The sequence below is a fragment of the Aulonocara stuartgranti genome (assembly GCF_965226115.1).
Source record: "Aulonocara stuartgranti genome assembly, chromosome: 18".
Taxonomy (NCBI): Eukaryota; Metazoa; Chordata; class Actinopteri; order Cichliformes; family Cichlidae; genus Aulonocara; species Aulonocara stuartgranti.
This window is the reverse complement of record NC_138954.1, coordinates 4,381,337-4,665,776: the sequence shown is the minus strand read 5'-3', so window position 1 is coordinate 4,665,776 and position 284,440 is coordinate 4,381,337. Positions and strand designations below refer to the sequence as shown.

Sequence of the window (284,440 nt, the reverse complement as noted above, 5' to 3'; positions counted from 1 at the left end):
GAGCATCCATGTTCAATAAATATTTGTGTCACCTTTAAAGACCAATAAAAAAAAATATCAAGCTTAGAGAAACATAAAGTCAGGGCTGGAACAAACAACATAGAGTGCCCTTCACTGCTGTGGACAGGAAATGTACCGTGACTTGGAGCATGAGGTCATTTTCTACCTCGGGTGCTGCAGTGATTTGGTTTGTCACTCAGGTGGATCCTTAGATGAAAATTCAGTCCTGATTTCCAACTGAATCTTTCCCCACAGGAGCTACAAATATATGGTTTCTCACCTGTGTGGATCCTTCTGTGACTTTTCATAGTCGACAAGTCTCTAAACTCTTTCCTACAGACGTTGCAAGAATACGCTTTCTCACCGGTGTGGATTCTCAAATGAGTTTCTAGTCCTGATTTCTTACCAAATCTTTTCCCACATGTGCTACAGAAATACGGCTTCTCGCCTGTGTGGATTCTCACGTGACTTTCAAATCCGGATTTCTTATTAAATCTTTTCCCACAGGTGATGCAAAAATATGGCTTCTCGCCTGTGTGGATCCTTACGCGAGTTTCCAATCCTGATTTCCAAATGAATCTTTTCCCACAGGTGCTACAAGAATGTGGCTTCTCACTTGTGTGAACTCTCATGTGTCTCGTCAGGTTGGATTTACACTGAAAAGTTTTTCCACAAGTGTCACAGCTTACAGATTTTTTACTTGTATCAGTTTCACTCCGAGACTTATCTGTTCGGTTTTTGTGACGTCTCCTTTTCTTCAGCTCCGCATTTCTAGTTGATCCCGAGTCCACATGCTGGTTTTCTTCCTGTTCCTCAAGCTCTGGTTCAGGAAAGTTAAGAGCAAGGAGCTGGTCATCGTTTGGTTCTGATTCACTGAGGTCACTTTCCTCAAAACTAGAAGTCACCATAAAACTATTGATCTCCTGCTTCAGTACAATCTCCTCCAGCTCCTGACTGGTGCAGAGTTCCTCCTGTTCCTCTTTAATCTGTGGAGGATCTGGGTCCTCCTGGTCCAGACTTGAGTTCCTCTCCTGCTGATTGGCGACAAACTCCTCCTCCTTACAGGCAGTTTGCTGGTGGAGGTCTAAACGAACAATAAAAAAAATGTAATTATAGAAAAACACTTCTGAGAAGATAAAGTTTTAGTTAAAGTCTGTAATGAGGGCATGTTGCTCACATTTGCAGGTGAAATTAAAAGTGTGTAAAAATGAAGTTATTTGTGCACTCTGATGCAAATGAGAACTTGAGTTCTGACATTTTTCAGCAACATTAAGAGTAAAAAAAACCTTTCAAACAAAAAAGAACTCACTTATTACTGACTGACTGATGATCTATTTTGGAGTTGATCTCGAAACTGATCTACATCTTGATATTTTTCAAAATAATCTTCACTATTGGGGGTGGCTGTAGCTCAGGCGGTAGAGCAGATCATCTACTGATCGGTTCGATTCCCGGCTTCACCTAGTCTGCATTTCAAATATCCTTGGGCAAGATACTAACTCCAAGTTGCCTCAAGTTGCTCTTTGATCTGTGGAATGTGTGTCTGAATGTTGGTAGAAAGCACTAAGAAAAATGTGCTTGTGCGAATGGGAGTGAGTGGGTGAATGCACAAGTTTTGTAAAGCGCTTTGAGTGCTCAAGATTGAGTAGAAAAGCGCTATATAAGAACCAGTCCATTTAAAACTCCCTGTCATGTTTTCACGAATACACATTAAATAGATCTGACTGATACAAACTGTAGGTTTAATATTAATGTTAACACTTCAGAAAAGCGATTACAGTTTTACCGCTGGTCTGTAAATCTTTCTCAGGTTTCCAGATGTTACGCAGCTGTCTGAGCCGCTCTTCCCCGCTCCAGACGACGATGCCTTCATCCTCGTGTTTCACTACAAGCTGTTCTCCCTCTTGACTGATGCAGAGTTCCTCCTGTTCCTCTTTGATCTGTGGGGGATCTGTGTCCTCCTGGTCCAGATTGAAGTTCCTCTCCTGCTTCCAGACCTGCTGGCCAGCCAGATCTTCCTCCTCCTTACACTTCATGTTGATGTGGGACTTGAGGAACAAAGTAAAAAGAAAAAGATTAGACAGGTAAAGGTGCAGCCTCAGTCAGCAGGGCTGTACACTGTGAGCATGTTGCTCACATATGTGAGAGAGGTTTGTACAAATGTTTCAGAAGCACCATGTGACTCCCTCTCTTTGTTGGAAAGTCTTATTAATTCACTTTATAACTATTACTTTGAAGATAAATTTCTACCATCACAAAAATATTATGACCTCTTTAAAAACAAACAACGGCAACTACATGACTTAAATTCCATGTTTAGATGAAGGTAATGGTCAATGCCTTTTGACAGGGGAAAAACCTCCACACAGAAGAATCTTACTTGGCTGAATCATAAATTATTCACCATGATTAAAACTGCAGATGAGCAATAATCTGCATTTTATTTTAGCCAAAGAGGAATGTTTCTGTTTGTCTGTGATCTGACTTTTTCTGCTGGCTCCAAATTTCATTTTATCCTGTGTAAGTTTGTTTCTCTTCCTGTTAACTAGCAAAGTCAAAATCACCTTGATTCATTTAACTTTAATTCAATTATAAATGTAATCATTTTATTGAACAATTAATTTCATTTCAATGAAAAACAATTACTTAAAAGAAAGAGATTAAGTTGGAGAGAGACATGTGGCCATCTTTTAGTGAGTTAGACCCTGATTAAGGGGTATTTTTAAAAGTAAAGCCCATCTCTCAAAGTCCCTGCCGGCCTGCCTCCACCTCGGGAAGTCTGTGGGTGCAGACGGAGGTGAGGAGCACCACAGGCGGCAGAGAACTGTCTGTAGCCCCGGAGTGAGGCGTCGTGAACCGAAGCAGACAGCGAACTGTGGCACAGTGCAGAAAACCGAAGCTTTCCCTCCCTGTTTGGTTTTGATGTGTCTCATGAAAGTCTATTGTTAAAAGTTTACCTTTAAAAAAAACGGACGCACTTGTTTGATTAGCTGCTCTCTGATTTTAGCCTGTTAGCTTACAGACTGAGCTCAGATCGTTCCTGTGTTAGTTCATTGAGAACATCACAGTTTTACATACCTGCTGCGTGACTTCATCTCGGGTCTCCGGCTGATATACAGCAGTCTGAGCCAGTGGCGGATCTCATCATCCTGGACGACTGTTTTTAATGTTTTTAACCACGGAGATTTCTTCTGCATCATCAGTCTCTCATTGTTAAACTCTCCCAGAAACTGAAGACAGTTGTGCCATTTCCGCGCTTCTTCTTCTTCTATTGAGTAGACGGCAGACTACACATGTCCAAGGGTAATACTGTCCTCCTCAGGCCATTGGCATCAAGTCAAAGCCTTAAAGTCTGGTACTTTGCGCATGGTCATTTTTTACGAACAGCAGAATCACAAGACAAAGCGTGCCAATGTTTATACTTTTCACTGTGACTGCCAAATAGATGAAAAAGTAGATGTTAAAAAACAACTTATAGTTTTGTCATTGGGCTGGTAGAAAGCTATGAGTTTCTGTCCCTTTGTCTGACCTTAGAGACTTATTTTAAAAGGAAACATTACAATCCTTTAAAGCAAGTATTTTCACCTCTGTTCCCCCCTCTGTACTTAGCTTTTTTGTTGTCATGTCAGTAATTGTCCAGTTGATGGCTCCCTTGGATCACAAGCCTGTCTCATGAGTCCAAGTGAATATATTCTTAATAAACAGCTTTGAAGAATTTGTGACCAACTTTGTTTAATTCGGAACATCATCATCATGAGTCAAACTCACTCTTGGATCTACAAAATATTTAACAAAAACAAACATCACTGAATCATAAGGTATTTGCTCCAACTCTTAGTCCAGAAACACATGAGTGAACTAGATCAGCTGCTCCTCCAGTTCAGCTGTGGATTTATATCATTATTTATATTTGTAAAGTGGATATGCAGTTTTTCAGTACTAATATAAGCATTTTATATCATTGCTTTATTGACAGATGTTTGGTGTTCAAGGTCAGGCATCAGTTTGAAAAAAACAAACAAACACACTGAGTTGAACTTGAACTTCCTACTGACAAAAACTAAAATTGGTGCAAAAATAACCAGAAACATATAAGAAGCATCCTGGAGGTGCTGCAGACAAGATAGGACCAATAACATGTCAACAGGAAATCCTTTTTACTAATTTGTTTATTTCTTTTTAGATTTTTACTCTCCATTTTAAGCCATGATGTTTGCTGATACTGTGTTCCTACTGTTTGTTCTCATTAATAGTTCTGTTTTTAACATTCTGTGCTGAAGCTGGAGGAAATGTTTCTACAGTGTCAGATGATACAGCTCCAAACTAAATAAGTGACTAACTAACGATGCTTTAATACACTTTACTATAAATTATGATATAGTGCACTTTCTTAAAATTTCTTATTGCTCTGTAATTAATTGTTTTCTTTATAAATGTACAAATGAGAATAAAATCTGTGTGATAAAGGAAGGTCTGTAGACTTCTCTGTTAAGATCAGTGAAGAGAAACAACAACATACAAATACCTAAGAAAAATATTCAGTAAACATTTAGAAGATAGAGAAGTTTATGTTGTCATGTGGAGAAATTTTTCAAATAAAAATATCCATAAGCATTGATAGTCTCCATGGCTGAACAGACACAGGAAAGAGCTCCACCTATAAAACGTAAAAACATCAAGACAACATGTTGAAGATGTCGAGGTACTGCCCATAATGTTTGACTGACATCTGATTTATGTGCAGCACATAAATACCACAATAATGATGGAGAGAAACTAAAAGGGAACTAAAATACAGATTTAAACTTACAACAATATGAAAGACTTCAGTCTATTTCACTTTAATCAACTCAGCAGTGGCTCCATAATCATCGTAAACCAACAGTCCAGCATAGAGCGGCTGAGTGAATGTGGTCTGGACTCTGTGGAGGAGAGTCATGGTTTCAGAGACGCTGTAGAAGGACAAAATACCTGCTCTGTGATCCAGGTACACTCCTACTCTGGAGGAACGAGGACCTGAGACACGAGTTTGGATGTTGTTGTACCGAAATATAAAACTGTTGTTGATACAATCTAATGCCCAAGATTTGTCATTATATCCAAAAACACATTCATATCCTTTTCTGCTGATATTCTTGTATGCGACTGCTACAAAAACTCCCCCTCTCCACTCCACCTCCCAGTAACAACGTCCAGTCAGACTCTCTCTACTCAGGACCTGAGACCTGTTAGTGAATCTGTCTGGATGATCAGAATAAGACTGTTGTTGATTCATAAATGTTGCTTTTCTGTTCCCCTCTGATAATAACAGCCATGTGTTTGCTGTGTTTGGATCCAGTGTGATTTCACATGAATATTAAGAATCCAGCTCTGGTCTTTGGCTCTGGTTGTGACAGTAAAACATCCACTTCAGTGACTGTCAGTGAGATGTTTGTCCAGTCCTCTCTCAGAATGTCCTGTAGTTTATCTCTGACCTCTGACACAGCTGCTGTCACATCCTCAAAGTAGCTCAGAGGACGGATATTGATGCTGGATGAGTCTGTAGACTCACTGAGTGCTGACAGTGAGGGGTAGTTGTGTAGAAACTGGATGTGATCCTCTGTGTGTGAGAGCTGCTTCAGCTCAGCATCTTTCCTCTTCAGCTCAGTGATCTCCTGCTCCAGCTTCTCCTGAAGCTCTTTGACTCGACTCACTTCAGTTTCCTGCTGGGATCTGATCTGCTGCTTCACATCAGAGCTTCTTTTCTGGATGAGATGGATCAGCTCAGTGAAGATCTTCTCACTGTGCTCCACTGTTTGATCAGCAGACTGATTGATGGCCTCCACCTCCTGTTGAAGCAGCTTCACATCTTTCTCTCTGTCCTGGATTCTCTGCTGGATGTTTTGTCGACTCACCTCCAGCTCTCTCTGCCTCTCAGTCCTTTCTGCTGCAGCTGAGACTGTGTCGTGGCCTTTATGTTCATCCACAGGGCAGAGATAACAGATACTCTGCTGATCAGTACGGCAGAACATCTTCATCACCTCATCATGACGAGAGCAGATGTTCTCCTGGAGCTTCTTGGAGGGCTCCACCAGCTTGTGTTTCTTTAACTGAGCTGCTACATAATGAGTCTGAAGGTGTTTCTCACAGTAAGAGACCAAACACACAAAACAGGACTTGAAGGCTTTCATTTTTCTCCCAGTGCAGACATCACAGGCCACATCTTCAGGTCCAGCATAGCAGTGATCAGCAGGCGCAGCTTGGAGTCCAGTCTTCTTCAGCTGCTCCACTAAAACTGCTAACATGGTGTTTTTCTCCAGGACAGGCCTCGCTGTGAAAGTCCTCCGGCACTGAGGGCAGCTGTAGATTTTCTTCTTTTCCTCTTCATCCCAGAAGCTTTTAATACAGTTCATGCAGTAGCTGTGTCCACAGGGAAGAGTCACCGGATCCTTCAGTAGATCCAAACAGATCGAACAAGAGAAGGTTTCTCGGTCCAGCTGAACTCCTTTCTGCGCCATTTCTCCTCTCAGTGTCAGTGACTGTGTAAGTTTCACTTCCTTAATATAGAAACTGGTCTGATCTGAACAACAAGTGTTGCTGCTGTGAATGGGGCCTGCCAGCTCTAACACACGTTGGTTACACCCATCTTCATAATGTAGATCTAAAGGGGAGGGAACACAGAACGATATGGACAGACAGGAGGTGCTGAGCTAGAGAGCAGGAAGAAGAGGAAGGGTTTTCATGCTGTGATTCATTCCAGAAAGCAGGAAGAGGCTCTGTGTTTAATTGTTTTTTGTTCAAACCTTTAACTAAATAATATAAATGTCAATAACTGGATGCCTCTCTATTCTTTTTGTTAATCTGCTAAATGAATAGTTTGTTTCTTTTAACAATTCAAATAGCAGAAATGAACAGCTGACAGCTTGTCAGACTCAGACTGTAAACCATAGAGACAGTTTATATATACATTTAGTCAGGGCAGTGCAGAGATGTTTAAAGGGGCGGGTGCTCACAGTTAAAAAGGGCACATAGAAGCAGGCTGAAGAACAACAACCCACATTCATCAAGAATCTAATATGGAATCACATCACACTACATCACTGTCATCAGGTGGGCACAATGCAAAGCAAACGTAGCCCATTTTTTACCTGATGGGTACAATGTTGCTGTTTGGGGGGTTGCTTCTGCTCTTGCTGCTGATAATGCTGGAGGGCAGGGCTGTGTTGATCTGAGACTGTAGAGATTAAACAGTCCACAGGAGAGAGGGTAGCTGATTAAACAAGTGTTATGAGATAATAATAAAACGCAAAGATTGGTCACGGCGCTTGGAACCATAAGGCAACAAAACTGGGAAATAAACTAAGCTCTGCCTGTGAATCACTCTTTGCCTCTCTTCTTCCTTCCATCTCCTCATCTCATCTATCACATTCCACTTGCTGTCCATCTGAGAACGAGGCACAGTTTGCTATTGAATCCATCTATTATTTAATTATACATTTTAACAACTCTTGCACCTAATCCATAATAAAGCAATGATAGAAAAATGTTATAGAACAAAAACTTTGTGTTTATTATGTCTGTGAAGGTTCTCAGTCATCCAGGTCATCGTAGTCAAATCAGCTTGCAAAGAAAAGCGTCTGGACTTGTTTAAGTTGCTTGAAGACTGTTGAAATCTCCCAATTCTTTGAATCTTTGGGCTGAAGGAAGGACAATACTCGGTGTATAAATGCTCAATCAACAATCATTTATTTCCATACAATTCAACAGTCAGAGCATTACAACGTCCGGACGGGAGAGATGCCTGCAGAGGTTCGACAGCATGTCTCAAAATGGTAGCAACTTTCACAGACTTTTATAGCTAGTCACAGCCCCCCTCTTTGTCATAAAAGCTGCATCTTCACATGTTTTTCTAATTCTTAGCGAGCCTGGCTCCTGACCTTGCCTCCCTGTCTTTCTGTGTGAAGCAGGAAGGGGGGTAAGGAATGTGGTTTTATCTCTTCTGCCCAGGCACCTAGTTGGTCTGTGCACAGATTTTTGCCAATTTGTTTTTAAGATTTTGGTTCATTCTTTCCACTTTTCCCTGAGATTGTGGATGGTAAACTGTACCATATCTATGTTGCAACCCCAACATACATTCCACCTCAGCGAGATCTCGATTTTTAAAGTGAGTGCCATTATCTGATCTTACCTTCTCTGGGAATCCATGCCAGGGGACATAATAATTCACCAGACATTTGATCACTGTTTTACTATCCTCTCTGCGCGTTGGCCACGCCTCTGGCCAGCCAGTCAGACCATCCACACACACCAACAGATATCTAAACCCTCGAACAGTGGTTATCATGTCAGTGTAATCAATCACAATTTCCTGGTCTGGTCTTTCTGGCAAAGGAAACTTACCCATTTCTGGTTTCACGGTGGGCTTTGGATTGTATTGTCCACAAATCAGGCAGGTTCTCACATGTTCCCTTACCAGGTTTTTCATGTAGGGATGCCACCAATGACACAAATCCCTTTCCATCTGGGCCACTCCCACATGACCTAGCCCATGAGCTTCTTTGATTTTCTCCTGGGCCACTTCTGCTGCGAGCACTGGCCGCCCATCGGGCCCTCTCCACAATCCTTCTGATTGTACGGCCCCTCTTTCCTGCCACACCGCCTTTTCCTCGGGTGAGGCTCCTCCTTGCGCCTTTTCGATGTCCTCTCGCTGTTGGGCTGGCAGGTCTCCCCATTCCATACCCATACTTACCATTTGTTTTCCTTCCTTATAGCCTGCCGCCCGTTTTGCTTCCTCGTCGGCTGCTCTGTTTCCTTTCGCCACCCAAGTGTCAGACTCGTCATGCCCTTTACACTTTATGATAGCGACCTCCAGAGGTTCTTTCAGAGCGTCCTCCAGCTGTCTCATTTCCTCCTCATGTTTGATCGGTTTATTTGTGGCTGTTCTGAATCTAGCCCTCCTCCATTGCCCCAGCTCCACATGTGCTGCTCCAAAAACATATGCTGAGTCAGTATAAATGTTAACTCTTTTTCCTTTCCCTAATCTCAGAGCTTCTATCACTGCAATAAGCTCTGCTCTCTGTGCTGACTGAGGCCCTTCTAATGTTCCTGATTTCTCCACCAGCAGCTGGTCTCCAACTCCTTTCACCACTGCATAGCCTGTTTTCAATCCTTCACTCGGATCTCTAAAACAACATCCATCTGTAAAATAATCATCTGCCTCACTCACCGGTTCTGCTCTCAAATCAGACCTTACTTTCTCTTCAACCTCTACTATTTGTGTACAGTCATGAGGTGTTCCCCCCCCCCCATTTGATCTGCCATGTTAATCCCTTCATGTGTGAAGGTCAAGTTTGGAGACTCCAGAATCTTAGTCAGTCTCTGTTGTCTCAGTGGGGTCATTGTAAATACCTGTGAGTTCACATAGGCCACCACACTGTGTGTTGTGAGCACTTTCAGTGGGTGCCCTCTCACAATGTGAGCCACTTTCTGAATTATTTTTGCTACCCCTGCTGCATGTTGTGTGCACATGGGGTGTCTTTTTTCTGTGTTATCCAGGCCAATGCTGATATACATCAGCACTTGTCTCTTTCCCCCTTTTTTCTGAAACAACACACCATTTACTACTCCATTTGTTTCAGAAACATCAACTGAGAAATCAGAGTTATAATCGGGGATTGCCAAATCTGCTGCACGAGACAGGGCCTGCTTTAATTCAATGAACCGCATTTCAGCTTCAGTGGTCCAGTTGAGATTAGCTGTGAGATCTCTCATGCCGTGTTCTTTCACCAAATCCCTCAAAGGTTTGGTTTTGCCCACATAGTCAGGAATGTAGTGTCTACTGTAACCTGTGAGCCCAAGAAATGACAACATTTCTTTAACTGTACGTGGCTGGGGGTGTGACATAATTGTTTCCCTCTGGGACGCCAACATGCCCGCCGTCTGCATCGCCACCACACGACCTAGAAATGTAACTTCAGTTCTGACAAGTTGGAGTTTTTCTCTACTTACTTTAAAGCCTGTTTTAGCCAGCTGACGAAGCACAGTCATTGTCGCTTGAAAACAAGCATCAGCTGTTTTAGCGGCAATCAGCAAATCGTCCACATATTGGATCAGTGTGCATCCTTCAGGTAATACACATGGAGAAAGAGCATTTTTAAGTACCTGATTGAAAATGCCAGGTGAAAGGGCAAAACCCTGTGGCAGCCGTGTGTAACGCAGCTGCTGGCCCCTGTAAGTAAATGAAAAAATATCTCTTAAGGATGGATGCAGAGGGAGACAAAAGAAAGCATTTGCCAAATCTATGCATGTGAACCACCGCTGATCTGGAGATAAATTAGTCAGAGCTGTGTACGGGTTTGGTACAGGTACTGTTTGTGTCTTAAGGACAGCGTTTATTGCCCTAAGGTCATGTGCCATGCGATACTTGCCCGTGCCTGACTTTTCAACTGGGAGGATCGGAGTATTCCATGCAGAGGAAGACGACTCCAGCACACCCACCTGCAGGAGCCCTGAAATAGTTTCTGCAATCCCATTATCTGCCTCTGGGCTGTGTCTGTATTGTGAACGCCAAATAGGGGTGTCATCCTTTAACTCAAATGTGACGGGTGAACAAAATGTTAAACCCACATCAGTTGGACCTTTAGACCACAGAGTGTCTGGGAGTTCTGTTAAGCCTTTAACAGCTTCCTCGTGATCAGATTTCTCCCTGCCATGTGTTCGCTTTAAAAGTTTGTGTTCTAACACACTCTGATCAGTAGCAGTCACAGAAATTCGATATGTTTTACAACTGGGTGAGTATGAGACATCAGTGAGTTGTGTTTGTTGCCAATCTGTGGCCCTTGTGGCTGTTCTCACCATGGGGCCTAAATCTTTTGCTTGATGACCCTCGTGCACTGCCAAAGACACATGGGGAACCGCTTCATCCCCCATTCTATACCAACTCATTTTATCTTCAGGGAGTGGAACAAACGCTGCCACTCCAGCTGTACCAACATAAATGTCCTGAGAGTTAAGCTCCCAAGTTGTCTCATCTAAACACTCATTAAACAATTCCTCAAACCACTCAGTGCGCTCGCGATCATAAAACAAGGTCACGTGGTAGGGGTCACGCAAGGGTGAGTAAGCCGACATGGACATTATCCAGGGACGCCAGAGTTGGTACTGTGCCAGAATTCCATCTGATGTGGTCAGTCGCGCCCAGTAAATCTGCGCTGTGCGTTCACAATCCTCAGATAACAGCCACTGTCCTCTCATTCCTGATTGCAAACAGGACAGCTGTGTGCCATCTTTCAAAGTCACTGTTAATCCATCAGCTCCACACATGATAGTAGCTCCAAGCTTAATGAGCAGGTCCCTGCCCAACAGATTAACTGGAACTTGTGATGAAATCATGTATGAATGTGTTAAGGACTGGCGTCCTAACTCCGTCTTTAGAGGGACGGTCACTGGCAAGGTCATAGGTACCCCAGAGAAGCCGATAACACTGATTTTTGTGTCTGTGAGTGGGATGTCGTCAGGAGCCGTACGAATGGTGGAATACGTCGCTCCTGTGTCCACTAAAAAGGGCAGGTTACGTCCTTGAACCCTCAGTGGCACCAGGGGGTCTGCCCCTCCCCCTATGCCCAGGCCTCTCTGTGGGGTGTGTCAGTATTGTCCCTGCTGCCAGTATTCCACTGAATACTGGCCTGGAGGAGCCATCTGTGAGTTGGGGGCCGACCATTGTCCACGCCCCCTTCTGGCCGAACGTGGCATGTTGGTATTGAACTGCTGAGGTGGTTCTGGGCACTCTCGAACCCAATGTCCAGTCTGACCACAGTTGAAACACACAGTACCTGGCACGTACGGACCTCTAAGCGCACCCCTTTGTCTACCCATGCCGCCGCCTCCTCCCCGTTGACCACCACGTGAACCCCAATTTCCTCTACCGACCCCACGGCCACCCCAATTTGTGCCTCGCGCGGGTCCCGGTGTGTCTACTGGCAATGCATTAGGATCAACATCAGTCCCCATTTGCTGGAAACCTTGAGCTACCATTACTTTTGCTATTTTTTCATCCTTTTTCTTGTCATTTGCCTTTCCCCTCATTTCACCCAGCTGTAATTTCAACAATTGCTCTTTCATGTTATCTGTCTCCTCAGTTTTAGCCATAACCTCATCATGAGCTGTCTGCAGGCGATGCACCAGATGTTTCTCCCACACGTGAGACTCCGCCCCCTCCATGTCGGGATTATCAGTCATGGCCACTCTGACCCTTTCGGGCACACCTTTTAACACAGCGTCTCTAAACCACAATTGTTGCATCCCCTCTCTACCAGGATGCTGGCCAGTGTTAAGGGCCCATGTGGCTTTAGCCTGTTCTATGTACTTCCTTGGAGTTTGATCAGGCTTCCACAACAACTTCAAAATCTTAGCAGCATTTGGAGTGGGATATTTTTCACGTAATGCATGAGATATTTCATTCACAACACGGCAGAACGGGGTGCTATCAACCATCAATGCTGTACCTGCTATTTTTTCTATGTCATCCAGTGCTGTGCCTTTGACACATCTGGCCACCACAGCTCTGAAATCACCTAGGGCCAGTTGAACACCTGTTGTTGCTCTGTCAAACTCTCTCAACCACCCCGCACCCCCGTCCGTAATAGGAGGTAATAACTCAGTCAATGCAGTTACATCTCCCACCCCGTATGGTTTGTATTTCATGTGACCCCCAGCGGTCACCACCAGGGGGAATGTCCCCGGCAGAGACAAAGTGTCCCTATCTTCCTGGCTCCGACGCGTCATGGGGTGTGGTTTGTTTGCAGGTTTGGGCTTGACTACTCTGCCTCTTCCTGATTTTTCTCTAGCTCCGGCCCTGCATCTAATTTCTGCTTTTCCCAGACACTTACTGGCGTATTATCATCCAGTGTGCCGGATAACCAGCCCTCGTATGCGTCCCCATCGGGCCCGCACACCTCACCTTTCTCAACCTGTGGTGCAACAACTACTCCACTACCTGCCTCATCATCATCAGAAATTTGATGACGCTGCTCTAGAGTTATTATAGCTGTTTCAAGCAGCCGCACAGCCCGCTCTTCTTCAGTCTCTACCTGCTGGGGAGACTGTTTCATGGGCGGTGACTGCACTCCGCCACAAGCTCCCTCCTCATTAACAAAAGTGGAGCTTTGCTTTATTCTTTCACTCTTCGGGGCTGGAGTAGGTCGTTTGGGCTCTTTAGATATATCACAATCCACATAACCTCCTGTCACTTCTAAAACTTGGCCATTCTCACCAGAGAGACAGCCCTGCTCCACCCTCAGCACAGGGTAAAGGAGGGCGGGGGCCTGATAGGGAGGGGGAAAACCAGTGAGCGATGACTTCACCGGAGAAGCCGGCAGCATCAGCTTCTCAGGCTCCTCCCTTCTCTCCCTCATCCAGTGCTCCACCCCCTGGCATGTCACAGCCCACCTCGTTACACGGGCTTTCTCCTCCTGAATTTCCTGCAACTTTTTCCCGAGTTTCCGCCTGCTCCAGAAAGAGGCCTCCTCTAACTGTGTACTAATCTCCTGCTCTTCTTCCTGGAGCTTCTGTGCTATTCCCAGAAGCAATTTTGCCAACGAACCTCTTGTTTCTCCTCTCACTCCTTCCTTATCACACAACTTTTTAACTTTCGCTGCCACAGCTGCAGCCTTTGATTTTTTTCTCACCCACGCTGCCAGGTCGCATGACCCTCAGCGCCCGCAACAACTCCTTCACCTGCTCATCAACAGTTTTCCACTCACCCTGCATCACTCCTTTTTCTATGTCAGATTTAAGACCCGACATATTCACACCACCACACACTTCTCACCCTCTCTCTCCTTTTTTTTTTATAATACTTTTTAAATGTTTACACCACAGAGTAATACACCCAATTATGCCCGTCTATCTCTATGTGGCTCCAAATTCCCTCTTTATTCTAATTTCACACTCGTCAGGGGACAGGCACACAACAATTTCAACCACTGAAACGAGGAATTTTAACCTTTTTATTTCTTAACTAATCTAGACTCAACCTTTGTTCGCAAAATGTGTCTTTGCTCTAATGTCCTCCTAATCAAACACATCAACCGTCACTGTCACTGTGTTCACGCTTCACACAAAAAACACACTCAGAGCGCGCCTCACTCACACTCAAAACAACACCTAGAGCGCGCTTTACACACAAGACAGCACCCAGAGCGCGCGTCGCAGCTTCGCACACACTCTCACTCAGAGCGCGCCTTCACACACACACACACAACACTTTTCCTCAGCGGGAATTTTACACAGAAACCTCTGAGCTCAACTATTAAATCTTCTTAAAGCACACTGCACCATAGACCAAAATACCCCTTTCTCTGCGCTTATGACCGCCACAACGGGGCAAAGTCGCATCATAAAAGTGATGCTTGCATCCCCGAAGTTATACCTGACATCATAAACCAGGTTTTGCTCTATGTACTTAAAATTTTACTTTGTATTATGACCGCAGCCCTTAAAACTCGACTGACGCCACAAACCACCGTCAAACCTCTATCCAATGTACTAAAACTAGCACCAACCACTACTGCACTTCACGGCCGCACCACCGGAACACGCCGTATCATAAACCAAACCTACGGACGTGTTTCGCTCTCGCGTTGCCAGCGTTCAACTGCACCGTGAAGCCAGCATCTGCTTTTCCTTAAATCAACTTCTATTTCATAGCCGGCAAAAGCCAGGACGTCACTGACACCATAAACAAAATAAACAAACCTCGACTTCAATGTACTGGACTAATGGCCGCGTCTTCAGAAGAAATTCTAACGTATTATTGCTACAGAAGCCAGTATTAGACAAAATTAAATGTGGAAGGTAAAGTGGCTGCAACTAGCTCAACGTAGTGTCTTATTAGTTTCTCGGTAGAAGCAGTTTACTGCAACTAGCTCAACGTAGTATGTTATTAGTTTCTCGGTAGAAGCAGTTTATTTAACACACTGGAATTCAGCCTCAACTTATGTTGTTAGTATCTTGCGCCAAAAACCAGACACCGACAAATTTACTGTGAAAATACATGTGACTCAGCGAACAGATTAATTTGGAAAGCCCAATATGCACATTTGGTATAATACAACAGGCTGTGCTTACCTTTTTGTTGTTAGACCGGTCTTCCGTTCGCCTCGCCCCACTTCCTCAGCACACCAAAGATCCGGGTCACACGGCACCAAGTTGTTGAAATCTCCCAATTCTTTGAATCTTTGGGCTGAAGGAAGGACAATACTCGGTGTATAAATGCTCAATCAACAATCATTTATTTCCATACAATTCAACAGTCAGAGCATTACAACGTCCGGACGGGAGAGATGCCTGCAGAGGTTCGACAGCATGTCTCAAAATGGTAGCAACTTTCACAGACTTTTATAGCTAGTCACAGCCCCCCTCTTTGTCATAAAAGCTGCATCTTCACATGTTTTTCTAATTCTTAGCGAGCCTGGCTCCTGACCTTGCCTCCCTGTCTTTCTGTGTGAAGCAGGAAGGGGGGTAAGGAATGTGGTTTTATCTCTTCTGCCCAGACACCTAGTCTCCCTCTTACAGCCTTCTTCACATGATTCAGCAATAAAACATCTCAAGAAAACAGTGTCAGACATTCACAGCTGATCAAGGATACAGAGTAATGCACACTTTGTCTAATGAACTACAAATGATTATGTTTCTTTTATTCAAGAGTATAATAGAGACTAAACTACATACATAGCACACCATTAGAACTAAAGGATAATATATGGCCTACAGCTGTTAAGCTAATTTACTACATTGACTACTGGTCATAAAATGGCATATGTTTAACTACTAGTCTCAACAAGACTTTTCACCTCTCATCACCTCTCATCCGAGAAGCTTCTTCAGTTCTAAGATCAAATGGTGGGGAGTCCCAGATTTAAAACTAGTGGGAGTATCCCCCCACAGAGGGACAAAAGGACCCCCTGATGATCCTCTAATCGCCTGAGCCAAGGTATGAAAGCCAAGGTGGCTTGCCTGTTCCATTTGCCCATTAGTTTGAGATGGAAACCGGATGGTAAGCTGACTTGAGCCCCTAGTTCCTTGCAAAACTCTCTCCAAACCCAGAACGTGAACACATGCTGTGTAAGAATCTGGCTGGTGTTCAGAGCTGATGGGAGCTTAGGCAGAGCAATGAAATGCACAGCTTTGGAGAACCGATCGATGATGGTCAGAATAACTGTTACCTGAGGATGGTGGGAGACCAGTGATGAAGTCCAGTGCGATATGAGACCAGGGGCATCTAGGAACGGGCGAAGGAGGCCAGCAGGAGGTGAAACCTAAACTGGAAAAAACTAACACAACACAGAACTGAAACCTAAAATGGAGATGCAGGGAGACGACACAGAATGATGCAGGAAAAAACACAGATGAACCGGCGAGGAGCACACGAGGACACATAGTATAAATACACACAGGGGGAGACATGGAATGGCAAAGACACAGCTGATCCTAATTGACTACACGAGACAGGGGGAAATGTGAACAGAACACACTAACACAAGACATGGACCTTCACAATAAAACAGGAAATGCACAGAGACACGGTACAGACACTAAATAGAGGGGAACACAGAAACCAAACTCTAAGAACTAACTAAGGCTACGTTCACACTGCAGGCGAAAGCGCATTAAATCCGATTTTTTTGACCCTATGCGACCCTATATCCGATCATGCTATGACAGTGTGAACGGCACAAATCCAATATTTTCAAATCTGATCTGGGTCACTTTCACATGTGGTACTGAATACTGAATCTGAATATGCAAATTATGGGAAATTTACATCAAATTAAATGAGTAATGGCTGATTTGATGACCAAAATCAATGATGGTACTTAGAAACACATGACATTACACATTACATTTTCATGCAGTTAGAAGTTTGAACCTGCAGCTTTATTAAATGAACACCTGGTATCCAACAAGAGTTTAGTTTAAACTTTAGGAACAAAAAAGTAAGAATCAACAGAATTAAACAAAGAACCAACAGCACAGGAAAGTTTAATCTTCATGAAAAACACATGCAGTGACTTCAACGTCCACAATAACACAATGTGTTTGGGCTTATGTGTGTCAGTTTCCAGCTTTAATCTTATGTAACAAGACCTCTTTATAGGTCAATAGAGGAATGAAGTCATTGTTGAACTACAGCTTGTGTGTGTGTCACCTCCACAACCTACAACAATAAAATATGATCTTTGAGTAGTGATATGGGAGTAAAATATACCATACTGATGTGAATAGGAGGTCATCTTTTCCCTCGGCTGTTAGGGTACCTGGGTCGTTGACCCAGTGTTTTGTGTTTGTGGTTTTTTGAGTCTTGTTTAATCATTATTCTGTTCTCTGTGTATCTTATGTTTCCTAGTTATCAGAATCAGAATACTTTATTAATCCTTCAGGATTAATAAAGTATTCTGATTTACTTTATTAAATCAGAATTCAAGGGCTTACGCTCTTGAATTTATTCAGTATTTGTTGTTTAGGTTGTCTTGGTTAGTATTTGGTCCCGTTCATGTCTTTGTCTCGTGTCTTCTCTCGTCCCTTGCTCTCTGTCCTTTTTGCTCTGCTGCAAACAGAAGCAGAGAAAACTGGAGCTTCTGGTCTTGGCCAGATCTCTTTTGAAAAAGACATTTTAAAGTCAATGAGACTTTTTACCAGATAAATAAATAAAGAACATTGTAGCGACTTCCACAGTCGCTACAGGCCGGGGATGGAGCCTGCCTATTTGCCTGATGCGCTGTCAAAGTTACGCAATAATGCGAGAGATGGAATTGTTTGCTCGTTTAATTAAAGTGCTTTGAGAGTTTACAGAGTAGTATCATCGGCTCCTGATTCAAACTCTTACAACATCACAGGCTCTAATATAACGAAGCGAAACATGTAGTGCAGCGGTCAACAAAAACTACGGCTACCCAGCCCTCCTCTCTGTCAAAATCAAAACCCGTGAATGACAGAGTGACAACGCCCATTTATGTCACCGCTAGCACCCACGTGACTCCCATAACAACCAAACAAATAAAAACCCAGTGATCATCAAAATTCAATACATTCAATTATGGCTCCTACACACCAGCCCCTAATTATTAGTATCCCTTCTAATAATTACCCATAATTAACCAAGTAGGAGACATAAAACATGCAGAGAAAAGTCAAGCATTTACTGTATTTCAATATTACCCGCAGGAATCCTATAGGTAATCTTAAAGTCTATCTTTAAAGAAAAATGAGAGACTGTGTATCTTATGTTTCCTAGTTATCAGAATCAGAATACTTTATTAATCCTTCAGGATTAATAAAGTATTCTGATTTACTTTATTAAATCAGAATTCAAGGGCTTACGCTCTTGAATTTATTCAGTATTTGTTGTTTAGGTTGTCTTGGTTAGTATTTGGTCCCGTTCATGTCTTTGTCTCATGTCTTCTCTCGTCCCTTGCTCTCTGTCCTTTTTGCTCTGCTGCAAACAGAAAAAACTGGAGCTTCTGGTCTTGGCCAGATCATTTCAAAGTCAATGAGACTTTTTACCAGATAAATAAATAAAAAATATAAAAGTCCTACTTTATGATGGAAATGTTCTTTCTGGCTCAAAATGACATCATTTATCTGAATCTGTAGAAGAAGAAACAATCTCGGAAAGTCACTTTACTCTGTGTCTCACTGGATGTTCAAAGTTTTTAACAAAAGAGAAAAAGAGAAGCATTCTTTGATTTTAGTCTGTTAGCCCACAAGCTGAGTTTTTATCAGAGTCCTGCATGAGTCAGTGTTATTTCACTGACACCATCACAGTTTTACACACCTGTTCTGTGTGACTTTGTCTCAGGTTTGCGGTGATATCCAGCACTCTGAGCTGATGGCAGATCTGGTCAGTCCACAGTAGCTTCAACCACTAAATTATCTCTAACACATCACCAAACCAAAGTCTTCCTGCTAAGAGTACATCAAAGGTGAAAAGCGAGCCTAGAATGTCATCATTTCTGCTCTCCTCTTTCTTCTTCTTCTTCTTCTGGACCGCACACATCTGTCGCTGCCCTACTCAGGTCGATCTAATGAAAATCAGCCAGAAATAATAATCAGAAATCCAAATGTAGAATTTGTAGAACAAATGACTGACCAGTGATTAGTGTTTTACAGTGATTACGACAGACAGCCTGTTTCTGCCACTGCTGCCAAGCATTTGCTCTTTTCAGCTTGTTCAATTGTGGAGGTTTTTACATTCTTTACCTTACAATATAAAGCACCTTGAGGCAACTGTTGTTTTTTTGGCACTATATATAAATATAAATGAATTGAACTGGTAGCAACTTTATGAATGAGAAAATGAAAACAAGTGTCAGTCAGCTGGTTCATGTCCAGCAGGTGGGGAGGAATCAGTGAGTCTGTTACTCCAGTTACTTACTCAGAGGTAAAGTTAAAGAAAACGAGTTTCCTTCATCTCACTAAACCTGCCCACTAAACATGACCCTGAATGAACCCATATGTAAAGGACTGTAGGTTTTAAGCAGGATCACGTAATGGCAACACAATAGATGAGGAAAGTGGGGGAACTCTGACGACATCTAGTGGACATCTTGAAGATGACGGGTCTGAACAGAGAGCAATGCAGGTCTGTGGAGAAGATTGCAGCACACTGTGAAATATGAACTATGAATAATATCTACATCTGTAATGATGTAATCAAAATAGGCTCCATGTAGTTTAAGTTCTGTTACTGTACTTATGAAGCAAACTGCACACACAGAGTTGGCAAACATTGAGTTTACTTGCATTTAGGCAAAATGATATAAACACTTATCATGAGCCAATATAGCACATTTAACTGCTTTTATTTAGCAGGGATTACACAATACACAAAATTAGTCACAAACATTTTTAATCAAATCTTGCAACATGTTGCTAAGAAGAACCAGGACAACCAGGTCAAAGCCATACTGAAGTATAACCTTCATTAACATAAATCACAAAGAAAACATATTTAAATAAAAATTGTATACTTGTCTTGAACTTTTTTAAATCTTTAGTCCTGTGTATCAAAACTTATTTATTGGCTGATAAAAAGGAATCACATCATGGTTGTTACAAGGAACAAGTGATGAAAAACTCATTTTCATGTTTGTTTTCTTCTATACTGAAGAAGAAATACAAGTTTCTGTGGTAAATATTAAAAGAGCATCCATGTTCAATAAATATTTGTGTCACCTTTAAAGACCAATAAAAAAAATATCAAACTTAGAGAAACATAAAGTCAGGGCTGGAACAAACAACATAGAGTGCCCTTCACTGCTGTGGACAGGAAATGTACCGTGACTTGGAGCATGAGGTCATTTTCTACCTCGGGTGCTGCAGTGATTTGGTTTGTCACTCAGGTGGATCCTTAGATGAAAATTCAGTCCTGATTTCCAACTGAATCTTTCCCCACAGGAGCTACAAATATATGGTTTCTCACCTGTGTGGATCCTTCTGTGACTTTTCATAGTCGACAAGTCTCTAAACTCTTTCCTACAGACGTTGCAAGAATACGCTTTCTCACCGGTGTGGATTCTCAAATGAGTTTCTAGTCCTGATTTCTTACCAAATCTTTTCCCACATGTGCTACAGAAATACGGCTTCTCGCCTGTGTGGATTCTCACGTGACTTTCAAATCCGGATTTCTTATTAAATCTTTTCCCACAGGTGATGCAAAAATATGGCTTCTCGCCTGTGTGGATCCTTACGTGAGTTTCCAATCCTGATTTCCAAATGAATCTTTTCCCACAGGTGCTACAAGAATGTGGCTTCTCACTTGTGTGAACTCTCATGTGTCTCGTCAGGTTGGATTTACACTGAAAAGTTTTTCCACAAGTGTCACAGCTTACAGATTTTTTACTTGTATCAGTTTCACTCCGAGACTTATCTGTTCGGTTTTTGTGACGTCTCCTTTTCTTCAGCTCCGCATTTCTAGTTGATCCCGAGTCCACATGCTGGTTTTCTTCCTGTTCCTCAAGCTCTGGTTCAGGAAAGTTAAGAGCAAGGAGCTGGTCATCGTTTGGTTCTGATTCACTGAGGTCACTTTCCTCAAAACTAGAAGTCACCATAAAACTATTGATCTCCTGCTTCAGTACAATCTCCTCCAGCTCCTGACTGGTGCAGAGTTCCTCCTGTTCCTCTTTAATCTGTGGAGGATCTGGGTCCTCCTGGTCCAGACTTGAGTTCCTCTCCTGCTGATTGGCGACAAACTCCTCCTCCTTACAGGCAGTTTGCTGGTGGAGGTCTAAACGAACAATAAAAAAAATGTAATTATAGAAAAACACTTCTGAGAAGATAAAGTTTTAGTTAAAGTCTGTAATGAGGGCATGTTGCTCACATTTGCAGGTGAAATTAAAAGTGTGTAAAAATGAAGTTATTTGTGCACTCTGATGCAAATGAGAACTTGAGTTCTGACATTTTTCAGCAACATTAAGAGTAAAAAAAAGCTTTCAAACAAAAAAGAACTCACTTATTACTGACTGACTGATGATCTATTTTGGAGTTGATCTCGAAACTGATCTACATCTTGATATTTTTCAAAATAATCTTCACTATTGGGGGTGGCTGTAGCTCAGGCGGTAGAGCAGATCATCTACTGATCGGTTCGATTCCCGGCTTCACCTAGTCTGCATTTCAAATATCCTTGGGCAAGATACTAACTCCAAGTTGCCTCAAGTTGCTCTTTGATCTGTGGAATGTGTGTCTGAATGTTGGTAGAAAGCACTAAGAAAAATGTGCTTGTGCGAATGGGAGTGAGTGGGTGAATGAATGCACAAGTTTTGTAAAGCGCTTTGAGTGCTCAAGATTGAGTAGAAAAGCGCTATATAAGAACCAGTCCATTTAAAACTCCCTGTCATGTTTTCACGAATACACATTAAATAGATCTGACTGATACAAACTGTAGGTTTAATATTAATGTTAACACTTCAGAAAAGCGATTACAGTTTTACCGCTGGTCTGTAAATCTTTCTCAGGTTTCCAGATGTTACGCAGCTGTCTGAGCCGCTCTTCCCCGCTCCAGACGACGATGCCTTCATCCTCGTGTTTCACTACAAGCTGTTCTCCCTCTTGACTGATGCAGAGTTCCTCCTGTTCCTCTTTGATCTGTGGGGGATCTGTGTCCTCCTGGTCCAGATTGAAGTTCCTCTCCTGCTTCCAGACCTGCTGGCCAGCCAGATCTTCCTCCTCCTTACACTTCATGTTGATGTGGGACTTGAGGAACAAAGTAAAAAGAAAAAGATTAGACAGGTAAAGGTGCAGCCTCAGTCAGCAGGGCTGTACACTGTGAGCATGTTGCTCACATATGTGAGAGAGGTTTGTACAAATGTTTCAGAAGCACCATGTGACTCCCTCTCTTTGTTGGAAAGTCTTATTAATTCACTTTATAACTATTACTTTGAAGATAAATTTCTACCATCACAAAAATATTATGACCTCTTTAAAAACAAACAACGGCAACTACATGACTTAAATTCCATGTTTAGATGAAGGTAATGGTCAATGCCTTTTGACAGGGGAAAAACCTCCACACAGAAGAATCTTACTTGGCTGAATCATAAATTATTCACCATGATTAAAACTGCAGATGAGCAATAATCTGCATTTTATTTTAGCCAAAGAGGAATGTTTCTGTTTGTCTGTGATCTGACTTTTTCTGCTGGCTCCAAATTTCATTTGATCCTGTGTAAGTTTGTTTCTCTTCCTGTTAACTAGCAAAGTCAAAATCACCTTGATTCATTTAACTTTAATTCAATTATAAATGTAATCATTTTATTGAACAATTAATTTCATTTCAATGAAAAACAATTACTTAAAAGAAAGAGATTAAGTTGGAGAGAGACATGTGGCCATCTTTTAGTGAGTTAGACCCTGATTAAGGGGTATTTTTAAAAGTAAAGCCCATCTCTCAAAGTCCCTGCCGGCCTGCCTCCACCTCGGGAAGTCTGTGGGTGCAGACGGAGGTGAGGAGCACCACAGGCGGCAGAGAACTGTCTGTAGCCCCGGAGTGAGGCGTCGTGAACCGAAGCAGACAGCGAACTGTGGCACAGTGCAGAAAACCGAAGCTTTCCCTCCCTGTTTGGTTTTGATGTGTCTCATGAAAGTCTATTGTTAAAAGTTGACCTTTAAAAAAAACGGACGCACTTGTTTGATTAGCTGCTCTCTGATTTTAGCCTGTTAGCTTACAGACTGAGCTCAGATCGTTCCTGTGTTAGTTCATTGAGAACATCACAGTTTTACATACCTGCTGCGTGACTTCATCTCGGGTCTCCGGCTGATATACAGCAGTCTGAGCCAGTGGCGGATCTCATCATCCTGGACGACTGTTTTTAATGTTTTTAACCACGGAGATTTCTTCTGCATCATCAGTCTCTCATTGTTAAACTCTCCCAGAAACTGAAGACAGTTGTGCCATTTCCGCGCTTCTTCTTCTTCTATTGAGTAGACGGCAGACTACACATGTCCAAGGGTAATACTGTCCTCCTCAGGCCATTGGCATCAAGTCAAAGCCTTAAAGTCTGGTACTTTGCGCATGGTCATTTTTTACGAACAGCAGAATCACAAGACAAAGCGTGCCAATGTTTATACTTTTCACTGTGACTGCCAAATAGATGAAAAAGTAGATGTTAAAAAACAACTTATAGTTTTGTCATTGGGCTGGTAGAAAGCTATGAGTTTCTGTCCCTTTGTCTGACCTTAGAGACTTATTTTAAAAGGAAACATTACAATCCTTTAAAGCAAGTATTTTCACCTCTGTTCCCCCCTCTGTACTTAGCTTTTTTGTTGTCATGTCAGTAATTGTCCAGTTGATGGCTCCCTTGGATCACAAGCCTGTCTCATGAGTCCAAGTGAATATATTCTTAATAAACAGCTTTGAAGAATTTGTGACCAACTTTGTTTAATTCGGAACATCATCATCATGAGTCAAACTCACTCTTGGATCTACAAAATATTGAACAAAAACAAACATCACTGAATCATAAGGTATTTGCTCCAACTCTTAGTCCAGAAACACATGAGTGAACTAGATCAGCTGCTCCTCCAGTTCAGCTGTGGATTTATATCATTATTTATATTTGTAAAGTGGATATGCAGTTTTTCAGTACTAATATAAGCATTTTATATCATTGCTTTATTGACAGATGTTTGGTGTTCAAGGTCAGGCATCAGTTTGAAAAAAACAAACAAACACACTGAGTTGAACTTGAACTTCCTACTGACAAAAACTAAAATTGGTGCAAAAATAACCAGAAACATATAAGAAGCATCCTGGAGGTGCTGCAGACAAGATAGGACCAATAACATGTCAACAGGAAATCCTTTTTACTAATTTGTTTATTTCTTTTTAGATTTTTACTCTCCATTTTAAGCCATGATGTTTGCTGATACTGTGTTCCTACTGTTTGTTCTCATTAATAGTTCTGTTTTTAACATTCTGTGCTGAAGCTGGAGGAAATGTTTCTACAGTGTCAGATGATACAGCTCCAAACTAAATAAGTGACTAACTAACGATGCTTTAATACACTTTACTATAAATTATGATATAGTGCACTTTCTTAAAATTTCTTATTGCTCTGTAATTAATTGTTTTCTTTATAAATGTACAAATGAGAATAAAATCTGTGTGATAAAGGAAGGTCTGTAGACTTCTCTGTTAAGATCAGTGAAGAGAAACAACAACATACAAATACCTAAGAAAAATATTCAGTAAACATTTAGAAGATAGAGAAGTTTATGTTGTCATGTGGAGAAATTTTTCAAATAAAAATATCCATAAGCATTGATAGTCTCCATGGCTGAACAGACACAGGAAAGAGCTCCACCTATAAAACGTAAAAACATCAAGACAACATGTTGAAGATGTCGAGGTACTGCCCATAATGTTTGACTGACATCTGATTTATGTGCAGCACATAAATACCACAATAATGATGGAGAGAAACTAAAAGGGAACTAAAATACAGATTTAAACTTACAACAATATGAAAGACTTCAGTCTATTTCACTTTAATCAACTCAGCAGTGGCTCCATTTTGCCAAACCAACAGTCCAGCATAGAGCGGCTGAGTGAATGTGGTCTGGACTCTGTGGAGGAGAGTCATGGTTTCAGAGACGCTGTAGAAGGACAAAATACCTGCTCTGTGATCCAGGTACACTCCTACTCTGGAGGAACGAGGACCTGAGACACGAGTTTGGATGTTGTTGTACCAAAATGTAAAACTGTTGTTGTTACAATTTAATGACCAAGATTTGTCATTACGTCCAAATTCAGATTCATCTCCTTTTCTGCTGATATTCTTGTATGCGACTGCTACAATAACTCCTCCCCCTCTCCACTCCACCTCCCAGTAACAACGTCCAGTCAGACTCTCTCTACTCAGGACCTGAGACCATCCAGCGAATCTGTCTGGATGATCAGAATAAGACTGTTGTTGTTTCACTTTTACTTTTCTGTTCCCCTCTGATAATAACAGCCATGTGTTTGCTGTGTTTGGATCCAGTGTGATTTCACATGAATATTTTAAGAATCCAGCTCTGGTCTTTGGCTCTGGTGGATCTGACAGTAAAACATCCACTTCAGTGACTGTCAGTGAGATGTTTGTCCATTCCTCTCTCAGAATGTCCTGTAGTTTATCTCTGACCTCTGACACAGCTGCTGTCACATCCTCAAAGTAGCTCAGAGGACGGATATTGATGCTGGATGAGTCTGTAGACTCACTGAGTGCTGACAGTGAGGGGTAGTTGTGTAGAAACTGGATGTGATCCTCTGTGTGTGAGAGCTGCTTCAGCTCAGCATCTTTCCTCTTCAGCTCAGTGATCTCCTGCTCCAGCTTCTCCTGAAGCTCTTTGACTCGACTCACTTCAGTTTCCTGCTGGGATCTGATCTGCTGCTTCACATCAGAGCTTCTTTTCTGGATGAGATGGATCAGCTCAGTGAAGATCTTCTCACTGTGCTCCACTGTTTGATCAGCAGACTGATTGATGGCCTCCACCTCCTGTTGAAGCAGCTTCACATCTTTCTCTCTGTCCTGGATTCTCTGCTGGATGTTTTGTCGACTCACCTCCAGCTCTCTCTGCCTCTCAGTCCTTTCTGCTGCAGCTGAGACTGTGTCGTGGCCTTTATGTTCATCCACAGAGCAGAGATAACAGATACTCTGCTGATCAGTACGGCAGAACATCTTCATCACCTCATCATGACGAGAGCAGATGTTCTCCCGGAGCTTCTTGGAGGGCTCCACCAGCTTGTGTTTGTCAAATGCAGGACATTCATAATGAAGCTTAACATGTTTCTCACAGTAAGAGACCAAACACACCAGACAGGACTTCATTGCTTTGATTTTTCTTCCAGTGCAGACATCACAGGCCACATCTTCAGGTCCAGCATAGCAGTGATCAGCAGGAGCAGCTTGGAGTCCAGTCTTCTTCAGCTCCTCCACTAAAACTGCTAACATGGTGTTTTTCACCAGGACAGGCCTCGCTGTGAAAGTCTGTCTGCACTGAGGGCAGCTGTAGATTTTCTTATTTTCTTCTTCATCCCAGAAGCTTTCAATACACTTCATGCAGTAGCTGTGTCCACAGGGAAGAGTCACCGGATTCTTCAGTAGATCCAAACAGATCGAACAAGAGAAGGTTTCTCGATCTAGCTGAACTCCTTTCTGCGCCATTTCTCCTCTCAGTGTCAGTGACTGTGTAAGTTTCACTTCCTTATTATAGAAACTGGTCTGATCTGAACAACATGTGTTGCTGCTGTGAATGGGGCCTGCCAGCTCTAACACACGTTGGTTACACCCATCTTCATAATGTAGATCTAAAGGGGAGGGAACACAGAACGATATGGACAGACAGGAGGTGCTGAGCTAGAGAGCAGGAAGAAGAGGAAGGGTTTTCATGCTGCGATTCATTCCAGAAAGCAGGAAGAGGCTCTGTGTTTAATTGTTTTCTGTTCAAACCTTTAACTAAATAATATAAATGTCAATAACTGGATGCCTCTCTATTCTTTTTGTTAATCTGCTAAATGAATAGTTTGTTTCTTTTAACAATTCAAATAGCAGAAATGAACAGCTGACAGCTTGTCAGACTCAGACTGTAAACCATAGAGACAGTTTATATATACATTTAGTCAGGGCAGTGCAGAGATGTTTAAAGGGGCGGGTGCTCACAGTTAAAAAGGGCACATAGAAGCAGGCTGAAGAACAACAACCCACATTCATCAAGAATCTAATATGGAATCACATCACACTACATCACTGTCATCAGGTGGGCACAATGCAAAGCAAACGTAGCCCATTTTTTACCTGATGGGGTACAATGTTGCTGTTTGGGGGGTTGCTTCTGCTCTTGCTGCTGATAGTGCTGGAGGGCAGGGCTGTGTTGATCTGAGACTGTAGAGATTAAACAGTCCACAGGAGAGAGGGTAGCTGATTAAACAAGTGTTATGAGATAATAATAAAACGCAAAGATTGGTCACGGCGCTTGGAACCATAAGGCAACAAAACTGGGAAATAAACTAAGCTCTGCCTGTGAATCACTCTTTGCCTCTCTTCTTCCTTCCATCTCCTCATCTCATCTATCACATTCCACTTGCTGTCCATCTGAGAACGAGGCACAGTTTGCTATTGAATTCATCTATTATTTAATTATACATTTTAACAACTCTTGCACCTAATCCCCTTAGGCAGAGCAATGAAATGCACAGCTTTGGAGAACCGATCGATGATGGTCAGAATAACTGTTACCTGAGGATGGTGGGAGACCAGTGATGAAGTCCAGTGCGATATGAGACCAGGGGCATCTAGGAACGGGCGAAGGAGGCCAGCAGGAGGTGAAACCTAAACTGGAAAAAACTAACACAACACAGAACTGAAACCTAAAATGGAGATGCAGGGAGACGACACAGAATGATGCAGGAAAAAACACAGATGAACCGGCGAGGAGCACACGAGGACACATAGTATAAATACACACAGGGGGAGACATGGAATGGCAAAGACACAGCTGATCCTAATTGACTACACGAGACAGGGGGAAATGTGAACAGAACACACTAACACAAGACATGGACCTTCACAATAAAACAGGAAATGCACAGAGACACGGTACAGACACTAAATAGAGGGGAACACAGAAACCAAACTCTAAGAACTAACTAAGGCTACGTTCACACTGCAGGCGAAAGCGCATTAAATCCGATTTTTTTGACCCTATGCGACCCTATATCCGATCATGCTATGACAGTGTGAACGGCACAAATCCAATATTTTCAAATCTGATCTGGGTCACTTTCACATGTGGTACTGAATACTGAATCTGAATATGCAAATTATGGGAAATTTACATCAAATTAAATGAGTAATGGCTGATTTGATGACCAAAATCAATGATGGTACTTAGAAACACATGACATTACACATTACATTTTCATGCAGTTAGAAGTTTGAACCTGCAGCTTTATTAAATGAACACCTGGTATCCAACAAGAGTTTAGTTTAAACTTTAGGAACAAAAAAGTAAGAATCAACAGAATTAAACAAAGAACCAACAGCACAGGAAAGTTTAATCTTCATGAAAAACACATGCAGTGACTTCAACGTCCACAATAACACAATGTGTTTGGGCTTATGTGTGTCAGTTTCCAGCTTTAATCTTATGTAACAAGACCTCTTTATAGGTCAATAGAGGAATGAAGTCATTGTTGAACTACAGCTTGTGTGTGTGTCACCTCCACAACCTACAACAATAAAATATGATCTTTGAGTAGTGATATGGGAGTAAAATATACCATACTGATGTGAATAGGAGGTCATCTTTTCCCTCGGCTGTTAGGGTACCTGGGTCGTTGACCCAGTGTTTTGTGTTTGGTTTTTTGAGTCTTGTTTAATCATTATTCTGTTCTCTGTGTATCTTATGTTTCCTAGTTATCAGAATCAGAATACTTTATTAATCCTTCAGGATTAATAAAGTATTCTGATTTACTTTATTAAATCAGAATTCAAGGGCTTACGCTCTTGAATTTATTCAGTATTTGTTGTTTAGGTTGTCTTGGTTAGTATTTGGTCCCGTTCATGTCTTTGTCTCGTGTCTTCTCTCGTCCCTTGCTCTCTGTCCTTTTTGCTCTGCTGCAAACAGAAGCAGAGAAAACTGGAGCTTCTGGTCTTGGCCAGATCTCTTTTGAAAAAGACATTTTAAAGTCAATGAGACTTTTTACCAGATAAATAAATAAAGAATATAAAAGTCTTCTACTTTATGATGGAAATGTTCTTTCTGGCTCAAAATGACATCATTTATCTGAATCTGTAGAAGAAGAAACAATCTCGGAAAGTCACTTTACTCTGTGTCTCACTGGATGTTCAAAGTTTTTAACAAAAGAGAAAAAGAGAAGCATTCTTTGATTTTAGTCTGTTAGCCCACAAGCTGAGTTTTTATCAGAGTCCTGCATGAGTCAGTGTTATTTCACTGACACCATCACAGTTTTACACACCTGTTCTGTATGACTTTGTCTCAGGTTTGCGGTGATATCCAGCACTCTGAGCTGATGGCAGATCTGGTCAGTCCACAGTAGCTTCAACCACTAAATTATCTCTAACACATCACCAAACCAAAGTCTTCCTGCTAAGAGTACATCAAAGGTGAAAAGCGAGCCTAGAATGTCATCATTTCTGCTCTCCTCTTTCTTCTTCTTCTACTTCTGGACCGCACACATCATTTTTTTTTTTTTTTTGGCCTGTCCCATTTGGCTCCTTTGCCATCAGAATTGTTGTCTAAAGGCAAAGAAAGATGCCCAATGGATTTACTTTACCAAATTGACCATCCCAGCCTTGCCGTAATGGTCCATTTGATTCACCTTTTATTGTTTATTTTATTTTCACTTGCTGAATACGGGACAGACTTGACTGGGGGAAAGAAGGGGAGAAAGAAAGAGGGAAAGAGAAACAGCTGAGAAGGGGACGGGGGAGAAGGGCAAAAACCAAAAACCAACAGAATGGGCAGAGAAAAAAAATGCATATATCAATCACCTGGATCACCTGTTGAGAAAGAAAAAAGAGAACAAGCAGAAGAAAACAAGAGTAATAGAATAAACAACATCACAATGATTATGGGAATATGACAGTAAATACTAAATATTAAACATTATTGTGCAGCACATAAGATCAACAGAACACAGTGTGCTTTGAGGTAGGAGCCAAAAAGGGTGTAGTTTGTGGGTGTGATCACCCGTGTGTACACCTGTGAGCATGGACGCGCTTGTTTTTAAAAGGTTCCTTCATGTAATGATCTGCTAGAGGGTGTGGGGGGGCCACAGCCCCGTCCTCCAGGGCATGAAGCAGGTATGGAGGAGATCAAAACTCCAGACATCCAGAGGCCCCCAGAACACAAGAGACCAAGGAAGACCAACAGAGGGGCAGCCGCGCCACTGTCCCAGTAAGAGCTGAGGAGAGTCCCAGATGAGGGTTCACTCAGCAGCCGCGGAGCAGGGGGAGTTGCAGTGACGCGCCCGTGAGCTCCGCCGGCAGCCAGCTGTGCCTGAGTGACCGAGCCCCAGGCCGAGAGGTCGGGGGCACCCCACCTCCGAAGTGGCCCGAGCGAGCCCCAGGCTCCAGGTCCCGATAAGCGGCCGCCAAGGAGTGAGCCGGCGTGTACCTGGACGCCCATCCCCGGACACAAAGAACCACCAACGCACCGATGTCTGAGGGAGTCCGCCACTGGCAAGGGAAGTGGTGGTGGTGGTGATAAAAAATAGACAGCTCTGTCTCTCTTTATTCTGACATTTAACTAATTCAAAAGATATTTCAATATTTATCTAAAACAAAAGTTTACTCTAAATTGATGTTGTACAGTAAAAATGTTTTATGTTTTCTCCCTAAAGTGTATGTAAATATCTGGTTACAAATGTGAATATCCTGCTGTGTACTCAAATCCCTCTTGTTTTGCATAGAAATATACTGAACAACATACAAAGCATAATATATAAAATAACATTTACCTGAGTTTTTTCTTTGAAAGAAGCCTCTAATGTCCATTCTTATATTTCAGTACATAACTGAAACCGATTTAGTCGGGGAGGGTAAGAACTGAAAATATGAAATAAACACACGTAAGCTAAGATTCTCTAAAAAATAGCATTTGTTCGGCTTTTCATTTCGCCATTTGTTGATTCACTTGAAGAGCAAGTAACGTAATATTGGTCAAGTGATCAGTTTGATATCAATCTTTCGTGATGCACCGTCATATTTACATTATTTGTACGGTACGAATGATTTGCTTTGGTACCTGCTCAAACTTAAGCTCTCCTTAGTATGGCTGGCTCCGTTTCTCCAACAGTGCACTCACAGGCAGCAGCTGCCCCGCCCCCTCGCTCAGTCGCTTAGTGCCTGAGCTCGGATCATACCAATATCAGGGGGGATTCACGCACAGTCGTAAATTCCCACAGTGTGCACTATGTGCTTCGAATATTGTGTGTACTTTTTGTTTTATACAGTTGTCAGCCAGGCATCTAACTATGAAAAAATTACACTCCAAAAGACCCCGGGCTTCTGACAAAACAACCCGGGCTTAAGCCCAGTAAGCCTCCCCCACGCTCCGCCCCTGCTTGAACATCCGATGACCTGTATAGTGCACTCTATGTAATATTTTGTATTGAATTAATTGAAGACTGGGATTTCTGATTAGATGAAAGGTTTGTAAGCAAGTCTGAGACCAGAAGTTTTGGTCTAAGTTAGCTGATAAATCCGCTTCCCATTTTGCAATAGGAAGTGATACTGATTCATCTGTTTTAGAAAGCATTCTGTATATTTTGGAAAGTAATTTGGGGGTTTTAAGAGTAAGAAATTGAACCACACTTGGTGGTGTTTGTAGTTCAACTTGACCCGGTTTAAATTTCTTTTTTACTATGGATTTAATTTGTTGATATTCTAAAAATCTTTTCTTGTTGATCCCATATTGTGTAACTAGTCCGTCAAATGAAATAAATTCTGTTCCTTCTAGTATATGTTCTAAATATTTGATTCCTTTACCACTCCAATCTGAAAAGTTTATCATATTATTGTTTTGTAATATGTCAGGGTTGTTCCAGATAGGTGTACGTTTGCATGGGATTAATGAAGACTCCGTGAATTTTAGAAACTCCCACCATGCTGTCAGAGAAGAGCTGATGTTGACGCTTTTAAAGCATTCATGTCGTTGGATGTTTGAGCTGATAAATGGTAGATCTGAAATCTCTAGATTATTGCAAAGTGCTTGTTCTACATCTAGCCAAGGTTCATCTAAGACGGTATGTTTTAGCCATCCTGAGATAAACTGAAGCCTGTTGGCTAAGAAGTAGTGCTGAAAGTTAGGTAGTTCTAATCCTCCTTTATCCTTGGTCTTTTGTAGTGTTTTTAAGCTTATACGTGGGGGTTTATTTTTCCAAAGCAATTTGGACATACATGAATCTAGAGATCTGAACCAATCTTGTGGCGGTTTAGTTGGGATCATTGAGAATAAATCATTTATTTTTGGTAAGACCATCATTTTTATAGCGGCAACCCTTCCCATGAGTGATATGGGTAGACATTTCCACCTAGCCAGATCACCTTCTACCTTCTTTAAAAGTGGGATGTGGTTTAATTTAGTTAGATCTGCAAGCTTGGGAGAAACATTAATACCTAAATATTTTATATTTCCCGATTGCAGTGGTGTTGAAGAGGAATTATGGAGGGAGCAATTAATCGGTAGGACTGTAGATTTTGACCAGTTAATTGAGTAATCTGATATTCTTGCAAAAGAGTTTATCAATTCAATCACCACAGAGATATTGGTTTGTGAATTTTGGAGAAAGAGTAACACATCATCCGCATAAAGGCTGATTTTATGTTCCACGTTCTTGCATTTTATGCCCTTAATTACTGAATTCTGTCTAATTGCTGCTGCTAGTGGTTCAATAAAAATTGCAAACAGTGAAGGGGAGAGTGGGCATCCCTGCCTGGTGCCCCTCAAGAGACAGAAGCTGGAGGATGTCTGGTCATTTGTTCTGACACAAGCTGTTGGGGAATTATATAATATTTTTAACCAGTTTATGAAAGAGGATCCAAAACCAAATTTGTGTAAAGTTGCAAATAGAAATTTCCAGTTAACTCTGTCAAATGCTTTTTCTGCGTCTAAAGAGAATATTGTAGTTTCTAGGTTTTTACTGTATGAGTAGTCCATCAAATTAAGTAATCTACGTGTATTTGTTGATGAGTGCCTACCTTTTATGAAACCAGTTTGGTCAGGATGAATTAAGAGGGGGGTTATTTTCTCCAGTCTTTTTGAGAGAGCTTTGCAGATTATTTTAAGGTCTACATTTATAAGGGATATTGGACGATAGCTTGAGGGATATACAGGGTCTTTGCCTGGTTTTAGCAGGAGATTAATGTTTGCAGAATTCATATTTGATGGAAGTCTGCCCTTTTCTTTAATTTCCAACAACGTTCTGTAGAAAACTGGTGCTAGAATCGACCAGAATTCTTTGTAGAATTCTGCAGGAAAGCCGTCTGGACCTGGAGCCTTATTATTGGGCATACTTATCAGGGCTTCCTGGAGTTCACCTGGTGTCAGTGGTGAATCCAGTGCCATTGCTTGAGTGTCTAATAATTTTGGAAGAGTTATGTTGTCCAAAAACTGATCAATTTCTTTTTTAGATGGGTTTATTTGTGGTGAATACAACGTGTTATAGAAATCCCTGAAAATGTTGTTTATTTGTATCGGTTCATATATTGTGTTCCCAGATGAATCTTGAACAGCACATATAGTTGTTTTTTCTTTATTTATTTTTAGCTGGTTTGCTAGAAATTGACCGGATTTATTACCATGTTCATAATTTTGTAAGCGTAGTCTTTGTATAAGGAATTGTGTTTTTTTATTAATAATTTCATTTAATTCTAGTTTTGTTTTGCGTATTTTGTTCAATGTTTCCTGATCTTGGTGGGACGTGTAGGCTTCTTCTAGTGATTTGATGTTTTTTTCTAATTCCTGAATATTTTTGTTTTCTTTTTTCTTTTTATGTGATGAGAAAGAAATTATTTTACCTCTCATCATAGCTTTCCCTGCTTCCCATAGAACAGAAGCTGATGTTTCGGGAGTGTCATTATAGTCTAAATATGAAGTCCACTCTTTTTTAAAATATTTAATAAAGTCTTCATCTTTAAGTAGTGATATATTAAATCTCCAGTTTTTTCTTGGCGTAGTATTATTCTTGTGCATTAGTGTTAAAGATACAGGAGCATGATCGCTGACAGCTATAGGGTGAATCTCAGTGTCTGAAATGTCACTCAGCAGTGAGCTGCTGACCAAAAAATAATCCAGACGAGAGTAGGAGTGATGGACATGTGAGAAAAAAGTATATTCCTTACTGGTGGGGTGAAGGGAGCGCCATGCATCGCAAAGACCAAAGTCGCTCATATACTGTTTGATTATATTTGTGGACTGCCAATTACGCTGAGTTCCCGCTGTATTGAGCCTATCCATGTCTTCATTTAGTCCAAGGTTGAGGTCGCCTCCAAGAACAAGTGTGCCATCTAAGTGTTCAGAGAGTGCACTGAAAAAACCGTGAAAGAATGAGGGATCATCAACATTTGGACCATATACACTTGCAATACATAGCTTTTTATCAAGTATAGATAGTTTAATGATTAAGAATCTGCCCTCTGGATCTATAACTGTATCGAGTACTGTGAAATTAATATTTTTATGTATTAAAATTGCTGCTCCCCTTTGTCTAGAATTATAACAAGCTGAGAACATATTAGGAAACTCAGGTGTTTTAAGTTCGTTCGAACCTCTAAGAGGTCTGTGGATCTCTTGTAAAAGGACAACATCTGCCTGTAGTTTTTTGAGTTGGTTAAATATTTTTAACCTCTTTTCTCTGGAGCCAGCTCCATTTATATTCCATGTAATGAACCTCAGTGTACCCATAGATGTTTGTGTATAGGGATGTATGCTGTGTGCCTCGCTTAGACAGGTGGAGAGAATACGTCACTTGTTCATAAATAAAAAGAAGGAGAGAGAGAAAAAATGTGTGGCGAGATGCTCCCTGAGTCTGACTATGTGTTTGCATAGTTACTAATATGAGTAGGCTTGGCTTAAGTGTGTGTATCCTAAACGACTGTGTGCGCTGTCTGACTGAAGTAAATGTGCTGCCCTTGAGCGCATGGTGTGTATGTGTCGAAATAAAGGGTGTTGTTTGTGGATGAGTGTCGAAGCAGGTGATCGAGGCAGTGAAAGGAATAAAGAAAGAAACCAAGGACAGGGGTGAGCAGCATAAAAGCAAGAGGGGGAAAAGAGAGAGAGAAAAAAAACGAGAAGAAAAAAAAAACAAACAAAACGTAAACATTCCAATTAAATCACTGACGGAGAGTGACGGTGTTAATTCTGCTATGAAAGCACACTTTAAGATGCGATTTGATACTAGTAAGTTAAACAGATGTTAATGCAAGTTAGTGTGAGTGGATAGGGAAATGGTGTAGCTGATTCTTATCTGGTGTGAGGTTAATACAGCCACGGTGTAGCTGCCGTCATAGGCAACTCTCGCATTTAAGTTCATTTTATTAGATATGTAAGGTTGAAACAATTAGTAGTTGAAATATTAAGAAATAAATCAATAGTAATTCATGTTTTGTTCATTGGATTTATATGTTTAAATGTGTTATTTTTACTAATTGTGCAATTAGATAGGAACCTTTTCTATAGTTCCGTCTGTTGTTGCTAAGAGGGTATTTTTGGCTGGCACACTCAGCAAGCTAATTGAGACGAGCCACGAGGTTTGCACGTCCACAGTAAGATAGTAAATAGTAAGATAAATAAAAGAGTGCCTTTTTTGGACCTCCCCACGATGTAAGGATTAAAGTTTTATTCCCTTTGAGTGAGGCCAATGAGGTAAATGTTTTCTTTTGTTTATTTTCGTTGTATGTAAATATGCTAGTGTTGCTTGATATTCTAGTGCAATTACCGCAGTGTGAGGTGTAATGTGTATTTTATTGATTGTTTTGTTGGAATGTTTCGCCATATATAATGCTTAGGGGCTTTATTAAGAATATTCATTTAAGTTTGTATTTCTTTTTAGTTCTGACGGCATTGTATCGGCTGTGGTTGGACATCATTACATGTTAAGGCATGTCGAAGAATCCTCCTGTCCGAAATAAATGTCAGTTAAAACACAAGGAACAAGTTGAGCTTTATTACGACTCGAGGGGAGTAACACACGGAGTGATGTTGGGGTCGCGGTGGAGCTGTCCGTCCACGTACAGCCGGTCCACAGCGATGACAGCGCGGGAGCCCTTCTGGATGAAGCCGCGTCGGATTGGGAAGAGGACCCTGCGTCGTTCCAAGATCTCTTTGGGGAACTGGTCGTTCACGCTGAAGTCCGTTCCTTTTAATTCCCTGCCGCGGCTTTTCACCTGTTGTTTTTGTTTGAAGTGGCCGAATTTGGCCACGATAGGACGTGGTCTCCCGGCCGTAGCCCGAATAGGGCCGAGGCGATGTACCCGATCGAAGACGATGTTCTTCACAGTGTCCTCCGGCAGCTTCAGGTGGATTTTGATGAAGCTTTTTACCGTGGTCTCCGCGTCCTCTCCAGCGGCTTCTGGAATACCAGAAAATACCAGATTATCACGCATGCTACGAGCTTGTAGATCAATAACTGTTTCTTTTATTTTTTTATTTTCTCTATTGAGCTGGGTAACATTTTCTGTGAGACATTTCACCGACTCCCTTAGCGTGGCATTTTCAGCAGCAAGCGTTTCCACCTGCTGCTGGCTGTACTCCAGGGATTCTGGCAAGCATTTAAATTCTCGGTGAAGAATCTCCACCAAGGACAGCCTTGCGTCGAAACTGGACAATCGCTTGTCGATTGACTCCAGTATGTCGGCAATATCTTTGCCGGCTGGCGATGTTGAGCCGGGGGAATCTGCCGGGCGTTGTCTTTTCGACGACGGCGTCTCAGCTTTGGCCGGGGAAGCTGCACACTGGGCCTTCTTCATCACGAGATCCTGAAAGCACTGATCAATATAATCTTGGAGAGTCTCTAAACTCTCCCCGTTGTTCTCCAGGGTGTTGGAGATTATTTAGACAAATATTGTTAGTTATAAGACAATTGATAAGTGTACTTGGTAATAGGGGGAGACCGGGGATAGTTGTAACGTGGGTCAGTTGTAACACTTCCAATTTCTCCAATCAAGGCTAAGTTTCAAATGATGTGACTCATCCTGTGCATGCCCAATTCAGTTCTGCTATCACATGTGAAAAATCAGCACATTTTGTCAAACACAGACAATTTAACATCAAAAAAAGTAAGTTTTTCTACTTTATTTCAATTTCTAATAGCATTATCTGCTTTGCAGTTAAACTCATCAAACTTAAATTATGTTATTTGTATGTCTATGGGGATATATTCTGTGTAAGTCTTTAGTGCTAATGTTTTAGCCGTTGGCTGTAATGTTAGCTAGTTCATGGCTATAGGAGTCTGGGTCAGTTGTAACAGCAACAGTCTGGGTTAGTTGTAACAATAATGCAGATGTTACAACTTACCACACTTTTACTTTAACTTATATTAAACAAGTTGGGGCAACGACATCAGCAGAGAGAGGTTCACTGGTCGCTTTTGTATATGCGGTTAATGCCATTGGCAACACAATTCCTCCACTGTTTGTGTTCCCACACATACATTATGCAGACCACTGTGTCAGAGATGGACCAGTAGGAAGTACTGGTAGTGGAAATAAATCAGGATGGGTGCAAGAAACAGATTTCCTCATCTTTCTGAAGCACTTTGCAAACCACACCAAGGTAAGCCATGATAAAAAGTAATGGAATTGCGATGCTGGTGAACAACTACATTTTTTCAGCTTCATTGTTATGTTCAAAATTGGTGCAAGAGCTGTAGGTTATAATGCCCACTGAGCCAATGAGGCCAAACTCAAGGAAGACCAACCAAAATTAATGAAATATTCAGTTGCAGAAAATTCCATAATTTGTCTTTTTTGGGGGGTTGGAATATGTTCAAAAGCTGGATTTCTGCATTCTGTCACACACACACACATAATTACATAAATGGCTCTAAGTGCATTCATGTGTTGAATAAACAAAGATTACATGTTAATGTTTTGTTAGTACCCTTATTTCATTGTGTTACATTTCACCCCAGGATATGTTACAACTAACCCAGACTAGGGGGTTAATTGTAACATTTCACTCTTCGTGTTTGAGACCATACCATGCAATGAGTAATTGTGCTGCAGAGAAAATAGCTGCACTATTTAATAGCAGAGACATGTAAATACTTTGCATTACATTTTGAATCCACTACCTTAAAAGAGCTCCAATTTACAGACAGAAATGTCAAAAATGTTACAACTATCCCCGGTCTCCCCTACTGAAGCTTAAATGAATTTGTTCAAATCTAAACTACCATTTGCTTTAATTTTCCGCCAACAATCTCCGGCGTCTGACGTCAGTTACAACATGAGTCGCTTACCTTGTCCGTCACTTGTCCTTTTTTCAGACTAAAATCAAATTAACAAACTAAAATCAAAGCATTCTTTGATTTTAGTCTGTTAGCCCACAAGCTGAGTTTTTATCAGAGTCCTGCATGAGTCAGTGTTATTTCACTGACACCATCACAGTTTTACACACCTGTTCTGTATGACTTTGTCTCAGGTTTGCGGTGATATCCAGCACTCTGAGCTGATGGCAGATCTGGTCAGTCCACAGTAGCTTCAACCACTAAATTATCTCTAACACATCACCAAACCAAAGTCTTCCAGCTAAGAGTACATCAAAGGTGAAAAGCGAGCCTAGAATGTCATCATTTCTGCTCTCCTCTTTCTTCTTCTTCTACTTCTGGACCGCACACATCTGTCGCTGCCCTACTCAGGTCGATCTAATGAAAATCAGCCAGAAATAATAATCAGAAATCCAAATGTAGAATTTATAGTTCCCCATTGATGCAATTTGGTTATTAAATTTAAGAAGCAGTCTGTAATGCTCACCCCAGCATAGTTGAAGCAGATCATCAAAGCATGCTGAACACTTTCTACCATTCCACATGTGCATTTTCTATCCAGGTACTCAACAGCACCAAACCATAATTGTGAATCCATGGCTTTGATCTGGTGAAAATCACCCTACCCCTACTGTTCATCTTTACACACAACAGATGGTGTTTCTGTATCTTAATATATGACTGAATGAAAAGTAATGACAACCGTTATTTTCAATCTTCCATTGCTTCTACCTGTTGTTTCTCTGTATTATTGTCGGATCTTTACCTTCAAATAAAGTGCCTTCAATATAAACTGTCTCGAGGTAACTTGTTGTAATTTGGTGTTTTATTAAGAAAATTGAACTATTGTGGCAGAAAAGTTGGATGCAAACCAAGACTAAAAGTCCTCAGGCAGGAGTCATAGCTGGGCTTTAGCATCTGGGTCACCCACTTTACCCAGGGAGCTAAACCAGCATCTCCAACAGGTGATTTGTTTGTCTGGCAGTTTCAGGCTGGGAAAGCTTGTTAAACTTTAACAAAACATTATTTGGCACCAACGTGAATGATTTGGGTCATGTTTATCACGTCTGAGTCAGGGAGCAAAGGTCACCTCCTTTATGCAGGATTTCACCTTATGCCAACAGGGGAAAAAAATCACGAGTTCTTAAACAAGCTGTAGGTCATGTTACTACACACATTTCAATATGTAAGCATTTCATCATGTTTTAGAGTCTCAGAGTTATTTCAGCCTCATCTTCACATATTTTCACAAATATTCACATTATCTCCGAGATCCAGTTGTGAAATTTTTTCCCTCAGTGTAACCGATTGCAACACAAATGACTGACCAGCTCTTTTCAGCTTGTTCAATTGTGGAGGTTTTTACATTCTTTACCTTACAATATAAAGCACCTTGAGGCAACTGTTGTTTTTTTGGCACTATATAAATATAAATGAATTGAACTGGTAGCAACTTTATGAATGAGAAAATGAAAACAAGTGTCAGTCAGCTGGTTCATGTCCAGCAGGTGGGGAGGAATCAGTGAGTCTGTTACTCCAGTTACTTACTCAGAGGTAAAGTTAAAGAAAACGAGTTTCCTTCATCGCACTAAACCTGCCCACTAAACATGACCCTGAATGAACCCATATGTAAAGGACTGTAGGTTTTAAGCAGGCTCACGTAATGGCAACACAATAGATGAGGAAAGTGGGGGAACTCTGACGACATCTAGTGGACATCTTGAAGATGACGGGTCTGAACAGAGAGCAATGCAGGTCTGTGGAGAAGATTGCAGCACACTGTGAAATATGAACTATGAATAATATCTACATCTGTAATGATGTAATCAAAATAGGCTCCATGTAGTTTAAGTTCTGTTACTGTACTTATGAAGCAAACTGCACACACAGAGTTGGCAAACATTGAGTTTACTTGCATTTAGGCAAAATGATATAAACACTTATCATGAGCCAATATAGCACATTTAACTGCTTTTATTTAGCAGGGATTACACAATACACAAAATTAGTCACAAACATTTTTAATCAAATCTTGCAACATGTTGCTAAGAAGAACCAGGACAACCAGGTCAAAGCCATACTGAAGTATAACCTTCATTAACATAAATCACAAAGAAAACATATTTAAATAAAAATTGTATACTTGTCTTGAACTTTTTTAAATCTTTAGTCCTGTGTATCAAAACTTATTTATTGGCTGATAAAAAGGAATCACATCATGGTTGTTACAAGGAACAAGTGATGAAAAACTCATTTTCATGTTTGTTTTCTTCTATACTGAAGAAGAAATACAAGTTTCTGTGGTAAATATTAAAAGAGCATCCATGTTCAATAAATATTTGTGTCACCTTTAAAGACCAATAAAAAAAATATCAAGCTTAGAGAAACATAAAGTCAGGGCTGGAACAAACAACATAGAGTGCCCTTCACTGCTGTGGACAGGAAATGTACCGTGACTTGGAGCATGAGGTCATTTTCTACCTCGGGTGCTGCAGTGATTTGGTTTGTCACTCAGGTGGATCCTTAGATGAAAATTCAGTCCTGATTTCCAACTGAATCTTTCCCCACAGGAGCTACAAATATATGGTTTCTCACCTGTGTGGATCCTTCTGTGACTTTTCATAGTCGACAAGTCTCTAAACTCTTTCCTACAGACGTTGCAAGAATACGCTTTCTCACCGGTGTGGATTCTCAAATGAGTTTCTAGTCCTGATTTCTTACCAAATCTTTTCCCACATGTGCTACAGAAATACGGCTTCTCGCCTGTGTGGATTCTCACGTGACTTTCAAATCCGGATTTCTTATTAAATCTTTTCCCACAGGTGATGCAAAAATATGGCTTCTCGCCTGTGTGGATCCTTACGTGAGTTTCCAATCCTGATTTCCAAATGAATCTTTTCCCACAGGTGCTACAAGAATGTGGCTTCTCACTTGTGTGAACTCTCATGTGTCTCGTCAGGTTGGATTTACACTGAAAAGTTTTTCCACAAGTGTCACAGCTTACAGATTTTTTACTTGTATCAGTTTCACTCCGAGACTTATCTGTTCGGTTTTTGTGACGTCTCCTTTTCTTCAGCTCCGCATTTCTAGTTGATCCCGAGTCCACATGCTGGTTTTCTTCCTGTTCCTCAAGCTCTGGTTCAGGAAAGTTAAGAGCAAGGAGCTGGTCATCGTTTGGTTCTGATTCACTGAGGTCACTTTCCTCAAAACTAGAAGTCACCATAAAACTATTGATCTCCTGCTTCAGTACAATCTCCTCCAGCTCCTGACTGGTGCAGAGTTCCTCCTGTTCCTCTTTAATCTGTGGAGGATCTGGGTCCTCCTGGTCCAGACTTGAGTTCCTCTCCTGCTGATTGGCGACAAACTCCTCCTCCTTACAGGCAGTTTGCTGGTGGAGGTCTAAACGAACAATAAAAAAAATGTAATTATAGAAAAACACTTCTGAGAAGATAAAGTTTTAGTTAAAGTCTGTAATGAGGGCATGTTGCTCACATTTGCAGGTGAAATTAAAAGTGTGTAAAAATGAAGTTATTTGTGCACTCTGATGCAAATGAGAACTTGAGTTCTGACATTTTTCAGCAACATTAAGAGTAAAAAAAACCTTTCAAACAAAAAAGAACTCACTTATTACTGACTGACTGATGATCTATTTTGGAGTTGATCTCGAAACTGATCTACATCTTGATATTTTTCAAAATAATCTTCACTATTGGGGGTGGCTGTAGCTCAGGCGGTAGAGCAGATCATCTACTGATCGGTTCGATTCCCGGCTTCACCTAGTCTGCATTTCAAATATCCTTGGGCAAGATACTAACTCCAAGTTGCCTCAAGTTGCTCTTTGATCTGTGGAATGTGTGTCTGAATGTTGGTAGAAAGCACTAAGAAAAATGTGCTTGTGCGAATGGGAGTGAGTGGGTGAATGCACAAGTTTTGTAAAGCGCTTTGAGTGCTCAAGATTGAGTAGAAAAGCGCTATATAAGAACCAGTCCATTTAAAACTCCCTGTCATGTTTTCACGAATACACATTAAATAGATCTGACTGATACAAACTGTAGGTTTAATATTAATGTTAACACTTCAGAAAAGCCATTACAGTTTTACCGCTGGTCTGTAAATCTTTCTCAGGTTTCCAGATGTTATGCAGCTGTCTGAGCCGCTCTTCCCCGCTCCAGACGACGATGCCTTCATCCTCGTGTTTCACTACAAGCTGTTCTCCCTCTTGACTGATGCAGAGTTCCTCCTGTTCCTCTTTGATCTGTGGGGGATCTGTGTCCTCCTGGTCCAGATTGAAGTTCCTCTCCTGCTTCCAGACCTGCTGGCCAGCCAGATCTTCCTCCTCCTTACACTTCATGTTGATGTGGGACTTGAGGAACAAAGTAAAAAGAAAAAGATTAGACAGGTAAAGGTGCAGCCTCAGTCAGCAGGGCTGTACACTGTGAGCATGTTGCTCACATATGTGAGAGAGGTTTGTACAAATGTTTCAGAAGCACCATGTGACTCCCTCTCTTTGTTGGAAAGTCTTATTAATTCACTTTATAACTATTACTTTGAAGATCAATTTCTACCATCACAAAAATATTATGACCTCTTTAAAAACAAACAACGGCAACTACATGACTTAAATTCCATGTTTAGATGAAGGTAATGGTCAATGCCTTTTGACAGGGGAAAAACCTCCACACAGAAGAATCTTACTTGGCTGAATCATAAATTATTCACCATGATTAAAACTGCAGATGAGCAATAATCTGCATTTTATTTTAGCCAAAGAGGAATGTTTCTGTTTGTCTGTGATCTGACTTTTTCTGCTGGGTCCAAATTTCATTTTATCCTGTGTAAGTTTGTTTCTCTTCCTGTTAACTAGCAAAGTCAAAATCACCTTGATTCATTTAACTTTAATTCAATTATAAATGTAATCATTTTATTGAACAATTAATTTCATTTCAATGAAAAACAATTACTTAAAAGAAAGAGATTAAGTTGGAGAGAGACATGTGGCCATCTTTTAGTGAGTTAGACCCTGATTAAGGGGTATTTTTAAAAGTAAAGCCCATCTCTCAAAGTCCCTGCCGGCCTGCCTCCACCTCGGGAAGTCTGTGGGTGCAGACGGAGGTGAGGAGCACCACAGGCGGCAGAGAACTGTCTGTAGCCCCGGAGTGAGGCGTCGTGAACCGAAGCAGACAGCGAACTGTGGCACAGTGCAGAAAACAGAAGCTTTCCCTCCCTGTTTGGTTTTGATGTGTCTCATGAAAGTCTATTGTTAAAAGTTGACCTTTAAAAAAAACGGACGCACTTGTTTGATTAGCTGCTCTCTGATTTTAGCCTGTTAGCTTACAGACTGAGCTCAGATCGTTCCTGTGTTAGTTCATTGAGAACATCACAGTTTTACATACCTGCTGCGTGACTTCATCTCGGGTCTCCGGCTGATATACAGCAGTCTGAGCCAGTGGCGGATCTCATCATCCTGGACGACTGTTTTTAATGTTTTTAACCACGGAGATTTCTTCTGCATCATCAGTCTCTCATTGTTAAACTCTCCCAGAAACTGAAGACAGTTGTGCCATTTCCGCGCTTCTTCTTCTTCTATTGAGTAGACGGCAGACTACACATGTCCAAGGGTAATACTGTCCTCCTCAGGCCATTGGCATCAAGTCAAAGCCTTAAAGTCTGGTACTTTGCGCATGGTCATTTTTTACGAACAGCAGAATCACAAGACAAAGCGTGCCAATGTTTATACTTTTCACTGTGACTGCCAAATAGATGAAAAAGTAGATGTTAAAAAACAACTTATAGTTTTGTCATTGGGCTGGTAGAAAGCTATGAGTTTCTGTCCCTTTGTCTGACCTTAGAGACTTATTTTAAAAGGAAACATTACAATCCTTTAAAGCAAGTATTTTCACCTCTGTTCCCCCCTCTGTACTTAGCTTTTTTGTTGTCATGTCAGTAATTGTCCAGTTGATGGCTCCCTTGGATCACAAGCCTGTCTCATGAGTCCAAGTGAATATATTCTTAATAAACAGCTTTGAAGAATTTGTGACCAACTTTGTTTAATTCGGAACATCATCATCATGAGTCAAACTCACTCTTGGATCTACAAAATATTTAACAAAAACAAACATCACTGAATCATAAGGTATTTGCTCCAACTCTTAGTCCAGAAACACATGAGTGAACTAGATCAGCTGCTCCTCCAGTTCAGCTGTGGATTTATATCATTATTTATATTTGTAAAGTGGATATGCAGTTTTTCAGTACTAATATAAGCATTTTATATCATTGCTTTATTGACAGATGTTTGGTGTTCAAGGTCAGGCATCAGTTTGAAAAAAACAAACAAACACACTGAGTTGAACTTGAACTTCCTACTGACAAAAACTAAAATTGGTGCAAAAATAACCAGAAACATATAAGAAGCATCCTGGAGGTGCTGCAGACAAGATAGGACCAATAACATGTCAACAGGAAATCCTTTTTACTAATTTGTTTATTTCTTTTTAGATTTTTACTCTCCATTTTAAGCCATGATGTTTGCTGATACTGTGTTCCTACTGTTTGTTCTCATTAATAGTTCTGTTTTTAACATTCTGTGCTGAAGCTGGAGGAAATGTTTCTACAGTGTCAGATGATACAGCTCCAAACTAAATAAGTGACTAACTAACGATGCTTTAATACACTTTACTATAAATTATGATATAGTGCACTTTCTTAAAATTTCTTATTGCTCTGTAATTAATTGTTTTCTTTATAAATGTACAAATGAGAATAAAATCTGTGTGATAAAGGAAGGTCTGTAGACTTCTCTGTTAAGATCAGTGAAGAGAAACAACAACATACAAATACCTAAGAAAAATATTCAGTAAACATTTAGAAGATAGAGAAGTTTATGTTGTCATGTGGAGAAATTTTTCAAATAAAAATATCCATAAGCATTGATAGTCTCCATGGCTGAACAGACACAGGAAAGAGCTCCACCTATAAAACGTAAAAACATCAAGACAACATGTTGAAGATGTCGAGGTACTGCCCATAATGTTTGACTGACATCTGATTTATGTGCAGCACATAAATACCACAATAATGATGGAGAGAAACTAAAAGGGAACTAAAATACAGATTTAAACTTACAACAATATGAAAGACTTCAGTCTATTTCACTTTAATCAACTCAGCAGTGTCTCCATAATAGTAAAGACTCAGTCCAGCATAGAGCGGCTGAGTGAATGTGGTCTGGACTCTGTGGAGGAGAGTCATGGTTTCAGAGACGCTGTAGAAGGACAAAATACCTGCTCTGTGATCCAGGTACACTCCTACTCTGGAGGAACGAGGACCTGAGACACGAGTTTGGATGTAGTTGTACCGAAATGTAAAACTGTTGTTGTAACAATCTAATGACCAAGATTTGTCATTACGTCCAAATAAACATTCACCTCCTTTTCTGCTGATATTCTTGTATGCGACTGCTACATCAACTCCTTCCCCTCTCCACTCCACCTCCCAGTAACAACGTCCAGTCAGACTCTCTCTACTCAGGACCTGACGCCAGACAGTGAATCTGTCTGGATGATCAGAATAAGACTGTTGTTGATTCATTAATGTTGCTTTTCTGTTCCCCTCTGATAATAACAGCTTTTTGTATGCTGTGTTTGGATCCAGTGTGATTTCACGTGAATATTTTAAGAATCCAGCTCTGGTCTTTGGCCCAGGTTGTGACAGTAAAACATCCACTTCAGTGACTGTCAGTGAGATGTTTGTCCATTCCTCTCTCAGAATGTCCTGTAGTTTATCTCTGACCTCTGACACAGCTGCTGTCACATCCTCAAAGTAGCTCAGAGGACGGATATTGATGCTGGATGAGTCTGTAGACTCACTGAGTGCTGACAGTGAGGGGTAGTTGTGTAGAAACTGGATGTGATCCTCTGTGTGTGAGAGCTGCTTCAGCTCAGCATCTTTCCTCTTCAGCTCAGTGATCTCCTGCTCCAGCTTCTCCTGAAGCTCTTTGACTCGACTCACTTCAGTTTCCTGCTGGGATCTGATCTGCTGCTTCACATCAGAGCTTCTTTTCTGGATGAGATGGATCAGCTCAGTGAAGATCTTCTCACTGTGCTCCACTGTTTGATCAGCAGACTGATTGATGGCCTCCACCTCCTGTTGAAGCAGCTTCACATCTTTCTCTCTGTCCTGGATTCTCTGCTGGATGTTTTGTCGACTCACCTCCAGCTCTCTCTGCCTCTCAGTCCTTTCTGCTGCAGCTGAGACTGTGTCGTGGCCTTTATGTTCATCCACAGGGCAGAGATAACAGATACTCTGCTGATCAGTACGGCAGAACATCTTCATCACCTCATCATGACGAGAGCAGATCTTCTCCTGCAGCTTCTTGGAGGGCTCCACCAGCTTGTGTTTCTTGAATGTAGGTGAATCATAATGAGTCTGAAGGTGTTTCTCACAGTAAGATGCCAGACAGACTAAACAGGACTTGAAGGCTTTCATTTTTCTTCCAGTGCAGAAATCACAGGCCACATCTTCAGGTCCAGCATAGCAGTGATCAGCAGGAGCAGCTTGGAGTCCAGTCTTCTTCAGCTCCTCCACTAAAACTGCTAACATGGTGTTTTTCACCAGGACAGGCCTCGCTGTGAAAGTCTGTCTGCACTGAGGGCAGCTGTAGATTTTCTTCTTTTCCTCTTCATCCCAGAAGCTTTCAATACACTTCATGCAGTAGCTGTGTCCACAGGGAAGAGTCACCGGATTCTTCAGTAGATCCAAACAGATCGAACAAGAGAAGGTTTCTCGGTCCAGCTGAACACTTTTCTGCGCCATTTCACCCAACAGTGTCAGTGACTGTGTGAGTTTCACTTCCTCAGAACTGAAACTGCTCTGATCTAAACAACATAGGTTTCTGTAGCGAATGGGATCTGTCAGCTCTTATACGTCACCACATGTTGGTTGCACTCATCTTCAAACTGCAGATCAGAAGGGGAGGGAACAAGGGAACATGTGGACAGAGAGGAGGTGCTGAGTTAGAGAGCAGGAAGAGGGAGGGTTATCAGACACTAATTCAATCCTGGAACATGTGAGCCTGTGAGTTTTTCATTTAAAAATAGCACTGCTCAGCCTTTAAAGTTGTTAAATAAACTTAACATTTAAAAGACAATCTTTTTATGTAAATTAGTTTAAATTATCATTTTAGTCATTACAGGATATCAAATACTGCAGCTGAACTAAGAAATTGTTGTAGAAAAAAGCAATAAAAGGTCGTTCCCCCTCTGTCCCCTCCTGGTCACCTGTGCCTCAATTTTATGAGATGAGATGGATCAGCTCAGTGAAGATCTTCTCACTGTGCTCACTGTTTTATCAGCAGACTGATTTTATTCCACAACCTAGACATCCACATTACTCACACTCTCATAACACATACATATAGGGCCTTGGGATCGGGCATGTTATACGGTGTCCAGAGGACAGTCTTTGTATTCAACCTCACCTCTGGCGCCGGTGCCCACCTCTCAGTTTTAAATGCATGTAGACATTGAGGGTTCTCAGGAGGGGCCGTGCTGTACAGTACATGTACAGTGTCCATTTGTGTCTGTATCCAGGTTGGATGAGCGCCGAGTATTTGTATATGTGTGCATGAGGGTGGGAATGCATGTTTAGGTCTGTGTGCGCCTATTCGTCTGTGTCTATATGTCAGCTCGGGTCTTACACTCCACCCCCTTGGAACATCTCAGGCCCTCCAAGGTATGGAGGCTTATTTCCCCTCACCACACTCCCTGCTGGTGGCTGATGCCCTCAGACATCGGTGCGTTCTTGGTGTCCAGGGCTGGGCGCTCAGGTCTGTACCAGCTCACTGCTGGTACGGCTGCTTGGTGGGGCCTGGTGCCTGTGGCTCGGTCGGGCCCCTTGCGGGGGCTCGATTCACTCTGGCACAGCTGACTGCCGGCAGAGCCCGCGTGTACGTCACTGCAGCCCCCTCTGGCTTCTGCTCTGTGGCTGTTGGGTGACCCCTCATCTGGGGTTCTCCTCAGCTCTTCCCAGGAAGGTGGCACGGTTGCCCCTCCGGTGGTCCTCTTTGGGCGCTCGCACTCTGGGGGCCTCTGGATGTCTGGGGCCTGGATCTCCTCCATGCCTGCTTCATGCCCTGGGGGACGAGGCTGTGGCTCCCCACACCAGCAGATCGTTACATGGAGAAGCCTTTTGAATAGACGAGCACTCATCCACACAGGTGTTCACACACACAAGCTACACCTTTCTTGGCTGCTACCTCAAACCACATTGTGCGATGTCAATCTTGCGTGCTGCACAATCACATTCAGTATTTAATATTTACTGTTATTTACACTTAGCTAGATTATTGCAATGGTGTTGTGTTATTATGTTGCTCTCTTTTTTGCTTGTTTTCTCTTATTTTCTTCTCTCAACAGGTGACCTGGGAGATATTTTTTAAGTGCCCTTTCTCACTGTCCCTCTTCCCTCTTTCTTTCTTTCTTTCCTTCCTTCCTTCCTTCCTTCCTTCCTTCCTATCCCCCAGTCATGTCTGTCCAATCTGTAACAACTGAAAATAAATTAAAATAAATACAGTGGGGCAAAAAAGTATTTAGTCAGCCACCGATTGTGCAAGTTCCCCCACCTAAAATGATGACAGAGGTCAGTAATTTGCACCAGAGGTACACTTCAACTGTGAGAGACAGAATGTGAAAAAAAAAAAATCCATGAATCCACATGGTAGGATTTGTAAAGAATTTATTCGTAAATCAGGGTGGAAAATAAGTATTTGGTCATAACAAAAATACAACTGAATACTTTGTAACATAACCTTTGTTGGCAATAACAGAGGTCAAACGTTTACTATAGGTCTTTACCAGGTTTGCACACACAGTAGCTGGTATTTTGGCCCATTCCTCCATGCAGATCTTCTCGAGAGCAGTGATGTTTTGGGGCTGTCGCCGAGCAACACGGACTTTCAACTCCCGCCACAGATTTTCTATGGGGTTGAGGTCTGGAGACTGGCTAGGCCACTCCAGGACTTTCAAATGCTTCTTACGGAGCCACTCCTTTGTTGCCCGGGCGGTGTGTTTTAGATCATTGTCATGTTGGAAGACCCAGCCTCGTTTCATCTTCAAAGTTCTCACTGATGGAAGGAGGTTTTGGCTCAAAATCTCACGATACATGGCCCCATTCATTCTGTCCTTAACACGGATCAGTCGTCCTGTCCCCTTGGCAGAAAAACAGCCCCATAGCATGATGTTTCCACCCCCATGCTTCACAGTAGGTATGGTGTTCTTGGGATGCAACTCAGTATTCTTCTTCCTCCAAACACGACGAGTTGAGTTTATACCAAAAAGTTCTACTTTGGTTTCATCTGACCACATGACATTCTCCCAATCCTCTGCTGTATCATCCATGTGCTCTCTGGCAAACTTCAGACGGGCCTGGACTAGAGATGGCACGATACCACTTTTTTATGTCCGATACCGATACCGATATCATAAATTTGGATATCTGCCGATACCGATATGAATCCGATATAGTGTTTTTTAATCAACAAAACTGTTTTTTTTAAAATATCTTGCTGCATTTTGTATAAGTTCATACTCAAGTTTAAAACAACAACTACACTAAAGCTATTCTGTTATACCTGTATGCAAAAAAAAATATTTCATAGTTCAGCAATACTGATCAATCTAATAAACTTAGACCTACACCATCCTCCCTATTCTGGTATTTTAAAGAGTACTTAGCGTAAATATTAAGCAACCTAACTAATAGGGTTCCAACTCCCAGCATCAACAAAAATAAATAAATAAAAAATAGGGAACCACCCCTCACGCTCCACCTCATGATGCTTAATCGACGTAATCAACCTTAATTTGATGCAGTGTGAAAAAAAATGCACAGAAATCAATTATTTTTCAAGAAATATTAAATAGATTCAACATCTTTCTTCAACAAAATTGCAGACTGCACAGATGGTACCTTCTCAAAGGAAAAAGTACTATAGCTTACTAGGGTATATTAGACTTAATAGTCACTATATACAGTAATTGACTTCTATTCATTTTACATCAAATTAAAACTTTGGGTGTAAGATTCGGATAATTATTTATTAAAAGCTCGACATTTTAAATGAGAATAAGAAAGAAAAGTATGTCTTTGTGCCCCCTTTTCCCTGTTCATGCCCTATCGGCCCCCCTGGCTAAACTTTGCTAGATCCGCCCCTGCACAGTTACCAGCGTCAGCTACGTAGAAAAAGATCCTGGAGTAGAAAGTAATAATAAATAAATTCTAACAACAGCTGATCAAGCTTAAACATGCTGCTGTTGTTCAGCCGCTGGTTTCCTCTTTCTGGTGCAAAGTGGGCCAAAAACAAACCAGAGAGACGGACTCGCGACAGAAAAGCCGATCAGCTGATCATTAAGCAGTTTCATGATTGAAGTAGCAGCAAGAAGAGGCAGTCGCTTGTTAAGCTTAACGCAGGAATGCTTTACAAACATTCAGAGATGGACTTACACACTTGCTTTACTTCTCTCGGGGATAACTTTGTCGGAGATGAAATGCCGGGTTGCTAGCGAAGCTCCACATGCTATCCAGACCACCCACAGGTCCCGCATGCCACAGCCGCTCTATCACGTGATGCATACTGCTCCGACGTGCTAACGTTCTGAGGTGAGTTACGGCGTGTTGCAAGTTTTGTGAGGTGCTTTCGTGATATTTAATGGATCGGATTACATTTTTTATTTTTCTCCGATATCCGATCCAGTAATTTAGGTCAGTATCGGACCGATACCGATACGTAATATCGGATCGGTCCATCTCTAGCCTGGACATGCACTGGCTTCAGCAGCGGAACACGTCTGGCACTGCAGGATTTGATTCCCTGCCGTTGTAGTGTGTTACTGATGGTGACCTTTGTTACTTTGGTCCCAGCTCTCTGCAGGTCATTCACCAGGTCCCCCCGTGTGGTTCTGGGATCTTTGCTCACCGTTCTCATGATCATTTTGACCCCACGGGATGAGATCTTGCGTGGAGCCCCAGATCGTGGGAGATTATCAGTGGTCTTGTATGTCTTCCATTTTCTGATGATTGCTCCCACAGTTGATTTTTTCACACCAAGCTGCTTGCCTATTGTAGATTCACTCTTCCCAGTCTGGTGCAGGTCTACAATACTTTTCCTGGTGTCCTTCGAAAGCTCTTTGGTCTTGGCCATGGCGGAGTTTGGAGTCTGACTGTTTGAGGCTGTGGACAGGTGTCTTTTATACAGATGATGAGTTCAAACAGGTGCCATTCATACAGGTAACGAGTGGGGGACAGAAAAGCTTCTTACAGAAGACGTTACAGGTCTGTGAGAGCCAGAGATTTTCCTTGTTTGAGGTGACCAAATACTTATTTTCCACCCTGATTTACGAATAAATTCTTTACAAATCCTACCATGTGGATTCATGGATTTTTTTTTTTTCACATTCTGTCTCTCACAGTTGACGTGTACCTCTGGTGCAAATTACTGACCTCTGTCATCATTTTAAGTGGGGGAACTTGCACAATCGGTGGCTGACTAAATACTTTTTTGCCCCACTGTATAAATGCTGCTGCCTACCGAGCTGATAAAATGTACATTATTTTTTTTAAATGTAAGTTTCTTGAAATATTATTTTGAGGCTATATCTCCCACCCCTACATACAATAAACAATACAGAGTTTTTTAAGGAAGGAGGTCATCTGATCTGCTCTGATCTGGCTTCTCAGTGGACTGCTTCATCTGACAGTTCTCCCACTTTTAACTAGTGTGAATCCTCATGTGTCTTTGTAACTGTATCCTCTGAATGAAGCTTTTCACCTGTGTGGATTCTCATGTGAGTTTTCAAGTTTATCATCAGGCTGAATCTTTTTCCGCAGGTGCTGCAAGAATGTGGCTTCTCACCTGTGTGAACCCTCATATGTCTCGTTAGTTTGGATCTGTACTCAAAGGTTTTTCCACAAATCTCACATTTCACAAACTTTTTACTTGTGTCAGTTTTACGCTGACTCTCTGACACAGGAAAGTTGTCTTGCTGATCTCTGCTCTCTGGTTCAGGAGAGCTGGAAGAAAGGAGATGTTCACTGTCCAGCTCTGGCTCACTTTCCTCATAAGTAGGAGCCACCATGAAGATAATAATGCCTTCAGTCTCCTGCTTCACTACAAGCTGATCTACGTCCTGACTGGTGCAAGGTTCCTCCTCTTCCTCTTTTATCTGTGGAAGCTCCGGATCCTCCTGGTCGAGGCTGAAGTTTCTCTCCTGGTCCCCAAAAACCAGTTCCTCCTCACATTCATGCTGTTGTGGGAAAGCTGAGGTGACAAATGGACAAAATTACTTGTCTTAGATAAATATAGAAGTATAACAAGAATGACTACTCGGCAGTGGTGTCTACAGCTGTCCATTTCCAACTCTACAACAGAGTTTAATCAAAATATCATCAGAAATATCATCATATCATTTACCCAGACCTGGAAACTGTTAAAATAAGATTTCATGCACTCACTTCTAACACGTTAGTAAATTTCTATGCACCAATCACAGTTTGTCCACCAATTACTGTTGGAAAGATGTTTATGTAAATGATAAGACAAACATCAGACAGAAGGGGAAATTTAAAAGTAGGATTAAAATATGGGGATAAAAAGCAGCGAAGCTCTCAGAAAACCTCGACTAACAATCAGCTGAGTTTATTTAAACACTGGCCTTGAAGAACTCTGATGTGTTTCCAAAATATCTTTATTGAATGAATTAAAGTCATATTAATTTTTAGGTAAGACCATTACGGTTTTACATACCCCTGCTGTGTAAGTTCATTTCAGGTTTCCAGATGTTATCCAGCTGTCTGAGCTGCTCTTCTTCAGTCCAGATGAGGCCTTCATCCTCCTGTTTGAGTACAATCTTTTCTACGTCATCGCTGATGCAGAGTTCCTCCTCTTCCTCTTTGATCTGTGGAGGATCTGGGCCCTCCTGGTCCAGACTGGAGTTCCTCTCCTGGTTGGAGACCTGCTGGTCATACAGGCCCTCCTCTTCCTCACACTTCATGTTAGGGGGAGATCTTGAGGAACAAAGGGTCACTGAGGAAAAAGGTTAATAATGTGATGACAGGAAAACACATCTGAGCAAATATAGTCCACTCTGAGCATGTCCTCATATGGGAGTGAAATTTAAACTGTACAAATGTGAAAAATGAAAGTGTAAGTTACTCTCGAGCTCTGATACTCTTATTAGGAAACTTCAGAGTACAAATCATTCAGGTAGCTGCTGCCAGCTTCACGCTGCAAGTAAATGTTTGTCATTGTTGTAGATTAAACTGAAAATCTCACAGTGCCATAGCAGATAAGTACCAGTCAGGTTTCACAGCCAGTCATTGCACAGAATCAACCCAACTAAAGTCATCAGTGATCTGAAGATTATTAGGGACTCAGAGTTTCAGTCTTAGTTCTATTTGATCTCATTGCTGCCTTTGATACTGTTGATCATGACATTTTAAATCAAAGGTTTCATCATTTAGTTGGTTTAACTGGACAGTTCTCAATTGGCTCTCGACCTTTGACCCAGTTAAACCTCTCAGGTCATCAGGTTCAGATCTGTTAACTGTTCCCAAAATCAGATGTAAGTGTGCTAAGAGTGTGTTCAGTTACTGTGCTCCTGTTCTTTGGAGCATGCAGCCATAGTTTGCCTGCTGTGGCTGCATTCAAAACTAACAACTATGTTTCCATGCTTTGTGAATAACACTGACATCTGTGAGATTTGAGCTGATTTAGTTCGAGTTAAGACTGTTTATTAGAACATTACAAAGTTATTTTAAAAACTTCATCATTTTCTTGAACCCAAATATAATTCAGTTGAAAAATATACATTTTAACATGAGGTGAGGATGGTGGGGGAGGCACGATGGTCTTGTAGGGTTAGACCCCCATCTCTCAAAGTCCCTGCCGGCCTGCCTCCACCTCGGGAAGCCTGTGGGTGCAGACGGAGGTGAGGAGCACCACAGGCGGCAGAGGACTGTCTGTAGCCCCGGAGTGAGGGTCAGAGAGCCGAAGCAGACAGCGAACTGTGGCACAGTGCAGAAAACAGAAGCTTTCCCTCCCTGCCTCCTTTATCTTAATCTTCTAAATAAATCTTCTATAAAGGCACTTTCTCTCGGTCTCAAGGTTTGTTTAATGCTAAAAATTTACCGTAAAAAAGAGACGCACTTGTGTGATTAGCCGCTCCCTGATTTCAGTATGTTAGCCTACAAGCTGAGCTCTGATCAGGTCCTACATGAGTTGTATTCTTGTGTTAGTCCACTGAGACCATCGCAGTTTTACCTGTTATGCGTAACTTTATCTCGGGTTTCCGGCTGATATCCAGCAGTCTCTGCTGAAGGTTGATCTCATACTGGACGATCAGACGTTCTGTTAACCTCAGAGCAGATTTCTTCTGCAGCAGTCAGCCAGTCTCTCCACTATTGCTTCTAAACGAACAATAAAAAAAATGTAATTATAGAAAAACACTTCTGAGAAGATAAAGTTTTAGTTAAAGTCTGTAATGAGGGCATGTTGCTCACATTTGCAGGTGAAATTAAAAGTGTGTAAAAATGAAGTTATTTGTGCACTCTGATGCAAATGAGAACTTGAGTTCTGACATTTTTCAGCAACATTAAGAGTAAAAAAAACCTTTCAAACAAAAAAGAACTCACTTATTACTGACTGACTGATGATCTATTTTGGAGTTGATCTCGAAACTGATCTACATCTTGATATTTTTCAAAATAATCTTCACTATTGGGGGTGGCTGTAGCTCAGGCGGTAGAGCAGATCATCTACTGATCGGTTCGATTCCCGGCTTCACCTAGTCTGCATTTCAAATATCCTTGGGCAAGATACTAACTCCAAGTTGCCTCAAGTTGCTCTTTGATCTGTGGAATGTGTGTCTGAATGTTGGTAGAAAGCACTAAGAAAAATGTGCTTGTGCGAATGGGAGTGAGTGGGTGAATGCACAAGTTTTGTAAAGCGCTTTGAGTGCTCAAGATTGAGTAGAAAAGCGCTATATAAGAACCAGTCCATTTAAAACTCCCTGTCATGTTTTCACGAATACACATTAAATAGATCTGACTGATACAAACTGTAGGTTTAATATTAATGTTAACACTTCAGAAAAGCCATTACAGTTTTACCGCTGGTCTGTAAATCTTTCTCAGGTTTCCAGATGTTATGCAGCTGTCTGAGCCGCTCTTCCCCGCTCCAGACGACGATGCCTTCATCCTCGTGTTTCACTACAAGCTGTTCTCCCTCTTGACTGATGCAGAGTTCCTCCTGTTCCTCTTTGATCTGTGGGGGATCTGTGTCCTCCTGGTCCAGATTGAAGTTCCTCTCCTGCTTCCAGACCTGCTGGCCAGCCAGATCTTCCTCCTCCTTACACTTCATGTTGATGTGGGACTTGAGGAACAAAGTAAAAAGAAAAAGATTAGACAGGTAAAGGTGCAGCCTCAGTCAGCAGGGCTGTACACTGTGAGCATGTTGCTCACATATGTGAGAGAGGTTTGTACAAATGTTTCAGAAGCACCATGTGACTCCCTCTCTTTGTTGGAAAGTCTTATTAATTCACTTTATAACTATTACTTTGAAGATAAATTTCTACCATCACAAAAATATTATGACCTCTTTAAAAACAAACAACGGCAACTACATGACTTAAATTCCATGTTTAGATGAAGGTAATGGTCAATGCCTTTTGACAGGGGAAAAACCTCCACACAGAAGAATCTTACTTGGCTGAATCATAAATTATTCACCATGATTAAAACTGCAGATGAGCAATAATCTGCATTTTATTTTAGCCAAAGAGGAATGTTTCTGTTTGTCTGTGATCTGACTTTTTCTGCTGGGTCCAAATTTCATTTTATCCTGTGTAAGTTTGTTTCTCTTCCTGTTAACTAGCAAAGTCAAAATCACCTTGATTCATTTAACTTTAACTAAATTATAAATGTAATCATTTTATTGAACAATTAATTTCATTTCAATGAAAAACAATTACTTAAAAGAAAGAGATTAAGTTGGAGAGAGACATGTGGCCATCTTTTAGTGAGTTAGACCCTGATTAAGGGCTATTTTTAAAAGTAAAGCCCATCTCTCAAAGTCCCTGCCGGCCTGCCTCCACCTCGGGAAGTCTGTGGGTGCAGACGGAGGTGAGGAGCACCACAGGCGGCAGAGAACTGTCTGTAGCCCCGGAGTGAGGCGTCGTGAACCGAAGCAGACAGCGAACTGTGGCACAGTGCAGAAAACCGAAGCTTTCCCTCCCTGTTTGGTTTTGATGTGTCTCATGAAAGTCTATTGTTAAAAGTTGACCTTTAAAAAAAACGGACGCACTTGTTTGATTAGCTGCTCTCTGATTTTAGCCTGTTAGCTTACAGACTGAGCTCAGATCGTTCCTGTGTTAGTTCATTGAGAACATCACAGTTTTACATACCTGCTGCGTGACTTCATCTCGGGTCTCCGGCTGATATACAGCAGTCTGAGCCAGTGGCGGATCTCATCATCCTGGACGACTGTTTTTAATGTTTTTAACCACGGAGATTTCTTCTGCATCATCAGTCTCTCATTGTTAAACTCTCCCAGAAACTGAAGACAGTTGTGCCATTTCCGCGCTTCTTCTTCTTCTATTGAGTAGACGGCAGACTACACATGTCCAAGGGTAATACTGTCCTCCTCAGGCCATTGGCATCAAGTCAAAGCCTTAAAGTCTGGTACTTTGCGCATGGTCATTTTTTACGAACAGCAGAATCACAAGACAAAGCGTGCCAATGTTTATACTTTTCACTGTGACTGCCAAATAGATGAAAAAGTAGATGTTAAAAAACAACTTATAGTTTTGTCATTGGGCTGGTAGAAAGCTATGAGTTTCTGTCCCTTTGTCTGACCTTAGAGACTTATTTTAAAAGGAAACATTACAATCCTTTAAAGCAAGTCTTTTCACCTCTGTTCCCCCCTCTGTACTTAGCTTTTTTGTTGTCATGTCAGTAATTGTCCAGTTGATGGCTCCCTTGGATCACAAGCCTGTCTCATGAGTCCAAGTGAATATATTCTTAATAAACAGCTTTGAAGAATTTGTGACCAACTTTGTTTAATTCGGAACATCATCATCATGAGTCAAACTCACTCTTGGATCTACAAAATATTGAACAAAAACAAACATCACTGAATCATAAGGTATTTGCTCCAACTCTTAGTCCAGAAACACATGAGTGAACTAGATCAGCTGCTCCTCCAGTTCAGCTGTGGATTTATATCATTATTTATATTTGTAAAGTGGATATGCAGTTTTTCAGTACTAATATAAGCATTTTATATCATTGCTTTATTGACAGATGTTTGGTGTTCAAGGTCAGGCATCAGTTTGAAAAAAAACAAACAAACACACTGAGTTGAACTTGAACTTCCTACTGACAAAAACTAAAATTGGTGCAAAAATAACCAGAAACATATAAGAAGCATCCTGGAGGTGCTGCAGACAAGATAGGACCAATAACATGTCAACAGGAAATCCTTTTTACTAATTTGTTTATTTCTTTTTAGATTTTTACTCTCCATTTTAAGCCATGATGTTTGCTGATACTGTGTTCCTACTGTTTGTTCTCATTAATAGTTCTGTTTTTAACATTCTGTGCTGAAGCTGGAGGAAATGTTTCTACAGTGTCAGATGATACAGCTCCAAACTAAATAAGTGACTAACTAACGATGCTTTAATACACTTTACTATAAATTATGATATAGTGCACTTTCTTAAAATTTCTTATTGCTCTGTAATTAATTGTTTTCTTTATAAATGTACAAATGAGAATAAAATCTGTGTGATAAAGGAAGGTCTGTAGACTTCTCTGTTAAGATCAGTGAAGAGAAACAACAACATACAAATACCTAAGAAAAATATTCAGTAAACATTTAGAAGATAGAGAAGTTTATGTTGTCATGTGGAGAAATTTTTCAAATAAAAATATCCATAAGCATTGATAGTCTCCATGGCTGAACAGACACAGGAAAGAGCTCCACCTATAAAACGTAAAAACATCAAGACAACATGTTGAAGATGTCGAGGTACTGCCCATAATGTTTGACTGACATCTGATTTATGTGCAGCACATAAATACCACAATAATGATGGAGAGAAACTAAAAGGGAACTAAAATACAGATTTAAACTTACAACAATATGAAAGACTTCAGTCTATTTCACTTTAATCAACTCAGCAGTGTCTCCATAATCATAGTAAAACATCAGTCCAGCATAGAGCGGCTGAGTGAATGTGGTCTGGACTCTGTGGAGGAGAGTCATGGTTTCAGAGACGCTGTAGAAGGACAAAATACCTGCTCTGTGATCCAGGTACACTCCTACTCTGGAGGAACGAGGACCTGAGACAGGAGTTTCAATGTTGTTGTACGAAAATGTAAAACTGTTGTTGTAACAATCTAATGACCAAGATTTGTCATTACATCCAAATCCACATTCATCTCCTTTTCTGCTGATATTCTTGTATGCGACTGCTACATAACCTCCTCCCCCTCTCCACTCCACCTCCCAGTAACAACGTCCAGTCAGACTCTCTCTACTCAGGACCTGAGACCATTCATTGAATCTGTCTGGATGATCACAATAAGACTGTTGTTGTTCCATATATGTTGCTTTTCTGTTCCCCTCTGATAATAACAGCTCTTTGTTTGCTGTGTTTGGATCCAGTGTGATTTCACATGAATATTTTAAGAATCCAGCTCTGGTCTTTGGCTCTGGTTGTGACAGTAAAACATCCACTTCAGTGACTGTCAGTGAGATGTTTGTCCGTTCCTCTCTCAGAATGTCCTGTAGTTTATCTCTGACCTCTGACACAGCTGCTGTCACATCCTCAAAGTAGCTCAGAGGACGGATATTGATGCTGGATGAGTCTGTAGACTCACTGAGTGCTGACAGTGAGGGGTAGTTGTGTAGAAACTGGATGTGATCCTCTGTGTGTGAGAGCTGCTTCAGCTCAGCATCTTTCCTCTTCAGCTCAGTGATCTCCTGCTCCAGCTTCTCCTGAAGCTCTTTGACTCGACTCACTTCAGTTTCCTGCTGGGATCTGATCTGCTGCTTCACATCAGAGCTTCTTTTCTGGATGAGATGGATCAGCTCAGTGAAGATCTTCTCACTGTGCTCCACTGTTTGATCAGCAGACTGATTGATGGCCTCCACCTCCTGTTGAAGCAGCTTCACATCTTTCTCTCTGTCCTGGATTCTCTGCTGGATGTTTTGTCGACTCACCTCCAGCTCTCTCTGCCTCTCAGTCCTTTCTGCTGCAGCTGAGACTGTGTCGTGGCCTTTATGTTCATCCACAGAGCAGAGATAACAGATACTCTGCTGATCAGTACGGCAGAACATCTTCATCACCTCATCATGACGAGAGCAGATGTTCTCCTGGAGCTTCTTGGAGGGCTCCACCAGCTTGTGTTTCTTTAATGGAGCCACATCATAATGAGGCTGAAGGTGTTTCTCACAGTAAGATGCCAGACAGAATAAACAGGACTTGAAGGCTTTCATTTTTCTTCCAGTGCAGAAATCACAGGCCACATCTTCAGGTCCAGCATAGCAGTGATCAGCAGGAGCAGCTTGGAGTCCAGTCTTCTTCAGCTCCTCCACTAAAACTGCTAACATGGTGTTTTTCACCAGGACAGGCCTCGCTGTGAAAGTCCTCCGGCACTGAGGGCAGCTGTAGATTTTCTTCTTTTCCTCTTCATCCCAGAAGCTTTCAATACACTTCATGCAGTAGCTGTGTCCACAGGGAAGAGCCACCGGATCCTTCAGTAGATCCAAACAGATCGAACAAGAGAAGGTTTCTCGGTCCAGCTGAACACTTTTCTGCGCCATTTCACCCAACAGTGTCAGTGACTGTGTGAGTTTCACTTCCTCAGAACTGAAACTGCTCTGATCTAAACAACATAGGTTTCTGTAGCGAATGGGATCTGTCAGCTCTTATACGTCACCACATGTTGGTTGCACCCATCTTCAAACTGCAGATCAGAAGGGGAGGGAACAAGGGAACATGTGGACAGAGAGGAGGTGCTGAGTTAGAGAGCAGGAAGAGGGAGGGTTATCAGACACTAATTCAATCCTGGAACATGTGAGCCTGTGAGTTTTTCATTTAAAAATAGCACTGCTCAGCCTTTAAAGTTGTTAAATAAACTTAACATTTAAAAGACAATCTTTTTATGTAAATTAGTTTAAATTATCATTTTAGTCATTACAGGATATCAAATACTGCAGCTGAACTAAGAAATTGTTGTAGAAAAAAGCAATAAAAGGTCGTTCCCCCTCTGTCCCCTCCTGGTCACCTGTGCCTCAATTTTATGAGATGAGATGGATCAGCTCAGTGAAGATCTTCTCACTGTGCTCACTGTTTTATCAGCAGACTGATTTTATTCCACAACCTAGACATCCACATTACTCACACTCTCATAACACATACATATAGGGCCTTGGGATCGGGCATGTTATACGGTGTCCAGAGGACAGTCTTTGTATTCAACCTCACCTCTGGCGCTGGTGCCTATGGAGCGCCAGGACTGCCATAATGAATTAATTAAATACACCATTAAATAATTTCATTTCATTTCATTTCATTTTTATTTATTTCACACTTGGTACTACAATCAAACAAAACAACCACATCTTCTGTCAACAAAACACAACAACCATGTGTGAAAAGGAGCAGGAAGAAGAAAATATTCTTATTAAACCCTGCCCCCTATCTACCATCGAACTTATATCACCGGTGGGCACCAAAAATCAGGAACAAACTAATATTGACATTTCTCTCCGGTCGAATCCCAAACCAACATCACATTCATTCGCATTCTTCATACTGAGTTATCGTTTTAAACATATAACACTTTTTAAAACATTGTAAATTTATACAATTCTTTAAATTATAATGAAGTGAATTCCACAGTCTTATACCCCTAACCGTTGTGCTCATTAATCTTTGTGTAGTCCTGGCTAACTGATGTTTAAAATAAAATTTCCTTCTATTCTCTTCTCCCCTTGAACACATCAAAAATACTCTTTGTAACTTAAAAGGCAAAATATTATTTTTAGCCTTAAACATAATTAATAATGTCCGTAATTTCACTAAATCTCCTAATTTTAATAATTTTGATTCTATAAATAATTTATTTGTATGTTCTCTATATTTAACATTATGAATTATTCGTATAACTTTCTTCTGTAATAGGTTTAAAGGTTTTATGGTATTCTCATATGTATTCCCCCAAACTTCAACACAATAGTTGATATATGAAAAAAACAAAGAAAAATATAAAATACGCATTGTTTTATAATTTAATAAATCTCTTATACTACCCAAAATATAAATACTTTTGACCATTTTCTTTCTAATATGTTCAATATGAGATTTCCATGTCAAATTCTCATCCACTATTACACCCAAAAAACGAAATTCAGTAACTCTTTCAATCAATTCTTCCTCTATAAACATAATGACTTTATCCTCCTTTACACGATTGCCAAATATCATATATTTCGTTTTTGTCAGATTCAAAGATAATTTATTTACATCAAACCATTTTTTTATTCTTAACATCTCAGAAGTCATAATTTCAACCAAGTCTTTCAAATTCTCTCCAGAGCAATAAAAATTTGTGTCATCTGCAAATAAAATCGAATTTAACCTTTTAGATACGTCACAAATATCATTAATATATAAATTAAAGAGTTTAGGTCCCAAAATAGAACCTTGAGGAACACCACATACAATCTTCAGTCTTTCAGAAGTATTGCCAAAATAATAAACATATTGCAACCTATTCTCTAAATAACTCATTAACCAATTCAATGCTACTCCTCTCACTCCATAGTTATACAATTTAGAAATCAACATAGAATGTTGTATCGTATCAAAAGCTTTTTTTAAATCAACAAATACTCCCACTGTGTATTTATTATTATGTGTTGCAGATGAAATATCTTCAATAAAAGTCAACAACGCTAATGCCGTTGACCTATTTTTACGAAATCCAAATTGGTTTTCATGTATTAGTTGATATTTTTCAATAAAACTATCAAGTCTTTGTGCAAAGAGTTTTTCTAGCAATTTTGAAAACTGTGATAAAAGAGACACTGGCCTATAATTGTTAAAACTATGCTTATCTCCTGATTTATATAATGGTATTACTTTTGCCACTTTCATTCTGTCAGGGAATACTCCTGACTGTAGCGAAAGATTAAAAATATAACAAAGAGGAGTACTTATACAATCTATTGTCTTTTTAATTATGACCATGTCTATACCATCACAATCAGTAGATTTTTTATTTTTACAATTTTTTACGATTGCTACTATTTCTTTTATGGTAGTATCGGCTAAGAATATGGAATTAACCATTCTATTATCACCTATCCAGGCTTCCTCATCTCCTGGATCATCATTTTTCCTGATTAGATTTGCTAAAGTAGGTCCAACATTTACAAAAAAAGAATTGAATTCGTTTGCTACTTCGGTCTTATCTTTAACAACTTGATTATTATTAATAAAATAATTAGGCCGAACTTTGGGTGTGTTCTTATTACCCAATACCTCTTTAAAAATATTCCAAATGCCCTTAATATTATTTTTGTTTTCCTGAAAAACTTTATTATAGTAATCTTTCTTAGCTTTCCTCAATATTAATACCAACTTATTTTTATATAGTTTATATTTCATTTCCGCGTTTTTAGTTCTATATATTATATACTCCCTATATAAATTATTTTTCTTTTTACACGCATTTGCAAGACCCTTAGTTATCCAAGGTTTCCTATTTATATTCTTTTTCTTATGCTTAAATGATATCAATGGACAATGTTTATCATACAAGGCCAAATATATATTTAGAAATACTCCGTATGCAATGTTGACCTCATTAACATAAACCTCCTTCCAGTCCGTTTCCATGAGATCTTGTCTAAACCTATTAATTGCTTCATCATTTCTTAACCTTCTATAACTCACAAAACTAGCTTCTTTCTTTCTTTTCATATTTAAATCGAAAATAAAAAAGACTGGTAGATGATCGCTTATATCATTTATGATGAGGCCACTTTCAATATTATTCTCCAAACTATTAATAAAAATATGATCAATTAGTGTTTCTGATTTCTCCGTTATTCTACTCGGCTTTATAATTAAAGGATAAAATCCTTTACCATATAATAGTTCAAAAAAATCTGACGAAGCCTTATCATTTGTCACTTTACAAAGATCAATATTGTAATCACCACACAAACATACAGTCTTATTTCCCTTAACCTTACTCAATAAATTTTCTACTGCTTCTGTAAATAACTCAATCTGTGATCCCGGTTTCCTATATATACACGTTACAATTATATTACTTCTCTTTTCTATATCCAATTCTACTGTCACAGACTCCATTAAATCATCCATAACAACAGACATACATTCAACTTTTTTACATTTCAAATCACAATTAACGAAAAGTGCCACCCCTCCTGCCTTTGTCTTAATTCTATTCACAAAGTACAAATCGTATCCTTCAATACAAAAATTACAACCCTTATTCTCATCTAACCATGTTTCAGACAGAGCAATTATTTGAAACTTGCCTCTCAGACTATACAGAAAATCTTCAATCGAAGCAAAACTTCTATAAAGACTTCTGCAGTTAATATGAATTAAAGAAAATGTATTGGCTATATCAACCTTATCCCTGAATTGCTCCTCTGTAAAATAATCACATGTGACATTAATTGTATTAAGCACATTCCTTTCAGGGTCAATACCTACTTCAAAATCATATGATTTATAATCTGTGTCGTCAAACATAATGCATAAATTATTCTAGCGCTATCTATTACCTCATAAGAAAGAGAAGGAAACAAAAAAAGAGAAAAGAAGGAGAAAAAAAAAAAGAAAAAAAACTGAAAAAGGAAAGAAAAGATCCTAAGCAATCTCACATTCATTTATCAACATATTTTAAAGTCCGCTGATCTTGTTATCTTCCATATCCAATTTTACAATTTCCTTTTGTCCTTTTCCTCCCGAAGTAGCATTTGACCTTGCCAAAAATAAACTAGTTATAGCCATAATTGGTCGCAACCATTTGTCTATCTTAATCATATTATCACGTATAATTGTCCAATTCCTCAAGTTCCTTAATCGTTACAACCTTGGCTTCTTCTGGTGTTCCATTCAGTTTAATCATCACTTTGCAATTCCTGGTCCAGGTTGCTTGAATCTTTTTCTCCTTCCGTAAAATACGAGCTTGTCTTGCAATATCTGCATTTCTTTTTGTAAGATGTTCATTCAGATATACTCCACTTCCTTTCAAAAGGCTGGACCGTCTCAGCAATTCTACTTTGTGTTTTCGATTAACAAATCTCACTACAATTGCTGGAGGAGCATTTTTGTGCCTTCTAGGAAGAGTATAGCATGCAGATATATTGTTACTATGCAGGGGAAGATTTTTACTCGAAAAGAATTCCACAACCTGCCGTTCCAACGATTGTAGCTCCTCCATCGGGGGCACGTCCTCTCCTCGTTTTGCACCAGTCCCAGATTCGGTAACTCTCGCATATGTTCTGTGTTTAGTTTCCAGACCTGTAATGACCATTTCCTCGAGTCGAGCCTGCTGTTCTAGGTCGTCCACCTTCCTTTCCAAAAAATGGATTGTCTTATCTTTCTCCTTGACCAGATCTTTTAGTTCTTTGATTTGCTCCATCATCGACATTAATATTCCTTGTTGCTTATTTACTTTTTCAATTTCCGACGTCAACGAATTAAGTGAATGCTTAATCTCTTCCAGATCTTCTTCGACTTTCTTCATCTTTGCCATTTTGTCTCTCTTTGATGTCAATTATTAGTACGTTTGTTTGCCCAAACAAAATCTATAGCCAGAATTATTTGGAATTTTTTCTTATCACCAAACATTACGGCACCACCGCAAGGACGCCAATCCGGCTGTAATCACGGCGCTAATGCATTGACGCCGTGCAGCCGACGCCGTGCAGAACACACACACATCTGAGTGTGCAATGAATTAAATGTGGCAATAATTAATTAAAATTGGAATTAATTAATTAAATAAATAGTTATGACACATGTAATTAATTAATTATTGACACGTTTAATTAATTATTTATGTATTTCACATTTTAATTAATTATTCCATCCATCCATCCATTCGCTTCCGCTTATCCTTTTCAGGGTCGCGGGGGGCCCTGGAGCCTATCCCAGCTGTCATAGGGCGAGAGGCGGGGTACACCCTGGACAGGTCGCCAGTCTGTCGCAGGGCCAACACACATTTAATTAATTAATTATTGACACATTTAATTAATTATTTAATGATATATTTATTTATTTCATTTTGGCAGTCCTGGCGCCTGGCTCTCATCTTGAAATAATTTTATCTGTCAGCCTCACCCATCAAACTCAGGGGGCGGGGTTAACGCTGATCAAGTCAAAACCATTGCTTAGGCCTGGTGGCCATTGTTTCTAGCACACAACAACCGGCATGTGGAAGCTAACAGAACTGAACTTTGAAAAACCCTGTTTGTGTGTCACCAAATACCGTTTTAATATTTTTTTAGCCGAGAATGTAGTGGTTTAATCTTCATGTGTCTGGTCGGTTTGTCAAGATACAGCCTCTTTGCAAAAGTGCTTCGATGATTTCGGAGACGTCTGCCCAGTCTCACGGCAAAGCGTGGGATAGACCCGCTCGCCTCGCAAGCAATCCCACCGACAAAGCGCAGGCCCCGGTACACAGCTGTAGTAACCCCCGCTGACTTCTTTTACTGAGGTTATATTTATCGGTGTTTTATTTCCTGATGTTATGTGTCCTACGTGTTTCAGTCGCCAATTCTGAATTATAACTAACATTAAAAACATGTTTAAGGAGGAGAGAGAGCAAATAAATCTGTTTAACATCTGATCTTTGGGTTTTTGTTCAGTAATCAGCGTGACCTGTGTATAAACACATAAAAGAGATAACGTTGGTGTTTCTGTCATGTAGTATATGCTGCCCTCACGACACGTGACCATGTGAAGCTAGACAGCTAGCGAACAAAATAGAGGAGATCTTCCACACAAGGCTTGCCTTTCTTGCTTTTAATGAAGATCCTTTAAAGCCTTATCTCTCTCAAGGCTTCTCCTTGCTATTTCTCATTTGTAACTGAAACATACAGAAAATGAAAATAAATTGCTAGCTAATACACATCTTAATGACAACTTACTGATTAGCCTAGCTTAACACGTGCGTTACATTAGCATCACAGTTCACTCCATGTAAACACATATAAAAGTTATCTCTGAACATATTAATACTGACAAAGACGAACGTTTCCCAAGGTACAAGCGTGTAGGGCACTCTTAGCGTGTACATGAACTCGTTCACTCTTTTAATACTGCCGAAACACTTTTCACGGCATTAACGGAGAAAATACGTCAAAGATATGTTAATGATCAGAGCGCTCCCTCGCTCCCATTTCCGCACATACAATACAAAGATCGCTTGTGATAACGATGTCTCACTCTGAGCAAATTACAAACCCATACATTTTAACTGTTTTTAGCATGAATCACTTATAATATTTCTTAACTTTGAACTTATTTATCACTTTGCTTATGTAACTTAATCAGACTATGCACTAACTACTGACTTTTGACCAAAAGGCATAACATAGTAACTGCTGGCTTTAACTGTACAAAGGTTGTTCCACACTATGAAACACATACAGACTTCATGATGTTCGGCTAATATTTTTATTGTGAATATTAATCATGAGGGTAAACGGCCCTGTACACCACGGAGCGAGGTCAGCATATCCACGATATGCAGAGTTTCCCAGCTGACTAACTGCCAACTATTCCAGAGACGTGAAAATATACAGCATAAAGAAAAGTGTAAGAGACCCAGCAGCAGATTAGAATAACAGTTATACATTTAATAAATCACCAAATGAATCCAAGAAACGAGCAAACCTGTTCCGACAATTTGAGTTTGTGTTCCCTCAGCTGCAGACTCGCTGCTGTTTAAATGTTTGAAAAGGAAGATTAGATATAAACAAACGTCAAACGTAGACTCATTCTGCCTTCACATTTGATATGAGGCCACACAGTAAAAAACTGTCAATTTTACACTTAGAGAGTTGATTTTAACTCTGTTTCAGATAACATTTGGTCCCACTCAAAATTAGGGTAAAATTTACTCTATGGCCAGTGTTAACTTTTTAGTGTTAATTCTACTCAGTTTAGTGTCAAAATTAACAACAAAATGTGTAAAAATATTTAACACTGAGGGTTATTCACACTGTTTAGAGTAATATGATTTCACTTTATAGAGTTATTTTTAGTCCAAGTTCACTCTAATGTGTAATAATATTTCATTTTCATTATTTTTTCATATTTATCATATGATGCTATATTTCTAAATGGCTGTGATCTATCCTATATTATGAAAATAACTACAAACATACAGGTTACAGTAACAGCATTTATTAGCATAACAAACTCTTACAAATGACAGTAAGTAATGACAGTTGTCATTCACTCCATACGACAATTGTATGTCAAAAGGCCTGGGATAATGCAGGCTGTCAACATGAAAGACAACTAAATCTTGCTTTGTCCTGGTCAACTCATAAGCATGGAAATGTTCTTGAAAGGCTACTGTACATAATGGCAAAATGAGAAGTACCAGTTTCTCATGTATTATCAGAACTGACTCAATCTGGTAAAACACAGGCATTTCAGACACTACTTTGCCACAAATAACCAAATGCGGGCGGTAAACAATACCATTCTGTTTAGCCCAGTTCACTTTCATAACTTGAACTCTATTGGGCAGTTGCATTGCTATTGCAATTCCAGAACCTCCTTTTACCATATCTAAAGACACCATTTTTCCTGGACCAATGTCTAACCGACTAAAGGTTGTTGAAGATTGCCAAATGTATGCCATATAATTCTGGTGTTTTTTTGGCCAGCGTTTTGGTGACATTTTTGAATGATTTGAGCAGTTTCTTGAAAAAATTGTGCTTACCTTCATAGCGCATGCACCAACTATGAAGTACAGGCCCTATTTTTTGGATGCAGCGAGGATAATGGATAAGAAAATGGTGCTTTGGTAAAAGTTTTTTCTGGGGATACAACATCTTGAACAGTTTGTGGTGTTCCACAATCAAATGTTTTAAATATACACACATACCTTGAGATAACATAGGAGAAAATACAATGTTAACTATCTGTAGTAATAAAAGTAGTAGGCCCCGATGTTGGTCAGTAGAGGTTACCAAATCTCCAAACATGAGGGGAACATTCCTCAGTAAGCACCATGTCTGAATAGCATTCAGTCCCAGATCATTAGACTCTCCACCTAAATTCACAGCTACTGGCCTATTGTTTTTCTCCATGAATCCATAATCAAAACTTTGTATTCTCAAATTCACTTCTCCCAATGTAAGATGTTGTTCTTTTAAATACAAAAACAATAACTTCAGTTTGTACTGGGCCACTCCTTCCAAAACATCATGCATCACATCAACTGAGAAGTTCTCAGTTGTGTGAAAATATGTCAGTGAATTCAATAAGCATGAACTCTTTACACCAAAAACATAAGGAAGCAATGGATTATTAGACATTTCCTGACAGTGAGCAGTGTGGTTGTCTTTGGTGCGCAACACTATTTTGGGGAAATCTTCAGAGAATTCTGTTTGAAAGTCATCTTTATCAGCTAAACAAAACCTGCAACAGTACCTTGCACTGAAAGACTCCACCAGACCAAACAAGCTATGTAAGCCTAAATTATCACCAGTGACCTGTACCACACTACCACGAACATAACCACCGAATAGTGGAATCTCAATACCATCGCTCTCTAACACTTTAATGTCTCGAACAATAGGAACAAGAATTTCACTAAAACCATAACGTTTCAGATCTTGTGCATGAAATAAGGCACAAAGGTGTATGTTGGCCAAAAAAGAATTCCATTTGGGAGAGAAGTTTCTTAAGGTAAAATATACTGCACCCAACTTGTGAATACCTCGCTTGGAACCAAGAGGATTTGCAACCTCAAAGTCATCATAGAACATTTGGATCTGAACTGTGTGCTTTTCTGTTGAAAAAAAGAGGGCGTGTCTTCAATAGAGATCCATCACAAATATCTCTGCGTCTTGAATCACAAGTGTCTGATTTTTTCAACATTTCTCCAACATGCTGACTCTTAAATATTGATTCCAATGTTGATAAAACTGGAACATACATGAATTTATCTTGAACAACTGCCTGATCATATGTTCCAGTCTTTTTATTTCGCCTTGTGTCAAATCTTGAGCCAATTACACATTCAACTGGTTCTACAGTTTCCCACTTGTCTGATAAATATTTTGACCTCTTGTACTCAGAATTAAGAACTGAGAAAGGATTCTCTAACTCATCAAAACATGCTTCAACTTTCTTGCACATTTCTGTTTCTCTTTCATTACTAAATACATGCTTAATGACTGTTTCTTTAGCATGTTGTTGGATATCTTGAACAATCTCTTCCATGGAATTCACTACAGAATTCACTACACTTTGGCCTACACCTGCTGCCTTTAGATCAGAAATAACAGCTGCACAACTATTTACAAGGTCTGCTGAAGATAATTCCGACTCAGCCTCTAAATCAGGGGTGTCAAACTCAAATACACAGTGGGCCAAAATTCAAAACTGGAACAAAGTCGCGGGCTAACATTAATATTTATTGAGAAAAAAAATCTTCCTCTAGATATAAGAATGAATCTTTTTTTATGGACTCAAACAAGTTTTGCTGAAAACCTGAATATGGAACAAGCAAAGCTTAATACTAAACAATATATATATTAACTGTATACTACCAGTAGGCCAGCTCTAATAGTAATTTGGTATGGCTTCGCGGGCCAAATGTAATCAGGCTGCGGGCCAAATCTGGCCCGCGGGCCAGAGTTTGACACCTATGCTCTAAGTGTTCAGGCACCACATCAACATTAGCAGTAGTACTTGTGTCCGTAACACTTTGAACTGGTGAAAAATCTAGTTCTGCAGAATCAAATGAACTGCTTACGTGGCATTTGTTCAGGTGCTTTCTAAAGCCAGAAAAACTACTAAAAGAACGTGAGCATCCCACTTGGCCACATTTGAGATATAGTGTCCTCCCAGTACAGAGACCATGAATTACCTTAAGGTGTTTTACAAGGCTGTTTGGTCTACCATGATCACTTTTGCAAAGAAAGCACTTCATTATTTTGATCTCAATGGATACTAACGCACCATTCTTGCTCGCAACTCTGGGAGTTTCCTTTGTTTCCCCAACATCAATGTTGTAAATGGTTGTTTGCAGAAAAGTGAAAAAGTTGGTCAGGGATGAACTGTATGACGTATCAAAGACATAATGGGCCTTAAAGAGTTCATCAAGGGCTCCTACTGAACCTGTCGCTTTACATGGAAGTGCATGCTTGTCAATCACAATGAAGAAGGTGTGGATGCTGCTTCTTGTGGGTCCCTGAGCAAGAAGGTAGGGCTGACTGCTTCGGGTGATGTTGTCTAGATGCTGCTGTACACTGGTTCCAGCCTACAACAACACATTAAACAGCAGTATTTAGTGACTATCCCATTAGATTAGATCACCTTACTGTACATTACAATGGCGGTGATGGAATATATATTTTAAATAACATACCTTTAGGAATTTGATGAGGTTATCGACAGCTTGAGATGCAGACATCTTTCCTGGTCTCTTTCACCCTTGTGCAGATGGCGGTAGCAGATGTAGCAGCAGCAAGATAGCAGACATGTCACTGTCCCAGCCTACAGACGAATAAACAAAGAATTACTCCAAAAATACATTCGATAGACAGAATTGCCTATATAACCAACAATGGCAAATAAAAACAGTCAGTCATACCATTCTCAACTTCAGTAGCTGACTCAGCATTGCACATCAACTCCAAGAGCTCCGAGGTGGGTACAAGTCCATGACTTTCCTTTACAATCTTTGATTTGAGATCGATGGGCCACCTCTCCAAGAATTTGTTGGCAGTGACCTCATCAAACAGGAGTCTGAAATCTTGTTCTATCTATAATGCAAAAATAGAAGATAAGAGGTGTAATGAGTGAAATTGCAAGCTGCATGGAATATTTCAGTGATTCAACAAATGAAGATGTCTTACCAGTCCTGGTGTGTCCAGAAACCGCGGGAAGACTATGAAGACATCTGCTGCATTCTTATCATCGCTGACCATTGAATGCCGATAAATGAAGGTAGCTTTCATCTTTTCACGGATAGTGTCTTCATCAGCAGAGTGTCTCAAAAGAGCAATAGCTGCTTTTACATCCTCATCTGATAACACTGTCTCAGTGGTGAGTGGTCTGGATCGACCACGGCCTGGCCCGCCAACTTAAGAAAAAACAATTTGATTGACTCCTGCCTACAAATTAGATCAGAATCATTTAAATCACAAGTGAACTTACTTTTAGGAGATTTGGAAAGTGAGACACTTCTTTCCTCTGCAGCTTTTCTTTGAATTGTCTTCAACCGCCACGCAAGGTATCCTGAACCGCTCTCTGGATCATAGTAATGTTCTTATGTAATTAAATACAAGCAGAATGTTATCAACATTTCTGAGGGCAACTATGTGTTTAATGTTGCAAAGTCCCCTTTACTTACATATCCATGTTGTGAATATGGGTCTTCCAGATATGGAAACAGAGCAACAATCCCCTGCGCATACATCACTCTTACACTTTTAGGGGGAGATGTCCTAATGTATAAATTCAGTGATGACCGTCACTCAATTGGCATTGAACATCACAATTAAAAATAATACAATACTAAAAATGTTTCTTTATAGACTACATTTATGATTCTTACCCATGTGCTTCTGTCATCTCAGCAGCAAGTATGTTTATCATCTGTCTTCTAGTTGCATCTGTCAGAGATTTGGTTTTTGCATACTCTTGTATGATGTGTTCACCACCAGGCTTTGTTGTTAGGATTTTTTCAATCAACTTAAATAGACATAAAATATGAAGTCAGAAATTTTTTAAACCTTGAGAAAAACTGGAAAACGATTACATAAAAACACTTCACATCAAACATGCAAATTAGACTAACAATGTTCACTACCCACAGCTTTTGCCTCATAGTTTATATGGCATGGCCTTTTAGGTTGTCTTCCTTCAGTGGTTGCTGCTTCTTCAGGAGGTTCACACATTGTGAAGTTTAGAATGATTGTATCATCCGATGGAGAAGATGATGATGACAGAGATACACCTGTGCATTAAGGAACATGACCAAAGCAGAAGCATTAAATTTAACTGTTAATGCTTCAATCTCAACCTTTAAATTTCATATAAACATATACGTATGTGAGTGATTACCAAGTTCTTCATTGCTCAGCATGACTCGGAAGGTTACAGGTGACCCCTTCACTATTTCTTCAAACACCTCTGCGTCTACTTCTGTGTCAGACTGGTCAAACACCTTCATATCTAGCTGTCTGCCTTCTGGTATGTTAAATTTTAGGCACACTGAAGTAAGGTAAGAGAAAAGAAATGTTACAGAAATTGTTAAAAAAAAAAAAAGGCCATGCATTTTCTTATCAAATGGTAGAGTAAGGCTATGTCTTCACAAAATATTGATGAGATGAAGCTTAAGAATATAGGTAATTCTCATTCATTGTTGAAGTAGAAACAATTATCAACTTAGGTAGTTGACTTAGAATATAATTAAGCTTGTTTATTGACCAGGTAAACGTTGTTATCTTGTTTTATCCTGATATTCTAACCTTCTTTCATGAAAGCATCAAATGTCAGGGCCCTATTTCAGGAAGCCGGTTTAGAAAACTCAGAGTGAAAAACGATACTCAGGGTTGAGTAACCCCGAACTGCCCAACTCGGAATATTCGGTTTCAGAAAGGCTGATAACAATCAGTTCAATCAACGCGGAGTTGCTTTAACCCCAAGTCAAGCGCGCGCACGAGGATACATAAAGCCCTGATTAGTGGAGCACAGATTAAGCGAGTCACCATGGAGACGGAGGGAAAGAAGGCGCGGTCAATGTATTTTACAGCGCTTGAGGCCGAAATTCTGATGGCAGCATATGCCGATAACATGCAAATTTTGCGGAAAAAAAGTAACACAGCCTCAGCTGCGAAACAAAGGGAGCATGCATGGCAAAACATAGCCGACAGAGTCAATGCGTGAGTGTTACTTTAAACATTGATCTAGGGATTTCCACCCATTTAACACGTTATTTTATTTTATTTTTTATTTTATACATTTTATTTTGTGACGTGATGTGAGCGCAGGTGCAACCCAACAGGCCCCAAACGTTCCTGGCAGCAAGTAAAAATGAAATATAAAAATATAGTCCAAACAGGTAAGGTGTAATTGTATTATGAGCCATAGTGCTTGGTCTGTTTGTCCCATGTAAATCAATTGCAGTTAGAGGCTACATTAATTTTCCTTCTGTAAGCACTTATTGAAATTATCTGAGCACATTACAAGTACATATTTGCTTACTCTGTATGCTCAAATGTGACCCCGTTATAGCCAACAGAAAAAAAGCGGAGGCCTGAAAAACAGGTGGGGGTCCTCCACCACCACCACTCACAGAGGCTGAGCAGTTGGCCCTCAGCCAAAACAGTGGGCGCCCTGTGGCTGAAGGCATCTCTGCGGGGACATCCTCTGAGTCAGTAACCCCGCAAGACACAAGTGCCTACATAAGAGGTAAATTCAAAATAATACATGATGTGCATACATCCTTTCTTCACAGTCACCTTTGCAGTGCTACTCATTCATTTGATAAACTCTTTACCATAATGAATTATTTTGTAGTGAAGTTATTTTCCTACTGATTTTGCCTTCCCTCAGTCTTGGTTGTCTTTGAGAGCATAATGACAATGAAGTGTAAGGTGATTGGTATGTTTGTTAATTGCCATTTGGTCCCTTGTAAGTTATAAGTGACCTGGATAAACCTCATATTCTATCAGTTGATGGTGATGGTGTACTGCATCTGGTGCAGCCTCCTGTTGAGCCAGACCAACATGCAGTTATGAGTACTCTTAATACTCCACAGATTATATGAGTTTACAGTAGAACAGCAATGTTGTTAATTTCTTTACTACAGGAAAATAATGAAGAAACATTGACAGCTGTTACAGAGGAGGAAGCAACAGAGACACTTTATGAGGTTTACATCTTACAATGGAAAATATAACAATTGAATAAAATGTGGTACTATAATAAAACCATGGACTTTCTATGTCTCTAACAGAGTGATGATGGAAATGAAGAGGAAGAGGGTCCAGCCACGTCTCCAACAAACCTTTCCTCAGTAAGATGTTCAGCACTGATTTACAACCAACCTAAGTAGGCATGTACTATGAATGTCAATGCTATTTTCTGTGTTTCAATAGCTCCCTGTAAAGCAGCTGTACAAGACCCATTTGATCAAGAAAATAAAAAAATGTGACTTGGAAATGGAACACTTCAAGCAGCAGATCCAAAAGACCAAGATTGAGATTTTACTGCTAGAACATCAGTTAAGGGTGGGTGAAGTGGTCAGAGATGGACGAATTATTTCAGTGTTATATACTTATACATAATAATATACTTATTAATACTTTGTGTACAGGAAATACAGGCGACCAATAAAGCCAGTTGAACAAAAAATCTGTTTATTCTTCTTTCAACATGTTGAGATGATGGGTCAAAGGAAATGATTGTGACATATGGTGTGTCTGACTGCTCTTCCATCTTGTATGTCCGTGGGAGGGTCAGGATGTTCATGGTTTGGATCACTGCTGATGTTTGGTTCAGAAGGACAGTGTTCTCCTCTAATTGTGGCAATGTTGTGAAGAATCACACATGCCACAATAATGTCACATGCCCTTTCTGGGGTGACCCTGAGTCTTTGAAGGCACTGGAACCGGGCCTTAAGCATTCCGATAGTCATTTCAACTCTGGCTCTTGTCCTGCAATGAGCCAGATTATATCGCTGCTGTGGGCCCGGTTCAGGGTCAGGGTAAGGGGTAAGCAAATAGGGTAAACATGGATACCCCCTATCACCAAGCAAGTAGCCAGTGAACTCTCCTAAGACAGAAGGATACACTTCAGTTCAAATGTCCCTGTAGCAATTGGTCTTTATATATTTTAAAGTATTTTCAACTCACCATGTCCAAATTTTGTGCTCAGTGTACATTCACAAAAAATTTGTGAGTCATGAACAGAGCCTGGCCACTTGGCTTCCACATTTGTCATAATGTTGGCAGCATCACATATGATCTTCACAGTGCAGAGAACACAAATTAGCATCCATTACTATAATGAAATAATTTGTTAGTTTGAAATGCTACAGGGAACTATGTACCTGTACATTAATGCTGTGGAAAGACTTCCTGTTCACATAGTCTCCTTCATTTACTGAAGGAGCAATGATTGGAATGTGAGTGCCATCTATACAGCCAATCACGCCTGGGAACCCTGAAAATAAATGTAAAATTTAAGTAGTAGTTCAAGTATCACCACATCATGAATTGAGTTTTGTTCATCCTGATACCTGCAATTTTGTGGAATCCCTCTTTGATAAATCTTGTGGGTCTATGACCGGGGAACACCACAGACGAGTGCAGGAGACGTTTCAGTGCAACTGTAACATTCCTGACTGCCCGACAGACGGTAGCCTTGGAAACGTGCTCAGCGTCACCAATATTATACAGAAAGCTCCCGTTTGCAAAAAAACGAAGTGCAATACAAATAATATGTACAGAACTGAGAGGATGTCCGCGATGTGTCACATGAGCAATATTAGGCCTGAGGATGTTATTCAAATGAATTATAGATTGTGCTGAAAAACGGTAACGTTCACACAGAAAATCATCAGGAAATGATAAAATGTCCAAACGCGCTCTAATCACTCTCTCCCGGCGGAGAGCTCTGCGGAGAATTTGGGCTTCAACATCTACTGGCTCTTCGAGGTAGGGGCACGCCATGTCCGACACTTCCTACTGTCAGGTTTCCGACAAAGAGGCGGAGACAGTCAGGGTTAGTTGTGGTAAACCTGCTAGGGGGCAGGTTAGCTTCACGGAGTGTGTCGTCATAGTGACTCACTCAGGATTCATCTGAACTCGCTTTGTGAAACCAAAAACCCAGAGTTTTCGTTAACTCAGGGTATACTTACTCAGAGTTTGCACTAAACCGGCTTTCTGAAATAGGGCCCAGGTCAGACAGCCTAACATACTTCTGCTCCCCACCAAACAAAACACGCAGCAACATATTCTGTTCACAAAACAAAAGAGAAAAAAATAATAAAGGAAAGAGTTTAAAACTGTGGATGTACTTTAGAGCTTTAGTTTTTATACAAAATAGAAGCAGTTAAAAGTCAATATTACTTAACAGCTACAGCATGAAGAAATAAGTAACAGATTAACTGCTAATAAAGATCCTTTATCAACCAGTGTTACTGCAAATGGACCAAGTGTGACTAACATCTAATATTGTTTAATAACTTTAGTCTACTTATCAAGTATTGGTCGCTCTTACTGCAATTCGCTTTATTTCTGTGAACAATTACTGTATATTAACATATCATTAACATTGCTGTCAATTAATTTATATAAAAGAATCTGAATTAATTCTAAATTAGTGTAAGCCTTTGGCATTTGCTTAAAAGAATATAAATCAGTAGAGTAAACTTTATTGTAATGTTACCCACTTTTTCTGATAGTTCCTTCGAAGCTAATTAGCGATTATTAGCTTACTAATAAACGGTAATTTAGTTGCTAAAACTATCCCATTAGACATGTGACAATAATATTATCTAAGCTGCACTTAGAAGAAATACATAGTTAACATGTTTTAGGTTAATCTTAACTCAGTGAGAATATAACGAACATTTCAAGTCAAGTCAAGTCAAGTCAACTTTATTTGTCAATTCTGCCACATGTACAGGACATACACAGAATAGAAATTGCGTTACTCTCAAACCCTAGTGATTAGAAAAATGCAAATAAAATAATTAAAAAGTAAAAATTTAAATAAATACAATACAATTTTACGTATAACAAAAAAAAAAGCTATGCAATATACAATATACAATATTCAAGTAAGAAGGCATAGTGGTGCAAAATAGGCAAATAGTGCAAATGGGGGATTTAGTAGTGTACGGTAGGAGATAGTGTAACAACAAAGTCTTATGAGGTCCAATGCTTAAGCAGTCCAATGCTCCACAAAGTGACTGGAGCAGGCCAGTGAGTGCGTCAGAGAGTGAGTGTGTGTGTGTGTGTGACAGAGTTCAGTGAGACCGTGGTGGAGAAGAGGGGAGAGGGGGGCAGAATCGGGAGGGAGTTTAGCTTCCTGACAGCCTGATGGATGAAGCTGTCCTTCAGCCTGCTGGTCCTGGCCTGGAGACTCCGCAGTCTCCTCCCTGACGGCAGCAGCTTGAAGAAGCTTTGCATTGGGTGCGTGGGATCAGCCGCTATGCAAAGGGCTTTTTTAGTGAGACGGGTGCTGTAAATGTCCTGGAGGGAGGGGAGAGAGACACCAATGATCCTCTCTGCAGCTCTCACTATGCGTTGGAGGGTTCTATGGCAGGACGCATTGCAGGCTCCAAACCACACAGTGATGCAGCTCGACAGGATGCTCTCGATGGTGCCTCTGTAGAAAGTGTACATGATGGGGGCTGGAGCTCCTGCTCTTCTTAGTTTGCGGAGAAAGAAGAGACGCTGCTGTGATTTCTTGGCCAGTGCTGTGGTGTTGTACGTCCAGGAGAGATCCTCTGTGATGTGCACACCCAAGAACTTGGTGCTGCTCACTCTCTCCACAGACGCTCCGTCAATGGTCAGAGGAGCATGTTGGGTGTGCATTCTCCTGAAGTCCACAACAATCTCCTTCGTCTTCTCCACATTCAGAGAGAGATTGTTGTCAGCACACCACGTGGCCAGGCGTCTCACCTCACTTCTGTAGTCGGTCTCATCCCTGTTGCTAATGAGACCCACCACCGTTGTGTCGTCCGCAAACTTGATGAAGAGGTTGGAGTTGTGTGATGGAGTGCAGTCATGGGTCAGCAGAGTGAAGAGGAGGGGGCTCAGCACACATCCCTGCGGGGCCCCTGTGTTTAAAATGATGGTGCTGGATGTATTACTGCCAACCCGTACTGCTTGAGGTCTTCCGGTGAGGAAATCCAACAGCCAGTTGCACAGTGAGGTGTTGAGCCCCAGCTGGACCAGTTTTTGAGTGAGCTGTTGGGGGATTATAGTGTTGAATGCTGAACTGAAGTCTATGAACAGCATTCGAACATATGAATCTTTTTTGTCCAGGTGTGTGAGTGCTGAGTGGAGTGCAGTGGAGATGGCATCATCGGTTGAGCGATTGGGCCGATACGCAAACTGGAAGGGGTCCAGGGAGGGGGGCAGGACAGTCTTGATGTGCTGCATGACTAGTCGTTCGAAGCACTTCATCAGGATGGGAGTAAGTGCAACAGGACGGTAGTCATTAAAGCAGGAGGGAGATGACTTTTTTGGAACCGGAATGATTGTGGTGGCTTTAAAACATGTGGGGACGACAGCCTGGATGAGTGATATGTTGAAGATGTCTGTGAAGACATCAGTGAGTTCCACTGCACAATCTCTCAGTGCACGACCAGGAATGTTGTCAGGACCCGGAGCTTTACGTGCATTGATCCTGCTGAGGGATCTCCTCACGCTGTCCGGGGACAGAGTCATCACCTGGTCACCAGGAGGGGGTGGGGTCTTCTGTGCAGTGGTGTTGTTTCGGACTTCAAAGCGAGCAAAGAAAGTGTTCAGCTCGTTCAGCAGGGGGATAGTACTGTCACAAGTCTGTGGTGGGGGCTTGTAATCTGTGATGGTCTGAATGCCCCGCCTGAATGCCAGGCTCCGTGAGTCTCTGCTGTCTTTGAAGTGATGGGATATTTTCCTGGAGTACTGTCTCTTAGCCTCTCTGATGCCACGGGAAAGGTTGGCCCTAGCTGTCCTCAGGCTTGCCTCGTCTCCATCTCTGAAGGCAACATTCCGAGCTTTCAGCAGCCTGTAGACCTCTCCTGTCATCCATGGTTTTTGATTGGCCCGGACAGTTATGGTTTTCGTGACTGTTACATCCTCAATGCACTTGTTGATGTAGGCTGTAACAGTCTCTGTGTACTCCTGGAGGTCAGCGGTGTTGTTGTAGGTGGCAGCCTGCTTAAACATGTTCCAGTCTGTGGTGTTAAAGCAGTCCTGTAAAGCCTCTGAAGACCCTTCTGGCCACACTTGTATCTGCTTACGAACCGGTTTGGTGGCTTTAACGAGCGGTCTGTAAGCAGGCATTAGCATGACAGTGATGTGGTCTGAGGCGCCGAGGTGGGGGAGGGGAAACTTTTAGCAATGGTTAGCATGTAGCTACTCTACAATATCATTAAACCTATGGGTAAATGCTGCTAACTCGACATCAATGTAACTATAAAGAGCTATTTAGTTTAAAAATACTTACTAAACAATGTTACCAGTATGGGAATGTTAACTTAACTTACCTGACTGTGGTAGCTCTCAGACCGCACACGCCTGCGGACTGGTACTAATCAACACTGTGTGGAGTTATGTCTTCACTCCGTGTCTACAGAACTTTACACTGACTTTTAACTCTGACGTTAGAGCTGGTTTACTCCTCACAGAGTTGTATATACTCTCTCTAGGTTAAAATAGGTTTACACTGAAATATTGACACTCCATTTTTTACTGTGCAGCACGTATAGTGGCTGTGTCCTGTTTTAAGATCATACATGTAAAATTGTTGTCTGACCTCCGTCTGCATGCAGGTAAACTGAGGGTCTGTTGAGCTGATCGCTGGTTTCGTGAGAAAAATGTCAGCTCGTTCTTTATGTTACAGAAGCACAGAGACACAAGACCAGGCGGAAAGAGACGATCGTTCGGTGAAAATGAGAATCTGCGAATGCAACATGTGGAACACGGAGAGTGGAATATGTAAACAAACCGGTTAACGTAACCCCCTCGGTGCACTCTGCATGCTAACTGTTAGCAGAGCTAGTGAAATCTCTGAAAACATCTGAGCACTTTTGCAAACATGTTCTATGTTGACAACCTGACCAGACATGTGAAGATTACGGCGCGACATTCGCAGCTAAAACACTGTTAAAAGTGTAGTTGGTGACAGAAAAACGGGATATTTTAAAACTACACCACCACCATTGCTGCCTGTGATTTGAAATGCATTCTGGGATACCTGGCTGCCCCAAGTCTACACAAGCAATCGATTATCTAGGATCGACCTGTTTTGACTTACTTTGCACGGCAACCAATCAAATGTTAGAGAAGCTGCATGGGCAGCGTTAACCCCGCCCCCTGAGTTTGATGGGTGAGGCTGACAGATAAAATTATTTCAAGATGACAGCCAGACGCCAGGACTGCCAAAATGAAATAAATAAATATAGCATTAAATAATTAATTAAATGTGTCAATAATTAATTAAATGTGTCAATAATTAATTAAAATGTGAAATACATAAATAATTAATTAAATGTGTCAATAACTAATTAATTACATGTGTCATAACTATTTATTTAATTAATTAATTCCAATTTTAATTAATTATTGCCACATTTAATTAATTATTTAATGATGTATTTAATTAATTCATTATGGCAGTCCTGGCGTTCCATAGTGCCCACCACCCAGTTTTAAATGCATGTAGACATTGAGGGTTCTCAGGAGGGGCCGTGCTGTACAGTACATGTACAGTGTCCATTTTTTATTTATTTATTTATTTATTAACCTTTATTTAACCAGGAAGATCCCATTGAGATTAAAAACCTCTTTTTCAAGGGAGACCTGGCCAAGATAGGCAGCAGCAGATGTCTCACAGTTACAGAAATTACTCAAACACAGGCAGCAACAACACACATGCAACAATAAGTGAAAGAATACAAATAAAATAAAAAATAAAATTCAATAAAATTCAAATAAAATAAAAAGTCAGTTAAAATGACAATCAATCTAATTGAAACAGTTGCATGTTATGGACTTGGCCTCAAGGATTCGTAGTTTAGATTTAAAATCACTTAATGAAATGAATTCAGTCATTTTCCATTCCTTCTGCAGTTTGTTCCAGGCCAAGGGTGCTAAATGGACAAAAGCTCTTTTACCAAGTTCAGTTCGGGCAAATGGAACAGAAAGCAACAAGTAACCATGCGGACGAAGAGAATACCGACCAGCATGTTTCATTACAAGCAGGGAACATATATAAGAAGGCAGCAACCCAAGTATCGCCTTATATATAAAACTGTATAAATGAGAGTTCCTCCGACTTACCAAAGCAGGCCATCCTACCTGAGAGTATAACTCACAGTGGTGAGTCTGAAATTTACGGTTAGTGATGAACCTCAGAGAAGCACGATACACAGAATCAACCATTCGAAGACATTGAGCAGAAGCATTCATATATAGAATATCACCATAATCCAGCACAGGCAAGAATGTTGCAGCAACAAGCCGCTTCTTTGTATTAAAAGAGAAACACAACTTATTTTGAAAATAAAATCTCAGTTTTAACTTCAGGTTTTTCACAAGATTCTCTACATGTGGTTTGAAGGTAAGCGAGTCATCAATTAAGATTCCCAGATATTTATAGGTGTGAACCAACTCTATTTTATTACCTTCAAGAGTGGTTACTGATGGGATTGTTTGGGCTCGTCTCCTTGATTTAGAAAACAACATGAGCTTTGTTTTGTCTGCGTTGAGAACAAGTTTAAGCTGATGTAATGAGTGCTGGACAGCAGAAAAGGCTTTCTGCAAGGAGTCGATGGCTTGGACAAGAGTTGAACCACAGCTGTAAATAACTGTATCATCAGCATAGAAGTGCAAGTTTGCATCTGGCACATGTAGACTAAGATTGTTTACGTAAATGATAAATAGAAGGGGACCTAATACAGAACCCTGTGGCACTCCGTTGTGCACTGTAACAAAGTCAGAACATAGACCGTCAGATTTAATGCACTGAGTCCTGTTACTGAGGTAGTTTGAGAACCATGCCACTGCTCTCTCAGAGAGTCCTGACTGGAAGAGTCTAAGTTTTAAAATACAATGATCAACAGTGTCAAATGCTTTTGACAAATCAATAAAAAGGGATGCACAGTGTTGTTTTTTATCAAGTGCAATAGTAATATCATTTACCACTCTAATTGCAGCTGTGATAGTACTGTGATTCTTCCTAAAGCCTGATTGATATTCAGATAAAATGGCATTGATGTGCAAAAACTCCTTTAACTGCTCACACACAAGAGCTTCAAGAACTTTAGCCAGCACAGATAGATTAGATATTGGTCTGTAATTAGTTAACACTGCTGGGTCGCCCCCTTTTAATAGAGGAACAACAAAAGCTGATTTCCATACTGAGGGAATTTTATTCGTATCCAGTGTGAGGTTGAAAAGTGTTGTGAGAGGCTCTGCTACAAAATCAGCTGCCAGTTTCAAGAAGTAAGGATCTAGTAAGTCTGGCCCTGGAGATTTTCTAGGATCTAACAGTTTAAGAGCTTTACAGACCTCCTGCACAGAGAAAGGAACAAAGTTAAATGGCTGACCAGTGTACACCGGAAGGTTTGTGCCAGATTTTACAGAGACTGGGTTCAGAGAGTCAAACAAAGAGCCAGAAGATATAAAGTGCTTGTTAAAACAATTCATAATCTCCTTCCTATCATAAACAGGAACAGAATCCTTAAAAACATAGGTGGGTAGAGCGTGGGAGCTTTTACTCACTGAAAGAGACTTAATGATTTTCCAGAACTTCTGTGGATTATTTAGGTTCTCAGTGGTGACAGACAGATAATATTCTGTTTTAGCTTTCTTAATAGAGGAAGTACATCTGTTTCTTAGTTGTCTGAAAAGAAGCCAATCACTGGGGTAGCCTGTTTTCCTCGCTTTGGCCCAAGCCAGATTACGCTCATGAATGATATCTGCCAGCTCTTGGGAGAACCAGGGGTTTTCACGACCTTTTATCCTATATCTTCTTAATGGAGCATGTTTATTCACAATTTGCATAAACCCATCCTTAAAGAATGCCCACGCTAATTCTACATCAGGGATCAATCCTATTTTCTTCCAGTCATAATTTGACAAATCATGATAAAATGCTTGCTCATTAAAATGTTTAAGAGTTCTTTTAAAAATAATACCATGTTGTGACTTGGCCACTTTAGTATTTCTAATAGCAGCAACAACACAGTGGTCACTTAAGTCGTTACAAAAGACACCCAAAGATGAAAATTTATGAGGAACATTTGTCAAAATCAAGTCAATCAAGGTAGACTTTTCGGGGCTTTTGAGATTCGGCCGAGTGGGTAAATTGACCAGCTGGGTAAGACTGATAGAATCACAGAAAGATTTAAAATAATCTGAAACAGTTTTGAGCCAATCCCAGTTAAAGTCACCAGCTAGAACAAGCTCCCCATAATTTAGTCTGGACAGCAAAAGGTTTAAAGAACGCAGAGCTTCTGTGGAGGCAGAAGGGGGTCGATAGCAACAAGCAACTGTTATGCAAAGACCCTTTGCAACATTCACATTCAGAGCCAAAAATTCCAATTGTTTGCAAATTGATTCTGATAGAACTATTGTAGCATCAAATTTTGACTTAACATAAGCAGCAACACCACCACCTTTCTTAAACCTATCGGTGCGATAGATATTGTAGCCAGCCATGCTAACATGTTCATCAGATATATATTTAGACAACCAAGTTTCAGAAATGAGGACAATATCTGCATCTGTTGATTGAACCCAGATCTTGATCATATCCATCTTGGGTAACAAACTGCGCACATTAAGATGAACTATCTTCAGCCCAGGTGAGGATTTAAATTCAGATGGTGTCTGGCTACATTGCAGCTCAGGGCCTGGGTTAGGTTGCACATTACCAGATACTCTTATCTGGTAATGTGCAACCTAACCCAGTAGTAAGACGATCAGAAGTCTCTGCTTTGTACTTATTGATTTTGACGTGTGAAATGTTGACACAAAGCAGGATTTTTCGTAACTAATTTTGTAATTGTACAAAGCAAGAAGGTTTTGAAGATGAGGTAAATCTTTCTGTAGTTCAAAATGATTAATGTCCTGTTCCAAATACATTGGAAATTGTACAGGATGTATAGCAGCAGTGACGCATGTAGATCTGGGAACCATGTCTCGCAGAATGGGGTCACTGTTAAATGTTCTCATCTTAGAAAAATTGAGAGTCCAAAAGTCCCCCACGGCCAATAAGCAAAGTAAAGTTATTAAAAAAGCCATTATCCAAAACACAATGATTGTTGATGCTGAATTAAATAGGCTGCACAAACCTAGGATGGCAAGTAAGGCTCCAGCCAAAAGTTCGGGTCCTGGTGGCTTGCTAGCAGAGGGCTTCTGCTAGCACATTCACCAATGTGGTGTAGAAGGCTTCAATCAACAGCACAGCGCCCGATGTATTGCAGATAAGCTTTTCGAGCAGCACAGGCCTTGGTGTGGTGCTGATGTCTTGCACTAGCAACACAGATGCAGTTTGTTCAGCCGGCAGCAAAGGCCCTGGTGTGCTACAGACGGCCCCAGCCAGCAGCACAGGCCCTGGGGTGTTGCCTATGGGTCCAGACGGCAGAACAGGCCCTGGTGTGCTGCAGATGGCCCCAGGCGGGAGTACAGGCCCTGGGGTGGTGCAGATGGGTCCAGCCGGCAGTACAGGCCCTGGTGAGGCTCAGTTGGTTTATGCTAGCAGCACAGGCCCTGATGTGGTGCCTATGGGTCCAGCCGGCAGTGCAGGCCCTGGTGAGGCTCAGTTGGTTTATGCTAGCAGCACAGGCCCTGATGTGGTGCCTATGGGTCCAGCCGGCAGTGCAGGCCCTGGTGAGGCTCAGTTGGTTTATGCTAGCAGAACAGGCCCTGGTGTGGTGCCTATGGGTCCAGCTAGGCCCTGGTGCGGTGCAGATGGCCTCAGCCAGCAGCACAGGTCCTGGGATGGTGCCGATGGATCCAGCTGGCAGCACAGGCCCCGGTGCAGTGAGATGGCCTCAGAAAACAGCACAGGCCCTGGTTGAGGCTCAGTTGGTTTATGCTAGCAGCACAGGCCCTGGTGTGGTGCAGACAACCTCTGGTAGTAGCAGAGGTCCCCCCCAAAAAAGACCACTTTCCAAGAATTTACAGAATAGTTTAAAATACTCTTTGTGTCTGTATCCAGGTTGGATGAGCGCCGAGTATTTGTATATGTGTGCATGAGGGTGGGAATGCATGTTTAGGTCTGTGTGCGCCTATTCGTCTGTGTCTATATGTCAGCTCGGGTCTTACACTCCACCCCCTTGGAACATCTCAGGCCCTCCAAGGTATGGAGGCTTATTTCCCCTCACCACACTCCCTGCTGGTGGCTGATGCCCTCAGACATCGGTGCGTTCTTGGTGTCCAGGGCTGGGCGCATAGGTCTGTACCAGCTCACTCCCCGGTACGGCTGCTTGGTGGGGCCTAGTGCCTGTGGCTCGGTCGGGCCCCTTGCGGGGGCTCGATTCACTCTGGCACAGCTGACTGCCGGCAGAGCCCGCGTGTACGTCACTGCCGCCCCCTCTGGCTTCTGCTCTGTGGCTGTTGGGTGACCCCTCATCTGGGGTTCTCCTCAGCTCTTCCCAGGAAGGTGGCACGGTTGCCCCTCCGGTGGTCCTCTTTGGGCGCTCGCACTCTGGGGGCCTCTGGATGTCTGGGGCCTGGATCTCCTCCATGCCTGCTTCATGCCCTGGGGGACGGGGCTGTGGCTCCCCACACCTTCTAGCAGATCGTTACATGGAGAAGCCTTTTGAATAGACGAGCACTCATCCACACAGGTGTTCACACACACAAGCTACACCTTTCTTGGCTGCTACCTCAAACCACATTATGCGATGTCAATCTTGCGTGCTGCACAATCACATTCAGTATTTAATATTTACTGTTATTTACACTTAGCTAGATTATTGCAATGGTGTTGTGTTATTATGTTGCTCTCTTTTTTGCTTGTTTTCTCTTATTTTCTTCTCTCAACAGGTGACCTGGGAGATATTTTTTAAGTGCCCTTTCTCACTGTCCCTCTTCCCCTTTTCTTCCTTCCTTCCTTCCTTCCTATCCCCCAGTCATGTCTGTCCTATCTGTAACAACTGAAAATAAATTAAAATAAATAAATAATAACAAAGGTTGATCAAATGGACCAATATGGCAAGGCCGTGATGGTCCATTTGGTAAATTAAGTTAGTTGGGCATCTTTTTTGGCCTTCAGACAATAATTCTGATGGCTAAAAAACGAAACGGGACAACAACAAGAAAAGAAAGAAAGAAAAAAGTAATAAAAATGTATCTAAAACATATTTTAAGATGAATCTTTTTATGACTGAGTAAAAAAAAATGCTAAAATTCGAGTGCAGTGTTGAGTAAAATGGTTTTATTAAAATTTAATTGACCCTTTGAAATTATTTGTTGGAAGTCTTAAATCCCACTGAACAGGGGAAGAGAAAGAGACAGAGACACAAAGATAGCAACACAGAGGTAAATAAACATGGAGACAAGACACTGAGAATAAGACAGAAGGGGAAATGCCCAAAGTCTCATATCTCTGACAAGTTAAGTCACTTTTATTCATAAAAAAACCCAGAACTTAAATATAATTATAAACCACACATAAACATAATCATAGAACAATTAAAAGTAAAACATACCAAAAACACATCAAATGGAGAGTGAAGCAAATATTATTAATAACAACAAATGCACATATTAATAATATAAACCAAAATCCTTCAATAAAAAGGCTACAAACAGAAACAACAATTTGAAACAGCAATAAGAAAACAGTGAAAGTGACTACAGATATAGACCTTCCTAGGGAGGCCTGAAGTGCAAACATACCCTCTACACTCCCTTCATAAAACAGGGGACCATGATTACCACCATAGTTGGCCGGTCTGAAGGCACCGACCTCAACTTCCATACAATGTTTGAGCAGGACAACCAGGACAGACCCACAACATACAGAGCCTTAAGTGACCGCAGGCAAATCTCATCCACCCCACCACCACAGTGATGGGCAAGTCTCCCTGCCCACTGTACAAAATGTGCTTCACAGACGTTGTTTCATGTTGTAAAGATTGTGCCTTAAAAAAATAGCCACAAGAAGTTTTAAAGAAATCTTTATTTCACTTTTAAGACACATAACCAACACCAACATACGAATCAACAGGATGAGCACATGCTGAAATTCAGTCTTCATGAAAATCAAGATTAAATCACAAAATGTTTGGTCTCATGTGTGTTTCTTTCCAGCTTTGACTCTGTGGAGTAAAACCTCTCCACTAAACAAAAAAATAAAACATCTCAGCAACTTTTTTGTCACCTCCACAGCTCAACACGATACAAATATCACATCAAATGAATGTAAATACGTGTTTCATCTTCATTACAGGTTTTAATGGAATATGCAACAAACAGAATTAGGGCTGTGACATATCATATGATCTGCAATAATACTGGTATAAATGTTTACAAAAAAGTGTGTTTAGAGGAACATCATGTGTTTGCATTCACCCCAATGAGTCAACCCCAGTCATGTCTCACAGCCAGAGCCATATGTCGGGCTCCAGTCACAGTTTGGTAGCTGAATGTTCGCAAAATATGCAAGAAAACTTTTCCCACTGAAAGTGAAAAAAGCAAACCTGTTACAACACTTTAAGCAAAAACACACTTGAGTACAACCGGGCTGTGAAGGCACGTGAGCAGGAGATACTAGCAGCAGTGATGTGCGACCCAAAGGTAAACAAATGATTCAACCATGCATCACTGGAGCACTCGCGAGTTACATTTCATATAACAGCAAGAGCAGTCAGTGGATGGAAATTACTGATGTGCTACACGGTGGAAAAGCAGGAGGTTAAAAAGCTCGACCCAAGATGAAACAAACCAGGTAGAATTTCTTTTCCTTATATGCAGAGGTGGAAAGAGTACTAAAATATTTTACTCAAGTAAAAGTACTATTACTTTGCTGAAATTTTACTCAAGTACAAGTAAAATTACCTGTCTAAAAATGTACTCAAGTAAAAGTAAAAAGTAGCTCATTTAAAATGTACTCAGAGTAAAAGTTACATAGTTACTTTTCTGTCAGCAGGAGGACAGCCGCTTCTGAGTAGTGCAAAAAAGGACAGTGGGATATAAATCTCAAAGTAGTTCTTTTTTAGTGAAAAGAAAAACTTTACAAATTAAAGTGCAGTGGCAGTTAAACTGCAAGTCTATACATGAAAATGGATAATGGTCACCAAACCAATCAACCAAACCAAACCGTCAGGTATCACAGTGTTTTCAATACAAAACCATATCATTCTTTCACATGAGAATGTGTTCTAAACTGTCAAATAAGAGAACAAGTACTGAACTGAACGGCAGCTGCTTTAAAAATGTTTTTGAATTTTTTAAACTTGGCCCTGCCCTACTGTACCTCTAGATTAAAGTTCCTTTGTATCCATCCTAGAGTGTTACTCTCTGAACTTCCTGTTAATTTTGAGGAGCAGTTGATTTTCAGAGTTAGTAGAGTTCATCCTTGCTCACTTTGCAGTGAACAGTAGTCCAGCACAGCTAAAGAGACGCTCGAAGGCAGCTGAGGCAGGCAGGCCAGTGTTAAGTTTGAGAGAAAGTTTTTTGATGTCCCTAATAAGACATCAATGCATTACATAGCTACCGCTGGTAAATTATACCAATATACCTCGTGGGGTTTTTTTTATTGGACAGTAACAGGCTAGTTAACGGGAGGTTGCAAGTGCTAATTAACAAGTAACAGAAGTCAGCTGTCTTTGACTAATCTAAGGTAAGTGAGCGCTCTGTTATTCTTTTGCCTGCAGTGTGAACATATGTGGGTTAAGTAAGAAAGTAGCCGCTTCTGTCTTTAATTTAACTATTTTTTTAAATAAATTCTTATTATTAACAAACAGGAAAAACATAGGTAAACACATTTTCTTTTGGCAATTTACCAACCCAGTAAAAAAAATGTAAGTTGCGTGGACAACAACGTGCCCGATTACAGCAAGTTGCTAGTACCAACCAACGTTATCTGTGTTCTTCACAGATGTCTTAACTTAATGTGATTAATTTGAACACAGCCTTTTTGCTACCATAACGGTACGAGTTGTATTTAACTTACCTCCACATGCTTGCGCAGGTTTGATGTGGAATTTTTAAAAGCTGCTAACTCGGTCTCTCTGGGCAAACACAGCTTACACTGCATAATAAAGCTGTTGCCTTTCTTGCACTTGAAGCCGAAATGGTCCCTTAAATACGGCCAGGGGTTCACATCCGTTTCTTCGAGTTCAGGGTCAGCAGAATTCGACGGGGCTTCTTTTTTCACTGGATCCATAACACCGATGTCAGACTCCATCTTTAACGTGACCTTAGCGCCAATTTGTTCTACTACCCATCATTCCCTGCAGTATTTCCGAAGTGCAATGGTTTTTTTAATTTACTCAGTAACGGGTGTGATTGAAAACGTAGCGAACTACAATACTTTTTAAAAAATATACTTAAGTAAAAGTAAAATTACAGACTTGAAAAATGACTTTAAAAAGTACAAATACACAAAAAAACTACTCAATTACAGTAACGCAAGTAAATGTAATTCGTTACTTTCCACCTCTGCTTATATGACAGAATTGTGCAGGCTCCGCATTACAAGGTTATTTTGGATATTAAGCTAGAGTGTAAGCACTTGTAATACACTTTTCTTAAAACTTCCAGGAAAAACACCCCTGAGGATACTTATGTGCTCATATTTCATGTATGCCGTGTCACTAACATTGCACTATAATGTTGTTCATAGAGTATTTAAAGGTAGAATGGGAGGCAGAGCCTTCAGCTTTTAAGATTAGACTTAAAACTTTCCTTGTTGCAGATGGGGGTCCCTCCCTGAGCCTGGTTCTGCTGGAGGTTTCTTCCTGTTAAAAAGGAGTTTTTCCTTCCCACTGTCGCCAAAACGCTTGCTAATAGGGGGTCATATGACTGTTTGGGTTTTCTCTGTTTTCATTGTATTATTGTTGGGTCTTTACCTTACAATATCAAGCACCTTGAGGTGGCCACATTTTCACACTTTGAATTAGCTAAGCTGTCATCAGTGACAGCAGCTCACTGGAAGAGAAAGATGGAAAATCCATCATTTACTTACACATATAAATGCTGCTGCCTGCCGAGCTGATAAAATGTACATTATTTTTTTTAAATGTAAGTTTCTTGAAATATTATTTTGAGGCTATATCTCCCACCCCTACATACAATAAACAATACAGAGTTTTTTAAGGAAGGAGGTCATCTGATCTGCTCTGATCTGGCTTCTCAGTGGACTGCTTCATCTGACAGTTCTCCCACTTTTAACTAGTGTGAATCCTCATGTGTCTTTGTAACTGTATCCTCTGAATGAAGCTTTTCACCTGTGTGGATTCTCATGTGAGTTTTCAAGTTTATCATCAGGCTGAATCTTTTTCCGCAGGTGCTGCAAGAATGTGGCTTCTCACCTGTGTGAACCCTCATATGTCTCGTTAGTTTGGATCTGTACTCAAAGGTTTTTCCACAAATCTCACATTTCACAAACTTTTTACTTGTGTCAGTTTTACGCTGACTCTCTGACACAGGAAAGTTGTCTTGCTGATCTCTGCTCTCTGGTTCAGGAGAGCTGGAAGAAAGGAGACGTTCACTGTCCAGCTCTGGCTCACTTTCCTCATAAGTAGGAGCCACCATGAAGATAATAATGCCTTCAGTCTCCTGCTTCACTACAAGCTGATCTACGTCCTGACTGGTGCAAGGTTCCTCCTCTTCCTCTTTTATCTGTGGAAGCTCCGGATCCTCCTGGTCGAGGCTGAAGTTTCTCTCCTGGTCCCCAAAAACCAGTTCCTCCTCACATTCATGCTGTTGTGGGAAAGCTGAGGTGACAAATGGACAAAATTACTTGTCTTAGATAAATATAGAAGTATAACAAGAATGACTACTCGGCAGTGGTGTCTACAGCTGTCCATTTCCAACTCTACAACAGAGTTTAATCAAAATATCATCCGAAATATCATCATATCATTTACCCAGACCTGGAAACTGTTAAAATAAGATTTCATGCACTCACTTCTAACACGTTAGTAAATTTCTATGCACCAATCACAGTTTGTCCACCAATTACTGTTGGAAAGATGTTTATGTAAATGATAAGACAAACATCAGACAGAAGGGGAAATTTAAAAGTAGGATTAAAATATGGGGATAAAAAGCAGCGAAGCTCTCAGAAAACCTCGACTAACAATCAGCTGAGTTTATTTAAACACTGGCCTTGAAGAACTCTGATGTGTTTCCAAAATATCTTTATTGAATGAATTAAAGTCATATTAATTTTTAGGTAAGACCATTACGGTTTTACATACCCCTGCTGTGTAAGTTCATTTCAGGTTTCCAGATGTTATCCAGCTGTCTGAGCTGCTCTTCTTCAGTCCAGATGAGGCCTTCATCCTCCTGTTTGAGTACAATCTTTTCTACGTCATCGCTGATGCAGAGTTCCTCCTCTTCCTCTTTGATCTGTGGAGGATCTGGGCCCTCCTGGTCCAGACTGGAGTTCCTCTCCTGGTTGGAGACCTGCTGGTCATACAGGCCCTCCTCTTCCTCACACTTCATGTTAGGGGGAGATCTTGAGGAACAAAGGGTCACTGAGGAAAAAGGTTAATAATGTGATGACAGGAAAACACATCTGAGCAAATATAGTCCACTCTGAGCATGTCCTCATATGTGAGTGAAATTTAAACTGTACAAATGTGAAAAATGAAAGTGTAAGTTACTCTCGAGCTCTGATACTCTTATTAGGAAAGTTCAGAGTACAAATCATTCAGGTAGCTGCTGCCAGCTTCACGCTGCAAGTAAATGTTTGTCATTGTTGTAGATTAAACTGAAAATCTCACAGTGCCATAGCAGATAAGTACCAGTCAGGTTTCACAGCCAGTCATTGCACAGAATCAACCCAACTAAAGTCATCAGTGATCTGAAGATTATTAGGGACTCAGAGTTTCAGTCTTAGTTCTATTTGATCTCATTGCTGCCTTTGATACTGTTGATCATGACATTTTAAATCAAAGGTTTCATCATTTAGTTGGTTTAACCGGACAGTTCTCAATTGGCTCTCGACCTTTGACCCAGTTAAACCTCTCAGGTCATCAGGTTCAGATCTGTTAACTGTTCCCAAAATCAGATGTAAGTGTGCTAAGAGTGTGTTCAGTTACTGTGCTCCTGTTCTTTGGAGCATGCAGCCATAGTTTGCCTGCTGTGGCTGCATTCAAAACTAACAACTATGTTTCCATGCTTTGTGAATAACACTGACATCTGTGAGATTTGAGCTGATTTAGTTCGAGTTAAGACTGTTTATTAGAACATTACAAAGTTATTTTAAAAACTTCATCATTTTCTTGAACCCAAATATAATTCAGTTGAAAAATATACATTTTAACATGAGGTGAGGATGGTGGGGGAGGCACGATGGTCTTGTAGGGTTAGACCCTGATTAAGGGGTATTTTTGAAAGTAAAGCCCATCTCTCAAAGTCCCTGCCGGCCTGCCTCCACCTCGGGAAGCCTGTGGGTGCAGACGGAGGTGAGGAGCACCACAGGCGGCAGAGGACTGTCTGTAGCCCCGGAGTGAGGGTCAGAGAGCCGAAGCAGACAGCGAACTGTGGCACAGTGCAGAAAACAGAAGCTTTCCCTCCCTGCCTCCTTTATCTTAATCTTCTAAATAAATCTTCTATAAAGGCACTTTCTCTCGGTCTCAAGGTTTGTTTAATGCTAAAAGTTCACCGTAAAAAAGAGACGCACTTGTGTGATTAGCCGCTCCCTGATTTCAGTATGTTAGCCTACAAGCTGAGCTCTGATCAGGTCCTACATGAGTTGTATTCTTGTGTTAGTCCACTGAGACCATCGCAGTTTTACCTGTTATGCGTAACTTTATCTCGGGTTTCCGGCTGATATCCAGCAGTCTCTGCTGAAGGTTGATCTCATACTGGACGATCAGACGTTCTGTTAACCTCAGAGCAGATTTCTTCTGCAGCAGTCAGCCAGTCTCTCCACTATTGCTTCTAAACGAACAATAAAAAAAATGTAATTATAGAAAAACACTTCTGAGAAGATAAAGTTTTAGTTAAAGTCTGTAATGAGGGCATGTTGCTCACATTTGCAGGTGAAATTAAAAGTGTGTAAAAATGAAGTTATTTGTGCACTCTGATGCAAATGAGAACTTGAGTTCTGACATTTTTCAGCAACATTAAGAGTAAAAAAAACCTTTCAAACAAAAAAGAACTCACTTATTACTGACTGACTGATGATCTATTTTGGAGTTGATCTCGAAACTGATCTACATCTTGATATTTTTCAAAATAATCTTCACTATTGGGGGTGGCTGTAGCTCAGGCGGTAGAGCAGATCATCTACTGATCGGTTCGATTCCCGGCTTCACCTAGTCTGCATTTCAAATATCCTTGGGCAAGATACTAACTCCAAGTTGCCTCAAGTTGCTCTTTGATCTGTGGAATGTGTGTCTGAATGTTGGTAGAAAGCACTAAGAAAAATGTGCTTGTGCGAATGGGAGTGAGTGGGTGAATGCACAAGTTTTGTAAAGCGCTTTGAGTGCTCAAGATTGAGTAGAAAAGCGCTATATAAGAACCAGTCCATTTAAAACTCCCTGTCATGTTTTCACGAATACACATTAAATAGATCTGACTGATACAAACTGTAGGTTTAATATTAATGTTAACACTTCAGAAAAGCGATTACAGTTTTACCGCTGGTCTGTAAATCTTTCTCAGGTTTCCAGATGTTACGCAGCTGTCTGAGCCGCTCTTCCCCGCTCCAGACGACGATGCCTTCATCCTCGTGTTTCACTACAAGCTGTTCTCCCTCTTGACTGATGCAGAGTTCCTCCTGTTCCTCTTTGATCTGTGGGGGATCTGTGTCCTCCTGGTCCAGATTGAAGTTCCTCTCCTGCTTCCAGACCTGCTGGCCAGCCAGATCTTCCTCCTCCTTACACTTCATGTTGATGTGGGACTTGAGGAACAAAGTAAAAAGAAAAAGATTAGACAGGTAAAGGTGCAGCCTCAGTCAGCAGGGCTGTACACTGTGAGCATGTTGCTCACATATGTGAGAGAGGTTTGTACAAATGTTTCAGAAGCACCATGTGACTCCCTCTCTTTGTTGGAAAGTCTTATTAATTCACTTTATAACTATTACTTTGAAGATCAATTTCTACCATCACAAAAATATTATGACCTCTTTAAAAACAAACAACGGCAACTACATGACTTAAATTCCATGTTTAGATGAAGGTAATGGTCAATGCCTTTTGACAGGGGAAAAACCTCCACACAGAAGAATCTTACTTGGCTGAATCATAAATTATTCACCATGATTAAAACTGCAGATGAGCAATAATCTGCATTTTATTTTAGCCAAAGAGGAATGTTTCTGTTTGTCTGTGATCTGACTTTTTCTGCTGGGTCCAAATTTCATTTTATCCTGTGTAAGTTTGTTTCTCTTCCTGTTAACTAGCAAAGTCAAAATCACCTTGATTCATTTAACTTTAATTCAATTATAAATGTAATCATTTTATTGAACAATTAATTTCATTTCAATGAAAAACAATTACTTAAAAGAAAGAGATTAAGTTGGAGAGAGACATGTGGCCATCTTTTAGTGAGTTAGACCCTGATTAAGGGCTATTTTTAAAAGTAAAGCCCATCTCTCAAAGTCCCTGCCGGCCTGCCTCCACCTCGGGAAGTCTGTGGGTGCAGACGGAGGTGAGGAGCACCACAGGCGGCAGAGAACTGTCTGTAGCCCCGGAGTGAGGCGTCGTGAACCGAAGCAGACAGCGAACTGTGGCACAGTGCAGAAAACCGAAGCTTTCCCTCCCTGTTTGGTTTTGATGTGTCTCATGAAAGTCTATTGTTAAAAGTTGACCTTTAAAAAAAACGGACGCACTTGTTTGATTAGCTGCTCTCTGATTTTAGCCTGTTAGCTTACAGACTGAGCTCAGATCGTTCCTGTGTTAGTTCATTGAGAACATCACAGTTTTACATACCTGCTGCGTGACTTCATCTCGGGTCTCCGGCTGATATACAGCAGTCTGAGCCAGTGGCGGATCTCATCATCCTGGACGACTGTTTTTAATGTTTTTAACCACGGAGATTTCTTCTGCATCATCAGTCTCTCATTGTTAAACTCTCCCAGAAACTGAAGACAGTTGTGCCATTTCCGCGCTTCTTCTTCTTCTATTGAGTAGACGGCAGACTACACATGTCCAAGGGTAATACTGTCCTCCTCAGGCCATTGGCATCAAGTCAAAGCCTTAAAGTCTGGTACTTTGCGCATGGTCATTTTTTACGAACAGCAGAATCACAAGACAAAGCGTGCCAATGTTTATACTTTTCACTGTGACTGCCAAATAGATGAAAAAGTAGATGTTAAAAAACAACTTATAGTTTTGTCATTGGGCTGGTAGAAAGCTATGAGTTTCTGTCCCTTTGTCTGACCTTAGAGACTTATTTTAAAAGGAAACATTACAATCCTTTAAAGCAAGTATTTTCACCTCTGTTCCCCCCTCTGTACTTAGCTTTTTTGTTGTCATGTCAGTAATTGTCCAGTTGATGGCTCCCTTGGATCACAAGCCTGTCTCATGAGTCCAAGTGAATATATTCTTAATAAACAGCTTTGAAGAATTTGTGACCAACTTTGTTTAATTCGGAACATCATCATCATGAGTCAAACTCACTCTTGGATCTACAAAATATTGAACAAAAACAAACATCACTGAATCATAAGGTATTTGCTCCAACTCTTAGTCCAGAAACACATGAGTGAACTAGATCAGCTGCTCCTCCAGTTCAGCTGTGCATTTATATCATTATTTATATTTGTAAAGTGGATATGCAGTTTTTCAGTACTAATATAAGCATTTTATATCATTGCTTTATTGACAGATGTTTGGTGTTCAAGGTCAGGCATCAGTTTGAAAAAAACAAACAAACACACTGAGTTGAACTTGAACTTCCTACTGACAAAAACTAAAATTGGTGCAAAAATAACCAGAAACATATAAGAAGCATCCTGGAGGTGCTGCAGACAAGATAGGACCAATAACATGTCAACAGGAAATCCTTTTTACTAATTTGTTTATTTCTTTTTAGATTTTTACTCTCCATTTTAAGCCATGATGTTTGCTGATACTGTGTTCCTACTGTTTGTTCTCATTAATAGTTCTGTTTTTAACATTCTGTGCTGAAGCTGGAGGAAATGTTTCTACAGTGTCAGATGATACAGCTCCAAACTAAATAAGTGACTAACTAACGATGCTTTAATACACTTTACTATAAATTATGATATAGTGCACTTTCTTAAAATTTCTTATTGCTCTGTAATTAATTGTTTTCTTTATAAATGTACAAATGAGAATAAAATCTGTGTGATAAAGGAAGGTCTGTAGACTTCTCTGTTAAGATCAGTGAAGAGAAACAACAACATACAAATACCTAAGAAAAATATTCAGTAAACATTTAGAAGATAGAGAAGTTTATGTTGTCATGTGGAGAAATTTTTCAAATAAAAATATCCATAAGCATTGATAGTCTCCATGGCTGAACAGACACAGGAAAGAGCTCCACCTATAAAACGTAAAAACATCAAGACAACATGTTGAAGATGTCGAGGTACTGCCCATAATGTTTGACTGACATCTGATTTATGTGCAGCACATAAATACCACAATAATGATGGAGAGAAACTAAAAGGGAACTAAAATACAGATTTAAACTTACAACAATATGAAAGACTTCAGTCTATTTCACTTTAATCAACTCAGCAGTGGTTCCATAACCATAATTATAGTAAACCATCAGTCCAGCATAGAGCGGCTGAGTGAATGTGGTCTGGACTCTGTGGAGGAGAGTCATGGTTTCAGAGACGCTGTAGAAGGACAAAATACCTGCTCTGTGATCCAGGTACACTCCTACTCTGGAGGAACGAGGACCTGAGACAGGAGTTTGGATGTTGTTGTACCGAAATGTAAAACTGTTGTTGTTACAATTTAATGACCAAGATTTGTCATTACATCCAAATTCAGATTCATCTCCTTTTCTGCTGATATTCTTGTATGCGACTGCTACATAAACTCCTCTCCCTCTCCACTCCACCTCCCAGTAACAACGTCCAGTCAGACTCTCTCTACTCAGGACCTGCAACCTGTTAGTGAATCTGTCTGGATGATCAGAATAAGACTGTTGTTGACTCATAAATGTTGCTTTTCTGTTCCCCTCTGATAATAACAGCTGTGTGTGTGCTGTGTTTGGATCCAGTGTGATTTCACATGAATATTTTAAGAATCCAGCTCTGGTCTTTGGCTCTGGTTGTGACAGTGAAACATCCACTTCAGTGACTGTCAGTGAGATGTTTGTCCGTTCCTCTCTCAGAATGTCCTGTAGTTTATCTCTGACCTCTGACACAGCTGCTGTCACATCCTCAAAGTAGCTCAGAGGACGGATATTGATGCTGGATGAGTCTGTAGACTCACTGAGTGCTGACAGTGAGGGGTAGTTGTGTAGAAACTGGATGTGATCCTCTGTGTGTGAGAGCTGCTTCAGCTCAGCATCTTTCCTCTTCAGCTCAGTGATCTCCTGCTCCAGCTTCTCCTGAAGCTCTTTGACTCGACTCACTTCAGTTTCCTGCTGGGATCTGATCTGCTGCTTCACATCAGAGCTTCTTTTCTGGATGAGATGGATCAGCTCAGTGAAGATCTTCTCACTGTGCTCCACTGTTTGATCAGCAGACTGATTGATGGCCTCCACCTCCTGTTGAAGCAGCTTCACATCTTTCTCTCTGTCCTGGATCCTCTGCTGGATGTTTTGTCGACTCACCTCCAGCTCTCTCTGCCTCTCAGTCCTTTCTGCTGCAGCTGAGACTGTGTCGTGGCCTTTATGTTCATCCACAGAGCAGAGATAACAGATACTCTGCTGATCAGTACGGCAGAACATCTTCATCACCTCATCATGACGAGAGCAGATGTTCTCCTGGAGCTTCTTGGAGGGCTCCACCAGCTTGTGTTTCTTTAATGAAACTGCAACAATATTATGAGTCTGAAGGTGTTTCTCACAGTAAGATGCCAGACAGACTAAACAGGACTTGAAGGCTTTCATTTTTCTTCCAGTGCAGACATCACAGGCCACATCTTCAGGTCCAGCATAGCAGTGATCAGCAGGAGCAGCTTGGAGTCCAGTCTTCTTCAGCTGCTCCACTAAAACTGCTAACATGGTGTTTTTCACCAGGACAGGCCTCGCTGTGAAAGTCTGTCTGCACTGAGGGCAGCTGTAGATTTTCTTCTTTTCCTCTTCATCCCAGAAGCTTTTAATACACTTCATGCAGTAGCTGTGTCCACAGGGAAGAGCCACCGGATTCTTCAGTAGATCCAAACAGATCGAACAAGAGAAGGTTTCTCGGTCTAGCTGAACTCCTTTCTGCGCCATTTCTCCTCTCAGTGTCAGTGACTGTGTAAGTTTCACTTCCTTATTATAGAAACTGGTCTGACCTCTGATCTGAACAACAAGTGTTGCTGCTGTGAATGGGGCCTGCCAGCTCTAACACACGTTGGTTACACCCATCTTCATAATGTAGATCTAAAGGGGAGGGAACACAGAACGATATGGACAGACAGGAGGTGCTGAGCTAGAGAGCAGGAAGAAGAGGAAGGGTTTTCATGCTGTGATTCATTCCAGAAAGCAGGAAGAGGCTCTGTGTTTAATTGTTTTTTGTTCAAACCTTTAACTAAATAATATAAATGTCAATAACTGGATGCCTCTCTATTCTTTTTGTTAATCTGCTAAATGAATAGTTTGTTTCTTTTAACAATTCAAATAGCAGAAATGAACAGCTGACAGCTTGTCAGACTCAGACTGTAAACCATAGAGACAGTTTATATATACATTTAGTCAGGGCAGTGCAGAGATGTTTAAAGGGGCGGGTGCTCACAGTTAAAAAGGGCACATAGAAGCAGGCTGAAGAACAACAACCCACATTCATCAAGAATCTAATATGGAATCACATCACACTACATCACTGTCATCAGGTGGGCACAATGCAAAGCAAACGTAGCCTATTTTTTACCTGATGGGTACAATGTTGCTGTTTGGGGGGTTGCTTCTGCTCTTGCTGCTGATAGTGCTGGAGGGCAGGGCTGTGTTGATCTGAGACTGTAGAGATTAAACAGTCCACAGGAGAGAGGGTAGCTGATTAAACAAGTGTTATGAGATAATAATAAAACGCAAAGATTTGTTGCCTTATGGTTCCAAGCGCCGTGACCAAACTGGGAAATAAACTAAGCTCTGCCTGTGAATCACTCTTTGCCTCTCTTCTTCCTTCCATCTCCTCATCTCATCTATCACATTCCACTTGCTGTCCATCTGAGAACGAGGCACAGTTTGCTATTGAATTCATCTATTATTTAATTATACATTTTAACAACTCTTGCACCTAATCCCCTTAGGCAGAGCAATGAAATGCACAGCTTTGGAGAACCGATCGATAGAATAGAATTCAACTTTATTGTCATTGCACATGCACAGGTACAGGGCAACGAAATGCAGTTTGCATCCATCCAGAAGTGCTTTAGTGATATAGATATATTACAATATATATTAGCAATAATATAGATATGTGAGTATATTACAGAAATGGGTCTATTATGGTATGTTATAATGTACACGGTATGATGTTGTGAATATTCTATAACTATAAGTATGTACAGGCTGTAGTGAGTACAAGCTATGTACAGGATATGAACAGGATATAAATATGAAAAACTATACAGAATATGAAATAAATAACTTTACAGAATCTGGGATATACAGCTATACAGAAATGGGAACTATGCAAGTTGTAAACAGTTGTAGGATTAAAGATTATCGAATGTACAGAATGATTATTTACACAGAGCTATACAGTAGTGCAGTTAAGATAAGTGAGGGTGTAGATAGTTTCTACAGAGGCTATATAAAGTGCTAGTGGTTGTGAGTGGTGGTTCAGTCCATGTTATTATTGTGTTTGAGGGTACAGTTGTCCATTGTGGGTGTGTGTGTATGTTCAGTCCATGAGTTTAACGTGGGTCAGATGTCAGGAGGCAGAGTTCAGGAGTCTGACAGCTGTGGGGAAGAAGCTGTTCCGGTACCTGGTGGTCTTAGTCCGGAGGCTCCTGTGGCGCCTCCCAGAGGGCAGGAGGGTGAAGAGTCCATGTGATGGGTGACTGGGGTCTTTGATGATTTTCCCAGCCCTTTTCAGACACCGCTTCCTGTAGATGTCTTTTATGGCAGGAAGTGGTGCTCCGGCGATGCGCTGGGCAGTTTTCACGACCCTCTGCAACGCCTTCCGGTCCGAGGCAGAGCAGTTCCCGTACCAGACTGTTATACAGTTGGTCAGGATGCTCTCGATGGTGCAGCAATAGAAGTTCACCAGGATGTCTGAGGACAGGTGGTTCTTCCTCAGAGTCCTCAAGAAGAAGAGGCGCTGGTGAGCCTTCTTGACCAGCTTGGAGCAGTTGGTCGTCCAGGTGAGATCCTCGGAGATGTGGACTCCCAGGAACTTGAAGCTGCTCACACGCTCCACAGCCGTCCCCTTAATGTGGATGGGTGGATGTGGGTCAGCATTCCTCCTGTAGTCCACGATGAGCCCCTTGGTCTTCTCGGTGTTAAGCAGCAGGTTGTTTGTGTCGCACCACTCAGCCAGACGATCCACCTCCTCCCTGTAGGCGGCCTCATCGTTGTCACTGATGAGGCCAATCACCGTGGTGTCATCTGCAAACTTAATGATGGTGTTGGAACCATCAGCAGGTCTGCAGTCGTGGGTGAAGAGGGAGTAGAGGAAAGGGCTCATCACACAGCCTTGTGGTACACCGGTGTTCATTGTGATGGTAGATGAGCAGCGGTTATCCAGCCGGACATGTTGGGGGCGGTTGGTCAGGAAGTCCAGTAACCATTTGCAGATGAGGGAACTGATACCCAGGTCTGTCAGTTTCCTGATGAGTTGTGAGGGGTGGATTGTATTGAATGCTGAACTGAAGTCTATAAACAGCATTCTGGCGTAGGTGTTGTTGTTGTCCAGGTGTGAGAGGACAGAGTGCATTGCGATGGAGACTGCATCCTCTGTGCTCCTGTTCCGGCGGTATGCGAATTGGTGGGGGTCCAGGGTGGGGGGGAGACAGGATTTGAAGTGTGCTAGGACCAGTCGCTCTAAGCACTTAGTGATGATGGGGGTGAGTGCTACTGGGCGGTAATCATTGAGGCAAGATGGGTTGGAGTTTTTGGGTATCGGGACGATGGAGGTGGATTTGAAGCAGGCCGGTACCACAGCGTGGGCCAAGGACAGATTGAATATGTCTGTGAGCACTCCTGCAAGCTCCCCAGAACACGCTCTGAGAACACGCCCGGGGATGCCATCAGGGCCTGCAGCCTTGTGGACATTGATCCTGCTCAGCACCGCTCCTACATCGGTGGGGGAGAGAGTCATAGGTTGGTGGTCTGGCGTCATGTCTGCTTTGGTTGTGGTTGTGGGGTTCCCTCGCTCAAAACGAGCATAAAAGTTGTTGAGCTCGTTTAGGAAGGAGACATCAGAGGATGCGGGAGAGGGTTTGGTGGTCCTGTAGTCTGTGATGGTCTGGAGTCCTTGCCACATGCGTCGGGGGTTGGAGTTGGAGAAGTGTTCTTCTACCTTCTTTTTGTAATGGTGTTTGGCTTTTTTGATGCCCTTCTTTAGATTAGCCCTGGCTGTACTGTAGGCGTGTGCATCTCCTGACCTAAAGGCAGTGTTGCGGGCCTTCAGGAGGAGACGAACATCCCGGTTCATCCAAGGCTTCTGGTTGGGGTACATGGTGATCCGTTTCTGGGTGGTGACACTGTCTGTGGTTTTGGAGATGTAATCCAGTACAGATGAGGCGTACTGGTCCAGGTCTGTGTGGGTGAACATATTCCAGTCTGTGTTTTTAAATCTGTCCTGGAGCACTGCGTCTGTCCCCTCTGGCCACACTTTAATTGTCCTCACAGCAGCTTTCACACGTTGGATGAGTGGTGAATACCGTGGTGTGAGGAACAGGGAGAGATGGTCCGATTGTCCAATGTGGGGGAGGGGTGTGGCTTTGTAGGCTCCAGCCAGGTTGGAATACACATGGTCTAAAGTCTTGTCTCCTCTGGTGTGGCAGGAGACATGTTGGTGGAATCTGGGGAGGACTGTCTTTAAGTTGGTGTGGTTGAAGTCGCCAGCAACAATAAAAGCAGCCTCGGGGTGTTTATTCTGGTGTTTGTTAATGGCTGCAGAAAGTTCTTTCATGGCCAACCTAGCATTAGCGTCGGGGGGTATATACACGGCAGTGAGTATGATCGAAGTGAATTCTCTGGGGAGATAATAAGGTCTGCATTTGACCATTAAAAACTCCGCATTAGGTGAGCAGTGACTCTCAGTAGTAGTGGAGTTCATGCACCAAGCATTGTTAATATAAATGCACAAACCTCCACCTCTGGTCTTGCCGGAGTCATCTGCTAGCCTGTCGGCTCGGTGTGTGTGGCGTCCTGCTAACTCGATAGCATTGTCCGGGCAGCTGTTGTTCAGCCATGTTTCGGTGAAAAACATGACATTTGAGTCCATAATCCGTCTGTTGTTAGTGATGGAGAGCCGTATCTCATCCATTTTGTTTGCCAGAGAACGGACATTGGCGAGAAAAATACTGGGTAAAGGCAGCCGGTGTGGTGTTAGCTTTAGCTTAGCCCGTAGCCCTCCGCGCCTACCTCGCCTTTGTTTACGATCTCGGCGCCGTCTGCGTGCACTTCCGCCCAGCCGGGGAGAGTGGGCAGCCTCCGGTGTTCTGGAGATCTCTGGGGTGAGTCGGAGATCGGCGATAAAACTGTTGGAGTTGTGAGTCCAGATGTCCAGAAGCTCTTGTCTGCTGTAGGTCAGCAACGCACAGCAATTCTGGACGAATAATCCGGTTAAAAGTAGATAAAAAAACCGCTAAATAGCAGATTCTGGAGAGACACTGAGCCTCGCGTTGTTCACGCGCCGCCATCTTGGTGATGGTCAGAATAACTGTTACCTGAGGATAGTGGGAGACCAGTGATGAAGTCCAGTGCGATATGAGACCAGGGGCATCTAGGAACGGGCGAAGGAGGCCAGCAGGAGGTGAAACCTAAACTGGAAAAAACTAACACAACACAGAACTGAAACCTAAAATGGAGATGCAGGGAGACGACACAGAATGATGCAGGAAAAAACACAGATGAACCGGCGAGGAGCACACGAGGACACATAGTATAAATACACACAGGGGGAGACATGGAATGGCAAAGACACAGCTGATCCTAATTGACTACACGAGACAGGGGAAATGTGAACAGAACACACTAACATAAGACATGGACCTTCACAATAAAACAGGAAATGCACAGAGACACGGTACAGACACTAAATAGAGGGGAACACAGAAACCAAACTCTAAGAACTAACTAAGGCTACATTCACACTGCAGGCGAAAGCGCATTAAATCCGATTTTTTTGACCCTATGCGACCCTATATCCGATCATGCTATGACAGTGTGAACGGCACAAATCCAATATTTTCAAATCTGATCTGGGTCACTTTCACATGTGGTACTGAATACTGAATCTGAATATGCAAATTAGGGGAAATTTACATCAAATTAAATGAGTAATGGCTGATTTGATGACCAAAATCAATGATGGTACTTAGAAACACATGACATTACACATTACATTTTCATGCAGTTAGAAGTTTGAACCTGCAGCTTTATTAAATGAACACCTGGTATCCAACAAGAGTTTAGTTTAAACTTTAGGAACAAAAAAGTAAGAATCAACAGAATTAAACAAAGAACCAACAGCACAGGAAAGTTTAATCTTCATGAAAAACACATGCAGTGACTTCAACGTCCACAATAACACAATGTGTTTGGGCTTATGTGTGTCAGTTTCCAGCTTTAATCTTATGTAACAAGACCTCTTTATAGGTCAATAGAGGAATGAAGTCATTGTTGAACTACAGCTTGTGTGTGTGTCACCTCCACAACCTACAACAATAAAATATGATCTTTGAGTAGTGATATGGGAGTAAAATATACCATACTGATGTGAATAGGAGGTCATCTTTTCCCTCGGCTGTTAGGGTACCTGGGTCGTTGACCCAGTGTTTTGTATTTGTGGTTTTTTGAGTCTTGTTTAATCATTATTCTGTTCTCTGTGTATCTTATGTTTCCTAGTTATCAGAATCAGAATACTTTATTAATCCTGAAGGATTAATAAAGTATTCTGATTTACTTTATTAAATCAGAATTCAAGGGCTTACGCTCTTGAATTTATTCAGTATTTGTTGTTTAGGTTGTCTTGGTTAGTATTTGGTCCCGTTCATGTCTTTGTCTCGTGTCTTCTCTCGTCCCTTGCGCTCTGTCCTTTTTGCTCTGCTGCAAACAGAAGCAGAGAAAACTGGAGCTTCTGGTCTTGGCCAGATCTCTTTTGAAAAAGACATTTTAAAGTCAATGAGACTTTTTACCAGATAAATAAATAAAGAATATAAAAGTCTTCTACTTTATGATGGAAATGTTCTTTCTGGCTCAAAATGACATCATTTATCTGAATCTGTAGAAGAAGAAACAATCTTGGAAAGTCACTTTACTCTGTGTCTCACTGGATGTTCAACGTTTTTAACAAAAGAGAAAAAGAGAAGCATTCTTTGATTTTAGTCTGTTAGCCCACAAGCTGAGTTTTTATCAGAGTCCTGCATGAGTCAGTGTTATTTCACTGAGACTGTCATGATCCAAGCCGCCAGGAACACACAGGCACAAATGTAATCTTAAAAAAAATGGGTTTTATTATACCCCAAAAAGGACAAAATGATTACAAAAATTCAAAATAACAAAAAATAAAGTTTGTAAGAACCAAGTGGGCCCATAAAAGAGGTTACCTTAACAGACCGCTACTCAAAAATCACTTAACAAAAACATAACTCAAACTGACCTGCCCAAATGAGAAACAGCTCCAGTTATATAGCAAATGAATAAACCATTATATAAACCAAAGGTGAAAACTAAAGGGATAACAGATAACCATCATTCAAGAAGAACCCCATTCCCCCTGCATGATCACAATAGATGGTCCAGTCCACTTTATTGGCTTCTGCATTTAAACCAGCTCCACCCTCAGCCTCCTCTTTCAGCCAAACCAGGAAGGACTGGAGCGGAGGTCAGGTAACTGAGAAAGAGCAGAAATATAATCAATATAACATACCTATATAAAATAACAAACAATGCAAAGCAAAGTCTATGCTAGTGATGGGCAGATGAAGCTTCGTGAAGCACTGAAGCTTTTCATCCAATTGGTTCACCCCAGCGCAAAGCTTCTTGAAGCTTCATTTGCTCTAGCAGGACACCTACTGGACGTAAAAATAATAGCTGGCATGAATTTGAAGAGTGTGGCCTTTTGCACACAGCCTGTAAATGTCAACAACAAAAGGAGTGTGTAAAACATGTATATTGTAGTGATGGCAGTATACTGTGTATATTTATACTGGCAGTATGGAAAATGATTATTTGGAAATGCTTAAAATGCAAATGATCATTTACTGTGAGGTGAGGTGTGGTTGGGGTGTGGACAGTGGTTGTGCGGTTGTAACGTTGAGGTATGGACAGCTACACAGTCCTGCCTGTTCACATTTTATTCTGTAAAAACTAAATTTTCACTGCTTTTATGACCTTTTTAGTGGGGAGAACATAGCTAGGATTTAATGATTTAACACATCTTTTGAATCCTTTGTCCTCCACAATGCTAAATGGCTGGGAGTCCTCAATCACCATGCTGACCAGGTCTTCATCTATTTGAGATTGTTCTCCTGAGGAAAGACAATAAAGACAAAGCACAAATATAAATATCACACATGTAACTTATTACAGTTGTATAATATTGTTATATCATTTAGTAACATTACTGCATGCTATATTATCATGGCATTTGATGGCTCACCTGGTCTTGCTCCACAATCGGTGTTCCCCTTATTCTCATGCAAAGCTCTGTAGTGCCTAAGCATGGATGAGGTGTTGTTGTTATATCCCAGCTCCCTGGCACATAGCAAACACTTCACCTTGTACAAAAGTCAAGACAGCTCAACATAAATTGTATTGCAGCATCAGTATTATGAAAATACATCTTCTGTAGAAATTTACATACCTTGTTGGGAGGAATAAAATCACAATGTTCCCACACAGGGGAGGACATCCTCCTCTTCTTAGCTGGCTCCATTCTCTCCTGACTTTCTCTCCTCACTCTCATAAACCTCCAAACTGTCTCCAAACTCTCACTAACCGCAACTCTCCATCAAACACCCACATTTTGAATGAAGTCTGAGGGTTTATATCGCTGTCATATCTCGCGGCAAAGTTCGAACCACTTCATGAACCAGTCACGTGGTACAGCCGGGCAGCGAGGCTTCGGACGTCATCATTTTCAGCTCCTCCCATAAATGAAGCAAGCCTCGATACGCGCATCGCGGAAACGCCCCCTCAATTACCCGACACACGCTCCGAAGCCTCGATACAGAACGTCACATCACTACAGGTAACCTCAAAACGTCAAATTAGTTAACTTGTGATCACAGAAACCTTAAAGCATAACGTAAACATAAGACAAAAGACCAAATGAATATTACTAAGTGTCTCAGTTGTGTGGTTGCATGCACCCATCACAGTGACCATCACAGTTTTACACACCTGTTCTGTATGACTTTGTCTCAGGTTTGCGGTGATATCCAGCACTCTGAGCTGATGGCAGATCTGGTCAGTCCACAGTAGCTTCAACCACTAAATTATCTCTAACACATCACCAAACCAAAGTCTTCCTGCTAAGAGTACATCAAAGGTGAAAAGCGAGCCTAGAATGTCATCATTTCTGCTCTCCTCTTTCTTCTTCTTCTACTTCTGGACCGCACACATCTGTCGCTGCCCTACTCAGGTCGATCTAATGAAAATCAGCCAGAAATAATAATCAGAAATCCAAATGTAGAATTTATAGTTCCCCATTGATGCAATTTGGTTATTAAATTTAAGAAGCAGTCTGTAATGCTCACCCCAGCATAGTTGAAGCAGATCATCAAAGCATGCTGAACACTTTCTACCATTCCACATGTGCATTTTCTATCCAGGTACTCAACAGCACCAAACCATAATTGTGAATCCATGGCTTTGATCTGGTGAAAATCACCCTACCCCTACTGTTCATCTTTACACACAACAGATGGTGTTTCTGTATCTTAATATATGACTGAATGAAAAGTAATGACAACCGTTATTTTCAATCTTCCATTGCTTCTACCTGTTGTTTCTCTGTATTATTGTCGGATCTTTACCTTCAAATAAAGTGCCTTCAATATAAACTGCCTTGAGGTAACTTGTTGTAATTTGGTGTTTTATTAAGAAAATTGAACTATTGTGGCAGAAAAGTTGGATGCAAACCAAGACTAAAAGTCCTCAGGCAGGAGTCATAGCTGGGCTTTAGCATCTGGGTCACCCACTTTACCCAGGGAGCTAAACCAGCATCTCCAACAGGTGATTTGTTTGTCTGGCAGTTTCAGGCTGGGAAAGCTTGTTAAACTTTAACAAAACATTATTTGGCACCAACGTGAATGATTTGGGTCATGTTTATCACGTCTGAGTCAGGGAGCAAAGGTCACCTCCTTTATGCAGGATTTCACCTTATGCCAACAGGGGGAAAAAATCACGAGTTCTTAAACAAGCTGTAGGTCATGTTACTACACACATTTCAATATGTAAGCATTTCATCATGTTTTAGAGTCTCAGAGTTATTTCAGCCTCATCTTCACATATTTTCACAAATATTCACATTATCTCCGAGATCCAGTTGTGAAATTTTTTCCCTCAGTGTAACCGATTGCAACACAACAAATGACTGACCAGTGATTAGTGTTTTACAGTGATTACGACAGAAAGCCTGTTTCTGCCACTGCTGCCAAGCATTTGCTCTTTTCAGCTTGTTCAATTGTGGAGGTTTTTACATTCTTTACCTTACAATATAAAGCACCTTGAGGCAACTGTTGTTTTTTTGGCACTATATATAAATATAAATGAATTGAACTGGTAGCAACTTTATGAATGAGAAAATGAAAACAAGTGTCAGTCAGCTGGTTCATGTCCAGCAGGTGGGGAGGAATCAGTGAGTCTGTTACTCCAGTTACTTACTGAGAGGTAAAGTTAAAGAAAACGAGTTTCCTTCATCGCACTAAACCTGCCCACTAAACATGACCCTGAATGAACCCATATGTAAAGGACTGTAGGTTTTAAGCAGGCTCAGGTAATGGCAACACAATAGATGAGGAAAGTGGGGGAACTCTGACGACATCTAGTGGACATCTTGAAGATGACGGGTCTGAACAGAGAGCAATGCAGGTCTGTGGAGAAGATTGCAGCACACTGTGAAATATGAACTATGAATAATATCTACATCTGTAATGATGTAATCAAAATAGGCTCCATGTAGTTCAAGTTCTGTTACTGTACTTATGAAGCAAACTGCACACACAGAGTTGGCAAACATTGAGTTTACTTGCATTTAGGCAAAATGATATAAACACTTATCATGAGCCAATATAGCACATTTAACTGCTTTTATTTAGCAGGGATTACACAATACACAAAATTAGTCACAAACATTTTTAATCAAATCTTGCAACATGTTGCTAAGAATAACCAGGACAACCAGGTCAAAGCCATACTGAAGTATAACCTTCATTAACATAAATCACAAAGAAAACATATTTAAATAAAAATTGTATACTTGTCTTGAACTTTTTTTTAAATCTTTAGTCCTGTGTATCAAAACTTATTTATTGGCTGATAAAAAGGAATCACATCATGGTTGTTACAAGGAACAAGTGATGAAAAACTCATTTTCATGTTTGTTTTCTTCTATACTGAAGAAGAAATACAAGTTTCTGTGGTAAATATTAAAAGAGCATCCATGTTCAATAAATATTTGTGTCACCTTTAAAGACCAATAAAAAAAAAATCAAACTTAGAGAAACATAAAGTCAGGGCTGGAACAAACAACATAGAGTGCCCTTCACTGCTGTGGACAGGAAATGTACCGTGACTTGGAGCATGAGGTCATTTTCTACCTCGGGTGCTGCAGTGATTTGGTTTGTCACTCAGGTGGATCCTTAGATGAAAATTCAGTCCTGATTTCCAACTGAATCTTTCCCCACAGGAGCTACAAATATATGGTTTCTCACCTGTGTGGATCCTTCTGTGACTTTTCATAGTCGACAAGTCTCTAAACTCTTTCCTACAGACGTTGCAAGAATACGCTTTCTCACCGGTGTGGATTCTCAAATGAGTTTCTAGTCCTGATTTCTTACCAAATCTTTTCCCACAGGTGATGCAAAAATACGGCTTCTCGCCTGTGTGGATCCTTACGTGAGTTTCCAATCCTGATTTCCAAATGAATCTTTTCCCACAGGTGCTACAAGAATGTGGCTTCTCACTTGTGTGAACTCTCATGTGTCTCGTCAGGTTGGATTTACACTGAAAAGTTTTTCCACAAGTGTCACAGCTTACAGATTTTTTACTTGTATCAGTTTCACTCTGAGACTTATCTGTTCGGTTTTTGTGACGTCTCCTTTTCTTCAGCTCCGCATTTCTAGTTGATCCCGAGTCCACATGCTGGTTTTCTTCCTGTTCCTCAAGCTCTGGTTCAGGAAAGTTAAGAGCAAGGAGCTGGTCATCGTTTGGTTCTGATTCACTGAGGTCACTTTCCTCAAAACTAGAAGTCACCATAAAACTATTGATCTCCTGCTTCAGTACAATCTCCTCCAGCTCCTGACTGGTGCAGAGTTCCTCCTGTTCCTCTTTAATCTGTGGAGGATCTGGGTCCTCCTGGTCCAGACTTGAGTTCCTCTCCTGCTGATTGGCGACAAACTCCTCCTCCTTACAGGCAGTTTGCTGGTGGAGGTCTAAACGAACAATAAAAAAAATGTAATTATAGAAAAACACTTCTGAGAAGATAAAGTTTTAGTTAAAGTCTGTAATGAGGGCATGTTGCTCACATTTGCAGGTGAAATTAAAAGTGTGTAAAAATGAAGTTATTTGTGCACTCTGATGCAAATGAGAACTTGAGTTCTGACATTTTTCAGCAACATTAAGAGTAAAAAAAACCTTTCAAACAAAAAAGAACTCACTTATTACTGACTGACTGATGATCTATTTTGGAGTTGATCTCGAAACTGATCTACATCTTGATATTTTTCAAAATAATCTTCACTATTGGGGGTGGCTGTAGCTCAGGCGGTAGAGCAGATCATCTACTGATCGGTTCGATTCCCGGCTTCACCTAGTCTGCATTTCAAATATCCTTGGGCAAGATACTAACTCCAAGTTGCCTCAAGTTGCTCTTTGATCTGTGGAATGTGTGTCTGAATGTTGGTAGAAAGCACTAAGAAAAATGTGCTTGTGCGAATGGGAGTGAGTGGGTGAATGCACAAGTTTTGTAAAGCGCTTTGAGTGCTCAAGATTGAGTAGAAAAGCGCTATATAAGAACCAGTCCATTTAAAACTCCCTGTCATGTTTTCACGAATACACATTAAATAGATCTGACTGATACAAACTGTAGGTTTAATATTAATGTTAACACTTCAGAAAAGCGATTACAGTTTTACCGCTGGTCTGTAAATCTTTCTCAGGTTTCCAGATGTTATGCAGCTGTCTGAGCCGCTCTTCCCCGCTCCAGACGACGATGCCTTCATCCTCGTGTTTCACTACAAGCTGTTCTCCCTCTTGACTGATGCAGAGTTCCTCCTGTTCCTCTTTGATCTGTGGGGGATCTGTGTCCTCCTGGTCCAGATTGAAGTTCCTCTCCTGCTTCCAGACCTGCTGGCCAGCCAGATCTTCCTCCTCCTTACACTTCATGTTGATGTGGGACTTGAGGAACAAAGTAAAAAGAAAAAGATTAGACAGGTAAAGGTGCAGCCTCAGTCAGCAGGGCTGTACACTGTGAGCATGTTGCTCACATATGTGAGAGAGGTTTGTACAAATGTTTCAGAAGCACCATGTGACTCCCTCTCTTTGTTGGAAAGTCTTATTAATTCACTTTATAACTATTACTTTGAAGATAAATTTCTACCATCACAAAAATATTATGACCTCTTTAAAAACAAACAACGGCAACTACATGACTTAAATTCCATGTTTAGATGAAGGTAATGGTCAATGCCTTTTGACAGGGGAAAAACCTCCACACAGAAGAATCTTACTTGGCTGAATCATAAATTATTCACCATGATTAAAACTGCAGATGAGCAATAATCTGCATTTTATTTTAGCCAAAGAGGAATGTTTCTGTTTGTCTGTGATCTGACTTTTTCTGCTGGGTCCAAATTTCATTTTATCCTGTGTAAGTTTGTTTCTCTTCCTGTTAACTAGCAAAGTCAAAATCACCTTGATTAATTTAACTTTAATTCAATTATAAATGTAATCATTTTATTGAACAATTAATTTCATTTCAATGAAAAACAATTACTTAAAAGAAAGAGATTAAGTTGGAGAGAGACATGTGGCCATCTTTTAGTGAGTTAGACCCTGATTAAGGGCTATTTTTAAAAGTAAAGCCCATCTCTCAAAGTCCCTGCCGGCCTGCCTCCACCTCGGGAAGTCTGTGGGTGCAGACGGAGGTGAGGAGCACCACAGGCGGCAGAGAACTGTCTGTAGCCCCGGAGTGAGGCGTCGTGAACCGAAGCAGACAGCGAACTGTGGCACAGTGCAGAAAACCGAAGCTTTCCCTCCCTGTTTGGTTTTGATGTGTCTCATGAAAGTCTATTGTTAAAAGTTGACCTTTAAAAAAAACGGACGCACTTGTTTGATTAGCTGCTCTCTGATTTTAGCCTGTTAGCTTACAGACTGAGCTCAGATCGTTCCTGTGTTAGTTCATTGAGAACATCACAGTTTTACATACCTGCTGCGTGACTTCATCTCGGGTCTCCGGCTGATATACAGCAGTCTGAGCCAGTGGCGGATCTCATCATCCTGGACGACTGTTTTTAATGTTTTTAACCACGGAGATTTCTTCTGCATCATCAGTCTCTCATTGTTAAACTCTCCCAGAAACTGAAGACAGTTGTGCCATTTCCGCGCTTCTTCTTCTTCTATTGAGTAGACGGCAGACTACACATGTCCAAGGGTAATACTGTCCTCCTCAGGCCATTGGCATCAAGTCAAAGCCTTAAAGTCTGGTACTTTGCGCATGGTCATTTTTTACGAACAGCAGAATCACAAGACAAAGCGTGCCAATGTTTATACTTTTCACTGTGACTGCCAAATAGATGAAAAAGTAGATGTTAAAAAACAACTTATAGTTTTGTCATTGGGCTGGTAGAAAGCTATGAGTTTCTGTCCCTTTGTCTGACCTTAGAGACTTATTTTAAAAGGAAACATTACAATCCTTTAAAGCAAGTATTTTCACCTCTGTTCCCCCCTCTGTACTTAGCTTTTTTGTTGTCATGTCAGTAATTGTCCAGTTGATGGCTCCCTTGGATCACAAGCCTGTCTCATGAGTCCAAGTGAATATATTCTTAATAAACAGCTTTGAAGAATTTGTGACCAACTTTGTTTAATTCGGAACATCATCATCATGAGTCAAACTCACTCTTGGATCTACAAAATATTTAACAAAAACAAACATCACTGAATCATAAGGTATTTGCTCCAACTCTTAGTCCAGAAACACATGAGTGAACTAGATCAGCTGCTCCTCCAGTTCAGCTGTGGATTTATATCATTATTTATATTTGTAAAGTGGATATGCAGTTTTTCAGTACTAATATAAGCATTTTATATCATTGCTTTATTGACAGATGTTTGGTGTTCAAGGTCAGGCATCAGTTTGAAAAAAAAAAACAAACAAACACACTGAGTTGAACTTGAACTTCCTACTGACAAAAACTAAAATTGGTGCAAAAATAACCAGAAACATATAAGAAGCATCCTGGAGGTGCTGCAGACAAGATAGGACCAATAACATGTCAACAGGAAATCCTTTTTACTAATTTGTTTATTTCTTTTTAGATTTTTACTCTCCATTTTAAGCCATGATGTTTGCTGATACTGTGTTCCTACTGTTTGTTCTCATTAATAGTTCTGTTTTTAACATTCTGTGCTGAAGCTGGAGGAAATGTTTCTACAGTGTCAGATGATACAGCTCCAAACTAAATAAGTGACTAACTAACGATGCTTTAATACACTTTACTATAAATTATGATATAGTGCACTTTCTTAAAATTTCTTATTGCTCTGTAATTAATTGTTTTCTTTATAAATGTACAAATGAGAATAAAATCTGTGTGATAAAGGAAGGTCTGTAGACTTCTCTGTTAAGATCAGTGAAGAGAAACAACAACATACAAATACCTAAGAAAAATATTCAGTAAACATTTAGAAGATAGAGAAGTTTATGTTGTCATGTGGAGAAATTTTTCAAATAAAAATATCCATAAGCATTGATAGTCTCCATGGCTGAACAGACACAGGAAAGAGCTCCACCTATAAAACGTAAAAACATCAAGACAACATGTTGAAGATGTCGAGGTACTGCCCATAATGTTTGACTGACATCTGATTTATGTGCAGCACATAAATACCACAATAATGATGGAGAGAAACTAAAAGGGAACTAAAATACAGATTTAAACTTACAACAATATGAAAGACTTCAGTCTATTTCACTTTAATCAACTCAGCTGTGGCTCCATAATCATCGTAAAGCATCAGTCCAGCATAGAGCGGCTGAGTGAATGTGGTCTGGACTCTGTGGAGGAGAGTCATGGTTTCAGAGACGCTGTAGAAGGACAAAATACCTGCTCTGTGATCCAGGTACACTCCTACTCTGGAGGAACGAGGACCTGAGACAGGAGTGTGGATGTTGTTGTACCAAAATGTATATCTGTTGTTGTAACACTCTAATGACCAAGATTTGTCATTATGTCCAAATAAACATTCATTACCACCTCCTTTTCTGCTGATATTCTTGTATGCGACTGCTACACAAACTCCTCTCCCTCTCCACTCCACCTCCCAGTAACAACGTCCAGTCAGACTTTCTCTACTCAGGACCTGACACCACCAAGTGAATCTGTCTGGATGATCAGAATAAGACTGTTGTTGATTCATAAATGTTACTTTTCTGTTCCCCTCTGATAATAACAGCAGTTTGTTTGCTGTGTTTGGATCCAGTGTGATTTCACATGAATATTTTAAGAATCCAGCTCTGGTCTTTGGCTCTGGTGGATCTGACAGTAAAACATCCACTTCAGTGACTGTCAGTGAGATGTTTGTCCATTCCTCTCTCAGAATGTCCTGTAGTTTATCTCTGACCTCTGACACAGCTGCTGTCACATCCTCAAAGTAGCTCAGAGGACGGATATTGATGCTGGATGAGTCTGTAGACTCACTGAGTGCTGACAGTGAGGGGTAGTTGTGTAGAAACTGGATGTGATCCTCTGTGTGTGAGAGCTGCTTCAGCTCAGCATCTTTCCTCTTCAGCTCAGTGATCTCCTGCTCCAGCTTCTCCTGAAGCTCTTTGACTCGACTCACTTCAGTTTCCTGCTGGGATCTGATCTGCTGCTTCACATCAGAGCTTCTTTTCTGGATGAGATGGATCAGCTCAGTGAAGATCTTCTCACTGTGCTCCACTGTTTGATCAGCAGACTGATTGATGGCCTCCACCTCCTGTTGAAGCAGCTTCACATCTTTCTCTCTGTCCTGGATTCTCTGCTGGATGTTTTGTCGACTCACCTCCAGCTCTCTCTGCCTCTCAGTCCTTTCTGCTGCAGCTGAGACTGTGTCGTGGCCTTTATGTTCATCCACAGGGCAGAGATAACAGATACTCTGCTGATCAGTACGGCAGAACATCTTCATCACCTCATCATGACGAGAGCAGATGTTCTCCTGGAGCTTCTTGGAGGGCTCCACCAGCTTGTGTTTCTTTAATGGAGCCACATCATAATGAGGCTGAAGGTGTTTCTCACAGTAAGATGCCAGACAGACTAAACAGGACCTGAAGGCTTTCATTTTTCTTCCAGTGCAGACATCACAGGCCACATCTTCAGGTCCAGCATAGCAGTGATCAGCAGGAGCAGCTTGGAGTCCAGTCTTCTTCAGCTCCTCCACTAAAACTGCTAACATGGTGTTTTTCTCCAGGACAGGCCTCGGTGTGAAAGTCTGTCTGCACTGAGGGCAGCTGTAGACTTTCTTCTTTTCCTCTTCATCCCAGAAGCTTTCAATACAGTTCATGCAGTAGCTGTGTCCACAGGGAAGAGCCACCGGATTCTTCAGTAGATCCAAACAGATCGAACAAGAGAAGGTTTCTCGGTCCAGCTGAACACTTTTCTGCGCCATTTCACCCAACAGTGTCAGTGACTGTGTGAGTTTCACTTCCTCAGAACTGAAACTGCTCTGATCTAAACAACATAGGTTTCTGTAGCGAATGGGATCTGTCAGCTCTTATACGTCACCACATGTTGGTTGCACCCATCTTCAAACTGCAGATCAGAAGGGGAGGGAACAAGGGAACATGTGGACAGAGAGGAGGTGCTGAGTTAGAGAGCAGGAAGAGGGAGGGTTATCAGACACTAATTCAATCCTGGAACATGTGAGCCTGTGAGTTTTTCATTTAAAAATAGCACTGCTCAGCCTTTAAAGTTGTTAAATAAACTTAACATTTAAAAGACAATCTTTTTATGTAAATTAGTTTAAATTATCATTTTAGTCATTACAGGATATCAAATACTGCAGCTGAACTAAGAAATTGTTGTAGAAAAAAGCAATAAAAGGTCGTTCCCCCTCTGTCCCCTCCTGGTCACCTGTGCCTCAATTTTATGAGATGAGATGGATCAGCTCAGTGAAGATCTTCTCACTGTGCTCACTGTTTTATCAGCAGACTGATTTTATTCCACAACCTAGACATCCACATTACTCACACTCTCATAACACATACATATAGGGCCTTGGGATCGGGCATGTTATACGGTGTCCAGAGGACAGTCTTTGTATTCAACCTCACCTCTGGCGCCGGTGCCCACCTCTCAGTTTTAAATGCATGTAGACATTGAGGGTTCTCAGGAGGGGCCGTGCTGTACAGTACATGTACAGTGTCCATTTGTGTCTGTATCCAGGTTGGATGAGCGCCGAGTATTTGTATATGTGTGCATGAGGGTGGGAATGCATGTTTAGGTCTGTGTGCGCCTATTCGTCTGTGTCTATATGTCAGCTCGGGTCTTACACTCCACCCCCTTGGAACATCTCAGGCCCTCCAAGGTATGGAGGCTTATTTCCCCTCACCACACTCCCTGCTGGTGGCTGATGCCCTCAGACATCGGTGCGTTCTTGGTGTCCAGGGCTGGGCGCTCAGGTCTGTACCAGCTCACTCCCCGGTACGGCTGCTTGGTGGGGCCTGGTGCCTGTGGCTCGGTCGGGCCCCTTGCGGGGGCTCGATTCACTCTGGCACAGCTGACTGCCGGCAGAGCCTGCGTGTACGTCACTGCCGCCCCCTCTGGCTTCTGCTCTGTGACTGTTGGGTGACCCCTCATCTGGGGTTCTCCTCAGCTCTTCCCAGGAAGGTGGCACGGTTGCCCCTCCGGTGGTCCTCTTTGGGCGCTCGCACTCTGGGGGCCTCTGGATGTCTGGGGCCTGGATCTCCTCCATGCCTGCTTCATGCCCTGGGGGACGAGGCTGTGGCTCCCCACACCTTCTAGCAGATCGTTACATGGAGAAGCCTTTTGAATAGACGAGCACTCATCCACACAGGTGTTCACACACACAAGCTACACCTTTCTTGGCTGCTACCTCAAACCACATTATGCGATGTCAATCTTGCGTGCTGCACAATCACATTCAGTATTTAATATTTACTGTTATTTACACTTAGCTAGATTATTGCAATGGTGTTGTGTTATTATGTTGCTCTCTTTTTTGCTTGTTTTCTCTTATTTTCTTCTCTCAACAGGTGACCTGGGAGATATTTTTTAAGTGCCCTTTCTCACTGTCCCTCTTCCCCTTTTCTTTCTTTCTTTCTTTCTTTCTTTCTTTCTTTCTTTCTTTCTTCCTTCCTTCCTTCCTTCCTATCCCCCAGTCATGTCTGTCCTATCTGTAACAACTGAAAATAAATTAAAATAAATAAATAATAACAAAGGTTGATCAAATAGACCAATATGGCAAGGCCGTGATGGTCCATTTGGTAAATTAAGTTAGTTGGGCATCTTTTTTGGCCTTCAGACAATAATTCTGATGGCTAAAAAACAAGAAAGAAAGAAAGAAAGAAAAAGTAATAAAAATGTATCTAAAACATCTTTTAAGATGAACCTTTTTATGATTGAGTAAAAAAAATGCTAAAATTCGAGTGCAGTGTTGAGTAAAATGGTTTTATTAAAATTTAATTGACCCTTTGAAATTATTTGTTGGAAGTCTTAAATCCCACTGAACAGGGGAAGAGAAAGAGACAGAGACACAAAGATAGCAACACAGAGGTAAATAAACATGGAGACAAGACACTGAGAATAAGACAGAAGGGGAAATGCCCAAAGTCTCATATCTCTGACAAGTTAAGTCACTTTTATTCATAAAAAAACCCAGAACTTAAATATAATTATAAACCCCACATAAAAAATCTTTAAGAAGGGGGAACGGAGGGTGTGTTCCAACTACAGGGGGATCACACTCCTCAGCCTCCCTGGGAAAGTCTATGCCAGGGTGCTGGAAAGGAGAGTTCGTCCGCTAGTCGAACCTCGGATACAGGAGGAACAATGCGGTTTTCGTCCTGGTCGCGGAACACTGGACCAGCTCTTTATCCTCTCGAGGATACTTGAGGGTGCATGGGAGTTTGCCCAACCAGTCTACATGTGTTTTGTGGACTTGGAGAAGGCATTCGACCGTGTCCCTCGGGGTGTCCTGTGGGAGGTGTTGCGGGAGTATGGGGTGTCTGGCCCCTTGCTACGGGCCATTCGATCCCTATACAACCGTTGCAAGAGCTTGGTTCGCATTGCCGGCAATAAGTCGGACTCGTTCCCGGTGGGTGATGGGCTCCGCCAGGGTTGCCCTTTGTCTCCGGTTCTGTTCATAACTTTTATGGACAGGATTTCTAGGCGCAGCCAAGTGGCGGAGGGCTTTCGCTTCGGTGGCCTCAGAATCTCATCTCTGATTTTTGCGGATGATGTGGTTCTGTTGGCTTCATCGGGTGAGGGCCTCCAGCTCGCACTGGAACGGTTCACAGCCGAGTGTGAAGCAGCGGGAATGAGGATCAGCACCTCCAAATCTGAGGCCATGGTTCTCAGCCGGAAAAGGGTGGAGTGCCCACTCCGGGTCGGGGATGAGTTCCTGCCCCAAGTGGAGGGGTCTTGTTCGCGAGTGATGGGAGAAGGGAGCCGGAGATCGACAGACGGATTGGGGCTGCAGCTGCAGTAATGCGGACGCTGCACCAGTCCGTCGTGGTGAAGAGGGAGCTGAGTGTAAAAGCGAAGCTCTCAATTTACCGGTCGATCTACGTCCCTACCCTCACCTATGGCCACGAGCTGTGGGTAGTGACCGAAAGAACGAGATCGCGGATACAAGCGGCGGAAATGAGCTTCCTCCGAAGGGTGGCTGGCCTCTCCCTTAGAGATAGGGTGAGAAGTTCGGCCATCCGGGAGGGGCTCAGAGTAGAGCTGCTGCTGCTCCACATCAAAAGGAGCCAGCTGAGGTGGTTTGGGCATCTGACAAGGATGCCCCCTGGGTGAGGTGTTCCAGGCATGTCCCACCGGGAGGAGGCCCCGGGGCAGACCCAGGACACGCTGGAGAGATTATATCTCTCGGCTGGCCTGGGAACGCCTTGGTATTCCCCCGGATAAGCTGGAGGAGGTGGCTGGGGAGAGGGAGGTCTGGGCCTCTTTGCTTAGGCTGCTGCCCCCGCGACCCGACCTCGGATAAAGCGGATGAAGATGGATGGATGGACCCCACATAAACATAATCATAGAACAATTAAAAGTAAAACATACCAAAAACACATCAAATGGAGAGTGAAGCAAATATTATTAATAACAACAAATGCACATATTAATAATATAAACCAAAATCCTTCAATAAAAAGGCTACAAACAGAAACAACAATTTGAAACAGCAATAAGAAAACAGTGAAAGTGACTACAGATATAGACCTTCCTAGGGAGGCCTGAAGTGCAAACATACCCTCTACACTCCCTTCATAAAACAGGGGACCATGATTACCACCATAGTTGGCCGGTCTGAAGGCACTGACCTCAACTTCCATACAATGTTTGAGCAGGACAACCAGGACAGACCCACAACATACAGAGCCTTAAGTGACCGCAGGCAAATCTCATCCACCCCACCACCACAGTGATGGGCAAGTCTCCCTGCCCACTGTACAAAATGTGCTTCACAGACGTTGTTTCATGTTGTAAAGATTGTGCCTTAAAAAAATAGCCACAAGAAGTTTTAAAGAAATCTTTATTTCACTTTTAAGACACATAACCAACACCAACATACGAATCAACAGGATGAGCACATGCTGAAATTCAGTCTTCATGAAAATCAAGATTAAATCACAAAATGTTTGGTCTCATGTGTGTTTCTTTCCAGCTTTGACTCTGTGGAGTAAAACCTCTCCACTAAACAAAAAAATAAAACATCTCAGCAACTTTTTTGTCACCTCCACAGCTCAACACGATACAAATATCACATCAAATGAATGTAAATACGTGTTTCATCTTCATTACAGGTTTTAATGGAATATGCAACAAACAGAATTAGGGCTGTGACATATCATATGATCTGCAATAATACTGGTATAAATGTTTACAAAAAAGTGTGTTTAGAGGAACATCATGTGTTTGCATTCACCCCAATGAGTCAACCCCAGTCATGTCTCACAGCCAGAGCCATATGTCGGGCTCCAGTCACAGTTTGGTAGCTGAATGTTCGCAAAATATGCAAGAAAACTTTTCCCACTGAAAGTGAAAAAAGCAAACCTGTTACAACACTTTAAGCAAAAACACACTTGAGTACAACCGGGCTGTGAAGGCACGTGAGCAGGAGATACTAGCAGCAGTGATGTGCGACCCAAAGGTAAACAAATGATTCAACCATGCATCACTGGAGCACTCGCGAGTTACATTTCATATAACAGCAAGAGCAGTCAGTGGATGGAAATTACTGATGTGCTACACGGTGGAAAAGCAGGAGGTTAAAAAGCTCGACCCAAGATGAAACAAACCAGGTAGAATTTCTTTTCCTTATATGCAGAGGTGGAAAGAGTACTAAAATATTTTACTCAAGTAAAAGTACTATTACTTTGCTGAAATTTTACTCAAGTACAAGTAAAATTACCTGTCTAAAAATGTACTCAAGTAAAAGTAAAAAGTAGCTCATTTAAAATGTACTCAGAGTAAAAGTTACATAGTTACTTTTCTGTCAGCAGGAGGACAGCCGCTTCTGAGTAGTGCAAAAAAGGACAGTGGGATATAAATCTCAAAGTAGTTCTTTTTTAGTGAAAAGAAAAACTTTACAAATTAAAGTGCAGTGGCAGTTAAACTGCAAGTCTATACATGAAAATGGATAATGGTCACCAAACCAATCAACCAAACCAAACCGTCAGGTATCACAGTGTTTTCAATACAAAACTATATCATTCTTTCACATGAGAATGTGTTCTAAACTGTCAAATAAGAGAACAAGTACTGAACTGAACGGCAGCTGCTTTAAAAATGTTTTTGAATTTTTTAAACTTGGCCCTGCCCTACTGTACCTCTAGATTAAAGTTCCTTTGTATCCATCCTAGAGTGTTACTCTCTGAACTTCCTGTTAATTTTGAGGAGCAGTTGATTTTCAGAGTTAGTAGAGTTCATCCTTGCTCACTTTGCAGTGAACAGTAGTCCAGCACAGCTAAAGAGACGCTCGAAGGCAGCTGAGGCAGGCAGGCCAGTGTTAAGTTTGAGAGAAAGTTTTTTGATGTCCCTAATAAGACATCAATGCATTACATAGCTACCGCTGGTAAATTATACCAATATACCTCGTGGGGTTTTTTTTATTGGACAGTAACAGGCTAGTTAACGGGAGGTTGCAAGTGCTAATTAACAAGTAACAGAAGTCAGCTGTCTTTGACTAATCTAAGGTAAGTGAGCGCTCTGTTATTCTTTTGCCTGCAGTGTGAACATATGTGGGTTAAGTAAGAAAGTAGCCGCTTCTGTCTTTAATTTAACTATTTTTTAAAATAAATTCTTATTATTAACAAACAGGAAAAACGTAGGTAAACACATTTTCTTTTGGCAATTTACCAACCCAGTAAAAAAAATGTAAGTTGCGTGGACAACAACGTGCCCGATTACAGCAAGTTGCTAGTACCAACCAACGTTATCTGTGTTCTTCACAGATGTCTTAACTTAATGTGATTAATTTGAACACAGCCTTTTTGCTACCATAACGGTACGAGTTGTATTTAACTTACCTCCACATGCTTGCGCAGGTTTGATGTGGAATTTTTAAAAGCTGCTAACTCGGTCTCTCTGGGCAAACACAGCTTACACTGCATAATAAAGCTGTTGCCTTTCTTGCACTTGAAGCCGAAATGGTCCCTTAAATACGGCCAGGGGTTCACATCCGTTTCTTCGAGTTCAGGGTCAGCAGAATTCGACGGGGCTTCTTTTTTCACTGGATCCATAACACCGATGTCAGACTCCATCTTTAACGTGACCTTAGCGCCAATTTGTTCTACTACCCATCATTCCCTGCAGTATTTCCGAAGCGCAATGGTTTTTTTAATTTACTCAGTAACGGGTGTGATTGAAAACGTAGCGAACTACAATACTTTTTAAAAAATATACTTAAGTAAAAGTAAAATTACAGACTTGAAAAATGACTTTAAAAAGTACAAATACACAAAAAAACTACTCAATTACAGTAACGCAAGTAAATGTAATTCGTTACTTTCCACCTCTGCTTATATGACAGAATTGTGCAGGCTCCGCATTACAAGGTTATTTTGGATATTAAGCTAGAGTGTAAGCACTTGTAATACACTTTTCTTAAAACTTCCAGGAAAAACACCCCTGAGGATACTTATGTGCTCATATTTCATGTATGCCGTGTCACTAACATTGCACTATAATGTTGTTCATAGAGTATTTAAAGGTAGAATGGGAGGCAGAGCCTTCAGCTTTTAAGATTAGACTTAAAACTTTCCTTGTTGCAGATGGGGGTCCCTCCCTGAGCCTGGTTCTGCTGGAGGTTTCTTCCTGTTAAAAAGGAGTTTTTCCTTCCCACTGTCGCCAAAACGCTTGCTAATAGGGGGTCATATGACTGTTTGGGTTTTCTCTGTTTTCATTGTATTATTGTTGGGTCTTTACCTTACAATATCAAGCACCTTGAGGTGGCCACATTTTCACACTTTGAATTAGCTAAGCTGTCATCAGTGACAGCAGCTCACTGGAAGAGAAAGATGGAAAATCCATCATTTACTTACACATATAAATGCTGCTGCCTGCCGAGCTGATAAAATGTACATTATTTTTTTTAAATGTAAGTTTCTTGAAATATTATTTTGAGGCTATATCTCCCACCCCTACATACAATAAACAATACAGAGTTTTTTAAGGAAGGAGGTCATCTGATCTGCTCTGATCTGGCTTCTCAGTGGACTGCTTCATCTGACAGTTCTCCCACTTTTAACTAGTGTGAATCCTCATGTGTCTTTGTAACTGTATCCTCTGAATGAAGCTTTTCACCTGTGTGGATTCTCATGTGAGTTTTCAAGTTTATCATCAGGCTGAATCTTTTTCCGCAGGTGCTGCAAGAATGTGGCTTCTCACCTGTGTGAACCCTCATATGTCTCGTTAGTTTGGATCTGTACTCAAAGGTTTTTCCACAAATCTCACATTTCACAAACTTTTTACTTGTGTCAGTTTTACGCTGACTCTCTGACACAGGAAAGTTGTCTTGCTGATCTCTGCTCTCTGGTTCAGGAGAGCTGGAAGAAAGGAGATGTTCACTGTCCAGCTCTGGCTCACTTTCCTCATAAGTAGGAGCCACCATGAAGATAATAATGCCTTCAGTCTCCTGCTTCACTACAAGCTGATCTACGTCCTGACTGGTGCAAGGTTCCTCCTCTTCCTCTTTTATGTGTGGAAGCTCCGGATCCTCCTGGTCGAGGCTGAAGTTTCTCTCCTGGTCCCCAAAAACCAGTTCCTCCTCACATTCATGCTGTTGTGGGAAAGCTGAGGTGACAAATGGACAAAATTACTTGTCTTAGATAAATATAGAAGTATAACAAGAATGACTACTCGGCAGTGGTGTCTACAGCTGTCCATTTCCAACTCTACAACAGAGTTTAATCAAAATATCATCCGAAATATCATCATATCATTTACCCAGACCTGGAAACTGTTAAAATAAGATTTCATGCACTCACTTCTAACACGTTAGTAAATTTCTATGCACCAATCACAGTTTGTCCACCAATTACTGTTGGAAACATGTTTATGTAAATGATAAGACAAACATCAGACAGAAGGGGAAATTTAAAAGTAGGATTAAAATATGGGGATAAAAAGCAGCGAAGCTCTCAGAAAACCTCGACTAACAATCAGCTGAGTTTATTTAAACACTGGCCTTGAAGAACTCTGATGTGTTTCCAAAATATCTTCATTGAATGAATTAAAGTCATATTAATTTTTAGGTAAGACCATTACGGTTTTACATACCCCTGCTGTGTAAGTTCATTTCAGGTTTCCAGATGTTATCCAGCTGTCTGAGCTGCTCTTCTTCAGTCCAGATGAGGCCTTCATCCTCCTGTTTGAGTACAATCTTTTCTACGTCATCGCTGATGCAGAGTTCCTCCTCTTCCTCTTTGATCTGTGGAGGATCTGGGCCCTCCTGGTCCAGACTGGAGTTCCTCTCCTGGTTGGAGACCTGCTGGTCATACAGGCCCTCCTCTTCCTCACACTTCATGTTAGGGGGAGATCTTGAGGAACAAAGGGTCACTGAGGAAAAAGGTTAATAATGTGATGACAGGAAAACACATCTGAGCAAATATAGTCCACTCTGAGCATGTCCTCATATGGGAGTGAAATTTAAACTGTACAAACGTGAACAATGAAAGTGTAAGTTACTCTCGAGCTCTGATACTCTTATTAGGAAAGTTCAGAGTACAAATCATTCAGGTAGCTGCTGCCAGCTTCACGCTGCAAGTAAATGTTTGTCATTGTTGTAGATTAAACTGAAAATCTCACAGTGCCATAGCAGATAAGTACCAGTCAGGTTTCACAGCCAGTCATTGCACAGAATCAACCCAACTAAAGTCATCAGTGATCTGAAGATTATTAGGGACTCAGAGTTTCAGTCTTAGTTCTATTTGATCTCATTGCTGCCTTTGATACTGTTGATCATGACATTTTAAATCAAAGGTTTCATCATTTAGTTGGTTTAACTGGACAGTTCTCAATTGGCTCTCGACCTTTGACCCAGTTAAACCTCTCAGGTCATCAGGTTCAGATCTGTTAACTGTTCCCAAAATCAGATGTAAGTGTGCTAAGAGTGTGTTCAGTTACTGTGCTCCTGTTCTTTGGAGCATGCAGCCATAGTTTGCCTGCTGTGGCTGCATTCAAAACTAACAACTATGTTTCCATGCTTTGTGAATAACACTGACATCTGTGAGATTTGAGCTGATTTAGTTCGAGTTAAGACTGTTTATTAGAACATTACAAAGTTATTTTAAAAACTTCATCATTTTCTTGAACCCAAATATAATTCAGTTGAAAAATATACATTTTAAAATGAGGTGAGGATGGTGGGGGAGGCACGATGGTCTTGTAGGGTTAGACCCTGATTAAGGGGTAGTTTTAAAAGTAAAGCCCATCTCTCAAAGTCCCTGCCGGCCTGCCTCCACCTCGGGAAGCCTGTGGGTGCAGACGGAGGTGAGGAGCACCACAGGCGGCAGAGGACTGTCTGTAGCCCCGGAGTGAGGGTCAGAGAGCCGAAGCAGACAGCGAACTGTGGCACAGTGCAGAAAACAGAAGCTTTCCCTCCCTGCCTCCTTTATCTTAATCTTCTAAATAAATCTTCTATAAAGGCACTTTCTCTCGGTCTCAAGGTTTGTTTAATGCTAAAAGTTTACCGTAAAAAAGAGACGCACTTGTGTGATTAGCCGCTCCCTGATTTCAGTATGTTAGCCTACAAGCTGAGCTCTGATCAGGTCCTACATGAGTTGTATTCTTGTGTTAGTCCACTGAGACCATCGCAGTTTTACCTGTTATGCGTAACTTTATCTCGGGTTTCCGGCTGATATCCAGCAGTCTCTGCTGAAGGTTGATCTCATACTGGACGATCAGACGTTCTGTTAACCTCAGAGCAGATTTCTTCTGCAGCAGTCAGCCGGTCTCTCCACTATTGCTTCTAAACGAACAATAAAAAAAATGTAATTATAGAAAAACACTTCTGAGAAGATAAAGTTTTAGTTAAAGTCTGTAATGAGGGCATGTTGCTCACATTTGCAGGTGAAATTAAAAGTGTGTAAAAATGAAGTTATTTGTGCACTCTGATGCAAATGAGAACTTGAGTTCTGACATTTTTCAGCAACATTAAGAGTAAAAAAAACCTTTCAAACAAAAAAGAACTCACTTATTACTGACTGACTGATGATCTATTTTGGAGTTGATCTCGAAACTGATCTACATCTTGATATTTTTCAAAATAATCTTCACTATTGGGGGTGGCTGTAGCTCAGGCGGTAGAGCAGATCATCTACTGATCGGTTCGATTCCCGGCTTCACCTAGTCTGCATTTCAAATATCCTTGGGCAAGATACTAACTCCAAGTTGCCTCAAGTTGCTCTTTGATCTGTGGAATGTGTGTCTGAATGTTGGTAGAAAGCACTAAGAAAAATGTGCTTGTGCGAATGGGAGTGAGTGGGTGAATGCACAAGTTTTGTAAAGCGCTTTGAGTGCTCAAGATTGAGTAGAAAAGCGCTATATAAGAACCAGTCCATTTAAAACTCCCTGTCATGTTTTCACGAATACACATTAAATAGATCTGACTGATACAAACTGTAGGTTTAATATTAATGTTAACACTTCAGAAAAGCGATTACAGTTTTACCGCTGGTCTGTAAATCTTTCTCAGGTTTCCAGATGTTATGCAGCTGTCTGAGCCGCTCTTCCCCGCTCCAGACGACGATGCCTTCATCCTCGTGTTTCACTACAAGCTGTTCTCCCTCTTGACTGATGCAGAGTTCCTCCTGTTCCTCTTTGATCTGTGGGGGATCTGTGTCCTCCTGGTCCAGATTGAAGTTCCTCTCCTGCTTCCAGACCTGCTGGCCAGCCAGATCTTCCTCCTCCTTACACTTCATGTTGATGTGGGACTTGAGGAACAAAGTAAAAAGAAAAAGATTAGACAGGTAAAGGTGCAGCCTCAGTCAGCAGGGCTGTACACTGTGAGCATGTTGCTCACATATGTGAGAGAGGTTTGTACAAATGTTTCAGAAGCACCATGTGACTCCCTCTCTTTGTTGGAAAGTCTTATTAATTCACTTTATAACTATTACTTTGAAGATAAATTTCTACCATCACAAAAATATTATGACCTCTTTAAAAACAAACAACGGCAACTACATGACTTAAATTCCATGTTTAGATGAAGGTAATGGTCAATGCCTTTTGACAGGGGAAAAACCTCCACACAGAAGAATCTTACTTGGCTGAATCATAAATTATTCACCATGATTAAAACTGCAGATGAGCAATAATCTGCATTTTATTTTAGCCAAAGAGGAATGTTTCTGTTTGTCTGTGATCTGACTTTTTCTGCTGGGTCCAAATTTCATTTTATCCTGTGTAAGTTTGTTTCTCTTCCTGTTAACTAGCAAAGTCAAAATCACCTTGATTCATTTAACTTTAATCAAATTATAAATGTAATCATTTTATTGAACAATTAATTTCATTTCAATGAAAAACAATTACTTAAAAGAAAGAGATTAAGTTGGAGAGAGACATGTGGCCATCTTTTAGTGAGTTAGACCCTGATTAAGGGGTATTTTTAAAAGTAAAGCCCATCTCTCAAAGTCCCTGCCGGCCTGCCTCCACCTCGGGAAGTCTGTGGGTGCAGACGGAGGTGAGGAGCACCACAGGCGGCAGAGAACTGTCTGTAGCCCCGGAGTGAGGCGTCGTGAACCGAAGCAGACAGCGAACTGTGGCACAGTGCAGAAAACCGAAGCTTTCCCTCCCTGTTTGGTTTTGATGTGTCTCATGAAAGTCTATTGTTAAAAGTTGACCTTTAAAAAAAACGGACGCACTTGTTTGATTAGCTGCTCTCTGATTTTAGCCTGTTAGCTTACAGACTGAGCTCAGATCGTTCCTGTGTTAGTTCATTGAGAACATCACAGTTTTACATACCTGCTGCGTGACTTCATCTCGGGTCTCCGGCTGATATACAGCAGTCTGAGCCAGTGGCGGATCTCATCATCCTGGACGACTGTTTTTAATGTTTTTAACCACGGAGATTTCTTCTGCATCATCAGTCTCTCATTGTTAAACTCTCCCAGAAACTGAAGACAGTTGTGCCATTTCCGCGCTTCTTCTTCTTCTATTGAGTAGACGGCAGACTACACATGTCCAAGGGTAATACTGTCCTCCTCAGGCCATTGGCATCAAGTCAAAGCCTTAAAGTCTGGTACTTTGCGCATGGTCATTTTTTACGAACAGCAGAATCACAAGACAAAGCGTGCCAATGTTTATACTTTTCACTGTGACTGCCAAATAGATGAAAAAGTAGATGTTAAAAAACAACTTATAGTTTTGTCATTGGGCTGGTAGAAAGCTATGAGTTTCTGTCCCTTTGTCTGACCTTAGAGACTTATTTTAAAAGGAAACATTACAATCCTTTAAAGCAAGTATTTTCACCTCTGTTCCCCCCTCTGTACTTAGCTTTTTTGTTGTCATGTCAGTAATTGTCCAGTTGATGGCTCCCTTGGATCACAAGCCTGTCTCATGAGTCCAAGTGAATATATTCTTAATAAACAGCTTTGAAGAATTTGTGACCAACTTTGTTTAATTCGGAACATCATCATCATGAGTCAAACTCACTCTTGGATCTACAAAATATTTAACAAAAACAAACATCACTGAATCATAAGGTATTTGCTCCAACTCTTAGTCCAGAAACACATGAGTGAACTAGATCAGCTGCTCCTCCAGTTCAGCTGTGGATTTATATCATTATTTATATTTGTAAAGTGGATATGCAGTTTTTCAGTACTAATATAAGCATTTTATATCATTGCTTTATTGACAGATGTTTGGTGTTCAAGGTCAGGCATCAGTTTGAAAAAAACAAACAAACACACTGAGTTGAACTTGAACTTCCTACTGACAAAAACTAAAATTGGTGCAAAAATAACCAGAAACATATAAGAAGCATCCTGGAGGTGCTGCAGACAAGATAGGACCAATAACATGTCAACAGGAAATCCTTTTTACTAATTTGTTTATTTCTTTTTAGATTTTTACTCTCCATTTTAAGCCATGATGTTTGCTGATACTGTGTTCCTACTGTTTGTTCTCATTAATAGTTCTGTTTTTAACATTCTGTGCTGAAGCTGGAGGAAATGTTTCTACAGTGTCAGATGATACAGCTCCAAACTAAATAAGTGACTAACTAACGATGCTTTAATACACTTTACTATAAATTATGATATAGTGCACTTTCTTAAAATTTCTTATTGCTCTGTAATTAATTGTTTTCTTTATAAATGTACAAATGAGAATAAAATCTGTGTGATAAAGGAAGGTCTGTAGACTTCTCTGTTAAGATCAGTGAAGAGAAACAACAACATACAAATACCTAAGAAAAATATTCAGTAAACATTTAGAAGATAGAGAAGTTTATGTTGTCATGTGGAGAAATTTTTCAAATAAAAATATCCATAAGCATTGATAGTCTCCATGGCTGAACAGACACAGGAAAGAGCTCCACCTATAAAACGTAAAAACATCAAGACAACATGTTGAAGATGTCGAGGTACTGCCCATAATGTTTGACTGACATCTGATTTATGTGCAGCACATAAATACCACAATAATGATGGAGAGAAACTAAAAGGGAACTAAAATACAGATTTAAACTTACAACAATATGAAAGACTTCAGTCTATTTCACTTTAATCAACTCAGCAGTGGCTCCAACCAACAGTCCAGCATAGAGCGGCTGAGTGAATGTGGTCTGGACTCTGTGGAGGAGAGTCATGGTTTCAGAGACGCTGTAGAAGGACAAAATACCTGCTCTGTGATCCAGGTACACTCCTACTCTGGAGGAACGAGGACCTGAGACAGGAGTTTGGATGTTGTTGTACCAAAATGTAAAACTGTTGTTGTAACACTCTAATGACCAAGATTTGTCATTACATCCAAATCCACATTCATAACCCCATCCATATCCTTTTCTGCTGATATTCTTGTATGCGACTGCTACATAAACTCTCCCTCTCCACTCCACCTCCCAGTAACAACGTCCAGTCAGACTCTCTCTACTCAGGACCTGACGCCTGTTAGTGAATCTGTCTGGATGATGAGAATAAGACTGTTGTTGTTCCATAAATGTTGCTTTTCTGTTCCCCTCTGATAATAACAGATGTGTGTTTGCTGTGTTTGGATCCAGTGTGATTTCACATGAATATTTTAAGAATTCAGCTCTGGTCTTTGGCTCTGGTTGTGACAGTGAAACATCCACTTCAGTGACTGTCAGTGAGATGTTTGTCCATTCCTCTCTCAGAATGTCCTGTAGTTTATCTCTGACCTCTGACACAGCTGCTGTCACATCCTCAAAGTAGCTCAGAGGACGGATATTGATGCTGGATGAGTCTGTAGACTCACTGAGTGCTGACAGTGAGGGGTAGTTGTGTAGAAACTGGATGTGATCCTCTGTGTGTGAGAGCTGCTTCAGCTCAGCATCTTTCCTCTTCAGCTCAGTGATCTCCTGCTCCAGCTTCTCCTGAAGCTCTTTGACTCGACTCACTTCAGTTTCCTGCTGGGATCTGATCTGCTGCTTCACATCAGAGCTTCTTTTCTGGATGAGATGGATCAGCTCAGTGAAGATCTTCTCACTGTGCTCCACTGTTTGATCAGCAGACTGATTGATGGCCTCCACCTCCTGTTGAAGCAGCTTCACATCTTTCTCTCTGTCCTGGATTCTCTGCTGGATGTTTTGTCGACTCACCTCCAGCTCTCTCTGCCTCTCAGTCCTTTCTGCTGCAGCTGAGACTGTGTCGTGGCCTTTATGTTCATCCACAGGGCAGAGATAACAGATACTCTGCTGATCAGTACGGCAGAACATCTTCATCACCTCATCATGACGAGAGCAGATGTTCTCCTGGAGCTTCTTGGAGGGCTCCACCAGCTTGTGTTTCTTTAATGGAGCCACATCATAATGAGGCTGAAGGTGTTTCTCACAGTAAGATGCCAGACAGACTAAACAGGACTTGAAGGCTTTCATTTTTCTTCCAGTGCAGACATCACAGGCCACATCTTCAGGTCCAGCATAGCAGTGATCAGCAGGAGCAGCTTGGAGTCCAGTCTTCTTCAGCTGCTCCACTAAAACTGCTAACATGGTGTTTTTCTCCAGGACAGGCCTCGCTGTGAAAGTCCTCCGGCACTGAGGGCAGCTGTAGATTTTCTTCTTTTCCTCTTCATCCCAGAAGCTTTCAATACACTTCATGCAGTAGCTGTGTCCACAGGGAAGAGCCACCGGATTCTTCAGTAGATCCAAACAGATCGAACAAGAGAAGGTTTCTCGGTCCAGCTGAACTCCTTTCTGCGCCATTTCTCCTCTCAGTGTCAGTGACTGTGTGAGTTTCACTTCCTTATTATAGAAACTGGTCTGATCTGAACAACAAGTGTTGCTGCTGTGAATGGGGCCTGCCAGCTCTAACACACGTTGGTTACACCCATCTTCATAATGTAGATCTAAAGGGGAGGGAACACAGAACGATATGGACAGACAGGAGGTGCTGAGCTAGAGAGCAGGAAGAAGAGGAAGGGTTTTCATGCTGTGATTCATTCCAGAAAGCAGGAAGAGGCTCTGTGTTTAATTGTTTTTTGTTCAAACCTTTAACTAAATAATATAAATGTCAATAACTGGATGCCTCTCTATTCTTTTTGTTAATCTGCTAAATGAATAGTTTGTTTCTTTTAACAATTCAAATAGCAGAAATGAACAGCTGACAGCTTGTCAGACTCAGACTGTAAACCATAGAGACAGTTTATATATACATTTAGTCAGGGCAGTGCAGAGATGTTTAAAGGGGCGGGTGCTCACAGTTAAAAAGGGCACATAGAAGCAGGCTGAAGAACAACAACCCACATTCATCAAGAATCTAATATGGAATCGCATCACACTACATCACTGTCATCAGGTGGGCACAATGCAAAGCAAACGTAGCCCATTTTTTACCTGATGGGGTACAATGTTGCTGTTTGGGGGGTTGCTTCTGCTCTTGCTGCTGATAGTGCTGAGGGTTAGGGCACCTAGAACCTGTTAGATCAGTGAGGGGAGACGCCCTGGCAGAGAAATGAGGGATAAATCTGTGGTAGAACCCTGCCATGCCAAGAAATGATCTAAGTTGTTTCCTTGTCTGTGGCAAACTGCAGGATTCAATGGCGCTGATTTTGCTCACTTGTGGTTTTATCACCCCATTACCTATGACAAATCCCAGGTATTCAGTTTCAGCCTTGGCAAAAACACATTTTGCCGAATTAGCAGTCAGCCCAGCTTCTCTGAGACGCTCTAGTACCTTTTCTAGATGTTTGAGGTGCTCCTCCCAGGTTTGGCTGTAAATCACAATATCGTCCAGATATGCTGCCGCGAACTCTGACAAACCACACAGTACCCGATCCATCAGCCTCTGAAAGGTTGCAGGGGCTCCATGCAAACCAAAAGGCAGGACTGTGAATTGGAATAGCCCCCATGGTGTCCGGAAGGCAGTCAGTTCCCTTGAGCGCTGAGTAAGTGGCACCTGCCAATAGCCTTTGCAGAGATCTAGAGTCGTCAGGTACTGGGCTTTCCCAAGTCGCTCAATCAGATCATCAACCCTAGGTGTAGGGTATGAATCGAACTTTGAGATGGCATTCAAGTACTTGAAATCAATACAAAACCGCAGGCTACTATCCTTCTTTGGGACCAAAACCACTGGGTTGCACCACTCGCTCTTAGATGGTTCACTCGGAAGGAGTACAAGTACCTTTTGTCCAGGTTCAAATGACCTCTCCCGAGCTGACCGATCATACCAGACCTTCTGATGTTGCTGGGCAGCTCCCATATGAGCTTGGGCTAGCTCAGTCATCTTCTCCAGTCGCTCCCTCATCTGTATAACATATGAGATGACATTAGTAGCCCCTGCCCCACTTCGGTCACCCTCCCACATTTCTTTCAGCAAAGAGAGGGGCCCCCTTACTTCGTGACCATATAACAGTTCAAAAGGTGAGAAGCCAGTAGAAGCTTGGGGTACTTCTCTATACGCAAAGAGCAGATAAGGCAGCCACTGATCCCAGTCAGTACCAGTGTCATTCACAAACTTGCGCAACATCTGCTTCAGGGTCTGGTTAAAGCGCTCCGTCAGGCCATCCGTTTGAGGATGGTATGGAGTAGTCCTTAGCCCTTTGATGCCAAGAAGCTGGTGGACCTGCTTTAATAAAGTTGACATAAAATTAGTCCCACGGTCTGTCAGGATCTCACGAGGGAATCCCACCCTTGAGAAAAATTGCACCAGACAAAAAGCCACAGACTTGGCCTTTACAGATTTCAGAGGAAAAACTTCAGGGTACTTTGTGGCATAATCAGTTATTACCAGCATGTAACGGTTCCCTGCCCTGCTTTTCTCAACAGGTCCGACAACATCCATCCCCAACCGTTCAAATGGGGTGCTAATAACTGGCAAAGGCTGAAGTGGAGCCCTGGAGGGGGTTTTGATGGAAGTCTTTTGGCACTGAGGGCAGCTTTTACAAAATTGGGCCACGTCAGCACGCAGGCCCGGCCAGTGGAAATACTTCCTAATGCGAGCCATGGTTTTATGCTTCCCTAAATGTCCTGCCCACGGCACAGAGTGCCCCAAATTCAGTACCACCTCCCTGACTCCACTAGGAACCATCAGCTGTACCTGTGATCTTTGCCGGCGATAAAGAATGCCATCTTTCAGAAAAAATTCCTCACTGCTGTTAATATCTGGTTCCATCTCATGTCCTTGTTTTTTGGCTTTCTGAAAAAAGGGTGCTAATACTGGATCATTGTGTTGCATCTCAGTGATATTAGCTGGGACTTTAAAGTCCAAAGGCATCTCAGGTTCACAGACGGGAGATGCTTTCACAATAGTATGATGAAACTTCTCTCGCCTCCTCTCCCTGCGGGACTTGCGCAATTTCCCGGGTGCCGTCTCTAATTCTGCCTCATAAAATGGCAGAGCACTAAGGGTCTGAGTGGCATCTGCTGGCTTCCTAGCTTGAGCCCTAGTTACTGCAACATTGCATGTGTGGCTATAATCCAAAAGGTCAAACAGCACAGGTAGATCTCGGCCTAATATAACAGGGAATGGCAAATTATCCGCAACCCCAATATTCAGGAGATAAACCTGTCCTTGCACCTTGATGTATAGATCCGCTGTTGGATAAGGCTTTTCATCTCCATGAACACAACAAACAGGAATCGTTTCAGTCATATTAATACTATTTAAGGGGACAAACTGTCTGTGTACAAGAGTCTGTGTACTACCTGTATCAATTAGTGCCTTTAATGTATCACCATTAATCTCAACTGATGTCATCTTTAACCCTCTGTCTAATTTTATCTCAGTTATCATGGCTTCGGGGCACAAAGCACATTTGGGTTAATTTAGCTGAGTTTTCAGGGCACATGGGCTTTGTATGACCTTCCATACCACAAAGATAGCATACCAAGGTTTTGGCCGGGGACTTCAAAGACCCATCGGGTGAATGGCTATATGAAGCCCTACTCACATTGGCAGCTCGTCTCTGCGGGAGTGATTTCCGGCTGTCCTTCGTTTTCCAAGTCATAAAGCTCCAAGGCTGTCCCTTTTTCCGTGCCGCCACAAAAACATCAGCCAGCTTTGCAGCCTCTGCAGCAGAGGGTGGATTATGCTCTTTTATCCACACCTGCAACTCAGGAGATAGCATTCGTAAATATTGCTCAAGAATGATGATTTCCCCAATGTCCTGAACGGTTTTATCTTCAGGGTGGACCCATTTTACATAAAGCTCCTTCAGCCGTGCATACAACTCTTTAGGGCTTTCTGCAGGGTTTACATCAAGAGATCGAAATCTCTGCCTATAGGTCTCAGGATTGATATCATGTTTATAAAGAATAGCTGCCTTAACCTTATCATAATCCAAAGAATCATCAACATCCATATGTACATATGCACCTCTTGCTTTGCCCGTAAGCAGCGGTACAAGGTGAAAAACCCAATCATGTCTCCGCCACCGACAGGCCAGTGCAATGCGTTCGAAGGTAATCAAAAAATGTTCAATATCATCCTCGTTGGTAAGTTTTTGCAACTTAGGCTCCAGAAAATGGGACTGACCTGATAAACCAGTAGCTGATATACTAGGACCAGCTTGAGGAACAATGTCGTCATCTAGAGATTCTGGATCAGGTGATTCAGCTGCCTGACCTTCAGGCACTGGAGAAGTGCGGGCTTGTACTTCTACCTGTAACAACTGAAACTGGTGTTGAAGTGCTTTAAAATGTTCTTCTTGCTTTGCACTTTGCTCCTTCTGTTTAACCTCTCTGGCCTCCTGCTGCCCCATATGTGAACGGAGAAGAGAGATCAGATCCGATATCGTTGGTTCCCTACCTCGGCCCTCAGTGCTGTCTACCCCTCCAGAAGTTCCATTCTCCTCCTGTTCTCCATCGACTTGTCCTTCTGAGCCCATTTGCTGGCTTGGTACATCTCCTCGGACTGCTCTCGCACTCCGTGCTCCTCTGCATGGTTTGATAAGGAGTGGGGGGGAAAGAGAAAAAAAAACAAAAAAAACCTGTGCCTTTTTTGTGTGTGTATTTTTTCTTTTACACTGGCTGAATCCCACTGCTGCCACCAATTGTCATGATCCAAGCCGCCAGGAACACACAGGCACAAATGTAATCTTCAAAAAAATGGGTTTTATTATACCCCAAAAAGGACAAAATGATTACAAAAATTCAAAATAACAAAAAATAAAGTTTGTAAGAACCAAGTGGGCCCATAAAAGAGGTTACCTTAACAGACTGCTACTCAAAAATCACTTAACAAAAACATAACTCAAACTGACCTGCCCAAATGAGAAACAGCTCCAGTTATATAGCAAATGAATAAACCATTATATAAACCAAAGGTGAAAACTAAAGGGATAACAGATAACCATCATTCAAGAAGAACCCCATTCCCCCTGCATGATCACAATAGATGGTCCACTCCACTTTATTGGCTTCTGCATTTAAACCAGCTCCACCCTCAGCCTCCTCTTTCAGCCAAACCAGGAAGGACTGGAGCGGAGGTCAGGTAACTGAGAAAGAGCAGAAATATAATCAATATAACATACCTATATAAAATAACAAACAATGCAAAGCAAAGTCTATGCTAGTGATGGGCAGATGAAGCTTCGTGAAGCACTGAAGCTTTTCATCCAATTGGTTCACCCCAGTGCAAAGCTTCTTGAAGCTTCATTTGCTCTAGCAGGACACCTACTGGACGTAAAAATAATAGCTGGCATGAATTTGAAGAGTGTGGCCTTTTGCACACAGCCTGTAAATGTCAACAACAAAAGGAGTGTGTAAAACATGTATATTGTAGTGATGGCAGTATACTGTGTATATTTATACTGGCAGTATGGAAAATTATTATTTGGAAATGCTTAAAATGCAAATGATCATTTACTGTGAGGTGAGGTGTGGTTGGGGTGTGGACAGTGGTTGTGCGGTTGTAACGTTGAGGTATGGACAGCTACACAGTCCTGCCTGTTCACATTTTATTCTGTAAAAACTAAATTTTCACTGCTTTTATGGCCTTTTTAGTGGGGAGAACATAGCTAGGATTTAATGATTTAACACATCTTTTGAATCCTTTGTCCTCCACAATGCTAAATGGCTGGGAGTCCTCAATCACCATGCTGACCAGGTCTTCATCTATTTGAGATTGTTCTCCTGAGGAAAGACAATAAAGACAAAGCACAAATATAAATATCACACATGTAACTTATTACAGTTGTATAATATTGTTATATCATTTAGTAACATTACTGCATGCTGTATTATCATGGCATTTGATGGCTCACCTGGTCTTGCTCCACAATCGGTGTTCCCCTTATTCTCATGCAAAGCTCTGTAGTGCCTAAGCATGGATGAGGTGTTGTTGTTATATCCCAGCTCCCTGGCACATAGCAAACACTTCACCTTGTACAAAAGTCAAGACAGCTTAACATAAATTGTATTGCAGCATCAGTATCATGAAAATACATCTTCTGTAGAAATTTACATAGCTTGTTGGGAGGAATAAAATCACAATGTTCCCACACAGGGGAGGACATCCTCCTCTTCTTAGCTGGCTCCATTCTCTCCTGACTTTCTCTCCTCACTCTCATAAACCTCCAAACTGTCTCCAAACTCTCACTAACCGCAACTCTCCATCAAACACCCACATTTTGAATGAAGTCTGAGGGTTTATATCGCTGTCATATCTCGCGGCAAAGTTCGAACCACTTCATGAACCAGTCACGTGGTACAGCCGGGCAGCGAGGCTTCGGACGTCATCATTTTCAGCTCCTCCCATAAATGAAGCAAGCCTCGATACGCGCATCGCGGAAACGCCCCCTCCATTACTCGACACACGCTCCGAAGCCTCGATACAGAACGTCACATCACTACAGGTAACCTCAAAACGTCAAATTAGTTAACTTATGATCACAGAAACTTTAAAGCATAACGTAAACATAAGACAAAAGACCAAATGAATATTACTAAGTGTCTCAGTTGTGTGGTTGCATGCACCCATCACAGTGACCATCACAGTTTTACACACCTGTTCTGTATGACTTTGTCTCAGGTTTGCGGTGATATCCAGCACTCTGAGCTGATGGCAGATCTGGTCAGTCCACAGTAGCTTCAACCACTAAATTATCTCTAACACATCACCAAACCAAAGTCTTCCTGCTAAGAGTACATCAAAGGTGAAAAGCGAGCCTAGAATGTCATCATTTCTGCTCTCCTCTTTCTTCTTCTTCTACTTCTGGACCGCACACATCTGTCGCTGCCCTACTCAGGTCGATCTAATGAAAATCAGCCAGAAATAATAATCAGAAATCCAAATGTAGAATTTATAGTTCCCCATTGATGCAATTTGGTTATTAAATTTAAGAAGCAGTCTGTAATGCTCACCCCAGCATAGTTGAAGCAGATCATCAAAGCATGCTGAACACTTTCTACCATTCCACATGTGCATTTTCTATCCAGGTACTCAACAGCACCAAACCATAATTGTGAATCCATGGCTTTGATCTGGTGAAAATCACCCTACCCCTACTGTTCATCTTTACACACAACAGATGGTGTTTCTGTATCTTAATATATGACTGAATGAAAAGTAATGACAACCGTTATTTTCAATCTTCCATTGCTTCTACCTGTTGTTTCTCTGTATTATTGTCGGATCTTTACCTTCAAATAAAGTGCCTTCAATATAAACTGCCTCGAGGTAACTTGTTGTAATTTGGTGTTTTATTAAGAAAATTGAACTATTGTGGCAGAAAAGTTGGATGCAAACCAAGACTAAAAGTCCTCAGGCAGGAGTCATAGCTGGGCTTTAGCATCTGGGTCACCCACTTTACCCAGGGAGCTAAACCAGCATCTCCAACAGGTGATTTGTTTGTCTGGCAGTTTCAGGCTGGGAAAGCTTGTTAAACTTTAACAAAACATTATTTGGCACCAACGTGAATGATTTGGGTCATGTTTATCACGTCTGAGTCAGGGAGCAAAGGTCACCTCCTTTATGCAGGATTTCACCTTATGCCAACAGGGGAAAAAAATCACGAGTTCTTAAACAAGCTGTAGGTCATGTTACTACACACATTTCAATATGTAAGCATTTCATCATGTTTTAGAGTCTCAGAGTTATTTCAGCCTCATCTTCACATATTTTCACAAATATTCACATTATCTCCGAGATCCAGTTGTGAAATTTTTTCCCTCAGTGTAACCGATTGCAACACAACAAATGACTGACCAGTGATTAGTGTTTTACAGTGATTACGACAGAAAGCCTGTTTCTGCCACTGCTGCCAAGCATTTGCTCTTTTCAGCTTGTTCAATTGTGGAGGTTTTTACATTCTTTACCTTACAATATAAAGCACCTTGAGGCAACTGTTGTTTTTTTGGCACTATATATAAATATAAATGAATTGAACTGGTAGCAACTTTATGAATGAGAAAATGAAAACAAGTGTCAGTCAGCTGGTTCATGTCCAGCAGGTGGGGAGGAATCAGTGAGTCTGTTACTCCAGTTACTTACTGAGAGGTAAAGTTAAAGAAAACGAGTTTCCTTCATCGCACTAAACCTGCCCACTAAACATGACCCTGAATGAACCCATATGTAAAGGACTGTAGGTTTTAAGCAGGCTCACGTAATGGCAACACAATAGATGAGGAAAGTGGGGGAACTCTGACGACATCTAGTGGACATCTTGAAGATGACGGGTCTGAACAGAGAGCAATGCAGGTCTGTGGAGAAGATTGCAGCACACTGTGAAATATGAACTATGAATAATATCTACAACTGTAATGATGTAATCAAAATAGGCTCCATGTAGTTTAAGTTCTGTTACTGTACTTATGAAGCAAACTGCACACACAGAGTTGGCAAACATTGAGTTTACTTGCATTTAGGCAAAATGATATAAACACTTATCATGAGCCAATATAGCACATTTAACTGCTTTTATTTAGCAGGGATTACACAATACACAAAATTAGTCACAAACATTTTTAATCAAATCTTGCAACATGTTGCTAAGAAGAACCAGGACAACCAGGTCAAAGCCATACTGAAGTATAACCTTCATTAACATAAATCACAAAGAAAACATATTTAAATAAAAATTGTATACTTGTCTTGAACTTTTTTAAATCTTTAGTCCTGTGTATCAAAACTTATTTATTGGCTGATAAAAAGGAATCACATCATGGTTGTTACAAGGAACAAGTGATGAAAAACTCATTTTCATGTTTGTTTTCTTCTATACTGAAGAAGAAATACAAGTTTCTGTGGTAAATATTAAAAGAGCATCCATGTTCAATAAATATTTGTGTCACCTTTAAAGACCAATAAAAAAAATATCAAGCTTAGAGAAACATAAAGTCAGGGCTGGAACAAACAACATAGAGTGCCCTTCACTGCTGTGGACAGGAAATGTACCGTGACTTGGAGCATGAGGTCATTTTCTACCTCGGGTGCTGCAGTGATTTGGTTTGTCACTCAGGTGGATCCTTAGATGAAAATTCAGTCCTGATTTCCAACTGAATCTTTCCCCACAGGAGCTACAAATATATGGTTTCTCACCTGTGTGGATCCTTCTGTGACTTTTCATAGTCGACAAGTCTCTAAACTCTTTCCTACAGACGTTGCAAGAATACGCTTTCTCACCGGTGTGGATTCTCAAATGAGTTTCTAGTCCTGATTTCTTACCAAATCTTTTCCCACATGTGCTACAGAAATACGGCTTCTCGCCTGTGTGGATTCTCACGTGACTTTCAAATCCGGATTTCTTATTAAATCTTTTCCCACAGGTGATGCAAAAATATGGCTTCTCGCCTGTGTGGATCCTTACGCGAGTTTCCAATCCTGATTTCCAAATGAATCTTTTCCCACAGGTGCTACAAGAATGTGGCTTCTCACTTGTGTGAACTCTCATGTGTCTCGTCAGGTTGGATTTACACTGAAAAGTTTTTCCACAAGTGTCACAGCTTACAGATTTTTTACTTGTATCAGTTTCACTCCGAGACTTATCTGTTCGGTTTTTGTGACGTCTCCTTTTCTTCAGCTCCGCATTTCTAGTTGATCCCGAGTCCACATGCTGGTTTTCTTCCTGTTCCTCAAGCTCTGGTTCAGGAAAGTTAAGAGCAAGGAGCTGGTCATCGTTTGGTTCTGATTCACTGAGGTCACTTTCCTCAAAACTAGAAGTCACCATAAAACTATTGATCTCCTGCTTCAGTACAATCTCCTCCAGCTCCTGACTGGTGCAGAGTTCCTCCTGTTCCTCTTTAATCTGTGGAGGATCTGGGTCCTCCTGGTCCAGACTTGAGTTCCTCTCCTGCTGATTGGCGACAAACTCCTCCTCCTTACAGGCAGTTTGCTGGTGGAGGTCTAAACGAACAATAAAAAAAATGTAATTATAGAAAAACACTTCTGAGAAGATAAAGTTTTAGTTAAAGTCTGTAATGAGGGCATGTTGCTCACATTTGCAGGTGAAATTAAAAGTGTGTAAAAATGAAGTTATTTGTGCACTCTGATGCAAATGAGAACTTGAGTTCTGACATTTTTCAGCAACATTAAGAGTAAAAAAAACCTTTCAAACAAAAAAGAACTCACTTATTACTGACTGACTGATGATCTATTTTGGAGTTGATCTCGAAACTGATCTACATCTTGATATTTTTCAAAATAATCTTCACTATTGGGGGTGGCTGTAGCTCAGGCGGTAGAGCAGATCATCTACTGATCGGTTCGATTCCCGGCTTCACCTAGTCTGCATTTCAAATATCCTTGGGCAAGATACTAACTCCAAGTTGCCTCAAGTTGCTCTTTGATCTGTGGAATGTGTGTCTGAATGTTGGTAGAAAGCACTAAGAAAAATGTGCTTGTGCGAATGGGAGTGAGTGGGTGAATGCACAAGTTTTGTAAAGCGCTTTGAGTGCTCAAGATTGAGTAGAAAAGCGCTATATAAGAACCAGTCCATTTAAAACTCCCTGTCATGTTTTCACGAATACACATTAAATAGATCTGACTGATACAAACTGTAGGTTTAATATTAATGTTAACACTTCAGAAAAGCGATTACAGTTTTACCGCTGGTCTGTAAATCTTTCTCAGGTTTCCAGATGTTACGCAGCTGTCTGAGCCGCTCTTCCCCGCTCCAGACGACGATGCCTTCATCCTCGTGTTTCACTACAAGCTGTTCTCCCTCTTGACTGATGCAGAGTTCCTCCTGTTCCTCTTTGATCTGTGGGGGATCTGTGTCCTCCTGGTCCAGATTGAAGTTCCTCTCCTGCTTCCAGACCTGCTGGCCAGCCAGATCTTCCTCCTCCTTACACTTCATGTTGATGTGGGACTTGAGGAACAAAGTAAAAAGAAAAAGATTAGACAGGTAAAGGTGCAGCCTCAGTCAGCAGGGCTGTACACTGTGAGCATGTTGCTCACATATGTGAGAGAGGTTTGTACAAATGTTTCAGAAGCACCATGTGACTCCCTCTCTTTGTTGGAAAGTCTTATTAATTCACTTTATAACTATTACTTTGAAGATAAATTTCTACCATCACAAAAATATTATGACCTCTTTAAAAACAAACAACGGCAACTACATGACTTAAATTCCATGTTTAGATGAAGGTAATGGTCAATGCCTTTTGACAGGGGAAAAACCTCCACACAGAAGAATCTTACTTGGCTGAATCATAAATTATTCACCATGATTAAAACTGCAGATGAGCAATAATCTGCATTTTATTTTAGCCAAAGAGGAATGTTTCTGTTTGTCTGTGATCTGACTTTTTCTGCTGGGTCCAAATTTCATTTTATCCTGTGTAAGTTTGTTTCTCTTCCTGTTAACTAGCAAAGTCAAAATCACCTTGATTCATTTAACTTTAATTCAATTATAAATGTAATCATTTTATTGAACAATTAATTTCATTTCAATGAAAAACAATTACTTAAAAGAAAGAGATTAAGTTGGAGAGAGACATGTGGCCATCTTTTAGTGAGTTAGACCCTGATTAAGGGGTATTTTTAAAAGTAAAGCCCATCTCTCAAAGTCCCTGCCGGCCTGCCTCCACCTCGGGAAGTCTGTGGGTGCAGACGGAGGTGAGGAGCACCACAGGCGGCAGAGAACTGTCTGTAGCCCCGGAGTGAGGCGTCGTGAACCGAAGCAGACAGCGAACTGTGGCACAGTGCAGAAAACCGAAGCTTTCCCTCCCTGTTTGGTTTTGATGTGTCTCATGAAAGTCTATTGTTAAAAGTTTACCTTTAAAAAAAACGGACGCACTTGTTTGATTAGCTGCTCTCTGATTTTAGCCTGTTAGCTTACAGACTGAGCTCAGATCGTTCCTGTGTTAGTTCATTGAGAACATCACAGTTTTACATACCTGCTGCGTGACTTCATCTCGGGTCTCCGGCTGATATACAGCAGTCTGAGCCAGTGGCGGATCTCATCATCCTGGACGACTGTTTTTAATGTTTTTAACCACGGAGATTTCTTCTGCATCATCAGTCTCTCATTGTTAAACTCTCCCAGAAACTGAAGACAGTTGTGCCATTTCCGCGCTTCTTCTTCTTCTATTGAGTAGACGGCAGACTACACATGTCCAAGGGTAATACTGTCCTCCTCAGGCCATTGGCATCAAGTCAAAGCCTTAAAGTCTGGTACTTTGCGCATGGTCATTTTTTACGAACAGCAGAATCACAAGACAAAGCGTGCCAATGTTTATACTTTTCACTGTGACTGCCAAATAGATGAAAAAGTAGATGTTAAAAAACAACTTATAGTTTTGTCATTGGGCTGGTAGAAAGCTATGAGTTTCTGTCCCTTTGTCTGACCTTAGAGACTTATTTTAAAAGGAAACATTACAATCCTTTAAAGCAAGTATTTTCACCTCTGTTCCCCCCTCTGTACTTAGCTTTTTTGTTGTCATGTCAGTAATTGTCCAGTTGATGGCTCCCTTGGATCACAAGCCTGTCTCATGAGTCCAAGTGAATATATTCTTAATAAACAGCTTTGAAGAATTTGTGACCAACTTTGTTTAATTCGGAACATCATCATCATGAGTCAAACTCACTCTTGGATCTACAAAATATTTAACAAAAACAAACATCACTGAATCATAAGGTATTTGCTCCAACTCTTAGTCCAGAAACACATGAGTGAACTAGATCAGCTGCTCCTCCAGTTCAGCTGTGGATTTATATCATTATTTATATTTGTAAAGTGGATATGCAGTTTTTCAGTACTAATATAAGCATTTTATATCATTGCTTTATTGACAGATGTTTGGTGTTCAAGGTCAGGCATCAGTTTGAAAAAAACAAACAAACACACTGAGTTGAACTTGAACTTCCTACTGACAAAAACTAAAATTGGTGCAAAAATAACCAGAAACATATAAGAAGCATCCTGGAGGTGCTGCAGACAAGATAGGACCAATAACATGTCAACAGGAAATCCTTTTTACTAATTTGTTTATTTCTTTTTAGATTTTTACTCTCCATTTTAAGCCATGATGTTTGCTGATACTGTGTTCCTACTGTTTGTTCTCATTAATAGTTCTGTTTTTAACATTCTGTGCTGAAGCTGGAGGAAATGTTTCTACAGTGTCAGATGATACAGCTCCAAACTAAATAAGTGACTAACTAACGATGCTTTAATACACTTTACTATAAATTATGATATAGTGCACTTTCTTAAAATTTCTTATTGCTCTGTAATTAATTGTTTTCTTTATAAATGTACAAATGAGAATAAAATCTGTGTGATAAAGGAAGGTCTGTAGACTTCTCTGTTAAGATCAGTGAAGAGAAACAACAACATACAAATACCTAAGAAAAATATTCAGTAAACATTTAGAAGATAGAGAAGTTTATGTTGTCATGTGGAGAAATTTTTCAAATAAAAATATCCATAAGCATTGATAGTCTCCATGGCTGAACAGACACAGGAAAGAGCTCCACCTATAAAACGTAAAAACATCAAGACAACATGTTGAAGATGTCGAGGTACTGCCCATAATGTTTGACTGACATCTGATTTATGTGCAGCACATAAATACCACAATAATGATGGAGAGAAACTAAAAGGGAACTAAAATACAGATTTAAACTTACAACAATATGAAAGACTTCAGTCTATTTCACTTTAATCAACTCAGCAGTGGCTCCATAATCATCGTAAACCAACAGTCCAGCATAGAGCGGCTGAGTGAATGTGGTCTGGACTCTGTGGAGGAGAGTCATGGTTTCAGAGACGCTGTAGAAGGACAAAATACCTGCTCTGTGATCCAGGTACACTCCTACTCTGGAGGAACGAGGACCTGAGACACGAGTTTGGATGTTGTTGTACCGAAATATAAAACTGTTGTTGATACAATCTAATGCCCAAGATTTGTCATTATATCCAAAAACACATTCATATCCTTTTCTGCTGATATTCTTGTATGCGACTGCTACAAAAACTCCCCCTCTCCACTCCACCTCCCAGTAACAACGTCCAGTCAGACTCTCTCTACTCAGGACCTGAGACCTGTTAGTGAATCTGTCTGGATGATCAGAATAAGACTGTTGTTGATTCATAAATGTTGCTTTTCTGTTCCCCTCTGATAATAACAGCCATGTGTTTGCTGTGTTTGGATCCAGTGTGATTTCACATGAATATTAAGAATCCAGCTCTGGTCTTTGGCTCTGGTTGTGACAGTAAAACATCCACTTCAGTGACTGTCAGTGAGATGTTTGTCCAGTCCTCTCTCAGAATGTCCTGTAGTTTATCTCTGACCTCTGACACAGCTGCTGTCACATCCTCAAAGTAGCTCAGAGGACGGATATTGATGCTGGATGAGTCTGTAGACTCACTGAGTGCTGACAGTGAGGGGTAGTTGTGTAGAAACTGGATGTGATCCTCTGTGTGTGAGAGCTGCTTCAGCTCAGCATCTTTCCTCTTCAGCTCAGTGATCTCCTGCTCCAGCTTCTCCTGAAGCTCTTTGACTCGACTCACTTCAGTTTCCTGCTGGGATCTGATCTGCTGCTTCACATCAGAGCTTCTTTTCTGGATGAGATGGATCAGCTCAGTGAAGATCTTCTCACTGTGCTCCACTGTTTGATCAGCAGACTGATTGATGGCCTCCACCTCCTGTTGAAGCAGCTTCACATCTTTCTCTCTGTCCTGGATTCTCTGCTGGATGTTTTGTCGACTCACCTCCAGCTCTCTCTGCCTCTCAGTCCTTTCTGCTGCAGCTGAGACTGTGTCGTGGCCTTTATGTTCATCCACAGGGCAGAGATAACAGATACTCTGCTGATCAGTACGGCAGAACATCTTCATCACCTCATCATGACGAGAGCAGATGTTCTCCTGGAGCTTCTTGGAGGGCTCCACCAGCTTGTGTTTCTTTAACTGAGCTGCTACATAATGAGTCTGAAGGTGTTTCTCACAGTAAGAGACCAAACACACAAAACAGGACTTGAAGGCTTTCATTTTTCTCCCAGTGCAGACATCACAGGCCACATCTTCAGGTCCAGCATAGCAGTGATCAGCAGGCGCAGCTTGGAGTCCAGTCTTCTTCAGCTGCTCCACTAAAACTGCTAACATGGTGTTTTTCTCCAGGACAGGCCTCGCTGTGAAAGTCCTCCGGCACTGAGGGCAGCTGTAGATTTTCTTCTTTTCCTCTTCATCCCAGAAGCTTTTAATACAGTTCATGCAGTAGCTGTGTCCACAGGGAAGAGTCACCGGATCCTTCAGTAGATCCAAACAGATCGAACAAGAGAAGGTTTCTCGGTCCAGCTGAACTCCTTTCTGCGCCATTTCTCCTCTCAGTGTCAGTGACTGTGTAAGTTTCACTTCCTTAATATAGAAACTGGTCTGATCTGAACAACAAGTGTTGCTGCTGTGAATGGGGCCTGCCAGCTCTAACACACGTTGGTTACACCCATCTTCATAATGTAGATCTAAAGGGGAGGGAACACAGAACGATATGGACAGACAGGAGGTGCTGAGCTAGAGAGCAGGAAGAAGAGGAAGGGTTTTCATGCTGTGATTCATTCCAGAAAGCAGGAAGAGGCTCTGTGTTTAATTGTTTTTTGTTCAAACCTTTAACTAAATAATATAAATGTCAATAACTGGATGCCTCTCTATTCTTTTTGTTAATCTGCTAAATGAATAGTTTGTTTCTTTTAACAATTCAAATAGCAGAAATGAACAGCTGACAGCTTGTCAGACTCAGACTGTAAACCATAGAGACAGTTTATATATACATTTAGTCAGGGCAGTGCAGAGATGTTTAAAGGGGCGGGTGCTCACAGTTAAAAAGGGCACATAGAAGCAGGCTGAAGAACAACAACCCACATTCATCAAGAATCTAATATGGAATCACATCACACTACATCACTGTCATCAGGTGGGCACAATGCAAAGCAAACGTAGCCCATTTTTTACCTGATGGGGTACAATGTTGCTGTTTGGGGGGTTGCTTCTGCTCTTGCTGCTGATAATGCTGGAGGGCAGGGCTGTGTTGATCTGAGACTGTAGATATTAAACAGTCCACATGAGAGAGGGTAGCTGATTAAACAAGTGTTATGAGATAATAATAAAACGCAAAGATTGGTCACGGCGCTTGGAACCATAAGGCAACAAAACTGGGAAATAAACTAAGCTCTGCCTGTGAATCACTCTTTGCCTCTCTTCTTCCTTCCATCTCCTCATCTCATCTATCACATTCCACTTGCTGTCCATCTGAGAACGAGGCACAGTTTGCTATTGAATCCATCTATTATTTAATTATACATTTTAACAACTCTTGCACCTAATCCATAATAAAGCAATGATAGAAAAATGTTATAGAACAAAAACTTTGTGTTTATTATGTCTGTGAAGGTTCTCAGTCATCCAGGTCATCGTAGTCAAATCAGCTTGCAAAGAAAAGCGTCTGGACTTGTTTAAGTTGCTTGAAGACTGTTGAAATCTCCCAATTCTTTGAATCTTTGGGCTGAAGGAAGGACAATACTCGGTGTATAAATGCTCAATCAACAATCATTTATTTCCATACAATTCAACAGTCAGAGCATTACAACGTCCGGACGGGAGAGATGCCTGCAGAGGTTCGACAGCATGTCTCAAAATGGTAGCAACTTTCACAGACTTTTATAGCTAGTCACAGCCCCCCTCTTTGTCATAAAAGCTGCATCTTCACATGTTTTTCTAATTCTTAGCGAGCCTGGCTCCTGACCTTGCCTCCCTGTCTTTCTGTGTGAAGCAGGAAGGGGGGTAAGGAATGTGGTTTTATCTCTTCTGCCCAGGCACCTAGTTGGTCTGTGCACAGATTTTTGCCAATTTGTTTTTAAGATTTTGGTTCATTCTTTCCACTTTTCCCTGAGATTGTGGATGGTAAACTGTACCATATCTATGTTGCAACCCCAACATACATTCCACCTCAGCGAGATCTCGATTTTTAAAGTGAGTGCCATTATCTGATCTTACCTTCTCTGGGAATCCATGCCAGGGGACATAATAATTCACCAGACATTTGATCACTGTTTTACTATCCTCTCTGCGCGTTGGCCACGCCTCTGGCCAGCCAGTCAGACCATCCACACACACCAACAGATATCTAAACCCTCGAACAGTGGTTATCATGTCAGTGTAATCAATCACAATTTCCTGGTCTGGTCTTTCTGGCAAAGGAAACTTACCCATTTCTGGTTTCACGGTGGGCTTTGGATTGTATTGTCCACAAATCAGGCAGGTTCTCACATGTTCCCTTACCAGGTTTTTCATGTAGGGATGCCACCAATGACACAAATCCCTTTCCATCTGGGCCACTCCCACATGACCTAGCCCATGAGCTTCTTTGATTTTCTCCTGGGCCACTTCTGCTGCGAGCACTGGCCGCCCATCGGGCCCTCTCCACAATCCTTCTGATTGTACGGCCCCTCTTTCCTGCCACACCGCCTTTTCCTCGGGTGAGGCTCCTCCTTGCGCCTTTTCGATGTCCTCTCGCTGTTGGGCTGGCAGGTCTCCCCATTCCATACCCATACTTACCATTTGTTTTCCTTCCTTATAGCCTGCCGCCCGTTTTGCTTCCTCGTCGGCTGCTCTGTTTCCTTTCGCCACCCAAGTGTCAGACTCGTCATGCCCTTTACACTTTATGATAGCGACCTCCAGAGGTTCTTTCAGAGCGTCCTCCAGCTGTCTCATTTCCTCCTCATGTTTGATCGGTTTATTTGTGGCTGTTCTGAATCCAGCCCTCCTCCATTGCCCCAGCTCCACATGTGCTGCTCCAAAAACATATGCTGAGTCAGTATAAATGTTAACTCTTTTTCCTTTCCCTAATCTCAGAGCTTCTATCACTGCAATAAGCTCTGCTCTCTGTGCTGACTGAGGCCCTTCTAATGTTCCTGATTTCTCCACCAGCAGCTGGTCTCCAACTCCTTTCACCACTGCATAGCCTGTTTTCAATCCTTCACTCGGATCTCTAAAACAACATCCATCTGTAAAATAATCATCTGCCTCACTCACCGGTTCTGCTCTCAAATCAGACCTTACTTTCTCTTCAACCTCTACTATTTGTGTACAGTCATGAGGTGTCCCCCCCCATTTGATCTGCCATGTTAATCCCTTCATGTGTGAAGGTCAAGTTTGGAGACTCCAGAATCTTAGTCAGTCTCTGTTGTCTCAGTGGGGTCATTGTAAATACCTGTGAGTTCACATAGGCCACCACACTGTGTGTTGTGAGCACTTTCAGTGGGTGCCCTCTCACAATGTGAGCCACTTTCTGAATTATTTTTGCTACCCCTGCTGCATGTTGTGTGCACATGGGGTGTCTTTTTTCTGTGTTATCCAGGCCAATGCTGATATACATCAGCACTTGTCTCTTTCCCCCTTTTTTCTGAAACAACACACCATTTACTACTCCATTTGTTTCAGAAACATCAACTGAGAAATCAGAGTTATAATCGGGGATTGCCAAATCTGCTGCACGAGACAGGGCCTGCTTTAATTCAATGAACCGCATTTCAGCTTCAGTGGTCCAGTTGAGATTAGCTGTGAGATCTCTCATGCCGTGTTCTTTCACCAAATCCCTCAAAGGTTTGGTTTTGCCCACATAGTCAGGAATGTAGTGTCTACTGTAACCTGTGAGCCCAAGAAATGACAACATTTCTTTAACTGTACGTGGCTGGGGGTGTGACATAATTGTTTCCCTCTGGGACGCCAACATGCCCACCGTCTGCATTGCCACCACACGACCTAGAAATGTAACTTCAGTTCTGACAAGTTGGAGTTTTTCTCTACTTACTTTAAAGCCTGTTTTAGCCAGCTGACGAAGCACAGTCATTGTCGCTTGAAAACAAGCATCAGCTGTTTTAGCGGCAATCAGCAAATCGTCCACATATTGGATCAGTGTGCATCCTTCAGGTAATACACATGGAGAAAGAGCATTTTTAAGTACCTGATTGAAAATGCCAGGTGAAAGGGCAAAACCCTGTGGCAGCCGTGTGTAACGCAGCTGCTGGCCCCTGTAAGTAAATGAAAAAATATCTCTTAAGGATGGATGCAGAGGGAGACAAAAGAAAGCATTTGCCAAATCTATGCATGTGAACCACCGCTGATCTGGAGATAAATTAGTCAGAGCTGTGTACGGGTTTGGTACAGGTACTGTTTGTGTCTTAAGGACAGCGTTTATTGCCCTAAGGTCATGTGCCATGCGATACTTGCCCGTGCCTGACTTTTCAACTGGGAGGATCGGAGTATTCCATGCAGAGGAAGACGACTCCAGCACACCCACCTGCAGGAGCCCTGAAATAGTTTCTGCAATCCCATTATCTGCCTCTGGGCTGTGTCTGTATTGTGAACGCCAAATAGGGGTGTCATCCTTTAACTCAAATGTGACGGGTGAACAAAATGTTAAACCCACATCAGTTGGACCTTTAGACCACAGAGTGTCTGGGAGTTCTGTTAAGCCTTTAACAGCTTCCTCGTGATCAGATTTCTCCCTGCCATGTGTTCGCTTTAAAAGTTTGTGTTCTAACACACTCTGATCAGTAGCAGTCACAGAAATTCGATATGTTTTACAACTGGGTGAGTATGAGACATCAGTGAGTTGTGTTTGTTGCCAATCTGTGGCCCTTGTGGCTGTTCTCACCATGGGGCCTAAATCTTTTGCTTGATGACCCTCGTGCACTGCCAAAGACACATGGGGAACCGCTTCATCCCCCATTCTATACCAACTCATTTTATCTTCAGGGAGTGGAACAAACGCTGCCACTCCAGCTGTACCAACATAAATGTCCTGAGAGTTAAGCTCCCAAGTTGTCTCATCTAAACACTCATTAAACAATTCCTCAAACCACTCAGTGCGCTCGCGATCATAAAACAAGGTCACGTGGTAGGGGTCACGCAAGGGTGAGTAAACCGACATGGACATTATCCAGGGACGCCAGAGTTGGTACTGTGCCAGAATTCCATCTGATGTGGTCAGTCGCGCCCAGTAAATCTGCGCTGTGCGTTCACAATCCTCAGATAACAGCCACTGTCCTCTCATTCCTGATTGCAAACAGGACAGCTGTGTGCCATCTTTCAAAGTCACTGTTAATCCATCAGCTCCACACATGATAGTAGCTCCAAGCTTAATGAGCAGGTCCCTGCCCAACAGATTAACTGGAACTTGTGATGAAATCATGTATGAATGTGTTAAGGACTGGCGTCCTAACTCCGTCTTTAGAGGGACGGTCACTGGCAAGGTCATAGGTACCCCAGAGAAGCCGATAACACTGATTTTTGTGTCTGTGAGTGGGATGTCGTCAGGAGCCGTACGAATGGTGGAATACGTCGCTCCTGTGTCCACTAAAAAGGGCAGGTTACGTCCTTGAACCCTCAGTGGCACCAGGGGGTCTGCCCCTCCCCCTATGCCCAGGCCTCTCTGTGGGGTGTGTCAGTATTGTCCCTGCTGCCAGTATTCCACTGAATACTGGCCTGGAGGAGCCATCTGTGAGTTGGGGGCCGACCATTGTCCACGCCCCCTTCTGGCCGAACGTGGCATGTTGGTATTGAACTGCTGAGGTGGTTCTGGGCACTCTCGAACCCAATGTCCAGTCTGACCACAGTTGAAACACACAGTACCTGGCACGTACGGACCTCTAAGCGCACCCCTTTGTCTACCCATGCCGCCGCCTCCTCCCCGTTGACCACCACGTGAACCCCAATTTCCTCTACCGACCCCACGGCCACCCCAATTTGTGCCTCGCGCGGGTCCCGGTGTGTCTACTGGCAATGCATTAGGATCAACATCAGTCCCCATTTGCTGGAAACCTTGAGCTACCATTACTTTTGCTATTTTTTCATCCTTTTTCTTGTCATTTGCCTTTCCCCTCATTTCACCCAGCTGTAATTTCAACAATTGCTCTTTCATGTTATCTGTCTCCTCAGTTTTAGCCATAACCTCATCATGAGCTGTCTGCAGGCGATGCACCAGATGTTTCTCCCACACGTGAGACTCCGCCCCCTCCATGTCGGGATTATCAGTCATGGCCACTCTGACCCTTTCGGGCACACCTTTTAACACAGCGTCTCTAAACCACAATTGTTGCATCCCCTCTCTACCAGGATGCTGGCCAGTGTTAAGGGCCCATGTGGCTTTAGCCTGTTCTATGTACTTCCTTGGAGTTTGATCAGGCTTCCACAACAACTTCAAAATCTTAGCAGCATTTGGAGTGGGATATTTTTCACGTAATGCATGAGATATTTCATTCACAACACGGCAGAACGGGGTGCTATCAACCATCAATGCTGTACCTGCTATTTTTTCTATGTCATCCAGTGCTGTGCCTTTGACACATCTGGCCACCACAGCTCTGAAATCACCTAGGGCCAGTTGAACACCTGTTGTTGCTCTGTCAAACTCTCTCAACCACCCCGCACCCCCGTCCGTAATAGGAGGTAATAACTCAGTCAATGCAGTTACATCTCCCACCCCGTATGGTTTGTATTTCATGTGACCCCCAGCGGTCACCACCAGGGGGAATGTCCCCGGCAGAGACAAAGTGTCCCTATCTTCCTGGCTCCGACGCGTCATGGGGTGTGGTTTGTTTGCAGGTTTGGGCTTGACTACTCTGCCTCTTCCTGATTTTTCTCTAGCTCCGGCCCTGCATCTAATTTCTGCTTTTCCCAGACACTTACTGGCGTATTATCATCCAGTGTGCCGGATAACCAGCCCTCGTATGCGTCCCCATCGGGCCCGCACACCTCACCTTTCTCAACCTGTGGTGCAACAACTACTCCACTACCTGCCTCATCATCATCAGAAATTTGATGACGCTGCTCTAGAGTTATTATAGCTGTTTCAAGCAGCCGCACAGCCCGCTCTTCTTCAGTCTCTACCTGCTGGGGAGACTGTTTCATGGGCGGTGACTGCACTCCGCCACAAGCTCCCTCCTCATTAACAAAAGTGGAGCTTTGCTTTATTCTTTCACTCTTCGGGGCTGGAGTAGGTCGTTTGGGCTCTTTAGATATATCACAATCCACATAACCTCCTGTCACTTCTAAAACTTGGCCATTCTCACCAGAGAGACAGCCCTGCTCCACCCTCAGCACAGGGTAAAGGAGGGCGGGGGCCTGATAGGGAGGGGGAAAACCAGTGAGCGATGACTTCACCGGAGAAGCCGGCAGCATCAGCTTCTCAGGCTCCTCCCTTCTCTCCCTCATCCAGTGCTCCACCCCCTGGCATGTCACAGCCCACCTCGTTATAAACTAAGCTCTGCCTGTGAATCACTCTTTGCCTCTCTTCTTCCTTCCATCTCCTCATCTCATCTATCACATTCCACTTGCTGTCCATCTGAGAACGAGGCACAGTTTGCTATTGAATCCATCTATTATTTAATTATACATTTTAACAACTCTTGCACCTAATCCATAATAAAGCAATGATAGAAAAATGTTATAGAACAAAAACTTTGTGTTTATTATGTCTGTGAAGGTTCTCAGTCATCCAGGTCATCGTAGTCAAATCAGCTTGCAAAGAAAAGCGTCTGGACTTGTTTAAGTTGCTTGAAGACTGTTGAAATCTCCCAATTCTTTGAATCTTTGGGCTGAAGGAAGGACAATACTCGGTGTATAAATGCTCAATCAACAATCATTTATTTCCATACAATTCAACAGTCAGAGCATTACAACGTCCGGACGGGAGAGATGCCTGCAGAGGTTCGACAGCATGTCTCAAAATGGTAGCAACTTTCACAGACTTTTATAGCTAGTCACAGCCCCCCTCTTTGTCATAAAAGCTGCATCTTCACATGTTTTTCTAATTCTTAGCGAGCCTGGCTCCTGACCTTGCCTCCCTGTCTTTCTGTGTGAAGCAGGAAGGGGGGTAAGGAATGTGGTTTTATCTCTTCTGCCCAGGCACCTAGTTGGTCTGTGCACAGATTTTTGCCAATTTGTTTTTAAGATTTTGGTTCATTCTTTCCACTTTTCCCTGAGATTGTGGATGGTAAACTGTACCATATCTATGTTGCAACCCCAACATACATTCCACCTCAGCGAGATCTCGATTTTTAAAGTGAGTGCCTCGTTACACGGGCTTTCTCCTCCTGAATTTCCTGCAACTTTTTCCCGAGTTTCCGCCTGCTCCAGAAAGAGGCCTCCTCTAACTGTGTACTAATCTCCTGCTCTTCTTCCTGGAGCTTCTGTGCTATTCCCAGAAGCAATTTTGCCAACGAACCTCTTGTTTCTCCTCTCACTCCTTCCTTATCACACAACTTTTTAACTTTCGCTGCCACAGCTGCAGCCTTTGATTTTTTTCTCACCCACGCTGCCAGGTCGCATGACCCTCAGCGCCCGCAACAACTCCTTCACCTGCTCATCAACAGTTTTCCACTCACCCTGCATCACTCCTTTTTCTATGTCAGATTTAAGACCCGACATATTCACACCACCACACACTTCTCACCCTCTCTCTCCTTTTTTTTTTTATAATACTTTTTAAATGTTTACACCACAGAGTAATACACCCAATTATGCCCGTCTATCTCTATGTGGCTCCAAATTCCCTCTTTATTCTAATTTCACACTCGTCAGGGGACAGGCACACAACAATTTCAACCACTGAAACGAGGAATTTTAACCTTTTTATTTCTTAACTAATCTAGACTCAACCTTTGTTCGCAAAATGTGTCTTTGCTCTAATGTCCTCCTAATCAAACACATCAACCGTCACTGTCACTGTGTTCACGCTTCACACTTCACACAAAAAACACACTCAGAGCGCGCCTCACTCACACTCAAAACAACACCTAGAGCGCGCTTTACACACAAGACAGCACCCAGAGCGCGCGTCGCAGCTTCGCACACACTCTCACTCAGAGCGCGCCTTCACACACACACACACAACACTTTTCCTCAGCGGGAATTTTACACAGAAACCTCTGAGCTCAACTATTAAATCTTCTTAAAGCACACTGCACCATAGACCAAAATACCCCTTTCTCTGCGCTTATGACCGCCACAACGGGGCAAAGTCGCATCATAAAAGTGATGCTTGCATCCCCGAAGTTATACCTGACATCATAAACCAGGTTTTGCTCTATGTACTTAAAATTTTACTTTGTATTATGACCGCAGCCCTTAAAACTCGACTGACGCCACAAACCACCGTCAAACCTCTATCCAATGTACTAAAACTAGCACCAACCACTACTGCACTTCACGGCCGCACCACCGGAACACGCCGTATCATAAACCAAACCTACGGACGTGTTTCGCTCTCGCGTTGCCAGCGTTCAACTGCACCGTGAAGCCAGCATCTGCTTTTCCTTAAATCAACTTCTATTTCATAGCCGGCAAAAGCCAGGACGTCACTGACACCATAAACAAAATAAACAAACCTCGACTTCAATGTACTGGACTAATGGCCGCGTCTTCAGAAGAAATTCTAACGTATTATTGCTACAGAAGCCAGTATTAGACAAAATTAAATGTGGAAGGTAAAGTGGCTGCAACTAGCTCAACGTAGTGTCTTATTAGTTTCTCGGTAGAAGCAGTTTACTGCAACTAGCTCAACGTAGTATGTTATTAGTTTCTCGGTAGAAGCAGTTTATTTAACACACTGGAATTCAGCCTCAACTTATGTTGTTAGTATCTTGCGCCAAAAACCAGACACCGACAAATTTACTGTGAAAATACATGTGACTCAGCGAACAGATTAATTTGGAAAGCCCAATATGCACATTTGGTATAATACAACAGGCTGTGCTTACCTTTTTGTTGTTAGACCGGTCTTCCGTTCGCCTCGCCCCACTTCCTCAGCACACCAAAGATCCGGGTCACACGGCACCAAGTTGTTGAAATCTCCCAATTCTTTGAATCTTTGGGCTGAAGGAAGGACAATACTCGGTGTATAAATGCTCAATCAACAATCATTTATTTCCATACAATTCAACAGTCAGAGCATTACAACGTCCGGACGGGAGAGATGCCTGCAGAGGTTCGACAGCATGTCTCAAAATGGTAGCAACTTTCACAGACTTTTATAGCTAGTCACAGCCCCCCTCTTTGTCATAAAAGCTGCATCTTCACATGTTTTTCTAATTCTTAGCGAGCCTGGCTCCTGACCTTGCCTCCCTGTCTTTCTGTGTGAAGCAGGAAGGGGGGTAAGGAATGTGGTTTTATCTCTTCTGCCCAGACACCTAGTCTCCCTCTTACAGCCTTCTTCACATGATTCAGCAATAAAACATCTCAAGAAAACAGTGTCAGACATTCACAGCTGATCAAGGATACAGAGTAATGCACACTTTGTCTAATGAACTACAAATGATTATGTTACTTTTATTCAAGAGTATAATAGAGACTAAACTACATACATAGCACACCATTAGAACTAAAGGATAATATATGGCCTACAGCTGTTAAGCTAATTTACTACATTGACTACTGGTCATAAAATGGCATATGTTTAACTACTAGTCTCAACAAGACTTTTCACCTCTCATCACCTCTCATCCGAGAAGCTTCTTCAGTTCTAAGATCAAATGGTGGGGAGTCCCAGATTTAAAACTAGTGGGAGTATCCCCCCACAGAGGGACAAAAGGACCCCCTGATGATCCTCTAATCGCCTGAGCCAAGGTATGAAAGCCAAGGTGGCTTGCCTGTTCCATTTGCCCATTAGTTTGAGATGGAAACCGGATGGTAAGCTGACTTGAGCCCCTAGTTCCTTGCAAAACTCTCTCCAAACCCAGAACGTGAACACATGCTGTGTAAGAATCTGGCTGGTGTTCAGAGCTGATGGGAGCTTAGGCAGAGCAATGAAATGCACAGCTTTGGAGAACCGATCGATGATGGTCAGAATAACTGTTACCTGAGGATGGTGGGAGACCAGTGATGAAGTCCAGTGCGATATGAGACCAGGGGCATCTAGGAACGGGCGAAGGAGGCCAGCAGGAGGTGAAACCTAAACTGGAAAAAACTAACACAACACAGAACTGAAACCTAAAATGGAGATGCAGGGAGACGACACAGAATGATGCAGGAAAAAACACAGATGAACCGGCGAGGAGCACACGAGGACACATAGTATAAATACACACAGGGGGAGACATGGAATGGCAAAGACACAGCTGATCCTAATTGACTACACGAGACAGGGGGAAATGTGAACAGAACACACTAACACAAGACATGGACCTTCACAATAAAACAGGAAATGCACAGAGACACGGTACAGACACTAAATAGAGGGGAACACAGAAACCAAACTCTAAGAACTAACTAAGGCTACGTTCACACTGCAGGCGAAAGCGCATTAAATCCGATTTTTTTGACCCTATGCGACCCTATATCCGATCATGCTATGACAGTGTGAACGGCACAAATCCAATATTTTCAAATCTGATCTGGGTCACTTTCACATGTGGTACTGAATACTGAATCTGAATATGCAAATTATGGGAAATTTACATCAAATTAAATGAGTAATGGCTGATTTGATGACCAAAATCAATGATGGTACTTAGAAACACATGACATTACACATTACATTTTCATGCAGTTAGAAGTTTGAACCTGCAGCTTTATTAAATGAACACCTGGTATCCAACAAGAGTTTAGTTTAAACTTTAGGAACAAAAAAGTAAGAATCAACAGAATTAAACAAAGAACCAACAGCACAGGAAAGTTTAATCTTCATGAAAAACACATGCAGTGACTTCAACGTCCACAATAACACAATGTGTTTGGGCTTATGTGTGTCAGTTTCCAGCTTTAATCTTATGTAACAAGACCTCTTTATAGGTCAATAGAGGAATGAAGTCATTGTTGAACTACAGCTTGTGTGTGTGTCACCTCCACAACCTACAACAATAAAATATGATCTTTGAGTAGTGATATGGGAGTAAAATATACCATACTGATGTGAATAGGAGGTCATCTTTTCCCTCGGCTGTTAGGGTACCTGGGTCGTTGACCCAGTGTTTTGTGTTTGTGGTTTTTTGAGTCTTGTTTAATCATTATTCTGTTCTCTGTGTATCTTATGTTTCCTAGTTATCAGAATCAGAATACTTTATTAATCCTTCAGGATTAATAAAGTATTCTGATTTACTTTATTAAATCAGAATTCAAGGGCTTACGCTCTTGAATTTATTCAGTATTTGTTGTTTAGGTTGTCTTGGTTAGTATTTGGTCCCGTTCATGTCTTTGTCTCGTGTCTTCTCTCGTCCCTTGCTCTCTGTCCTTTTTGCTCTGCTGCAAACAGAAGCAGAGAAAACTGGAGCTTCTGGTCTTGGCCAGATCTCTTTTGAAAAAGACATTTTAAAGTCAATGAGACTTTTTACCAGATAAATAAATAAAGAACATTGTAGCGACTTCCACAGTCGCTACAGGCCGGGGATGGAGCCTGCCTATTTGCCTGATGCGCTGTCAAAGTTACGCAATAATGCGAGAGATGGAATTGTTTGCTCGTTTAATTAAAGTGCTTTGAGAGTTTACAGAGTAGTATCATCGGCTCCTGATTCAAACTCTTACAACATCACAGGCTCTAATATAACGAAGCGAAACATGTAGTGCAGCGGTCAACAAAAACTACGGCTACCCAGCCCTCCTCTCTGTCAAAATCAAAACCCGTGAATGACAGAGTGACAACGCCCATTTATGTCACCGCTAGCACCCACGTGACTCCCATAACAACCAAACAAATAAAAACCCAGTGATCATCAAAATTCAATACATTCAATTATGGCTCCTACACACCAGCCCCTAATTATTAGTATCCCTTCTAATAATTACCCATAATTAACCAAGTAGGAGACATAAAACATGCAGAGAAAAGTCAAGCATTTACTGTATTTCAATATTACCCGCAGGAATCCTATAGGTAATCTTAAAGTCTATCTTTAAAGAAAAATGAGAGACTGTGTATCTTATGTTTCCTAGTTATCAGAATCAGAATACTTTATTAATCCTTCAGGATTAATAAAGTATTCTGATTTACTTTATTAAATCAGAATTCAAGGGCTTACGCTCTTGAATTTATTCAGTATTTGTTGTTTAGGTTGTCTTGGTTAGTATTTGGTCCCGTTCATGTCTTTGTCTCATGTCTTCTCTCGTCCCTTGCTCTCTGTCCTTTTTGCTCTGCTGCAAACAGAAAAAACTGGAGCTTCTGGTCTTGGCCAGATCATTTCAAAGTCAATGAGACTTTTTACCAGATAAATAAATAAAAAATATAAAAGTCTCCTACTTTATGATGGAAATGTTCTTTCTGGCTCAAAATGACATCATTTATCTGAATCTGTAGAAGAAGAAACAATCTCGGAAAGTCACTTTACTCTGTGTCTCACTGGATGTTCAAAGTTTTTAACAAAAGAGAAAAAGAGAAGCATTCTTTGATTTTAGTCTGTTAGCCCACAAGCTGAGTTTTTATCAGAGTCCTGCATGAGTCAGTGTTATTTCACTGACACCATCACAGTTTTACACACCTGTTCTGTGTGACTTTGTCTCAGGTTTGCGGTGATATCCAGCACTCTGAGCTGATGGCAGATCTGGTCAGTCCACAGTAGCTTCAACCACTAAATTATCTCTAACACATCACCAAACCAAAGTCTTCCTGCTAAGAGTACATCAAAGGTGAAAAGCGAGCCTAAAATGTCATCATTTCTGCTCTCCTCTTTCTTCTTCTTCTTCTTCTGGACCGCACACATCTGTCGCTGCCCTACTCAGGTCGATCTAATGAAAATCAGCCAGAAATAATAATCAGAAATCCAAATGTAGAATTTGTAGAACAAATGACTGACCAGTGATTAGTGTTTTACAGTGATTACGACAGACAGCCTGTTTCTGCCACTGCTGCCAAGCATTTGCTCTTTTCAGCTTGTTCAATTGTGGAGGTTTTTACATTCTTTACCTTACAATATAAAGCACCTTGAGGCAACTGTTGTTTTTTGGCACTATATATAAATATAAATGAATTGAACTGGTAGCAACTTTATGAATGAGAAAATGAAAACAAGTGTCAGTCAGCTGGTTCATGTCCAGCAGGTGGGGAGGAATCAGTGAGTCTGTTACTCCAGTTACTTACTCAGAGGTAAAGTTAAAGAAAACGAGTTTCCTTCATCGCACTAAACCTGCCCACTAAACATGACCCTGAATGAACCCATATGTAAAGGACTGTAGGTTTTAAGCAGGCTCAGGTAATGGCAACACAATAGATGAGGAAAGTGGGGGAACTCTGACGACATCTAGTGGACATCTTGAAGATGACGGGTCTGAACAGAGAGCAATGCAGGTCTGTGGAGAAGATTGCAGCACACTGTGAAATATGAACTATGAATAATATCTACATCTGTAATGATGTAATCAAAATAGGCTCCATGTAGTTTAAGTTCTGTTACTGTACTTATGAAGCAAACTGCACACACAGAGTTGGCAAACATTGAGTTTACTTGCATTTAGGCAAAATGATATAAACACTTATCATGAGCCAATATAGCACATTTAACTGCTTTTATTTAGCAGGGATTACACAATACACAAAATTAGTCACAAACATTTTTAATCAAATCTTGCAACATGTTGCTAAGAATAACCAGGACAACCAGGTCAAAGCCATACTGAAGTATAACCTTCATTAACATAAATCACAAAGAAAACATATTTAAATAAAAATTGTATACTTGTCTTGAACTTTTTTAAATCTTTAGTCCTGTGTATCAAAACTTATTTATTGGCTGATAAAAAGGAATCACATCATGGTTGTTACAAGGAACAAGTGATGAAAAACTCATTTTCATGTTTGTTTTCTTCTATACTGAAGAAGAAATACAAGTTTCTGTGGTAAATATTAAAAGAGCATCCATGTTCAATAAATATTTGTGTCACCTTTAAAGACCAATAAAAAAAATATCAAACTTAGAGAAACATAAAGTCAGGGCTGGAACAAACAACATAGAGTGCCCTTCACTGCTGTGGACAGGAAATGTACCGTGACTTGGAGCATGAGGTCATTTTCTACCTCGGGTGCTGCAGTGATTTGGTTTGTCACTCAGGTGGATCCTTAGATGAAAATTCAGTCCTGATTTCCAACTGAATCTTTCCCCACAGGAGCTACAAATATATGGTTTCTCACCTGTGTGGATCCTTCTGTGACTTTTCATAGTCGACAAGTCTCTAAACTCTTTCCTACAGACGTTGCAAGAATACGCTTTCTCACCGGTGTGGATTCTCAAATGAGTTTCTAGTCCTGATTTCTTACCAAATCTTTTCCCACAGGTGATGCAAAAATATGGCTTCTCGCCTGTGTGGATCCTTACGTGAGTTTCCAATCCTGATTTCCAAATGAATCTTTTCCCACAGGTGCTACAAGAATGTGGCTTCTCACTTGTGTGAACTCTCATGTGTCTCGTCAGGTTGGATTTACACTGAAAAGTTTTTCCACAAGTGTCACAGCTTACAGATTTTTTACTTGTATCAGTTTCACTCCGAGACTTATCTGTTCGGTTTTTGTGACGTCTCCTTTTCTTCAGCTCCGCATTTCTAGTTGATCCCGAGTCCACATGCTGGTTTTCTTCCTGTTCCTCAAGCTCTGGTTCAGGAAAGTTAAGAGCAAGGAGCTGGTCATCGTTTGGTTCTGATTCACTGAGGTCACTTTCCTCAAAACTAGAAGTCACCATAAAACTATTGATCTCCTGCTTCAGTACAATCTCCTCCAGCTCCTGACTGGTGCAGAGTTCCTCCTGTTCCTCTTTAATCTGTGGAGGATCTGGGTCCTCCTGGTCCAGACTTGAGTTCCTCTCCTGCTGATTGGCGACAAACTCCTCCTCCTTACAGGCAGTTTGCTGGTGGAGGTCTAAACGAACAATAAAAAAAATGTAATTATAGAAAAACACTTCTGAGAAGATAAAGTTTTAGTTAAAGTCTGTAATGAGGGCATGTTGCTCACATTTGCAGGTGAAATTAAAAGTGTGTAAAAATGAAGTTATTTGTGCACTCTGATGCAAATGAGAACTTGAGTTCTGACATTTTTCAGCAACATTAAGAGTAAAAAAAACCTTTCAAACAAAAAAGAACTCACTTATTACTGACTGACTGATGATCTATTTTGGAGTTGATCTCGAAACTGATCTACATCTTGATATTTTTCAAAATAATCTTCACTATTGGGGGTGGCTGTAGCTCAGGCGGTAGAGCAGATCATCTACTGATCGGTTCGATTCCCGGCTTCACCTAGTCTGCATTTCAAATATCCTTGGGCAAGATACTAACTCCAAGTTGCCTCAAGTTGCTCTTTGATCTGTGGAATGTGTGTCTGAATGTTGGTAGAAAGCACTAAGAAAAATGTGCTTGTGCAAATGGGAGTGAGTGGGTGAATGCACAAGTTTTGTAAAGCGCTTTGAGTGCTCAAGATTGAGTAGAAAAGCGCTATATAAGAACCAGTCCATTTAAAACTCCCTGTCATGTTTTCACGAATACACATTAAATAGATCTGACTGATACAAACTGTAGGTTTAATATTAATGTTAACACTTCAGAAAAGCGATTACAGTTTTACCGCTGGTCTGTAAATCTTTCTCAGGTTTCCAGATGTTATGCAGCTGTCTGAGCCGCTCTTCCCCGCTCCAGACGACGATGCCTTCATCCTCGTGTTTCACTACAAGCTGTTCTCCCTCTTGACTGATGCAGAGTTCCTCCTGTTCCTCTTTGATCTGTGGGGGATCTGTGTCCTCCTGGTCCAGATTGAAGTTCCTCTCCTGCTTCCAGACCTGCTGGCCAGCCAGATCTTCCTCCTCCTTACACTTCATGTTGATGTGGGACTTGAGGAACAAAGTAAAAAGAAAAAGATTAGACAGGTAAAGGTGCAGCCTCAGTCAGCAGGGCTGTACACTGTGAGCATGTTGCTCACATATGTGAGAGAGGTTTGTACAAATGTTTCAGAAGCACCATGTGACTCCCTCTCTTTGTTGGAAAGTCTTATTAATTCACTTTATAACTATTACTTTGAAGATAAATTTCTACCATCACAAAAATATTATGACCTCTTTAAAAACAAACAACGGCAACTACATGACTTAAATTCCATGTTTAGATGAAGGTAATGGTCAATGCCTTTTGACAGGGGAAAAACCTCCACACAGAAGAATCTTACTTGGCTGAATCATAAATTATTCACCATGATTAAAACTGCAGATGAGCAATAATCTGCATTTTATTTTAGCCAAAGAGGAATGTTTCTGTTTGTCTGTGATCTGACTTTTTCTGCTGGGTCCAAATTTCATTTTATCCTGTGTAAGTTTGTTTCTCTTCCTGTTAACTAGCAAAGTCAAAATCACCTTGATTCATTTAACTTTAATTCAATTATAAATGTAATCATTTTATTGAACAATTAATTTCATTTCAATGAAAAACAATTACTTAAAAGAAAGAGATTAAGTTGGAGAGAGACATGTGGCCATCTTTTAGTGAGTTAGACCCTGATTAAGGGGTATTTTTAAAAGTAAAGCCCATCTCTCAAAGTCCCTGCCGGCCTGCCTCCACCTCGGGAAGTCTGTGGGTGCAGACGGAGGTGAGGAGCACCACAGGCGGCAGAGAACTGTCTGTAGCCCCGGAGTGAGGCGTCGTGAACCGAAGCAGACAGCGAACTGTGGCACAGTGCAGAAAACCGAAGCTTTCCCTCCCTGTTTGGTTTTGATGTGTCTCATGAAAGTCTATTGTTAAAAGTTGACCTTTAAAAAAAACGGACGCACTTGTTTGATTAGCTGCTCTCTGATTTTAGCCTGTTAGCTTACAGACTGAGCTCAGATCGTTCCTGTGTTAGTTCATTGAGAACATCACAGTTTTACATACCTGCTGCGTGACTTCATCTCGGGTCTCCGGCTGATATACAGCAGTCTGAGCCAGTGGCGGATCTCATCATCCTGGACGACTGTTTTTAATGTTTTTAACCACGGAGATTTCTTCTGCATCATCAGTCTCTCATTGTTAAACTCTCCCAGAAACTGAAGACAGTTGTGCCATTTCCGCGCTTCTTCTTCTTCTATTGAGTAGACGGCAGACTACACATGTCCAAGGGTAATACTGTCCTCCTCAGGCCATTGGCATCAAGTCAAAGCCTTAAAGTCTGGTACTTTGCGCATGGTCATTTTTTACGAACAGCAGAATCACAAGACAAAGCGTGCCAATGTTTATACTTTTCACTGTGACTGCCAAATAGATGAAAAAGTAGATGTTAAAAAACAACTTATAGTTTTGTCATTGGGCTGGTAGAAAGCTATGAGTTTCTGTCCCTTTGTCTGACCTTAGAGACTTATTTTAAAAGGAAACATTACAATCCTTTAAAGCAAGTATTTTCACCTCTGTTCCCCCCTCTGTACTTAGCTTTTTTGTTGTCATGTCAGTAATTGTCCAGTTGATGGCTCCCTTGGATCACAAGCCTGTCTCATGAGTCCAAGTGAATATATTCTTAATAAACAGCTTTGAAGAATTTGTGACCAACTTTGTTTAATTCGGAACATCATCATCATGAGTCAAACTCACTCTTGGATCTACAAAATATTTAACAAAAACAAACATCACTGAATCATAAGGTATTTGCTCCAACTCTTAGTCCAGAAACACATGAGTGAACTAGATCAGCTGCTCCTCCAGTTCAGCTGTGGATTTATATCATTATTTATATTTGTAAAGTGGATATGCAGTTTTTCAGTACTAATATAAGCATTTTATATCATTGCTTTATTGACAGATGTTTGGTGTTCAAGGTCAGGCATCAGTTTGAAAAAAACAAACAAACACACTGAGTTGAACTTGAACTTCCTACTGACAAAAACTAAAATTGGTGCAAAAATAACCAGAAACATATAAGAAGCATCCTGGAGGTGCTGCAGACAAGATAGGACCAATAACATGTCAACAGGAAATCCTTTTTACTAATTTGTTTATTTCTTTTTAGATTTTTACTCTCCATTTTAAGCCATGATGTTTGCTGATACTGTGTTCCTACTGTTTGTTCTCATTAATAGTTCTGTTTTTAACATTCTGTGCTGAAGCTGGAGGAAATGTTTCTACAGTGTCAGATGATACAGCTCCAAACTAAATAAGTGACTAACTAACGATGCTTTAATACACTTTACTATAAATTATGATATAGTGCACTTTCTTAAAATTTCTTATTGCTCTGTAATTAATTGTTTTCTTTATAAATGTACAAATGAGAATAAAATCTGTGTGATAAAGGAAGGTCTGTAGACTTCTCTGTTAAGATCAGTGAAGAGAAACAACAACATACAAATACCTAAGAAAAATATTCAGTAAACATTTAGAAGATAGAGAAGTTTATGTTGTCATGTGGAGAAATTTTTCAAATAAAAATATCCATAAGCATTGATAGTCTCCATGGCTGAACAGACACAGGAAAGAGCTCCACCTATAAAACGTAAAAACATCAAGACAACATGTTGAAGATGTCGAGGTACTGCCCATAATGTTTGACTGACATCTGATTTATGTGCAGCACATAAATACCACAATAATGATGGAGAGAAACTAAAAGGGAACTAAAATACAGATTTAAACTTACAACAATATGAAAGACTTCAGTCTATTTCACTTTAATCAACTCAGCAGTGGCTCCATTTTGCCAAACCAACAGTCCAGCATAGAGCGGCTGAGTGAATGTGGTCTGGACTCTGTGGAGGAGAGTCATGGTTTCAGAGACGCTGTAGAAGGACAAAATACCTGCTCTGTGATCCAGGTACACTCCTACTCTGGAGGAACGAGGACCTGAGACACGAGTTTGGATGTTGTTGTACCAAAATGTAAAACTGTTGTTGTTACAATTTAATGACCAAGATTTGTCATTACGTCCAAATTCAGATTCATCTCCTTTTCTGCTGATATTCTTGTATGCGACTGCTACAATAACTCCTCCCCCTCTCCACTCCACCTCCCAGTAACAACGTCCAGTCAGACTCTCTCTACTCAGGACCTGAGACCATCCAGCGAATCTGTCTGGATGATCAGAATAAGACTGTTGTTGTTTCACTTTTACTTTTCTGTTCCCCTCTGATAATAACAGCCATGTGTTTGCTGTGTTTGGATCCAGTGTGATTTCACATGAATATTTTAAGAATCCAGCTCTGGTCTTTGGCTCTGGTGGATCTGACAGTAAAACATCCACTTCAGTGACTGTCAGTGAGATGTTTGTCCATTCCTCTCTCAGAATGTCCTGTAGTTTATCTCTGACCTCTGACACAGCTGCTGTCACATCCTCAAAGTAGCTCAGAGGACGGATATTGATGCTGGATGAGTCTGTAGACTCACTGAGTGCTGACAGTGAGGGGTAGTTGTGTAGAAACTGGATGTGATCCTCTGTGTGTGAGAGCTGCTTCAGCTCAGCATCTTTCCTCTTCAGCTCAGTGATCTCCTGCTCCAGCTTCTCCTGAAGCTCTTTGACTCGACTCACTTCAGTTTCCTGCTGGGATCTGATCTGCTGCTTCACATCAGAGCTTCTTTTCTGGATGAGATGGATCAGCTCAGTGAAGATCTTCTCACTGTGCTCCACTGTTTGATCAGCAGACTGATTGATGGCCTCCACCTCCTGTTGAAGCAGCTTCACATCTTTCTCTCTGTCCTGGATTCTCTGCTGGATGTTTTGTCGACTCACCTCCAGCTCTCTCTGCCTCTCAGTCCTTTCTGCTGCAGCTGAGACTGTGTCGTGGCCTTTATGTTCATCCACAGAGCAGAGATAACAGATACTCTGCTGATCAGTACGGCAGAACATCTTCATCACCTCATCATGACGAGAGCAGATGTTCTCCCGGAGCTTCTTGGAGGGCTCCACCAGCTTGTGTTTGTCAAATGCAGGACATTCATAATGAAGCTTAACATGTTTCTCACAGTAAGAGACCAAACACACCAGACAGGACTTCATTGCTTTGATTTTTCTTCCAGTGCAGACATCACAGGCCACATCTTCAGGTCCAGCATAGCAGTGATCAGCAGGAGCAGCTTGGAGTCCAGTCTTCTTCAGCTCCTCCACTAAAACTGCTAACATGGTGTTTTTCACCAGGACAGGCCTCGCTGTGAAAGTCTGTCTGCACTGAGGGCAGCTGTAGATTTTCTTATTTTCTTCTTCATCCCAGAAGCTTTCAATACACTTCATGCAGTAGCTGTGTCCACAGGGAAGAGTCACCGGATTCTTCAGTAGATCCAAACAGATCGAACAAGAGAAGGTTTCTCGATCTAGCTGAACTCCTTTCTGCGCCATTTCTCCTCTCAGTGTCAGTGACTGTGTAAGTTTCACTTCCTTATTATAGAAACTGGTCTGATCTGAACAACATGTGTTGCTGCTGTGAATGGGGCCTGCCAGCTCTAACACACGTTGGTTACACCCATCTTCATAATGTAGATCTAAAGGGGAGGGAACACAGAACGATATGGACAGACAGGAGGTGCTGAGCTAGAGAGCAGGAAGAAGAGGAAGGGTTTTCATGCTGCGATTCATTCCAGAAAGCAGGAAGAGGCTCTGTGTTTAATTGTTTTCTGTTCAAACCTTTAACTAAATAATATAAATGTCAATAACTGGATGCCTCTCTATTCTTTTTGTTAATCTGCTAAATGAATAGTTTGTTTCTTTTAACAATTCAAATAGCAGAAATGAACAGCTGACAGCTTGTCAGACTCAGACTGTAAACCATAGAGACAGTTTATATATACATTTAGTCAGGGCAGTGCAGAGATGTTTAAAGGGGCGGGTGCTCACAGTTAAAAAGGGCACATAGAAGCAGGCTGAAGAACAACAACCCACATTCATCAAGAATCTAATATGGAATCACATCACACTACATCACTGTCATCAGGTGGGCACAATGCAAAGCAAACGTAGCCCATTTTTTACCTGATGGGTACAATGTTGCTGTTTGGGGGGTTGCTTCTGCTCTTGCTGCTGATAGTGCTGGAGGGCAGGGCTGTGTTGATCTGAGACTGTAGAGATTAAACAGTCCACAGGAGAGAGGGTAGCTGATTAAACAAGTGTTATGAGATAATAATAAAACGCAAAGATTGGTCACGGCGCTTGGAACCATAAGGCAACAAAACTGGGAAATAAACTAAGCTCTGCCTGTGAATCACTCTTTGCCTCTCTTCTTCCTTCCATCTCCTCATCTCATCTATCACATTCCACTTGCTGTCCATCTGAGAACGAGGCACAGTTTGCTATTGAATTCATCTATTATTTAATTATACATTTTAACAACTCTTGCACCTAATCCATAATAAAGCAATGATAGAAAAATGTTATAGAACAAAAACTTTGTGTTTATTATGTCTGTGAAGGTTCTCAGTCATCCAGGTCATCGTAGTCAAATCAGCTTGCAAAGAAAAGCGTCTGGACTTGTTTAAGTTGCTTGAAGACTTTTCACCTCTCATCACCTCTCATCCGAGAAGCTTCTTCAGTTCTAAGATCAAATGGTGGGGAGTCCCAGATTTAAACCTAGTGGGAGTATCCCCCCCACAGAGGGACAAAAGGACCCCCTGATGATCCTCTAATCGCCTGAGCCAAGGTATGAAAGCCAAGGTGGCTTGCCTGTTCCATTTGCCCATTAGTTTGAGATGGAAACCGGATGGTAAGCTGACTTGAGCCCCTAGTTCCTTGCAAAACTCTCTCCAAACCCAGAACGTGAACACATGCTGTGTAAGAATCTGGCTGGTGTTCAGAGCTGATGGGAGCTTAGGCAGAGCAATGAAATGCACAGCTTTGGAGAACCGATCGATGATGGTCAGAATAACTGTTACCTGAGGATGGTGGGAGACCAGTGATGAAGTCCAGTGCGATATGAGACCAGGGGCATCTAGGAACGGGCGAAGGAGGCCAGCAGGAGGTGAAACCTAAACTGGAAAAAACTAACACAACACAGAACTGAAACCTAAAATGGAGATGCAGGGAGACGACACAGAATGATGCAGGAAAAAACACAGATGAACCGGCGAGGAGCACACGAGGACACATAGTATAAATACACACAGGGGGAGACATGGAATGGCAAAGACACAGCTGATCCTAATTGACTACACGAGACAGGGGAAATGTGAACAGAACACACTAACACAAGACATGGACCTTCACAATAAAACAGGAAATGCACAGAGACACGGTACAGACACTAAATAGAGGGGAACACAGAAACCAAACTCTAAGAACTAACTAAGGCTACATTCACACTGCAGGCGAAAGCGCATTAAATCCGATTTTTTTGACCCTATGCGACCCTATATCCGATCATGCTATGACAGTGTGAACGGCACAAATCCAATATTTTCAAATCTGATCTGGGTCACTTTCACATGTGGTACTGAATACTGAATCTGAATATGCAAATTATGGGAAATTTACATCAAATTAAATGAGTAATGGCTGATTTGATGACCAAAATCAATGATGGTACTTAGAAACACATGACATTACACATTACATTTTCATGCAGTTAGAAGTTTGAACCTGCAGCTTTATTAAATGAACACCTGGTATCCAACAAGAGTTTAGTTTAAACTTTAGGAACAAAAAAGTAAGAATCAACAGAATTAAACAAAGAACCAACAGCACAGGAAAGTTTAATCTTCATGAAAAACACATGCAGTGACTTCAACGTCCACAATAACACAATGTGTTTGGGCTTATGTGTGTCAGTTTCCAGCTTTAATCTTATGTAACAAGACCTCTTTATAGGTCAATAGAGGAATGAAGTCATTGTTGAACTACAGCTTGTGTGTGTGTCACCTCCACAACCTACAACAATAAAATATGATCTTTGAGTAGTGATATGGGAGTAAAATATACCATAGTGATGTGAATAGGAGGTCATCTTTTCCCTCGGCTGTTAGGGTACCTGGGTCGTTGACCCAGTGTTTTGTGTTTGTGGTTTTTTGAGTCTTGTTTAATCATTATTCTGTTCTCTGTGTATCTTATGTTTCCTAGTTATCAGAATCAGAATACTTTATTAATCCTTCAGGATTAATAAAGTATTCTGATTTACTTTATTAAATCAGAATTCAAGGGCTTACGCTCTTGAATTTATTCAGTATTTGTTGTTTAGGTTGTCTTGGTTAGTATTTGGTCCCGTTCATGTCTTTGTCTCGTGTCTTCTCTCGTCCCTTGCTCTCTGTCCTTTTTGCTCTGCTGCAAACAGAAGCAGAGAAAACTGGAGCTTCTGGTCTTGGCCAGATCTCTTTTGAAAAAGACATTTTAAAGTCAATGAGACTTTTTACCAGATAAATAAATAAAGAATATAAAAGTATTCTACTTTATGATGGAAATGTTCTTTCTGGCTCAAAATGACATCATTTATCTGAATCTGTAGAAGAAGAAACAATCTCGGAAAGTCACTTTACTCTGTGTCTCACTGGATGTTCAAAGTTTTTAACAAAAGAGAAAAAGAGAAGCATTCTTTGATTTTAGTCTGTTAGCCCACAAGCTGAGTTTTTATCAGAGTCCTGCATGAGTCAGTGTTATTTCACTGACACCATCACAGTTTTACACACCTGTTCTGTATGACTTTGTCTCAGGTTTGCGGTGATATCCAGCACTCTGAGCTGATGGCAGATCTGGTCAGTCCACAGTAGCTTCAACCACTAAATTATCTCTAACACATCACCAAACCAAAGTCTTCCTGCTAAGAGTACATCAAAGGTGAAAAGCGAGCCTAGAATGTCATCATTTCTGCTCTCCTCTTTCTTCTTCTTCTACTTCTGGACCGCACACATCATTTTTTTTTTTTTTTTGGCCTGTCCCATTTGGCTCCTTTGCCATCAGAATTGTTGTCTAAAGGCAAAGAAAGATGCCCAATGGATTTACTTTACCAAATTGACCATCCCAGCCTTGCCGTAATGGTCCATTTGATTCACCTTTTATTGTTTATTTTATTTTCACTTGCTGAATACGGGACAGACTTGACTGGGGGAAAGAAGGGGAGAAAGAAAGAGGGAAAGAGAAACAGCTGAGAAGGGGACGGGGGAGAAGGGCAAAAACCAAAAACCAACAGAATGGGCAGAGAAAAAAAATGCATATATCAATCACCTGGATCACCTGTTGAGAAAGAAAAAAGAGAACAAGCAGAAGAAAACAAGAGTAATAGAATAAACAACATCACAATGATTATGGGAATATGACAGTAAATACTAAATATTAAACATTATTGTGCAGCACATAAGATCAACAGAACACAGTGTGCTTTGAGGTAGGAGCCAAAAAGGGTGTAGTTTGTGGGTGTGATCACCCGTGTGTACACCTGTGAGCATGGACGCGCTTGTTTTTAAAAGGTTCCTTCATGTAATGATCTGCTAGAGGGTGTGGGGGGGCCACAGCCCCGTCCTCCAGGGCATGAAGCAGGTATGGAGGAGATCAAAACTCCAGACATCCAGAGGCCCCCAGAACACAAGAGACCAAGGAAGACCAACAGAGGGGCAGCCGCGCCACTGTCCCAGTAAGAGCTGAGGAGAGTCCCAGATGAGGGTTCACTCAGCAGCCGCGGAGCAGGGGGAGTTGCAGTGACGCGCCCGTGAGCTCCGCCGGCAGCCAGCTGTGCCTGAGTGACCGAGCCCCAGGCCGAGAGGTCGGGGGCACCCCACCTCCGAAGTGGCCCGAGCGAGCCCCAGGCTCCAGGTCCCGATAAGCGGCCGCCAAGGAGTGAGCCGGCGTGTACCTGGACGCCCATCCCCGGACACAAAGAACCACCAACGCACCGATGTCTGAGGGAGTCCGCCACTGGCAAGGGAAGTGGTGGTGGTGGTGATAAAAAATAGACAGCTCTGTCTCTCTTTATTCTGACATTTAACTAATTCAAAAGATATTTCAATATTTATCTAAAACAAAAGTTTACTCTAAATTGATGTTGTACAGTAAAAATGTTTTATGTTTTCTCCCTAAAGTGTATGTAAATATCTGGTTACAAATGTGAATATCCTGCTGTGTACTCAAATCCCTCTTGTTTTGCATAGAAATATACTGAACAACATACAAAGCATAATATATAAAATAACATTTACCTGAGTTTTTTCTTTGAAAGAAGCCTCTAATGTCCATTCTTATATTTCAGTACATAACTGAAACCGATTTAGTCGGGGAGGGTAAGAACTGAAAATATGAAATAAACACACGTAAGCTAAGATTCTCTAAAAAATAGCATTTGTTCGGCTTTTCATTTCGCCATTTGTTGATTCACTTGAAGAGCAAGTAACGTAATATTGGTCAAGTGATCAGTTTGATATCAATCTTTCGTGATGCACCGTCATATTTACATTATTTGTACGGTACGAATGATTTGCTTTGGTACCTGCTCAAACTTAAGCTCTCCTTAGTATGGCTGGCTCCGTTTCTCCAACAGTGCACTCACAGGCAGCAGCTGCCCCGCCCCCTCGCTCAGTCGCTTAGTGCCTGAGCTCGGATCATACCAATATCAGGGGGGATTCACGCACAGTCGTAAATTCCCACAGTGTGCACTATGTGCTTCGAATATTGTGTGTACTTTTTGTTTTATACAGTTGTCAGCCAGGCATCTAACTATGAAAAAATTACACTCCAAAAGACCCCGGGCTTCTGACAAAACAACCCGGGCTTAAGCCCAGTAAGCCTCCCCCACGCTCCGCCCCTGCTTGAACATCCGATGACCTGTATAGTGCACTCTATGTAATATTTTGTATTGAATTAATTGAAGACTGGGATTTCTGATTAGATGAAAGGTTTGTAAGCAAGTCTGAGACCAGAAGTTTTGGTCTAAGTTAGCTGATAAATCCGCTTCCCATTTTGCAATAGGAAGTGATACTGATTCATCTGTTTTAGAAAGCATTCTGTATATTTTGGAAAGTAATTTGGGGGTTTTAAGAGTAAGAAATTGAACCACACTTGGTGGTGTTTGTAGTTCAACTTGACCCGGTTTAAATTTCTTTTTTACTATGGATTTAATTTGTTGATATTCTAAAAATCTTTTCTTGTTGATCCCATATTGTGTAACTAGTCCGTCAAATGAAATAAATTCTGTTCCTTCTAGTATATGTTCTAAATATTTGATTCCTTTACCACTCCAATCTGAAAAGTTTATCATATTATTGTTTTGTAATATGTCAGGGTTGTTCCAGATAGGTGTACGTTTGCATGGGATTAATGAAGACTCCGTGAATTTTAGAAACTCCCACCATGCTGTCAGAGAAGAGCTGATGTTGACGCTTTTAAAGCATTCATGTCGTTGGATGTTTGAGCTGATAAATGGTAGATCTGAAATCTCTAGGTTATTGCAAAGTGCTTGTTCTACATCTAGCCAAGGTTCATCTAAGACGGTATGTTTTAGCCATCCTGAGATAAACTGAAGCCTGTTGGCTAAGAAGTAGTGCTGAAAGTTAGGTAGTTCTAATCCTCCTTTATCCTTGGTCTTTTGTAGTGTTTTTAAGCTTATACGTGGGGGTTTATTTTTCCAAAGCAATTTGGACATACATGAATCTAGAGATCTGAACCAATCTTGTGGCGGTTTAGTTGGGATCATTGAGAATAAATCATTTATTTTTGGTAAGACCATCATTTTTATAGCGGCAACCCTTCCCATGAGTGATATGGGTAGACATTTCCACCTAGCCAGATCACCTTCTACCTTCTTTAAAAGTGGGATGTGGTTTAATTTAGTTAGATCTGCAAGCTTGGGAGAAACATTAATACCTAAATATTTTATATTTCCCGATTGCAGTGGTGTTGAAGAGGAATTATGGAGGGAGCAATTAATCGGTAGGACTGTAGATTTTGACCAGTTAATTGAGTAATCTGATATTCTTGCAAAAGAGTTTATCAATTCAATCACCACAGAGATATTGGTTTGTGAATTTTGGAGAAAGAGTAACACATCATCCGCATAAAGGCTGATTTTATGTTCCACGTTCTTGCATTTTATGCCCTTAATTACTGAATTCTGTCTAATTGCTGCTGCTAGTGGTTCAATAAAAATTGCAAACAGTGAAGGGGAGAGTGGGCATCCCTGCCTGGTGCCCCTCAAGAGACAGAAGCTGGAGGATGTCTGGTCATTTGTTCTGACACAAGCTGTTGGGGAATTATATAATATTTTTAACCAGTTTATGAAAGAGGATCCAAAACCAAATTTGTGTAAAGTTGCAAATAGAAATTTCCAGTTAACTCTGTCAAATGCTTTTTCTGCGTCTAAAGAGAATATTGTAGTTTCTAGGTTTTTACTGTATGAGTAGTCCATCAAATTAAGTAATCTACGTGTATTTGTTGATGAGTGCCTACCTTTTATGAAACCAGTTTGGTCAGGATGAATTAAGAGGGGGGTTATTTTCTCCAGTCTTTTTGAGAGAGCTTTGCAGATTATTTTAAGGTCTACATTTATAAGGGATATTGGACGATAGCTTGAGGGATATACAGGGTCTTTGCCTGGTTTTAGCAGGAGATTAATGTTTGCAGAATTCATATTTGATGGAAGTCTGCCCTTTTCTTTAATTTCCAACAACGTTCTGTAGAAAACTGGTGCTAGAATCGACCAGAATTCTTTGTAGAATTCTGCAGGAAAGCCGTCTGGACCTGGAGCCTTATTATTGGGCATACTTATCAGGGCTTCCTGGAGTTCACCTGGTGTCAGTGGTGAATCCAGTGCCATTGCTTGAGTGTCTAATAATTTTGGAAGAGTTATGTTGTCCAAAAACTGATCAATTTCTTTTTTAGATGGGTTTATTTGTGGTGAATACAACGTGTTATAGAAATCCCTGAAAATGTTGTTTATTTGTATCGGTTCATATATTGTGTTCCCAGATGAATCTTGAACAGCACATATAGTTGTTTTTTCTTTATTTATTTTTAGCTGGTTTGCTAGAAATTGACCGGATTTATTACCATGTTCATAATTTTGTAAGCGTAGTCTTTGTATAAGGAATTGTGTTTTTTTATTAATAATTTCATTTAATTCTAGTTTTGTTTTGCGTATTTTGTTCAATGTTTCCTGATCTTGGTGGGACGCGTAGGCTTCTTCTAGTGATTTGATGTTTTTTTCTAATTCCTGAATATTTTTGTTTTCTTTTTTCTTTTTATGTGATGAGAAAGAAATTATTTTACCTCTCATCATAGCTTTCCCTGCTTCCCATAGAACAGAAGCTGATGTTTCGGGAGTGTCATTATAGTCTAAATATGAAGTCCACTCTTTTTTAAAATATTTAATAAAGTCTTCATCTTTAAGTAGTGATATATTAAATCTCCAGTTTTTTCTTGGCGTAGTATTATTCTTGTGCATTAGTGTTAAAGATACAGGAGCATGATCGCTGACAGCTATAGGGTGAATCTCAGTGTCTGAAATGTCACTCAGCAGTGAGCTGCTGACCAAAAAATAATCCAGACGAGAGTAGGAGTGATGGACATGTGAGAAAAAAGTATATTCCTTACTGGTGGGGTGAAGGGAGCGCCATGCATCGCAAAGACCAAAGTCGCTCATATACTGTTTGATTATATTTGTGGACTGCCAATTACGCTGAGTTCCCGCTGTATTGAGCCTATCCATGTCTTCATTTAGTCCAAGGTTGAGGTCGCCTCCAAGAACAAGTGTGCCATCTAAGTGTTCAGAGAGTGCACTGAAAAAACCGTGAAAGAATGAGGGATCATCAACATTTGGACCATATACACTTGCAATACATAGCTTTTTATCAAGTATAGATAGTTTAATGATTAAGAATCTGCCCTCTGGATCTATAACTGTATCGAGTACTGTGAAATTAATATTTTTATGTATTAAAATTGCTGCTCCCCTTTGTCTAGAATTATAACAAGCTGAGAACATATTAGGAAACTCAGGTGTTTTAAGTTCGTTCGAACCTCTAAGAGGTCTGTGGATCTCTTGTAAAAGGACAACATCTGCCTGTAGTTTTTTGAGTTGGTTAAATATTTTTAACCTCTTTTCTCTGGAGCCAGCTCCATTTATATTCCATGTAATGAACCTCAGTGTACCCATAGATGTTTGTGTATAGGGATGTATGCTGTGTGCGTTGCTTAGACAGGTGGAGAGAATACGTCACTTGTTCATAAATAAAAAGAAGGAGAGAGAGAAAAAATGTGTGGCGAGATGCTCCCTGAGTCTGACTATGTGTTTGCATAGTTACTAATATGAGTAGGCTTGGCTTAAGTGTGTGTATCCTAAACGACTGTGTGCGCTGTCTGACTGAAGTAAATGTGCTGCCCTTGAGCGCATGGTGTGTATGTGTCGAAATAAAGGGTGTTGTTTGTGGATGAGTGTCGAAGCAGGTGATCGAGGCAGTGAAAGGAATAAAGAAAGAAACCAAGGACAGGGGTGAGCAGCATAAAAGCAAGAGGGGGAAAAGAGAGAGAGAAAAAAAACGAGAAGAAAAAAAAAACAAACAAAACGTAAACATTCCAATTAAATCACTGACGGAGAGTGACGGTGTTAATTCTGCTATGAAAGCACACTTTAAGATGCGATTTGATACTAGTAAGTTAAACAGATGTTAATGCAAGTTAGTGTGAGTGGATAGGGAAATGGTGTAGCTGATTCTTATCTGGTGTGAGGTTAATACAGCCACGGTGTAGCTGCCGTCATAGGCAACTCTCGCATTTAAGTTCATTTTATTAGATATGTAAGGTTGAAACAATTAGTAGTTGAAATATTAAGAAATAAATCAATAGTAATTCATGTTTTGTTCATTGGATTTATATGTTTAAATGTGTTATTTTTACTAATTGTGCAATTAGATAGGAACCTTTTCTATAGTTCCGTCTGTTGTTGCTAAGAGGGTATTTTTGGCTGGCACACTCAGCAAGCTAATTGAGACGAGCCACGAGGTTTGCACGTCCACAGTAAGATAGTAAATAGTAAGATAAATAAAAGAGTGCCTTTTTTGGACCTCCCCACGATGTAAGGATTAAAGTTTTATTCCCTTTGAGTGAGGCCAATGAGGTAAATGTTTTCTTTTGTTTATTTTCGTTGTATGTAAATATGCTAGTGTTGCGTGATATTCTAGTGCAATTACCGCAGTGTGAGGTGTAATGTGTATTTTATTGATTGTTTTGTTGGAATGTTTCGCCATATATAATGCTTAGGGGCTTTATTAAGAATATTCATTTAAGTTTGTATTTCTTTTTAGTTCTGACGGCATTGTATCGGCTGTGGTTGGACATCATTACATGTTAAGGCATGTCGAAGAATCCTCCTGTCCGAAATAAATGTCAGTTAAAACACAAGGAACAAGTTGAGCTTTATTACGACTCGAGGGGAGTAACACACGGAGTGATGTTGGGGTCGCGGTGGAGCTGTCCGTCCACGTACAGCCGGTCCACAGCGATGACAGCGCGGGAGCCCTTCTGGATGAAGCCGCGTCGGATTGGGAAGAGGACCCTGCGTCGTTCCAAGATCTCTTTGGGGAACTGGTCGTTCACGCTGAAGTCCGTTCCTTTTAATTCCCTGCCGCGGCTTTTCACCTGTTGTTTTTGTTTGAAGTGGCCGAATTTGGCCACGATAGGACGTGGTCTCCCGGCCGTAGCCCGAATAGGGCCGAGGCGATGTACCCGATCGAAGACGATGTTCTTCACAGTGTCCTCCGGCAGCTTCAGGTGGATTTTGATGAAGCTTTTTACCGTGGTCTCCGCGTCCTCTCCAGCGGCTTCTGGAATACCAGAAAATACCAGATTATCACGCATGCTACGAGCTTGTAGATCAATAACTGTTTCTTTTATTTTTTTATTTTCTCTATTGAGCTGGGTAACATTTTCTGTGAGACATTTCACCGACTCCCTTAGCGTGGCATTTTCAGCAGCAAGCGTTTCCACCTGCTGCTGGCTGTACTCCAGGGATTCTGGCAAGCATTTAAATTCTCGGTGAAGAATCTCCACCAAGGACAGCCTTGCGTCGAAACTGGACAATCGCTTGTCGATTGACTCCAGTATGTCGGCAATATCTTTGCCGGCTGGCGATGTTGAGCCGGGGGAATCTGCCGGGCGTTGTCTTTTCGACGACGGCGTCTCAGCTTTGGCCGGGGAAGCTGCACACTGGGCCTTCTTCATCACGAGATCCTGAAAGCACTGATCAATATAATCTTGGAGAGTCTCTAAACTCTCCCCGTTGTTCTCCAGGGTGTTGGAGATTATTTAGACAAATATTGTTAGTTATAAGACAATTGATAAGTGTACTTGGTAATAGGGGGAGACCGGGGATAGTTGTAACGTGGGTCAGTTGTAACACTTCCAATTTCTCCAATCAAGGCTAAGTTTCAAATGATGTGACTCATCCTGTGCATGCCCAATTCAGTTCTGCTATCACATGTGAAAAATCAGCACATTTTGTCAAACACAGACAATTTAACATCAAAAAAAGTAAGTTTTTCTACTTTATTTCAATTTCTAATAGCATTATCTGCTTTGCAGTTAAACTCATCAAACTTAAATTATGTTATTTGTATGTCTATGGGGATATATTCTGTGTAAGTCTTTAGTGCTAATGTTTTAGCCGTTGGCTGTAATGTTAGCTAGTTCATGGCTATAGGAGTCTGGGTCAGTTGTAACAGCAACAGTCTGGGTTAGTTGTAACAATAATGCAGATGTTACAACTTACCACACTTTTACTTTAACTTATATTAAACAAGTTGGGGCAACGACATCAGCAGAGAGAGGTTCACTGGTCGCTTTTGTATATGCGGTTAATGCCATTGGCAACACAATTCCTCCACTGTTTGTGTTCCCACACATACATTATGCAGACCACTGTGTCAGAGATGGACCAGTAGGAAGTACTGGTAGTGGAAATAAATCAGGATGGGTGCAAGAAACAGATTTCCTCATCTTTCTGAAGCACTTTGCAAACCACACCAAGGTAAGCCATGATAAAAAGTAATGGAATTGCGATGCTGGTGAACAACTACATTTTTTCAGCTTCATTGTTATGTTCAAAATTGGTGCAAGAGTTGTCGGTTATAATGCCCACTGAGCCAATGAGGCCAAACTCAAGGAAGACCAACCAAAATTAATGAAATATTCAGTTGCAGAAAATTCCATAATTTGTCTTTTTTGGGGGGTTGGAATATGTTCAAAAGCTGGATTTCTGCATTCTGTCACACACACACATAATTACATAAATGGCTCTAAGTGCATTCATGTGTTGAATAAACAAAGATTACATGTTAATGTTTTGTTAGTACCCTTATTTCATTGTGTTACATTTCACCCCAGGATATGTTACAACTAACCCAGACTAGGGGGTTAATTGTAACATTTCACTCTTCGTGTTTGAGACCATACCATGCAATGAGTAATTGTGCTGCAGAGAAAATAGCTGCACTATTTAATAGCAGAGACATGTAAATACTTTGCATTACATTTTGAATCCACTACCTTAAAAGAGCTCCAATTTACAGACAGAAATGTCAAAAATGTTACAACTATCCCCGGTCTCCCCTACTGAAGCTTAAATGAATTTGTTCAAATCTAAACTACCATTTGCTTTAATTTTCCGCCAACAATCTCCGGCGTCTGACGTCAGTTACAACATGAGTCGCTTACCTTGTCCGTCACTTGTCCTTTTTTCAGACTAAAATCAAATTAACAAACTAAAATCAAAGCATTCTTTGATTTTAGTCTGTTAGCCCACAAGCTGAGTTTTTATCAGAGTCCTGCATGAGTCAGTGTTATTTCACTGACACCATCACAGTTTTACACACCTGTTCTGTATGACTTTGTCTCAGGTTTGCGGTGATATCCAGCACTCTGAGCTGATGGCAGATCTGGTCAGTCCACAGTAGCTTCAACCACTAAATTATCTCTAACACATCACCAAACCAAAGTCTTCCAGCTAAGAGTACATCAAAGGTGAAAAGCGAGCCTAGAATGTCATCATTTCTGCTCTCCTCTTTCTTCTTCTTCTACTTCTGGACCGCACACATCTGTCGCTGCCCTACTCAGGTCGATCTAATGAAAATCAGCCAGAAATAATAATCAGAAATCCAAATGTAGAATTTATAGTTCCCCATTGATGCAATTTGGTTATTAAATTTAAGAAGCAGTCTGTAATGCTCACCCCAGCATACTTGAAGCAGATCATCAAAGCATGCTGAACACTTTCTACCATTCCACATGTGCATTTTCTATCCAGGTACTCAACAGCACCAAACCATAATTGTGAATCCATGGCTTTGATCTGGTGAAAATCACCCTACCCCTACTGTTCATCTTTACACACAACAGATGGTGTTTCTGTATCTTAATATATGACTGAATGAAAAGTAATGACAACCGTTATTTTCAATCTTCCATTGCTTCTACCTGTTGTTTCTCTGTATTATTGTCGGATCTTTACCTTCAAATAAAGTGCCTTCAATATAAACTGTCTCGAGGTAACTTGTTGTAATTTGGTGTTTTATTAAGAAAATTGAACTATTGTGGCAGAAAAGTTGGATGCAAACCAAGACTAAAAGTCCTCAGGCAGGAGTCATAGCTGGGCTTTAGCATCTGGGTCACCCACTTTACCCAGGGAGCTAAACCAGCATCTCCAACAGGTGATTTGTTTGTCTGGCAGTTTCAGGCTGGGAAAGCTTGTTAAACTTTAACAAAACATTATTTGGCACCAACGTGAATGATTTGGGTCATGTTTATCACGTCTGAGTCAGGGAGCAAAGGTCACCTCCTTTATGCAGGATTTCACCTTATGCCAACAGGGGAAAAAAATCACGAGTTCTTAAACAAGCTGTAGGTCATGTTACTACACACATTTCAATATGTAAGCATTTCATCATGTTTTAGAGTCTCAGAGTTATTTCAGCCTCATCTTCACATATTTTCACAAATATTCACATTATCTCCGAGATCCAGTTGTGAAATTTTTTCCCTCAGTGTAACCGATTGCAACACAACAAATGACTGACCAGCTCTTTTCAGCTTGTTCAATTGTGGAGGTTTTTACATTCTTTACCTTACAATATAAAGCACCTTGAGGCAACTGTTGTTTTTTGGCACTATATATAAATATAAATGAATTGAACTGGTAGCAACTTTATGAATGAGAAAATGAAAACAAGTGTCAGTCAGCTGGTTCATGTCCAGCAGGTGGGGAGGAATCAGTGAGTCTGTTACTCCAGTTACTTACTCAGAGGTAAAGTTAAAGAAAACGAGTTTCCTTCATCGCACTAAACCTGCCCACTAAACATGACCCTGAATGAACCCATATGTAAAGGACTGTAGGTTTTAAGCAGGCTCAGGTAATGGCAACACAATAGATGAGGAAAGTGGGGGAACTCTGACGACATCTAGTGGACATCTTGAAGATGACGGGTCTGAACAGAGAGCAATGCAGGTCTGTGGAGAAGATTGCAGCACACTGTGAAATATGAACTATGAATAATATCTACATCTGTAATGATGTAATCAAAATAGGCTCCATGTAGTTTAAGTTCTGTTACTGTACTTATGAAGCAAACTGCACACACAGAGTTGGCAAACATTGAGTTTACTTGCATTTAGGCAAAATGATATAAACACTTATCATGAGCCAATATAGCACATTTAACTGCTTTTATTTAGCAGGGATTACACAATACACAAAATTAGTCACAAAAATTTTTAATCAAATCTTGCAACATGTTGCTAAGAATAACCAGGACAACCAGGTCAAAGCCATACTGAAGTATAACCTTCATTAACATAAATCACAAAGAAAACATATTTAAATAAAAATTGTATACTTGTCTTGAACTTTTTTAAATCTTTAGTCCTGTGTATTAAAACTTATTTATTGGCTGATAAAAAGGAATCACATCATGGTTGTTACAAGGAACAAGTGATGAAAAACTCATTTTCATGTTTGTTTTCTTCTATACTGAAGAAGAAATACAAGTTTCTGTGGTAAATATTAAAAGAGCATCCATGTTCAATAAATATTTGTGTCACCTTTAAAGACCAATAAAAAAATATCAAACTTAGAGAAACATAAAGTCAGGGCTGGAACAAACAACATAGAGTGCCCTTCACTGCTGTGGACAGGAAATGTACCGTGACTTGGAGCATGAGGTCATTTTCTACCTCGGGTGCTGCAGTGATTTGGTTTGTCACTCAGGTGGATCCTTAGATGAAAATTCAGTCCTGATTTCCAACTGAATCTTTCCCCACAGGAGCTACAAATATATGGTTTCTCACCTGTGTGGATCCTTCTGTGACTTTTCATAGTCGACAAGTCTCTAAACTCTTTCCTACAGACGTTGCAAGAATACGCTTTCTCACCGGTGTGGATTCTCAAATGAGTTTCTAGTCCTGATTTCTTACCAAATCTTTTCCCACATGTGCTACAGAAATACGGCTTCTCGCCTGTGTGGATTCTCACGTGACTTTCAAATCCGGATTTCTTATTAAATCTTTTCCCACAGGTGATGCAAAAATATGGCTTCTCGCCTGTGTGGATCCTTACGTGAGTTTCCAATCCTGATTTCCAAATGAATCTTTTCCCACAGGTGCTACAAGAATGTGGCTTCTCACTTGTGTGAACTCTCATGTGTCTCGTCAGGTTGGATTTACACTGAAAAGTTTTTCCACAAGTGTCACAGCTTCCAGATTTTTTACTTGTATCAGTTTCACTCCGAGACTTATCTGTTCGGTTTTTGTGACGTCTCCTTTTCTTCAGCTCCGCATTTCTAGTTGATCCCGAGTCCACATGCTGGTTTTCTTCCTGTTCCTCAAGCTCTGGTTCAGGAAAGTTAAGAGCAAGGAGCTGGTCATCGTTTGGTTCTGATTCACTGAGGTCACTTTCCTCAAAACTAGAAGTCACCATAAAACTATTGATCTCCTGCTTCAGTACAATCTCCTCCAGCTCCTGACTGGTGCAGAGTTCCTCCTGTTCCTCTTTAATCTGTGGAGGATCTGGGTCCTCCTGGTCCAGACTTGAGTTCCTCTCCTGCTGATTGGCGACAAACTCCTCCTCCTTACAGGCAGTTTGCTGGTGGAGGTCTAAACGAACAATAAAAAAAATGTAATTATAGAAAAACACTTCTGAGAAGATAAAGTTTTAGTTAAAGTCTGTAATGAGGGCATGTTGCTCACATTTGCAGGTGAAATTAAAAGTGTGTAAAAATGAAGTTATTTGTGCACTCTGATGCAAATGAGAACTTGAGTTCTGACATTTTTCAGCAACATTAAGAGTAAAAAAAACCTTTCAAACAAAAAAGAACTCACTTATTACTGACTGACTGATGATCTATTTTGGAGTTGATCTCGAAACTGATCTACATCTTGATATTTTTCAAAATAATCTTCACTATTGGGGGTGGCTGTAGCTCAGGCGGTAGAGCAGATCATCTACTGATCGGTTCGATTCCCGGCTTCACCTAGTCTGCATTTCAAATATCCTTGGGCAAGATACTAACTCCAAGTTGCCTCAAGTTGCTCTTTGATCTGTGGAATGTGTGTCTGAATGTTGGTAGAAAGCACTAAGAAAAATGTGCTTGTGCGAATGGGAGTGAGTGGGTGAATGCACAAGTTTTGTAAAGCGCTTTGAGTGCTCAAGATTGAGTAGAAAAGCGCTATATAAGAACCAGTCCATTTAAAACTCCCTGTCATGTTTTCACGAATACACATTAAATAGATCTGACTGATACAAACTGTAGGTTTAATATTAATGTTAACACTTCAGAAAAGCCATTACAGTTTTACCGCTGGTCTGTAAATCTTTCTCAGGTTTCCAGATGTTATGCAGCTGTCTGAGCCGCTCTTCCCCGCTCCAGACGACGATGCCTTCATCCTCGTGTTTCACTACAAGCTGTTCTCCCTCTTGACTGATGCAGAGTTCCTCCTGTTCCTCTTTGATCTGTGGGGGATCTGTGTCCTCCTGGTCCAGATTGAAGTTCCTCTCCTGCTTCCAGACCTGCTGGCCAGCCAGATCTTCCTCCTCCTTACACTTCATGTTGATGTGGGACTTGAGGAACAAAGTAAAAAGAAAAAGATTAGACAGGTAAAGGTGCAGCCTCAGTCAGCAGGGCTGTACACTGTGAGCATGTTGCTCACATATGTGAGAGAGGTTTGTACAAATGTTTCAGAAGCACCATGTGACTCCCTCTCTTTGTTGGAAAGTCTTATTAATTCACTTTATAACTATTACTTTGAAGATAAATTTCTACCATCACAAAAATATTATGACCTCTTTAAAAACAAACAACGGCAACTACATGACTTAAATTCCATGTTTAGATGAAGGTAATGGTCAATGCCTTTTGACAGGGGAAAAACCTCCACACAGAAGAATCTTACTTGGCTGAATCATAAATTATTCACCATGATTAAAACTGCAGATGAGCAATAATCTGCATTTTATTTTAGCCAAAGAGGAATGTTTCTGTTTGTCTGTGATCTGACTTTTTCTGCTGGGTCCAAATTTCATTTTATCCTGTGTAAGTTTGTTTCTCTTCCTGTTAACTAGCAAAGTCAAAATCACCTTGATTCATTTAACTTTAACTAAATTATAAATGTAATCATTTTATTGAACAATTAATTTCATTTCAATGAAAAACAATTACTTAAAAGAAAGAGATTAAGTTGGAGAGAGACATGTGGCCATCTTTTAGTGAGTTAGACCCTGATTAAGGGCTATTTTTAAAAGTAAAGCCCATCTCTCAAAGTCCCTGCCGGCCTGCCTCCACCTCGGGAAGTCTGTGGGTGCAGACGGAGGTGAGGAGCACCACAGGCGGCAGAGAACTGTCTGTAGCCCCGGAGTGAGGCGTCGTGAACCGAAGCAGACAGCGAACTGTGGCACAGTGCAGAAAACCGAAGCTTTCCCTCCCTGTTTGGTTTTGATGTGTCTCATGAAAGTCTATTGTTAAAAGTTTACCTTTAAAAAAAACGGACGCACTTGTTTGATTAGCTGCTCTCTGATTTTAGCCTGTTAGCTTACAGACTGAGCTCAGATCGTTCCTGTGTTAGTTCATTGAGAACATCACAGTTTTACATACCTGCTGCGTGACTTCATCTCGGGTCTCCGGCTGATATACAGCAGTCTGAGCCAGTGGCGGATCTCATCATCCTGGACGACTGTTTTTAATGTTTTTAACCACGGAGATTTCTTCTGCATCATCAGTCTCTCATTGTTAAACTCTCCCAGAAACTGAAGACAGTTGTGCCATTTCCGCGCTTCTTCTTCTTCTATTGAGTAGACGGCAGACTACACATGTCCAAGGGTAATACTGTCCTCCTCAGGCCATTGGCATCAAGTCAAAGCCTTAAAGTCTGGTACTTTGCGCATGGTCATTTTTTACGAACAGCAGAATCACAAGACAAAGCGTGCCAATGTTTATACTTTTCACTGTGACTGCCAAATAGATGAAAAAGTAGATGTTAAAAAACAACTTATAGTTTTGTCATTGGGCTGGTAGAAAGCTATGAGTTTCTGTCCCTTTGTCTGACCTTAGAGACTTATTTTAAAAGGAAACATTACAATCCTTTAAAGCAAGTCTTTTCACCTCTGTTCCCCCCTCTGTACTTAGCTTTTTTGTTGTCATGTCAGTAATTGTCCAGTTGATGGCTCCCTTGGATCACAAGCCTGTCTCATGAGTCCAAGTGAATATATTCTTAATAAACAGCTTTGAAGAATTTGTGACCAACTTTGTTTCATTCGGAACATCATCATCATGAGTCAAACTCACTCTTGGATCTACAAAATATTGAACAAAAACAAACATCACTGAATCATAAGGTATTTGCTCCAACTCTTAGTCCAGAAACACATGAGTGAACTAGATCAGCTGCTCCTCCAGTTCAGCTGTGGATTTATATCATTATTTATATTTGTAAAGTGGATATGCAGTTTTTCAGTACTAATATAAGCATTTTATATCATTGCTTTATTGACAGATGTTTGGTGTTCAAGGTCAGGCATCAGTTTGAAAAAAAACAAACAAACACACTGAGTTGAACTTGAACTTCCTACTGACAAAAACTAAAATTGGTGCAAAAATAACCAGAAACATATAAGAAGCATCCTGGAGGTGCTGCAGACAAGATAGGACCAATAACATGTCAACAGGAAATCCTTTTTACTAATTTGTTTATTTCTTTTTAGATTTTTACTCTCCATTTTAAGCCATGATGTTTGCTGATACTGTGTTCCTACTGTTTGTTCTCATTAATAGTTCTGTTTTTAACATTCTGTGCTGAAGCTGGAGGAAATGTTTCTACAGTGTCAGATGATACAGCTCCAAACTAAATAAGTGACTAACTAACGATGCTTTAATACACTTTACTATAAATTATGATATAGTGCACTTTCTTAAAATTTCTTATTGCTCTGTAATTAATTGTTTTCTTTATAAATGTACAAATGAGAATAAAATCTGTGTGATAAAGGAAGGTCTGTAGACTTCTCTGTTAAGATCAGTGAAGAGAAACAACAACATACAAATACCTAAGAAAAATATTCAGTAAACATTTAGAAGATAGAGAAGTTTATGTTGTCATGTGGAGAAATTTTTCAAATAAAAATATCCATAAGCATTGATAGTCTCCATGGCTGAACAGACACAGGAAAGAGCTCCACCTATAAAACGTAAAAACATCAAGACAACATGTTGAAGATGTCGAGGTACTGCCCATAATGTTTGACTGACATCTGATTTATGTGCAGCACATAAATACCACAATAATGATGGAGAGAAACTAAAAGGGAACTAAAATACAGATTTAAACTTACAACAATATGAAAGACTTCAGTCTATTTCACTTTAATCAACTCAGCAGTGTCTCCATAATCATAGTAAAACATCAGTCCAGCATAGAGCGGCTGAGTGAATGTGGTCTGGACTCTGTGGAGGAGAGTCATGGTTTCAGAGACGCTGTAGAAGGACAAAATACCTGCTCTGTGATCCAGGTACACTCCTACTCTGGAGGAACGAGGACCTGAGACAGGAGTTTCAATGTTGTTGTACGAAAATGTAAAACTGTTGTTGTAACAATCTAATGACCAAGATTTGTCATTACATCCAAATCCACATTCATCTCCTTTTCTGCTGATATTCTTGTATGCGACTGCTACATAACCTCCTCCCCCTCTCCACTCCACCTCCCAGTAACAACGTCCAGTCAGACTCTCTCTACTCAGGACCTGAGACCATTCATTGAATCTGTCTGGATGATCACAATAAGACTGTTGTTGTTCCATATATGTTGCTTTTCTGTTCCCCTCTGATAATAACAGCTCTTTGTTTGCTGTGTTTGGATCCAGTGTGATTTCACATGAATATTTTAAGAATCCAGCTCTGGTCTTTGGCTCTGGTTGTGACAGTAAAACATCCACTTCAGTGACTGTCAGTGAGATGTTTGTCCGTTCCTCTCTCAGAATGTCCTGTAGTTTATCTCTGACCTCTGACACAGCTGCTGTCACATCCTCAAAGTAGCTCAGAGGACGGATATTGATGCTGGATGAGTCTGTAGACTCACTGAGTGCTGACAGTGAGGGGTAGTTGTGTAGAAACTGGATGTGATCCTCTGTGTGTGAGAGCTGCTTCAGCTCAGCATCTTTCCTCTTCAGCTCAGTGATCTCCTGCTCCAGCTTCTCCTGAAGCTCTTTGACTCGACTCACTTCAGTTTCCTGCTGGGATCTGATCTGCTGCTTCACATCAGAGCTTCTTTTCTGGATGAGATGGATCAGCTCAGTGAAGATCTTCTCACTGTGCTCCACTGTTTGATCAGCAGACTGATTGATGGCCTCCACCTCCTGTTGAAGCAGCTTCACATCTTTCTCTCTGTCCTGGATTCTCTGCTGGATGTTTTGTCGACTCACCTCCAGCTCTCTCTGCCTCTCAGTCCTTTCTGCTGCAGCTGAGACTGTGTCGTGGCCTTTATGTTCATCCACAGAGCAGAGATAACAGATACTCTGCTGATCAGTACGGCAGAACATCTTCATCACCTCATCATGACGAGAGCAGATGTTCTCCTGGAGCTTCTTGGAGGGCTCCACCAGCTTGTGTTTCTTTAATGGAGCCACATCATAATGAGGCTGAAGGTGTTTCTCACAGTAAGATGCCAGACAGAATAAACAGGACTTGAAGGCTTTCATTTTTCTTCCAGTGCAGAAATCACAGGCCACATCTTCAGGTCCAGCATAGCAGTGATCAGCAGGAGCAGCTTGGAGTCCAGTCTTCTTCAGCTCCTCCACTAAAACTGCTAACATGGTGTTTTTCACCAGGACAGGCCTCGCTGTGAAAGTCCTCCGGCACTGAGGGCAGCTGTAGATTTTCTTCTTTTCCTCTTCATCCCAGAAGCTTTCAATACACTTCATGCAGTAGCTGTGTCCACAGGGAAGAGCCACCGGATCCTTCAGTAGATCCAAACAGATCGAACAAGAGAAGGTTTCTCGGTCCAGCTGAACACTTTTCTGCGCCATTTCACCCAACAGTGTCAGTGACTGTGTGAGTTTCACTTCCTCAGAACTGAAACTGCTCTGATCTAAACAACATAGGTTTCTGTAGCGAATGGGATCTGTCAGCTCTTATACGTCACCACATGTTGGTTGCACCCATCTTCAAACTGCAGATCAGAAGGGGAGGGAACAAGGGAACATGTGGACAGAGAGGAGGTGCTGAGTTAGAGAGCAGGAAGAGGGAGGGTTATCAGACACTAATTCAATCCTGGAACATGTGAGCCTGTGAGTTTTTCATTTAAAAATAGCACTGCTCAGCCTTTAAAGTTGTTAAATAAACTTAACATTTAAAAGACAATCTTTTTATGTAAATTAGTTTAAATTATCATTTTAGTCATTACAGGATATCAAATACTGCAGCTGAACTAAGAAATTGTTGTAGAAAAAAGCAATAAAAGGTCGTTCCCCCTCTGTCCCCTCCTGGTCACCTGTGCCTCAATTTTATGAGATGAGATGGATCAGCTCAGTGAAGATCTTCTCACTGTGCTCACTGTTTTATCAGCAGACTGATTTTATTCCACAACCTAGACATCCACATTACTCACACTCTCATAACACATACATATAGGGCCTTGGGATCGGGCATGTTATACGGTGTCCAGAGGACAGTCTTTGTATTCAACCTCACCTCTGGCGCTGGTGCCTATGGAGCGCCAGGACTGCCATAATGAATTAATTAAATACACCATTAAATAATTTCATTTCATTTCATTTCATTTTTATTTATTTCACACTTGGTACTACAATCAAACAAAACAACCACATCTTCTGTCAACAAAACACAACAACCATGTGTGAAAAGGAGCAGGAAGAAGAAAATATTCTTATTAAACCCTGCCCCCTATCTACCATCGAACTTATATCACCGGTGGGCACCAAAAATCAGGAACAAACTAATATTGACATTTCTCTCCGGTCGAATCCCAAACCAACATCACATTCATTCGCATTCTTCATACTGAGTTATCGTTTTAAACATATAACACTTTTTAAAACATTGTAAATTTATACAATTCTTTAAATTATAATGAAGTGAATTCCACAGTCTTATACCCCTAACCGTTGTGCTCATTAATCTTTGTGTAGTCCTGGCTAACTGATGTTTAAAATAAAATTTCCTTCTATTCTCTTCTCCCCTTGAACACATCAAAAATACTCTTTGTAACTTAAAAGGCAAAATATTATTTTTAGCCTTAAACATAATTAATAATGTCCGTAATTTCACTAAATCTCCTAATTTTAATAATTTTGATTCTATAAATAATTTATTTGTATGTTCTCTATATTTAACATTATGAATTATTCGTATAACTTTCTTCTGTAATAGGTTTAAAGGTTTTATGGTATTCTCATATGTATTCCCCCAAACTTCAACACAATAGTTGATATATGAAAAAAACAAAGAAAAATATAAAATACGCATTGTTTTATAATTTAATAAATCTCTTATACTACCCAAAATATAAATACTTTTGACCATTTTCTTTCTAATATGTTCAATATGAGATTTCCATGTCAAATTCTCATCCACTATTACACCCAAAAAACGAAATTCAGTAACTCTTTCAATCAATTCTTCCTCTATAAACATAATGACTTTATCCTCCTTTACACGATTGCCAAATATCATATATTTCGTTTTTGTCAGATTCAAAGATAATTTATTTACATCAAACCATTTTTTTATTCTTAACATCTCAGAAGTCATAATTTCAACCAAGTCTTTCAAATTCTCTCCAGAGCAATAAAAATTTGTGTCATCTGCAAATAAAATCGAATTTAACCTTTTAGATACGTCACAAATATCATTAATATATAAATTAAAGAGTTTAGGTCCCAAAATAGAACCTTGAGGAACACCACATACAATCTTCAGTCTTTCAGAAGTATTGCCAAAATAATAAACATATTGCAACCTATTCTCTAAATAACTCATTAACCAATTCAATGCTACTCCTCTCACTCCATAGTTATACAATTTAGAAATCAACATAGAATGTTGTATCGTATCAAAAGCTTTTTTTAAATCAACAAATACTCCCACTGTGTATTTATTATTATGTGTTGCAGATGAAATATCTTCAATAAAAGTCAACAACGCTAATGCCGTTGACCTATTTTTACGAAATCCAAATTGGTTTTCATGTATTAGTTGATATTTTTCAATAAAACTATCAAGTCTTTGTGCAAAGAGTTTTTCTAGCAATTTTGAAAACTGTGATAAAAGAGACACTGGCCTATAATTGTTAAAACTATGCTTATCTCCTGATTTATATAATGGTATTACTTTTGCCACTTTCATTCTGTCAGGGAATACTCCTGACTGTAGCGAAAGATTAAAAATATAACAAAGAGGAGTACTTATACAATCTATTGTCTTTTTAATTATGACCATGTCTATACCATCACAATCAGTAGATTTTTTATTTTTACAATTTTTTACGATTGCTACTATTTCTTTTATGGTAGTATCGGCTAAGAATATGGAATTAACCATTCTATTATCACCTATCCAGGCTTCCTCATCTCCTGGATCATCATTTTTCCTGATTAGATTTGCTAAAGTAGGTCCAACATTTACAAAAAAAGAATTGAATTCGTTTGCTACTTCGGTCTTATCTTTAACAACTTGATTATTATTAATAAAATAATTAGGCCGAACTTTGGGTGTGTTCTTATTACCCAATACCTCTTTAAAAATATTCCAAATGCCCTTAATATTATTTTTGTTTTCCTGAAAAACTTTATTATAGTAATCTTTCTTAGCTTTCCTCAATATTAATACCAACTTATTTTTATATAGTTTATATTTCATTTCCGCGTTTTTAGTTCTATATATTATATACTCCCTATATAAATTATTTTTCTTTTTACACGCATTTGCAAGACCCTTAGTTATCCAAGGTTTCCTATTTATATTCTTTTTCTTATGCTTAAATGATATCAATGGACAATGTTTATCATACAAGGCCAAATATATATTTAGAAATACTCCGTATGCAATGTTGACCTCATTAACATAAACCTCCTTCCAGTCCGTTTCCATGAGATCTTGTCTAAACCTATTAATTGCTTCATCATTTCTTAACCTTCTATAACTCACAAAACTAGCTTCTTTCTTTCTTTTCATATTTAAATCGAAAATAAAAAAGACTGGTAGATGATCGCTTATATCATTTATGATGAGGCCACTTTCAATATTATTCTCCAAACTATTAATAAAAATATGATCAATTAGTGTTTCTGATTTCTCCGTTATTCTACTCGGCTTTATAATTAAAGGATAAAATCCTTTACCATATAATAGTTCAAAAAAATCTGACGAAGCCTTATCATTTGTCACTTTACAAAGATCAATATTGTAATCACCACACAAACATACAGTCTTATTTCCCTTAACCTTACTCAATAAATTTTCTACTGCTTCTGTAAATAACTCAATCTGTGATCCCGGTTTCCTATATATACACGTTACAATTATATTACTTCTCTTTTCTATATCCAATTCTACTGTCACAGACTCCATTAAATCATCCATAACAACAGACATACATTCAACTTTTTTACATTTCAAATCACAATTAACGAAAAGTGCCACCCCTCCTGCCTTTGTCTTAATTCTATTCACAAAGTACAAATCGTATCCTTCAATACAAAAATTACAACCCTTATTCTCATCTAACCATGTTTCAGACAGAGCAATTATTTGAAACTTGCCTCTCAGACTATACAGAAAATCTTCAATCGAAGCAAAACTTCTATAAAGACTTCTGCAGTTAATATGAATTAAAGAAAATGTATTGGCTATATCAACCTTATCCCTGAATTGCTCCTCTGTAAAATAATCACATGTGACATTAATTGTATTAAGCACATTCCTTTCAGGGTCAATACCTACTTCAAAATCATATGATTTATAATCTGTGTCGTCAAACATAATGCATAAATTATTCTAGCGCTATCTATTACCTCATAAGAAAGAGAAGGAAACAAAAAAAGAGAAAAGAAGGAGAAAAAAAAAAAGAAAAAAAACTGAAAAAGGAAAGAAAAGATCCTAAGCAATCTCACATTCATTTATCAACATATTTTAAAGTCCGCTGATCTTGTTATCTTCCATATCCAATTTTACAATTTCCTTTTGTCCTTTTCCTCCCGAAGTAGCATTTGACCTTGCCAAAAATAAACTAGTTATAGCCATAATTGGTCGCAACCATTTGTCTATCTTAATCATATTATCACGTATAATTGTCCAATTCCTCAAGTTCCTTAATCGTTACAACCTTGGCTTCTTCTGGTGTTCCATTCAGTTTAATCATCACTTTGCAATTCCTGGTCCAGGTTGCTTGAATCTTTTTCTCCTTCCGTAAAATACGAGCTTGTCTTGCAATATCTGCATTTCTTTTTGTAAGATGTTCATTCAGATATACTCCACTTCCTTTCAAAAGGCTGGACCGTCTCAGCAATTCTACTTTGTGTTTTCGATTAACAAATCTCACTACAATTGCTGGAGGAGCATTTTTGTGCCTTCTAGGAAGAGTATAGCATGCAGATATATTGTTACTATGCAGGGGAAGATTTTTACTCGAAAAGAATTCCACAACCTGCCGTTCCAACGATTGTAGCTCCTCCATCGGGGGCACGTCCTCTCCTCGTTTTGCACCAGTCCCAGATTCGGTAACTCTCGCATATGTTCTGTGTTTAGTTTCCAGACCTGTAATGACCATTTCCTCGAGTCGAGCCTGCTGTTCTAGGTCGTCCACCTTCCTTTCCAAAAAATGGATTGTCTTATCTTTCTCCTTGACCAGATCTTTTAGTTCTTTGATTTGCTCCATCATCGACATTAATATTCCTTGTTGCTTATTTACTTTTTCAATTTCCGACGTCAACGAATTAAGTGAATGCTTAATCTCTTCCAGATCTTCTTCGACTTTCTTCATCTTTGCCATTTTGTCTCTCTTTGATGTCAATTATTAGTACGTTTGTTTGCCCAAACAAAATCTATAGCCAGAATTATTTGGAATTTTTTCTTATCACCAAACATTACGGCACCACCGCAAGGACGCCAATCCGGCTGTAATCACGGCGCTAATGCATTGACGCCGTGCAGCCGACGCCGTGCAGAACACACACACATCTGAGTGTGCAATGAATTAAATGTGGCAATAATTAATTAAAATTGGAATTAATTAATTAAATAAATAGTTATGACACATGTAATTAATTAATTATTGACACGTTTAATTAATTATTTATGTATTTCACATTTTAATTAATTATTCCATCCATCCATCCATTCGCTTCCGCTTATCCTTTTCAGGGTCGCGGGGGGCGCTGGAGCCTATCCCAGCTGTCATAGGGCGAGAGGCGGGGTACACCCTGGACAGGTCGCCAGTCTGTCGCAGGGCCAACACACATTTAATTAATTAATTATTGACACATTTAATTAATTATTTAATGATATATTTATTTATTTCATTTTGGCAGTCCTGGCGCCTGGCTCTCATCTTGAAATAATTTTATCTGTCAGCCTCACCCATCAAACTCAGGGGGCGGGGTTAACGCTGATCAAGTCAAAACCATTGCTTAGGCCTGGTGGCCATTGTTTCTAGCACACAACAACCGGCATGTGGAAGCTAACAGAACTGAACTTTGAAAAACCCTGTTTGTGTGTCACCAAATACCGTTTTAATATTTTTTTAGCCGAGAATGTAGTGGTTTAATCTTCATGTGTCTGGTCGGTTTGTCAAGATACAGCCTCTTTGCAAAAGTGCTTCGATGATTTCGGAGACGTCTGCCCAGTCTCACGGCAAAGCGTGGGATAGACCCGCTCGCCTCGCAAGCAATCCCACCGACAAAGCGCAGGCCCCGGTACACAGCTGTAGTAACCCCCGCTGACTTCTTTTACTGAGGTTATATTTATCGGTGTTTTATTTCCTGATGTTATGTGTCCTACGTGTTTCAGTCGCCAATTCTGAATTATAACTAACATTAAAAACATGTTTAAGGAGGAGAGAGAGCAAATAAATCTGTTTAACATCTGATCTTTGGGTTTTTGTTCAGTAATCAGCGTGACCTGTGTATAAACACATAAAAGAGATAACGTTGGTGTTTCTGTCATGTAGTATATGCTGCCCTCACGACACGTGACCATGTGAAGCTAGACAGCTAGCGAACAAAATAGAGGAGATCTTCCACACAAGGCTTGCCTTTCTTGCTTTTAATGAAGATCCTTTAAAGCCTTATCTCTCTCAAGGCTTCTCCTTGCTATTTCTCATTTGTAACTGAAACATACAGAAAATGAAAATAAATTGCTAGCTAATACACATCTTAATGACAACTTACTGATTAGCCTAGCTTAACACGTGCGTTACATTAGCATCACAGTTCACTCCATGTAAACACATATAAAAGTTATCTCTGAACATATTAATACTGACAAAGACGAACGTTTCCCAAGGTACAAGCGTGTAGGGCACTCTTAGCGTGTACATGAACTCGTTCACTCTTTTAATACTGCCGAAACACTTTTCACGGCATTAACGGAGAAAATACGTCAAAGATATGTTAATGATCAGAGCGCTCCCTCGCTCCCATTTCCGCACATACAATACAAAGATCGCTTGTGATAACGATGTCTCACTCTGAGCAAATTACAAACCCATACATTTTAACTGTTTTTAGCATGAATCACTTATAATATTTCTTAACTTTGAACTTATTTATCACTTTGCTTATGTAACTTAATCAGACTATGCACTAACTACTGACTTTTGACCAAAAGGCATAACATAGTAACTGCTGGCTTTAACTGTACAAAGGTTGTTCCACACTATGAAACACATACAGACTTCATGATGTTCGGCTAATATTTTTATTGTGAATATTAATCATGAGGGTAAACGGCCCTGTACACCACGGAGCGAGGTCAGCATATCCACGATATGCAGAGTTTCCCAGCTGACTAACTGCCAACTATTCCAGAGACGTGAAAATATACAGCATAAAGAAAAGTGTAAGAGACCCAGCAGCAGATTAGAATAACAGTTATACATTTAATAAATCACCAAATGAATCCAAGAAACGAGCAAACCTGTTCCGACAATTTGAGTTTGTGTTCCCTCAGCTGCAGACTCGCTGCTGTTTAAATGTTTGAAAAGGAAGATTAGATATAAACAAACGTCAAACGTAGACTCATTCTGCCTTCACATTTGATATGAGGCCACACAGTAAAAAACTGTCAATTTTACACTTAGAGAGTTGATTTTAACTCTGTTTCAGATAACATTTGGTCCCACTCAAAATTAGGGTAAAATTTACTCTATGGCCAGTGTTAACTTTTTAGTGTTAATTCTACTCAGTTTAGTGTCAAAATTAACAACAAAATGTGTAAAAATATTTAACACTGAGGGTTATTCACACTGTTTAGAGTAATATGATTTCACTTTATAGAGTTATTTTTAGTCCAAGTTCACTCTAATGTGTAATAATATTTCATTTTCATTATTTTTTCATATTTATCATATGATGCTATATTTCTAAATGGCTGTGATCTATCCTATATTATGAAAATAACTACAAACATACAGGTTACAGTAACAGCATTTATTAGCATAACAAACTCTTACAAATGACAGTAAGTAATGACAGTTGTCATTCACTCCATACGACAATTGTATGTCAAAAGGCCTGGGATAATGCAGGCTGTCAACATGAAAGACAACTAAATCTTGCTTTGTCCTGGTCAACTCATAAGCATGGAAATGTTCTTGAAAGGCTACTGTACATAATGGCAAAATGAGAAGTACCAGTTTCTCATGTATTATCAGAACTGACTCAATCTGGTAAAACACAGGCATTTCAGACACTACTTTGCCACAAATAACCAAATGCGGGCGGTAAACAATACCATTCTGTTTAGCCCAGTTCACTTTCATAACTTGAACTCTATTGGGCAGTTGCATTGCTATTGCAATTCCAGAACCTCCTTTTACCATATCTAAAGACACCATTTTTCCTGGACCAATGTCTAACCGACTAAAGGTTGTTGAAGATTGCCAAATGTATGCCATATAATTCTGGTGTTTTTTTGGCCAGCGTTTTGGTGACATTTTTGAATGATTTGAGCAGTTTCTTGAAAAAATTGTGCTTACCTTCATAGCGCATGCACCAACTATGAAGTACAGGCCCTATTTTTTGGATGCAGCGAGGATAATGGATAAGAAAATGGTGCTTTGGTAAAAGTTTTTTCTGGGGATACAACATCTTGAACAGTTTGTGGTGTTCCACAATCAAATGTTTTAAATATACACACATACCTTGAGATAACATAGGAGAAAATACAATGTTAACTATCTGTAGTAATAAAAGTAGTAGGCCCCGATGTTGGTCAGTAGAGGTTACCAAATCTCCAAACATGAGGGGAACATTCCTCAGTAAGCACCATGTCTGAATAGCATTCAGTCCCAGATCATTAGACTCTCCACCTAAATTCACAGCTACTGGCCTATTGTTTTTCTCCATGAATCCATAATCAAAACTTTGTATTCTCAAATTCACTTCTCCCAATGTAAGATGTTGTTCTTTTAAATACAAAAACAATAACTTCAGTTTGTACTGGGCCACTCCTTCCAAAACATCATGCATCACATCAACTGAGAAGTTCTCAGTTGTGTGAAAATATGTCAGTGAATTCAATAAGCATGAACTCTTTACACCAAAAACATAAGGAAGCAATGGATTATTAGACATTTCCTGACAGTGAGCAGTGTGGTTGTCTTTGGTGCGCAACACTATTTTGGGGAAATCTTCAGAGAATTCTGTTTGAAAGTCATCTTTATCAGCTAAACAAAACCTGCAACAGTACCTTGCACTGAAAGACTCCACCAGACCAAACAAGCTATGTAAGCCTAAATTATCACCAGTGACCTGTACCACACTACCACGAACATAACCACCGAATAGTGGAATCTCAATACCATCGCTCTCTAACACTTTAATGTCTCGAACAATAGGAACAAGAATTTCACTAAAACCATAACGTTTCAGATCTTGTGCATGAAATAAGGCACAAAGGTGTATGTTGGCCAAAAAAGAATTCCATTTGGGAGAGAAGTTTCTTAAGGTAAAATATACTGCACCCAACTTGTGAATACCTCGCTTGGAACCAAGAGGATTTGCAACCTCAAAGTCATCATAGAACATTTGGATCTGAACTGTGTGCTTTTCTGTTGAAAAAAAGAGGGCGTGTCTTCAATAGAGATCCATCACAAATATCTCTGCGTCTTGAATCACAAGTGTCTGATTTTTTCAACATTTCTCCAACATGCTGACTCTTAAATATTGATTCCAATGTTGATAAAACTGGAACATACATGAATTTATCTTGAACAACTGCCTGATCATATGTTCCAGTCTTTTTATTTCGCCTTGTGTCAAATCTTGAGCCAATTACACATTCAACTGGTTCTACAGTTTCCCACTTGTCTGATAAATATTTTGACCTCTTGTACTCAGAATTAAGAACTGAGAAAGGATTCTCTAACTCATCAAAACATGCTTCAACTTTCTTGCACATTTCTGTTTCTCTTTCATTACTAAATACATGCTTAATGACTGTTTCTTTAGCATGTTGTTGGATATCTTGAACAATCTCTTCCATGGAATTCACTACAGAATTCACTACACTTTGGCCTACACCTGCTGCCTTTAGATCAGAAATAACAGCTGCACAACTATTTACAAGGTCTGCTGAAGATAATTCCGACTCAGCCTCTAAATCAGGGGTGTCAAACTCAAATACACAGTGGGCCAAAATTCAAAACTGGAACAAAGTCGCGGGCTAACATTAATATTTATTGAGAAAAAAAATCTTCCTCTAGATATAAGAATGAATCTTTTTTTATGGACTCAAACAAGTTTTGCTGAAAACCTGAATATGGAACAAGCAAAGCTTAATACTAAACAATATATATATTAACTGTATACTACCAGTAGGCCAGCTCTAATAGTAATTTGGTATGGCTTCGCGGGCCAAATGTAATCAGGCTGCGGGCCAAATCTGGCCCGCGGGCCAGAGTTTGACACCTATGCTCTAAGTGTTCAGGCACCACATCAACATTAGCAGTAGTACTTGTGTCCGTAACACTTTGAACTGGTGAAAAATCTAGTTCTGCAGAATCAAATGAACTGCTTACGTGGCATTTGTTCAGGTGCTTTCTAAAGCCAGAAAAACTACTAAAAGAACGTGAGCATCCCACTTGGCCACATTTGAGATATAGTGTCCTCCCAGTACAGAGACCATGAATTACCTTAAGGTGTTTTACAAGGCTGTTTGGTCTACCATGATCACTTTTGCAAAGAAAGCACTTCATTATTTTGATCTCAATGGATACTAACGCACCATTCTTGCTCGCAACTCTGGGAGTTTCCTTTGTTTCCCCAACATCAATGTTGTAAATGGTTGTTTGCAGAAAAGTGAAAAAGTTGGTCAGGGATGAACTATATGACGTATCAAAGACATAATGGGCCTTAAAGAGTTCATCAAGGGCTCCTACTGAACCTGTCGCTTTACATGGAAGTGCATGCTTGTCAATCACAATGAAGAAGGTGTGGATGCTGCTTCTTGTGGGTCCCTGAGCAAGAAGGTAGGGCTGACTGCTTCGGGTGATGTTGTCTAGATGCTGCTGTACACTGGTTCCAGCCTACAACAACACATTAAACAGCAGTATTTAGTGACTATCCCATTAGATTAGATCACCTTACTGTACATTACAATGGCGGTGATGGAATATATATTTTAAATAACATACCTTTAGGAATTTGATGAGGTTATCGACAGCTTGAGATGCAGACATCTTTCCTGGTCTCTTTCACCCTTGTGCAGATGGCGGTAGCAGATGTAGCAGCAGCAAGATAGCAGACATGTCACTGTCCCAGCCTACAGACGAATAAACAAAGAATTACTCCAAAAATACATTCGATAGACAGAATTGCCTATATAACCAACAATGGCAAATAAAAACAGTCAGTCATACCATTCTCAACTTCAGTAGCTGACTCAGCATTGCACATCAACTCCAAGAGCTCCGAGGTGGGTACAAGTCCATGACTTTCCTTTACAATCTTTGATTTGAGATCGATGGGCCACCTCTCCAAGAATTTGTTGGCAGTGACCTCATCAAACAGGAGTCTGAAATCTTGTTCTATCTATAATGCAAAAATAGAAGATAAGAGGTGTAATGAGTGAAATTGCAAGCTGCATGGAATATTTCAGTGATTCAACAAATGAAGATGTCTTACCAGTCCTGGTGTGTCCAGAAACCGCGGGAAGACTATGAAGACATCTGCTGCATTCTTATCATCGCTGACCATTGAATGCCGATAAATGAAGGTAGCTTTCATCTTTTCACGGATAGTGTCTTCATCAGCAGAGTGTCTCAAAAGAGCAATAGCTGCTTTTACATCCTCATCTGATAACACTGTCTCAGTGGTGAGTGGTCTGGATCGACCACGGCCTGGCCCGCCAACTTAAGAAAAAACAATTTGATTGACTCCTGCCTACAAATTAGATCAGAATCATTTAAATCACAAGTGAACTTACTTTTAGGAGATTTGGAAAGTGAGACACTTCTTTCCTCTGCAGCTTTTCTTTGAATTGTCTTCAACCGCCACGCAAGGTATCCTGAACCGCTCTCTGGATCATAGTAATGTTCTTATGTAATTAAATACAAGCAGAATGTTATCAACATTTCTGAGGGCAACTATGTGTTTAATGTTGCAAAGTCCCCTTTACTTACATATCCATGTTGTGAATATGGGTCTTCCAGATATGGAAACAGAGCAACAATCCCCTGCGCATACATCACTCTTACACTTTTAGGGGGAGATGTCCTAATGTATAAATTCAGTGATGACCGTCACTCAATTGGCATTGAACATCACAATTAAAAATAATACAATACTAAAAATGTTTCTTTATAGACTACATTTATGATTCTTACCCATGTGCTTCTGTCATCTCAGCAGCAAGTATGTTTATCATCTGTCTTCTAGTTGCATCTGTCAGAGATTTGGTTTTTGCATACTCTTGTATGATGTGTTCACCACCAGGCTTTGTTGTTAGGATTTTTTCAATCAACTTAAATAGACATAAAATATGAAGTCAGAAATTTTTTAAACCTTGAGAAAAACTGGAAAACGATTACATAAAAACACTTCACATCAAACATGCAAATTAGACTAACAATGTTCACTACCCACAGCTTTTGCCTCATAGTTTATATGGCATGGCCTTTTAGGTTGTCTTCCTTCAGTGGTTGCTGCTTCTTCAGGAGGTTCACACATTGTGAAGTTTAGAATGATTGTATCATCCGATGGAGAAGATGATGATGACAGAGATACACCTGTGCATTAAGGAACATGACCAAAGCAGAAGCATTAAATTTAACTGTTAATGCTTCAATCTCAACCTTTAAATTTCATATAAACATATACGTATGTGAGTGATTACCAAGTTCTTCATTGCTCAGCATGACTCGGAAGGTTACAGGTGACCCCTTCACTATTTCTTCAAACACCTCTGCGTCTACTTCTGTGTCAGACTGGTCAAACACCTTCATATCTAGCTGTCTGCCTTCTGGTATGTTAAATTTTAGGCACACTGAAGTAAGGTAAGAGAAAAGAAATGTTACAGAAATTGTTAAAAAAAAAAAAAAGGCCATGCATTTTCTTATCAAATGGTAGAGTAAGGCTATGTCTTCACAAAATATTGATGAGATGAAGCTTAAGAATATAGGTAATTCTCATTCATTGTTGAAGTAGAAACAATTATCAACTTAGGTAGTTGACTTAGAATATAATTAAGCTTGTTTATTGACCAGGTAAACGTTGTTATCTTGTTTTATCCTGATATTCTAACCTTCTTTCATGAAAGCATCAAATGTCAGGGCCCTATTTCAGGAAGCCGGTTTAGAAAACTCAGAGTGAAAAACGATACTCAGGGTTGAGTAACCCCGAACTGCCCAACTCGGAATATTCGGTTTCAGAAAGGCTGATAACAATCAGTTCAATCAACGCGGAGTTGCTTTAACCCCAAGTCAAGCGCGCGCACGAGGATACATAAAGCCCTGATTAGTGGAGCACAGATTAAGCGAGTCACCATGGAGACGGAGGGAAAGAAGGCGCGGTCAATGTATTTTACAGCGCTTGAGGCCGAAATTCTGATGGCAGCATATGCCGATAACATGCAAATTTTGCGGAAAAAAAGTAACACAGCCTCAGCTGCGAAACAAAGGGAGCATGCATGGCAAAACATAGCCGACAGAGTCAATGCGTGAGTGTTACTTTAAACATTGATCTAGGGATTTCCACCCATTTAACACGTTATTTTATTTTATTTTTTATTTTATACATTTTATTTTGTGACGTGATGTGAGCGCAGGTGCAACCCAACAGGCCCCAAACGTTCCTGGCAGCAAGTAAAAATGAAATATAAAAATATAGTCCAAACAGGTAAGGTGTAATTGTATTATGAGCCATAGTGCTTGGTCTGTTTGTCCCATGTAAATCAATTGCAGTTAGAGGCTACATTAATTTTCCTTCTGTAAGCACTTATTGAAATTATCTGAGCACATTACAAGTACATATTTGCTTACTCTGTATGCTCAAATGTGACCCCGTTATAGCCAACAGAAAAAAAGCGGAGGCCTGAAAAACAGGTGGGGGTCCTCCACCACCACCACTCACAGAGGCTGAGCAGTTGGCCCTCAGCCAAAACAGTGGGCGCCCTGTGGCTGAAGGCATCTCTGCGGGGACATCCTCTGAGTCAGTAACCCCGCAAGACACAAGTGCCTACATAAGAGGTAAATTCAAAATAATACATGATGTGCATACATCCTTTCTTCACAGTCACCTTTGCAGTGCGACACATTCATTTGATAAACTCTTTACCATAATGAATTATTTTGTAGTGAAGTTATTTTCCTACTGATTTTGCCTTCCCTCAGTCTTGGTTGTCTTTGAGAGCATAATGACAATGAAGTGTAAGGTGATTGGTATGTTTGTTAATTGCCATTTGGTCCCTTGTAAGTTATAAGTGACCTGGATAAACCTCATATTCTATCAGTTGATGGTGATGGTGTACTGCATCTGGTGCAGCCTCCTGTTGAGCCAGACCAACATGCAGTTATGAGTACTCTTAATACTCCACAGATTATATGAGTTTACAGTAGAACAGCAATGTTGTTAATTTCTTTACTACAGGAAAATAATGAAGAAACATTGACAGCTGTTACAGAGGAGGAAGCAACAGAGACACTTTATGAGGTTTACATCTTACAATGGAAAATATAACAATTGAATAAAATGTGGTACTATAATAAAACCATGGACTTTCTATGTCTCTAACAGAGTGATGATGGAAATGAAGAGGAAGAGGGTCCAGCCACGTCTCCAACAAACCTTTCCTCAGTAAGATGTTCAGCACTGATTTACAACCAACCTAAGTAGGCATGTACTATGAATGTCAATGCTATTTTCTGTGTTTCAATAGCTCCCTGTAAAGCAGCTGTACAAGACCCATTTGATCAAGAAAATAAAAAAATGTGACTTGGAAATGGAACACTTCAAGCAGCAGATCCAAAAGACCAAGATTGAGATTTTACTGCTAGAACATCAGTTAAGGGTGGGTGAAGTGGTCAGAGATGGACGAATTATTTCAGTGTTATATACTTATACATAATAATATACTTATTAATACTTTGTGTACAGGAAATACAGGCGACCAATAAAGCCAGTTGAACAAAAAATCTGTTTATTCTTCTTTCAACATGTTGAGATGATGGGTCAAAGGAAATGATTGTGACATATGGTGTGTCTGACTGCTCTTCCATCTTGTATGTCCGTGGGAGGGTCAGGATGTTCATGGTTTGGATCACTGCTGATGTTTGGTTCAGAAGGACAGTGTTCTCCTCTAATTGTGGCAATGTTGTGAAGAATCACACATGCCACAATAATGTCACATGCCCTTTCTGGGGTGACCCTGAGTCTTTGAAGGCACTGGAACCGGGCCTTAAGCATTCCGATAGTCATTTCAACTCTGGCTCTTGTCCTGCAATGAGCCAGATTATATCGCTGCTGTGGGCCCGGTTCAGGGTCAGGGTAAGGGGTAAGCAAATAGGGTAAACATGGATACCCCCTATCACCAAGCAAGTAGCCAGTGAACTCTCCTAAGACAGAAGGATACACTTCAGTTCAAATGTCCCTGTAGCAATTGGTCTTTATATATTTTAAAGTATTTTCAACTCACCATGTCCAAATTTTGTGCTCAGTGTACATTCACAAAAAATTTGTGAGTCATGAACAGAGCCTGGCCACTTGGCTTCCACATTTGTCATAATGTTGGCAGCATCACATATGATCTTCACAGTGCAGAGAACACAAATTAGCATCCATTACTATAATGAAATAATTTGTTAGTTTGAAATGCTACAGGGAACTATGTACCTGTACATTAATGCTGTGGAAAGACTTCCTGTTCACATAGTCTCCTTCATTTACTGAAGGAGCAATGATTGGAATGTGAGTGCCATCTATACAGCCAATCACGCCTGGGAACCCTGAAAATAAATGTAAAATTTAAGTAGTAGTTCAAGTATCACCACATCATGAATTGAGTTTTGTTCATCCTGATACCTGCAATTTTGTGGAATCCCTCTTTGATAAATCTTGTGGGTCTATGACCGGGGAACACCACAGACGAGTGCAGGAGACGTTTCAGTGCAACTGTAACATTCCTGACTGCCCGACAGACGGTAGCCTTGGAAACGTGCTCAGCGTCACCAATATTATACAGAAAGCTCCCGTTTGCAAAAAAACGAAGTGCAATACAAATAATATGTACAGAACTGAGAGGATGTCCGCGATGTGTCACATGAGCAATATTAGGCCTGAGGATGTTATTCAAATGAATTATAGATTGTGCTGAAAAACGGTAACGTTCACACAGAAAATCATCAGGAAATGATAAAATGTCCAAACGCGCTCTAATCACTCTCTCCCGGCGGAGAGCTCTGCGGAGAATTTGGGCTTCAACATCTACTGGCTCTTCGAGGTAGGGGCACGCCATGTCCGACACTTCCTACTGTCAGGTTTCCGACAAAGAGGCGGAGACAGTCAGGGTTAGTTGTGGTAAACCTGCTAGGGGGCAGGTTAGCTTCACGGAGTGTGTCGTCATAGTGACTCACTCAGGATTCATCTGAACTCGCTTTGTGAAACCAAAAACCCAGAGTTTTCGTTAACTCAGGGTATACTTACTCAGAGTTTGCACTAAACCGGCTTTCTGAAATAGGGCCCAGGTCAGACAGCCTAACATACTTCTGCTCCCCACCAAACAAAACACGCAGCAACATATTCTGTTCACAAAACAAAAGAGAAAAAAATAATAAAGGAAAGAGTTTAAAACTGTGGATGTACTTTAGAGCTTTAGTTTTTATACAAAATAGAAGCAGTTAAAAGTCAATATTACTTAACAGCTACAGCATGAAGAAATAAGTAACAGATTAACTGCTAATAAAGATCCTTTATCAACCAGTGTTACTGCAAATGGACCAAGTGTGACTAACATCTAATATTGTTTAATAACTTTAGTCTACTTATCAAGTATTGGTCGCTCTTACTGCAATTCGCTTTATTTCTGTGAACAATTACTGTATATTAACATATCATTAACATTGCTGTCAATTAATTTATATAAAAGAATCTGAATTAATTCTAAATTAGTGTAAGCCTTTGGCATTTGCTTAAAAGAATATAAATCAGTAGAGTAAACTTTATTGTAATGTTACCCACTTTTTCTGATAGTTCCTTCGAAGCTAATTAGCGATTATTAGCTTACTAATAAACGGTAATTTAGTTGCTAAAACTATCCCATTAGACATGTGACAATAATATTATCTAAGCTGCACTTAGAAGAAATACATAGTTAACATGTTTTAGGTTAATCTTAACTCAGTGAGAATATAACGAACATTTCAAGTCAAGTCAAGTCAAGTCAACTTTATTTGTCAATTCTGCCACATGTACAGGACATACACAGAATAGAAATTGCGTTACTCTCAAACCCTAGTGATTAGAAAAATGCAAATAAAATAATTAAAAAGTAAAAATTTAAATAAATACAATACAATTTTACGTATAACAAAAAAAAAAGCTATGCAATATACAATATACAATATTCAAGTAAGAAGGCATAGTGGTGCAAAATAGGCAAATAGTGCAAATGGGGGATTTAGTAGTGTACGGTAGGAGATAGTGTAACAACAAAGTCTTATGAGGTCCAATGCTTAAGCAGTCCAATGCTCCACAAAGTGACTGGAGCAGGCCAGTGAGTGCGTCAGAGAGTGAGTGTGTGTGTGTGTGTGACAGAGTTCAGTGAGACCGTGGTGGAGAAGAGGGGAGAGGGGGGCAGAATCGGGAGGGAGTTTAGCTTCCTGACAGCCTGATGGATGAAGCTGTCCTTCAGCCTGCTGGTCCTGGCCTGGAGACTCCGCAGTCTCCTCCCTGACGGCAGCAGCTTGAAGAAGCTTTGCATTGGGTGCGTGGGATCAGCCGCTATGCAAAGGGCTTTTTTAGTGAGACGGGTGCTGTAAATGTCCTGGAGGGAGGGGAGAGAGACACCAATGATCCTCTCTGCAGCTCTCACTATGCGTTGGAGGGTTCTATGGCAGGACGCATTGCAGGCTCCAAACCACACAGTGATGCAGCTCGACAGGATGCTCTCGATGGTGCCTCTGTAGAAAGTGTACATGATGGGGGCTGGAGCTCCTGCTCTTCTTAGTTTGCGGAGAAAGAAGAGACGCTGCTGTGATTTCTTGGCCAGTGCTGTGGTGTTGTACGTCCAGGAGAGATCCTCTGTGATGTGCACACCCAAGAACTTGGTGCTGCTCACTCTCTCCACAGACGCTCCGTCAATGGTCAGAGGAGCATGTTGGGTGTGCATTCTCCTGAAGTCCACAACAATCTCCTTCGTCTTCTCCACATTCAGAGAGAGATTGTTGTCAGCACACCACGTGGCCAGGCGTCTCACCTCACTTCTGTAGTCGGTCTCATCCCTGTTGCTAATGAGACCCACCACCGTTGTGTCGTCCGCAAACTTGATGAAGAGGTTGGAGTTGTGTGATGGAGTGCAGTCATGGGTCAGCAGAGTGAAGAGGAGGGGGCTCAGCACACATCCCTGCGGGGCCCCTGTGTTTAAAATGATGGTGCTGGATGTATTACTGCCAACCCGTACTGCTTGAGGTCTTCCGGTGAGGAAATCCAACAGCCAGTTGCACAGTGAGGTGTTGAGCCCCAGCTGGACCAGTTTTTGAGTGAGCTGTTGGGGGATTATAGTGTTGAATGCTGAACTGAAGTCTATGAACAGCATTCGAACATATGAATCTTTTTTGTCCAGGTGTGTGAGTGCTGAGTGGAGTGCAGTGGAGATGGCATCATCGGTTGAGCGATTGGGCCGATACGCAAACTGGAAGGGGTCCAGGGAGGGGGGCAGGACAGTCTTGATGTGCTGCATGACTAGTCGTTCGAAGCACTTCATCAGGATGGGAGTAAGTGCAACAGGACGGTAGTCATTAAAGCAGGAGGGAGATGACTTTTTTGGAACCGGAATGATTGTGGTGGCTTTAAAACATGTGGGGACGACAGCCTGGATGAGTGATATGTTGAAGATGTCTGTGAAGACATCAGTGAGTTCCACTGCACAATCTCTCAGTGCACGACCAGGAATGTTGTCAGGACCCGGAGCTTTACGTGCATTGATCCTGCTGAGGGATCTCCTCACGCTGTCCGGGGACAGAGTCATCACCTGGTCACCAGGAGGGGGTGGGGTCTTCTGTGCAGTGGTGTTGTTTCGGACTTCAAAGCGAGCAAAGAAAGTGTTCAGCTCGTTCAGCAGGGGGATAGTACTGTCACAAGTCTGTGGTGGGGGCTTGTAATCTGTGATGGTCTGAATGCCCCGCCTGAATGCCAGGCTCCGTGAGTCTCTGCTGTCTTTGAAGTGATGGGATATTTTCCTGGAGTACTGTCTCTTAGCCTCTCTGATGCCACGGGAAAGGTTGGCCCTAGCTGTCCTCAGGCTTGCCTCGTCTCCATCTCTGAAGGCAACATTCCGAGCTTTCAGCAGCCTGTAGACCTCTCCTGTCATCCATGGTTTTTGATTGGCCCGGACAGTTATGGTTTTCGTGACTGTTACATCCTCAATGCACTTGTTGATGTAGGCTGTAACAGTCTCTGTGTACTCCTGGAGGTCAGCGGTGTTGTTGTAGGTGGCAGCCTGCTTAAACATGTTCCAGTCTGTGGTGTTAAAGCAGTCCTGTAAAGCCTCTGAAGACCCTTCTGGCCACACTTGTATCTGCTTACGAACCGGTTTGGTGGCTTTAACGAGCGGTCTGTAAGCAGGCATTAGCATGACAGTGATGTGGTCTGAGGCGCCGAGGTGGGGGAGGGGAAACTTTTAGCAATGGTTAGCATGTAGCTACTCGACAATATCATTAAACCTATGGGTAAATGCTGCCAACTCGACATCAATGTAACTATAAAGAGCTATTTAGTTTAAAAATACTTACTAAACAATGTTACCAGTATGGGAATGTTAACTTAACTTACCTGACTGTGGTAGCTCTCAGACCGCACACGCCTGCGGACTGGTACTAATCAACACTGTGTGGAGTTGTGTCTTCACTCCGTGTCTACAGAACTTTACACTGACTTTTAACTCTGACGTTAGAGCTGGTTTACTCCTCACAGAGTTGTATATACTCTCTCTAGGTTAAAATAGGTTTACACTGAAATATTGACACTCCATTTTTTACTGTGCAGCACGTATAGTGGCTGTGTCCTGTTTTAAGATCATACATGTAAAATTGTTGTCTGACCTCCGTCTGCATGCAGGTAAACTGAGGGTCTGTTGAGCTGATCGCTGGTTTCGTGAGAAAAATGTCAGCTCGTTCTTTATGTTACAGAAGCACAGAGACACAAGACCAGGCGGAAAGAGACGATCGTTCGGTGAAAATGAGAATCTGCGAATGCAACATGTGGAACACGGAGAGTGGAATATGTAAACAAACCGGTTAACGTAACCCCCTCGGTGCACTCTGCATGCTAACTGTTAGCAGAGCTAGTGAAATCTCTGAAAACATCTGAGCACTTTTGCAAACATGTTCTATGTTGACAACCTGACCAGACATGTGAAGATTACGGCGCGACATTCGCAGCTAAAACACTGTTAAAAGTGTAGTTGGTGACAGAAAAACGGGATATTTTAAAACTACACCACCACCATTGCTGCCTGTGATTTGAAATGCATTCTGGGATACCTGGCTGCCCCAAGTCTACACAAGCAATCGATTATCTAGGATCGACCTGTTTTGACTTACTTTGCACGGCAACCAATCAAATGTTAGAGAAGCTGCATGGGCAGCGTTAACCCCGCCCCCTGAGTTTGATGGGTGAGGCTGACAGATAAAATTATTTCAAGATGACAGCCAGACGCCAGGACTGCCAAAATGAAATAAATAAATATAGCATTAAATAATTAATTAAATGTGTCAATAATTAATTAAATGTGTCAATAATTAATTAAAATGTGAAATACATAAATAATTAATTAAATGTGTCAATAACTAATTAATTACATGTGTCATAACTATTTATTTAATTAATTAATTCCAATTTTAATTAATTATTGCCACATTTAATTAATTATTTAATGATGTATTTAATTAATTCATTATGGCAGTCCTGGCGTTCCATAGTGCCCACCACCCAGTTTTAAATGCATGTAGACATTGAGGGTTCTCAGGAGGGGCCGTGCTGTACAGTACATGTACAGTGTCCATTTTTTATTTATTTATTTATTTATTTATTAACCTTTATTTAACCAGGAAGATCCCATTGAGATTAAAAACCTCTTTTTCAAGGGAGACCTGGCCAAGATAGGCAGCAGCAGATGTCTCACAGTTACAGAAATTACTCAAACACAGGCAGCAACAACACACATGCAACAATAAGTGAAAGAATACAAATAAAATAAAAAATAAAATTCAATAAAATTCAAATAAAATAAAAAGTCAGTTAAAATGACAATCAATCTAATTGAAACAGTTGCATGTTATGGACTTGGCCTCAAGGATTCGTAGTTTAGATTTAAAATCACTTAATGAAATGAATTCAGTCATTTTCCATTCCTTCTGCAGTTTGTTCCAGGCCAAGGGTGCTAAATGGACAAAAGCTCTTTTACCAAGTTCAGTTCGGGCAAATGGAACAGAAAGCAACAAGTAACCATGCGGACGAAGAGAATACCGACCAGCATGTTTCATTACAAGCAGGGAACATATATAAGAAGGCAGCAACCCAAGTATCGCCTTATATATAAAACTGTATAAATGAGAGTTCCTCCGACTTACCAAAGCAGGCCATCCTACCTGAGAGTATAACTCACAGTGGTGAGTCTGAAATTTACGGTTAGTGATGAACCTCAGAGAAGCACGATACACAGAATCAACCATTCGAAGACATTGAGCAGAAGCATTCATATATAGAATATCACCATAATCCAGCACAGGCAAGAATGTTGCAGCAACAAGCCGCTTCTTTGTATTAAAAGAGAAACACAACTTATTTTGAAAATAAAATCTCAGTTTTAACTTCAGGTTTTTCACAAGATTCTCTACATGTGGTTTGAAGGTAAGCGAGTCATCAATTAAGATTCCCAGATATTTATAGGTGTGAACCAACTCTATTTTATTACCTTCAAGAGTGGTTACTGATGGGATTGTTTGGGCTCGTCTCCTTGATTTAGAAAACAACATGAGCTTTGTTTTGTCTGCGTTGAGAACAAGTTTAAGCTGATGTAATGAGTGCTGGACAGCAGAAAAGGCTTTCTGCAAGGAGTCGATGGCTTGGACAAGAGTTGAACCACAGCTGTAAATAACTGTATCATCAGCATAGAAGTGCAAGTTTGCATCTGGCACATGTAGACTAAGATTGTTTACGTAAATGATAAATAGAAGGGGACCTAATACAGAACCCTGTGGCACTCCGTTGTGCACTGTAACAAAGTCAGAACATAGACCGTCAGATTTAATGCACTGAGTCCTGTTACTGAGGTAGTTTGAGAACCATGCCACTGCTCTCTCAGAGAGTCCTGACTGGAAGAGTCTAAGTTTTAAAATACAATGATCAACAGTGTCAAATGCTTTTGACAAATCAATAAAAAGGGATGCACAGTGTTGTTTTTTATCAAGTGCAATAGTAATATCATTTACCACTCTAATTGCAGCTGTGATAGTACTGTGATTCTTCCTAAAGCCTGATTGATATTCAGATAAAATGGCATTGATGTGCAAAAACTCCTTTAACTGCTCACACACAAGAGCTTCAAGAACTTTAGCCAGCACAGATAGATTAGATATTGGTCTGTAATTAGTTAACACTGCTGGGTCGCCCCCTTTTAATAGAGGAACAACAAAAGCTGATTTCCATACTGAGGGAATTTTATTCGTATCCAGTGTGAGGTTGAAAAGTGTTGTGAGAGGCTCTGCTACAAAATCAGCTGCCAGTTTCAAGAAGTAAGGATCTAGTAAGTCTGGCCCTGGAGATTTTCTAGGATCTAACAGTTTAAGAGCTTTACAGACCTCCTGCACAGAGAAAGGAACAAAGTTAAATGGCTGACCAGTGTACACCGGAAGGTTTGTGCCAGATTTTACAGAGACTGGGTTCAGAGAGTCAAACAAAGAGCCAGAAGATATAAAGTGCTTGTTAAAACAATTCATAATCTCCTTCCTATCATAAACAGGAACAGAATCCTTAAAAACATAGGTGGGTAGAGCGTGGGAGCTTTTACTCACTGAAAGAGACTTAATGATTTTCCAGAACTTCTGTGGATTATTTAGGTTCTCAGTGGTGACAGACAGATAATATTCTGTTTTAGCTTTCTTAATAGAGGAAGTACATCTGTTTCTTAGTTGTCTGAAAAGAAGCCAATCACTGGGGTAGCCTGTTTTCCTCGCTTTGGCCCAAGCCAGATTACGCTCATGAATGATATCTGCCAGCTCTTGGGAGAACCAGGGGTTTTCACGACCTTTTATCCTATATCTTCTTAATGGAGCATGTTTATTCACAATTTGCATAAACCCATCCTTAAAGAATGCCCACGCTAATTCTACATCAGGGATCAATCCTATTTTCTTCCAGTCATAATTTGACAAATCATGATAAAATGCTTGCTCATTAAAATGTTTAAGAGTTCTTTTAAAAATAATACCATGTTGTGACTTGGCCACTTTAGTATTTCTAATAGCAGCAACAACACAGTGGTCACTTAAGTCGTTACAAAAGACACCCAAAGATGAAAATTTATGAGGAACATTTGTCAAAATCAAGTCAATCAAGGTAGACTTTTCGGGGCTTTTGAGATTCGGCCGAGTGGGTAAATTGACCAGCTGGGTAAGACTGATAGAATCACAGAAAGATTTAAAATAATCTGAAACAGTTTTGAGCCAATCCCAGTTAAAGTCACCAGCTAGAACAAGCTCCCCATAATTTAGTCTGGACAGCAAAAGGTTTAAAGAACGCAGAGCTTCTGTGGAGGCAGAAGGGGGTCGATAGCAACAAGCAACTGTTATGCAAAGACCCTTTGCAACATTCACATTCAGAGCCAAAAATTCCAATTGTTTGCAAATTGATTCTGATAGAACTATTGTAGCATCAAATTTTGACTTAACATAAGCAGCAACACCACCACCTTTCTTAAACCTATCGGTGCGATAGATATTGTAGCCAGCCATGCTAACATGTTCATCAGATATATATTTAGACAACCAAGTTTCAGAAATGAGGACAATATCTGCATCTGTTGATTGAACCCAGATCTTGATCATATCCATCTTGGGTAACAAACTGCGCACATTAAGATGAACTATCTTCAGCCCAGGTGAGGATTTAAATTCAGATGGTGTCTGGCTACATTGCAGCTCAGGGCCTGGGTTAGGTTGCACATTACCAGATACTCTTATCTGGTAATGTGCAACCTAACCCAGTAGTAAGACGATCAGAAGTCTCTGCTTTGTACTTATTGATTTTGACGTGTGAAATGTTGACACAAAGCAGGATTTTTCGTAACTAATTTTGTAATTGTACAAAGCAAGAAGGTTTTGAAGATGAGGTAAATCTTTCTGTAGTTCAAAATGATTAATGTCCTGTTCCAAATACATTGGAAATTGTACAGGATGTATAGCAGCAGTGACGCATGTAGATCTGGGAACCATGTCTCGCAGAATGGGGTCACTGTTAAATGTTCTCATCTTAGAAAAATTGAGAGTCCAAAAGTCCCCCACGGCCAATAAGCAAAGTAAAGTTATTAAAAAAGCCATTATCCAAAACACAATGATTGTTGATGCTGAATTAAATAGGCTGCACAAACCTAGGATGGCAAGTAAGGCTCCAGCCAAAAGTTCGGGTCCTGGTGGCTTGCTAGCAGAGGGCTTCTGCTAGCACATTCACCAATGTGGTGTAGAAGGCTTCAATCAACAGCACAGCGCCCGATGTATTGCAGATAAGCTTTTCGAGCAGCACAGGCCTTGGTGTGGTGCTGATGTCTTGCACTAGCAACACAGATGCAGTTTGTTCAGCCGGCAGCAAAGGCCCTGGTGTGCTACAGACGGCCCCAGCCAGCAGCACAGGCCCTGGGGTGTTGCCTATGGGTCCAGACGGCAGAACAGGCCCTGGTGTGCTGCAGATGGCCCCAGGCGGGAGTACAGGCCCTGGGGTGGTGCAGATGGGTCCAGCCGGCAGTACAGGCCCTGGTGAGGCTCAGTTGGTTTATGCTAGCAGCACAGGCCCTGATGTGGTGCCTATGGGTCCAGCCGGCAGTGCAGGCCCTGGTGAGGCTCAGTTGGTTTATGCTAGCAGCACAGGCCCTGATGTGGTGCCTATGGGTCCAGCCGGCAGTGCAGGCCCTGGTGAGGCTCAGTTGGTTTATGCTAGCAGAACAGGCCCTGGTGTGGTGCCTATGGGTCCAGCTAGGCCCTGGTGCGGTGCAGATGGCCTCAGCCAGCAGCACAGGTCCTGGGATGGTGCCGATGGATCCAGCTGGCAGCACAGGCCCCGGTGCAGTGAGATGGCCTCAGAAAACAGCACAGGCCCTGGTTGAGGCTCAGTTGGTTTATGCTAGCAGCACAGGCCCTGGTGTGGTGCAGACAACCTCTGGTAGTAGCAGAGGTCCCCCCCAAAAAAGACCACTTTCCAAGAATTTACAGAATAGTTTAAAATACTCTTTGTGTCTGTATCCAGGTTGGATGAGCGCCGAGTATTTGTATATGTGTGCATGAGGGTGGGAATGCATGTTTAGGTCTGTGTGCGCCTATTCGTCTGTGTCTATATGTCAGCTCGGGTCTTACACTCCACCCCCTTGGAACATCTCAGGCCCTCCAAGGTATGGAGGCTTATTTCCCCTCACCACACTCCCTGCTGGTGGCTGATGCCCTCAGACATCGGTGCGTTCTTGGTGTCCAGGGCTGGGCGCATAGGTCTGTACCAGCTCACTCCCCGGTACGGCTGCTTGGTGGGGCCTAGTGCCTGTGGCTCGGTCGGGCCCCTTGCGGGGGCTCGATTCACTCTGGCACAGCTGACTGCCGGCAGAGCCCGCGTGTACGTCACTGCCGCCCCCTCTGGCTTCTGCTCTGTGGCTGTTGGGTGACCCCTCATCTGGGGTTCTCCTCAGCTCTTCCCAGGAAGGTGGCACGGTTGCCCCTCCGGTGGTCCTCTTTGGGCGCTCGCACTCTGGGGGCCTCTGGATGTCTGGGGCCTGGATCTCCTCCATGCCTGCTTCATGCCCTGGGGGACGGGGCTGTGGCTCCCCACACCTTCTAGCAGATCGTTACATGGAGAAGCCTTTTGAATAGACGAGCACTCATCCACACAGGTGTTCACACACACAAGCTACACCTTTCTTGGCTGCTACCTCAAACCACATTATGCGATGTCAATCTTGCGTGCTGCACAATCACATTCAGTATTTAATATTTACTGTTATTTACACTTAGCTAGATTATTGCAATGGTGTTGTGTTATTATGTTGCTCTCTTTTTTGCTTGTTTTCTCTTATTTTCTTCTCTCAACAGGTGACCTGGGAGATATTTTTTAAGTGCCCTTTCTCACTGTCCCTCTTCCCCTTTTCTTCCTTCCTTCCTTCCTTCCTATCCCCCAGTCATGTCTGTCCTATCTGTAACAACTGAAAATAAATTAAAATAAATAAATAATAACAAAGGTTGATCAAATGGACCAATATGGCAAGGCCGTGATGGTCCATTTGGTAAATTAAGTTAGTTGGGCATCTTTTTTGGCCTTCAGACAATAATTCTGATGGCTAAAAAACGAAACGGGACAACAACAAGAAAAGAAAGAAAGAAAAAAGTAATAAAAATGTATCTAAAACATATTTTAAGATGAATCTTTTTATGACTGAGTAAAAAAAAATGCTAAAATTCGAGTGCAGTGTTGAGTAAAATGGTTTTATTAAAATTTAATTGACCCTTTGAAATTATTTGTTGGAAGTCTTAAATCCCACTGAACAGGGGAAGAGAAAGAGACAGAGACACAAAGATAGCAACACAGAGGTAAATAAACATGGAGACAAGACACTGAGAATAAGACAGAAGGGGAAATGCCCAAAGTCTCATATCTCTGACAAGTTAAGTCACTTTTATTCATAAAAAAACCCAGAACTTAAATATAATTATAAACCACACATAAACATAATCATAGAACAATTAAAAGTAAAACATACCAAAAACACATCAAATGGAGAGTGAAGCAAATATTATTAATAACAACAAATGCACATATTAATAATATAAACCAAAATCCTTCAATAAAAAGGCTACAAACAGAAACAACAATTTGAAACAGCAATAAGAAAACAGTGAAAGTGACTACAGATATAGACCTTCCTAGGGAGGCCTGAAGTGCAAACATACCCTCTACACTCCCTTCATAAAACAGGGGACCATGATTACCACCATAGTTGGCCGGTCTGAAGGCACCGACCTCAACTTCCATACAATGTTTGAGCAGGACAACCAGGACAGACCCACAACATACAGAGCCTTAAGTGACCGCAGGCAAATCTCATCCACCCCACCACCACAGTGATGGGCAAGTCTCCCTGCCCACTGTACAAAATGTGCTTCACAGACGTTGTTTCATGTTGTAAAGATTGTGCCTTAAAAAAATAGCCACAAGAAGTTTTAAAGAAATCTTTATTTCACTTTTAAGACACATAACCAACACCAACATACGAATCAACAGGATGAGCACATGCTGAAATTCAGTCTTCATGAAAATCAAGATTAAATCACAAAATGTTTGGTCTCATGTGTGTTTCTTTCCAGCTTTGACTCTGTGGAGTAAAACCTCTCCACTAAACAAAAAAATAAAACATCTCAGCAACTTTTTTGTCACCTCCACAGCTCAACACGATACAAATATCACATCAAATGAATGTAAATACGTGTTTCATCTTCATTACAGGTTTTAATGGAATATGCAACAAACAGAATTAGGGCTGTGACATATCATATGATCTGCAATAATACTGGTATAAATGTTTACAAAAAAGTGTGTTTAGAGGAACATCATGTGTTTGCATTCACCCCAATGAGTCAACCCCAGTCATGTCTCACAGCCAGAGCCATATGTCGGGCTCCAGTCACAGTTTGGTAGCTGAATGTTCGCAAAATATGCAAGAAAACTTTTCCCACTGAAAGTGAAAAAAGCAAACCTGTTACAACACTTTAAGCAAAAACACACTTGAGTACAACCGGGCTGTGAAGGCACGTGAGCAGGAGATACTAGCAGCAGTGATGTGCGACCCAAAGGTAAACAAATGATTCAACCATGCATCACTGGAGCACTCGCGAGTTACATTTCATATAACAGCAAGAGCAGTCAGTGGATGGAAATTACTGATGTGCTACACGGTGGAAAAGCAGGAGGTTAAAAAGCTCGACCCAAGATGAAACAAACCAGGTAGAATTTCTTTTCCTTATATGCAGAGGTGGAAAGAGTACTAAAATATTTTACTCAAGTAAAAGTACTATTACTTTGCTGAAATTTTACTCAAGTACAAGTAAAATTACCTGTCTAAAAATGTACTCAAGTAAAAGTAAAAAGTAGCTCATTTAAAATGTACTCAGAGTAAAAGTTACATAGTTACTTTTCTGTCAGCAGGAGGACAGCCGCTTCTGAGTAGTGCAAAAAAGGACAGTGGGATATAAATCTCAAAGTAGTTCTTTTTTAGTGAAAAGAAAAACTTTACAAATTAAAGTGCAGTGGCAGTTAAACTGCAAGTCTATACATGAAAATGGATAATGGTCACCAAACCAATCAACCAAACCAAACCGTCAGGTATCACAGTGTTTTCAATACAAAACCATATCATTCTTTCACATGAGAATGTGTTCTAAACTGTCAAATAAGAGAACAAGTACTGAACTGAACGGCAGCTGCTTTAAAAATGTTTTTGAATTTTTTAAACTTGGCCCTGCCCTACTGTACCTCTAGATTAAAGTTCCTTTGTATCCATCCTAGAGTGTTACTCTCTGAACTTCCTGTTAATTTTGAGGAGCAGTTGATTTTCAGAGTTAGTAGAGTTCATCCTTGCTCACTTTGCAGTGAACAGTAGTCCAGCACAGCTAAAGAGACGCTCGAAGGCAGCTGAGGCAGGCAGGCCAGTGTTAAGTTTGAGAGAAAGTTTTTTGATGTCCCTAATAAGACATCAATGCATTACATAGCTACCGCTGGTAAATTATACCAATATACCTCGTGGGGTTTTTTTTATTGGACAGTAACAGGCTAGTTAACGGGAGGTTGCAAGTGCTAATTAACAAGTAACAGAAGTCAGCTGTCTTTGACTAATCTAAGGTAAGTGAGCGCTCTGTTATTCTTTTGCCTGCAGTGTGAACATATGTGGGTTAAGTAAGAAAGTAGCCGCTTCTGTCTTTAATTTAACTATTTTTTTAAATAAATTCTTATTATTAACAAACAGGAAAAACATAGGTAAACACATTTTCTTTTGGCAATTTACCAACCCAGTAAAAAAAATGTAAGTTGCGTGGACAACAACGTGCCCGATTACAGCAAGTTGCTAGTACCAACCAACGTTATCTGTGTTCTTCACAGATGTCTTAACTTAATGTGATTAATTTGAACACAGCCTTTTTGCTACCATAACGGTACGAGTTGTATTTAACTTACCTCCACATGCTTGCGCAGGTTTGATGTGGAATTTTTAAAAGCTGCTAACTCGGTCTCTCTGGGCAAACACAGCTTACACTGCATAATAAAGCTGTTGCCTTTCTTGCACTTGAAGCCGAAATGGTCCCTTAAATACGGCCAGGGGTTCACATCCGTTTCTTCGAGTTCAGGGTCAGCAGAATTCGACGGGGCTTCTTTTTTCACTGGATCCATAACACCGATGTCAGACTCCATCTTTAACGTGACCTTAGCGCCAATTTGTTCTACTACCCATCATTCCCTGCAGTATTTCCGAAGTGCAATGGTTTTTTTAATTTACTCAGTAACGGGTGTGATTGAAAACGTAGCGAACTACAATACTTTTTAAAAAATATACTTAAGTAAAAGTAAAATTACAGACTTGAAAAATGACTTTAAAAAGTACAAATACACAAAAAAACTACTCAATTACAGTAACGCAAGTAAATGTAATTCGTTACTTTCCACCTCTGCTTATATGACAGAATTGTGCAGGCTCCGCATTACAAGGTTATTTTGGATATTAAGCTAGAGTGTAAGCACTTGTAATACACTTTTCTTAAAACTTCCAGGAAAAACACCCCTGAGGATACTTATGTGCTCATATTTCATGTATGCCGTGTCACTAACATTGCACTATAATGTTGTTCATAGAGTATTTAAAGGTAGAATGGGAGGCAGAGCCTTCAGCTTTTAAGATTAGACTTAAAACTTTCCTTGTTGCAGATGGGGGTCCCTCCCTGAGCCTGGTTCTGCTGGAGGTTTCTTCCTGTTAAAAAGGAGTTTTTCCTTCCCACTGTCGCCAAAACGCTTGCTAATAGGGGGTCATATGACTGTTTGGGTTTTCTCTGTTTTCATTGTATTATTGTTGGGTCTTTACCTTACAATATCAAGCACCTTGAGGTGGCCACATTTTCACACTTTGAATTAGCTAAGCTGTCATCAGTGACAGCAGCTCACTGGAAGAGAAAGATGGAAAATCCATCATTTACTTACACATATAAATGCTGCTGCCTGCCGAGCTGATAAAATGTACATTATTTTTTTTAAATGTAAGTTTCTTGAAACATTATTTTGAGGCTATATCTCCCACCCCTACATACAATAAACAATACAGAGTTTTTTAAGGAAGGAGGTCATCTGATCTGCTCTGATCTGGCTTCTCAGTGGACTGCTTCATCTGACAGTTCTCCCACTTTTAACTAGTGTGAATCCTCATGTGTCTTTGTAACTGTATCCTCTGAATGAAGCTTTTCACCTGTGTGGATTCTCATGTGAGTTTTCAAGTTTATCATCAGGCTGAATCTTTTTCCGCAGGTGCTGCAAGAATGTGGCTTCTCACCTGTGTGAACCCTCATATGTCTCGTTAGTTTGGATCTGTACTCAAAGGTTTTTCCACAAATCTCACATTTCACAAACTTTTTACTTGTGTCAGTTTTACGCTGACTCTCTGACACAGGAAAGTTGTCTTGCTGATCTCTGCTCTCTGGTTCAGGAGAGCTGGAAGAAAGGAGATGTTCACTGTCCAGCTCTGGCTCACTTTCCTCATAAGTAGGAGCCACCATGAAGATAATAATGCCTTCAGTCTCCTGCTTCACTACAAGCTGATCTACGTCCTGACTGGTGCAAGGTTCCTCCTCTTCCTCTTTTATCTGTGGAAGCTCCGGATCCTCCTGGTCGAGGCTGAAGTTTCTCTCCTGGTCCCCAAAAACCAGTTCCTCCTCACATTCATGCTGTTGTGGGAAAGCTGAGGTGACAAATGGACAAAATTACTTGTCTTAGATAAATATAGAAGTATAACAAGAATGACTACTCGGCAGTGGTGTCTACAGCTGTCCATTTCCAACTCTACAACAGAGTTTAATCAAAATATCATCCGAAATATCATCATATCATTTACCCAGACCTGGAAACTGTTAAAATAAGATTTCATGCACTCACTTCTAACACGTTAGTAAATTTCTATGCACCAATCACAGTTTGTCCACCAATTACTGTTGGAAAGATGTTTATGTAAATGATAAGACAAACATCAGACAGAAGGGGAAATTTAAAAGTAGGATTAAAATATGGGGATAAAAAGCAGCGAAGCTCTCAGAAAACCTCGACTAACAATCAGCTGAGTTTATTTAAACACTGGCCTTGAAGAACTCTGATGTGTTTCCAAAATATCTTTATTGAATGAATTAAAGTCATATTAATTTTTAGGTAAGACCATTACGGTTTTACATACCCCTGCTGTGTAAGTTCATTTCAGGTTTCCAGATGTTATCCAGCTGTCTGAGCTGCTCTTCTTCAGTCCAGATGAGGCCTTCATCCTCCTGTTTGAGTACAATCTTTTCTACGTCATCGCTGATGCAGAGTTCCTCCTCTTCCTCTTTGATCTGTGGAGGATCTGGGCCCTCCTGGTCCAGACTGGAGTTCCTCTCCTGGTTGGAGACCTGCTGGTCATACAGGCCCTCCTCTTCCTCACACTTCATGTTAGGGGGAGATCTTGAGGAACAAAGGGTCACTGAGGAAAAAGGTTAATAATGTGATGACAGGAAAACACATCTGAGCAAATATAGTCCACTCTGAGCATGTCCTCATATGTGAGTGAAATTTACAACTAACTGTACAAACGTGAACAATGAAAGTGTAAGTTACTCTCGAGCTCTGATACTCTTATTAGGAAAGTTCAGAGTACAAATCATTCAGGTAGCTGCTGCCAGCTTCACGCTGCAAGTAAATGTTTGTCATTGTTGTAGATTAAACTGAAAATCTCACAGTGCCATAGCAGATAAGTACCAGTCAGGTTTCACAGCCAGTCATTGCACAGAATCAACCCAACTAAAGTCATCAGTGATCTGAAGATTATTAGGGACTCAGAGTTTCAGTCTTAGTTCTATTTGATCTCATTGCTGCCTTTGATACTGTTGATCATGACATTTTAAATCAAAGGTTTCATCATTTAGTTGGTTTAACTGGACAGTTCTCAATTGGCTCTCGACCTTTGACCCAGTTAAACCTCTCAGGTCATCAGGTTCAGATCTGTTAACTGTTCCCAAAATCAGATGTAAGTGTGCTAAGAGTGTGTTCAGTTACTGTGCTCCTGTTCTTTGGAGCATGCAGCCATAGTTTGCCTGCTGTGGCTGCATTCAAAACTAACAACTATGTTTCCATGCTTTGTGAATAACACTGACATCTGTGAGATTTGAGCTGATTTAGTTCGAGTTAAGACTGTTTATTAGAACATTACAAAGTTATTTTAAAAACTTCATCATTTTCTTGAACCCAAATATAATTCAGTTGAAAAATATACATTTTAAAATGAGGTGAGGATGGTGGGGGAGGCACGATGGTCTTGTAGGGTTAGACCCTGATTAAGGGGTATTTTTGAAAGTAAAGCCCATCTCTCAAAGTCCCTGCCGGCCTGCCTCCACCTCGGGAAGCCTGTGGGTGCAGACGGACGTGAGGAGCACCACAGGCGGCAGAGGACTGTCTGTAGCCCCGGAGTGAGGGTCAGAGAGCCGAAGCAGACAGCGAACTGTGGCACAGTGCAGAAAACAGAAGCTTTCCCTCCCTGCCTCCTTTATCTTAATCTTCTAAATAAATCTTCTATAAAGGCACTTTCTCTCGGTCTCAAGGTTTGTTTAATGCTAAAAGTTCACCGTAAAAAAGAGACGCACTTGTGTGATTAGCCGCTCCCTGATTTCAGTATGTTAGCCTACAAGCTGAGCTCTGATCAGGTCCTACATGAGTTGTATTCTTGTGTTAGTCCACTGAGACCATCGCAGTTTTACCTGTTATGCGTAACTTTATCTCGGGTTTCCGGCTGATATCCAGCAGTCTCTGCTGAAGGTTGATCTCATACTGGACGATCAGACGTTCTGTTAACCTCAGAGCAGATTTCTTCTGCAGCAGTCAGCCGGTCTCTCCACTATTGCTTCTAAACGAACAATAAAAAAAATGTAATTATAGAAAAACACTTCTGAGAAGATAAAGTTTTAGTTAAAGTCTGTAATGAGGGCATGTTGCTCACATTTGCAGGTGAAATTAAAAGTGTGTAAAAATGAAGTTATTTGTGCACTCTGATGCAAATGAGAACTTGAGTTCTGACATTTTTCAGCAACATTAAGAGTAAAAAAAACCTTTCAAACAAAAAAGAACTCACTTATTACTGACTGACTGATGATCTATTTTGGAGTTGATCTCGAAACTGATCTACATCTTGATATTTTTCAAAATAATCTTCACTATTGGGGGTGGCTGTAGCTCAGGCGGTAGAGCAGATCATCTACTGATCGGTTCGATTCCCGGCTTCACCTAGTCTGCATTTCAAATATCCTTGGGCAAGATACTAACTCCAAGTTGCCTCAAGTTGCTCTTTGATCTGTGGAATGTGTGTCTGAATGTTGGTAGAAAGCACTAAGAAAAATGTGCTTGTGCGAATGGGAGTGAGTGGGTGAATGCACAAGTTTTGTAAAGCGCTTTGAGTGCTCAAGATTGAGTAGAAAAGCGCTATATAAGAACCAGTCCATTTAAAACTCCCTGTCATGTTTTCACGAATACACATTAAATAGATCTGACTGATACAAACTGTAGGTTTAATATTAATGTTAACACTTCAGAAAAGCCATTACAGTTTTACCGCTGGTCTGTAAATCTTTCTCAGGTTTCCAGATGTTATGCAGCTGTCTGAGCCGCTCTTCCCCGCTCCAGACGACGATGCCTTCATCCTCGTGTTTCACTACAAGCTGTTCTCCCTCTTGACTGATGCAGAGTTCCTCCTGTTCCTCTTTGATCTGTGGGGGATCTGTGTCCTCCTGGTCCAGATTGAAGTTCCTCTCCTGCTTCCAGACCTGCTGGCCAGCCAGATCTTCCTCCTCCTTACACTTCATGTTGATGTGGGACTTGAGGAACAAAGTAAAAAGAAAAAGATTAGACAGGTAAAGGTGCAGCCTCAGTCAGCAGGGCTGTACACTGTGAGCATGTTGCTCACATATGTGAGAGAGGTTTGTACAAATGTTTCAGAAGCACCATGTGACTCCCTCTCTTTGTTGGAAAGTCTTATTAATTCACTTTATAACTATTACTTTGAAGATAAATTTCTACCATCACAAAAATATTATGACCTCTTTAAAAACAAACAACGGCAACTACATGACTTAAATTCCATGTTTAGATGAAGGTAATGGTCAATGCCTTTTGACAGGGGAAAAACCTCCACACAGAAGAATCTTACTTGGCTGAATCATAAATTATTCACCATGATTAAAACTGCAGATGAGCAATAATCTGCATTTTATTTTAGCCAAAGAGGAATGTTTCTGTTTGTCTGTGATCTGACTTTTTCTGCTGGCTCCAAATTTCATTTTATCCTGTGTAAGTTTGTTTCTCTTCCTGTTAACTAGCAAAGTCAAAATCACCTTGATTCATTTAACTTTAATTCAATTATAAATGTAATCATTTTATTGAACAATTAATTTCATTTCAATGAAAAACAATTACTTAAAAGAAAGAGATTAAGTTGGAGAGAGACATGTGGCCATCTTTTAGTGAGTTAGACCCTGATTAAGGGCTATTTTTAAAAGTAAAGCCCATCTCTCAAAGTCCCTGCCGGCCTGCCTCCACCTCGGGAAGTCTGTGGGTGCAGACGGAGGTGAGGAGCACCACAGGCGGCAGAGAACTGTCTGTAGCCCCGGAGTGAGGCGTCGTGAACCGAAGCAGACAGCGAACTGTGGCACAGTGCAGAAAACCGAAGCTTTCCCTCCCTGTTTGGTTTTGATGTGTCTCATGAAAGTCTATTGTTAAAAGTTGACCTTTAAAAAAAACGGACGCACTTGTTTGATTAGCTGCTCTCTGATTTTAGCCTGTTAGCTTACAGACTGAGCTCAGATCGTTCCTGTGTTAGTTCATTGAGAACATCACAGTTTTACATACCTGCTGCGTGACTTCATCTCGGGTCTCCGGCTGATATACAGCAGTCTGAGCCAGTGGCGGATCTCATCATCCTGGACGACTGTTTTTAATGTTTTTAACCACGGAGATTTCTTCTGCATCATCAGTCTCTCATTGTTAAACTCTCCCAGAAACTGAAGACAGTTGTGCCATTTCCGCGCTTCTTGTTCTTCTATTGAGTAGACGGCAGACTACACATGTCCAAGGGTAATACTGTCCTCCTCAGGCCATTGGCATCGAGTCAAAGCCTTAAAGTCTGGTACTTTGCGCATGGTCATTTTTTACGAACAGCAGAATCACAAGACAAAGCGTGCCAATGTTTATACTTTTCACTGTGACTGCCAAATAGATGAAAAAGTAGATGTTAAAAAACAACTTATAGTTTTGTCATTGGGCTGGTAGAAAGCTATGAGTTTCTGTCCCTTTGTCTGACCTTAGAGACTTATTTTAAAAGGAAACATTACAATCCTTTAAAGCAAGTATTTTCACCTCTGTCCCCCCCTCTGTACTTAGCTTTTTTGTTGTCATGTCAGTAATTGTCCAGTTGATGGCTCCCTTGGATCACAAGCCTGTCTCATGAGTCCAAGTGAATATATTCTTAATAAACAGCTTTGAAGAATTTGTGACCAACTTTGTTTAATTCGGAACATCATCATCATGAGTCAAACTCACTCTTGGATCTACAAAATATTGAACAAAAACAAACATCACTGAATCATAAGGTATTTGCTCCAACTCTTAGTCCAGAAACACATGAGTGAACTAGATCAGCTGCTCCTCCAGTTCAGCTGTGGATTTATATCATTATTTATATTTGTAAAGTGGATATGCAGTTTTTCAGTACTAATATAAGCATTTTATATCATTGCTTTATTGACAGATGTTTGGTGTTCAAGGTCAGGTATCAGTTTGAAAAAAACAAACAAACACACTGAGTTGAACTTGAACTTCCTACTGACAAAAACTAAAATTGGTGCAAAAATAACCAGAAACATATAAGAAGCATCCTGGAGGTGCTGCAGACAAGATAGGACCAATAACATGTCAACAGGAAATCCTTTTTACTAATTTGTTTATTTCTTTTTAGATTTTTACTCTCCATTTTAAGCCATGATGTTTGCTGATACTGTGTTCCTACTGTTTGTTCTCATTAATAGTTCTGTTTTTAACATTCTGTGCTGAAGCTGGAGGAAATGTTTCTACAGTGTCAGATGATACAGCTCCAAACTAAATAAGTGACTAACTAACGATGCTTTAATACACTTTACTATAAATTATGATATAGTGCACTTTCTTAAAATTTCTTATTGCTCTGTAATTAATTGTTTTCTTTATAAATGTACAAATGAGAATAAAATCTGTGTGATAAAGGAAGGTCTGTAGACTTCTCTGTTAAGATCAGTGAAGAGAAACAACAACATACAAATACCTAAGAAAAATATTCAGTAAACATTTAGAAGATAGAGAAGTTTATGTTGTCATGTGGAGAAATTTTTCAAATAAAAATATCCATAAGCATTGATAGTCTCCATGGCTGAACAGACACAGGAAAGAGCTCCACCTATAAAACGTAAAAACATCAAGACAACATGTTGAAGATGTCGAGGTACTGCCCATAATGTTTGACTGACATCTGATTTATGTGCAGCACATAAATACCACAATAATGATGGAGAGAAACTAAAAGGGAACTAAAATACAGATTTAAACTTACAACAATATGAAAGACTTCAGTCTATTTCACTTTAATCAACTCAGCAGTGGCTCCATAATAAAGCCAAAGTCCAGCATAGAGCAGCTGAGTGAATGTGGTCTGGACTCTGTGGAGGAGAGTCATGGTTTCAGAGACGCTGTAGAAGGACAAAATACCTGCTCTGTGATCCAGGTACACTCCTACTCTGGAGGAACGAGGACCTGAGACAGGAGTTTGGATGTTGTTGTACCAAAATGTAAAACTGTTGTTGTTACAATCTAATGACCAAGATTTGTCATTACGTCCAAATCTACATTCATCTCCTTTTCTGCTGATATTCTTGTATGCGACTGCTACATAAACTCCTTCCCCTCTCCACTCCACCTCCCAGTAACAACGTCCAGTCAGACTCTCTCTACTCAGGACCTGCTGCCATCCAGTGAATCTGTCTGGATGATCAGAATAAGACTGTTGTTGATTCATTACTGTTACTTTTCTGTTCCCCTCTGATAATAACAGCCATGTGTTTGCTGTGTTTGGATCCAGTGTGATTTCACATGAATATTTTAAGAATCCAGCTCTGGTCTTTGGCTCTGGTGGATCTGACAGTAAAACATCCACTTCAGTGACTGTCAGTGAGATGTTTGTCCATTCCTCTCTCAGAATGTCCTGTAGTTTATCTCTGACCTCTGACACAGCTGCTGTCACATCCTCAAAGTAGCTCAGAGGACGGATATTGATGCTGGATGAGTCTGTAGACTCACTGAGTGCTGACAGTGAGGGGTAGTTGTGTAGAAACTGGATGTGATCCTCTGTGTGTGAGAGCTGCTTCAGCTCAGCATCTTTCCTCTTCAGCTCAGTGATCTCCTGCTCCAGCTTCTCCTGAAGCTCTTTGACTCGACTCACTTCAGTTTCCTGCTGGGATCTGATCTGCTGCTTCACATCAGAGCTTCTTTTCTGGATGAGATGGATCAGCTCAGTGAAGATCTTCTCACTGTGCTCCACTGTTTGATCAGCAGACTGATTGATGGCCTCCACCTCCTGTTGAAGCAGCTTCACATCTTTCTCTCTGTCCTGGATTCTCTGCTGGATGTTTTGTCGACTCACCTCCAGCTCTCTCTGCCTCTCAGTCCTTTCTGCTGCAGCTGAGACTGTGTCGTGGCCTTTATGTTCATCCACAGAGCAGAGATAACAGATACTCTGCTGATCAGTACGGCAGAACATCTTCATCACCTCATCATGACGAGAGCAGATGTTCTCCTGGAGCTTCTTGGAGGGCTCCACCAGCTTGTGTTTCTTTAATGGAGCCACATCATAATGAGGCTGAAGGTGTTTCTCACAGTAAGATGCCAGACAGACTAAACAGGACTTGAAGGCTTTTATTTTTCTTCCAGTGCAGACATCACAGGCCACATCTTCAGGTCCAGCATAGCAGTGATCAGCAGGAGCAGCTTGGAGTCCAGTCTTCTTCAGCTCCTCCACTAAAACTGCTAACATGGTGTTTTTCTCCAGGACAGGCCTCGCTGTGAAAGTCCTCCGGCACTGAGGGCAGCTGTAGATTTTCTTCTTTTCCTCTTCATCCCAGAAGCTTTCAATACAGTTCATGCAGTAGCTGTGTCCACAGGGAATAGTCACCGGATCCTTCAGTAGAGCCAAACAGATCGAACAAGAGAAGGTTTCTCGGTCCAGCTGAACTCCTTTCTGCGCCATTTCTCCTCTCAGTGTCAGTGACTGTGTAAGTTTCACTTCCTTAATATAGAAACTGGTCTGATCTGAACAACAAGTGTTGCTGCTGTGAATGGGGCCTGCCAGCTCTAACACATGTTGGTTACACCCATCTTCATAATGTAGATCTAAAGGGGAGGGAACACAGAAAGATATGGACAGACAGGAGGTGCTGAGCTAGAGAGCAGGAAGAAGAGGAAGGGTTTTCATGCTGTGATTCATTCCAGAAAGCAGGAAGAGGCTCTGTGTTTAATTGTTTTCTGTTCAAACCTTTAACTAAATAATATAAATGTCAATAACTGGATGCCTCTCTATTCTTTTTGTTAATCTGCTAAATGAATAGTTTGTTTCTTTTAACAATTCAAATAGCAGAAATGAACAGCTGACAGCTTGTCAGACTCAGACTGTAAACCATAGAGACAGTTTATATATACATTTAGTCAGGGCAGTGCAGAGATGTTTAAAGGGGCGGGTGCTCACAGTTAAAAAGGGCACATAGAAGCAGGCTGAAGAACAACAACCCACATTCATCAAGAATCTAATATGGAATCACATCACACTATATCACTGTCATCAGGTGGGCACAATGCAAAGCAAACGTAGCCCATTTTTTACCTGATGGGGTACAATGTTGCTGTTTGGGGGGTTGCTTCTGCTCTTGCTGCTGATAGTGCTGGAGGGCAGGGCTGTGTTGATCTGAGACTGTAGAGATTAAACAGTCCACAGGAGAGAGGGTAGCTGATTAAACAAGTGTTATGAGATAATAATAAAACGCAAAGATTGGTCATGGCGCTTGGAACCATAAGGCAACAAAACTGGGAAATAAACTAAGCTCTGCCTGTGAATCACTCTTTGCCTCTCTTCTTCCTTCCATCTCCTCATCTCATCTATCACATTCCACTTGCTGTCCATCTGAGAACGAGGCACAGTTTGCTATTGAATTCATCTATTATTTAATTATACATTTTAACAACTCTTGCACCTAATCCATAATAAAGCAATGATAGAAAAATGTTATAGAACAAAAACTTTGTGTTTATTATGTCTGTGAAGGTTCTCAGTCATCCAGGTCATCGTAGTCAAATCAGCTTGCAAAGAAAAGCGTCTGGACTTGTTTAAGTTGCTTGAAGACTTTTCACCTCTCATCCGAGAAGCTTCTTCAGTTCTAAGATCAAATGGTGGGGAGTCCCAGATTTAAAACTAGTGGGAGTATCCCCCCACAGAGGGACAAAAGGACCCCCTGATGATCCTCTAATCGCCTGAGCCAAGGTATGAAAGCCAAGGTGGCTTGCCTGTTCCATTTGCCCATTAGTTTGAGATTGAAACTGGATGGTAAGCTGACTTGAGCCCCTAGTTCCTTGCAAAACTCTCTCCAAACCCATAACGTGAACACATGCTGTGTAAGAATCTGGCTGGTGTTCAGAGCTGATGGGAGCTTAGGCAGAGCAATGAAATGCACAGCTTTGGAGAACCGATCGATGATGGTCAGAATAACTGTTACCTGAGGATGGTGGGAGACCAGTGATGAAGTCCAGTGCGATATGAGACCAGGGGCATCTAGGAACGGGCGAAGGAGGCCAGCAGGAGGTGAAACCTAAACTGGAAAAAACTAACACAACACAGAACTGAAACCTAAAATGGAGATGCAGGGAGACGACACAGAATGATGCAGGAAAAAACACAGATGAACCGGCGAGGAGCACACGAGGACACATAGTATAAATACACACAGGGGGAGACATGGAATGGCAAAGACACAGCTGAACCTAATTGACTACACGAGACAGGGGGAAATGTGAACACTAGGTTTAGTTTAAACTTTAGGAACAAAAAAGTAAGAATCAACAGAATTAAACAAAGAACCAACAGCACAGGAAAGTTTAATCTTCATGAAAAACACATGCAGTGACTTCAACGTCCACAATAACACAATGTGTTTGGGCTTATGTGTGTCAGTTTCCAGCTTTAATCTTATGTAACAAGACCTCTTTATAGGTCAATAGAGGAATGAAGTCATTGTTGAACTACAGCTTGTGTGTGTGTCACCTCCACAACCTACAACAATAAAATATGATCTTTGAGTAGTGATATGGGAGTAAAATATACCATACTGATGTGAATAGGAGGTCATCTTTTCCCTCGGCTGTTAGGGTACCTGGGCCGTTGACCCAGTGTTTTGTGTTTGTGGTTTTTTGAGTCTTGTTTAATCATTATTCTGTTCTCTGTGTATCTTATGTTTCCTAGTTATCAGAATCAGAATACTTTATTAATCCTTCAGGATTAATAAAGTATTCTGATTTACTTTATTAAATCAGAATTCAAGGGCTTACGCTCTTGAATTTATTCAGTATTTGTTGTTTAGGTTGTCTTGGTTAGTATTTGGTCCCGTTCACGTCTTTGTCTCGTGTCTTCTCTCGTCCCTTGCTCTCTGTCCTTTTTGCTCTGCTGCAAACAGAAGCAGAGAAAACTGGAGCTTCTGGTCTTGGCCAGATCTCTTTTGAAAAAGACATTTTAAAGTCAATGAGACTTTTTACCAGATAAATAAATAAAGAACATTGTAGCGACTTCCACAGTCGCTACAGGCCGGGGATGGAGCCTGCCTATTTGCCTGACGCGCTGTCAAAGTTACGCAATAATGCGAGAGATGGAATTGTTTGCTCGTTTAATTAAAGTGCTTTGAGAGTTTACAGAGTAGTATCATCGGCTCCTGATTCAAACTCTTACAACATCACAGGCTCTAATATAACGAAGCGAAACATGTAGTGCAGCGGTCAACAAAAACTACGGCTACCCAGCCCTCCTCTCTGTCAAAATCAAAACCCGTGAATGACAGAGTGACAACGCCCATTTATGTCACCGCTAGCACCCACGTGACTCCCATAACAACCAAACAAATAAAAACCCAGTGATCATCAAAATTCAATACATTCAATTATGGCTCCTACACACCAGCCCCTAATTATTAGTATCCCTTCTAATAATTACCCATAATTAACCAAGTAGGAGACATAAAACATGCAGAGAAAAGTCAAGCATTTACTGTATTTCAATATTACCCGCAGGAATCCTATAGGTAATCTTAAAGTCTATCTTTAAAGAAAAATGAGAGACATTTTATGTCCAAATACAATCAAAGTCTGATAATTGGACCCAGAAGTCTTTAACTGTGATCTGCCTCCAGCAGTAGACACAGTTTGGTAATAGGTCGATCCAGGCAACTAGTCTGAGTTTTAATCCGAACTTGACGAACGAATCCTCTTCGGTCAGGAAAAGTCTTTATCACACGTCCCATTGGCCAAGAGTTTCGAGGTGCCGAACTGTCCATGATGAGAACCAGATCTCCCACGATGAGGTTCCTTTTTACTCCAATCCATCGCTGACGTTCCTGTAGTAGGTATTCCTTCACCCATCTTTTCCAAAACAAGTCAGACATGTATTGGACTTGTTTCCATCTTCTGTGTGTGTACATATCAGTGGAATGGAATACTCCTGGTGGTAATATCGGTGAGGTCTTTAACAGAAGAAGATGATTAGGGGTCAAAGCTTCCAGGTCGTTAGGATCCATTGAGGCTTTGGTAATTGGGCGGCTGTTAATGATGGCTTCAACCTCACAAAGTACTGTATGAAGACCTTCTTCATCCAGGTTTTGTACTTTCATTATGGAATTAAGTACTTTGCGAACCAGTCTTATCAGTCACTCCCAGGTTCCTCCGTGATGTGAACCTCCAGGAGGATTAAATGTCCATTTAACTCCCTTTTGCAGAAAGACGTCATTGACTTTTACATGGTTCCAATGTTCAATGGCAGTTCTAAGTTCACGTTCAGCGCCTATAAAATTGGTTCCGTTGTCAGAACGCAGTTCTCGAACCTGACCTCTTCTTGCATTGAAACGTCTGAACGCATTAATGAAAGAGTCAGTATCCAGTGATGGAGCAACCTCAATGTGAACAGCACGGATAGCAAGGCAGGTGAATATAACACCGTATCTCTTCACCACGCTCCTCCTACTTTTTACACTGAAGGGTCCGAAGTAATCCACTCCCACCCGCGTGAATGGAGGTTCATCTGGAATGATTCTTTCATTGGGCAAATCCACCATCTGTTGATTCACTGGTGCAGCATTAAGACGTCGACAGATGACACATTTAGATAACACTTTTCTTATTGCTGTACTAGCTCCAATCAACCAGTACTTTTCTCTTAGCTTAGACAGCATGTGGTTACGACCACCATGTCCAACTTCCTGATGTATGTGTCTAAGCAAGAGCTCGGAAATGTGTTGATCCTTTGCTAGTATTATGGGATGTTTCACCTCAACCGGCATCGATGATCTACTGAGTCTCACACCCACTCTGAGAATTCCATCTTGCAGCTGTGGGCAGAGTCTTCTTAGAGGACTTGATTTTATAATGGGTTGTCCCTTCTCCAGACTCACAAGCTCCAAGGAAAATCTCCTCCTCTGACAGAACTTGATAATGACAACCTCAGCTTTGTCCAGATCTTCCACTGTAAGATTCTTAATCACAGATGTCCTCTTGAAGTTCCTCAGCTTTTCTTCCACAAATGATTTCTGTTGCTCTTTGGTGACCTCTGACTGTGGTAAGCTTGAACACAATTCTCTCCTTTTCTTCGCAAAGGACAGAAGCAAGTCCTTAAATTTTAACAGCCATGCCACTGACTTCTTAAGACGTGTCCAGGTGGAAAAATGTTTAAACAAGCGAGTAACAGAATTTTCGCCAGCTTGCTCAACACTCACTGTGGCAACTGTTTTTACCTCAGGATCATCAGATGCAAGCAGACTGATGTCATCTGGGTAGACAGGCCATTCACTCCTAGATTGTAGAAGATACTGAGGCCCAGACAACCACTTTGTATTCTTCATAAAAACATCGACTTTCACTCCTCTTGAGGCCATATCTGCTGGATTACTGGCAGTGTCCACATATCTCCATTGCGAGGAAGATGAAACTCTTAAGATTTGTGAAACTCTGTTGGCCACAAAAACCTTGAATCTTGAAGTTTCACTCCTGATGTATTTAAGAACAGAAGCACTGTCTGTCCAAAACACAGAATCCAGAAGTTCCATCTGCAGCTCTTTCCTCCAGAGTACATCCAATCGACTGGCCATGGTTGCTGCAATGAGCTCCATTCTCGGGATGGTAAAGGATTTAAGAGGAGCGACACGCGCTTTTCCCATAACAAACGCACAGTGTCGTTCTGAACAGATGTTTTCAATCAGCAGATAGGTCACTGTTCCATACCCATCCTCACTGGCATCACAGAAATGGTGCAACTGAGCACTCGTGATTTCTCCAAATCCATCAGGTTTCAAACAACGACTCACTTCAAACTTGCTCAATAGCTGGAGCTGCTGGAGCCATGTTAACCATCTTTTGGAAAACAGCTCGGTTACATTATTGTCCCAGCCGATTCCTTCCTGGCATAGATCTCTTAGGATTTTCTTAGCAGTTAAGACCACAGGACTTAGCATTCCAAGAGGATCATAGATAGAACTGACAATTGAAAGGATTCCTCTTCTGGTGAGCGGTCTGTCCTTGAGCACAATCTTGAATTTAAAAGAGTCTGATTTTATACACCATTCCACGCCCAAAACTCGCTCGGTCATTGAGGAATCCAATTCCATGTTCAACTCTTTCATTCCTATGGCTCTGTGACTTTCAGGAATTGATTCCAGCAGGCGAGTGAAAGAATAAATGATGACTCTCCTCCTCTCTCGGAGTCAGGGGACATGTTGCATGTCATCTCGGTGTCTTGGTACGCAGTGGTGCGGTGATGATGTGCTGGGCAGGGCCAGTTCAGAACAGAGTCAAGGGCATCGGGGTGACGGCAAGTTAAATGTCCAACTGTTCCCTGTCTGTTGGTGATCCACTTTTTGAGCAGAAATCCTCCTTTGGCACACAAAGAAACCAACTCGTGGTACATTAACACTGCTTCCTCATCAGTTTCAATGGACACAAGACAATCGTCCACATAAAAACAGTGCAACAACTTCTTCACAGCTTCCTCACTGTAGAGATGTCCAAAGTCATCCGCACACTTTCTGAGTGCAAAGTTGGCACAACTTGGTGATGAAGTTGCCCCGAAAAGATGTACATTCATCCTGTATTCAGATGTTGGTTGTTCCAGATCACCTTTAGGCCACCAGAGAAATCTCAATAGATCTTTATCTTCAGCTGGAATCATGACTTGATGGAACATGGATTCAATATCTCCCATAATTACAACTGGCTCCTTCCTGAATCTTGTGATCACTCCTATTAAAGAGCTTGTAAGATCAGGTCCTTGTAAGAGTTGGGAGTTTAAAGATGTTCCCTGATAACTCATTCCACAGTCAAACACAACTCTGAGTTTCTTCTTGGTCGGATGGTAAACACCATGGCAGGGCTCTAGAGTGCGACCAATTTGGTTGCAAATGCGACCAAATTTTTCAGTGGTGCGACTAAAAATAAATATTTGGTCGCACAGGTGCGACCAACTGTTCCGGTAACAAAAAAAAAATCTCTGTAACTCTCCGTGTGGTCAACAACAGACACACATTATGCCCCTATCGTGGACTAAACCAATCAGAGATAGTCAGGGGCGGGACCTCTCTGATTGGCCGTGGTCCAGTTGAAAGTGCAGGTGGAAGAGAGAGGTGAGTAGCTTGAATAAAGCGATATCAATTCATTAACGGATTCCACACAAAGACCTAAACACGGAGCGGACCCAACACATCAGAATCAGCTTCGTCTTTCTCGGCTTTCTCACCCGACGGCCTGAACACGGACACGCTGTCGGAGCTTAGTGATTCTTCGGGTCCGCGCTGTGTTTACGTCTTTTTGCGCTGATTCTGAGCTGCAGGTTTTGCCTCTCTCCAACCAAAATTCACCGAGCCTGCAGCAAAAGAAGCAGCAAACTGCGCTTCACATTTGATCAATGTCGTCATGAATTCCCTCTGACTTTTGCTGTTTTGCTTCCACCACGATAAAAATCACACTTCCTGCACAGCTCTCTCTCTCTCTGTACTTCAGGAACAGTTTCCCGTCTCAAATCTGTTTTCTGCATTATTCATTCGCTTATTACCCACCAGTCTAGCGTTGTTTACAGCGCTTTTTCTTTTTTCACTTAAATGACCTCGGACAAGAAAGCCTAATTTCTGCTGTTCAATACTGAAGAAATTTAAATTTCTTAAAATTATGCAAAATTGCAGAATATTTTTAAGGTTATCTGCTATAAAAAGCCAGACCAGGAAAATCTCCTTCATGTTTTCCTGTGTTTTATTCTCAGTTACTTTCACACAAAGGCATCTGCTGTGATTTTCACAATTCTGATGAAGTCTCATGTGTATCAGTACTGATAAATGATCAGAATTATAATATTTCTGACTGTCTGAGGCTAAATTGAATCAAATCAGGACTTTGAGAACCGGAATTGAATGGATTATAGAAATCAGTGATGATACTCAGCCCTAGTGAGCAGCCTAGGCCTGAGAGAAGTGGATGTACTGTAGCTGTGGGTAATAAGAAAAGATGAAAAGAACTATTGATAACTTTTTTGTTAAGTTAAGGCCTGATCTGTCTGAAATTCATAGCCAGTGCTCTGACACGGTGCCATCAATATTTGAATGCTGAAAAAGCACAGTGTATCCAGAAAACACATTATATGCTGCAGTAAATGCACTGCCCAAGTGTCCCCTTTCCCCACGGCCTTTCAGCAGCAGACAGCAGCAAACAGGTCGTCAGAGGAGGCCAAGATGATGATTAAGTTTTTAACATTTTCTACAATATTGACAAAGCACTTTAAGCACAAGTTTGTTAGTTAATAATTTAGAAATTAATATTGTCTGTATGGACTTCCCCCCCCAAAGAAAGTGCACATGTAAAACTGCAGTGTTAAGCGATGCGGTTGAAAAATTTGAGTGCGCCTAACTTTTGTGCCGGTACGCCTAAATTTTTAAAGTTAGGCGTACCGGTGCGCCCATGTCAAAAAGTTAGTCTAGAGCCCTGCATGGTGTGGTATATACCACAGCTTGCCATCATTGCGATTGATCTCCTCTTCCGGGACCTTTTCAGCATAACCTTTAGCCAGAAGCTCATTCATGAAGACTTTGTACTCAGTATGAAACACTGTGTCTGTAGCCGCTAAACTGGTGGAACTAAGTCTTCACCACCACGCCTATACAAGCAGAAAGGGGAGTGAGTGGGTCAGCGCTCAGAGCACAGAAACTTAGCTGGCTTCAAACACACCATTTATTTTCAGGATAAAACACAATCTGAACCCCAAATACAAGCTAAAATCCCCGTATACAATAAAAAAATAGTGTTTACAACCCGCTAAAAACCCTGCCGGCAGGAATGATTAAACGCTAAAAATACAAAGCTAAATGAATGTTTTTCCCTATACTAAAAACTCCCCCCAGGGTCCTAATTCTCCCAGTCCAGCAACACACGGGCAAATTCTCCTGAGCTGAGAGAGACAGGAGAGGAACTCCTCTTCCGGGATGTGGACTCTCGACAGCAGAAGACCAGGGAGGAGGCTCCTATCTCCACCTGACTGTGCGCAATCGTGCAGTCCAGCTACTCTCCACCTCCTCGCACGGCCTCCCTCGTAGCTCCGCCCTGAAACAACAGACACGGGCCAGCAACGTTGTCAGCGCAGCCGCTGTTACCCTTCCCCGGCAAAGCTACTCCTAGCGCCCAACAGTGGGAAAGCGATACTCACAGATGCAGGCAGAGGCGTACCCCTGCCCTACTGTGGATTTCACGCGTCGCCTCCCACGGTCGCTATTCTGTCCGTCGGGACTGGATCGCCGGGTTATGCTGGCCGATCGCCGAATGTCTCGTGGCGCCCCACAGTCAGGCCGGAGGTCCTTCTGTTCATATGCTGGCTTGCACACGTTTTGTTTTCCAGCTCTCCACTTTTCGTGTGTCTCTCTCTTTTTTTGTCTCTGCGCTTACCATCTCCCTTAAGTCAGTTTGGTGGCTGATAGGCCACCTCGGGGAACGCCCCCACCTCACAGGTGTCTAAAATTGTCCGCTTAATCCACAGTGGAATAATAAAAAAACATATTGTTCAATCAACACTAAACACACACTATAAATATAGAGATAAAATCATGCAATAGGAATATCAATAAACAAACATGCAATATCACTATTACAATAAAATCATGCAAATAAAATCGACACCCTGTACCAACACAGTCTGATCCAAAACAAAATATAAAAACACAATTTTCCACTGTGTGACATCCCCCCACATTTTACCTGTGACAGTCCCTGTCACCCTAATCAAGCGACCTGTAACGGGCGGGTGGCTGACCAAAATTAGGCCTCATCGAGCGCCGTACCTCTGACAACTCTCCCGGCTGCTGGGCTGGAGCGCTGGGCACAAAACCATAAAATGGAGGCTCAACTAGCACCTCTCCCTCAAGGCTGACTTCTTGCCCCTCTGAGTGGTAGTCTGCTGCAGGGGTAACGCACAACTTCAGTGCATTCCGATGGAGGACCTTCTCCCCCCCCCTTTCTCCGGACGCACCCTATATACTACACCGGTATTGCCAACTTCTTCCACTACCACATACGGCTCTGAGCTCCAACCTGGGTGCAACTTGCCTTGTCCCTGCCTATTCCTGTCCCTTATCCAAACTCTCTCGCCTGGCACCAACGGCAGGGCCCGCGCACTTCGGTCATAAGCCCTCTTGTTTTGGGTGGCTGCTGCCCTCATCTTCTTCCTAGCCATCTCATAGGCAAAAGATAGTTTCTGGTGATGGTCCTTAACCCACCCTCCCAGGTTGTGGCATGGGGAATCCCGCTCAACACCTAGGTTCAAATCCACTGGCTGCCTCAAATGCCGCCCAAACATCAGGTACGACGGCGCATACCCTGTGGCACTATGGACAGTATTATTGTATGCTTGTAAGAGCTCTGGGAGGTATTCTGGCCACCTCTGTTGTCTCTCTGACTCTAAGGACCGAAGCATGTGCAGCAACGTCTGGTTCATCCTCTCAACCCCACCATTTCCAGCCGGATGGTATGGGGTGGTCTTGCTTTTTGTAATGCCATAGCACTTACACAGCTGGTACATCAGGGCAGACTCAAAACTACCACCTCTATCTGAGTGTAGCCTGGTCGGGCAACCGAAGGTCTGAATCACGTGAGCCCAAAGAGCATGCACCGCAGTCTGAGCAGTCTGGTCTTTGGTAGGAACTGCCCAGGCGTACCGTGTGAAAAGATCAGTCATAACCAGAATATTCTGGTACCTGTCTGTGGGCCTCCCCAATGTAAGAAAGTCCAGGGCCACAACCTCAAGGGGATAGGACACAATAACGGGATGCAAGGGGGCTCTAGGCCTATTTCTATCTCGTAGGCCACACGCAGCGCACCCTAGCTGGAATTCGCGCACCTCCTCTTCCATGCTGGGCCAATAAAAGAAGCGACGTATCCTGGACAGTGTCTTTTCCGCTCCCGCATGCGCCGCTGCCTCGTGATACTTCTCCCACACCTCCTTGTGTCTCTCTGCAGGACATAGGATCTGAAGGTACATTTCGTTAGTGTTAGGGTCCCTTACCTCTCTGCACAGCGTACCCTCGCAAACCTGCAGCCTTCTCCATTGCCGTAATAACTTCTGTACAGGGCTAGGCAGGGATCTCCTCGTTGGTGCATCAGGCGGGATTCCCTGTTCCACATGCTCCCTCAGGATGCGCAGATCCATGTCCTTTTCTTGAGCCTCCTTCCAGTCATTCATCTGTGGCACCAGCCCCTGTGGCTCCCGACGTGGAGCACTCGTGATGTTTATGTAAGCTGTGTGACAGTCTGTGGGAAATCTAGAGAGAGCATCAGCATTAGCATTCTCTTTTCCAGCCCTGTACTTAACCTCGAAGTCAAAGGATGCCAGCTGTGCCACCCAGCGTTGCTCTGTTGCCCCAAGTCTAGCATTCTGTAAGTGGGCCACAGGATTGTTGTCGGTATACACGACAAACTTGGCACCTGTCAAGTAATCCTTGAACTTCTCAGTAATGGCCCATTTTAGAGCTAAAAGTTCCAGTTTGAAGGAGCTATAGTTTTTGTCATTTCGTTCGGTGGGGTGTAAGCTCCTGCTGGCATATGCAATCACCCGTTCCTTGCCATCTTGCACCTGAGCTAACACAGCACCTAAGCCTTGATTGCTGGCATCAGTATAAAGTGCAAAGGGCTCCAGGAAATCTGCATAAGCCAGAATAGGGGGCTCGGTCAGAGCACATTTCAAGCTGTCAAAGGCTTCCTGACATTCAGCAGACCACTGGATCTGCATGCTTGACCTGCTAGAAGTTCCCACGAGCAGAGCATTTAAAGGTCGAGCCAACCTAGCAAACCCTGGGACAAATCGCCTGTAATAACCTGCCAGGCCAAGGAAGGCTCTGACCTGCCGGGTGGTAGAGGGAACAGGCCAGTTCTGGACAGCTTGGATTTTCTCAGGGTCCGGTCTTACCCCTTGTCGGTCGACAAGATGCCCCAGGAACTTCACCTGACGGTGGAACAGCTTACATTTGTCCAGCCTCAGCTTCAGACCATGTTGCCACAGCTTCTGCAGGACATTCTCCAATTGCTGTAAATGAGTAGAGAAGTCAGGTGAGTAGATTATTATATCATCCAGATATACCAAAACCGATTCAGAAAGGTGGCTACTTAGACACCGCTGCATCAGGCGCTGGAAGGTGGCAGGGGCATTACAGAGTCCAAAAGGCATGCGATCAAACTCAAACAAACCCAGAGGAGTGGTAAATGCAGTTTTCTCCCGATCCTTAGGATCCATTTCCACTTGCCAGTATCCACTGGCAAGATCCAGTGTGGAAAACCACTCAGCTCTGGTCAGACATGTTAAAGTCTCTTCAATTCGGGGGAGCGGGAACGCATCTTTATGAGTTACTGCGTTTAATTTTCTGTAGTCTACACAAAATCGCCAACTGCCATCCTTTTTCCTCACCAACACAATGGGGGCTGCCCAGGGACTGCTACTCTCCCGAATGACACCTTTTTTCAGCATATCTGCTAGAAGTATCTTAATCTCTTTGTACATCAGTGGTGGTAAAGGACGATACTTTTGTTTAATGGGTGGTGTATCACCTGTGTGGATCTGGTGTTGGACCAAATCAGTTCTTCCGTAATCCTCCTCATTTACAGCAAACACCTTTCGCCACCTCTGCAGCAGGGTCTGGAGCTCGACCTTCTGCTGGGGGGTCAAGTCTATGCCGTTAAGCAGTTGACTCACCTCCTCTTCAGGGATCGCAGGCTCTTCGGGCCCAGCTGCTTCAACTACGCCCACCTCGATCACACCATCGGATCCCATTGTCAGGCTAAGATCACTGTCCATCTCCACGTCCGACTCCTCCACCTGATACAACTGGCCCATTTTCTGGTAGCGTCCTATAGTCACTTCGTATGGATTAGGGTTACAGACCCGGATCGGGAGCCTCCCCCCTTTGACTACTGACAGGGTTCGAGCTACCCCCCAGGGTCCAGCATCAGGTAAGGCTTCCACTAGTGCCAAGCGTTCTGTCCCACCCTTACCTTTACACGTCTGGCCCCAGACCACCATTTCACAGTTCGGGGGCACCGTGACTCCTCTGCGGCTAGCAGGTCGAACATAGCCTAGAAAGCCATCAGTCTTGGTGGTAGCAGTCTGTTGACAGACGGCAAACGCCTCTTTCCATGCTCTGCGGGACTTCAGCTTTTGAGGATGAAAAGCAGACTTGCCCTTGGCAAAAACATCATTCCAGCATGTACTAATAACATTCATACCAATAATTAAAGGGTGCGTGGAACAGTCATTTCTCACAACCACAACCCCTTTTTCTGGTATCTCCACCCCTTCTACCTCAAAATCCATAACCGCATAGCCTGAGTATGGTATCTCAAGTCCATTGGCTGCCTTTAAGGCGAACAACAGGGGTGTGTCAGTTTTATTCACTTCAGGGAAATGGAGATCCATTACCTGCTGTTGCACTAGTGTAACCTGAGAGCCTGTGTCTAATAATCCCGTCATCTTAACCCCTCCCATACACACCTCAATGAGTGGACATTCTCCCACAAAAGCTGTACTGGCCCCCTGATTGTTTGAATAGTCCCTTGTCCCCACCGCCTGGGCCTCGGCAGCGGGGTTTATTAGTTTAAAGGTGGTTGCTGGTCTAGTGTGCTCGGACAGAATCTGGCAATATGCCCAGCTTGTTTACAACGATGGCAAATGGGTTCTCCCTCTCGGGTCCAGTTATTAGCATACCCAGAACGCTTTGGCTTAAACCTTGATTTATTAAAAGCTGAGCCGGCTGGGCTTTGCTGTGGCAAGAGCGGTTTAATTTCATTAACAACATCTTTAACAAGATCTCGCATTTGACCCTTGACATCCTCCATAATTTCTTTTTTAAATGTCTCTTTCCAGTCCGGTTCATAAGGTGGCTTAACACACCTGGACTCACCCACTGCCAAGCACGTAGTTTGCAATCCCTGGTGTCCCAACTGTTCCTCCTCTAGGAGCAACGCCTCCCGATGGACTGTTGCAAAATCCTCTTCTGGATGGTGACGCACGTAGGCTCGCAGGGTTTGTGACAACGGGCCCTCCCGCAGGCCCAACAGCATCTGTTCCTGTAAACACTTTTCAGTAGGTGCTTGATTTGGATTGCGCTGTTGTAGCCTGCAGTGCAACTCCCTCAACCTTAAGGTAAAAGATTTTACCGACTCATTTTGTTTTTGTATACAGCTAAAAAACTGCGACCTCAAAACCGCTAGGGAGGTATTGTCACCATATAGAGAGTCTAGATATGCGAATATTTTCCTAATCTGGTCTCTATCTTTTTCTTCTAACACGCTTACTTGACGCTTTGCCTCACCGCTTAAAGCCCCAATTAAAATTTCTACTTTCCGGGCCTCGGCTATTTCTTGAGCATTCAATAAACCTTGTATTTGTTCTTTCCAGTCACCATATGAAACATCTGTTTCAGGACCCTTATATTTTGGTACCCAAGGGGCACCCGGATACACTGGCATCATCATCTCTATATCTGCACTCCAGGTGCTGAACACTGCTCCCCAAACTTGTATCCTGTCGACAACGCCAAAATTATGTAGCCGCTAAACTGGTGGAACTAAGTCTTCACCACCACGCCTATACAAGCAGAAAGGGGAGTGAGTGGGTCAGCGCTCAGAGCACAGAAACTTAGCTGGCTTCAAACACACCATTTATTTTCAGGATAAAACACAATCTGAACCCCAAATACAAGCTAAAATCCCCGTATACAATAAAAAAATTGTGTTTACAACCCGCTAAAAACCCTGCCGGCAGGAATGATTAAACGCTAAAAATACAAAGCTAAATGAATGTTTTTCCCTATACTAAAAACTCCCCCCAGGGTCCTAATTCTCCCAGTCCAGCAACACACGGGCAAATTCTCCTGAGCTGAGAGAGACAGGAGAGGAACTCCTCTTCCGGGATGTGGACTCTCGACAGCAGAAGACCAGGGAGGAGGCTCCTATCTCCACCTGACTGTGCGCAATCGTGCAGTCCAGCTACTCTCCACCTCCTCGCACGGCCTCCCTCGTAGCTCCGCCCTGAAACAACAGACACGGGCCAGCAACGTTGTCAGCGCAGCCGCTGTTACCCTTCCCCGGCAAAGCTACTCCTAGCGCCCAACAGTGGGAAAGCGATACTCACAGATGCAGGCAGAGGCGTACCCCTGCCCTACTGTGGATTTCACGCGTCGCCTCCCACGGTCGCTATTCTGTCCGTCGGGACTGGATCGCCGGGTTATGCTGGCCGATCGCCGAATGTCTCGTGGCGCCCCACAGTCAGGCCGGAGGTCCTTCTGTTCATATGCTGGCTTGCACACGTTTTGTTTTCCAGCTCTCCACTTTTCGTGTGTCTCTCTCTTTTTTTGTCTCTGCGCTTACCATCTCCCTTAAGTCAGTTTGGTGGCTGATAGGCCACCTCGGGGAACGCCCCCACCTCACAGGTGTCTAAAATTGTCCGCTTAATCCACAGTGGAATAATAAAAAAACATATTGTTCAATCAACACTAAACACACACTATAAATATAGAGATAAAATCATGCAATAGGAATATCAATAAACAAACATGCAATATCACTATTACAATAAAATCATGCAAATAAAATCGACACCCTGTACCAACACAGTCTGATCCAAAACAAAATATAAAAACACAATTTTCCACTGTGTGACATGTCTCTCTCAAATCTCTTTTTTAGAAAGCACAGACGTTGTTGAACAACTTTCTTATTGTTTGGCATACTGATACTGGCATTCCGAAAAGGTAATGCTATCTGGATATGACCACCCACATATTTGGCAGAGTTAGTCACTATTTCCAGAAATCTCTGATCCTCTCTTGACAATCCAACCTGCTCATCAACTTTGCTCTCAGGAAAGTCATTCTTGAACCGTTGCTGCCAAAGCTCCTCCAGCGTGACAACAGAAATTCTGTTGACTGTAACTTGTGGATGCTTCTGATCACTTGTAGCTTCACAGTTTCCTGAAAGTGGTCCATTGATGGTCCAGCCAAGCCTTGTCCTTATGGCATACGGTCCTCCATCAACACTACACACCACTTCCAGAGGTTCCAAGGCTTTGGGAATGTTTGTTCCAATCAGAAGTTCGATTCCTGCATTTATTTGAGGCAGGGTTATGTGTTTTAAATGTGCCCATCCTTCAATATCTCCTGGTGTTGTAATATTTCCCTTATGTACAGGCATGGACTCCTGTGTGTACACTTTTGGCAGTTCCAGAAATTCGTCACCACAAAGAGCGGCAACCTCCAGTCCTGATAAAGTGTTGCTGCTCACAACTCTTTCCTGGCCCATGCTTCTGAGGAGGATGTTTCCTTTCCTTCCCTCAAGGTGAAGTCTGCGCATCAGACTCTCAGTGCAGAAAACTGCTGTGCTCCCTTGGTCCAAAAAAAGCATATGTTGTAATAATGTTGCTTCCTTTCTTTGACTTTACTTGGACAGGCACAATGGGCAGTTTACAGTCCTGGTCTCCAGCCCCTGTAAGACCACTCGACACTAGTGTGCTCACATGCGGCTGCATGTTCCTGTCGGTCTTTTCAGAAGGTGAACTTTCTTTGTGCAGGATGGTGGGATGTTTCCAGCTGCATTTGGAACAGGAAATCCTCTTACGGCAATCTTTACTGATGTGTCCTATACACAAACAGCCAAAACAGATGCCATTTTCCTTTAAGAAGGTTATCTTCTTCTCATGAGCCATTTTTCCCCAACTGTGCACAGACGTCCAACATATGTCTTCCTCCACAACAAATACAGACGTTCCTTCCAACCTGATTATTTTTCATTTCCATTTCCGCAGGCTTAGGTGTACTCTCCACAACTTGCATAGTGGTGGCAAAGCTTGTTCCTTTATTTCCAGGTCTGCCTTGATACTTGGCTTTACTCATTCCTTTTGTTGGTAAAGAAAGCGGAGAATCTTGAATATTACCGAATACAGGATCAGTTAATATTCTTATTTGCTTCTCCAAAAAGTCTGCAATATCCATAAATTTGGCTCTTCTTTTATGCCTTTCTTGCAGGTCACAAACATGGCTTCTCCATTTGTCCCTAAATTTATACGGCAATTTTTTAATAATGTTCACCATATTAGAAGGCATGTCCAAATCGCTCAGATGCTGCACCTCCTCCATTGCATTACAGCATCCCCTGAGGAACAAACTGTAGTTCTGAAGAGCTTTTACTTCCTCTGTTTTAATTGATGGCCATGAAAGTGCCTTGTCCAGATATGCAGCTGCGACCTTCTGTTCATCGCCATAGTGCTCCTTTAACAGTGATTTTGCTTTGCGATAACCACGATCTGAGTTCATTTGTTGACAGCTTCTCACCAATTCCTTTGCATGGCCTCTTGTGTACTGTTCCAAAAAATATAAACGATCGCTGTTATTCTTCGTATTGCACTCAACTGCATTCTCAAATGCTTTAACAAATGAATAATATTGAAGTGGATCTCCATCAAAATGAGTTATTTCTCTCTTTGGTAAAGAAAAGAGGCTTTGTTGTTGGATTAAGAGTGTTGTTATTTCATTTTGTTTAGTCATTACTCCAATAACATCATTTTGTGGTTCCGGTTCCACCATACCATTTGTATAACAGTCATTTTATTTTATTTATTGTGGACTTCAGGAAGCACACAGCTCCACATTCCCCCCCCCCCATCATCCTGTCTGACACCCCCATCACCTCTGTGGACTCATTCCGCTTCCTGGGTACCACCATCACCCAGGACCGGAAGTGGGAGCCCACCATCACTTCCGTCATCAAGAAAGCCCAGCAGAGGATGTACTTCCTGAGGCAGCTGAAGAAATTCAACCTGCCAACACGGACGATGATGCAATCCTACACTGCAATCATTGAGTCCATCCTCACCTCCTCCATCACCGTGTGGTACGCTGGAGCCACTATCAGGGACAAACAGAGACTGCAGCGTGTTGTGCGCTCTGCTGAGAAGGTGATTGGCTGCAGACTCCCATCTCTGCAGGACCTGTACACCTCCAGGACACTGGGGCGTGCAGCTCGGATCTCAGCTGACCCTTCTCACCCTGGACACAGTCTGTTTGACCTGCTCCCCTCAGGCAGGAGGCTCCGGTCCATTCGCACCAGAACCTCTCGCCATAAGAACAGTTTCTTCCCCTCTGCTGTCGGACACATGAACAATAACCGTATGACTGTTCCCACCACTAACACATGACCCTACGCTGTGTTCACTGCATCATTCCATGTTTGGCACTGATCACCACCTGCACTCATGTATATATCTATCTACTTAGCACTTTTAATTCTTATTCTTATTTTATATTTTTATGACAGTATGTTTGCACTGAAGCACCGCAGCAATTTCCTAATGTTGTAAACCTGCTCAACATTTGGCAATAAACCCTTTCTGATTTCTGATTTCTGATTTTGTCCATTTGCATCAGATGGGTTTGAAGGAATAACTGAATATTGTCGAGGATGCTTATTTTGAGAAGATTCAGTCAGCACAGCTTGTTGCATGACACATTCCTGGGTTTTATCTTTTCTCCGGTTTTGAGTTTCAGCATTAGTCAATGAATTTTGTTTTGCAGAAATGTGAGGTATAAATTCTAATGCATCAACATTAAGGGTTTGTTTAGATCTTTCATGGGAAATGTATGAATTCATTCCATCTGAAACTTTTAAAGATCCTTTTTTGCTTGTTATACTTTGAGCTTTAAGGACATTTATTGTAGCCATTTTTTCAGCAATTTCAGTGTCCAATTTTAGCCTTTCCTTTCTTTTACGAAGACGTTCCTCCTCTTCTTCCAGTACATGTTTCTCATCCAATAATTTCTGCTTTATCATTAAAGCTGCCAACTCTGCCTCAGCTTTCATATGAACAGATGAAGTTGAAGATTTTGATGAAGAAGTTTTGTGGCTTTCAACATTTGAAACACTATCACTTGGCTTGATATCATCCTCCACTTCTGTCTCAGTATTTGATGTAACATTGTTTTCCAATAAATTGATTTGCTTTGGACAAACAGCAGAATTTTGTTCTCTTTGATTTATCCAGTTCTGAATTTCATTTAAAAACACATTGGTGTATTTCATGATACTTGAAAACCATTCCTCTTGTTTTATTACTTCTTCCTCTGGCACCAAAGACAACACCTCAACATGTGAACTTGAAGCCTTTTCACACAGTGCCTTTAAATCCACCAAATACTGCTTAATTTGAGAAAGATTTTCATTGTGTTGCAGGAGCGCTTTCATTTTTTGTATTAGTCCTTTCATTTTATTAACATATATTTTGCATTCATTTTGTGATTTTTCGATTTTATTCAACAATGCCTTTCCAGTCATTTTTCTTTCTCTCTTTCCCCCAAAATCATTAAAGGAACAATCATCACCACCTGTTTGACTCATGATTTTCCCGTTTGTTTGTTCGATTTTTTATTTATTTATTTTAATCTTCAGTGATCATCCATTAAAACATATCCACTGGAAGCCACAATAGACTTTGACCATAAAATCCTTTCAACGTAACGGCACTTTAATTGTCCATTTGAACGTCATCCAAGCAGCATAATTAATAAGACGCAGCGCAGTCATCAATCCAAGAGCGCAGCCAAAAACATTGCACATTTAACCAACATTCATTCCATTCAGTGTCTCCTCTTGAAACATCTCAGCGCTAATGCAATGTGGCTTCCTTTTCCACAACCAGACATGCACAGGTATTCTTACCTGCGCTCCTCAGAATTGCGTCAGGTGTGTCGGTGCTGCTGGGCTCACTCATTCAGATGCGCTGCACTTACTTGTGGCTTTCAGGTTCCTTGATCTGATTCCTTTGATCCTGCTTGCGGCTGGCTTCTCCAGAATGCCGTTTTTTGTTGACTAAAGATATAGCGACTTCCACAGTCGCTACAGGCCGGGGATGGAGCCTGCCTATTTGCCTGACGCGCTGTCAAAGTTACGCAATAATGCGAGAGATGGAATTGTTTGCTCGTTTAATTAAAGTGCTTTGAGAGTTTACAGAGTAGTATCATCGGCTCCTGATTCAAACTCTTACAACATCACAGGCTCTAATATAACGAAGCGAAACATGTAGTGCAGCGGTCAACAAAAACTACGGCTACCCAGCCTTCCTCTCTGTCAAAATCAAAACCCGTGAATGACAGAGTGACAACGCCCATTTATGTCACCGCTAGCACCCACGTGACTCCCATAACAACCAAACAAATAAAAACCCAGTGATCATCAAAATTCAATACATTCAATTATGGCTCCTACAAATATAAAAGTCTTCTACTTTATGATGGAAATGTTCTTTCTGGCTCAAAATGACATCATTTATCTGAATCTGTAGAAGAAGAAACAATCTCGGAAAGTCACTTTACTCTGTGTCTCACTGGATGTTCAAAGTTTTTAACAAAAGAGAAAAAGAGAAGCATTCTTTGATTTTAGTCTGTTAGCCCACAAGCTGAGTTTTTATCAGAGTCCTGCATGAGTCAGTGTTATTTCACTGACACCATCACAGTTTTACACACCTGTTCTGTATGACTTTGTCTCAGGTTTGCGGTGATATCCAGCACTCTGAGCTGATGGCAGATCTGGTCAGTCCACAGTAGCTTCAACCACTAAATTATCTCTAACACATCACCAAACCAAAGTCTTCCTGCTAAGAGTACATCAAAGGTGAAAAGCGAGCCTAGAATGTCATCATTTCTGCTCTCCTCTTTCTTCTTCTTCTACTTCTGGACCGCACACATCTGTCGCTGCCCTACTCAGGTCGATCTAATGAAAATCAGCCAGAAATAATAATCAGAAATCCAAATGTAGAATTTGTAGAACAAATGACTGACTAGTGATTAGTGTTTTACAGTGATTACGACAGAAAGCCTGTTTCTGCCACTGCTGCCAAGCATTTGCTCTTTTCAGCTTGTTCAATTGTGGAGGTTTTTACATTCTTTACCTTACAATATAAAGCACCTTGAGGCAACTGTTGTTTTTTTGGCACTATATATAAATATAAATGAATTGAACTGGTAGCAACTTTATGAATGAGAAAATGAAAACAAGTGTCAGTCAGCTGGTTCATGTCCAGCAGGTGGGGAGGAATCAGTGAGTCTGTTACTCCAGTTACTTACTCAGAGGTAAAGTTAAAGAAAACGAGTTTCCTTCATCGCACTAAACCTGCCCACTAAACATGACCCTGAATGAACCCATATGTAAAGGACTGTAGGTTTTAAGCAGGCTCACGTAATGGCAACACAATAGATGAGGAAAGTGGGGGAACTCTGACGACATCTAGTGGACATCTTGAAGATGACGGGTCTGAACAGAGAGCAATGCAGGTCTGTGGAGAAGATTGCAGCACACTGTGAAATATGAACTATGAATAATATCTACATCTGTAATGATGTAATCAAAATAGGCTCCATGTAGTTTAAGTTCTGTTACTGTACTTATGAAGCAAACTGCACACACAGAGTTGGCAAACATTGAGTTTACTTGCATTTAGGCAAAATGATATAAACACTTATCATGAGCCAATATAGCACATTTAACTGCTTTTATTTAGCAGGGATTACACAATACACAAAATTAGTCACAAACATTTTTAATCAAATCTTGCAACATGTTGCTAAGAAGAACCAGGACAACCAGGTCAAAGCCATACTGAAGTATAACCTTCATTAACATAAATCACAAAGAAAACATATTTAAATAAAAATTGTATACTTGTCTTGAACTTTTTTAAATCTTTAGTCCTGTGTATCAAAACTTATTTATTGGCTGATAAAAAGGAATCACATCATGGTTGTTACAAGGAACAAGTGATGAAAAACTCATTTTCATGTTTGTTTTCTTCTATACTGAAGAAGAAATACAAGTTTCTGTGGTAAATATTAAAAGAGCATCCATGTTCAATAAATATTTGTGTCACCTTTAAAGACCAATAAAAAAAAATATCAAACTTAGAGAAACATAAAGTCAGGGCTGGAACAAACAACATAGAGTGCCCTTCACTGCTGTGGACAGGAAATGTACCGTGACTTGGAGCATGAGGTCATTTTCTACCTCGGGTGCTGCAGTGATTTGGTTTGTCACTCAGGTGGATCCTTAGATGAAAATTCAGTCCTGATTTCCAACTGAATCTTTCCCCACAGGAGCTACAAATATATGGTTTCTCACCTGTGTGGATCCTTCTGTGACTTTTCATAGTCGACAAGTCTCTAAACTCTTTCCTACAGACGTTGCAAGAATACGCTTTCTCACCGGTGTGGATTCTCAAATGAGTTTCTAGTCCTGATTTCTTACCAAATCTTTTCCCACAGGTGATGCAAAAATATGGCTTCTCGCCTGTGTGGATCCTTACGTGAGTTTCCAATCCTGATTTCCAAATGAATCTTTTCCCACAGGTGCTACAAGAATGTGGCTTCTCACTTGTGTGAACTCTCATGTGTCTCGTCAGGTTGGATTTACACTGAAAAGTTTTTCCACAAGTGTCACAGCTTACAGATTTTTTACTTGTATCAGTTTCACTCCGAGACTTATCTGTTCGGTTTTTGTGACGTCTCCTTTTCTTCAGCTCCGCATTTCTAGTTGATCCCGAGTCCACATGCTGGTTTTCTTCCTGTTCCTCAAGCTCTGGTTCAGGAAAGTTAAGAGCAAGGAGCTGGTCATCGTTTGGTTCTGATTCACTGAGGTCACTTTCCTCAAAACTAGAAGTCACCATAAAACTATTGATCTCCTGCTTCAGTACAATCTCCTCCAGCTCCTGACTGGTGCAGAGTTCCTCCTGTTCCTCTTTAATCTGTGGAGGATCTGGGTCCTCCTGGTCCAGACTTGAGTTCCTCTCCTGCTGATTGGCGACAAACTCCTCCTCCTTACAGGCAGTTTGCTGGTGGAGGTCTAAACGAACAATAAAAAAAATGTAATTATAGAAAAACACTTCTGAGAAGATAAAGTTTTAGTTAAAGTCTGTAATGAGGGCATGTTGCTCACATTTGCAGGTGAAATTAAAAGTGTGTAAAAATGAAGTTATTTGTGCACTCTGATGCAAATGAGAACTTGAGTTCTGACATTTTTCAGCAACATTAAGAGTAAAAAAAACCTTTCAAACAAAAAAGAACTCACTTATTACTGACTGACTGATGATCTATTTTGGAGTTGATCTCGAAACTGATCTACATCTTGATATTTTTCAAAATAATCTTCACTATTGGGGGTGGCTGTAGCTCAGGCGGTAGAGCAGATCATCTACTGATCGGTTCGATTCCCGGCTTCACCTAGTCTGCATTTCAAATATCCTTGGGCAAGATACTAACTCCAAGTTGCCTCAAGTTGCTCTTTGATCTGTGGAATGTGTGTCTGAATGTTGGTAGAAAGCACTAAGAAAAATGTGCTTGTGCGAATGGGAGTGAGTGGGTGAATGCACAAGTTTTGTAAAGCGCTTTGAGTGCTCAAGATTGAGTAGAAAAGCGCTATATAAGAACCAGTCCATTTAAAACTCCCTGTCATGTTTTCACGAATACACATTAAATAGATCTGACTGATACAAACTGTAGGTTTAATATTAATGTTAACACTTCAGAAAAGCGATTACAGTTTTACCGCTGGTCTGTAAATCTTTCTCAGGTTTCCAGATGTTATGCAGCTGTCTGAGCCGCTCTTCCCCGCTCCAGACGACGATGCCTTCATCCTCGTGTTTCACTACAAGCTGTTCTCCCTCTTGACTGATGCAGAGTTCCTCCTGTTCCTCTTTGATCTGTGGGGGATCTGTGTCCTCCTGGTCCAGATTGAAGTTCCTCTCCTGCTTCCAGACCTGCTGGCCAGCCAGATCTTCCTCCTCCTTACACTTCATGTTGATGTGGGACTTGAGGAACAAAGTAAAAAGAAAAAGATTAGACAGGTAAAGGTGCAGCCTCAGTCAGCAGGGCTGTACACTGTGAGCATGTTGCTCACATATGTGAGAGAGGTTTGTACAAATGTTTCAGAAGCACCATGTGACTCCCTCTCTTTGTTGGAAAGTCTTATTAATTCACTTTATAACTATTACTTTGAAGATAAATTTCTACCATCACAAAAATATTATGACCTCTTTAAAAACAAACAACGGCAACTACATGACTTAAATTCCATGTTTAGATGAAGGTAATGGTCAATGCCTTTTGACAGGGGAAAAACCTCCACACAGAAGAATCTTACTTGGCTGAATCATAAATTATTCACCATGATTAAAACTGCAGATGAGCAATAATCTGCATTTTATTTTAGCCAAAGAGGAATGTTTCTGTTTGTCTGTGATCTGACTTTTTCTGCTGGCTCCAAATTTCATTTTATCCTGTGTAAGTTTGTTTCTCTTCCTGTTAACTAGCAAAGTCAAAATCACCTTGATTCATTTAACTTTAATTCAATTATAAATGTAATCATTTTATTGAACAATTAATTTCATTTCAATGAAAAACAATTACTTAAAAGAAAGAGATTAAGTTGGAGAGAGACATGTGGCCATCTTTTAGTGAGTTAGACCCTGATTAAGGGCTATTTTTAAAAGTAAAGCCCATCTCTCAAAGTCCCTGCCGGCCTGCCTCCACCTCGGGAAGTCTGTGGGTGCAGACGGAGGTGAGGAGCACCACAGGCGGCAGAGAACTGTCTGTAGCCCCGGAGTGAGGCGTCGTGAACCGAAGCAGACAGCGAACTGTGGCACAGTGCAGAAAACCGAAGCTTTCCCTCCCTGTTTGGTTTTGATGTGTCTCATGAAAGTCTATTGTTAAAAGTTGACCTTTAAAAAAAACGGACGCACTTGTTTGATTAGCTGCTCTCTGATTTTAGCCTGTTAGCTTACAGACTGAGCTCAGATCGTTCCTGTGTTAGTTCATTGAGAACATCACAGTTTTACATACCTGCTGCGTGACTTCATCTCGGGTCTCCGGCTGATATACAGCAGTCTGAGCCAGTGGCGGATCTCATCATCCTGGACGACTGTTTTTAATGTTTTTAACCACGGAGATTTCTTCTGCATCATCAGTCTCTCATTGTTAAACTCTCCCAGAAACTGAAGACAGTTGTGCCATTTCCGCGCTTCTTGTTCTTCTATTGAGTAGACGGCAGACTACACATGTCCAAGGGTAATACTGTCCTCCTCAGGCCATTGGCATCAAGTCAAAGCCTTAAAGTCTGGTACTTTGCGCATGGTCATTTTTTACGAACAGCAGAATCACAAGACAAAGCGTGCCAATGTTTATACTTTTCACTGTGACTGCCAAATAGATGAAAAAGTAGATGTTAAAAAACAACTTATAGTTTTGTCATTGGGCTGGTAGAAAGCTATGAGTTTCTGTCCCTTTGTCTGACCTTAGAGACTTATTTTAAAAGGAAACATTACAATCCTTTAAAGCAAGTATTTTCACCTCTGTTCCCCCCTCTGTACTTAGCTTTTTTGTTGTCATGTCAGTAATTGTCCAGTTGATGGCTCCCTTGGATCACAAGCCTGTCTCATGAGTCCAAGTGAATATATTCTTAATAAACAGCTTTGAAGAATTTGTGACCAACTTTGTTTCATTCGGAACATCATCATCATGAGTCAAACTCACTCTTGGATCTACAAAATATTTAACAAAAACAAACATCACTGAATCATAAGGTATTTGCTCCAACTCTTAGTCCAGAAACACATGAGTGAACTAGATCAGCTGCTCCTCCAGTTCAGCTGTGGATTTATATCATTATTTATATTTGTAAAGTGGATATGCAGTTTTTCAGTACTAATATAAGCATTTTATATCATTGCTTTATTGACAGATGTTTGGTGTTCAAGGTCAGGCATCAGTTTGAAAAAAACAAACAAACACACTGAGTTGAACTTGAACTTCCTACTGACAAAAACTAAAATTGGTGCAAAAATAACCAGAAACATATAAGAAGCATCCTGGAGGTGCTGCAGACAAGATAGGACCAATAACATGTCAACAGGAAATCCTTTTTACTAATTTGTTTATTTCTTTTTAGATTTTTACTCTCCATTTTAAGCCATGATGTTTGCTGATACTGTGTTCCTACTGTTTGTTCTCATTAATAGTTCTGTTTTTAACATTCTGTGCTGAAGCTGGAGGAAATGTTTCTACAGTGTCAGATGATACAGCTCCAAACTAAATAAGTGACTAACTAACGATGCTTTAATACACTTTACTATAAATTATGATATAGTGCACTTTCTTAAAATTTCTTATTGCTCTGTAATTAATTGTTTTCTTTATAAATGTACAAATGAGAATAAAATCTGTGTGATAAAGGAAGGTCTGTAGACTTCTCTGTTAAGATCAGTGAAGAGAAACAACAACATACAAATACCTAAGAAAAATATTCAGTAAACATTTAGAAGATAGAGAAGTTTATGTTGTCATGTGGAGAAATTTTTCAAATAAAAATATCCATAAGCATTGATAGTCTCCATGGCTGAACAGACACAGGAAAGAGCTCCACCTATAAAACGTAAAAACATCAAGACAACATGTTGAAGATGTCGAGGTACTGCCCATAATGTTTGACTGACATCTGATTTATGTGCAGCACATAAATACCACAATAATGATGGAGAGAAACTAAAAGGGAACTAAAATACAGATTTAAACTTACAACAATATGAAAGACTTCAGTCTATTTCACTTTAATCAACTCAGCAGTGGTTCCATAAATACAGTACAGCCTCAGTCCAGCATAGAGCGGCTGAGTGAATGTGGTCTGGACTCTGTGGAGGAGAGTCATGGTTTCAGAGACGCTGTAGAAGGACAAAATACCTGCTCTGTGATCCAGGTACACTCCTACTCTGGAGGAACGAGGACCTGAGACAGGAGTTTGGATGTTGTTGTACCAAAATGTAAAACTGTTGTTGTAACAATCTAATGACCAAGATTTGTCATTACATCCAAATCCACATTCATATCCTTTTCTGCTGATATTCTTGTATGCGACTGCTACATAAACTCTCCCTCTCCATCTCCCTCTCCACTCCACCTCCCAGTAACAACGTCCAGTCAGACTCTCTCTACTCAGGACCTGCCACCTGTTAGTGAATCTGTCTGGATGATCAGAATAAGACTGTTGTTGTTTCATAAATGTTGCTTTTCTGTTCCCCTCTGATAATAACAGCTGTGTGTTTGCTGTGTTTGGATCCAGTGTGATTTCACATGAATATTTTAAGAATCCAGCTCTGGTCTTTGGCTCTGGTTGTGACAGTAAAACATCCACTTCAGTGACTGTCAGTGAGATGTTTGTCCGTTCCTCTCTCAGAATGTCCTGTAGTTTATCTCTGACCTCTGACACAGCTGCTGTCACATCCTCAAAGTAGCTCAGAGGACGGATATTGATGCTGGATGAGTCTGTAGACTCACTGAGTGCTGACAGTGAGGGGTAGTTGTGTAGAAACTGGATGTGATCCTCTGTGTGTGAGAGCTGCTTCAGCTCAGCATCTTTCCTCTTCAGCTCAGTGATCTCCTGCTCCAGCTTCTCCTGAAGCTCTTTGACTCGACTCACTTCAGTTTCCTGCTGGGATCTGATCTGCTGCTTCACATCAGAGCTTCTTTTCTGGATGAGATGGATCAGCTCAGTGAAGATCTTCTCACTGTGCTCCACTGTTTGATCAGCAGACTGATTGATGGCCTCCACCTCCTGTTGAAGCAGCTTCACATCTTTCTCTCTGTCCTGGATTCTCTGCTGGATGTTTTGTCGACTCACCTCCAGCTCTCTCTGCCTCTCAGTCCTTTCTGCTGCAGCTGAGACTGTGTCGTGGCCTTTATGTTCATCCACAGAGCAGAGATAACAGATACTCTGCTGATCAGTACAGCAGAACATCTTCATCACCTCATCATGACGAGAGCAGATGTTCTCCTGGAGCTTCTTGGAGGGCTCCACCAGCTTGTGTTTGTCAAATGCAGGACATTCATAATGAAGCTTAACATGTTTCTCACAGTAAGAGACCAAACACATCAAACAGGACTTCATTGCTTTCATTTTTCTTCCAGTGCAGACATCACAGGCCACATCTTCAGGTCCAGCATAGCAGTGATCAGCAGGAGCAGCTTGGAGTCCAGTCTTCTTCAGCTCCTCCACTAAAACTGCTAACATGGTGTTTTTCACCAGGACAGGCCTCGCTGTGAAAGTCTGTCTGCACTGAGGGCAGCTGTAGATTTTCTTCTTTTCCTCTTCATCCCAGAAGCTTTCAATACAGTTCATGCAGTAGCTGTGTCCACAGGGAATAGTCACCGGATCCTTCAGTAGATCCAAACAGATCGAACAAGAGAAGGTTTCTCGGTCCAGCTGAACTCCTTTCTGCGCCATTTCTCCTCTCAGTGTCAGTGACTGTGTAAGTTTCACTTCCTTAATATAGAAACTGGTCTGATCTGAACAACAAGTGTTGCTGCTGTGAATGGGGCCTGCCAGCTCTAACACACGTTGGTTACACCCATCTTCATAATGTAGATCTAAAGGGGAGGGAACACAGAACGATATGGACAGACAGGAGGTGCTGAGCTAGAGAGCAGGAAGAAGAGGAAGGGCTTTCATGCTGTGAAACATTCCAGAAAGCAGGAAGAGGCTCTGTGTTTAATTGTTTTTCTGTTCAAACCTTTAACTAAATAATATAAATGTCAATAACTGGATGCCTCTCTATTCTTTTTGTTAATCTGCTAAATGAATAGTTTGTTTCTTTTAACAATTCAAATAGCAGAAATGAACAGCTGACAGCTTGTCAGACTCAGACTGTAAACCATAGAGACAGTTTATATATACATTTAGTCAGGGCAGTGCAGAGATGTTTAAAGGGGCGGGTGCTCACAGTTAAAAAGGGCACATAGAAGCAGGCTGAAGAACAACAACCCACATTCATCAAGAATCTAATATGGAATCACATCACACTACATCACTGTCATCAGGTGGGCACAATGCAAAGCAAACGTAGCCCATTTTTTACCTGATGGGGTACAATGTTGCTGTTTGGGGGGTTGCTTCTGCTCTTGCTGCTGATAGTGCTGGAGGGCAGGGCTGTGTTGATCTGAGACTGTAGAGATTAAACAGTCCACAGGAGAGAGGGTAGCTGATTAAACAAGTGTTATGAGATAATAATAAAACGCAAAGATTGGTCACGGCGCTTGGAACCATAAGGCAACAAAACTGGGAAATAAACTAAGCTCTGCCTGTGAATCACTCTTTGCCTCTCTTCTTCCTTCCATCTCCTCATCTCATCTATCACATTCCACTTGCTGTCCATCTGAGAACGAGGCACAGTTTGCTATTGAATCCATCTATTATTTAATTATACATTTTAACAACTCTTGCACCTAATCCATAATAAAGCAATGATAGAAAAATGTTATAGAACAAAAACTTTGTGTTTATTATGTCTGTGAAGGTTCTCAGTCATCCAGGTCATCGTAATCAAATCAGCTTGCAAAGAAAAGCGTCTGGACTTGTTTAAGTTGCTTGAAGACTGTTGAAATCTCCCAATTCTTTGAATCTTTGGGCTGAAGGAAGGACAATACTCGGTGTATAAATGCTCAATCAACAATCATTTAGTTCCATACAATTCAACAGTCAGAGCATTACAACGTCCGGACGGGAGAGATGCCTGCAGAGGTTCGACAGCATGTCTCAAAATGGTAGCAACTTTCACAGACTTTTATAGCTAGTCACAGCCCCCCTCTTTGTCATAAAAGCTGCATCTTCACATGTTTTTCTAATTCTTAGCGAGCCTGGCTCCTGACCTTGCCTCCCTGTCTTTCTGTGTGAAGCAGGAAGGGGGGTAAGGAATGTGGTTTTATCTCTTCTGCCCAGACACCTAGTTGGTCTGTGCACAGATTTTTGCCAATTTGTTTTTAAGATTTTGGTTCATTCTTTCCACTTTTCCCTGAGATTGTGGATGGTAAACTGTACCATATCTATGTTGCAACCCCAACATACATTCCACCTCAGCGAGATCTCGATTTTTAAAGTGAGTGCCATTATCTGATCTTACCTTCTCTGGGAATCCATGCCAGGGGACATAATAATTCACCAGACATTTGATCACTGTTTTACTATCCTCTCTGCGCGTTGGCCACGCCTCTGGCCAGCCAGTCAGACCATCCACACACACCAACAGATATCTAAACCCTCGAACAGTGGTTATCATGTCAGTGTAATCAATCACAATTTCCTGGTCTGGTCTTTCTGGCAAAGGAAACTTACCCATTTCTGGTTTCACGGTGGGCTTCGGATTGTATTGTCCACAAATCAGGCAGGTTCTCACATGTTCCCTTACCAGGTTTTTCATGTAGGGATGCCACCAATGACACAAATCCCTTTCCATCTGGGCCACTCCCACATGACCTAGCCCATGAGCTTCTTTGATTTTCTCCTGGGCCACTTCTGCTGCGAGCACTGGCCGCCCATCGGGCCCTCTCCACAATCCTTCTGATTGTACGGCCCCTCTTTCCTGCCACACCGCCTTTTCCTCGGGTGAGGCTCCTCCTTGCGCCTTTTCGATGTCCTCTCGCTGTTGGGCTGGCAGGTCTCCCCATTCCATACCCATACTTACCATTTGTTTTCCTTCCTTATAGCCTGCCGCCCGTTTTGCTTCCTCGTCGGCTGCTCTGTTTCCTTTCGCCACCCAAGTGTCAGACTCGTCATGCCCTTTACACTTTATGATAGCGACCTCCAGAGGTTCTTTCAGAGCGTCCTCCAGCTGTCTCATTTCCTCCTCATGTTTGATCGGTTTATTTGTGGCTGTTCTGAATCCAGCCCTCCTCCATTGCCCCAGCTCCACATGTGCTGCTCCAAAAACATATGCTGAGTCAGTATAAATGTTAACTCTTTTTCCTTTCCCTAATCTCAGAGCTTCTATCACTGCAATAAGCTCTGCTCTCTGTGCTGACTGAGGCCCTTCTAATGTTCCTGATTTCTCCACCAGCAGCTGGGGCCCGTTCTTCGTACCTCGCTAAGTAGGTTAGCCGGATTAGATTGTTGACGATTTCGCGTGATCCTGGATCAGTCGGTTCCCCGAAGCTCATCCGGGACTTGCTGTCATAGCAACAGAGCCGTAAGCGTAAACCTGCTCGGGAGCAGGTTTACTTTATGTAAACAGGATTAGATCGCGGCCACGCAGGTATGTCCGCTTCATTTATACGAAAGCAACAGCGATATTTTTCCACTGTTTCACCATAAATAAATATTATCAATGTAACTAAAGATAATGCAGCACTTGATCCTTTTATTGATGTCACACAGATACATACAGGTCATTTCCTAAAAAAGGGAAATGAACTATTAACATTCTATTACATGTATGTGATTATTACAGATGTAATTCATATTTCAGAGTAGTAATTGTAAATTACTTCGTGTAATCAAGATGAGAGACCACGGCTATAAAAGCGAAGGTGGATTTGGGAAGCCTGTCGCAGCCATGTCCTGTCCGTATACGCGACCAACCCATTGCGGAAGGTGCAAGATTGATAAGGAGAGTCCTCAGAATTCAGCGTATATTGCGGGATAGACAGGATCCTTTAGCTCAGCGCGACAGTGTGCTCATAGAGAGATATCGATATTCCCGTGAGGGTATTATTTACTTAACCAACTTGTTGACGAGGGGGTGCAGGACCACCACCTGTCTTTTTTTCCTCTGCCCTTTTCTTGGTTGCTGTTATGAACAAACTAACAGAGTATTACAGGCCAGTATTACCTTGCCAAGAGACGCAAAGCAATCTAAGAGATAAATATTACCATTCTGTAGAATACTCCTGTATTCCACTTTTACTTGTTCCCATGTTCTTGTGGGTCCTGTTGTGGCTCTAATGTGAAAGGGGATATAATATAACATATTATAATATAATATAATGCCATATGATATTGGACAATATAGTGTCATATGATAGATCTACCCTACCGCCTACTGGTGTTGGCCAGAGGGGCCGATGGCGCGATATGGCAGCCTGGCTACAACCGTAGCTGCCTCCACCAGTGTGTGAATGTGGGAGTGAATGAATAGTGGTATCGTAAAGCGCTTTGGGTGCCTTGGAAAGCGCTATATAAACCCAATCCATTATTATTATTATTATTAAATTACCTACGAGTTTGATTTGTCAGCAACTTTCTGCCAGCCCTCTCTCCTTGCTTTTGCAGCCTTTGCAGTGTTCTCTTGCGTTTTAATTAAACTCTGAAACTCCTGTAATCCCTCACTCATGAGTTCTTGCTCTGCTGCCGGAAAATACCGAGCACGCCCCTTCGACATTTTCGCCGACCAATCAGCGGGTTGCCGATCAATGTTTCTACTATCGATGCGTAGCCCCTTTTACGACACCCAGTGATGTCACATTCCTGCGTCCAGCTGTAGTAATCGTCAACAGCAGGTGTGTTCGGGGAACCGGATTAGCGAGCTCACGGTTAGCGCGATGATTTGATCTTGGATGTGTCATTTGATCTTGGATGTAGTAAGCGACGTACGAAGAACGGGCCCCAGGTCTCCAACTCCTTTCACCACTGCATAGCCTGTTTTCAATCCTTCACTCGGATCTCTAAAACAACATCCATCTGTAAAATAATCATCTGCCTCACTCACCGGTTCTGCTCTCAAATCAGACCTTACTTTCTCTTCAACCTCTACTATTTGTGTACAGTCATGAGGTGTTCCCCCCCCCCCCCCCCCATTTGATCTGCCATGTTAATCCCTTCATGTGTGAAGGTCAAGTTTGGAGACTCCAGAATCTTAGTCAGTCTCTGTTGTCTCAGTGGGGTCATTGTAAATACCTGTGAGTTCACATAGGCCACCACACTGTGTGTTGTGAGCACTTTCAGTGGGTGCCCTCTCACAATGTGAGCCACTTTCTGAATTATTTTTGCTACCCCTGCTGCATGTTGTGTGCACATGGGGTGTCTTTTTTCTGTGTTATCCAGGCCAATGCTGATATACATCAGCACTTGTCTCTTTCCCCCTTTTTTCTGAAACAACACACCATTTACTACTCCATTTGTTTCAGAAACATCAACTGAGAAATCAGAGTTATAATCGGGGATTGCCAAATCTGCTGCACGAGACAGGGCCTGCTTTAATTCAATGAACCGCATTTCAGCTTCAGTGGTCCAGTTGAGATTAGCTGTGAGATCTCTCATGCCGTGTTCTTTCACCAAATCCCTCAAAGGTTTGGTTTTGCCCACATAGTCAGGAATGTAGTGTCTACTGTAACCTGTGAGCCCAAGAAATGACAACATTTCTTTAACTGTACGTGGCTGGGGGTGTGACATAATTGTTTCCCTCTGGGACGCCAACATGCCCGCCGTCTGCATCGCCACCACACGACCTAGAAATGTAACTTCAGTTCTGACAAGTTGGAGTTTTTCTCTACTTACTTTAAAGCCTGTTTTAGCCAGCTGACGAAGCACAGTCATTGTCGCTTGAAAACAAGCATCAGCTGTTTTAGCGGCAATCAGCAAATCGTCCACATATTGGATCAGTGTGCATCCTTCAGGTAATACACATGGAGAAAGAGCATTTTTAAGTACCTGATTGAAAATGCCAGGTGAAAGGGCAAAACCCTGCGGCAGCCGTGTGTAACGCAGCTGCTGGCCCCTGTAAGTAAATGAAAAAATATCTCTTAAGGATGGATGCAGAGGGAGACAAAAGAAAGCATTTGCCAAATCTATGCATGTGAACCACCGCTGATCTGGAGATAAATTAGTCAGAGCTGTGTACGGGTTTGGTACAGGTACTGTTTGTGTCTTAAGGACAGCGTTTATTGCCCTAAGGTCATGTGCCATGCGATACTTGCCCGTGCCTGACTTTTCAACTGGGAGGATCGGAGTATTCCATGCAGAGGAAGACGACTCCAGCACACCCACCTGCAGGAGCCCTGAAATAGTTTCTGCAATCCCATTATCTGCCTCTGGGCTGTGTCTGTATTGTGAACGCCAAATAGGGGTGTCATCCTTTAACTCAAATGTGACGGGTGAACAAAATGTTAAACCCACATCAGTTGGACCTTTAGACCACAGAGTGTCTGGGAGTTCTGTTAAGCCTTTAACAGCTTCCTCATGATCAGATTTCTCCCTGCCATGTGTTCACTTTAAAAGTTTGTGTTCTAACACACTCTGATCAGTAGCAGTCACAGAAATTCGATATGTTTTACAACTGGGTGAGTATGAGACATCAGTGAGTTGTGTTTGTTGCCAATCTGTGGCCCTTGTGGCTGTTCTCACCATGGGGCCTAAATCTTTTGCTTGATGACCCTCGTGCACTGCCAAAGACACATGGGGAACCGCTTCATCCCCCATTCTATACCAACTCATTTTATCTTCAGGGAGTGGAACAAACGCTGCCACTCCAGCTGTACCAACATAAATGTCCTGAGAGTTAAGCTCCCAAGTTGTCTCATCTAAACACTCATTAAACAATTCCTCAAACCACTCAGTGCGCTCGCGATCGTAAAACAAGGTCACGTGGTAGGGGTCACGCAAGGGTGAGTAAACCGACATGGACATTATCCAGGGACGCCAGAGTTGGTACTGTGCCAGAATTCCATCTGATGTGGTCAGTCGCGCCCAGTAAATCTGCGCTGTGCGTTCACAATCCTCAGATAACAGCCACTGTCCTCTCATTCCTGATTGCAAACAGGACAGCTGTGTGCCATCTTTCAAAGTCACTGTTAATCCATCAGCTCCACACATGATAGTAGCTCCAAGCTTAATGAGCAGGTCCCTGCCCAACAGATTAACTGGAACTTGTGATGAAATCATATATGAATGTGTTAAGGACTGGCGTCCTAACTCCGTCTTTAGAGGGACGGTCACTGGCAAGGTCATAGGTACCCCAGAGAAGCCGATAACACTGATTTTTGTGTCTGTCAGTGGGATGTCGTCAGGAGCCGTACGAATGGTGGAATACGTCGCTCCCGTGTCCACTAAAAAGGGCAGGTTACGTCCTTGAACCCTCAGTGGCACCAGGGGGTCTGCCCCTCCCCCTATGCCCAGGCCTCTCTGTGGGGTGTGTCAGTATTGTCCCTGCTGCCAGTATTCCACTGAATACTGGCCTGGAGGAGCCATCTGTGAGTTGGGGGCCGACCATTGTCCACGCCCCCTTCTGGCCGAACGTGGCATGTTGGTATTGAACTGCTGAGGTGGTTCTGGGCACTCTCGAACCCAATGTCCAGTCTGACCACAGTTGAAACACACAGTACCTGGCACCCCTTTGTCTACCCATGCCGCCGCCTCCTCCCCGTTGACCACCACGTGAACCCCAATTTCCTCTACCGACCCCACGGCCACCCCAATTTGTGCCTCGCGCGGGTCCCGGTGTGTCTACTGGCAATGCATTAGGATCAACATCAGTCCCCATTTGCTGGAAACCTTGAGCTACCATTACTTTTGCTACTTTTTCATCCTTTTTCTTGTCATTTGCCTTTCCCCTCATTTCACCCAGCTGTAATTTCAACAATTGCTCTTTCATGTTATCTGTCCCCTCAGTTTTAGCCATAACCTCATCATGAGCTGTCTGCAGGCGATGCACCAGATGTTTCTCCCACACGTGAGACTCCGCCCCCTCCATGTCGGGATGTCGGGATTATCAGTCATGGCCACTCTGACCCTTTCGGGCACACCTTTTAACACAGCGTCTCTAAACCACAATTGTTGCATCCCCTCTCTACCAGGATGCTGGCCAGTGTTAAGGGCCCATGTGGCTTTAGCCTGTTCTATGTACTTCCTTGGAGTTTGATCAGGCTTCCACAACAACTTCAAAATCTTAGCAGCATTTGGAGTGGGATATTTTTCACGTAATGCATGAGATATTTCATTCACAACACGGCAGAACGGGGTGCTATCAACCATCAATGCTGTACCTGCTATTTTTTCTATGTCATCCAGTGCTGTGCCTTTGACACATCTGGCCACCACAGCTCTGAAATCACCTAGGGCCAGTTGAACACCTGTTGTTGCTCTGTCAAACTCTCTCAACCACCCCGCACCTCCGTCCGTAATAGGAGGTAATAACTCAGTCAATGCAGTTACATCTCCCACCCCGTATGGTTTGTATTTCATGTGACCCCCAGCGGTCACCACCAGGGGGAATGTCCCCGGCAGAGACAAAGTGTCCCTATCTTCCTGGCTCCGACGCGTCATGGGGTGTGGTTTGTTTGCAGGTTTGGGCTTGACTACTCTGCCTCTTCCTGATTTTTCTCTAGCTCCGGCCCCGGCCCTCTAGCTCCGGCCCTGCATCTAATTTCTGCTTTTCCCAGACACTTACTGGCGTATTATCATCCAGTGTGCCGGATAACCAGCCCTCGTATGCGTCCCCATCGGGCCCGCACACCTCACCTTTCTCAACCTGTGGTGCAACAACTACTCCACTACCTGCCTCATCATCAGAAATTTGATGACGCTGCTCTAGAGTTATTATAACTGTTTCAAGCAGCCGCACAGCCCGCTCTTCTTCAGTCTCTACCTGCTGGGGAGACTGTTTCATGGGCGGTGACTGCACTCCGCCACAAGCTCCCTCCTCATTAACAAAAGTGGAGCTTTGCTTTATTCTTTCACTCTTCGGGGCTGGAGTAGGTCGTTTGGGCTCTTTAGATATATCACAATCCACATAACCTCCTGTCACTTCTAAAACTTGGCCATTCTCACCAGAGAGACAGCCCTGCTCCACCCTCAGCACAGGGTAAAGGGCAACAACTCCTTCACCTGCTCATCAACAGTTTTCCACTCACCCTGCATCACTCCTTTTTCTATGTCAGATTTAAGACCCGACATATTCACACCACCACACACTTCTCACCCTCTCTCTCCTTTTTTTTTTATAATACTTTTTAAATGTTTACACCACAGAGTAATACACCCAATTATGCCCGTCTATCTCTATGTGGCTCCAAATTCCCTCTTTATTCTAATTTCACACTCGTCAGGGGACAGGCACACAACAATTTTAACCACTGAAACGAGGAATTTTAACCTTTTTATTTCTTAACTAATCTAGACTCAACCTTTGTTCGCAAAGTGTGTCTTGTTCTAGTCCGGAATAAATGTGAACCCGCGATTACGCTGCGGTCCCAGTGTTATTCCGTAGCTATGCGGGGGCCCTCACCTCCCCAAGTCACCACCTCGGCACCCGGACGCCGCCGGTCCTGGCCGCGCGTCCACGAACAGGAGGGTCGCCACTCCTAGGGCAAAATTATTTCCACAGGTACACTAGGCATCAACCTTTGATCCTAAAATGTGTCTTTGCTCTAATGTCCTCCTAATCAAACACATCAACCGTCACTGTCACTGTGTTCACGCTTCACACTTCACACAAAAAACACACTCAGAGCGCGCCTCACTCACACTCAAAACAACACCTAGAGCGCGCTTTACACACAAGACAGCACCCAGAGCGCGCTTCGCAGCTTCGCACACACTCTCACTCAGAGCGCGCCTTCACACACACACACAACACTTTTCTTCAGCGGGAATTTTACACAGAAACCTCTGAGCTCAACTATTAGATCTTCTTAAAGCACACTGCACCATAGACCAAAATACCCCTTTCTCTGCGCTTATGACCGCCACAACGGGGCAAAGTCGCATCATAAAAGTGATGCTTGCATCCCCGAAGTTATACCTGACATCATAAACCAGGTGTTGCTCTATGTACTTAAAATTTTACTTTGTATTATGACCGCAGCCCTTAAAACTCGACTGACGCCACAAACCACCGTCAAACCTCTATCCAATGTACTAAAACTAGCACCAACCACTACTGCACTTCACGGCCGCACCACCGGAACACGGCCGTATCATAAACCAAACCTACGGACGTGTTTCGCTCTCGCGTTGCCAGCGTTCAACTGCACCGTGAAGCCAGCATCTGCTTTTCCTTAAATCAACTTCTATTTCATAGCCGGCAAAAGCCAGGACGTCACTGACACCATAAACAAAATAAACAAACCTCGACTTCAATGTACTGGACTAATGGCCGCGTCTTCAGAAGAAATTCTAACGTATTATTGCTACAGAAGCCAGTATTAGACAAAATTAAATGTGGAAGGTAAAGTGGCTGCAACTAGCTCAACGTAGTGTCTTATTAGTTTCTCGGTAGAAGCAGTTTATTTAACACACTGGAATTCAGCCTCAACTTATGTTGTTAGTATCTTGCGCCAAAAACCAGACACCGACAAATTTACTGTGAAAATACATGTGACTCAGCGAACAGATTAATTTGGAAAGCCCAATATGCACATTTGGTATAATACAACAGGCTGTGCTTACCTTTTTGTTGTTAGACCGGTCTTCCGTTCGCCTCGCCCCACTTCCTCAGCACACCAAAGATCCGGGTCACACAGCACCAAGTTGTTGAAATCTCCCAATTCTTTGAATCTTTGGGCTGAAGGAAGGACAATACTCGGTGTATAAATGCTCAATCAACAATCATTTATTTCCATACAATTCAACAGTCAGAGCATTACAACGTCCGGACGGGAGAGATGCCTGCAGAGGTTCGACAGCATGTCTCAAAATGGTAGCAACTTTCACAGACTTTTATAGCTAGTCACAGCCCCCCTCTTTGTCATAAAAGCTGCATCTTCACATGTTTTTCTAATTCTTAGCGAGCCTGGCTCCTGACCTTGCCTCCCTGTCTTTCTGTGTGAAGCAGGAAGGGGGTAAGGAATGTGGTTTTATCTCTTCTGCCCAGACACCTAGTCTCCCTCTTACAGCCTTCTTCACATGATTCAGCAATAAAACATCTCAAGAAAACAGTGTCAGACATTCACAGCTGATCAAGGATACAGAGTAATGCACACTTTTTCTAATGAACTACAAATGATTATGTTTCTTTTATTCAAGAGTATAATAGAGACTAAACTACATACATAGCACACCATTAGAACTAAAGGATAATATATGGCCTACAGCTGTTAAGCTAATTTACTACATTGACTACTGGTCATAAAATGGCATAACTACTAGTCTCAACAAGACTTTTCACCTCTCATCACCTCTCATCCGAGAAGCTTCTTCAGTTCTAAGATCAAATGGTGGGGAGTCCCAGATTTAAAACTAGTGGGAGTATCCCCCCACAGAGGGACAAAAGGACCCCCTGATGATCCTCTAATCGCCTGAGCCAAGGTATGAAAGCCAAGGTGGCTTGCCTGTTCCATTTGCCCATTAGTTTGAGATGGAAACCGGATGGTAAGCTGACTTGAGCCCCTAGTTCCTTGCAAAACTCTCTGCAAACCCAGAACGTGAACACATGCTGTGTAAGAATCTGGCTGGTGTTCAGAGCTGATGGGAGCTTAGGCAGAGCAATGAAATGCACAGCTTTGGAGAACCGATCGATGATGGTCAGAGTAACTGTTACCTGAGGATGGTGGGAGACCAGTGATGAAGTCCAGTGCGATATGAGACCAGGGGCATCTAGGAACGGGCGAAGGAGGCCAGCAGGAGGTGAAACCTAAACTGGAAAAAACTAACACAACACAGAACTGAAACCTAAAATGGAGATGCAGGGAGACGACACAGAATGATGCAGGAAAAAACACAGATGAACCGGCGAGGAGCACACGAGGACACATAGTATAAATACACACAGGGGGAGACATGGAATGGCAAAGACACAGCTGATCCTAATTGACTACACGAGACAGGGGAAATGTGAACACTAGGTTTAGTTTAAACTAAACTTTAGGAACAAAAAAGTAAGAATCAACAGAATTAAACAAAGAACCAACAGCACAGGAAAGTTTAATCTTCATGAAAAACACATGCAGTGACTTCAACGTCCACAATAACACAATGTGTTTGGGCTTATGTGTGTCAGTTTCCAGCTTTAATCTTATGTAACAAGACCTCTTTATAGGTCAATAGAGGAATGAAGTCATTGTTGAACTACAGCTTGTGTGTGTGTCACCTCCACAACCTACAACAATAAAATATGATCTTTGAGTAGTGATATGGGAGTAAAATATACCATACTGATGTGAATAGGAGGTCATCTTTTCCCTCGGCTGTTAGGGTACCTGGGTCGTTGACCCAGTGTTTTGTGTTTGTGGTTTTTTGAGTCTTGTTTAATCATTATTCTGTTCTCTGTGTATCTTATGTTTCCTAGTTATCAGAATCAGAATACTTTATTAATCCTTCAGGATTAATAAAGTATTCTGATTTACTTTATTAAATCAGAATTCAAGGGCTTACGCTCTTGAATTTATTCAGTATTTGTTGTTTAGGTTGTCTTGGTTAGTATTTGGTCCCGTTCATGTCTTTGTCTCGTGTCTTCTCTCGTCCCTTGCTCTCTGTCCTTTTTGCTCTGCTGCAAACAGAAGCAGAGAAAACTGGAGCTTCTGGTCTTGGCCAGATCTCTTTTGAAAAAAACATTTTAAAGTCAATGAGACTTTTTACCAGATAAATAAATAAAGAATATAAAAGTCTTCTACTTTATGATGGAAATGTTCTTTCTGGCTCAAAATGACATCATTTATCTGAATCTGTAGAAGAAGAAACAATCTCGGAAAGTCACTTTACTCTGTGTCTCACTGGATGTTCAACGTTTTTAACAAAAGAGAAAAAGAGAAGCATTCTTTGATTTTAGTCTGTTAGCCCACAAGCTGAGTTTTTATCAGAGTCCTGCATGAGTCAGTGTTATTTCACTGAGACTGTCATGATCCAAGCCGCCAGGAACACACAGGCACAAATGTAATCTTCAAAAAAATGGGTTTTATTATACCCCAAAAAGGACAAAATGATTACAAAAATTCAAAATAACAAAAAATAAAGTTTGTAAGAACCAAGTGGGCCCATAAAAGAGGTTACCTTAACAGACCGCTACTCAAAAATCACTTAACAAAAACATAACTCAAACTGACCTGCCCAAATGAGAAACAGCTCCAGTTATATAGCAAATGAATAAACCATTATATAAACCAAAGGTGAAAACTAAAGGGATAACAGATAACCATCATTCAAGAAGAACCCCATTCCCCCTGCATGATCACAATAGATGGTCCAGTCCACTTTATTGGCTTCTGCATTTAAACCAGCTCCACCCTCAGCCTCCTCTTTCAGCCAAACCAGGAAGGACTGGAGCGGAGGTCAGGTAACTGAGAAAGAGCAGAAATATAATCAATATAACATACCTATATAAAATAACAAACAATGCAAAGCAAAGTCTATGCCACCATTTGGGCTATAGTTTAGTGCTGTCATGCATTACAGGTAACCTCAAAATATCAAATTAGTTAACTTATGATCACAGAAACTTTAAAGCATAACGTAAACATAAGACAAAAGACCAAATGAATATTACCTAAGTGTCTCAGTTGTGTGGTTGCATGCACCCATCACACACTCCCCCCCTTCAGCAGTGAGCTGGAACAGCGAGAGAGATAGTCCGCTGTGCAGTTGTTCCTGCCTGCGATATGCTGGATGATAAAACGGAATGGCTGCATCGCAAGGTACCATCTGGTAATTCGTCCATTCGTATCCTTCATTTTCTCCAACCACTGGAGCGCCTTGTGGTCAGTTTCCAGTGTAAATTCCCGGCCTAGGAGGTAATACTTGAGGGAATCAAGTGCCCACTTGATTGCTAAAGCCTCCTTTTCCACCGTCGAGTATCTCGTCTCTCTTGGGAACATTTTACGGCTAATGAAAGCCACTGGGTGTCGCTCATTGGGTGGTCCCTGTAGAAGAACAGCCCCCAGACCCCTGTCAGAAGCATCAGTTTGAAGAATAAAAGGTTTCTCAAAATCTGGGGTATACAAGACTGGAGTCTTACTGAGGGATTGCCTGATGTCCTGGAAAGCTGCCTCAGCCTCCTCCGTCCACTGAATCTGGTTAGGGCACCTAGAACCTGTTAGATCAGTGAGGGGAGACGCCCTGGCAGAGAAATGAGGGATAAATCTGTGGTAGAACCCTGCCATGCCAAGAAATGATCTAAGTTGTTTCCTTGTCTGTGGCAAACTGCAGGATTCAATGGCGCTGATTTTGCTCACTTGTGGTTTTATCACCCCATTACCTATGACAAATCCCAGGTATTCAGTTTCAGCCTTGGCAAAAACACATTTTGCCGAATTAGCAGTCAGCCCAGCTTCTCTGAGACGCTCTAGTACCTTTTCTAGATGTTTGAGGTGCTCCTCCCAGGTTTGGCTGTAAATCACAATATCGTCCAGATATGCTGCCGCGAACTCTGACAAACCACACAGTACCCGATCCATCAGCCTCTGAAAGGTTGCAGGGGCTCCATGCAAACCAAAAGGCAGGACTGTGAATTGGAATAGCCCCCATGGTGTCCGGAAGGCAGTCAGTTCCCTTGAGCGCTGAGTAAGTGGCACCTGCCAATAGCCTTTGCAGAGATCTAGAGTCGTCAGGTACTGGGCTTTCCCAAGTCGCTCAATCAGATCATCAACCCTAGGTGTAGGGTATGAATCGAACTTTGAGATGGCATTCAAGTACTTGAAATCAATACAAAACCGCAGGCTACTATCCTTCTTTGGGACCAAAACCACTGGGTTGCACCACTCGCTCTTAGATGGTTCAATGATCCCTAGAGACAACATTAAATCCACCTCCTTCCTCAAAGATGTTAACAGCCGCTCTGGAATCCTATAACTCATACGTCTCACAGATGCTCCATCCTTTAATATAATGTCATGTTCAATAACATCCGTCCCCCCCAGGATTCTCCTGAAACACCCCAGAGCTGCATAACTCTTTCACCTGAAGCTGTTTTTCTTCTGAAAGGTGATAAAGGTCCACCTGCTGGAGCACCCCTGAAGGAAGATACTGCTCCTCTACCTCTTCCTCCTCATGAATCTCCCTTATCAAAAGAACTTCTGCTCTCTTTGGCCTCTCCACCCACTCCTTCAGGAGATTTACATGCAAAACTCTACTGGAGCGAGAGTGACCCGGAGTTGCCAGCCGATAGGTGGTTTCTGCTGAATCTGAAAAGGTCCCTGCCATTTAGCTAACAGCTTACGGTCATCACTCGGAAGGAGTACAAGTACCTTTTGTCCAGGTTCAAATGACCTCTCCCGAGCTGACCGATCATACCAGACCTTCTGATGTTGCTGGGCAGCTCCCATATGAGCTTGGGCTAGCTCAGTCATCTTCTCAAGTCGCTCCCTCATCTGTATAACATATGAGATGACATTAGTAGCCCCTGCCCCACTTCGGTCACCCTCCCACATTTCTTTCAGCAAAGAGAGGGGCCCCCTTACTTCGTGACCATATAACAGTTCAAAAGGTGAGAAGCCAGTAGAAGCTTGGGGTACTTCTCTATACGCAAAGAGCAGATAAGGCAGCTGTATAAAAGGCTCTGGGATTTTATGTCTATGTTCTGCAATATTGTGTGGGGTGGAGTCGTAGGAAATGACGTAGGCAGAAGTTGGGGGTATCGCGATGCTACTTGAGAAGAGGATTTTTTTTCTGTGTTAGTTCTGTTACCTCGTAAGCTGTGTTCCTGGTTGCCATCCTTCACGTGATGCTCCGAGTGTTAAGTTCATGACTGGAAGTAAGTTTCCTTAAATATGTTCATTTTCCGATTCTGATGTTGGCCGCGGCTTTAGTTACATTCTACCGCATTGTAGCACCGCATTTTTTCATCTCGTGACTCGAAGCATGTGCCGCCGGCCGCCGCCATTATGTAGTAATTTTATTCGGCCACACGATGGCGCCAAAGACCTTTGTTTACAGTTAGAGTGGATGCTTCGGCTATGTATGACATTCTCACTGTGTTTAATTGTGTCCTTTTCTGTGTTTGGAGCAAGAGATGTAAGATTGGCGTAGTTCAAATTATATATGTCCTGTTATGTGTATATTCAGATGGATGTGTTGGTTTATTTCATTTAATCCTTTATATGTATCTTAGTGAAGCTGTTGCTGTATATATTTATATACTCATGGCAACTTGTTTGTTACTACAGACTGCTGGCAACACTGAGCATCTAGGTGGCAATAAAACAGCTGGCGGTGACAATCCAGCAAAGTGGAAGCCTGTTGTCCTCCTTCCTGTATCCTGACCGATACACCATCTTGTTAGCTGCTGAACCTAAAAGAACTAGCCCTCACCACAAGTACTCCTCAACAATGGTCCTTCGAGCCGGAGAGCAGCTATCAAAATGGAGCCAGATGGAGCGACATGTCCTGATGCAAGGCCTAAACGCCATACACGTCGACCAAGCCGGTTTGAGGACTTTGATGTTAACTATACAGGCCACCTCTTTAGGGAAATGCTGCAGTGGGATACCCCACAGCCTCACACAAGAAGCGACAGAGTTCAGCCTCAGTATAGTCATACGCCACCCCTCTACAGCGACAGGGATGGGGCCTATTACAATACACCCCCTCCACTGGGAGGAAGTGAACAAGATGTGGACCTTAATAGGAGCCTCTCACCTGAATTTGCAACTTCTAATTTGCTAGGGTCTTCAATACACACATTTCATACAGAATTCAGAGCCTTGCAGGCCGAAAGAGAGCAGCTACTCCAATCACAGCAAGTTTTACAGGAGGGCCTCAAAGAACTGAAGGAAGCAAAGAGTGACCTCAGAGAGCTGATTGAAGTGGCTCACCTGCTGAGGAAGGATATGGCTCACCTGACTGCCTCACAGCCTAGCACCAATCATCCCCCCAAGCGCGGTTCAGGAGAGGTATACACCACCCCTGAGACAATGCCACAGGAGGAGGATGAGGAGGTGTGACCTGACCCACCGCCATGGCCTGAACCGATGGAAGAGTTGCACACAGGATTCTCCCAAATGAAGGTTGACGAACAATACTCCGATGATGGGGTACAGTACCACCCTCTACCCCGCACACCATATTTCGCTGGTGAGCCTTCGCTGCCTAGTCATCGCTGCACCCTATATCAGGACCCTGTGGTTAAGGATGGAAACACGTTTCATGCCCCTCCACAACACTCTGTGCCACCCCCCTGCTGGGCACCAAGTAAGACAGGTTTGCTCCCAACCAAGCCTGTTCCAGCCAGTTCCCCCTCTCTTGTCACTGGAGTAACCAGTGGGCATGGCAGCAACCCATCTGCTCCTCTTTCGGCTGAGCTAGTGTACAGGGGGCCCAAACCAACCATTCCAAGGTTCATTCATTCTGATCCCTCTGAGTTTGCTAGGCTCCGCATGGCTTTAGAGAACCTACTCCCTCCTAATGCTACGGAGCTCTTCAAGTATCAGATACTTGTGGACCACCTCAAACTAGATGAAGCTCGACTTATTGCCGATGCTTACCTGAACTCACCCAAGCCTTATACTGACACCATGGCAGCCCTCCACGACAAATTTGGACAACCTCATCAGCTCGCCTTGAGAAAGATAGCAAGTGTCCTGGATGGTCCTGAAATAAGGCGAGGTGACACAGTAGCCTTCCAAAGGTTCTCCCTTCAGGTGCAGTCACTAGTTGGGCTGTTACAAACATTAGGACTGGAAGGAGAAGCGGAGTTGAACTGTGGGTCCCACGTTGCCCGACTAATAAGTAAGCTTCCTGCCGAACAGAGAGCTGATTTTCGTCGACACCAGTTTAAACAGCCCGGGAGCACCTACACTCTGTACGACCTATCTGCATGGCTTCGTCAGGAGTCCTGGTGTCAAGGATTTGACGGCCAAGCAGGTGTAAGAAGCAGTAGAGAAAGGACCAGTGTAAAGGCTGAGGCCCGTCCAGGCCGACAAACCGTGACAGTCCTACATAACCTAAAGGGGCCATCAGAACACACTTTTCCACCAGTGAAGGAGAGTCGAGCTAGAGGGAAGGTCAAGAACAAAGCCTACTGTGCCTACTGTGAGAGCACAGAACACTATTTCAGCCAATGTGATGATGTAGCCAAGCTCTCCAAAGAGGAAATAAAGGACTGGATACAGGTCAACAAACGATGCTGGCGCTGTGCCCGAACTCATTTAGCTGCTCAGTGCACACTAAAGAAACCCTGCAGCCGCTGCCAGGGTAAACATCTGCTGGCTCTTCACGAGGTAAATGCCAGGACAGAAGGAAACAACGCTGGCATGGCTGCAAAGGAGGAAAGCTGCCTAACCAGTTCGGCTTCGGGCCCACTCTACCTTGATCGCCATGGGGCCAGCAATCGTGTCATGCTGAAGATTGTACCTGTGCTTTTGAGCCATGGAGAGCGGACTCTAGACACCTATGCTATACTTGATGACGGTTCAGAGAGGACCATGCTGCTCCCTGCTGCTGCAAAGACTCTTGGTCTGGCAGGCAGCCCGGAGGACCTGCCATTACGAACCGTCCGGCAAGATATTCAGATGCTTCATGGACATACCGTATCCTTCCGCATCTCTGCTGCTACCAACCCTGGATCCTACTACAAGATTGATGGAGCGTTTACAGCTGATCATCTCAACTTAGCTCACCATACTTATCCTATCGACCAGCTGAGAAGGAAGTACAAATACCTGCATGGGATCCCGGTCCCTGCCCTGAAGGAAGCCAAGCCTCTGCTTCTCATTGGTTCAGACCAGCCACACCTGATCACCCCCATAGAACCAGTCCGCCTCGGCCCACCTGGAGGCCCAGCAGCAGTCCACACCCGGCTTGGCTGGACCCTTCAAGGGCCAAGTCTTTTCATGGGGCGGCAGACCCAGCCTGTCCTATCCCTGTATACATCCGCCCAATCAGACGAGTTGCTCAAACATGTGGAGCGGCTCTGGCAGGTGGACGTGGTGCCTTACCGATCCGAGAAAGAGGTCACTCGGTCGAAACAGGATCAGCAGGCTGTGGCCCTGCTCGAGGCAAGAACAACTCGCAGGATGGTCGATGGAGTCTTCAGGTATGCTACACCTCTACTCCGTCACCCACAGATGCCGCCACTGAATGCACCAAAGGAATCAGTCATGCCCATGCTTCGAAGCACAGAAAGGCGCCTGTTAAAGGATCCCAGTCGGGCTGATGCCTACAGGGCAGAAATGCAGAAGCTGATCCAATCAGGAGCCGTGAAGGAAGTTACGCATGAGACTTCGCCCAAGGAGAACTGGTACATACCGCATCATCTTGTCAGTCATAACGGGAAGAATCGCCTGGTGTTTAACTGTTCCCATAAATACCTTGGACAGTCCCTGAACCAGTTCCTGTTGCCTGGCCCTACTCTTGGAGCTTCTCTGCTGGGGGTGCTGGTCAGGTTTCGTGAACACCCCATAGCTGTGAGTGGAGACATCAAGGGGATGTTCCATCAGGTACTGCTCCTCCCTGAAGACCGGCCCCTGTTGAAGTTCCTTTGGCGGGACTTAAAGGTGAATGAACCCCCTAAAATCTTCGAGTGGCAGGTCCTGCCATTTGGGACAACTTCAAGCCCCTGCTGCGCCACCTTCGCCCTGCAACATCACGTGATGGAGCACACACAGCCTGACGACAGCCTGAGATTCTCCATCGAGAGGTGTTTCTACGTAGACAACTGCCTACAGAGTGTTGGCTCACCGGAAGAAGCGAGAGATCTGGTGGATCGGCTAAGAGAGTTGCTGAAATCAGCTGGCTTCGAGCTACGTCAGTGGGCTTGTAATGATCCAAGTGTCCTGAGCCATTTGCCTCCAGAAGCTAGATCACAGAGTCTGGATCTGTGGCTAGCCGAGGACAAATCCAACCCGCTAGAGACCACGCTCGGGCTCAGCTGGGACTGGAATACCGACTCCTTGGGTTATAAGCACAGGCCCGTGTCCTATGAGGTGCCAACCCTCAGAAACATCTATAGAGTCCTAGCCTCACAGTACGACCCTTTGGGCTATCTGTTACCCTTCACCACTCGGGCCAAGCTCCTTCTCAGGCAGTTATGGGATAAGAAGCATGGTTGGGACGACTCGAATCTTCCCTCCACCCTCCTGCAAGCTTGGTCTGACTGGGAGGTGGAGCTTCAGTTCTTACCTCACCTTACCTTCCCACGTGCCTATGTTCCTGCCAGTGCTAACTTAACGGGGGCCATTCGTGAGGTGCACATTTTTGGGGATGCTTCTGAGAAAGCTTATGGAGCGGTGTCCTATATGAGGACTGTAGAACAGGATGGGCAAGTTCACCTCACCTTCATCCTAGCTCGCTCCCGGGTAGCCCCCAAACGAGCTCTCTCTATTCCCCGCCTCGAGCTCTGTGGAGCTTTGCTGGCAGCGCAGCTGGCCAGTACCCTGAATAAGGAACTCACCTCAGCGATTGAAAGAACAGTCCTGTGGTCTGATTCGACCACTGTTCTTACCTGGTTGAGCTCACAGTCCTGCCGCTACAAGGTTTTTGTAGGAGCCAGGGTAGCTGAGATACAGGAGTTGACGGAACACTGTACCTGGCGCTACATAGACTCAGAGAGTAACCCAGCGGATGACCTGACGAGAGGGAAGGCTCTGGCCGAGCTCAAAGTGCCTAATCGGTGGTCGAATGGACCCCCCTTTCTGCTCAACAGTCCTGACACATGGCCAGAGAATCCGAGCTCCGAGCCCAGTAATGACGAACTTGAGCTCCGGAAAACAGTCTTCTGTGGAACCTCTATCACCTCCACACCTACCTGTCAGGATGGAATGGCGTGCAAGACTTGGCAGGAGCTCTTGGATGTTACTGTTAAAGAGCTTTGTGGTCAGGCACTCTCGACTGCGCCATCTAGTGCCGAGGACTATCAGAATGCTGAACAGGCCATCCTCCGGCAGGCTCAACAGGAGTCATTTCCCGAGGAGTGCAGATTGCTTTCAGAAAGAAAACCTGTCTCATCCAGAAGCCGCTTGCTTACCCTGGCACCTGAACTGGATACCTCAGCCGGCCTCATCAGAGTAGGGGGTCGGTTGCGACGCCTAGAAGGTCTGGACGGACCTATATTGCATCCGATTGTCTTGGATCCTTCACACCCTTTCACACGCCTGCTTATCAAGAAATATGATGTTGATCTGCATCATCCAGGCCCCGAACGGGTCTTCGCGGAGCTGCGGAGGTCTTACTGGATACTGCGTGGAAGAGAGGCAATTCGCAAGCACCAGCGAACCTGTCCTGAGTGTCAGCGTTGGAGGGCACAACCCTCTGTTCCCAAGATGGCTGACCTTCCAGCTGCTCGGCTTAGACTGTACAAACCAGCCTTTTACTCAACCGGTGTTGACTGTTTCGGGCCTATGTTTGTGAAGGTAGGAAGACGTCATGAGAAACGCTGGGGAATCATTTTCAAGTGTATGACGACGAGGGCGGTACATCTTGATCTCCTAAGTAGCTTAGACGCGGATGCGTTCCTCATGGCCCTGAGGCGATTCATAGCCAGAAGAGGGACACCGGCAGAGTTATGGTCTGACTGTGGGACCAATTTCAAAGGGGGAGAACGAGAACTCAGAGAAGCCTTTGCCAACATGTCAGAGACATTGCAAGGGAGGCTCGCCCGTCAGAAGATCAGATTCCAGTTCAACCCCCCGGCAGCCCCACATTTCGGAGGTGTATGGGAGAGGGAAATCCGTTCAGTGAAGACAGCTCTGTGCACCTGTGTGGGTTCCCAACCTCTTCACGAGGAGGTACTCCGTACAGTTCTGCTTGAGGTTGAATTGATCCTTAACGCAAAGCCCTTAGGCTACGTTTCCACCGACGTAGCCGATGTGGACCCTGTGACACCCAATAGTCTCCTCATGGGGCGGCCTGATGGATCACTACCCCAGGTGGTCTACTCTGAGACAGAGAACCTCAGTCGGCGACGTTGGAGGCACTCACAGATTCTTGCTGATCAGTTCTGGGCAAGATTCATCAGGGAATACTTGCCTGGCTTACAGGCAAGGCAGAAGTGGCAGTCAACTCCTCCTGAACTTCTGGAAAAGGCAGTTATTATGGTTGCAGATCCACAGCTGCCTCGAGCCTTGTGGCCAATAGGCCATGTGATTAAGGTTCATCGTAGTGATGATGGACTTGTCCGATCTGCTGATGTGAATGTTAATGGACGTGTTTACACCAGACCAGTTGCTCGGTTGGTAGTTTTACCTGCCGTGTCATCGGAAGACAGCGATACTAAGCAGAATAGCAAGTCGCCTCCCTCAACTGATTAGGGAGCCTTTTTTCGGGGAGCAAATGTGTAACCACATTTGGGGGCGGCTGTATAAAAGGCTCTGGGATTTTATGTCTATGTTCTGCAATATTGTGTGGGGTGGAGTCGTAGGAAATGACGTAGGCAGAAGTTGGGGGTATCGCGATGCTACTTGAGAAGAGGATTTTTTTTCTGTGTTAGTTCTGTTACCTCGTAAGCTGTGTTCCTGGTTGCCATCCTTCACGTGATGCTCCGAGTGTTAAGTTCATGACTGGAAGTAAGTTTCCTTAAATATGTTCATTTTCCGATTCTGATGTTGGCCGCGGCTTTAGTTACATTCTACCGCATTGTAGCACCGCATTTTTTCATCTCGTGACTCGAAGCATGTGCCGCCGGCCGCCGCCATTATGTAGTAATTTTATTCGGCCACACGATGGCGCCAAAGACCTTTGTTTACAGTTAGAGTGGATGCTTCGGCTATGTATGACATTCTCACTGTGTTTAATTGTGTCCTTTTCTGTGTTTGGAGCAAGAGATGTAAGATTGGCGTAGTTCAAATTATATATGTCCTGTTATGTGTATATTCAGATGGATGTGTTGGTTTATTTCATTTAATCCTTTATATGTATCTTAGTGAAGCTGTTGCTGTATATATTTATATACTCATGGCAACTTGTTTGTTACTACAGACTGCTGGCAACACTGAGCATCTAGGTGGCAATAAAACAGCTGGCGGTGACAATCCAGCAAAGTGGAAGCCTGTTGTCCTCCTTCCTGTATCCTGACCGATACACCATCTTGTTAGCTGCTGAACCTAAAAGAACTAGCCCTCACCACAAGTACTCCTCAACAGCAGCCACTGATCCCAGTCAGTACCAGTGTCATTCACAAACTTGCGCAACATCTGCTTCAGGGTCTGGTTAAAGCGCTCCGTCAGGCCATCCGTTTGAGGATGGTATGGAGTAGTCCTTAGCCCTTTGATGCCAAGAAGCTGGTGGACCTGCTTTAATAAAGTTGACATAAAATTAGTCCCACGGTCTGTCAGGATCTCACGAGGGAATCCCACCCTTGAGAAAAATTGCACCAGACAAAAAGCCACAGACTTGGCCTTTACAGATTTCAGAGGAAAAACTTCAGGGTACTTTGTGGCATAATCAGTTATTACCAGCATGTAACGGTTCCCTGCCCTGCTTTTCTCAACAGGTCCGACAACATCCATCCCCAACCGTTCAAATGGGGTGCTAATAACTGGCAAAGGCTGAAGTGGAGCCCTGGAGGGGGTTTTGATGGAAGTCTTTTGGCACTGAGGGCAGCTTTTACAAAATTGGGCCACGTCAGCACGCAGGCCCGGCCAGTGGAAATACTTCCTAATGCGAGCCATGGTTTTATGCTTCCCTAAATGTCCTGCCCACGGCACAGAGTGCCCCAAATTCAGTACCACCTCCCTGACTCCACTAGGAACCATCAGCTGTACCTGTGATCTTTGCCGGCGATAAAGAATGCCATCTTTCAGAAAAAATTCCTCACTGCTGTTAATATCTGGTTCCATCTCATGTCCTTGTTTTTTGGCTTTCTGAAAAAAGGGTGCTAATACTGGATCATTGTGTTGCATCTCAGTGATATTAGCTGGGACTTTAAAGTCCAAAGGCATCTCAGGTTCACAGACGGGAGATGCTTTCACAATAGTATGATGAAACTTCTCTCGCCTCCTCTCCCTGCGGGACTTGCGCAATTTCCCGGGTGCCGTCTCTAATTCTGCCTCATAAAATGGCAGAGCACTAAGGGTCTGAGTGGCATCTGCTGGCTTCCTAGCTTGAGCCCTAGTTACTGCAACATTGCATGTGTGGCTATAATCCAAAAGGTCAAACAGCACAGGTAGATCTCGGCCTAATATAACAGGGAATGGCAAATTATCCGCAACCCCAATATTCAGGAGATAAACCTGTCCTTGCACCTTGATGTATAGATCCGCTGTTGGATAAGGCTTTTCATCTCCATGAACACAACAAACAGGAATCGTTTCAGTCATATTAATACTATTTAAGGGGACAAACTGTCTGTGTACAAGAGTCTGTGTACTACCTGTATCAATTAGTGCCTTTAATGTATCACCATTAATCTCAACTGATGTCATCTTTAACCCTCTGTCTAATTTTATCTCAGTTATCATGGCTTCGGGGCACAAAGCACATTTGGGTTAATTTAGCTGAGTTTTCAGGGCACATGGGCTTTGTATGACCTTCCATACCACAAAGATAGCATACCAAGGTTTTGGCCGGGGACTTCAAAGACCCATCGGGTGAATGGCTATATGAAGCCCTACTCACATTGGCAGCTCGTCTCTGCGGGAGTGATTTCCGGCTGTCCTTCGTTTTCCAAGTCATAAAGCTCCAAGGCTGTCCCTTTTTCCGTGCCGCCACAAAAACATCAGCCAGCTTTGCAGCCTCTGCAGCAGAGGGTGGATTATGCTCTTTTATCCACACCTGCAACTCAGGAGATAGCATTCGTAAATATTGCTCAAGAATGATGATTTCCCCAATGTCCTGAACGGTTTTATCTTCAGGGTGGACCCATTTTACATAAAGCTCCTTCAGCCGTGCATACAACTCTTTAGGGCTTTCTGCAGGGTTTACATCAAGAGATCGAAATCTCTGCCTATAGGTCTCAGGATTGATATCATGTTTATAAAGAATAGCTGCCTTAACCTTATCATAATCCAAAGAATCATCAACATCCATATGTACATATGCACCTCTTGCTTTGCCCGTAAGCAGCGGTACAAGGTGAAAAACCCAATCATGTCTCCGCCACCGACAGGCCAGTGCAATGCGTTCGAAGGTAATCAAAAAATGTTCAATATCATCCTCGTTGGTAAGTTTTTGCAACTTAGGCTCCAGAAAATGGGACTGACCTGATAAACCAGTAGCTGATATACTAGGACCAGCTTGAGGAACAATGTCGTCATCTAGAGATTCTGGATCAGGTGATTCAGCTGCCTGACCTTCAGGCACTGGAGAAGTGCGGGCTTGTACTTCTACCTGTAACAACTGAAACTGGTGTTGAAGTGCTTTAAAATGTTCTTCTTGCTTTGCACTTTCCTCCTTCTGTTTAACCTCTCTGGCCTCCTGCTGCCCCATATGTGAACGGAGAAGAGAGATCAGATCCGATATTGTTGGTTCCCTACCTCGGCCCTCAGTGCTGTCTACCCCTCCAGAAGTTCCATTCTCCTCCTGTTCTCCATCGACTTGTCCTTCTGAGCCCATTTGCTGGCTTGGTACATCTCCTCGGACTGCTCTCGCACTCCGTGCTCCTCTGCATGGTTTGATAAGGAGTGGGGGGGAAAGAGAAAAAAACCCCAAAAAAAACCTGTGCCTTTTTTGTGTGTGTATTTTTTCTTTTACACTGGCTGAATCCCACTGCTGCCACCAATTGTCATGATCCAAGCCGCCAGGAACACACAGGCACAAATGTAATCTTCAAAAAAATGGGTTTTATTATACCCCAAAAAGGACAAAATGATTACAAAAATTCAAAATAACAAAAAATAAAGTTTGTAAGAACCAAGTGGGCCCATAAAAGAGGTTACCTTAACAGACTGCTACTCAAAAATCACTTAACAAAAACATAACTCAAACTGACCTGCCCAAATGAGAAACAGCTCCAGTTATATAGCAAATGAATAAACCATTATATAAACCAAAGGTGAAAACTAAAGGGATAACAGATAACCATCATTCAAGAAGAACCCCATTCCCCCTGCATGATCACAATAGATGGTCCAGTCCACTTTATTGGCTTCTGCATTTAAACCAGCTCCACCCTCAGCCTCCTCTTTCAGCCAAACCAGGAAGGACTGGAGCGGAGGTCAGGTAACTGAGAAAGAGCAGAAATATAATCAATATAACATACCTATATAAAATAACAAACAATGCAAAGCAAAGTCTATGCTAGTGATGGGCAGATGAAGCTTCGTGAAGCACTGAAGCTTTTCATCCAATTGGTTCACCCCAGCGCAAAGCTTCTTGAAGCTTCATTTGCTCTAGTAGGACACCTACTGGACATAAAAATAATAGCTGGCATGAATTTGAAGAGTGTGGCCTTTTGCACACAGCCTGTAAATGTCAACAACAAAAGGAGTGTGTAAAACATGTATATTGTAGTGATGGCAGTATACTGTGTATATTTATACTGGCAGTATGGAAAATGATTATTTGGAAATGCTTAAAATGCAAATGATCATTTACTGTGAGGTGAGGTGTGGTTGGGGTGTGGACAGTGGTTGTGCGGTTGTAACGTTGAGGTATGGACAGCTACACAGTCCTGCCTGTTCACATTTTATTCTGTAAAAACTAAATTTTCACTGCTTTTATGGCCTTTTTAGTGGGGAGAACATAGCTGGGATTTAATGATTTAACAAATCTTTTGAATCCTTTGTCCTCCACAATGCTAAATGGCTGGGAGTCCTCAATCACCATGCTGACCAGGTCTTCATCTATTTGAGATTGTTCTCCTGAGGAAAGACAATAAAGACAAAGCACAAATATAAATATCACACACGTAACTTATTACAGTTGTATAATATTGTTATATCATTTAGTAACATTACTGCATGCTATATTATCATGGCATTTGATGGCTCACCTGGTCTTGCTCCACAATCGGTGTTCCCCTTATTCTCATGCAAAGCTCTGTAGTGCCTAAGCATGGATGAGGTGTTGTTGTTATATCCCAGCTCCCTGGCACATAGCAAACACTTCACCTTGTACAAAAGTCAAGACAGCTTAACATAAATTGTATTGCAGCATCAGTATTATGAAAATACATCTTCTGTAGAAATTTACATATCTTGTTGGGAGGAATAAAATCACAATGTTCCCACACAGGGGAGGACATCCTCCTCTTCTTAGCTGGCTCCATTCTCTCCTGACTTTCTCTCCTCACTCTCATAAACCTCCAAACTGTCTCCAAACTCTCACTAACCGCAACTCTCCATCAAACACCCACATTTTGAATGAAGTCTGAGGGCTTTATATCGCTGTCATATCTCGCGGCAAAGTTCGAACCACTTCATGAACCAGTCACGTGGTACAGCCGGGCAGCGAGGCTTCGGACGTCATCATTTTCAGCTCCTCCCATAAATGAAGCAAGCCTCGATACGCGCATCGCGGAAACGCCCCCTCAATTACCCGACACACGCTCCGAAGCCTCGATACAGAACGTCACATCACTACAGGTAACCTCAAAACGTCAAATTAGTTAACTTATGATCACAGAAACTTTAAAGCATAACGTAAACATAAGACAAAAGACCAAATGAATATTACTAAGTGTCTCAGTTGTGTGGTTGCATGCACCCATCACAGTGACCATCACAGTTTTACACACCTGTTCTGTATGACTTTGTCTCAGGTTTGCGGTGATATCCAGCACTCTGAGCTGATGGCAGATCTGGTCAGTCCACAGTAGCTTCAACCACTAAATTATCTCTAACACATCACCAAACCAAAGTCTTCCAGCTAAGAGTACATCAAAGGTGAAAAGCGAGCCTAGAATGTCATCATTTCTGCTCTCCTCTTTCTTCTTCTTCTACTTCTGGACCGCACACATCTGTCGCTGCCCTACTCAGGTCGATCTAATGAAAATCAGCCAGAAATAATAATCAGAAATCCAAATGTAGAATTTATAGTTCCCCATTGATGCAATTTGGTTATTAAATTTAAGAAGCAGTCTGTAATGCTCACCCCAGCATAGTTGAAGCAGATCATCAAAGCATGCTGAACACTTTCTACCATTCCACATGTGCATTTTCTATCCAGGTACTCAACAGCACCAAACCATAATTGTGAATCCATGGCTTTGATCTGGTGAAAATCACCCTACCCCTACTGTTCATCTTTACACACAACAGATGGTGTTTCTGTATCTTATGACTGAATGAAAAGTAATGACAACCGTTATTTTCAATCTTCCATTGCTTCTACCTGTTGTTTCTCTGTATTATTGTCGGATCTTTACCTTCAAATAAAGTGCCTTCAATATAAACTGCCTTGAGGTAACTTGTTGTAATTTGGTGTTTTATTAAGAAAATTGAACTATTGTGGCAGAAAAGTTGGATGCAAACCAAGACTAAAAGTCCTCAGGCAGGAGTCATAGCTGGGCTTTAGCATCTGGGTCACCCACTTTACCCAGGGAGCTAAACCAGCATCTCCAACAGGTGATTTGTTTGTCTGGCAGTTTCAGGCTGGGAAAGCTTGTTAAACTTTAACAAAACATTATTTGGCACCAACGTGAATGATTTGGGTCATGTTTATCACGTCTGAGTCAGGGAGCAAAGGTCACCTCCTTTATGCAGGATTTCACCTTATGCCAACAGGGGGAAAAAATCACGAGTTCTTAAACAAGCTGTAGGTCATGTTACTACACACATTTCAATATGTAAGCATTTCATCATGTTTTAGAGTCTCAGAGTTATTTCAGCCTCATCTTCACATATTTTCACAAATATTCACATTATCTCCGAGATCCAGTTGTGAAATTTTTTCCCTCAGTGTAACCGATTGCAACACAACAAATGACTGACCAGTGATTAGTGTTTTACAGTGATTACGACAGAAAGCCTGTTTCTGCCACTGCTGCCAAGCATTTGCTCTTTTCAGCTTGTTCAATTGTGGAGGTTTTTACATTCTTTACCTTACAATATAAAGCACCTTGAGGCAACTGTTGTTTTTTTGGCACTATATATAAATATAAATGAATTGAACTGGTAGCAACTTTATGAATGAGAAAATGAAAACAAGTGTCAGTCAGCTGGTTCATGTCCAGCAGGTGGGGAGGAATCAGTGAGTCTGTTACTCCAGTTACTTACTCAGAGGTAAAGTTAAAGAAAACGAGTTTCCTTCATCGCACTAAACCTGCCCACTAAACATGACCCTGAATGAACCCATATGTAAAGGACTGTAGGTTTTAAGCAGGCTCACGTAATGGCAACACAATAGATGAGGAAAGTGGGGGAACTCTGACGACATCTAGTGGACATCTTGAAGATGACGGGTCTGAACAGAGAGCAATGCAGGTCTGTGGAGAAGATTGCAGCACACTGTGAAATATGAACTATGAATAATATCTACATCTGTAATGATGTAATCAAAATAGGCTCCATGTAGTTCAAGTTCTGTTACTGTACTTATGAAGCAAACTGCACACACAGAGTTGGCAAACATTGAGTTTACTTGCATTTAGGCAAAATGATATAAACACTTATCATGAGCCAATATAGCACATTTAACTGCTTTTATTTAGCAGGGATTACACAATACACAAAATAAGTCACAAACATTTTTAATCAAATCTTGCAACATGTTGCTAAGAAGAACCAGGACAACCAGGTCAAAGCCATACTGAAGTATAACCTTCATTAACATAAATCACAAAGAAAAAATATTTAAATAAAAATTGTATACTTGTCTTGAACTTTTTTAAATCTTTATTCCTGTGTATTAAAACTTATTTATTGGCTGATAAAAAGGAATCACATCATGGTTGTTACAAGGAACAAGTGATGAAAAACTCATTTTCATGTTTGTTTTCTTCTATACTGAAGAAGAAATACAAGTTTCTGTGGTAAATATTAAAAGAGCATCCATGTTCAATAAATATTTGTGTCACCTT

General features: G+C 41.7%; 21 protein-coding genes and 1 pseudogene across 33 annotated transcripts in view; all 22 read right to left on the bottom strand.

Annotated features, from left to right (window-relative positions):
• The window catches only part of LOC309694554 (uncharacterized protein), a 2,266-nt gene extending 193 nt beyond the window's left edge, over positions 1-2,073 (bottom strand). The window contains exons 1-2 of one of the 2 annotated variants that reach the window (XM_082514740.1): positions 1,779-2,073; positions 1-1,084 (exon numbers count right to left, since the gene is read on the bottom strand). The exon at positions 1-1,084 is cut by the window's left edge and continues 193 nt beyond it. In XM_082514740.1, coding sequence (XP_082370866.1) covers positions 929-1,084; positions 1,779-2,036 — 414 coding nt within the window. In that variant the 5' untranslated portion in view covers positions 2,037-2,073 and the 3' untranslated portion in view covers positions 1-928. The remainder of the gene's footprint in view (positions 1,085-1,778) is intronic. The other variant, XM_082514739.1, reaches the window with a different exon arrangement.
• Positions 2,074-3,728: 1,655 nt separating this feature from the next.
• On the bottom strand, positions 3,729-16,770 carry LOC309694524 (tripartite motif-containing protein 16-like; annotated as a pseudogene). Its single transcript has 3 exons — positions 16,203-16,770; positions 15,106-15,220; positions 3,729-6,640 (listed from the first exon to the last, which is right to left on the bottom strand). The product of its transcript is annotated as a tripartite motif-containing protein 16-like (transcript).
• A 3,051-nt stretch (positions 16,771-19,821) lies between these two features.
• On the bottom strand, positions 19,822-22,255 carry LOC309694551 (uncharacterized protein). Of its 2 annotated transcripts, none has more exons than XM_082514734.1 (2): positions 21,961-22,255; positions 19,822-21,262 (listed from the first exon to the last, which is right to left on the bottom strand). In XM_082514734.1, exons 1-2 carry the CDS (start codon positions 22,216-22,218, stop codon positions 21,107-21,109), a joined length of 414 nt encoding a protein of 137 aa, XP_082370860.1. In that variant the 5' UTR covers positions 22,219-22,255; the 3' UTR covers positions 19,822-21,106. The 2 variants fall into 2 exon arrangements, with proteins under 2 accessions (XP_082370860.1, XP_082370859.1); XM_082514733.1 differs by having other exon boundaries at positions 21,969-22,249.
• Positions 22,256-23,977: 1,722 nt separating this feature from the next.
• On the bottom strand, positions 23,978-48,352 carry LOC309694724 (uncharacterized protein). The gene is made up of 4 exons (XM_082514933.1): positions 45,683-48,352; positions 27,753-28,017; positions 27,312-27,398; positions 23,978-26,824 (listed from the first exon to the last, which is right to left on the bottom strand). Exons 1-4 carry the CDS (start codon positions 47,339-47,341, stop codon positions 25,014-25,016), a joined length of 3,822 nt encoding a protein of 1,273 aa, XP_082371059.1. The 5' UTR covers positions 47,342-48,352; the 3' UTR covers positions 23,978-25,013.
• On the bottom strand, positions 40,486-42,909 carry LOC309694548 (uncharacterized protein). Its single transcript, XM_082514730.1, has 2 exons — positions 42,629-42,909; positions 40,486-41,926 (listed from the first exon to the last, which is right to left on the bottom strand). Exons 1-2 carry the CDS (start codon positions 42,876-42,878, stop codon positions 40,998-41,000), a joined length of 1,179 nt encoding a protein of 392 aa, XP_082370856.1. The 5' UTR covers positions 42,879-42,909; the 3' UTR covers positions 40,486-40,997.
• Positions 48,353-51,986: 3,634 nt separating the features above from the next.
• On the bottom strand, positions 51,987-54,962 carry LOC309694592 (uncharacterized protein). The gene is made up of 3 exons (XM_082514785.1): positions 54,843-54,962; positions 53,328-53,606; positions 51,987-52,841 (listed from the first exon to the last, which is right to left on the bottom strand). Exons 2-3 carry the CDS (start codon positions 53,572-53,574, stop codon positions 52,297-52,299), a joined length of 792 nt encoding a protein of 263 aa, XP_082370911.1. The 5' UTR covers positions 53,575-53,606; positions 54,843-54,962; the 3' UTR covers positions 51,987-52,296.
• Positions 54,963-57,938: 2,976 nt separating this feature from the next.
• On the bottom strand, positions 57,939-67,225 carry LOC309694518 (tripartite motif-containing protein 16-like). Of its 2 annotated transcripts, none has more exons than XM_082514666.1 (2): positions 66,881-67,225; positions 57,939-60,550 (listed from the first exon to the last, which is right to left on the bottom strand). In XM_082514666.1, exon 2 carries the CDS (start codon positions 60,405-60,407, stop codon positions 58,737-58,739), a length of 1,671 nt encoding a protein of 556 aa, XP_082370792.1. In that variant the 5' UTR covers positions 60,408-60,550; positions 66,881-67,225; the 3' UTR covers positions 57,939-58,736. The 2 variants fall into 2 exon arrangements, 1 of the variants encoding a protein (XP_082370792.1); XR_014272894.1 differs by lacking the exon at positions 57,939-60,550 and adding an exon at positions 66,580-66,724.
• Positions 67,226-70,546: 3,321 nt separating this feature from the next.
• On the bottom strand, positions 70,547-85,121 carry LOC309694588 (uncharacterized protein). 3 transcript variants are annotated; one of them, XR_014272904.1, is made up of 10 exons: positions 84,911-85,121; positions 72,952-73,101; positions 72,702-72,844; positions 72,443-72,579; positions 72,239-72,332; positions 72,043-72,135; positions 71,742-71,968; positions 71,477-71,648; positions 71,252-71,379; positions 70,547-71,143 (listed from the first exon to the last, which is right to left on the bottom strand). XR_014272904.1 is itself a non-coding variant. In XM_082514781.1 (10 exons), exons 1-6 carry the CDS (start codon positions 76,809-76,811, stop codon positions 72,103-72,105), a joined length of 615 nt encoding a protein of 204 aa, XP_082370907.1. In that variant the 5' UTR covers positions 76,812-77,456; the 3' UTR covers positions 70,547-71,143; positions 71,252-71,379; positions 71,477-71,648; positions 71,742-71,968; positions 72,043-72,102. The 3 variants fall into 3 exon arrangements, 1 of the variants encoding a protein (XP_082370907.1); XR_014272905.1 differs by lacking the exon at positions 84,911-85,121 and adding an exon at positions 76,754-77,456 and having other exon boundaries at positions 72,043-72,153; XM_082514781.1 differs by lacking the exon at positions 84,911-85,121 and adding an exon at positions 76,754-77,456.
• A 2,608-nt stretch (positions 85,122-87,729) lies between these two features.
• LOC309694581 (uncharacterized protein) lies at positions 87,730-93,677 on the bottom strand. Its single transcript, XM_082514773.1, has 3 exons — positions 93,538-93,677; positions 91,994-92,272; positions 87,730-91,507 (listed from the first exon to the last, which is right to left on the bottom strand). The coding sequence occupies exons 2-3, from the start codon at positions 92,238-92,240 to the stop codon at positions 90,963-90,965; spliced, it is 792 nt and encodes a 263-aa protein (XP_082370899.1). The 5' UTR covers positions 92,241-92,272; positions 93,538-93,677; the 3' UTR covers positions 87,730-90,962.
• Positions 93,678-96,498: 2,821 nt separating this feature from the next.
• LOC309694723 (uncharacterized protein) lies at positions 96,499-117,145 on the bottom strand. The gene is made up of 2 exons (XM_082514932.1): positions 114,411-117,145; positions 96,499-99,221 (listed from the first exon to the last, which is right to left on the bottom strand). Exons 1-2 carry the CDS (start codon positions 116,079-116,081, stop codon positions 97,431-97,433), a joined length of 3,462 nt encoding a protein of 1,153 aa, XP_082371058.1. The 5' UTR covers positions 116,082-117,145; the 3' UTR covers positions 96,499-97,430.
• LOC309694560 (uncharacterized protein) lies at positions 109,292-111,636 on the bottom strand. The gene is made up of 2 exons (XM_082514746.1): positions 111,353-111,636; positions 109,292-110,650 (listed from the first exon to the last, which is right to left on the bottom strand). The coding sequence occupies exons 1-2, from the start codon at positions 111,600-111,602 to the stop codon at positions 109,806-109,808; spliced, it is 1,095 nt and encodes a 364-aa protein (XP_082370872.1). The 5' UTR covers positions 111,603-111,636; the 3' UTR covers positions 109,292-109,805.
• A 3,020-nt stretch (positions 117,146-120,165) lies between the features above and the next one.
• LOC309694578 (uncharacterized protein) lies at positions 120,166-127,106 on the bottom strand. The gene is made up of 4 exons (XM_082514770.1): positions 126,822-127,106; positions 125,974-126,119; positions 124,430-124,708; positions 120,166-123,943 (listed from the first exon to the last, which is right to left on the bottom strand). Exons 3-4 carry the CDS (start codon positions 124,674-124,676, stop codon positions 123,399-123,401), a joined length of 792 nt encoding a protein of 263 aa, XP_082370896.1. The 5' UTR covers positions 124,677-124,708; positions 125,974-126,119; positions 126,822-127,106; the 3' UTR covers positions 120,166-123,398.
• A 1,657-nt stretch (positions 127,107-128,763) lies between these two features.
• Positions 128,764-157,626, bottom strand: LOC309694722 (uncharacterized protein). The gene is given in 8 exon segments (XM_082514931.1): positions 128,764-131,677; positions 132,165-132,245; positions 132,411-133,074; positions 133,165-133,392; positions 144,868-145,384; positions 145,386-146,667; positions 155,962-156,076; positions 157,059-157,626. Coding segments are annotated over 6 exon segments (4,440 nt in total). The 5' UTR covers positions 146,525-146,667; positions 155,962-156,076; positions 157,059-157,626; the 3' UTR covers positions 128,764-129,866.
• On the bottom strand, positions 139,671-142,100 carry LOC309694553 (uncharacterized protein). Of its 2 annotated transcripts, none has more exons than XM_082514738.1 (2): positions 141,806-142,100; positions 139,671-141,111 (listed from the first exon to the last, which is right to left on the bottom strand). In XM_082514738.1, the coding sequence occupies exons 1-2, from the start codon at positions 142,061-142,063 to the stop codon at positions 140,956-140,958; spliced, it is 414 nt and encodes a 137-aa protein (XP_082370864.1). In that variant the 5' UTR covers positions 142,064-142,100; the 3' UTR covers positions 139,671-140,955. The 2 variants fall into 2 exon arrangements, with proteins under 2 accessions (XP_082370864.1, XP_082370863.1); XM_082514737.1 differs by having other exon boundaries at positions 141,814-142,095.
• Positions 157,627-160,678: 3,052 nt separating the features above from the next.
• On the bottom strand, positions 160,679-163,018 carry LOC309694556 (uncharacterized protein). Its single transcript, XM_082514742.1, has 2 exons — positions 162,738-163,018; positions 160,679-162,035 (listed from the first exon to the last, which is right to left on the bottom strand). The coding sequence occupies exons 1-2, from the start codon at positions 162,985-162,987 to the stop codon at positions 161,191-161,193; spliced, it is 1,095 nt and encodes a 364-aa protein (XP_082370868.1). The 5' UTR covers positions 162,988-163,018; the 3' UTR covers positions 160,679-161,190.
• A 1,661-nt stretch (positions 163,019-164,679) lies between these two features.
• Positions 164,680-169,537, bottom strand: LOC309694503 (tripartite motif-containing protein 16-like). Of its 2 annotated transcripts, XM_082514646.1 has the most exons (3): positions 168,977-169,537; positions 168,081-168,166; positions 164,680-167,593 (listed from the first exon to the last, which is right to left on the bottom strand). In XM_082514646.1, exons 1-3 carry the CDS (start codon positions 169,030-169,032, stop codon positions 165,783-165,785), a joined length of 1,953 nt encoding a protein of 650 aa, XP_082370772.1. In that variant the 5' UTR covers positions 169,033-169,537; the 3' UTR covers positions 164,680-165,782. The 2 variants fall into 2 exon arrangements, with proteins under 2 accessions (XP_082370772.1, XP_082370771.1); XM_082514645.1 differs by lacking the exon at positions 168,977-169,537 and having other exon boundaries at positions 168,081-168,610.
• Positions 169,538-181,646: 12,109 nt separating this feature from the next.
• LOC309694550 (uncharacterized protein) lies at positions 181,647-184,137 on the bottom strand. Its single transcript, XM_082514732.1, has 2 exons — positions 183,855-184,137; positions 181,647-183,152 (listed from the first exon to the last, which is right to left on the bottom strand). Exons 1-2 carry the CDS (start codon positions 184,102-184,104, stop codon positions 182,224-182,226), a joined length of 1,179 nt encoding a protein of 392 aa, XP_082370858.1. The 5' UTR covers positions 184,105-184,137; the 3' UTR covers positions 181,647-182,223.
• A 1,965-nt stretch (positions 184,138-186,102) lies between these two features.
• On the bottom strand, positions 186,103-195,389 carry LOC309694516 (tripartite motif-containing protein 16-like). 2 transcript variants are annotated; one of them, XM_082514663.1, is made up of 2 exons: positions 195,045-195,389; positions 186,103-188,714 (listed from the first exon to the last, which is right to left on the bottom strand). In XM_082514663.1, the coding sequence occupies exon 2, from the start codon at positions 188,569-188,571 to the stop codon at positions 186,901-186,903; it is 1,671 nt and encodes a 556-aa protein (XP_082370789.1). In that variant the 5' UTR covers positions 188,572-188,714; positions 195,045-195,389; the 3' UTR covers positions 186,103-186,900. The 2 variants fall into 2 exon arrangements, 1 of the variants encoding a protein (XP_082370789.1); XR_014272893.1 differs by lacking the exon at positions 186,103-188,714 and adding an exon at positions 194,744-194,888.
• Positions 195,390-199,137: 3,748 nt separating this feature from the next.
• On the bottom strand, positions 199,138-223,222 carry LOC309694570 (uncharacterized protein). 2 transcript variants are annotated; one of them, XM_082514759.1, is made up of 10 exons: positions 222,560-223,222; positions 201,116-201,265; positions 200,866-201,008; positions 200,607-200,743; positions 200,403-200,496; positions 200,207-200,317; positions 199,906-200,132; positions 199,641-199,812; positions 199,416-199,543; positions 199,138-199,307 (listed from the first exon to the last, which is right to left on the bottom strand). In XM_082514759.1, the coding sequence occupies exons 1-6, from the start codon at positions 222,807-222,809 to the stop codon at positions 200,267-200,269; spliced, it is 825 nt and encodes a 274-aa protein (XP_082370885.1). In that variant the 5' UTR covers positions 222,810-223,222; the 3' UTR covers positions 199,138-199,307; positions 199,416-199,543; positions 199,641-199,812; positions 199,906-200,132; positions 200,207-200,266. The 2 variants fall into 2 exon arrangements, with proteins under 2 accessions (XP_082370885.1, XP_082370886.1); XM_082514760.1 differs by lacking the exons at positions 199,138-199,307; positions 199,416-199,543; positions 199,641-199,812; ... (4 more) ...; positions 200,866-201,008; positions 201,116-201,265 and adding exons at positions 215,899-219,676; positions 220,163-220,441; positions 221,712-221,857 and having other exon boundaries at positions 222,560-222,842.
• Positions 223,223-224,568: 1,346 nt separating this feature from the next.
• LOC309694547 (tripartite motif-containing protein 16-like) lies at positions 224,569-227,418 on the bottom strand. Its single transcript, XM_082514729.1, has one exon. The coding sequence runs from the start codon at positions 227,270-227,272 to the stop codon at positions 225,605-225,607; it is 1,668 nt and encodes a 555-aa protein (XP_082370855.1). The 5' UTR covers positions 227,273-227,418; the 3' UTR covers positions 224,569-225,604.
• Positions 227,419-248,359: 20,941 nt separating this feature from the next.
• LOC309694558 (uncharacterized protein) lies at positions 248,360-250,701 on the bottom strand. Its single transcript, XM_082514744.1, has 2 exons — positions 250,420-250,701; positions 248,360-249,717 (listed from the first exon to the last, which is right to left on the bottom strand). Exons 1-2 carry the CDS (start codon positions 250,667-250,669, stop codon positions 248,873-248,875), a joined length of 1,095 nt encoding a protein of 364 aa, XP_082370870.1. The 5' UTR covers positions 250,670-250,701; the 3' UTR covers positions 248,360-248,872.
• Positions 250,702-252,377: 1,676 nt separating this feature from the next.
• On the bottom strand, positions 252,378-265,119 carry LOC309694504 (tripartite motif-containing protein 16-like). Of its 3 annotated transcripts, none has more exons than XM_082514647.1 (4): positions 260,338-260,869; positions 256,817-257,610; positions 255,776-255,862; positions 252,378-255,287 (listed from the first exon to the last, which is right to left on the bottom strand). In XM_082514647.1, exons 2-4 carry the CDS (start codon positions 256,860-256,862, stop codon positions 253,465-253,467), a joined length of 1,956 nt encoding a protein of 651 aa, XP_082370773.1. In that variant the 5' UTR covers positions 256,863-257,610; positions 260,338-260,869; the 3' UTR covers positions 252,378-253,464. The 3 variants fall into 3 exon arrangements, with proteins under 3 accessions (XP_082370773.1, XP_082370774.1, XP_082370775.1); XM_082514648.1 differs by lacking the exon at positions 260,338-260,869 and having other exon boundaries at positions 256,817-256,946; positions 257,029-257,747; XM_082514649.1 differs by lacking the exons at positions 255,776-255,862; positions 256,817-257,610; positions 260,338-260,869 and adding an exon at positions 265,072-265,119.
• Positions 265,120-284,440: the final 19,321 nt, after the last annotated feature.

What these genes read in the sequence shown, in the direction of transcription:
- LOC309694553 (XM_082514737.1), bottom strand. Translation starts at nt 142,063, where the DNA reads ATGAAGTGTAAGGAGGAGGAAGATCTGGCTGGCCAGCAGGTCTGGAAG. An exon ending in GAAAGATTTACAGACCAGCG is followed by an intron (nt 141,112 to 141,813) that starts GTAAAACTGTAA and finishes TTGTTCGTTTAG; the next exon opens with ACCTCCACCAGCAAACTGCC.
- LOC309694723 (XM_082514932.1), bottom strand. Translation starts at nt 116,081, where the DNA reads ATGGCGCAGAAAAGTGTTCAGCTGGACCGAGAAACCTTCTCTTGTTCG. An exon ending in CCACAGCTGAGTTGATTAAA is followed by an intron (nt 99,222 to 114,410) that starts GTGAAATAGACT and finishes AACGTGTGTTAG; the next exon opens with AGCTGGCAGGCCCCATTCAC.
- LOC309694592 (XM_082514785.1), bottom strand. Translation starts at nt 53,574, where the DNA reads ATGAAGTGTGAGGAAGAGGAGGGCCTGTATGACCAGCAGGTCTCCAAC. An exon ending in AATGAACTTACACAGCAGGG is followed by an intron (nt 52,842 to 53,327) that starts GTATGTAAAACC and finishes TTGTCACCTCAG; the next exon opens with CTTTCCCACAACAGCATGAA.
- LOC309694550 (XM_082514732.1), bottom strand. Translation starts at nt 184,104, where the DNA reads ATGAAGTGTAAGGAGGAGGAAGATCTGGCTGGCCAGCAGGTCTGGAAG. An exon ending in GAAAGATTTACAGACCAGCG is followed by an intron (nt 183,153 to 183,854) that starts GTAAAACTGTAA and finishes TTGTTCGTTTAG; the next exon opens with ACCTCCACCAGCAAACTGCC.
- LOC309694581 (XM_082514773.1), bottom strand. Translation starts at nt 92,240, where the DNA reads ATGAAGTGTGAGGAAGAGGAGGGCCTGTATGACCAGCAGGTCTCCAAC. An exon ending in AATGAACTTACACAGCAGGG is followed by an intron (nt 91,508 to 91,993) that starts GTATGTAAAACC and finishes TTGTCACCTCAG; the next exon opens with CTTTCCCACAACAGCATGAA.
- LOC309694724 (XM_082514933.1), bottom strand. Translation starts at nt 47,341, where the DNA reads ATGGCGCAGAAAAGTGTTCAGCTGGACCGAGAAACCTTCTCTTGTTCG. An exon ending in ACACTGCTGAGTTGATTAAA is followed by an intron (nt 28,018 to 45,682) that starts GTGAAATAGACT and finishes GTAGTCAATTAG; the next exon opens with GATCAGCTGTGTCTTTGCCA. An exon ending in TGGTCTCCCACCATCCTCAG is followed by an intron (nt 27,399 to 27,752) that starts GTAACAGTTATT and finishes TAATCTCTACAG; the next exon opens with TCTCAGATCAACACAGCCCT.
- LOC309694556 (XM_082514742.1), bottom strand. Translation starts at nt 162,987, where the DNA reads ATGAAGTGTAAGGAGGAGGAAGATCTGGCTGGCCAGCAGGTCTGGAAG. An exon ending in GAAAGATTTACAGACCAGCG is followed by an intron (nt 162,036 to 162,737) that starts GTAAAACTGTAA and finishes TTGTTCGTTTAG; the next exon opens with ACCTCCACCAGCAAACTGCC.
- LOC309694516 (XM_082514663.1), bottom strand. Translation starts at nt 188,571, where the DNA reads ATGGCGCAGAAAAGTGTTCAGCTGGACCGAGAAACCTTCTCTTGTTCG.
- LOC309694547 (XM_082514729.1), bottom strand. Translation starts at nt 227,272, where the DNA reads ATGGCGCAGAAAGGAGTTCAGCTGGACCGAGAAACCTTCTCTTGTTCG.
- LOC309694518 (XM_082514666.1), bottom strand. Translation starts at nt 60,407, where the DNA reads ATGGCGCAGAAAAGTGTTCAGCTGGACCGAGAAACCTTCTCTTGTTCG.
- LOC309694548 (XM_082514730.1), bottom strand. Translation starts at nt 42,878, where the DNA reads ATGAAGTGTAAGGAGGAGGAAGATCTGGCTGGCCAGCAGGTCTGGAAG. An exon ending in GAAAGATTTACAGACCAGCG is followed by an intron (nt 41,927 to 42,628) that starts GTAAAACTGTAA and finishes TTGTTCGTTTAG; the next exon opens with ACCTCCACCAGCAAACTGCC.
- LOC309694560 (XM_082514746.1), bottom strand. Translation starts at nt 111,602, where the DNA reads ATGAAGTGTAAGGAGGAGGAAGATCTGGCTGGCCAGCAGGTCTGGAAG. An exon ending in GAAAGATTTACAGACCAGCG is followed by an intron (nt 110,651 to 111,352) that starts GTAAAACTGTAA and finishes TTGTTCGTTTAG; the next exon opens with ACCTCCACCAGCAAACTGCC.
- LOC309694551 (XM_082514733.1), bottom strand. Translation starts at nt 22,218, where the DNA reads ATGAAGTGTAAGGAGGAGGAAGATCTGGCTGGCCAGCAGGTCTGGAAG. An exon ending in GAAAGATTTACAGACCAGCG is followed by an intron (nt 21,263 to 21,968) that starts GTAAAACTGTAA and finishes TTGTTCGTTTAG; the next exon opens with ACCTCCACCAGCAAACTGCC.
- LOC309694570 (XM_082514759.1), bottom strand. Translation starts at nt 222,809, where the DNA reads ATGAAGTGTAAGGAGGAGGAAGATCTGGCTGGCCAGCAGGTCTGGAAG. An exon ending in GAAAGATTTACAGACCAGCG is followed by an intron (nt 201,266 to 222,559) that starts GTAAAACTGTAA and finishes ACCTTACTTCAG; the next exon opens with TGTGCCTAAAATTTAACATA. An exon ending in GAGATGACAGAAGCACATGG is followed by an intron (nt 200,497 to 200,606) that starts GTAAGAATCATA and finishes TTTATACATTAG; the next exon opens with GACATCTCCCCCTAAAAGTG.
- LOC309694503 (XM_082514645.1), bottom strand. Translation starts at nt 168,267, where the DNA reads ATGGTTCCAAGCGCCGTGACCAATCTTTGCGTTTTATTATTATCTCAT. An exon ending in AGCAACATTGTACCCATCAG is followed by an intron (nt 167,594 to 168,080) that starts GTAAAAAATGGG and finishes CCTCCCCTTTAG; the next exon opens with ATCTACATTATGAAGATGGG.
- LOC309694588 (XM_082514781.1), bottom strand. Translation starts at nt 76,811, where the DNA reads ATGTTAGGCTGTCTGACCTGGGCCCTATTTCAGAAAGCCGGTTTAGTG. An exon ending in GCTGAGCAATGAAGAACTTG is followed by an intron (nt 72,845 to 72,951) that starts GTAATCACTCAC and finishes CTTAATGCACAG; the next exon opens with GTGTATCTCTGTCATCATCA. An exon ending in TAAACTATGAGGCAAAAGCT is followed by an intron (nt 72,580 to 72,701) that starts GTGGGTAGTGAA and finishes TGTCTATTTAAG; the next exon opens with TTGATTGAAAAAATCCTAAC.
- LOC309694504 (XM_082514647.1), bottom strand. Translation starts at nt 256,862, where the DNA reads ATGTCTGGTGAATTATTATGTCCCCTGGCATGGATTCCCAGAGAAG. An exon ending in GGCATGGATTCCCAGAGAAG is followed by an intron (nt 255,863 to 256,816) that starts GTAAGATCAGAT and finishes TAATCTCTACAG; the next exon opens with TCTCAGATCAACACAGCCCT. An exon ending in GCAACATTGTACCCCATCAG is followed by an intron (nt 255,288 to 255,775) that starts GTAAAAAATGGG and finishes CCTCCCCTTTAG; the next exon opens with ATCTACATTATGAAGATGGG.
- LOC309694558 (XM_082514744.1), bottom strand. Translation starts at nt 250,669, where the DNA reads ATGAAGTGTAAGGAGGAGGAAGATCTGGCTGGCCAGCAGGTCTGGAAG. An exon ending in GAAAGATTTACAGACCAGCG is followed by an intron (nt 249,718 to 250,419) that starts GTAAAACTGTAA and finishes TTGTTCGTTTAG; the next exon opens with ACCTCCACCAGCAAACTGCC.
- LOC309694578 (XM_082514770.1), bottom strand. Translation starts at nt 124,676, where the DNA reads ATGAAGTGTGAGGAAGAGGAGGGCCTGTATGACCAGCAGGTCTCCAAC. An exon ending in AATGAACTTACACAGCAGGG is followed by an intron (nt 123,944 to 124,429) that starts GTATGTAAAACC and finishes TTGTCACCTCAG; the next exon opens with CTTTCCCACAACAGCATGAA.